At 43.9% G+C, this 285,569-nt stretch overlaps 8 protein-coding genes and 1 pseudogene across 12 annotated transcripts in view; 5 read left to right on the top strand and 4 right to left on the bottom strand.

Moving 5' to 3' along the window:
- The first annotated feature begins 9,826 nt into the window (after nt 1-9,826).
- On the top strand, nt 9,827-20,510 carry MORN3 (MORN repeat containing 3). Its single transcript, XM_075719104.1, has 6 exons — nt 9,827-9,861; nt 11,864-12,019; nt 12,712-12,869; nt 14,907-15,066; nt 17,759-17,943; nt 20,442-20,510. Exons 2-6 carry the CDS (start codon nt 11,866-11,868, stop codon nt 20,508-20,510), a joined length of 726 nt encoding a protein of 241 aa, XP_075575219.1. The 5' UTR covers nt 9,827-9,861; nt 11,864-11,865.
- A 3,937-nt stretch (nt 20,511-24,447) lies between these two features.
- LOC104026403 (calcium release-activated calcium channel protein 1) lies at nt 24,448-37,377 on the bottom strand. The gene is made up of 2 exons (XM_075719008.1): nt 37,264-37,377; nt 24,448-25,019 (listed from the first exon to the last, which is right to left on the bottom strand). Exons 1-2 carry the CDS (start codon nt 37,375-37,377, stop codon nt 24,456-24,458), a joined length of 678 nt encoding a protein of 225 aa, XP_075575123.1. The 3' UTR covers nt 24,448-24,455.
- A 7,530-nt stretch (nt 37,378-44,907) lies between these two features.
- KDM2B (lysine demethylase 2B) lies at nt 44,908-164,103 on the top strand. Of its 3 annotated transcripts, XM_075718075.1 has the most exons (22): nt 44,908-44,940; nt 46,131-46,275; nt 49,597-49,675; nt 57,056-57,102; nt 75,175-75,353; nt 78,277-78,383; nt 87,893-87,986; nt 88,888-89,041; nt 100,537-100,652; nt 107,001-107,127; nt 115,174-115,628; nt 123,696-123,782; nt 147,134-147,358; nt 151,004-151,147; nt 155,952-156,038; nt 156,565-156,825; nt 157,829-157,867; nt 159,534-160,207; nt 161,705-161,868; nt 162,351-162,512; nt 163,207-163,425; nt 163,921-164,103. In XM_075718075.1, the coding sequence occupies exons 1-22, from the start codon at nt 44,908-44,910 to the stop codon at nt 164,100-164,102; spliced, it is 3,780 nt and encodes a 1,259-aa protein (XP_075574190.1). In that variant the 3' UTR covers nt 164,103. The 3 variants fall into 3 exon arrangements, with proteins under 3 accessions (XP_075574190.1, XP_075574189.1, XP_075574191.1); XM_075718074.1 differs by lacking the exon at nt 157,829-157,867; XM_075718076.1 differs by lacking the exons at nt 44,908-44,940; nt 46,131-46,275; nt 49,597-49,675; ... (8 more) ...; nt 123,696-123,782; nt 157,829-157,867 and adding an exon at nt 137,855-137,904 and having other exon boundaries at nt 147,130-147,358.
- Nucleotides 164,104-166,049: 1,946 nt separating this feature from the next.
- RNF34 (ring finger protein 34) lies at nt 166,050-171,660 on the bottom strand. 2 transcript variants are annotated; one of them, XM_009489257.2, is made up of 5 exons: nt 171,455-171,660; nt 169,691-170,080; nt 169,313-169,369; nt 168,864-169,065; nt 166,050-167,397 (listed from the first exon to the last, which is right to left on the bottom strand). In XM_009489257.2, exons 1-5 carry the CDS (start codon nt 171,656-171,658, stop codon nt 167,210-167,212), a joined length of 1,041 nt encoding a protein of 346 aa, XP_009487532.1. In that variant the 5' UTR covers nt 171,659-171,660; the 3' UTR covers nt 166,050-167,209. The 2 variants fall into 2 exon arrangements, with proteins under 2 accessions (XP_009487532.1, XP_075574694.1); XM_075718579.1 differs by lacking the exon at nt 169,313-169,369.
- Nucleotides 171,661-179,756: 8,096 nt separating this feature from the next.
- On the top strand, nt 179,757-194,540 carry ANAPC5 (anaphase promoting complex subunit 5). Of its 2 annotated transcripts, none has more exons than XM_075718248.1 (17): nt 179,757-179,960; nt 180,073-180,152; nt 180,987-181,096; nt 181,501-181,696; nt 182,946-183,012; nt 184,793-184,894; nt 186,078-186,268; nt 187,219-187,300; nt 188,068-188,157; nt 189,096-189,277; nt 189,759-189,894; nt 190,121-190,195; nt 190,965-191,086; nt 192,242-192,349; nt 192,873-193,020; nt 193,625-193,787; nt 194,240-194,540. In XM_075718248.1, exons 1-17 carry the CDS (start codon nt 179,757-179,759, stop codon nt 194,452-194,454), a joined length of 2,271 nt encoding a protein of 756 aa, XP_075574363.1. In that variant the 3' UTR covers nt 194,455-194,540. The 2 variants fall into 2 exon arrangements, with proteins under 2 accessions (XP_075574363.1, XP_075574364.1); XM_075718249.1 differs by having other exon boundaries at nt 189,132-189,277.
- Nucleotides 194,541-201,966: 7,426 nt separating this feature from the next.
- On the top strand, nt 201,967-211,461 carry CAMKK2 (calcium/calmodulin dependent protein kinase kinase 2). The gene is made up of 16 exons (XM_075719288.1): nt 201,967-202,404; nt 203,163-203,210; nt 203,665-203,718; nt 203,877-203,928; nt 204,024-204,157; nt 204,793-204,829; nt 205,649-205,670; nt 205,963-206,051; nt 206,293-206,492; nt 206,581-206,634; nt 207,105-207,178; nt 207,746-207,833; nt 208,080-208,175; nt 208,731-208,859; nt 210,839-210,939; nt 211,330-211,461. The coding sequence occupies exons 1-16, from the start codon at nt 201,967-201,969 to the stop codon at nt 211,400-211,402; spliced, it is 1,689 nt and encodes a 562-aa protein (XP_075575403.1). The 3' UTR covers nt 211,403-211,461.
- Nucleotides 211,462-216,187: 4,726 nt separating this feature from the next.
- LOC104025157 (P2X purinoceptor 4) lies at nt 216,188-222,672 on the bottom strand. Its single transcript, XM_075719289.1, has 12 exons — nt 222,542-222,672; nt 221,642-221,789; nt 220,542-220,613; nt 220,375-220,447; nt 219,790-219,886; nt 219,524-219,604; nt 219,279-219,420; nt 218,805-218,941; nt 217,254-217,347; nt 217,100-217,165; nt 216,914-217,009; nt 216,188-216,220 (listed from the first exon to the last, which is right to left on the bottom strand). The coding sequence occupies exons 1-12, from the start codon at nt 222,670-222,672 to the stop codon at nt 216,188-216,190; spliced, it is 1,170 nt and encodes a 389-aa protein (XP_075575404.1).
- Nucleotides 222,673-225,092: 2,420 nt separating this feature from the next.
- Nucleotides 225,093-241,297, bottom strand: LOC104037174 (P2X purinoceptor 7-like; annotated as a pseudogene).
- Nucleotides 241,298-246,193: 4,896 nt separating this feature from the next.
- Nucleotides 246,194-285,569, top strand: part of IFT81 (intraflagellar transport 81) — a 41,475-nt gene continuing 2,099 nt past the window's right edge. The window contains exons 1-16 of the mRNA XM_075718845.1: nt 246,194-246,337; nt 247,278-247,381; nt 248,028-248,208; nt 250,942-251,031; nt 252,097-252,162; nt 252,481-252,591; nt 253,854-253,938; nt 261,787-261,950; nt 264,625-264,720; nt 266,716-266,862; nt 275,322-275,471; nt 277,451-277,579; nt 278,692-278,781; nt 279,805-279,891; nt 281,450-281,521; nt 281,605-281,690. Coding sequence (XP_075574960.1) covers nt 246,194-246,337; nt 247,278-247,381; nt 248,028-248,208; nt 250,942-251,031; nt 252,097-252,162; nt 252,481-252,591; nt 253,854-253,938; nt 261,787-261,950; nt 264,625-264,720; nt 266,716-266,862; nt 275,322-275,471; nt 277,451-277,579; nt 278,692-278,781; nt 279,805-279,891; nt 281,450-281,521; nt 281,605-281,690 — 1,802 coding nt within the window. The remainder of the gene's footprint in view (nt 246,338-247,277; nt 247,382-248,027; nt 248,209-250,941; nt 251,032-252,096; nt 252,163-252,480; nt 252,592-253,853; nt 253,939-261,786; nt 261,951-264,624; nt 264,721-266,715; nt 266,863-275,321; nt 275,472-277,450; nt 277,580-278,691; nt 278,782-279,804; nt 279,892-281,449; nt 281,522-281,604; nt 281,691-285,569) is intronic.

Genomic DNA, 285,569 nt, shown 5'->3' on the forward strand with positions numbered 1-285,569 from the left:
GGGTTGGCACCGCGCTTCTTGGGGCGCAGGTTGTTGCAAAAGGGTGGAAATAGGCAAAGTGGAAGGAAAAAGGAAGGGAAAGGAAGCAATTCAAAAGGTACAAGGGGAGGTGTGAAGCCAAAGTAAAAACTTGAGTGCGATGCTGTCTTTTCACAAAGAGTATCTGTAGGATCCCGTTTCCTTGGATTCGGCACAAACAACGGGAAACATTCAGCGTAGAGATGCTCCTCTGTGCTTGCTGTCCCTGCTCCTTTTCTAGGTCTATATTAGTGCTGTCTGCCCGTTTTATTCCCTTTTTGTAGGTTCTTTTCATACATGTGTGGGTGGACACCTGAAATGCAGTCGATGACCCGCTGCCTGCCTCTGCGCTCGGTTTCCAGAGAAACCTGCTCAGAACTTGCAGTGGTTGGGGATTTCTGCTGATTTAACTGCCACCAACACACTGCATTATCCCTTCAGCTCCTCTAGTAAGGTCTGCGATTGTCCAGAGATCAAATACATGTGTGGTGGCAGGCCTTAATAATCTTGAAGTGGAATAAACTAAAAAACGTAGTATAAACGTCACAGGAGTTTCTTATGTCTGTATTAAATTTTCCCTGGATTCTAGCATTTGTCCACAATCCTGTGTAATGGGACCTTATGTTACAGGAAGCCTGCAGGATTTTGGATTACGGAGAACGAATCGGATCTCGGATCACAGCTTTAATTCTGTGCTGGGTACGTGACTGAAACTCTCCAGTTTGCCACAAGGTTGGAGTACTCCCTACCAGCAAAATTTTTTTCCCTTCCCATGTGAAAATAAGCCCTCCACCTTTGCAGTTACTCTGGTGTCTCAGCTCAGTTTATCACAGAGCTGCTCCTAAGACCTTACCCCTTCCTGCTCGGGGGAGGCTGGGGTGCTGACCCCCTCCTGCAGACCTGGGTGAATCCAGACCGGAGGGTGCCAGCGTGCTTGGTGGGTTGCAGGGTGCTCAGTGAGATTGGCAGAGGTCAGTTGATCCAAAAAGCGGGGGCACTGCTGCGGTCAGGTGCAGGTTTGAGCCTCGCGTGTGTTTTGCGCGCGGCCGGCGCAAAGACCCCAGTCTGCGCTGCCAGTGGGAACGGTCAGTTTAAGAGCAGGTGGTTCTGTGGGTGTCCCCTTATTTCCTTTAAGTAAAAACATTTAAGTAAAAACACTTCAGTAAAAACACTTCAACATCTGTAGGCCTGCTTGTGTCAGTCCTAACATTCAAGAAGAGGTACTTACAGAATACATCATCAACTGTCAATAACCCTTAAATCTATTCATTTCACTCCTGAGATATAAGCCTCAAAAGAACAGAAGAAAGCTCTTAATATCACTCGTGGGTATTTGCCCTGCGCCGTGATTCCGCAGCCTGATGACACATTTGTTAGGGCCGTGGTCAGTGTTTCTGCAGGCGCTGCGTGTACAAAGGCAGGAAATGTTGTGCATTTCCCACTCAGAGCCGTGCCGGCCCCGGAGCTCTCCCGGAACAGCCTCGCACCGAGGGATCACCAGAGCTTTATTCAAAGCTTTCCTACCTCTTCCCTACACCTCTCGACAAGGAACAATTCTTATGCATATTGAGGCTGTGTATAATTATAACCTCAAAAGATTTCTTTCAAGGTCTTTTAACTAAGACGTGCTAATTATTAATACTCATTCCAGAGATCTGTATTTTCTTTAAAGCAGAAAACACAAATGAATTTCATTGAACACAAATAATGTGAGTGTAGCATGACTGGCCGTACGGCTGGTTCGAATGGTATTTAATGTTGTGCCGTTACAAAAGATTTCAGAATTACCTGTAATCTCTTTCCACCTCCTGGGAGGTTATGGCTGTTTGTATAATCTCATTATTTCAATCACATCTTTGCAAATAAAACCAAAGCGAGGTAAGATTAACAGTGTTTTTTTTTTAAAAACTAGAACTAGAGAATTTGTTTATTATAGTGTATATAATCTTACTTGCTAAGAATGGAAACTGCAGATTTTAACTAGATCTGTCAATTTTAAAAGGACTCTGATTTCTGAGTTAGGAGTCATAAAATAAAAAAATCACATCATATATATCACAGTCTCTTGTCCTGAGTGGCTTAAGTTTCCATAGCCACGTTCTCGGCATTCATTTTATTTAACTATCAACTTCTCTTTCAGTTTCCAGACTTTTTTCAATTTTTATTTCCACAACTTAAACTAAAATTTTATTTCTACAACTGCTCCAAAACTAGATTTCTTGAAGGAAGAGACTAAAAAATCTTTATAAACATTCATCCATTTAACTTTGTACTGAGTTTTCAGATTGGTGGTCTCCTTAATACGGATCCTGCAAAAAGTAAGAGGGTATGCACTAATCCAGAAAGCCTTCCCAGCGATGCCTGTGGAAAATTGTAGACCTAAGTCAGATCTTGCTGCTCCCAAGGCCGGGGACACGGGGAAGGGATGGCTGGAAGGGCAGCAGGGGTTGTGGACAATCAAAGACCTTACTGGACTATTACAGGAGTGCAAATTCTTTTAGCAGCTGGATTAACGATTTAGAGAGGGAATTTTTAAGAGCCCAGGAGAGCCCTGGCAGCGTCCCCCTCGGGCCCGGGCGGGGAGAGGGGCTCTGTGCAGCCAGCGGGCGCTCCTGGCTCCCCGCACCTCGCCTGTCCTGCCCTGCACTAGGAGCAGGTTCTGCAGCTCGGCTGGAGCGCAGGGTAAATTCCTCCAAGCACACGCCCCGGGATGGGGCTCTCACAGCCCTGCGTTGTTTCCTGGAGCCTGGTTTATCTCAGGAGAGCCTCTGGTTTTTCTGCATATCTTTCCTCGCAGCCTGCTAAACAAACCACATATGCTCTTAGGTCAACAGCTAATTAACCTGGGCACGTACAGTTTTCGTATTCGGTCAAGGATGCCTCCCTACCCACCGCAGCAAGCAAAGCCTGGGCAGTTGCCCTGGCTGGCTATGTCCTCATTCCTCCCTCTGCTCCCACAGCTTAGATGAGATTTTGATTCAGTTTATCATTATATGGAGGCAAGAAATGCTGCTGTGCAGGTTTAAGCAGCGAGAGGCTTAAAAGAGGGTTTGTGGCTTCCTCGAAGTAGGTGCCTTAAACACAATTTACCCAAAAAGTTAAAATGTACAGAAAGACACCGGTGCCTTCATGCAACAGCACGGCACTGTCTTACCCGTGTTACCTGGGCTAAGAGCGTTGCACGGGCTCTTCCTTCGTCGTCTGCTTTTGAGCGCGAAGCTGGTCAGTCGGTGTCCTCTGTCCTGCCCCTGAGCGAAGGCTGGCTTGGAGGAGGCTCCTGAGGGCTCCTTCCCTGTTTCCCACCATCGCTATATCACTCTGGATTTCTGGAGCAGGCGGCTGCTCTAGATTTAAGGCTAGAAAAGCGCGTCTTTCACTTGCGTCAGCACACAACGAATTGCGGCTTTCTGCTGAATTTGAGTATTTTAAGAACATTTTTTTAGGTATCTTGCAGATCTAACCTTCCAGCTTTTGAATGGCTGGCTTCTAAGAGGTCTTCTAAGGCCTTTGCACAGCAAATCTACAAATCTACAAATATGAAATCTCTGTTTTGCCTTTGCCTTTACCTTAGTTAATCCCCAGCTCATCAACCATTCGCTGCCAGAAAACATATCAAAGAAATTGAGTTAATGAATCAAGGATCACGGCAAAGCTGTGACTGTTTGTTCTCTTGGCTTGGAGTAGACTTGGTGGTGTGGGTTAATGGTTGGACTGGATGATCTTGAAGGTCTTTTCCAACCTAAACGATTCTATGATTCTATGATTCTATGGTGCTAAATTTTGTTCGAATACATGTAGTTATATATGTACAGTCACATGTGAGCTCCTTTCCTTCGCCCTCCAGACTATTTCTGAATGCAGATTCCATTCATTCTTTTCTCTCACGATAATTGAGGCTGTTTCCTTAGATGCTTTTCCCCTGTCCTAGAAATACCATTTCTTTCCAGCACAGTGCAAACTGGAAAGGACAAAATATAAATGTGGGTAAGTCCCTATTCTAACATCAGCTGACAATAAGCCATAATAAACAAAACACTTGGCACGTGTTTCAGCTGGAAATTGGTACTGCTGATTCATCTTGTAATCTGGATTAATTCCTCAGGTAAGGACTCGAAGTGAGGCATTAGCTTGAGTACAGCCAAATATATCTGCCTCCATCTTCCTACTGTGATCTGCCTGTTTTAAAACAATATTGAGGGTCCTGGAAAGCACTCTACAGTTATGCAGTAAATAATTCTTGGCTTTGGGTAACTTCACTGTTACTAACTAACACAACCCTACCTTTGAACAGTCTTGTTGCAGGTAGTTAAGTAGAGAATTAGCTGTAAATCTGTGGCAAAAGACACTCAGGGGGAGAGCGTATCTTGTAAGCACCAGCTTCAACAACTTCAGCATTTCACTTTGCATGAATATGTAAGTGCTTGAACATTTCAGATACCCTCGGGTTCTTACTTTAGGTTGTTTTGATGTAAAACCAACATGGTTTTTATCTTCAGAGAGCTGCTCCCAGCGAAAAGGAGGGAAGAGTTTTAAAGAAATGCTTTCCCGCAAGGCTGCCTCTCAAGCAAAAGTCAGCCATCTGAAGTTTACGTCTCAAACCTTTCACATCAGTCCCTCCTAAATGCTGCTAATAATAATTCTTAAAACCAGAGTGGTGGGGAAGCTCCTTCAGCACTGCACCCACTCTGTGCTCATCCGGCTAAACCTGACATACGCTTGGTTGGCGTCCAAGACCCTCCCACCGCTTCCTCTGGCTTTTCTTTGGAATATAGCAGCAATAAAACACACATCTGAGCATCCTACTTCCACAGCATGTTGTTGTCACATTCTTCACCTTTAAAGAATTCCAACATATGTTTCTCTACATGTTTTTTCTCTATTTATGCTACAGAGTTCCCAGAATAAACTTAAATTATTGATTCTGACAGTTTTCAGTTGGTTTGGGCATTTCACTTGGGTGATTCCCCAAGCTTTGCGAGAGCAAACTCAGCTCGGAGCAGCTGTCTCCTTTCCTTGCGAAAATGATCGCCTTCAGATGTAGAATACTGAGGTCTTTGAGGTTTATTTAATTTAAAAAAAGCCTTACTCTTTAAACTGAAAAAAATTAAGGCGCATCGTATGTCATGGGACCTTGCTCCACAAATGGCCTATTTCTGGGCATTTTCCCCACGCATCGTCCCCTTGCTGGGTTTGCTCTTCAGTGTGTCCAAGCTGGAAGAAAGTGGAGAGCTAAAAGTCCATTGCAACGAATTGTATTGGCAGTATAATGGGCTGAATAAAGGGTAATTTACACTGACCGATTTAACAGCTTCCTTTCAGTCTTAATAAATGTAAGGTTTAATCAAATGCCAGACAACTGAAGCAACAACGGCATGAACAGCAACACAACTGAAGCCCTGTCACTTCCCGGCTGAGGAGGCTTTGCTGGTGCTCCTCAGTGGCAGTGACCAGTGTCTGTGAGAGTTAAACAAGAAACCAATTTAAAAAAAAAAAAATAAAAAACCCCACCCAAAAAACAGCCAAGAAGGAGATTTGGGGTCAAATTTTGGCTGGAAAGGCCAGAACAAGGGGAATTGCATCAAGAAAAAAGCAAGCTCTCCGCCTAGCCCATCGTAACCTGGATTTTGACCCTACTATTCATAGTGGCCTCAATGTTGTGCCTTGAAATGACTGCTCTTGGGAGAGGAGGAGGAGGATTTGGTTAGGGCATTTCTGGGTCAGTTTGGGTTTATATCTCACACTTTGGCTGAATTACATATTCTACACATCTGACACCCTTTACAAAAATTATCCACACTTCTTACTTATTAATGGGGTTCCTTCTCTCATAATGGAATGACATTTTTTAAGTAACATTTCAGTTCAGTGAGTCAAACTTTCTGATAAAGCTGCAAATATTGCCAGCTTCTTTTCAAGACAGTCTGATTTCACCTTTTTTTTGTGAGAAGAGTACACTTACGTTTTTCTGCTGTGTACCCTTGGAGTACCAAAAGGTACAGAATGATAATAACGAGTGACAAAATAATGAAGTATAATTGAGATGTTTGTACCTGGACTAAGGAAACTGTAGATGGGAATCACGCATGGCCTCTTCCCAAATAAATGGCTCTGCATTTATTTGGGAAGAGGCCATGGTGGGGCCACGAGGGTCTGCGTGGGCAGCCGGTGCTGATAACCCACTCCAGGACCATGGAGGTAAAATAACAAATGCACAGAGACCGGGAGCAGAAGGATTTAAAATAAGCAACCCAGAAACATAGACATCACCAAGTGTTTCCCTCCATCGCATCCCGATATAGAGGTTTTCACCAGTTTTTGCCCCCAATTTGTGAATTTTAATTTGTTCATTAATTATTTTAATCTTTTTAAGGTCTTTATTGCATCTAAAATGGTTTCAAATGAATATTGAGTTTCAAATACATATATAACTTCTGGTTAGTAAAAGCTGTGGTTAGGTGATACCTAGTTTGGACTTGCAGTTCAAAAACCTTGGACAACCTGTGCTGTTTAAAAATAAACAAGTTAAATTGTCTGAATTAGCTAATTATTTTAATTGACAAATTCTCAGTTAAGTGCAATGCAATATAAGGGCTGAAATATTCAGAATGATAAATACTTTTCCAGAAGGGGCTATTTCTGGTTGCAATTTAAGGCTTTAATTTTTGGGCTGCAGGAAGCATTTTTTCTTCTCCCTCAGGGGTTTCTCTCACTCCCTCCACAAACCCCTGTCCCCTGCTCCAGCCTCCTACAACCGGCCATGGTAACACACAGGAACAATTGTGTCTTGGTAATTCTTAGGCTCTGCCCCAAACCAGAACGCATTTACATGAATGAGTGTGAATAAATCCTTCCCACACATCTCAATCTCATTTTTAATAACAGGAAATATTTTCTCTTGTGTAAGTATTTTCTAACGGTCAACTTCCATAGTTTTCTGTCTGGTTTTCTTGCTTAAAGAAGAGTCTGCAAGTCCCACCCCTCCTGTCTCCCTGGATTTAGGGAGATGCAGAGCCACCTGGCTGCATCGGCACGTCCTGTGCAGCCAGGGAGGAGATGCTGGGACCTGCTCACCAGCAGCTGCCGTCTTCCCAGTTCATCTCATCCAGCACCAGAAACTCCATGTTTGCATTTCCCCGCGGCACGGCTCTCCCTCCATCATTTCCACGCGTGTTTTATGTGGAGCACCTCTTCCCTCCCTCCAGCTCATTTTCCTTCTCCACCTGATTTCCCAGGGAGCGGGGTTGTCTCCTCCCCACACTCACGCGTGTCAAGGGAAATGAAGTGTTCACCTTCAGTCACGCTCATGCGTGGAATAAGTCCAGGGAGGAAGGTTTTTTTCCTCCCCTGCCCATACTGACTGCAGCAGAGACAGTCCTGGGTGAACCAGCCTTACAGTTTATTTGCTATATTCCCTGTTACTCACTGTTACTCACCGTCAAACCTGAAAGATCCTTCCCTGCTTGCAGTCCAAAACTGCACATTACCCCGGTAGTCACCATCCCCTCACGTGCACCCTCTGTCCTACCCGAGCACGGACACAGCATTTAAACCACCTTCAACGCTACAAACACTGAAGAATGCAGCCAAACACCCATGGGGAAGACCGAGCTGTATCGAACCTCCGCAGAGGCGGGTGCTTTGTTTCAACTCAAGATTCCCCACCCACCTCAAAATTTTTACCATCCAGCCTGCAGTGTTGTGCACGAAAAATGTGGTGAAAGGATGAGAATAAACAAATGCGTTTGGCTCATGAAAGCAATACGAGAACTTTGGTTTTGTACTTGAAATGTGCGCGGTTAAGCACCCATTAGGGAAGATTATTACAGACACCCACAAGGTCATAATGGCAATCCCTGCTTGCCATGGCTGCGGAAGAAATGTAATGGATGAGGGAATTAGTGTCAGGTTTATTCAGATTTCTCTTTTAAGACCTCTGATGTGCATTTTCGGGGGTTTCTCCTTTTTCTTCCGACACATGCAAGACTGATTCATCTGTTACCCATCAGTACTGTAACGAGGGCTTTCATTTCCAGCCTTCTGCTGCTGCGCATATAAAAAAAAAAAACAAACGGAGATGAAGCGCTCATTGCTTATCAGCATTCTCTGTTCTGCTGGATAATCCTTAACTCAAAGACACGTAGCTCCACAGAGCAGCGTGTGCTCGGCAGCTCCGGCTCCATCCCTCGTGCTCACCGTGGGGCATGCAGGATGAGCCTGTGTGCCACCAGCATCCCTCTCCGCCCGCGGCCGCTCGGTCCTCCAGCTCTCCCGAAGCTCTCCCGGCTGCGCTCCCGTCACCCTTCGCGCAGGAGTTTGGCAGAGTTGCTATGACGACCCCGCCGATGCAGCCGGCAGCACCCAGCCGGCACCGAGCGCAGGTTGGTGTCTGCGGGGTGGCTCTCGGGATGGGGGGCGGCAGGAGAGCGTGGGCCAAATTCGAGGGTGCTTTGCACACCGAGCACGTGGGCTTTCCCCATCATCCGCTCCCATCGCTGCTCTGGCACCCTGGTCCCGCTGGGGAGGAGCAGCAAAAGGCGCCCTGAGCATCCCGCTCGGAGACACCACCGTGGGGGCAAGGAAGGACCGGGAATGGCTCGGCTGCTCCAGAGGGTGCCGGCAAAGGGACCCCAGCATAGGGCAGCGGCGTGGGGCAGGGGTCAATGCAAGGGGTGAACTCACCCAGGGCGTCCTTGGGGCTGGGCGACGGTCAGGCAGGGTGCTCCTGCGCAGGCAGAGCTGGCACGGAGGTCACACAACGGGATGCGGTGTGGTGGCAGGCAGGGTGCTGCCAGGGACAGCCAGCAGCCACTTCTCTGCAGCCGGGTGTATTTTTCACCTTGCTCTTCATAAAGTTAAGATATATGACTGAAAAAAAGTATAGTTTTAGCTAAATTGCATTGCTCTGAAGTCCTGTGAACGGCCAGGGGGGAAAACTGGGCTCCCCGTAGGGCTGTGCAAACTAAAGCTGCATTTTACCAGAGACCTGACAAAGCTCTGAAGTGAGAGCACAGAGCAGCATCTGGAGGAGGACGTAGGACTCTAAGATCCGCATCCCCAAGCGCAGCAGCGGCAGCAGAGATGCATGGGAGCAGCAGCCTCTAGCCGTCAGCGCCGAGAGCTGCAGCCGCTGTTGGGAGGCTGCAGCCGGAGTCACTCTGCACCGCCTGCCTCTTGCTGCCAGCCTCCCTGCACCCTTGTAGTAGGTGGCTAAAAACACCCAGGGTGGCAAATACCGACTACATTAACACTTACGCAAACCTGGCATCGCTGTCGTAAATTTGGAAAGGAATTCAGCAAATAAAGGTGGCTCCGGCTGGCCTGCGTTACCCTGGGTGCTCTGTGCTCGGAGGGCACGGCGAGCAGACGGCGGGGTGCTGGGGCTGTCGCCACAGCTGGGAATCCTCCCCGGGGTTTTTAAATCCTAAGCTTTGAGCTAAAGAAGCGGTCAGAGGCAGTAATGGGACAGCAACGCTCCCGTATGGCGGGGGTAGCGAGGAGACTTCTCTTCACAGCCATGAGCTGCTTGGAGGTCATGGCCAGTGTCAGGGTGGGTGCACATGGCTGTAGCTCGGCTCTTCTGCTCCCCCGGCAAGGGGAGGACAGACGTGAGCCAGCAACGTGCGGCTGTGTGTCCTGCAAACCCCCAGCCCTTGGCAAATATCAGCAAGAGCCCCCCTCTCCAGGAACTGTGGCACCCGAAGGCAAGGGAAGAACTTATCAGCTGTTGTGTATCCTGTGGTTGCGTTGCAGAAAAACCATCGTCTGCAGCCGGCTGCGACTCCATCGTACCGAGAGACAGATCCTGCCCTCGGTGTCCTCAAAGCGAGTTGCTCCCACTCCCAGGTGGGTGGCATGGGCAGGGGACTCCAGCTAGGGTGACCACCGCTGCCAAATCCTCCTCTGCCATCACAGGCAACCCCGTCCCCAAAACATCTGCCTCGAGGATTGGCACATGGTGGTCTGCACCTTCCCCCCTCTCCTTGAGGTGGGTGGAGGAGGTACCTGTGTGCCACAGCTGAAGGGGGAGCAGCCAGCCAGGAACCTGCTCTCTGGCCCCTCTCCCACTGCCACAGCCTGGCAGGAACCCTCACCCCGCCCCGCGTCCGAGCTCACAATGCAGAGCCCGGGCAGGTCCCCCAGCCCTGCCTGTGCTCCCCCAGACCTGCCCCGTGCTCCCCCGGCCCTGCCTGTGCTCCCCCAGCCCTGCCCTGTGCTCCCCCGGCCCTGCCCTGTGCTCCCCCAGCCCTGCCTGTGCTCCCCCAGCCCTGCCCTGTGCTCCCCCAGACCTGCCCTGTGCTCCCCCAGCCCTGCCCGCACCCCCCCAGCCCTGCCTGTGCTCCCCCAGCCCTGCCCCGTGCTCCCCCAGCCCTGCCCGCACCCCCCCAGCCCCACGGTAAGGAGCCACACGGGACACGCACTGCACAACACAGCTGCGTTTGGGGGAGGAAGGCTCATCATGGACACAGAAATACTTTTTTTTAGCAATGACAGCCCCCAAATAGCTGTTGAATGACCATTTCCCACAGCTATGTGGTGAACTGAGGATGAACCCTAACTATATTCTCTTAGATATAATTTCTAGCTTTTATTCCCTAGCAATGAGCTGAAGCACCTTCCTTTCCGCTCTCCTCCAAGCTTTCCCCTGTGCCGGGCTCCCCAGCACTTGCGGCGCCGCAGGAATGGAAGCTGGGCTCACACCCGAGAAGGGAGAGATGCAGAAAAATCCCCAGATGTGGCTCAGTCCAGTGAATCAGGACAGAAGGGGGAGCCCAGGAGACAAAATCGGAGAGCAACCCACTCTGGCCAAGCTCTGGATATCGACGGCATTCATAGAAACTTGCTTTTTGTTTCTACAGCCACCTCGTGGCGTTTTTTATGGTTTATAGGAGACCAGTCTCACCTCCGAGTCCGTGCTGGCTTTCCCACTGCGCTGAACAGCGAGCCGTTCCGCCGGCAATGCCCGGGCATCCCCGCCGCGCCGCACCTTGCTGCTGTCCTCTTCGTATCGATGGGCCAAAACAGCTTCTTCTCCCGTCTCTTCCCCCACGCTGATCCTTTCCCTCCAGACCTCTGGCACCCGAATCACCCCCCTCTGTGCCCGTCATCCCCTGCCTGCTCTTCATGCTTTACAACCCACGTTGCTTTGGAAGCCACCTCCTTGGCAGCTTGCTTGACTGACGAGCGCTTGTCCTGCCCTGGGCAAGTCCGCAGCCTCCTGGCAGACAGAAATGTTCTGGTTTCAACCCCTTTCAACAAGACACCTGCAGGGACGATGTTTTTAGCAGCGAAGGAGCCTGAGCTACGTTACTGCTAAGCGTCCCAGCTCCTGATGGGCCCCAGGGACACCGGCCAGCTCTCTGACCCGCTCCATCTTGTGAAGGTTTTCCAATGTCCTTAGAAATTTCCTAGCAAACAAATAATTTTCTCATTTGCTTAAATTGTTGTTGTTCCTGCCTCGCGCAGAGCCGGCGGCGGAGCGGCCGTGGGAAGGAGCCCGGCAGGGTTTCAGCCGTACGGAGAAGGGGCTGCCTTGCCCTGTGCTCCCCAAGACCTCTGGCAGGGGCAGAGTCCGATGCCCACCACAAACCTGGCCTGCTGAGCCTTTTTTTACATTTCCTAACCTGCCAGGCTATGCTGCGAGCCTATTTTCAGATAGTGCTGGTTTGTCAGTATTTTTAGATACCTTCTGTTTTTTGCATCTCTATTTTACCCCTCCAAAGCCAGACATTAATTACCAGCTCGGGTGCATATTGAAACATAGCTCACAAATAGACTGTTCTGCCTGTACCTGCCCTAGCAATTTCTCTCTAATTTATTGCTGACAATCGTTTGTTTTCCTCTCCAGCCATGAACAATATGCCCATTGTAAAATACCCCAGGGCTACAGAGCCTCTCTGGCATGAATGGGACGGGAAAGCACAGAAATGTGGATTAAGACACACGGTCTATGCTGTAAATGGGGATCAGTATACCGGAGAATGGCTGGACAACTTGAAACATGGTAAGAGAGATCACTTTTGAGAAAAAGTACCAATTTTGATGTCTTTACAAAAGTTCCTAGGGGCAGGGAGCAGTCAGCAGTTGTATATGCTCCTGGAAGACTGTTCATTCCTGTATGACTATATATATATATATGTCTTCGATATATGTCACGCAAAAATGTACTCAGAAATATTTCTAATAGGTAACTTGAAGAGCTCTTGCATGCATTCAGAGGCAATTACCCCAAATATCTAGAAAGTAGATGTTTCAAAATCCTCTGCAAACCCAGCAAACTCCAGTCAGCTCCACGCACCGGGATGTGCCCTGGCTGCACAGTCCCTGGAGCTCTCCCTGCTCCTGACTTGGCTTCAGGAATATTAATTTGTCCTCGAGTCATGGCGGGTGCAGGAGACAGAGCAGGGGAAAGAGACCCTGACCGAGCCCTGAGCAGCCAGAGCAGGACAAGCTTGTTTACAAGCAGTAAACTGAAGTTTAGAAAGATTTAAGTGTGTTCAGCAAAGGCCACACAAGAAGCCCCTGATGAAGATTAACGATGCATCTGACTCGGGAAGCTAAACCGAATCCCAGACATAAACCTGCCTTGGTGCAGTCTGCGCCGCCTTGCCTGGGATGGAGCCATAGGAAGGCAGCCCCATAATCCCTTCTAACAACCGCGAGGTCTCCCCGTCGTTCCTCTTGTTTGTTAAACAGGTAAAGGCACCCAGGTATGGAAACGCACCGGAGCTATTTATAGCGGTGACTGGAAGTTTGGGAAGCGGGATGGTTATGGCTCATACAGCATTCCTGACCCCGTATCCAAAGAATACAAGAAGGTGTATACAGGCTGGTGGAAGAACGACCAAAAATGCGTGAGTGAGTTTTCCTGCGCCTGCCGGTGGCGAGGCAGCGTTCCCCAAAACGTGGGGAAGAGCTGGGCGCACAAGTGCAAAAAGATCACTTAAAATACTGATTTTTCAGATGCTGAGGCTGAATTGAAGGGTTTTGGGGAAATGAATATGTGGAACAAAAAAATGAAAGCAGGAGCAAAAGCTCTGGTATTTAAGCCCTCTCTCCCTGCCCTCCCCAACCTCGCCGCTCCTGGCATTACTCGCTTCTCCACGGCAGATGCTGCGGGAGCTGCACAGCATTCCACAGCCAGCAGTAGGGAAGCAGCAGCATGACTCCGGGCAGAAGCTACGGCAACAAACCTTCCCCCGGGCTTGGGCTCTCTTTAAAGCTTAGTCTGAACCTGCAGAAAGCCCAGGAAGCTTCAAGAGTAAAATCCATCATTCCCAAAAAGCCAAGAGTGGCCGAGAGCACCCCATTGCCCGCCGTCTCCCCGCTGGAGACAGACCCATCCCACCCACCCGCTGGTGACCGGGCTACAGCCCCGGCCTCCCACCAGCTGCCGCAGAGCAGCGATCGCTGCTCCGACTCACCTGCAGCTCGGCCAAGCAGGACGAGAGGTTTCGTATCCCGTGTCTTAATGCTCCCCACCCAGCCCTCTCACTGCTCTCATCCTTGAAGCAGTCAGAGGAACCTGTATGATAAGCACTGCAGGCAAATGTACCTTCTTCTGGGAGTTTTACAGCATATTAGACAAATAACGTCAGTTCTTTTAGAAATTAAGCCTGTCACATAAATCACTGTTTTTTCTAAAGGGAACATAATGAGGAAGTCATCTGGTAAAAATGACTGCAATCTTATGTGCAAAATCCTTGTAGGAACGTTTTCTGATCTGCCAATGGAAACCTTGTGTTTGCCTTTGTGTCTGCTCTTAAATTAAATTAATAGCCTCTTATGCTTCTAATTGGTGTGCAGCTCTATGGCTCCGGTCTCTTGGAGTGGAGCTTCCCCTCCCGTTCTTTGAGGATATATTTTGCATGATTGAGCTTTGGTGAAAGATTTATAATGACATCCAAATATCACTAGGCTTGGTTTTTTTCTTCTACAAAAGCCTCCCCTTTACATCCGTGTAGTTTAATAAAATTAATGCTTGGAAAAATCAGTTATTTCCAGAACTGATTTTACTTTTTGTTGAGAGATAAATTAACGCTTTATTCCTATGGGAAAACTCAGTAGTAATATGTAAATATTTCTTACCGGTATCACTCCCTGGTATAGGGGGTACCTCTGGATTTCTCTTAATGGCAATCAAACATGTAAGACAAACGCCTCCTGGGGTCCCCAGCTTGCGCACACCCAGTGGTCTTAATTCAGAGGTTCACCAGCCAAACCTGCCAGCGGCATTGAGCCTGAGGAGAGAAAGCAAAGAGCGGAGGCTGCTCTATGTCGGTGCTCGCCTGCCGGTCTCACCACAGGGAGCCTTGAAGGCTGCCTTTAGTTTCTTGTGAAGGAGGAAGGAAGCAAGGCAAGGAGCTGGTTAGGACATTACCCCTTTGGGGGTATGGATGGAGGAGAAGGCAAAACCATTTCCATGGCCAGCATCACTTCAAGACCTTTGCTCTGCCCAGGGGCAAGGGAAGGAGTTGCCCAGTCTGGGACGCATTGGGCTCTACAAAGCATCGTCAGGGCTGAAAGGCATAAAATCCCCACGTTGAGAGACGGATCCTTTTTACGCTGCATATCCACAGGCAGGTTTATATACTAGTAAAACCTGCTTTTAGCTAAATATTAGCAGCGATCCTGCCAGTGATAGCACACTGATACAAACCTGAGATTTTGTCGTGGGAATAATAGCATTTGAAAAAAAAAAAAAAAAATCCCATACCATCACCTCTTGTTTCCTTCAACACAAGAACTGCCACTGAGCTGGGCGACCAGCAGCCACGTGTAAGAGTACTAAGCAAAGGAGTAGCGTATCAAGAAAGTAATATCCCAAAATCGAACACTGATCCCTTTCAATACAGAGGCTCCTAACCGGCCATCTCTGTGCTGCCTTCCAGGGCTACGGGGTCACGTTTTACCCGGGCGGGGAGCGCTACGAGGGCGAGTGGAGCGGCGGGCTGCGGAGCGGCTGGGGACGCATGTACTACCAGGACGGATCCATCTACGAGGGGCAGTGGCTGGCAGACCAGCCCGGCGGGCAGGGGATGCTGCGGCTGCGTAAGTACCGGCCACCCGCACCCAGTGTGTCTGCCTGCCCCCTTCAAGGTGTTTGGGGTCGCGGTGCTCTCCGGGTGCCTCTGCTGTCCGGATTTCTGGATGCTACATCGCATGTCCTGCTGCAGCCTTGCGTCGGGGTTGTGGCTGCTCCCCTGTGTCGTCCCTCCCCTCCTGGTTTGGGGCCGGAGGCAGCGCAGGCTGTGCGAGGGCCGGCGTTGCGCTGCTCAAGCCCACACGCATGAACGCTTATTTTTGCTGTGATTTACATTTAAATGACTGGGATGGTTAGGGTTAGAGATAATACACTGTTGGGTCAGAGAAGAGCAAATGTCTCTTTTCAAGCCAGGCACTTTGCCAGACATACTTTCTAACTGCTGCATACCAAAGAGGAGTCCAGTTTCCAGCACAGAAAAAAGAAAAAGAGAGTTTTCTTTTTGAGTTCACTCCATCCCCTCTCACTTCCGACACCGGCTCACACTGAGTGAACACAGGGGTTTCATTAGTACACAATCCCTTCCCAGAAATAACACTGAGCACATCACAGATTGGGAATGTTGGGGGCAATCTCGGCATAAAAATAGAAATTTGGAAAGTTTTTTTCCCTTATTTTGCTTGGAGTTTAACACATTTTTCCCTGAAGCCAAGAATCCCGATCTTTTGCAATACAAGGCACTGCGTTCCAGGAACATTTGAAGAAATATTATCTCCATATTATTATTCATCTATTCTATTTTTTTTTTTTTTTTGCTTGAAAGCGATCTCAAGGCTAGCAATTAGCTCAGCAAAGCAACTAGAAGGAATGAGCACGACCTTCACTGCACATCACACGCACGACTGCACTCTCTGCTGACTGTAAAGTCACTTTGGACTGGTGGCTCATCCAGATGAAATCAGCACCCGCTCCCAGGGGTAACTCCTTCCACTGATCTGCTTCACTCCCATCAAAGTCACCCTCAGCATTATAAACTGACAGCCTGTCAGGGCTGAGCTGTGGCCGATGCATCATTTCAGAGCCCAGCTGCCTCCAGCGCAGCCTGCAACCGATTGCGAGCTGGATTCCTTTTGGTTAAAATTAGCCAGAGCAATTATTTCATACCCACAAGCTTAACGTATTCAGCTCAGCTGCTGGAAGTGCGCCCACGTGTCGGCAGCTTTGCCATGGTGAAAGAAAAGGAGTTCTTCAGTGGAGGTCACGATGAGCTGCAGCTCAAGATTAAATTGCTTGTAGTGGCAGCATGCCCAGCGAGGGCGAGCTTGGCCGGGAGCACCGGGCTGATTCGCTGCCTCTGCTACAGCTCCCTGATGAACGGCTTTTAAACCGCAGCGTCGCGCGTCCGCAGAGGAGACCTCGGCTGTGAGCAACGCAGCCTCCGCGATGCTCTGAGACGAGAGCGGAAGGGAGCGGCCGGGTGCCGTGGTGCAGCCAGTGCATTCGATGGCCCCTCCATCACAGCCGGGTCTGTGATTTCGGTGCTTTCTGACTTGTTGGTGGCTGGAGAACAGAAGCCGAGCTGCTCCCACCCGTGGGCCGGGCAGGTCGGTGTTGCAGATAAGCACACCGCCAGATGCGAGCTGAAGATAACCGCTGCCGCGGCTCCAACCTGTAAACCAGACCATGCCTGAATAGCCCGGCAGCCATGCTCCCCAGAAGCATTTTTGGTTTTTCCCTCTTACCTTACGGCGTTCTGGCAATCCCCAGCTACCTCTGTGGCACCGTGCTGGTATTTCGGCTGCCTCTTGCTATGAAGAATGGCAGAGTTTGGCTGCCACTAAGAATGGCAGAGTTCACCCGAGACCCAAAGCTATTTCCACTAAGTAACTTGGTCAGAAATCCTGTGGTTTTGGGCTTAGAAATGCTATATCTGGGAAAAGTGGACAGCAGAGGACTCTCCTAGCGAGAGCAGGGTGGCCTGGGTGTATCCCAGCCCCAGCACCGCCGTGGGTACGATGCCCCTTCTCAACCAGCAGCCCTGGATGATGCTGCTCTCTTCCCCTTGCAGCTCTGCCTTCCCTGTTGGTGATGGATGGGTGGATGGATTCCTGGAGAGCAGCACAGAGACAAAAAAACCCTCTCTCAACTCGCAGAAAAACGCCAAGAGATGCAGTACAGCTGGAAAAACAGTCTGTAACTGATAGCCTGAACCGTTCAGACACAGCAGCTCGTGCTCTGTAATTCATTGAGGAAAAACATAACTACAAGTATTATTTGAAATCAAGATTATTTTGACTGGGAAACAATCAGACAGCGCTGCTGTTCCTTGCCCAGACAAGCAAACCTCTTCAAGCCAGAGATCCTGCATGATTTGTTGCAGTGACAAATCCAAAACTTCTGTCCTGTAATTTTTCATGTTGCGAAGAGTGACTCAGTGACTGGTGTTACCCTGAGCTCACTCGCTTTGCGTATGAGCAAAAAATGAGTATCACCAGGAGGAGAACAAAGCGGGTGAACGCAGTTCTTGTTCCAAGTGGGCAAACGTGGGCTTCTTCCGCAGCCTTTTCTCCCTCTGCGGCACAGCAAACGGAGCACTGCAAAAGGAGGACGATGCACCATGCCGCAGCCCCCTCGAAATTACTAAGAGGAGCCAAACAGATGATTTCCTCTTCTGTCAGTTTGCTGTGTTGATTGGTTTCGTTTGTAGCCCCTTAATGGAACAGTGCAAATTTCACGGTCTGTTCATGTATTTAATTGCAGCAAATGAAAATCGATACGAAGGAGGTTGGAAAGATGGAAAGAAGCATGGCCCGGGGAAATTTTTCTACTTGGATAAGGGACAGTTGTTTGAAGGTATCTGGGCAGCAGATATACCAAAATGTGGAATTCTGATTGACTTCGGCAGAGACGAAGCTCCTGCCCCTGCTCGGTATCCAATCCCAAAGGTAATTGCTTGGAAATTTCGTTTTTGCTCGCGATGTTTGCATTCATCAGCGCTCGGGGCAGCTCTCCAGTTAGCATTTCACTCTTCCAAGTGATTACCCCCATGGGGTTTCCAGCTCACGGGGTGTGTGCTCAGAGTCTTTTGGCCAGCAGTGTCCTGAACAGCCCCACAGGGACAAACAGCCCCTCCAGCCACTGCTGGAGCCTCCTGACCACCTACATCTGAAAAAATGCAGTTCTCATGCACCAAAACTGCTTAGAGACCTGAAGCAGCACAAAGGAAACGGGGACAATAGAGGTAGAGACAATAGCGGGATTTGCGTCAAAACCAAATGATTTTGCCAAGCCAAACTGCTAAAGCTGTCTAGGCTTCACCAAACCCCGAGCAGCTGCAGTGCTAATGTCAGCTCTTTCCTTAACCTGAGCACCCCAAGCCAGGGTCTCACCTGTGTCCAGCAGCCCCGTGGGCAGAGGGGTGCACCTAGCTTCCCCAAGGTGGGCAGACGGGTGTCTGGGAGCTGACGTGCTCTGCTCCCCTTTTCCCTTCTGACTGACACAGGCTGCAGAGGAAGAGCCAGCCCCTGTCCCTGTCGCCCTCCCAAAGACTCGGTGAGGTGCACGATGGGGCACACGGACACCCCAGGCCATCAGCCTGGCAGCTGCCAGGTCCTTGCACATCACTTTGGTGCAGGAGACGGGGGACAGGAGAGCCTGCCCCCTGCTCCGTGCCCTTGGAGGAGGACAGGGCACGGGGATCAGCAGGGAACAGATGTGGCTCCAAGTGACACAGCTGGCCAAAAGTGTCTCAGCCTGCATCCCCATGGTCTGCGCGCCACACACGTGAAATACAAAGGCATCGCGTTTCCAAGGGACCATTACTGCAGGATATGGATGGGGAAGCTCCTCTTCGCTTAGAGCCGAGCAGAACCACACTGGATAACCACAGCACTCCGCTTTATCCCAATAACGCGGGGAACAGCACGGCCCCGTGGCGGGTACAGCTACCCACCTTCCTCCACTGCTCCAGGGACAACGTTGTCATTGCAAATGATACTGGGCACGCGCAGCTACCAAAGCTCACAGCTGTTACGTCTTTGCTTCCCTTATTTTTTCAAATCTGGTTTCTATAGCAAGGGCCCTTTAAGCACAAGCATTTTTGACAAGTCAGTTAATCCTGCAAGTACTAGGCACACCCATGGCAGCGCAGAGCAATAACCACCAAATACGCACCAGGAAAAAACAATCTCGATTTTGCAAAAAGAGTGAAAAGAAGCAGTACTTCTGTAGCTAAAAATACTTACAAGGTTTGTCAAAGGTCACCCAAAACCAGCCTCCTCAACAACCCAGCCCAACAGCCTGGGATGAATTGCCATTTCACGAAGGCAGGATATGCAAGTCTGGCTGTTTAACTCCCTGAAGACCGAGCTATGACCCAATTTTCTTCTGCTCTATGAGCAAAAAGAAAGCATCAGCTTTCACTGCCATTATTGCACTTTCCCTCAGAAGAGATTTATTGATCTCAGAATATGAAGGAAGTAACAGGTAAAAGGAGAAAAACTGACTTCAGATTTTCATAAACCGTTTGTCAAATTACTGTCACAAGCAGCTGTTAGAGAAAAGTAGATGACGGGTGAGCATTAGAAACTGCCAAAACCAGAGCTGGACTAAATAGCTTTCGCCTGGCAAGAGGCCAACAGTGAGGATCCGAGCTTCTGCATGGGAGAAGCATCCCTGCGTGTCTTCATTAGCAGGTAGAAGGAACAAACGGTGGGGATGCACAGGACAGAAAATGGCTGAAAACTAGAGCGCGGCTGTCACGAGCTTTGAAGGAGTCCAGTATGTAGATGATGGGGTTGCATGGAGGCAGAATTTGAACAGAACTGCAGAGATGGGGAAAGACACAACATGGTGGACTTGGGATATTTGCTGTTATAATTATTGAAGCCAAGGCTTCAGAAAGCGTAACAAAATAAGTAAGACTGGACATCTCCTGCCTGGAAGAACACCCACACCCACACACACGAAAACCCCCAGAAAGCATCAGGACACAAAAGCAGGTCAGAGTGAGATGGCAAATTCCTGGCAGGGCTTTGGTGCTTCCATCTCAAGAATCTGCATCCAGCTGCATGCAGGTACACAACTCCCGACTCCTGCCTTCATGCAACCGTCGATGCTCGCTTGGGGGACTGCAATTCCTCACCTTTTAAAGCTATAGGTGAGACCCAACAGGCTACAAATGAAAGCCAGTTTTGTCTAAGACTGTGTTTTGTTAAAGGAGAATCAGTCCACGCAAAGCTATTTCAAGGAGATGAAGTGATGTTCAACATGCTGATAAAATGAGGAAAGCGCAGCAATGTTTCTAAAACAGTAATTGAAAGGCTGCAATATAAAGTCCTGATACATGGGAAATTCTCCATTAATGCTCGAGTAATCGAGATCTATAAACCCTTATGCTGCTTCAATTACACTGCATAACTGATTTTGTATTCTTTTTATTTAGATTCAACTGGCTGATCCAGATGGTGTTTTAGCAGAGGCCCAGGCGATGTTTGATGACAGCCAAAATTAATAACCAGATGCTGAATAATAATAACAATAAAAAAAGATGCAAGATAAGAACACGACCCTAGGTTACTTATTCAAGCCCGAAATCCACACTGTGGTGTATCGTGTTGTGGTCTGCCTCACTTTTCCCTCAAGGCTGCCCATGTATGCTTCACTGTGCAGGTGGCTTTGCTCAGAAGCCTCCTCCCACCTCCCATTATTTCGGAAAAGAAAGGGGAAAAAAAAGGAGGAAAAAAAACAAAAGGGGAGAAAAAACACAAGCAGCAAAACGCGGGAAGACAGGCAGAAGGACTCTGCCCAGCTCCTCTGACTTATTCCTCCTGTAAAGAAATAGGACTCCTGTTGGTTTCCAGGTCTTTCGCACTGCCTTAGAGAAGAAGCAGGGTTTCTATTATACGCTATAAAAGCAAAGCCCTAGAAAAGTACAGTCAAACAACTGTCCCCTCCCACTCCCCCCAACCTTAGCCCAATACATACCTGTGACCCAAGATGGCTTTTGAAGTTATAACAGATCACGTTTCAATTAATATTTTTATTAACGCAACTTTACATGCTCTCTCTGTCCATTTTCCGTAACGTGACACTAGTTCTCCTCCCTAACCCCCGGGGAGCGCAGAGCACCAGATCTCACCCGGCTCTGCTCCAGCCCACGCGCGGGACCCCCGGCACTCGACGGCACCGTGCCGCCTGCTCCGTTTCTGCCCGACGCAAGGGCCACGCGCCCGCCACACAGAGCTTCTCATCTGCTGAGCGGCACCTGCGGGACCGAAGGAAGGTGGCACTGCAGCTGGCAGGTGAAAAACAAACTGTGGGAGAGTGGATCATTAGTTCACCTGATTAATACCGTGCTTCCGAGTATCACCTCTTGTTTACAGTTCATTTGGTCCCTTGACTCTTCGTGTTTTCTAGGCTGAAAGATAAGCTACTTTGCTATTTAAGCGCTCGGAGAGAACACCACCACCACAACATGCTTAGTCCCAAGATTTAAGCAGCACTGACAGGAGGAAAAGCACGTCAACTACGTTATATTCTTTATATCGGCCTGCCTGAACAGGAAATTTTATCTTTGTATTATGACTGAAATGAGTAACTGAATACATTTAAGAGATCCTCAGAAACACACAGGATTAGCACAATATAGCTGAAGAGATAAGGGATATAGAGAAAATAAGCATATTTTAGGCCTCTAGATAACAAATAATCAGCAACAATTGAGTAAATTTTATTTCATTGAAGTATTTTATATCTAAATAAGTGATATACAATAACCAACGTTTAAAATGCTTGAGGTAAATGCGTAATACCATTAGTATAAATAAGGGATAAAAAACAAATTCTAAGTGCACTCAATGTTTAGATCCATGTGTTTGGGTCTGGTTACTGCCTCTGGCACACAGTTATGAGACTGTGCCCAAGGTGTAACTTTCATGACCGTTTCCACAGCTGGAAAAAAGAGAAACATACTCGATATCATGGCTTAAAGTGCAGAAAATAGTCAGAAAAGCAGCTGTAATAACAGCGCCATTAGCTTAGAACCTACCAGCTTGAGAAAGTTAAAAATAAGGTTGTCCCACTAGCTTCTAATTGTGTATTTCTGAACACAAAACAAAAAACCCACACTTCTGTGTCACTTTGTAAAAGATCCACAAAATAAAGAGAAATTCAGCTACTTATCTAGGACAGCAAGTAATTTTACAAAATAAACTTGGAAATACTTTCTAGACTTCCATTCAAAATAACATTGTTAACTTTTAAATACACAATTTACAGACAGAAGCATAATTTTCAAGCCTGACAGCACCCTTTCAACCATTTGCTCTAGCATGACTATTGAGTCAGGTTTTCTTCCTTTACTGAGGATTTTTAAGAGTCGTTTTTCCCCAAGACAGGACTAGTATTCCAGTAAAGGATGGGAAAATACATTTTGTGCCTACTACCAAGATTTCATGTTTTGGAATGCTGCTTCATTAACGCCTTTACTAACATAATCCTACCAGTGCTCCACGAATGAACACTGGTGGGACTGTAGTTACAATTCGCACCATCGGCAGATTTACCAGTAACAGAATATACTTGAAGCATAATGTAATGGCAGAGCTAGAGAAAATCCAGTTTGGCATCTGTATGCCAGAAGGACTTGTGAAAATGGCAAGTGGAAAGCTGTTTTCTGCTTGTAAACCAAGAATGCTGCTGGAAAAAAAAAGCCCAGCGGTTTTATTAATGGTTATTTTTCAGAATACAAACACACCCCGGGTAACCTTGTCAACACTTTCCACCGCGGTGGTGCTGACATGAGAAATCAGTCCCATTTGCTTCATGTGGCTGCTTCAGTAGTACCCACACTCTGCCACCCCACCTCTGTAGACACATCCTACAGTTTGTAGGTATGTCATGATAACCTGAGATGGAGGTTGGGTGTAAGAGACCATGTTCAGGCTCAGTCAGGTCCAGCTCCACTGTCTTGCCACGTTCACTCCTGTCTAATTTCAAAATCCCAGGTTTCTATTCCACAGTGTTAGCTACAGTAGGGAGATCAAGTTTTGTTCCATTAGACTTGAAACCTGTCTCTGTGTTCCAAAAACAGCTTTTACCCATTAAAGCCCAAAGCTGCTCCATAGAAGAATGGCATTCCAAAAAATTCCACTTCTAGACACAGCTAGAATTATTGAAGCAGCCCAGGACAACTGCTGCAATCTTTCTGGGACAACCTCTTACCTAAGAGACCAAATGGAAGCTTTTGCTTAAAAAGGAAATAAAAAATTGACACAGTAGCCTCGCTGTGACAGACACGTGTGTCTGAAAGTAAGCAGCAATATTAATTACAAATAAACTACTTTCATAAATAAATCTACGTAGAGAAAAGTAGTATTCCAGATCCTTTGGAAGCAAAAAATGTATAACAAGTTATTAAATACAACACTTCAGCACGAAGACTTTTTCTAAACAAGGAAGACCAAGGCATAGCTAATTACTTGGGAATCCAACGCAGAGAAAGCACCTTTTGCTGCTTGTATCTGAGGATTTATTAAAAATATATTTTTCGTATAAAAGTACAAAATAACTACTACTTTGGCTTGGAAAAAACACAGCAGTGGTTCTGATTTTCAAGCAAAAGAATTATCCAGTGATAACTTCCATCTAGTTGCTTCTTTTTAAAAAAAGATTCCTAAATGGGAAACAGGCAAATCTATCTCTCCAGATAACATGTGCCAGCTCGCGAGAACTTTAGAACAGTTATTGCTTCTATTTTCTTCCAAAGAAGAGTAGAGACGAGTCTCATTCCTACTCATGTGGCCATACCACATCGCAGTAAGACTAGTCATGGGTGTTTAGCGAGTTATAAAACGTGTAACTGCCACGGGGGGGAAAAAGGCGCTGGAGAAATCAGTGAAGTAATAATTACTTGGCAGCAAAACATACTGGGAAAAGTGGTGGGAAAGCTTTCACTTCTACCATCTGTCAGACTTTCTAGAGAGAACAGCGCTAGCACTGAAACCAAGTGCTAATTGCTGCATATCCCAAGTAATTTGTATCATGCCATGCGATATGGATCGGACAAGCAGTGTCTTCTAGTAAATGCCAACATCAAATAAAGAGAGAGAAAAAAAAAAAGCTTCTCTATTCATCTATCCCTAACAAATACACGGAAGATTACATTGTAAATTTGGGTATTTACGCAGCCACCATTCAACATTAACAAGAAGCAATCTAGACAGTGCTCACAAGAGGAGGGATGCACGTGGTGCAAGCATACCCCACCATCCATTCCTTCAGATGTCAGATAGACAAAGGTTTATGAAAGGAACTTTTTTTTTCTCTCTAAAGGGTTAGAACAACATTTATAATCTCTCTTTAAACAGTAATCAACAGTTGAACCAGCTCATCCACAGGGGAGTCAACATAACAAGGCAGAAGCAGAATACTGGGTTTATTTTCTTTAAGTACAGGTTTACGCAAAATGGGTAACAGCTGAGGAGATAGCATCACCTCTGTGATCCAGCTGATCCTGGAGCCGTGCAAATTCAGCAAGTTCATTCAGTTCTTGAAATTGCCTGTCTGTTTTATGGCTCACCAGTGACCTGTAGAAGTGGACTGCAAACACAATGAAAATCAGTCCAAAGGGAACCATTATAGATGTTGATGCAATGGCTGCTGCCTGTCCTGATGTGATGGTAGAACTGTTGCTCTGGAGTGCGTTATCAGTTTTCTTTAAAGGAAGAAACTTCACCCAACACAGTAGCACCACCTCTGCAAGAAAGAGCAAAGTCCCAATGACAGTAGAAAATGCCCACGCAAGCTCAATGTGCCGATGCATACGCTCATGAGGAGATTCCTTTACAGAGTTGAGATTATGCACATTGCTAACAGCCTCTATATTTGGAAGAATGCAGGTACTTATCATGAGTGCAAAAAGGTGAACTGCAACAAGGACAGTAGTACAGGCACTGAAAGCTATCAAGAGACCTTGAGGGTAGTCGTGTTCTGCGTCTAGCTGAACTTCTACCATAGCCACCTGAAAAGGAAAAAAGAGAGAGATGCAATTACCTACACTGCATGTTATTTGACTATAGATTTAAGTTTAAATCACAAATAGATTTATAGTTTTAAGTTTAAATCACATTTCCGGAAGATCATCTGATCCAAACAAAACAATAGCCTGCATTTAAATTTCTCTTCATGTCAATCCACACCCTTTTCATTAGGACCAAATTCAGGTCTCAGCTATCAAGCAAAGGCCACTATTTTCATACTTACTGTTCTGTTGTAGAGCAAACCATCAGTATGCACAAAAGCTACTAAGAGCACAACCACCTTGCCACCTCCAGCTCATCCCCACAAAACAGCTGCACTTTGTGATCAACACACTTGGACTCTTAGAGTGAAACGTTTCTTCTTTCCTGTGTTATATTGTAGAGGCAGCTTTTGAGCTTTCACTATAGATTATAAATTTTGCTGGGTATTAGGAAATGTTTTGTGTCCCATACATATGTAGAATGAATACCGTATGAAGTCTTTTGACATAAGCATCTATAACATGAAAGCCTGCGAAGGCAGCGGACTGCCTGTCACAACCTTGGTGGTCCTTTCTCCTTGGATATTTGAAGTTCTGAAGAGCAGGAGCCTTTCATTAGAAAGATCACCTTTCCATGGGGCTCTCAGCTATATTCTTTCACCCAAAGTAAGTATTTACGCAGACTCTAGAACACAGATTCAAAACATGAAAGTCTCCACAATGTCCATGGCAGCCAAACAGGCCTGCTTGAGGCTGGAGGAAAGACAAACACTACTCTCCCAGAAAAGATACAGAGTGCTCCCAGACATCACCAGCTACTCTTAGTCTGGAAGCTATATCTAGCCTCCTCTCTGAGCAAGCAGTGCTATCTCACGAAGATGCTCCAAGGTCCAGTCCTCCACTATCGTATGCAGCCATGCCCTTTTATAAACTCAGATCTCCAAGCGTGCCTGTGCTTAAGGAGCAGAAATCAGTGTTAAATAACAGCACTAGGAAACTCATAAACCCAGCTCAAATATTTTTGATAAAGAAAATTAACTAGAATGCCTTTTAACAGTTTTTAAAACTGTCAGGTGGTTTTATACATGTGCAATTGATGAGTGACATTAATCCCAGCAGCTCTCTTGAAAAATAATCTTTCCTGATAAATTTGCCTTTCAGACAAAGCACAGTTCCAAAGAGGGAATAACGCAACAATGTCTCTACGGTTAGTGCTCTTTCTCAAAGGATCTCATTAAACAGACAAAATATGTTTAAAATGCAGAAGAAAAAAAAAAATCTAACAGCAATCTTAAATATAAACACATGTACACCATATAAGGAAGACAGAGAGGCTGCCATTCAGCACAGTTCAGACTGATCCACACCAGCCCTTTCTGCACTTTGGCTGCCCACTCTTGATCCTTCGTTGAAATGACTCAACTTGCTAGCCCAGCAAAAGCTACCCGGGTTAGGAAGTGGTGATCTTCGAGCTTAGCGAGCCGAGCTGTTTCTGCAACACCTCTGATGAACACTGAAGCTGGCACAGGCCCGTGTAACCGAGGAGGAAGCAGTGGTACCAGGACCTCAGACTCTTGGTAGCACTAAGCTATGAGCCTAGCTCGTCTGTAACATACCAGTTTGCACTCAAAAAGACCATGAAACCAGTTCCTACAACACAGTGCCTGAAACAAATTGTCTCTTTTGAGTCCCACTGATGTAAGTTTAGCTCATTACCACGTGCCACTAGTAATGGTTTAGACAGTACTCTGCCAGTAACATGTATTTCAAACACCTCAATTCTCGTCAAGCTGATATGAAGAAACTTTAATAAAGCGCGCGTAATATGGATGCAGGGAGACATAAAAACTAGGACCCAAAGGCAGCTGCAGAAACAGTAAGAACGTGCAAACGTCACTATTTTGCAAGAGCTGAGCCAAGCTATACCTGCTCTGGGATCCCATCTTCTTTGAAATGACTCAAAACGAGTCATTTTGACTCATTCTGTTTCCAGAACCAGCATGTTCCAGGACACCAGAACTCTTAACTGCTAACGCATCAAATACATTAAGCCAACTGAGGGTTTTGCTCAGACATGTTTCAACAGGCATTCAAGGCCATTTGCCAATATTTTAATTCCTTTATTGAAAGCTTTTATCGTCATAAGCCTAACCACCCAGCCAACTAGCAAACAGTTTCCAAGTGTTACAAGAAACTCAACAAGAAATTATATTAATGCATATACAGTTCCTCCTCGAAGATTTAAAAATACCATTTCTCAACTGTGAGGAACTTCACATTTGAGAGGATAAACATTTGGTCGTTAGGTCTTTCTTCTGCAGGATTGCTTGTCAAGTCCCAACGTACTCGTGGGATGTTGGGCTTCCTGTGTTTTTCACAGAACAATTGCAATCCTTCACCACCAAAGATTCATTTTCATACTTATCAAAGTTCGTTCTTGTACATTTTCTGGTGTATGTCTAGATTCAAAACCATCCAGCACAGCAAGACATTTTAATCCTTCATCCCAGTACTTACTACGTTAACATAAACATGACACTAAAGAGCTTCATAAGATGAAAACTTTATTTTCTCCTAAGAACTGATGTATTTAATTTGCCAAATATTGAAGACATTTTATATTTCCATTAATCAATGTTTCTATGTAATAATGATATCAAGCATCTGATTTTGAAGTTCAGTCAGACTCACTTAATTCCAACATACCACCTGTCCTGAAGCTGTTCTTACCATTTCAACAGAGCATCAAGAAGAAATCTTTTCTTTCTGTTCTTAGCCTAGTCTGAGCTAAAAGAAACGCTAAATAATTAACTTCCATCTAAATGTACCTATTTCTGATTTGGCTATAATTATATGCACAAGCAAAACAAAATCTTGCAAGAAACCAGCTTAATTTAAGCAGCATTCAGATACTCAGATAGCTCTGTGCCTAGACAGCCATCAATGGAATCATAGGGAGAACTACCTATTAAAAGGAGACGTCCAGACCAGGAATCCAAGTTTTCCCATGTTAAAAAGACTTCATTTTAACACTGCCTGGGTATTTCCCTTAAAGAGTGACCCCAGGACTACCTACAACCATCATACACTGATGGGATAGCTTAAACCCAAGTTCAAGCTACACAAGCAAGGCTTGAGTTTATATGGCTGACAAATAGATTAACAGAGACCTGCTTTGCAGAGGAAGTTTGTTGGGTAGGTAGGCCCCAAATAATCTCTCAGAAGAAGTCTTCTGAAATCCAGCAAGGCTGTAGCCGTTACTTAAGACTTGTCACAATTTACCCCATGAGCAGGAAGGGTGTAACTTCCTTCAGCTCAAATCATACCATGCAATTCCTTACTGCAATTCCAAGTGTACTCTCTCTATAAAAATAATTGTGGGTAGCATCAACATCACTTGAAAGATAGCTTAAGTACTAGTCTTCGAACATGTGCAAAATAAGCTGGCAGCCAAGCAGCCATACACACTGCCAATTATTCCCAGTTTGGGATGCTAACAAGGTGTGAATACGGCAGAAGCAGGGCAGTCAGCCATCCCAGCCTCGAAGCCTCGTGTACACCTTCACACGGCTGAAACTGCTAGAGGAAGGCCATGCACTAAAGCACCAAGGGGAGGGCAAGCTCCTAAAGGAGACTCCTAAAAAAGACCAGGACATCCCACAGCAGGGGTGCATGCCTGGGCCAGTTTCAGCATCTCTTCCCAACTCAGTCCCTCCCACAGTAGTTTTCATGCCAACCCAGCCCTGATGCTAAACGCCAAGGGAGCCCAGCATTAGGAATGGCACTTGAAGTTAAGTCATATTTGGCTACCCTGCCAACAAGCAATACAACCTCCTCTCCACAGCTGGAACCAAAGGGAAGAGTACTAGCTGCACCAACTGCTGGGCCAGGAAAGATCCTACACCAAAGTGAATAACAGAAATGCTGAAAGGGAGACAATAGCCGCCTGCTCTGAGAGAAAGCATCACAGTTTACCTGCTTGGGAGAATACAGCTGCTGGAAAAATACTTCTATTGATGCTGAAGGGATCACAGCTTTACAGGCTCAGCCCTCCAAAGGATGAGTAAGAGACTCCCACTTTGAACATTCAGGGTATACTTACAAGACAGACACATTAGGTGCAGCTCCACAACACACTAACGACTCTTTGCAGACCACAAGTTCTCCAGCAAGGGAGTTTGATGTTTTTCTAAAACATACCAGTGACAAAATGTGATAGAAGCTACAGGATGTGTGCACAAGAAACAAAAGACACAAGAGGGTTTTTCATGGGTTCACAGACAGGACAGGAAAAAATTACACTGAAGCTAACTAGCTGTACACAGACACCAGTAAGCAAAGAGAAAATGCACTAAGTTGCAGTTGTAACTGACACTGGTGTTAGAAACACCATAAAAGCAGGAGTGGGGAAAGCAAGAAAACACTTCTCTTTCCCATTCATTTGGGATTAAGAGATACTTCAGAACTTACTTCAAATGGACACTTTTGGGGAAGTTGTAGGATGCAGAATGCCTGAAGGATTTCAAAGTCTACTGAAGTTGATGGAAGGTCTCCAGGGGGGCACAGCAAAGCCTCCTTGTGTTCACATCTGGCAGAGTAATTCCAGCTTGACCCATAAGTGAAAAATCAGTTCATGTTTTCTGTCTCCTCAAACTGTCAAGGAAGCTAATTTGGGAACCCTTTTACTGTAAACTAGCAGAAAAACTGCCAACTCTTTTCAATTGCAAGTCTCTGTTCTTTACTTCCTGAGCCAAGCTTGAGCCAGGCACCTAAAACAAAAAGCTCCATTATTCATTATGAGGCCCTGTGCCTGTTTTCAAACAGTGATGCAGAGCATCAGAAGTTCTTCCCTCCTTTGCTTGTGCTGCGATTTCAAAGTGCACAGATCACAACTGCCCTTGTAAGGTAACACTTGCAAAAACAGGGCCCTGATGAGCTCATCTGGCATAATCCAAATCCACACAAAGCCTGAACTCATAGGTACACGCTGATGTTCCACGCAGGAGGATGTTTTCCCGTGTACTCTATTAGGTTCCTCCACTGGTTCAGAAGACAGGCCCCTCAGGGCAGGAACTGTCATTGAGTCTGCACAGTATCCAATACAACAGGTTTCAGCACCTTCTCCTTCACCACTTTCAAAGCTTCTTTGAACACTTGCCACCTGATTTCTACTGTGCAGCTAGCTACCATGCTGCAAGCATCGTGCCTTGCTGCATAATCATAGAATAACGTAGGTTGGAAGACACCTCAAGAGGTCATCTGGTCTAATCCCTGGCTCACAGAAGAGCTAACTTTAACTTCAGATCATCCTACACATATGACTGCCAAGGGCTGTAGTAAATCTGTCAAAGCTGTAAATCTGAAATACAGCTTCTTGACAAAATTAAAGGACTCTTGTGATGTTAGGATGCAGGACTGGAGTTCTCATAAGCCTAAAGAAGGTGGGCATTCAGATGCTTTCAAAGATAACTGAATTTGGGCACGCAATCATGTTAAGCCCTGGATTTCAGTCACAGCAGCCTGAATACTATCATATTGCAAGAAATTTAACAACTTGCCTTCTAGAAGAATCTGCACTTCAATTTTATTTAACGTTTAATATCTTGAAATAAGTTCATTTCACTTACTTGTGTATAATGCTTCCATGTCTTATTAGACCGGAGTGGCTTAAGAGAAGCTCCTGCTTTTAAATGAAAATCAAAATCCTGAATGCTCTGAAGGCTTCTATCCATACAAGAGCACTTACACAGGGCCTCTGATATTGACTCCACCATTTTGCAAGAAGTGAGCTGTGATATGCTAATAAAACAATTTTCACCAGCAATAACAATTAATACAAAGAACCAGTCACATACTTAGCTGCAAATGAAGCTCATATTGCTACTGAAACACAGGATAAGCAACTGTCCTGCTTTGTCACTTGTTTGTTTTTACTACAGCAGTGGGACAGAAATTAACGATTTGCTTAAAATTTTAGCATTATTCCCCAGTTTTATAAGCTACTAGACAGTATGCTGGCTTTACTCGGTTAGTTTTAATTCAAGCATAACGCAAGCTTCAAATTCAATTCCTGTTTTAAGATACGGGTTTCTGAAAGAATTAGTATCCAGGGAAAATAAAAGATTACAGGCAATGATCAGAAGGAAATGAAGAACTGTAGTAAGAGCCACCCATGTAGCAAGTTATATTGACACTCAACACTTTTAACACACAAAAAGGGTAACTCCTCTTTGTTATAATGTATAATAGCAACAGCAGTGAACAGGGTATCTGAGAGCTTTCTGACTTAATCGCAGGCTTACATCTTTTTCAGAATCAGTAGCCACTGCTGTAGAGAAAAGGAAATAAAATGCCTTATCTGAGGTAAATCTGTACTATCTATGAGCTATTAATAGATTACTACTTCTCCTCCCCTTCCCTGCCAAGATGACTCTGAGCTCTGGTTGGCAAGATAGACAGTTTCAAAGCAGGCAGAGCCACAGCTAGTTCAAACTCCTCGCCACTTCTCCACTAGACGCATGGTTTTGGCTAAATACATTCTGTAACCCGGGGGGTTGCAGTCAACAACTACTGACAGCCCTGCAAAGGGATGGCTGTAGATTTGTCTCCCATTTGCCTCCCGTACCTCGCAAGATGCTACCTGACCAGACTAGGGCTCCAACTACAAGTGCTCTCCTGTCCTTTGTACCTGACACATTCAGACAAGAATCACAGAGCAAGAAACCAGTCTTACTAAAAGTTGCTAAGTTTAAATATAGACAATCTGGTAATGACCCATTTAATGGAATACTTTGAGAAGCTCTGGCTCTCAGTATGACCACATTCTTACGATGTCCCCTGCTTAAGCAGTTAGCCACCTTGCAGACTGCAACAAGCAAAACCCCTTCAGAAAGGACAACGTCAGTTTCAAACATCAGTCTTACTAAAGACGCCAACCACCTCTTAATGAACACAAGCCTAGAATTATCTGTATACCCTCGAAAGATTGTTCTCACCTCCTCTTCGCTGGCCACAGCTACCATTCCTAAACAGGAAACCAATTAAGAGGTTAAGACAGTTTTTACACAGTCTAGCATGTCAGGAGTGGCTTAAAAGAAAGCTGCGGTGATCAAACATCACGGCTGCATTTTGTAAGGGTCCATCCACAGTGAGAGGATGATGCAAATCTTACCTGGAGAACAGTATCAGTGCCACATCTTCACCTCGCTGAACACACCAAGGCAAAATTGCAGACAGTTATCACTAAAATATTTTAATCAACACCTATCTGCAGAAATAGTTTCTTACCTTCACTTGTTGCAGCTAGCACTAGACTTGACTACATCTAGTTAGCCATACAGCTACACGTGCAAGTGGCTCTTCATAGCACACGCTACTCTTAGCAGGAAACAAACTCCACGTACGTGGAAGTGGTTTCTACAAGTCTTGAGGTTCGCATCACAAGGTTATTTGAATAACAAATTCCATCCTCCACCCCATTGCTTGCCTATGTGTGGGACCACAGGGGGAAGTCGAGAACGAGATGGGTGTCATGGCATCTCTGGAAATTAGCAATCCTCTGGCTGTCTCCTCAGCTCCCGAGTCAGTCCGTCTCCATTTTCCTAACAATACTATTAACTCCCAGAGACAGAGGCGCAGAGCCAGGCTCTCACAGAGTGTCTGCACCATTCATTAAGAGTTATAAACAACTCACAGAAAGACTCTGTATGAGTCAGAATCAGCCACCGGAAATTAAAAAAGATAAGTCAAAATAATGATCTTATTACTGGTTTTATACAGAAGAGAATGTAAGGATCACTTATCCATTAGTCTAGAATCTTGACTCTGTGGATTATTGTATGTTGCAGAATGGCAAAACACACGAATATTTCCTAAAGCTAACACTGGAATACAAATACGGGATTTAATTTTATTTTGCTAGTAAACATGAAAAGGCAATACCCATATAATCGGAGTAAGTGAGAAGGCAGTATCTCTACAGTGTTACTTACAACAAATCTATTCGATAAATGCAAGGTCAGATTAGACAGCACAGCAGGAAGAAGAAACAGTGGCTCAATATCACATTTACATCCTCCAAACTACAGCAGCCACAAGCAGCCACTCACAGCTGCTGTAGACATGAAACGGTAAGGGCCCTAAGCGTTCCACGCTGCCTGCCGTGCTCGTCTACAGCCTCGAGACAGGGATACTCAAAGGAGCAACAAAATGTTGTTTTCATGACTGGAATAGAAGAAACCCTTTATATGGGGGAAGATTCTTCAGAGCACAGTGCTAACCTGTAAGTGCAATAGCGGTATAAGAAAGTAAGTGGCGGCAGAAGCCGTGAAACCGGGCCTGTTAACGCTTTGCTGCAGGTTACAAGATGCAGCTGTTGCGTGTTATTCTAGCAGCAAGCCAGTTAAATACAGCTAAAACAACTTCTAGAGTATCTGTACAGCACTGACAGCAGCGGGGCCTGAGTTCTACCTAGCATTACTTCAACATCGACTGTTATTATGGAAATCAGTTTCATAAATATTTATCAGTGCAGTCAGTCTTTTACAAAACATGACTGAAGCTGTCTTCAGAAGACCGTATTGGCTATATTTCAAAGGCAAGAGTTGACAGTTCTTTGATGATATTCAATATTTGAAGTGTATATATTACCATCTAGACAACAGTCTAGTCAGCTTGAAACATTGGAGATATTCACAAGAAAAGTGTGCTCTCTGGTAACTGGTGTCTTCCAAATCCTAAATATAACTAAGTCAACCACAGGGGTTGTATAATTTAGATCCCTAATTCAGGCTCAGGTATTTTCACAGAGCTGTTAATCGGTGGATGGGAGGCAATGCTTGAGCTTTCCAGTTTCATGACCGTTGGGATCTAAGAACTTCCCTATGATATTTGCAACTCTGGTATCATGATGTTGTCACACCTACTGCATGATGCATCCCTGATGACAAAATGATGCTAACAAGCCAACTTAATTGTTCAAACAAAAATAACCTACCAGCAGCCTGTCTGCACTGGAGCTCTTGATACTGCTACTGCAGTGTGGCTGAGCTAGTGCTTGCAATATTGGATACCATCTGCAAAATATTTCCAGCATTGAGATAAACTGGATTAAGAAAGAAAGACAGGCATGGAGGGGGAAAGAAATCATACGTCAATATCTGGGCTGTAACACAGAAGTCAGAAATACTCGATGCCTCCACTGGCACACGGAGGGAACCCTCTGTTCTTTCATGGACTACGCATACCCCACAATCTACAATTTCTTTACCTCTAACAGTTTGGGGGATTGATATTACTTGCTGGCCCCATAAATTGGAAAAGCGTACTAAATGCAAGATTGTAAGCTTCATAGATTTCCTCTTAGATGTACGGCACTGGATGATAGCATCCATGGAAACCTGCACAAAGTAAAATGCTCAGGTTTACTCGTGGGAGCTTGGCTTTAACATCAGCTTGCAACCACCAGACCCTGCAACTGTTTCCAAACTTAACACACAGTGGCAAATCTTGATGTGTAGCTCTAAAATAAAACTAACTGTAAAACAGGTTTTTAATCAATCTTCTCCATGGAAGCATAACACTTCTGAGTTTGAAACCTGGCTGAGCATTTCATACTCTACGCATCACTGACCTGCACAATCTCCTCACTTTGGCACGCATCATTTAACCGGGGTATGTGTAAGCAATCTTGAGGGAATAAACTGTGCAAAATGGCTGCATTTATGCACAAAATTAGTCCAAAATAAAGGAACAGTTTAGCAGGAATAAACGTAGCTCACACTAGAGGATGCAAATACTGTTTAATTAAAGAGCAAGGATCAACGGGGCTGGCATGAAAACGAGCACATTCCACTCCTGACAATTCCCATCAATTTGCTGGGTGGTCCTGGATGTGACATTTAGGCTCTTTCTTCCTAGTGTAGATAGGGAAAACAGAGGAACAATGAGGCTTAATTGCTGTTGTAAGCACTAGATTGTACTTTAGCAGCATTTTGTTCAAGTATCAGGTGCCAAAGAATCTGCTGAATTTAGTAAACAATGCATAGGCGTGACAGCAGAAAGAAGGCCCTGTTTTCTAAGGCAGAAGTGCAACTTTAAAAGATAAGCAAAGTTATTCAAAAGAAATCTAAAAATACTTGAAAGTCAGCTCTTCTGAAAATAGGAAGTCTCAGCTAGAGGACTACCTGTCGTAACAAAACCAATGAGATGACAAATTGATTTCCGGCATGATCTTGTTAAAAAAAGAAAAAAAAAAAAAGTGGAATTTTTCGAGAGAGGTAACTTCCAGAAAATTAAAATATGACGAATGTTCACATGTAACATTCCTGGCAACTAGAGATTTTGTTAATCAGAACAAAGTGGCTTTTTTCCTGAAATACCCTAAAAACCATAAATTCAAAAGCAGCCGTTTTCAACTGCAGGACACCCAACTAGAACTTTTCCAGAGAATCACGAAGGAAGTAGAAGCAGCCTCACCTCATACATCCACGGGATTTTGAGAGTCCACGCAGCATGTATTTAGAGAAAAGCCAAAGGGACGTAAGAGATTAAATATGACTTTTAAATAACAGTATTTTTATTTATGCAGATGCAACCTCCCCTAGATGAAAATTTGTAAAAACCAACAGACAGCAGGGTTTTTTCTATGTTCTCTCTCTCAGTGTAAAAGCCTGACTCAAGAAACCACCCTGACAAACTGCTGTGACACTGGAGAACAGGCGTACAGTAAGGAAAACTCATTAGCAGCAGCAGAGTATGAGCTACCAGCCTGATGCATGTTACCCAAGGAGAACCAACTCAAATACGCCGCTGCACTAACACAGTCGCCTGTCAGTCAACCTGAACAGCAGTCCACCACCACCCCTAAAGAGTTGTAGTCTGTTTTTAGCCATTGAAGGAGCACAGTGACATTTATTTGACCGTCAGAAGGCTGCTGCAAACCGGCTGCTATGTTCTCAAACAGCATCCTCTAATTAGAACAATGTCTCTTAAGGGGAACATATCTTACAGCTGAAAACACCTTGTTAAAAGCAGGGCAAAAATCAAAACAAAACAAATCAGAGCTGTACAATTGGGTATTTACAATTATAGACGCACATTTAACACGGATGAATGCAGGGGCTGACTGCAGAGTTAGCAGCGTACTACATTAGAGGACTGGACATATGATGAAGCTTGTAAATGACCATATTTCCATCTATATACAGCTTTCACTTGAGATCATTAGGATTACTGGACTGTGTTTCTATATCAAACCCGAAAGCAAAAAACATACTAATAAGAGAGACGTTTCTAAAACATGCAGAAAACTCCAAAACTAAGCAACACGCAAGATTTCCTTAAAAAAAAATTACATAGAAACCTCGCAACTGCAGATGACTCGATGGATGTGATGAGCCGGGGGGCCACCGTCAACTTTAATCAGTTTTCTCTCTTAATTTATCTAAAACCAGCTCAAGTGCAACACCTGCCTTTGCATCCGTCTGCACACCGTGCCCGGCTGTGGGCTGGGAAGGGGAGTGGGAATGCGAAGTAGGGCAGCCCGGGAAGAGCCCTGGGGCTTTCTCCGCGCCGTGCTCTCGACACCAGAGCGCCAAGCGAAGTCAAACACCGGAAAACAAAACAAAACCAAACCAAAAAAACCCCCACAACCCACGCTAACCTCCACATTTACAGCACCCAACGGTGTCCTCTGCCAGAGCAAGCGGGAGGAATGCCCCGCCAAGTGTGATTTTCGGTATGCCGAGCATCCTCCGCAGGAAAAACGGGCAAAAATTTAAAAATCCCGCACGAGGTATCGGAGCTACTTAGCGGAGACAAAAAGCCGTGAGGCAGCTCTTAACTTGTGGCACGACAGCTCTCCAGAGAACACGAGCCACCGCTGCGCCCTGCCGGGCTCCACCAGCCCCCATCCCGGGGCGGCCCCCGCGCCTCCCCCTCCGGCCCGGCCGCCGCCCGGGAGCGCTGGCCCCGGCCGCCCGGGGGGCTGAGGCCGCGGCGGGCCGGGCGCTGCGGGGAAGAGGCGCCAGGGCCCGCCCCGCTTCCCGCCGCCGCGGCCGCCTCAGGGGCTGCGCTCCTCTCCGCTCCCCCCCGCAGCCGCCAGCCCGAGGGGAGGCAGCGAGCTCCCCGGTCAGAAAAAGGAGAAGCGGCGGCACGGCTCCCCGCACCCAGCTCCCTGCTGCCGGGGAGGCCGCTGGGCCGCCTGCCAGGGCCCCCCGCCCGCCGTGCGAGGCCGGCCGCTCACCATGGCGAAGCCGGAGAGCAGCGCGGAGGTGCGGCTGGAGGCTTTCAGCTTGGCGCGGCTCAGGTAGAGCTTCCGCCAGGACAGCGCCTGCATCGAGTGCTCGTTCAGGCTCATGGGCGGCGGGCGGAGGAGCGGAGCGGGAGGCGCACGGGGGTAGCGGCGGCTCCTTCCGGCGGCAGAGCGAGGGCACCAGCTGCGCTAACACCCCATGGCGCCCGGCGGCGGCTCCTGCCGGTGCTGGGGCCTCGCCTGCCGCCGCGCCGCTGCGAGCCTGCGCGCCGCCGCCCGCCGGGCACCGCCCCGCCGCCGCCTCATTGGGCGGCCCGGCCCGGCCCGGCCCGGCCCCCAGCCCCGCTCCGGCTCCGGCTCGGCCGCTTCCCGGCAGCCCTCGAGGGAGCCTGAGGGCGGGCGGGCGTCGTGCCCCAGAGGCCGCTTCCCGCCGCCACTGTGGTGAGGGGGGGGGGGGGGCTGCGCGCTGAGGGGGGCGCGGCCTCCTCGCTGCCGCCCGCCGGGAGCCGGGAGCCGGGCCTGCCCCTGCCCCTGAGGGCCGCGCGGCCCCGCCGCCCCCCTCGGCGGCTCCGCGGAGGGCGAGCCCCCGCCGCAAGGCCCGGCTGGAGCCCGGGGCGCGGCCTCCGGGTGGCTGCGGCGGCAGCGGGGCGGGTGAGCGGTCTCAGGCCGGAGCGTAGCTGACGGGAATCGGTAGCTTCGCCGCCGGTTTCGTACAGCCCTGCCCGGCGGGGGGTGCCCCGCCGCGCACAGCCGCCCCCTCCGCAGGGCAGGAAGGGGTGCGGGGTGTCCCCCTCCCATCCCCGCTCCTCGCTGCCTTCCCTCGAAACACAACCACAAAGCCATTTCTCAACTACTTCCTTCTTTAGCCTCCCCTCCTAAAAAGCTAATTTAAGCTAATCATTTAATCTATAGCTGTCCTGTGGAGGTGCTGGAGCGTGTCCAGAGAAGGGCAGCGGAGCTGGGGAAGGGTCTGGAGCACAGGGCTGGTGGGGAGCGGCTGAGGGAGCTGGGGGTGTTCAGCCTGGAGAAGAGGAGGCTGAGGGGAGACCTGATCGCTCTACAACTGCCTGACAGGAGGGTGTAGTCAGGTGGGTGTTGGGCTCCTCTCCCAAGTAACAAGCGATAGGATGAGAGGAAATGGGCTCAAGCTGCGCCAGGGGAGGTTTAGATTGGATATTAGGAAAAATTTCTTCACAGAAAGGGTGGTCAAGCATTGGAACAGGCTGCCCAGACAGGTGGTGGAGTCACCATCCCTGGGAGTGTTCAAAAAACAGGTAGACATGGCACTCTGGGACATGGTTTAGTCTAGTCTACCCTTAACTGGTTTAGTGGTGGACTTGCTAATGTTAGGTTAATGGTTGGACTGGATGATCTTAAAGGTCTTTTCCAACCTAAATGATTCTATGATTCTAAACCAGTCTGACCACCCACCCTCACTACCAATTAAAATTGATACACCTAACCGTTTGTCACATAGTTAAGGTTTTCATAAGCATTTTGTACGCCCAGAGCTCCTGATAAACTCGTTTTTTATCAGTAAGCAGTTGATAAAGTTGATTAAGCAGAACATTTCAGCAGATACATATGCCAGTGTTGAAAGATTTTTTTATTACCGCATTCATGCAAACCCTTAAAACCATAATTTTTTTTTTTCTGTGTTTTACAGAGGGGGAAAAATGAGGCATAGAGCAGAACTTCATAGCAAATACATGGCACAGTTATGAAGATGATTTCTGAAAAGGTGAGCCTTAATACAGTGCTTGTGCCACATCAGACTTGTGGGTCTGGAGAATTAAGGGATGTGTAAGAAACAAACCTGTTGCTATCGATTTCTAGTAAGAAAAATACCGTTTTAATAATAGAAATAATACTGGACAAGGATACTTTTACTATTTACAGGCGCATGGGTGGTCACGTACAAGCCGAATCACTGCAATGCTACTTCCATCAGAAATCAAAAGCATTGGTGATTTTCTATTGCATTGAAATTTTCCACCTTATTTACAAGTAGGAAAAATGCGGCACATTGTCTTCAACATTTTTGCTTTGTTCTTCTCTTCACACCTTTCTCTGATTTGCAAGGCCGTTCATTTACTTATGCACAGTAAAGGTGATGACAATCTATACCAACATAGGTCACTTAATGCTTTCCATTTACATGGCATTCTTTTAAAAAAGACATAGTTGAAGCATCCAAGAAAAAAAATCTTAACGATTTGAAGTCTGAATTCAGAGGCATTCCCTGAAACTACCATTTCTTACCACGTAGATTTGATCGCATTCCCTTCTCAGGAAATAAACGTTAATCATCTTGTTATAAACAACTTTTGGCTAGATTTTTATCTACAGGGGCATTAAAACACCTCTGTAGAAGAATGAGTTTGACTTACAGTCTTTCCATGAAAGCCTTGCTGTTGTATAAATGACTCCATGGAGTGTTTGCCACCTTCTTTCTCTTTTATGGGTGACAGTACTACTGTACAGGATCCGTTTGAGTGAAAGTCCAGCAAAAGTCAGCATTATAAAATACTATCTTTGTTCAGTGTGCTTTAATTCTTAAAAAAAACCCCAGAAGACCTCATCACCACAATCAGCATTTTCTGTGTCTCCCACTGGTGCCGTAGGCTAAGTCTGAGCACCGCATTGCAAAGCAATGAGTAACAACCATATTGTGATTGCATTACCACATTTGACTTGGGAGAAATGGTAACCATCAAAACCCAGTAATATAGAATTTCCTCTGCATCTCAAGCAAACATTTAAGTCTCTGTCATTTAGCTTCTGTGGAATCATACATTTAAAAATAGTTTGCACGGCTGCTCATAAGCTATGAAAAATGTTTATGTACATGTACATAACCAAGATTGATTGTTGACTGTTTCTTCTCGTTTCTACGCAAAATTACGGTTGAACTGTAACATCATGGGTGAGTACTACTGCACAAATAATAGCTAGGTCTTGACCTGTTCCCTAAAATCAGATTTCTCTTAAAAAAAAAAAAAAAAACAACCTGCAAGAGACATACAGCTGAGAAGGACTTCCAGTGTCTTTCTAAATAATTGTATTAAAATAGACTCTTTGAACTCACTTTTTCTCTTCTTCTATCACTCCTATTCCTGCTTATCAGGAAGGGCTTTGAAAGATATAACAGTATTACACACTGATGTACTGTTGAGTTCATATTCCATTCAAGGAAACAGTATGGAAAAGCACCTACCAAATCCGTAAAGAAATGTCATCTCATCCCATCCACTTTTCCAAACCAAACCCATTTGTAATTTTAAGCTTCCAAGCCCCAGCATTGTAGCTTTGAAATAAGCATCATTTCCTTTCCTGTCAGAAATGAAAAATCGGTTTGTTAAATAGGAAAACATAAATTAAGGACCAAGCCGTCTTCTGCAACTGAAACATTAGGACTGTAGCAGTGTACCCTCTTTCCCCTTTATGTTCCATTTTACAGCTCCATTCTGAGGTACAAACTAAACAGGATAAATTCTTTTATTTCCAACTCTAATTACTCATTATTGCACACCTCTGTACTGCCACTCTAGAGTTAGCTGAAACAAAAGAGTCAGTCATGCTTAATTAACTCTTAGAAATGCTTCAGGGAGTTCTTCCGAAATCACGCTGGAGTTCAAAGCTGTGGTTTGATGTTACCTCTGATCAGTGCAATTGCAGAAGGCCACCAAAAGGGTGTAGTCCTGCACTCTTCCTTCATCTCACCCCCCTCTCCTCTCCATCCTGTAGATTACACCCATCAAATGACTACAGAGCTTCAGTGAATTGACCTAGTGAAAAAAAAAAAAAAAATTTCTTCATGGGTGAGTTTTCTGCTGGATCAGGTCACTGAACTGACTTACCCTGTGGCTGCATGAACACTAGACCTAATGCGGGAGAAATGAGGGACATACAGGGAAGAGAAAGGGAACTGGCTCTTTCAGCAGCAGGCTGTTATTACCCCTAATTAGAGGTAATGTCAGCCCATTCTCTGGATCATTTATGCATGAACACAATCGGAGCAGGTGGCAGAAGTCCAAGTTTCTTTCCAGAAAGCCCTGAGAAATCTGTACGCTGTCACAAGGATACTCATAATTTTTTTTTCTGCTAAAAATGTACTTCTGTATTTTCTGTAGGAGGACTGAATAAGAATAGGTTCGCTGAGTACCATATGATTAATGTGATACGGTACTGAGCATGCAAAGGTGCTACCCTCTGCATAGCAGTTTTTCTTAAACATATTTCCAGCTTCACATGCAAATCGTCACTTCCATTTGTTCCTGTTATTGTACCAAAACCAAATCGGGTTACCACAAAATGGAAATTATGTTAGATCCGCATTAAAAACAACACATTAGAAGTAGCAGTTGCAAAAGGCAAATAAACGTTTGTCAGCAGTCTCAAGCAGCACGGAGGTTAAGGAAAGCATCTCTGCAAATCTCATCGAAAGTAGAGCTTAAAGTTTAGTTGGTGGAATTTCTGCAGAGGAAAGATTTTGATCCATCATGCCTAGAAAAAACTTATAATAATTTTTAGCTTCCTTCATAAAACAATTAAATGGTTGAATATCCTGTCTTCCATCTTAACCCAAGGTAATGTATGGAACAGTAGGTCTTACGTGATGAAAGATACTTTAAAAAATGTTTAAAAGATTATTTCAGTCCATTCTGTCCAATGGGAAATAACTATGTATGAAAGCTCAGCAGAGGTGAAATTAACCCATTTCTTCATACGGCCTTCCCAAGCACAGCACTAAAGTTCTTATCTTAGCATGAGCCCTGAAGTACAAGTTTAATTAAATGACAGCTCCTAGTTTCAAGCTAACAAGGTCAGGATCCAGCACATCGTCATGATTAGATCTTAAATAATTTAAGTTACATTAACATCTAGCAGAAGTTGTTTTTTTTTAAATACAGTTCAGACTAGGCCCTTTCTCAGTAATTACTGCTCCCTTTTGACAGTATTAATACATGAAGTGTTTTTTCCCCCGTATTTTTGACTGTGAAGAGGCAGCACAGCCTGGCAGGGCCCAGCTCCGAGCACTGCTGGAAACCTGCAGCATGACCTGCTCAGAGGGGAAACGAGCCCTAACCCTCATCTGCCAGCACCTAACCTGTGTCCTAAAGCACGTGGGTTTAATATTGCTTCTAAATTTTTTTTATCCTATCTAATGCAGCTGTGGATATTCTCATCATCCACATCCTATTCCCCCCCCCCTTTTTTTTTTCCAATTCTTTTGAGACAGATTTTTTGTTAATAATACACAGATTACAATATTATTTCAATTAGTTCGATAAGAATAATTTCTGTCTTAAAACAAGGTTAAAAATGTGTTTTCTATTTTTGGAGATCCATAGATTAAAATTGTGATATTTCTGAAAAATACTTACTTCCATACTTGAATATTGTGCTCTGGTGTTTCTAGATGCATGTGATTAATAGTCTTTGGTGGGTTTGCTTGATACACCAAGAGTCTCAGATTGTTCACATAAAAAAAAAAAATTTAGAAAAATTAGTTGATCTGCTTTTATGTCTCTGTTCTGTCTTTTTTGGTGGACTTTTGTAGAATGGATGGATGATGTGTTTTTGGTCTGATGATTCTCTAGTAACATCCATTTATCTTGCACAAGTACCCTGGCCTCAATCCTACAGATGTACACATGCGTTTAATTTTAAGATTGAGTAATCTTGGCTGGAAGGTCAACACACGCATACATCTTCTCAGGATTATGGATTAATAATGCACTTGCTATAATAGACATCTGGAATCCACACTTCAATATGTAGCCTATACAACACTTCTATATGATAATAAAGTTCAATCATCTGCAAATAGAGAGATGTTAGAGAAAGCTTACATGATTTTTCAAGATTCTGCAAACAGTTACTGGCAGATGCAGAAGCTCACTGCCTTAAATCCTAAATTAGAACCCCGTCCTCTCCTGCCTTTTTCCACATGTCACGATTCATTAAATACGGATCTTTCCAAAAAGATGACCCGCGAGGCTCACAAAGTTTAGTTTTAATGTGTTTTTATCTTTTGCATACTATTGAATACATTTCATACAGTACCTAGAACACAATTGGTTAGGTACACAAAGGGTAACTGGGTGCTGCGTGAATATGTTTCTGCTGGTAGAAGCAGGCAGGAATAGTAAAGAAAAATGCCCTATTTTAAGAAACGTTTCGGTCTCAGTTTAACTGATCTGAGAATTAAAGCTACGGAAAGACAGTTTGAAATTTACTTCTGAGATTTGTACTGGTTAGATCAGAGCACTCCCCGTTTTCGCTGGTCCAGGAGAGGCAACAATGAACAAGTACCATACTGAAGGTAGAAACACATTTATTCTCAACGTCCGTCTCAAAAAATTGCAGAAAGCAAACCAGAAGAGCACTGCCAAAGCCATCAGCCCCCGACCCTGGGTTTAGGTACGCTTTGATGTTCCCTTTCTTGGGGGGGTGCGGAGGGGAGGTAAGGGATGTCACTTCAGAGAGGAGCCAGGCTTTGGAACCCGGAGGCTGTTCAAAACCTGCACTCTGACCCTGCTATTGCAATCAGATGGTCCCAAGATTGGCTCAGCATCAATTCAGAGTAGATGCGGTGTTCTAGAAATGAGACCCTCTGACAGTCTTAGGAACCCGCAGGATCTGTATACTTCAGATTTTGTCTATCAGCAGCTACTTTATGGAATTTTTACCTACTTTTCCATGCGATTTCTACCTACCTGTTGTACATGCGTATTACAAAGGCAATTTTGCTGTATTTAACACCGAGTAAGAAACTCTAGGTATGGGAACCTGTTCTCACCAGGCAAATGGAGGTGCAAATTTTGGGGCATTTTAGGCGCCAGCCCGTGTTCGCTTTCGGCAAGGGCCACCTTTGCCCAACAACTCGCTGCACACGTGGTAGAGCAACGCAGCCAAGCCCAGCGTATGTAAAACAGGGGGCTTAACTCCACGCAACCACTTAACCGCCGAGTCCGCGTTTTAGAAGATTATTTTCCAGCGTTTGCTACGTTAATTCGCCACTCTTCGGGGGAGCCCTCCAGAAACTGCGCCCGGGTTTAAAACCTGATTGCTGGCCAGCCGGCGCTGAACCCAACCCCCCCCCGCGTGTAAAACCGCTTAAGTTTTAGGGCACGTCCGGGTGGGTCGCGGCTGGCACCCCCGCAGGGACGCTCCGCGCCGTCCTGGTGCCCCCCCCCCCCCCCGGCGCTCAGCGCCTGCGTGCCGCGCCCCCCGCGCACTCGTGACCCAACACCGCCACGGCGGGGCCGGCGCCCGGGACCGCGCCGCTGCCCACGGCCACCCCCGGGGGCAGCCCACGCCCCCCCCCCGGCCCCGCCGCTGGTTACGGGCCGGGCACTGCGACGCCTGCGCCCCCGCTGCCCAGGCAGTGCCTGCAAACGGGGCCTTAGGACTTTGCAAAACGCATCGCCGCCGCCGCCCCCCCCCCCCTCCCCTTCCCTCCTCCTCTTCCCCCCCACCCCCCCCCCCAAAAAAAAAAAAAGTGCTGGTGCAAAATTGCAAAACTTTAGAGAGACCTGGATGGCTTTTGTTTTTCCTCCTCCCCATTTGGGCCAAAAAAAATGCAGGAGAGGAACTGTTGACAGTTAAGTGATGAAACTCTCCAAAAAAATGGAGGCAGAGACAGACTCTGGAAGAAGATTGGTGTGTAGCTGGCTTCTGTCTATTTCCTATTCGTGCCTTTTAATTGATTTTGCTTAATTGTTTGCAAAGGGAGAAATGCATGTAAAACCTAGGCGGCAGAGCGACTTACTTTGCAGGAGAGCAGCTTAGGCACTGGGGAAGGGGGTGGAATTTAACCGAGGGGAAGGAGAGGGTGGGACGCTAATATAATTTTTTTTTTTTTTTTCTTCCTCTCTTGTGGGTTCAGGGTTTGTGCCGATGCACCGCGCGTGTGTGTAGGGCTGGCTGCCGGGGCGGATTTGCAGGGAGAGATGTGCCGGGAGAGGGGCAGAGCCGCCGGAGGCAGCCGGTGCACCGGGTACCCCCCCCCCCCCCGCCCCGGGGCACCTACCTTCATGCGGGGCCCCTGCTCCGTGCCCGCCGCAACTTCCCCAGAGGAGCAGCACCGGGCCTTCCTGGGCCCCCCCCCGCATTTATTTCACCCGTTGCTGCCCCTCGCCCGCGGACCCCCCTGGCTTTGGGCGCCGTGGGCAGCGCGCAGGCTCCGGCCGCGGCGGAGCAGCGGGGGGGGGGGGGGGGGGGCTGCGCATCCATCGCGGCGTTACATAAAGCGATCTGGTTTTTAAATCGCGGCTTCCGGTGTGGCTATGGAAACACTCGGATTATGTAAATACCGAAACCTGGATGCTGTGCATCAGATTAAAGGATTCGCTTCCCCCCCCCCCCCCCCCCTTTCCTTTCCCCGGGGAATTCTCTTGTATTCACGTGCAAAAATAATAACGATAATAAAAATGATCCGGTTGCTACCGAGCGCTGGCCGCCGTTCCCGGTGTTTTACGGGATTGCAAAGCACATCGGTGCTGTAGCCTGTGAATTTTCGGCGAGTCGCGCCTGTCTCCTGCTCGCCTCCAAACGCCAGCTTCTGCAGAGCAGCCCAAGTTTTAGTTTTCCTGCAGCCAAACACCTGTTCGTCTTGTCTAGTTCCGTGTCACGGGATGGAAAAGGTTGTGCATGCAGCTGTGTTGTGGCTTGTTTGGGCTCAGGTTTTGCTCATTTTGTGTCTTGCCGTCTTCATTATTTCCACCCCCCGAATCTGTTTATCAAATCGTCGCGCACGATCCATGGGCTCTCCTCCCCACCGACCCCGATTTTTTTTTTTTTTAATCCCCCAGACAATGTGGGTGTTTGTTTTGTTTTGTTTTGTTTTCTAGCGATCTATTGGCAGGCGGCGATACGATGAGAACGAGGACCTCTCGGACGTGGAGGAAATTGTCAGCATCAGGAGTTTCAATTTGGAAGAGAAATTAAAGAGTAAAATGTATCACGGGGATTTCGTGCATGCCATGGACGGGAAAGGTAACGCCGGGGGGGCCGGGGGGGGCCGGCTGCCCGGCCGGGCTCGCTCCGCTCCCGGAGCCTCCACGTGTAGCTCCGCGCCTGGCTTCGTATTTCGCGCCCGCGTCCCCTGCCCGGGGATCCGGTGACGCCGCCGGGCCGAGCAGGGGGGAGGCGGCGGGGGGTGGGGGGTGGCTGCGGCAGCAGGGCCCTGCAGCCCGCACCGCCCCGGGGGGGCTGCCCGGTTCCCCCCCCCCCGCACCCCGAGGGCGGCTTTTGCCCCGACGCGGTGCTTGGGGAGGCGGCGTGGTGATAAATGGCAGCGCCTTGGCCCCCACACCCCCCCCCCCAGCGTGCTCCGCTGCCGTGGCCCCAGCGCAGCGCCGAGAGGTTCGGGAATTAGGTCCTGGCAAAGGAGAGGCAGAAACCCCCGCCCCCACTTTGCCGGAGGTGATTCCTGCTCCCCTGCCACCCCCCCCTGCAATCCAGGACCCCTCTTGCAAAAGGATGCACTGGATGAGCCCGTTCGCCAGGGTCGGAGACTTTTAAAGTCAATAACTTCTTTGTGTTTATATCGTATATTAAATTACAGCGCTCCCCTCCCCGTAGTTATCTGGTTTGCTCAGGTGACTTAAATTACGGAGTGGGAAGCAAAGCCAGACAGCCCAGCTGAGCAGCACGGGTGCCTGGCAGGAAGGGAAATGGGGGAGCTTTGCCCGGGAATCGGACGGGCCCCGGGGGGGGTTTGCAAGTCACCTTGATTTACTGCAGCGTTCTTGAAACGGCTCCTGAATCCCGGCTGGCGGTCGCCACAAGCCGGCCTGGCTGAGGACTCCCTGTCCGAGCCGGCTTTCTTAGGAAAGAGGAGTTTGGGCTATAATCCTCCTGAAATGGGTACCGCTACGAAGCCACTAATCTCGTTTAGGAAATGTCCTTTTCTCCCCTAGGCTTAGTTTTGCATGAGCGTTTTAAGCTCCTTTTAGAAAAGTTAATGTGGTGGAGAAATGAAATACCTATCTTATTTAGGAAGGTGTTTGTTTAGGAGATAAGCTCAACCCTGACCCCTCTTCCTCCAAACAAAACGCAAACACCTATTTTTTTAGCTGGAAAATGTTAATTAATTTTCCAGAAAATGATTGCATTCTACCCTCATCTTCCAAATACTCCAGTGGTTGCCATTGCTACACGCTAACTATAATACAATCCACAGCTTCCCTAGCTCAGCAGCTCTAAAATCTTTGGGTAGCTTTCTCCTTTCTAGGGAACTTTAAAATAAATGAGTGTCTTTTGTTATTTTGTTGTGGTCTGTGTCTGCTTTGTTCAACCCCACAAGGGATTTAAATGCTTTGTTGGGGCATTACGAAGAAAGGGTCTGCCTTCCTATTTGCTCTGTTTTTATATTTTACTGTTGGTTTATTTTTTCTATAAACCCAAGAGTTGAATTAAATCTAGGCAGAACAATGACAGTGGTTAGTGAGAATAAAAAAGCCAGTTTATATGAACAGATGGAACTGGTTGAGTGATATATTTATTTATTTTTATTTCCCCATGTCCTTGTTTTTATTTTAAATGATAACTTTTCTTTGATTTTTTTCTTTCCTTTTTGCTAGGAATGTGGGTTGGAGGCTTTCCTTGAGGTGCTGCAAGGCAGTGGTGTGATTTTTGGCTTGAATGCAGTTTGTCGTAGCTACTTGTTCTCTAGTCTGCTAGGTTATAGATCTGCCCCTGCTGCTCTGACCGATACTATTCTTGATGTTTGTTGACTTTCTGTCTTGGATGAGAGTATCCTTAAAACAAACAAACTGTGGTTTATTTATTTGCTTACCTAAAGCTAGAACAGTTTTAATGGGAATGCCTATGAGAAATGAAGATTTCTCTAGTACAGAAATATTTATTTGGTAAACATAGTTAATTGGACTATTCATTACACTTATTTTGAGACTAGTAGCAATAAAGTTTCTGTAATTTTAATGGTTTTGTAAATGGGTAATTACTGTGCTCTGATTTGGTAACTTTAAGTGGGAGTATTATATCCCTACTTGTCCTAATTACTAACTGAATACAGCAAGGAAAAAGTTGCAAAAATAGAGGGTAATACATCTGCAGGCAGGGGAGCTTAGCCTCCGTTTCCCCTATTTCTTTCAGTATGGGTTTTTATAGCAGAGAAGCATCACCGATAGAAGCTCAAGCCTGAGGTTCTCATGCTCTCCCAGGAAGCACATACATTGCTGGCTGAATCTTGGAGAAGTTAAACAACTTGTGTGTACCTGAATATAATACATAAAGCGTATAGTGTATTTGGCAGCATGTAGGGTATTTTGTAGTGCTGAAGAGTCAAACAGTGTTTTCCCGTTCAAGGTAGTGTATGGATGCTATATAAAAGTCTTTTTTTTCCTGTAAGAAAGGGGGAATAGCAGAACCATAGAAACAGTACGTGGCCACTGCAGGAATTCCTCTTTTCTCGGTGGCAGAAGGCTCCAGGGTTTTGTAGGCACAGCTCACCCAAATCGCTGCCTTGTAACTTTCTCTCTAATCCCCAAATCACTGCTATTGTATCAGACCATTGCATAAAGAAATCCCCAGGAAAGGCCAGTTTTGTGTAATCCTCAGAGTGAAGCAACAAGGTGATACCAGTCAGTATTAACATGACAAACTTATGTTTAATTTTCTGTTTGCTTGTTATACTGTCACCCCCACACAAAAACTATTCCTTTTTCACCATCTCCCTGAGTGCCAGGAGCTGTATAAGATTTGTGTCTATCAGCTCCTGCAGTTATGTTTCTGATTAATTAAAAAACAAAAAACTACTATGTTGAAAGTAATAGTAACCCTCATATAAAAAGAAAATGATGTGTTCACAGAATCAGGGCTTTCTGCTATTCTCAGATAATGCCCACAAGAAAACATGTTTTTTTCCTGAGTAGAAATGTTTAGCTTAAAATATATAAACTTAAACATACAGTTTAAACTACACATTTGCCTCAAAAGTACTAGGCTGATTTGCAGTAATTTAGTTAGGATTATCTTTTAACTGTTAATTTGGTACTTCATTACAGCCTGGGTGTTTCAACCCAGACCTTAACTGACAAACTCTGACTGGATTCTATTTTATGTGCATCAGCGAACAGGAAAAATAGAGAGCAGCTGGGAGAGCATTGTCTGTCATTTGGTTTCCGGTTTGGACCTAAAATATGCATTCTCTTTATATTTTTCCCTTAAGTGATAGTGGAGTTCTTTGGTGAGAAAAGGGAAATGGGGAGCGTTTTGAGAAAATGTAATGTGAGGTGCTAATGCCATTGTAATTGATTTTTGATTTTTTTTTTTTATTCATTATTCAAACAGATTTTACTTTTGAGTACGTGCAAAGAGAAGCTCTCAGAGTTCCCCTTATCTTCAGAAATAAGGATGGACTGGGAATTAAGTAAGTTACAACCAAATCTTGATGATTAATAAGTGCTTTTATAAAATAACCATTATGCTTTCCACTTGTATGTGATACTTCTTTTGATGATCTCAAAATGTATTGCAATTAGTAAGACCGTCAGCACCCTTGAGAAGAGGAATGATTGTTTCCCACTTATAAACAAGCAGATAATGAGGTCTATAGAAGTTGAGTGCATACAGCGTGGTACTACACAATCAAAAATAAGTCAGTGATGAAAGTTAGGAATAAAATTCAAAGGTTCTTGCATCCAATCCATGCTGTCATGACAGAACAACCTCCCTTCAATTTCTGACTTCTCGAATGTTTTCTGCGTTACAGGTGGAATGTCTAATGATGCCTGTCATTTTCCATTATAATTGTATCTCTTCAGAATGTTACAGCTTTGTAAATATTTAATAATGTCTAGTTAAAATGTGGTTTTATTAGAGTCTTTCTGAGGTTGCATTTTGTTAATATCCAGTCATAAGGGATTTGGTATTTTTATAAGAGAATCCTGCAAGTTTCTTTGTAAAAGTGACAGTGTGTAAGAGAGAAATATTAAAATTATATGCTTTATCAGCCACATAATCCATGGTTTAGATAAATGTTCCTTGATACTTTTGGAAATTAGGACCGTGTAACTGATTATATCTGAAAGACAGAAAATTAATTTTCTGAAAGCTTAATTACTTTGCTCAGTTTCAGCTGGATCACCTCAAAGTTTAGGGAACTGAGGAGTCCCAATTATTTAATTAAAAAGAATCAAGCCACCCCAATATAGCTTAAGGAGAGAAAGAGAAGAAATACAGAGTTTGAGGTATCTGACAAGCATATGCCCTTTTACTGTAAGAGTGAATAGGAGCTGCTGTGATGCTTCTCATGATGTAGTAAAATAGTTTTATATGTTGAACTCTGAACAAGAAGTGCTTAATAGGTACTCAGTAGTAATTACAGTAATGTTTATTTTGTTGTACCATTATGTTGTACTGGGATTTCTTTTTTTCTTTGGTTATTAAGCCCAGCTATTTCTCTACTTAGTCCTGGATGCACAGTCTAGTTTCTTGTTAAAATAATGCAGACATCAAGATACCATCTTTTTATTTGTTTGTGCAAAGCTTTTCCTAGATTGTATCCTAATTTTCTGACGAGAATGTGCACATATTCTGTAATGTTTTAGAAGATAAGTAGAAAACTTAGCTATTAAGTGAGAAAGGCTGGTCACTTCTTACAGTTTCTTAACAGTTCTATGCTCCTATTTGGTGCCGTAGAAAAATAACCTAATTTTTCTGTTGTATTATTTGAGAGAAGGTGTGGTCAGGTGGAAAGCACTGATCCTTAAAGTTTGTGCAGAAGAGGGGATACAAAAGCATCTGTTTTGATATTCCTGAAGTCTACAACCTTCCATATAACCTTCATATGAAAACTGAGAAGCAGAGAAAAGTCTTCCATGTTCATAGCTTAATTATGTTTTACTTGCACAGGCCACCTCCTTAAATAAGCTTAATCTTAGCTTATTTATTACATGACTATAGTATCGTCTTTCCTGATGAATCATATTCTTGTTTATCTTCTCGGCTGAGTTCCCTTAATGTAAAGTACCATTTTTCTGCGTTCACTTGTGACATTGTTGGCCAGCCTAGTTCCTAGAGAGCAATGACATCTCCGCTGAGTGCTTGTCCAAATGTACATTTACACTGTATGTGTGTGTGTAACCATCACCTGAAGCTGAATCATTTTTGCTTCATCAGGAGCCTCATTATTTAGAGGAAATTCCTGCTCCCTTAAGGGTTGTCCTATCCACTCTACTTGCCCAAATTGGCATCCCAGTTCCTCGCTTCCTCTCAGCCTCCAGATACAGGAGCTTTCCCTCCTAGAATGATTTTTCCTGCTGCGTTAGAGCCTCTGGTTTTCTGACCCTCCTTTTGGCTTCTCTGTTCAGCTTGGCAGGGAGGTTTTTTTGTTGAAGGTTGTTGCTACTTTTTTGTTCAGTTTATTTCTTCAAGAGATGCTTCTCTTGGAGGAGTCAACTGAAGGACATATCTACTGTGGAAAATGGTGGAAAATCATCTGAGACAACTGCTCTCTATATGTGTATTGGTTTTAAACTGCTGCTTCTAAAGGGCAAGTGATAAAAGCTTCAAGAATTTCCTCTGGAAGAAGCTATCAGCTCTTCTGTGAAACTGGGGAGTGTTTAGGAGCCAGAGATACTACTGCACCTTCCTAGCAGCCAGATCTTCCTCCTGTGTATGAGGAAGTTCACAAATTCCCCACAGTACAGGAAGAAAACCGGGGAGATGTTTCAGCTTGTACCGTGCCAGCAGCACCTGTTCAGCTAGTGCTCCATCAGCGAAGAAGGGTGGAAGCGAGAGCTCATCCTGCAGGCACAAACAGTACTGGGCTTCAGATCCTCAGCGGCAAACGGCAGGGCGTTATCCGAGATGGATAACGAGTACCCCAGCCTGGGACCAGTGTTTCCTATGGCTGCCTGTACCAGACAGTGGTGCCTCCAGAACTCAGGCTGCCTCCTGTGCTGTAGATGTTGCACAAGATCCTTCACAAAGATACCTTGTTTCTTGGTGCCCATAACCACAAGATGTAATATCTGTTTCTTCTTGATAGCTCATTATTCAGGATTCTGTAATGAGGCAGTTTCACCTTAGACATTTCAACACTCAAATCTCAGCTCACATATCATCATTGGCTTCCCTATTGTTCCTGCGCCCAAAATCTGGAGAGCTGCCACCTGGCGCTCCCCTCCACTTTGCGTTAGCTGTGTGCTTTCACTGAAGCCTGCTGGTGTGATACTGCCTTTGGAGAGTGGTCTTTAGTCTTTCTTGATTCAGGGGTTCAGAGACTCCTCAAGCTAACGGGATCATGTAAAGAGTAATCTGCTTTTTTGTGTCATGCGTTGGCTTGTTTTTCTTCAAGATGTGTTGTTTTTAGATGCATTCACAGTCAGCCTTCCTATTCCTCTTCCTTCGTAGGAGCCACCAGTAATGTTTACTAAGACCTTGAAGAAGAGAGGGCTTTGGCCGTGTACCTGTCCTTTCTATGGTTATATGCCATGTGTCTGTACAGGCCAGGTTACAGATGTACTTCTGTGTTTTGCTGAGGCAAAAAAAAAAGACCTGGCCTCGAATACTTATGCGTACGCGCACATACATAGCATGAATCCACGTATAGATGACCACGCTTCAAAAAAGACCATTGAAAATCAGACCATTATCAAAGCAGTCAAATAACGGTTTTGGAACATGCATTGGAAGTAAAGAAGTAGCAGGACTGAATGCTGCATGTCTTCCTTTTCAGCTGGAGTTCTGTGGCTCTGGCAGTTAGGATAGTGCATCTTTGGAATTCTGAACTGGATGGCAAAGAGGTGGAAGAGGAGTAAATGCTAATCCACAGCAAGAGTTTAGGAGTCATTTATCGGACTCTCTGTCACACACTAATGCTTTGGATAGTGAAGGAGAAATACGTGTTTGAGTTTGTCTGTGTAATGAGCTTAAAATGACTAGCCAGCTTTTCAGTTTTCTACCGACTGATGGTATCATTCTAATACTGTTCTGACATCTTTCCTCCTTTCCAGGGCTGTTTCCCTTTCTCCCTTTTGTGAACCATCCACACATCATGTGCAACTTCTTCCTCTAGCTGGAATTCACTGTCAGAGAAGAGAGTAAAAATACTGAAGCTTTTTTTTCTTTTGAGGATATTTTTTATGAATTAGTATGCTGACAAAAGTAAGAGCAAATTTTATCTGATACATGAGCTTTGGATGGTTCCTGCATTAAATCAGTTGAATTCTCCATTTCACAGTTAGTTGGGTGAATTGTTTTTGTGTTTGCATTCTCTGCTGAATCATTGAATACTGACTGCTCTGGGGGATTAAAATACTAGAATTTGTCGATCAGTAATCTCTTATACAACATTTGACATTCTAATATTTTTTATTTAAATGAGCATGACTTATTAGTTTGAAATGATGTTGTAAAGGAATTGTACACACTTGGGCACTAGAGTGAGAGAAGGTTGGAAGCACTGTTTATGTGTATTTTAAATGACAGAAGTGAAATGCATGAGCAAACTTTCCTATTTGGCACTCAGCAGGATAACATGATTTAATTTTATTTACATTTCCACTTCTTACATGTATCTATCAAAAATAGCTGGCATGCAATATACGAGTTTTGTGGATGTGTAGATACATAAATGCTGTGTGCATTGTATTCCAGCGAGATCAACGTAGGTAGTATTGACACCTGCCTAACTGATCCAAACCTTTGAGAACCTTTAGTCTCCTCATCCTGACATTTACTGCTTGGAATAATGAGTGTCATAGTCTGCCATCTTCCATCCCTAGAGCGAGACTGGACAGTTTGCCTTTGGATCCGAGTCATTTGCTGATGAAACTCGGGAACCTTATGTTCCACTTCAGGCTCTGGAGGAAATTATGTTTTACTGGGTCTTTTCTAGCACTACTGTCTCTTGTCCAGAGGAGGCTGTGTGTATCATGATATGGTAGATTAGGTGATCCGCATGTGTGTTTTGAGATACAGCGGTCTATAAAATGTATGATATAAGATGATTTTTAGGCTTCTGACATTTTGAATAACTGATGATACGTGCTTCCACTTCTGTTTGCTGTTAAGCAGTCAGCTTGCATGTCTGTGCCTGGCAGATGTACAAAGCATAGCTGAACAGTTTGGTTACTGTGCTTGGAGGTACTCCGAAATGGCAAGGAATGAGATGAATGAGGAAAAATTATTATAATGAAACTTTGAAAATTGCTTTCCTGTATATTTCTGACCATCGTGAGCTGTTGCTTGTATGGCTAGAAGCAGGAAGGTCCACCTGTGATCTCTCAGCAGAAGAGGAGCTGCTTTTCTCAGAGGGTTGTTTGGCTGTTTCCAGGATTGTAACTTGGAGTGAGAATGCTGTTTAGAGAGATGTTGTCTCTTTTATCTGAACAGTGGTCATCTTGCATTGTATTGTGGTTAATCAGATATGTACGCTAGTCAGAGCTCATCCTCATTAGGACTTGAATAGGAGACTTCTGTAGCAAATCTTTAAACTTTTACTAAAATGCAAGTTTGTACCAGTGGACGCTAAGGTGTTTGCATTTCTTTTCTGTTTGAGGCAAAATGACTTGTACGTAACAGCATGCTGAAAATCTCAAATGTAGTCCATCATATTTTGGTGTTGTCACCCTGCTATACTATTCTTCACCTATTTTTTATGACACATGAAATCTTTGAAAGCATTCATAGTGTTTTTACACAAGATGCATTTGCCTGAAAATTGCATAACAGTGAGGAAAAAAACCTCTCTGCTCACTTCTTGCATTGTTGGTATTCTGGATTTATATGCAGAAAACCAAATGAACCAACACTTACTGATTAGTTTAGGACTGGTGACATTCAAGAAAACAATTTTTATTTGGCCATCATGGTGCTGTAGCAAACCAGCCCTAACTGCATAAGAGTGAATGTGGCAGTTATGCTGGGTGGGGCTGGAGATGAAGAAGTGCGGTCATTTATGGTCTCAGCAGCCAGCAGAATGGGTTTGGATTAAAGATGGACCTCCCAAGGCAACCTGACTACAAAATGGGTTCTTGTGCTTGGAACCTGCTGTGTTTAGGCCTGAAATTCTTCCCTTGGTGTACTCTCTCTAAAGTATCATACATCCTGAGATTGCAGAGAAAAAAACAAGGATATGCCAGGTGTGCTCTCCAAAGAGCTAAACATGCAATTTTATTTTTAGGGAGGATTGTGTTCTTCCAGTTTGAGTAATGTTTATTGTCAGCTGCTGCTGGATCTCTCAGAAAGACTGGATTTCCTTGTATGCATCTGAGTTAGGGTTGTTATCTATCTTGGTTGTTGATTTTTATGTCGATTTATACAAATGTGAAAAAGATTGCCCATCTAATTGTTCTATGTGTGTGACATAAAATACAGGCAAGCTGTGGCATTTGAAGATAAGCCTTTGCATATTCTTGTCGCCCACAAACAGTTCCTTCTTCCCCTACTTCTGACTTTCTAGTGCTTGGAAAAAAAGATGAGCTCTGAATGAACCCTGAAGGTCAGTAGATTCAGGCTGTTTCATTCTGGCGAGGGAGCGAATTCCAAAGCTGTGGGGCCCTTGCAGTTAAATGCAAAGATGTGAGGGTTGGCAGAGAACTAACAAAAGATATTGTCCAGCCTCCGCATCCCACCAGAGGAAGGTGATAAGGGTAAAAGAAAGTGGACAAACAGAATTTGGCAAATACTTTTCAAGATATATGCGTGACAGTAAATGCATTTTTTAACTTTATCTTTCGGTGTTTTCTTAATAGTAAAAACTATTGCCTATGGGCTGGATTGTTCTGATTTCTAACTGAATGATGTCAAAAGTCCTTTATGACCAGAAGCAAGTTGTTTATCTTCAACCCAGGGCGGTACAAGTAGGACAGAGCACCTAGCTGGCAGGTCCCACAGGGCTGTTTTTCATTACAATTCCTTAGTGTTTGTGCGATGTGAAGTGTGAAATATTGTCATTAAGGTGAAGTCAATCAGCTTTAAAACCCCACTACTGGATTTTTTTCCACCTAGTCTGTATGTTGCAGAATTTCACTCCCTCCTGACACATAAAACTCACGCAGTTGATGTACTAGGCTATTGTCTAATTACATTAAACCCTAAAACATTGCCTGTGTTAGAAGTGATCGTATAAATGCATCGACATCGGTGAACCAATTATGCTACCATTTCATTTAGCTCTGAATTAACCCAAATTGAATTGAGCGACTATTTCCCTACCCACCAAGTACAGCCAGGTTGTCTTCTGCCAGACAAGGAGGTTTGGAATAGTCATTAAAACAAAGGGGCTTTAATTCATTATTTTTTATATTTTATTTCCAAGCAGTGAATCCAACCTATGATGATGTGATTTTGAACAAATTGGTTTCCTGTTCTATGCCTCAGTTTGTATCCACTGGCAAATGAGATAATGCTTACCTCGGGGAATATATGTGAGGCACCACCAGTTGCGAAGCGCTGCAAGTTGCTTAGCAGGAATGAGCTGTAAAGGTTTAGGATTTTACTGAAATCACCCCCAACCCCTTCCCTTCCTTCCCACTCCAGTGCTGCTAGAGAGCGCTTGAAAAGACACCTTTTCTCCTCTTTCATTACAAGTAGAGAAACTTTTGTACACTTGCCAATGCAAAGATGTTATGTATGTTATTAAAACATGCACTGTCCACACTTCAGAGAGGCCTTGCTTGATTCCACCTACTGCATTACAGACAAAGAGCACCATACATTTATTTCTCTTTTATTATGGTAACGAAAGTGTACCCATACTTATCTTGATGGTATTTAACATTGCTTTCTTTGCTAATTATAGAATGCCTGACCCGGATTTCACCGTCAGAGATGTGAAGCTATTAGTGGGTAAGTTATTTTGAATGCACTGGATTAACTCTATACAGAACAGAATTGCTTTGAAATACTTGTCCAGTTGTGTTTGTAGACATTTGTGATAACTCTCAGAATCTGGGAGAAGGCACGGAGAAGCAATTTGTAAGTTAAAAAGGCTGGGAGAACCCTAATTAGTAGTTGCGCTGACTGGACTCTGATCTCATGCTGGATAATTGGCCATTTGAAAGAGAGTGAATGCTTCTGCTCTTACCAGGTGTCCTACGTACAGTTTTGTGATCCTGGAAAGCAGTAGCTCTATTGATCAAGTTCCTATTTTTTTTAATCTGTTGTAGAGCATCTGTTTGTAAAAGGTAGGATTGGAGCCATATCACCTTTTGCCTGTGCTCTCCCCACCGTCTTTATCAGTGTCAGGCCAGGTCAGTGCTTTGAGGAAAGGTTGCTAAGAGAGGCTGAGCACAAAGCTTTGCAAATTGCCTGTCTTTTTGATAAGACACAAACCAGAGAAGTGGTGACTGTAGTGATCAAATGTTTCCTAGCAATTTTTGCAAACAAAATTTTTTTAACTCTAAGAAAAGCTACATTTTGAGTAGGAGATTATAGTGTATGTTTCTTTGAAATCTGCTTTTACTGAAGATGGATGTGTTATTTATTGTTTATCTGAAATTATTACTGAATAGTGATACTGCACTCTGTGAAGTCGTCGATGTGGAGTTAGCTGAGTTTTGGATGTGTTAGCTGCAGTCCTTCATGGAGATGTTTAACTGCATTCTTGCTATTTAGAATTTACTGGGTTTATTTACTTGTGTTGTGGCAGGAGTTAATCTTTAAATTAGCCCAACTGCTGTATTCTGAAAGATGAATTTTTTTAAAATTACTCTTGAGTTTAATAATCAATAGGAATATCAAGTCTGGAAAAGATGTAATTAAAAGCAAGGGAGAGGAACTTGTGTCTCATTTCTGTTCAGCTGGGGTTATCTGTGAGAGAGGGGTTATCTCTGATAACCTTCTTTCACAAACAAAACTTGGCAACGTTGCTTAATTTATGACCATTTATAAGTTCAGACACCTTCCCCCCCCCCCCCCCCCCCAACCTCTTTGGCAGAAGATGTTAGAGAAGTGGTGTGGGAAGTGGTATTTGGTAGCATTTCTGTTGGTCAATCAGCAGTTAAATTAGGAAATAATCTGAGGGTATTTGGAAGTCCTAAATTTTATGGATTTCCTAAACACATGTATGGGCACATTTGTAGGTATGGAATACCTCTTTTTGCTGTGGAGGAGCCTCGTGCATAAATCTTGTAATCATCTGGACCCTGTTTGCAATTTTCTGTGAATTTGTTCCATAGCTGATAAACTGCCATTTCTGTCTCTGAAAGTGCTGAAGTTGAGGGTCTGACTTTGAGGTGTTTTGGAACAGTGTAGTGTTGCATAACAACATTGTTTTTCCTGTATAGCAGTCAAAGTGTGGGAGTTGCATTTCCTCAAGATTGATGTCCCTTGAAGTATTAGGGGGGTGGAGATTCCTGTGTACATGGCCAGCAAAGCCAGAGGATATTTGTAAATAAAATTAGATCTATAAAACAATGGAGCAGAAATAACAATCGTAATTAACTTTGAGATTAACTTTAATGTAAAAGTGTGCCGTTTCTCACAGCTGGTTCAGCAATCCATGTATATGCTCTAGGCCAGATATTGCACGTCATGGGTCTTTTTGTCTTTTTTTTTATTGTGTTTGTACAAGCTCCCTTTGGAGACATTGTACTGAGCCTGTAATTTGGTCAAGAACATTGTCACCTGCTGTCTTTTTTTTTTTAATATGGTTGATGACTTCTGGCATCGCAGAAGGAAACTTTGATTCAAAAGACCTAAAATATTTGGGAAATGGACTGTAAGTTATACCTGAAGAATCATGGTTCTTATGGCAAATCGTTTCTGTCACTGTGAATTTGTGCTGTATGTAACAGCCACATTGACACTGAGAGCGAAGGGGGCAATTCCTGTCTCCGTGCTGAATTTCTAAATTACCTACTGATGACTTTCAGGAAACACTGGTGAGCAATTTTCCTATTGCATATCATTGATAATAATTTTTTCTAGTTTTAGCCTAATATATATGTTACATTCACAATCTAATGTTCAAATAAAGCAGATGAACATTCTTGTTTTATTAATATCTCCTGTGATTGTCCCTGCATTTTTTTTAGCAGACTCCTCAGATCTTGCCTCCAGGTATCTGCGTTTCTGAAGCACAGTGTTTTCAAAACTTACTCAATGCCTTGCTGAACCTGGAAGGGGAATGATATTTTGTGAATGTGAAATGGAATCATCCTAACTTTCTGCATCTGAATGTGCGTGGGAGTCGATAGAGAGAGAGAACATAGCTTGAAAAATGTTGTGTTCTGTGTAAACTTGTTGGGTTTTTAGGTGCTCATCATTACAGTATGCTGATGCTATTTAAACCTATCATTTGTTCTCTTCTTCGAATCAGGGGAAACACATTTGTTATTGAACATTTTAAAGAGATGGTGCTGGGTTTTTCCAAAGCACATAAATTCCATCGGAATTTACTAAGCCTCACATTATTCTGAAATCTTACTTTCTATTTCTAACATGATTGTTGTTTCATCTCCATATTTGGGTACCTATAAGTCACAAGGAAATAACAACAATTGGTAGCCTAGCTTTTCTGATTTTCCCTTTGAAAACTCTAGTCCGTGGCAATAATAATAAGAAAAAAAAGGCGGGTTACTTGGTTACTTGGGCTTAGGTGTCTATTTTTTTTTAATGTTTCACCAGACTTCCAAAGAAACATTGCCATTGCTTGTTGGATTTTTTCTGTTTTCATTGTTTAAAAAAAACACAGATACCAGCTGTAATTTAGTTTGGTAATGTTTATGACCTACTGTTTATGACTTGCATGTTCGTGTGCATGAATGTGCACCTATGTGTAATGTGTGTGGATGAAACACTCTTCCCGTACAGTAGCTTTACTTTAAAGAACAAACAGTTTAAACTGCACAGCTGGAATAATGGTTATAGCTAGACTCATACCTCCGTATGAAAGATACCCTGGATATTCTTTAAACCTGAGACAGTGGACTAATTTCAGCAGTTGGAATTTGTCTGATCTCTGAAACAGCTGTGAGCCAAGAATAGAAGTGGAGAAGAGGAGAGGAATTACTGGTCTGCTTAAGAACTTGAGACAGCTCTTGAAAGAACAACAACTCTGTTGTAATTTAATAACTATTAAGCTTTGCAGTTTCATTGTCTAAGGTAGATTCAATTGCTAATTTTGAAGGACACAATGTCACTGTCATCTCTTCATGAGTTGATTTAAAATTTGACAAAGAGGGTTGTTGGCCCTCTTGACATCTCCTTAAACATCTGCCACATCTGCACTAAAAGTTTGATGAGTGTTATTTCTGCAGGCTCCTTATTTTTCACTCTTGGCATGCCATGCTAGTGTATTGGTGGTGTTAGCATATGCATATGGACTACTTAAAAAACAAGTGCATAAGTATTGTGCTCTAAGTATTGGGGCTTGGTTTTATTCCAAAACTTGTTGCACATTTGCGATTGCTGTCTTTAGATTTGCATAGTATCTCGCTTTATGTCTTTTTTTTTTTTTTTTTTCCTTTCATGTTCTCCTACTCCCTTGTTTTAAGGGCTTCCAGAAGTTCAGAGAATTTATCCCCATTGTCCATTTCTTCTTCTCTGTAACTAGAGTCAGTCTTTCAGCTGGTAAACAGTGTATCTCAAGGATACTCCCAGCCAGGGCTACTGGTGAGACTCTCAGACACTGTTCTTTTTCCCTGGCTGCTAGTCATCTAAATGTAAGTCACAAAACTCTCTAGAAACTCTCCAGAAGTGTCTTTACCAAGAAAAAAAGAAAGAAAAAAAAAAAAAAGAAAGGGTCAAGCTAGCTGAAGAACTAATTATGGGGAGTAACAGGTATATGAAGTGGTAAGTGTTGGAACAGCACAATAGTTGTTACTAATTTTTCCTCAGACTGTGATTCTGAGTGACTTACTGCTTATGCCCAGAAGAGGCAGCTATACAGAATAATTTATGTTTTCCGGCCTCTTGTGTTGGCTTCTTCCACCAGTGGTGTTTCTGGGCCACAGCATGGAGAGGTGTCTGTCATAGATGGGCAGAAAAGAAAAAGTGTGTTTTCCCGGATGTGTCTGCTTGAATCTCCATACACGCGTACCTGTGTGAATGCTTTGTGCTAATTACAGTAAAGAACAAAGGAAGTACACTTGCTAATGCCTTTGAGCAAGGAGAAGGGTAACTGCCTTGTTCAGCAAGCTGTTCAAAAGCCAGGGCTTCTGTGTCACTGTTGACCATCTCTAGCCTCTGCTACTCCTGAATTCAAGGACCAAATGCAATCATTTGCTTTAATCTTTGATGTCAGAAAGCCAAAGGATTCAATTTTTTCATTTGTTTGATTTTTGTCTTTATATTATCCTTCACGGACATCATACGATCTGAAGAATGGAGCACTGAGTAGTTTTGGAAGCTATGAACCATGTAAAGGAGAGAGAAAGAGGAAGCATACACGAATGTATGCATCAATCTGAGCTCCTTTCTCTTTCTTTGATTGTTTGGTTTTTTTTTTTTTTAGTGGTTTGCTTGGGTCAGCACTGATTGAGTTTAAAAGAGTATCTGCTTCTCTGAGGCATCTGCAGTGTCTCACCCTTTGACTTGTAATTGATGTCTGCGCTGCCTTTGTCTTCCTGGGTTGTCACAGTCTGCCCAGGAGCTCACTGGGTAGGTGTGGAGTCCCTGCACAAGCGTGGTGTCTATATCTGAACAGTGATGGCTAGTCTAGATGGATTTGCTTTTCTTTTTGATGTTTAGCTGACTTCTCTTCAGTTTGCATGCCACAGGCTGGCAGTCTATTGCCATCGAATCCCAGCTTTTACACTCATACCTAAATAAACTCAATAAACCCCTAAATAAACCTAAGTGGTGCTGCTGGGTCTGTAACATGCATTGCCTCCTCTCTGTACAGGCTGCAGTAGCTTTGTGTGCCAGGGTATGTATTATACACCCCCAAAGTCAAGCTTGCAATCCCGGCTAGTGGCAAAAGGGGCGATTTCAAAACATGCAGAGGATTGTCAGAAAGAAAAGAGACTTTCAGTTATTGTGATCCCTGGGCTGAAGAGGTTAAAGTTGTGACCACAGCGGTCACTTCTGTAGGATCAGCAGCATTGTTGTATGCAATTCACCGTGCCCAGCCGGGCATTGTATCAGTGGGAACAGTGCAAGTACAGGACTTACACTATTCATGGGGTGGTCTAACAACTGACATCAACTCACTGATTGATTTTATTTAACTAACTCACTAAGGGTTTATTTATAGAATTAAAAAAATAAGTGTAGGAGCAGTGAGTATTTTGCTGTTAAAATCTGATGCTGTAGACTAGACTGGGCCATAATGCTTACGTGGACAGAAAATGTTTGGTTCCCTTCATTTAGCTGCTGTGTTCACAAACTGTGTTGAAAGGCTTTGGTGTTTTCATCTTGTATAAAGAATCCTCGTCAAGTTGAAAGCAGCAAACCTTTTAATTGTGATAAAATTTGGGCATTGAGGTATGGCAGTAAAAAGCAAACATGACGAAGCTCCAAAAACTGTTGCAGAGAGCAATCTTCACCTGGCCCAAGGAGATGATGCACAAGATGGGATCTAGTAGATAATTTCAATATTTGATTTCTGTGATTCTGTCAAATCTTTAAAGACCTGGCGGTAGGCTTTGATCTCCAAGACAAAGGGTGAAAGGAAAACGAAGGCTCTACATCTCCTGTTGCTTTCTTTGCAGGGAGGAGCTGAAGAGATACCTGATTATTGCTGGGTTTTGCCTTCTCATTAGAAACACCAAAGAACAGGAGCTGAGCCAAAAATTTCAGTTGCAAATTGAGCGTTTAAAGAAATATGTGTGAAGGTTTCTGCCTCAACTATGAGTTTATAATCATGGTGTCAGTGGAGAAAGATAATAGAATAAATTACATCATTAAATACCAGACGTTTGCAAGGGAAAAGACCTATAAATAAGGGGGTTTGGCCCTGCAAGTGCAGGTCGGCCTTCCCTTGTGCTGCTGACAAGTATTGGTTCTGGAGGAGATGCTGTGTGCTGTCATACATCTGCCCATGGTTTATTCACTAAGTGAATAAGATGTTAAGGAGTTCATTGTACTGCACTGAAGTGAGCAACTGAGCTTTCTTTAACATCGGTGGAAGAAATTAGACCTGCAGAGGAGTATTTCACTGGCTGTTAAGGTTTTTTCACAGGGGAGAGACCTAAGCAAGCTTTGTGAAGTTTGGCATCACAACATTTTGCTCATTGTAGGAGTAACTGCAATTCCACAGTGTAATGGTGCACAGTGAATAGCATGGCCTTTTTTTCCCCAGGTGGAAACTGGGCTGAAAGGTGAAATGATCTTCAGGTGCCTGTTCAGTGCAGTGCTGGAAAATTAGTTTAGGGACTCTCAGTTTCTAGTTTTCCCGTAAACTGTAAATGATGTACTGAACACGGTGAGCCATGGCCTCTTCTGTGCAGGGGACTGTGATGGGGTGGAACAAGTTCCCTGACTAGTTAATGTAAGCAGGCTGATTTAAATAATTTAAATTCAGTTGGGACAGAAAGGATTACTGCCTGTCAAGTGTACATAACAGCCATAAGCTATGTGAGGCTCTGTATCTTTCATCTAGCCATTTTTGTTCTGTTAAATACCTATGCTGCTGTAGTCCCCAGGAACTCCAGCTAAAATGAGAATATGCATGCCAGGTACTTCACAGAAAGACAAGACGCCCCCTAATCCATACTTCTGGAAGTAGGTGATAATGAAAGGGGGATGGAAAGAGATGCAACCATTTTAGGTAATGGTTATTCTGGCTTTATAAAATGTGATTTTTATATATATATATTGAAAACTGTACACACATTTATAGATGAATACATATACATATGTATAAACTTCATTCAGTACTCTATCAATCATAAGTTGTGTCTCCACAGAAGAGAAAACTGTGGTGGTGGTGACTGCAGATCAGGAGGGAGGGCAGAGACCATGTAAAACATTTCTTTTACATTAGCATACATTTCTTCTGGTGCGTTAGCACAATAGTTCCTGAGTTGGCTGTGCAAATATGTTCCGCTTTCTGTTAGTGGCTACTCAAAAAAGCTGAAAGCAAACTAGATAACTGTCTCTGAGTAACTACTTCCTAATGATTTTTTGGTTCATTCCTCCTGCGTGTTTGCTCCCCCTCTCAAATTGATCTGTTCTGAAAATTGTATCATGGTTGAATTCACATCAAACTACAAAGCAAGTCGAGAGGCTCATAGTGTGGTCTGTGGGCAAGTAGGGGAAATTTTGTCTTAATCAATGTACAGTTCTCCATCCTGTGAAAGAAAATTAGCCGTGCAGATACAAAAGAAGGACAAAGCAGCCACACACTGCAGTTCAGAAAACTTTCCATCATTTCTGCTGAATAGGGACCTAGTGTTGCTTTTTCTATAGAGCAACGCTCCATTTGTTTCAAGGAAGTTGTGAAATTGGAGACCGAGAGGAGTTAGGAGGGAAGCTCATTAGAGAAACTTTGTTGTGGAGTGCTTCCCAAAATTCAACAGGCTGCTCAAAGGAAGTGCAAAAGTCTGCCCTCAGACTTGCGTCTAAGTCTTGATTAAGATGTATGGTTCTCCCCCTGTGTGGGTATTTGTCCTGTGAATGGGAGTGCCATGTTTGGGAGAGCAGAGGAGCTGAGTCAGGAGTCATGAGCTGCTGGAGTCTTGGAGTCTTGTGTGGAGGGATAGGATAAGGAGGAAGCAGTTGAGGTCTTTGCTCTGTTCCTAGTGTCCAAATAATGCATTTTTCAAAATGCAGTGGACCAGGCTCTTCTAGGGGGGAGGAGTCAACACTGATCTCATGGGAGGGGAGGTACTTGCATGAAATATTTCCATTCATTGTAAGATTTCTCCTCTTGTTGCTCATGGGGGAGGGGGGTTGTGCCCCACGGTGTGATCTGTGCTTGGCTTGCTCTCTGGGTTCTGCTTTTTTCCATTTCATGTAAGTGGGACTGTTAGAATATTAACCAAAGCTGAGTTAATGAAAACATCCTCGTTGTTCTCGTGGTTTGGAAGGCCAATGTCTGTGTAGTTTTATAAAAACCAACTTGTGAACATGTTCTTCAGCCTGTGAGGATTCAGACTGAGGGTTCCTCAGACTCTGGATCCTGCAAGTCACACCCTAAATTCATCAAGGGACTCAGATCCACAAGTGAGGGTACATCTCCCTGATAGCTGAGAGGAGCAGGGAGATCCAAGAGCACTTTGAAGACAGGAGATAAGGATGGCTCCTTGCAGGATGAGGCTGAGCTTGGATGTTCCTCATGAACAACTGTAAAATAATTGCATGTCAGTGCTGTTCCCATTGATCTGAGAATCCCAACCCAAAATGTGTGCTTTAAGGGAGCTGGCTACAAATTTTTTCAAGGGGAAAAATGGAAAATCAGAATGCAGTGTATGTCAAGGCCAGTGATTTGTCTCAGATGTTCTAAGGCTATTTGCAGTATTACAGCAACATGTGTTTGAGATCCAGTCTTTATAAAAACGAACAGTTCCTCCATCATATTGTTTTGTGGCCAAAACTTGTTTTAAAATCTCCCACTATTTTTTAAAAACAATTTGTTTTTAAAATCAAGTTCCAAATGTCCTCATAGTCATGCTGTTGGGGCTGCCAACGTGCTTCATGCTTTGAAGTTTCTCTGTAATTGGGAAATGTGCTAAGTCAGACCTCAACTAAAATCAGCAAATAAATGTTACCACTGAAAATGATAACTTCCAAGTGCCTCTAAGCTAGGATGGAGTCGAACCAATGGTCTATCAACAAAGGGGTTTATAAGTACTGTTGGTGTGGACAGACTTCTAGCTGTTGCATTTCTGTTTAAATGTGAGAACTACGAAGAGGAAACATCTGGACAACAACAACGAAAAAAAAGCACTGTTTTATTGAAGCGATTCATTCCAATTCTGTCTAGCAGGTTTCTCTTTTCCAAAGTACAGCACTGGAGACTTATTAGCTCATTCTTTTGTCTTTGTCTGTCTTTCTTTCTTTTCCCTTGAGCGACCTCTCCTGTTTTCTTTGTATCCCTTTTTCTTTGATGAGGCTACTGTACTGTACAGAACTCATCTTACTCCCTAATCTCATAGTAGCTTGTGAGGAAGTACAGATAAATCCTTCCAGACTTGAGCAAGTGCAATTAGGATACTCTTACCAACCATGAGCCAATAATGATAGAGAGATCAACACACTTTGCTGTAAGCAGGACCAGTAGGACTTGACAGGTGGGTTTTTGTTTGTTTTTCATGGGATCTGTTAATTCTTTGTGGGACACCAGCACTTGTGTATGTTGATCGGACAACAGAATGTGATTTCTGAACTGCCCCTCCCTCTGCTCCCTGTTTGCTCAGGGCTAGGAAGAATTACAAAGTTGTGGAACTACGCTGTGTTCTCTCCCGGGCAGAATTAAAATTAGAAACTCGTCCTCAGAGTTTCTGAATAGATTTTTTGCAAGTGAAGGTTACATCACTGATTTTCCTACAGTCTGAGGGCTCTGCCTAATTTGCTGAAAATTGAAGCGGTTTGTAGCAGCTCTGAAAGAACCCTTTGGGACTCTGGCATCCACCGATATTAAGGTGGAGCAGTGCACGTATAAAGTGGAAATCTCTCTATATTAAAGTAGCGTATTGCAGACTTTCAGAGGACATTGCTTCATTTAACACACGCTGGTTTTGTGCCTCTTAAATAGCTTATTGTTTAAGAAGAAAAGCTCCAGTCTGTAATCAGAAGGGGACGTTGGGGCTATGGTTTGGTGTCACTATCTGATTTCCCACAGCAGCTGCCAGCACTAGTGCTCCATGCACATCCCTTACCCTGATGTTTGTGGAACTGTGCTGTGAAGCAGGCAGGGAGCTGACTCCGCTTAAAAAAATTATTTAAGCCTCATCAGTTTCTTGAGTACTGGTGAACAGTTTGTATCATGAAACCAGGACCTGGGGCAGAGAGAGGTTAAAACTTACCCAGTGTTCCTGATAGACTGGAAATAGAAACTTGTCTCTCTAATTCCAGAACCGTGCTCTGGTGCCAGACCATCTTTTTGTCGTCTAAACTGACATCTAGTCTTCACTATTGTGGCCTATTATGTGCCCTGGTATAGTGTCTCTATTCTTTGTGCTACCCACTGTGTCTAACAACTTGGGGTTTTGCCATACCAATTAAGCAAGTCTAAATTGGTGCCCTTCTCTTCCTACTGCTGGCATTGCTCTCCTATCCCTTTCCTGTGTGCTGGCTCTGGCTTTGCTCTTTCTTGCAGTGAGGTGGTTCAGAAAGTGAACTGGCAGAAAACTCACCCTGTCTTCCTCCCTTGCAGAAAGCGGGGGGCGAATATATATATATATTTTTTTTTTTTAATGCTGGTTTAGCTCGCAGCACTAACCAGTGCTGGGTTAAAACATGATGGATGTAGCCTTCTACCTCTGTCGTGAGTTTCCACAGGGGAGCTGTGCATCAGAAGAGTGCCTGATGAGTGAGCCTTGATCCATGATTAGGGCTTCTGTGCAATAAAATAAATAAAAAGAAGGTAATTGATACTGTCTCTTTATGCCTTTTTTTTTTGGCTCTTAGAAATAAAAATGAAATATTGTAACACTTGCTTGCCTATGTTTAGCATGTCCGCTGACTTGCCATTTTGGAAGTAGAACCATTTCTAATTTTAGAGCTGAGCTTCCTGTTTAAGCTCTCTTTAAGTTTGGCCTAACACAGTCAAACTCTAAAAAAATCTTAGTTAAACTGGGACAGTTTTGCTAAAAACAGTCATGTTCATGTCCGGATATAAACAGCAGTAAATCTGCTTTGAATGAACGATATAATAAAATTTAAACGTCTCAAAAGGATGTATTTCCATGATGTCAAGACATGAAAGTGAAGCTGATGTGTTGATGTGGTCCCGGTCATCTCAAAGCCTCTGTCTACAAGGGGATTTAAAAATGCGTTGTCCACGTGGGAAAATTAACCAGAACAGCTATTTTAGAATAACTCCCCATAGTCACACTGTTCTTCTGCAGTAAGCATCCTCTGCTTTAGCTCATCCAAACTAGAAAAGAGCTGTCTTATTCTGGAGGAATAGCCCTCCAAATCCTAAATATTTCATGGTAGTTGTTATGCTTTAGTGTCCTAATTTACCTTTGTCCAAAATGACCTTCAAGTGTAGCTATGTCTTTACCTAAAAATATTTATTAATATCAGTGTGTTCTGGAAGTCTGATGTAATCACAGTTATATACATCTTAAGATGTTCCCATTAAAGTGTGGATACTAGATGTGTGGTGGTGTTGCCAGCCCTTTGATGGGACACCTTTAAAGACCAGTCTAGACCGAAGGATAGCTGCAGGACTGCTGATCCAATTTACACGTTAATCGGTAACTTGAATGGTAGTTGAAGGTCGTCTTCCATTTCCTAATTGCCAAGTATCAGGAAATCAAGGCTGTAATGTTTCTCATTATGGGCTGATGATGAGATTTCAGGAGGCAGAAAAGGCAATCTAAGGGAAGAGGCAGTCTTTCCCTCCCAGTTCTGGCTGTTCCACCCCTGCCTGTGCCGTGCTGGCTCTTGATCTTGAGGTCCTTCTCCTGGTCCAGCTTTGGTGCATGGCTAGCCCCTCAGTGAGCTGAGCCAGTTCACACTATCAGCAGAAAACTAGAAAAGCAGGAAAAGGAAAATATCTTCCTGATATCTTAGTAATCTCCATTTGCTTGCCCCAAGGTCAGAGGATTGCCAAGGTCAAAGTGAGAGAAGGTCAGGGCGGTACAGCCAGGACAGGGGAGGTGAGACCTTTGAGGAGCAGGGTGCTTTTGAATCATCTCAGCCATCTCCCAAAACCTCTCCTTGACAGAGCTGGATGTTGAGTTGCAGGCTGGGCTTTGGCACGTGTTGCCAGATGCCCCAGGCACAGCTATGCTCTTCTTCCCACCATTAATGTTACTGGTGGAGCACATCACAAGGAAGTATAGCTTGGAATTTACAATGTAAATAAGACCATAAAAAACTAAATTGTCCTTTCCTTGGTGGGGTGTGTTTCTGTGTCAGAGGCAACTTTCCTAAAAATAAAAGGAGAATAGATTGCACTGATCCAATCAATGCTCCTTTGTACTTGTCTTTCGGAAAATAAAGGACTCTGCTATTGCCAGATTAACATGCCATTTAACGAAATAATTTCATTTCTGTAGGATTCTTAGTATGCAAAGACGCTCTTGATAGTGTAGCATACAATGATACTATAAAATGCTATTAACATGAAATTATTTAATTTTTATAAAATTTTTCCTATATTTTATCTGTTACCATTAAATATGTTTTATGTTGAGACATTTTAGGAAATGATCAATGGTCTTAAAATAGAGTTGATAAATAAAACGTAAGATTTTCAACAAAGTTATATCCCTTCCCACTTTCCTTAGTACTTGTAGTATTTTCCTTTTTGTAATTGCTCTTTGCGTGCTAGCTCTGTCTTTTCAGCTACCTGAAGTATGCTTATACTATAGGTTAATGCATTTGGATACTGTATACATATGAAAAGTAAAATGTTTCTTTGTATATGGACTTTTTTTTTTTTCCCCCCCTATGTGGTTTTCACTGGCTGAAGTTTCAAAGAATCACTGAAACTTACAGTTTATGTTTTGGGTAGATGTAAGGATACTAACTGATTCTATATAATGCCACTGAAACACATTATTTGCCCTGAGCCTCTTTCTTTAATCTAGTCCTGTAGCATTAAGGCTTAAGACTTTTTGCTGGCTTAAGCTCTTCCTGTAGACATGCTCTAAATACCTTACCTTTTGTTGCGTGAAAAAAACTAATAACATGGGTTATTGCAATTTGGCAGTTTTATACCCAATGATAAAGCTGCAGACACTGAAGAGGAGAAGGGGCAAGGTACATAGCAGGTACTCGTAGCTTTACATCTCCATAAGAAGGAAATAATTTAACCCCACTGAAAAGGCTCTTGCTCTAGAGCCAGCATTCATGGACCTGTTGGAGCGGGTCCAGAGGAGGGCCACAAAAATGATCCGAGGGCTGGAGCACCTCTCCTACGAGGCCAGGCTGAGAGAGTTGGGGTTGTTCAGCCTGGAGAAGAGAAGGTTGCAGGGAGACCTTATTGCAGCCTTTCAGTACTTAAAGGGGGCCTATAGGAAGGATGGGGGCAATCTTTTTAGCAAGGCCTGTTGTGACAGGACAAGGAATAATGGATTTAAACTAAAGAAGAATAGATTTAGACTAGACATAAGGAAGAAATTTTTTACAATGAGGGTGGTGAAGCACTGGAACAGGTTGCCCAGAGAGGCAGTGGAGGCCCCATCCCTAGAAACATCCCAGGCCAGGTTGGACGGGGCTCTGAGCACCCTGATCTGGTTAGAGATGTCCCTGCTCACTGCAGGGGGGTTGGGCTGGGTGGCCTCTAAAGGTCCCTTCCAACCCAAAGCATTCTGTGATTCTATGTGCTGGGGAGCTGGTGGGCGTGGGCAGATACCTGGGCGAGGGGGTGTGAAGAGGAAAGGCAGAGAGCACTGCAAAGGGGGAGCTGGATGGCTTGGGGATGCTTGTTTCGTGGTGGGCCAGGCTGTGCTGGGGAAAATGCTGGGTGAGGAAACTTCACTGGGAGGCATGGGGGAGAGATGTGTGCAAGGGTGGGAGCCAGACTCTGATTTCCCTGTGTTCTTCTGTGCCCTCTGGTGGACCTGGGAGCGATGGTGTTGGTACGCGTCTCAACTTCAGTTGTTCTTACCCTGGGTCTGAAATGCAGGGAATGTGGTGAGTAGCTCCACTTGAGCAAGGACTTTCTGCTCTGATTCATGTCCCTCCCAGTTAGTATGGGATATCATAATAGTCTCCTGTGGTTAGCAGAAGAATACGTGCTTTCCAGCTCCAGGAGCTCCGGAGGGATTAACCGGGATGCAAGTCAAAGCTTCAGTCTTCAGGTACAATTAACCCGCTAATGAAGCTAGCAGATTTCCTAAGGCTCTGCCAAAAAATCCTGCTTTACAAACCATGGATTTTTTTTCCCTGTAAGAAGTATAAAGATTAGAAAGGACCAGCAGGCCCGTCCCTTGGCATTTAAGGTTAGTTTCTGGTTGGAGACACTATATTGTACCTTGGGCACAGATCTTAATTCAGTCACAAAGGGTTAAAATAATTCCCCATGGTAGCTTTATCCTCTTAATGGACGGGCTTGATAATCGTGCTTACAGAAAGGACATTTTGTCTTTCCTCTGCAGTGGGAGAGTTGCACCTTTTCCTGCCGGTGGTGTGCTCGGAAGAGACAGCAGCCTAGAAAACACTTGGTGTAATTTTCACCTCTGAATCAAACCTCCTGTGCATTTCTCATGTTCTACTGCATGGTTCGTGTTGCTTTGCTTATGGACCACCTCTTGCTTCCGCTGCTCCTAATATCAATGCTAAATCCACGTCAGGGGAAAGGATGGGCTATTCCGAAGACTGGAGCCTGGTGGCCTGGATAATGCAAGTCTGAAGCTGGTTCAGGTCAAGGCAGGGGAAGGCAGTGCTTCACCTTTTTAGAAATGGGAAATGGAAACTGTTGGACCCCAGAGGAGATTATTATAGTCCCAGAATTTCCCATTCGCTGTTCATTCTCTGGCAAATAGTTACAATATTTTATACGTGAAGCAAAGTGTGGGTTCAAATTCTGCAGCGGAGATCGACGAGAGCTTTGCTGAATGACTTCGGAGTTGGAGCCAGTCGCTCCTGAAGTCTCTCTGGGGCTGACTTGGTGAAGCTGTGATTTGTGAAAGCGTTTGCTGATGCAGGGAAGGTGCCCATATAACTTGCATTCATGAAGTGCAGTTCTCTTTCTGACTACAGGACAGGGTTTGCCTCCCTGTTGCTCTCAAAATATTTTTGCCGAGAAGCCCAGAACAGAGAGGAGCTAATCAACTTGTGCAGGGTGGGCAGTAGGAGGCAGGGACTCTGCGCAAGTAATTTTTCCTCCAGGTGTTTGTTTCTGTGTAAAAAATAATTATATTGCAGCATCTAGCAATGTTGTAGGATTTAATCTGTTAAAACCTTTACAGCATCTTGGTCACTAGGCCTCTAAATAAAGGGAACAGATATTATATGTGCTGTTCTCCCCCCTTAATTTTACTGTGGATTTTACTAATATGTGGGCTGGATTAACTTAATTTTTTTTTTAAGGTTTCAAATGAAGCATGGTTCTAAAGTAGCTTTTCCTGATGGCTTTGATTTTCCAGCTTACATCTTGGCAACTGATTCTTCCCTCTCCTTGCTTTTGTCAGTTCCTCTTGTCAAAGATGGCGCTAGCTTGTTTCTTAGTTACTGTCTTTGTGATCCTTTGGGGATTCGCTTGTGCTTGATGAGTAAGCAGCAGTAGAGGAGGAAGACGTTTCTTCTCTAGGCTGTAAAATCCCCTCCAGTGAACCCTAGCATCACCACTTTGCCTCTGAGTCACATCTGCCGCAGGAGAGGAAACGACGCCTCTTAATCCCACACCATCCAGGCGTTGTCCAGTCAAGAGTTATATAGAAAAAAAAATGCTGGGAAGCCAAAGATGAGGTGATGCATGGTGCACTGAAGCTTCCCACGTCAGCAGTAAGAGTTGCTCTTTGCCAGCTAGGGATCCAGGTATATGTTAATCCATGCGCGACGAGTACTGAGCTGGAGCGAGGAATATGGTCCGTACGAGGGCAAGAGGCTGCCAGGGTCGCTGGGATCCCGCTGGGACTCAGTATGCTGCATTGGGCTTGATTGAGTGGGCTCCTTTCTTAGAGGACAGGGCGAGGGTGTGGGAAGAGGATATCTAGGAAATGGTTAACAAATGGTACATCAAATAAAATGTATGTCGGAGATGTTCAGAAATCCAGCCTGACCTGAGATATCTCAGCCTATCACCGCTTTTTGGAGCCTCCGTGTGCTTCTTTCCCGTGTTCTTTACCTGTCTCCCCTTCTGGATGTTATTTTTTAACCTTCTCCTAGGGGCAGGAAAAAGAAGAAAGAGCTGAACCTTTTCAGTAAAGAAGATACAAAGTTGGCAGTAAGCCAGAACTGCTAGGAAGTGGGCAGTGAGCACAAGGCTGTTAACCTGTAATTATACATCTCAAATTTTGCGAGCAGTACTCCAGGAATCATTATGTACAGGCTTGTTTGATAGTGCTGTGGTTTAAGAGAAAAACATCCCCTCAAATTACTCTTTAATTTGGAAGTCAAGAGACTATCAATTCAAATCTTAGCTCTTCTGCCCGTAATTGATAATCGTGTACATTTAACAAACCTGCTATTGAACTGGGCTTCACATTTTTAATTCTCAGGTAACTGCTGATTTTTCCTTCAGAAAGGATAATTGAGAGGCTGTACAAGGTCACTTCCAGCAAAGCTGAGATCAAACCTAGACTATAATATGGCAGATCCCAGACTCTGCCACGCAGTCCTTCAAATATAATTTGTCGGTATCTGCGTACTTAACCTGTCTGGGCTGTAGCCACTGCTTTAATCCCCAGGCACTGGAAGCCAGAAATCAGGCTGGCTTTTATTCAGGGGCTGTTTAACAGGACTTCACCCCAGGTGCTAACCTATTGAGTTGAAAAAAGACTATTCCCCCCAGATAGTAAAGTTAACAGTTAAAAAAACAACACCAAAAAAACCCCAACTCAAAACTGGATTTTACGTATGTTGTTTCAAACATGCAAGTACCAAATTTAAGGACTCTCATGCTTTTTCACACACAACTAAACTTTCTCTCCGTCCTGCCTCAAGGTGGCAACACTATGTACAGTCCCGAGCTCAGAGTAAAGATGAAATCCTGTTCACAGGCCTCTTCAGAGTTTGACTGACGGGCCAGTGGGACTATTCCAGATTTACACTGTATAAATTCTTCTTTTTGATTACAAAGCTTTATGGTCTTGAGTTCCTTTCCAGAATCATTATCACATCTGTCACTGTCATTGCTATCAGTGGCTAAGGATGTTTTTAATGGAATGATGCAATCCAAACTATCATTCTTGCTGAAATACTGCTCCCAAGCACACAATAGGCCAGGTGCTGTAATTATTAATAATTCCCTCTGATGGCATATATCGGCCCTCCATTTTGTTTCAATGCAATTTATTTTGAGTTATTTCTTCGGCAGTGAAAATGGTTTTGGAGTGATTTTTTGGAAGTGTTGCGAGTTTGTTTGCTGCAATCCTTCTCTCCTGGAAATGAGGCATGTCTCTCATGGGCTCCCGTTCGCTCACACACAAATGAACTGCTAATTAGGATGATGAAATTGCTGGGAGAGGTGAAACCTTCCAGTTGGCCAAAGAGAAAATTGTGGATTAATCTGTGTAAAGCTGAAGGCTCGACTAAAACTGCTGTTCAACATTCTGGTGCTAATGAGACTTGTATGTCTGCCACTCGAGAAGCTGAAAGTATGTCCTGTAGTTTTTGTTGAGAGATCCAAAGTGGGGGCTCACTCTTCTATGGCATTTAGTGCTTTCATCTCCACTGACGATGACTGAATTGAGACTGCTCAGCAATCTGTATAAGGTGTTCAGCAGTTTATAGCATCCGGTGATGCAAGGCAGTTTGCTCTTTATGGATGATTTTTATACATGAGTAAAAGCATCTTGAGAGGCATATGGATGTTTAGAAAATTGCAGAGGATGATTTGGAGAGCTATTTGTCTTGCATGCCCCCTGCTACCGTATTATATCGCTTCTTCATAGTTTTTAATGTACTTCTGCTCATGTCAATTCACATAAAGGAGGAAACTCTCCATCTCTCTGAAGCAGAGACACCAAATGACTTGTTCAGTGTCATACTGGACACAAAGTCCACTTCCAAGATAGTTCCCTGCTGACTGCTGGAGCTGCTCAGGACCCTTGGAGGTCTCTCATCCTCTAATAACAGTTTTCATGCAGTCGTTGAGAATTTATACATATATATAATAATATATATATTTTTTTTAATATATAAAAATAACGCAAAGGTAAATGTTTTGAGAGTGCCTATGTGTGTTTGCAGGAAGCCGGCGGATAGTGGACGTGATGGATGTGAACACGCAGAAAGGTGTTGAAATGAGCATGTCCCAATTTGTGAGATACTATGAAACACCGGAGGCCCAGCGTGAAAAACTCTACAATGTCATCAGCCTGGAGTTCAGTCACACAAAGCTGGAGAACATTGTCAAGCGCCCCAATGTGGTAAGGGATCCTGTGGTGATGGTGTTTGTTTTCAGCTTCTTCCCAGTCATCAGTTGCTTGTAAGAAATAAAACATGGAGTTTAAACAAGGTGATGTGAAGTACCTGTAACTCCTGTCCATCTAGTGTTAGGATCTCATTTTTACCCAAGTAGAAAGGTAGTCTCCTTGACAGTGGAACTTAATTTACAGGAATTAGGTACCTGATGAGCTCTTAATCATGCAATTTGCACAGATACCCAGTTCCTCTCATGGTATTTAGGGGAAATTCCATCCAAAATTAAATACCTGTCTATTGTTTTTCTTCCTCTAAGGAGGAGGAAATTTAAAGCTATTATCAGGAAGCTCAAATGTCTTATATACGAACCCTCCTATTAACTAAAAAGTGTTCAGCAGGCTCCAAAGCAAGAAAGTTGACAACACATATATTACATGTAGAAATTTATACATAATTAAATCAGCATAATTGCTGCTGTGTCAGAATTGGCAGTGTCAGAGGAAGGGGGTAGATTTGTACACATTTTTTAAAGGTAGAGGGCTCTTGTGATTTTGTTTCCCAATGGAGTCACCGGCAGTGAAACAGTGACCTTGTTAGTAAAGATGATTTCATTTATCACTAAAACGTAGCCATGTGTGGGTGAGAATTAGAGCATCAATTCAGTAATACGCAGGGATGGAGTAAATAGCACGGGAGGTTTCAGAGTGTCTCCTCAGGACACATGGCAGAGACTTTGGGCATTGGTCCTGGTTGATCAGGGAACAAAGGGACTTCTCAAAGCAGAATGCCTGTGCTGCTTGTTCCCTCTCTATCTGCTCGTGGCACTGGATGCTCAAGGCACTGCTGGGTGTGAAACGATAGCTCTATGATGTTTTGTTTTCAGACGCTTTTCTCCTTCACATTTCTACACCCTATTCTAGTTATACCAGTATTTTTTTTTTGCTGGGGACCTCTCTGACCTATGTAGACAATATAAACACCACACTTATGCCTGAACAAGTCAAAAATAGGTGGCAGATCTAATTGCTGATTTGTAGAAGTAATTCTTAAGTAGGCTTTTGTGTTCTGTTATGCACATATCACAAATTGAATATTAAGCACATATTTAGAAGTTTGTGCAGGTTTTTGCTGTCATTCAGACACTAGCGGGCAGTTTGGAAGTGCTCTGGGGCCTTTCTGGTGTTCAGTTGATCCCTGTTTTCCCAAACACATCATGCTTGGTGAGCTTTTAAAACGTCTGTGCAAATTTCCTGGGTGCTCAGGACTGAAAAATGCAATTAGGTACCTGTTACCACACGTAAGTGAATACTTGATATCTGTTTAATATGGCCTGAGTGCTCAGTTATTTGTAAAACCAGGGATATTTAGATCTCCCTGAAAGAGAGATTTGCATTCCCATTAGGTACTTGGGAATAGAAGAGAAGGTACTGGGGGCTCAGAGAAAGTCCAGTACATCAAGTCAGTTACTAGTTGAATACTGTATTTGTATAAGTGGATCCCTTGAATTCTGCAGAGCTCTTTGAGCCCACGTAAGGCAGAAATACTTGATTCATGTTCCCTGTCATGTAAAGACTGTAGGTTGCAGTATCAGGATGTGGGAATTATTTCAGAATCAGTACTGTCAATTTTGTTTTCACATACAACTGTGGTATTTGTGGAATTGGTACTATTTCTACTGGCTGCATTATCTCCCTTTGCCTCTTCTCAAAGTACCGTGTGTTATCAACAGTACCTGGTGCAGATGGAGAAATAGATAGGGGCCAGCCCCAATCTGCAAGAATTTCATGTGCTAATTGCCATATTATGAAAATCCTCTGGGGATATAGTAGACTCATACAAATAACATTCTTGGGTGCACCTTTAAAAAGATTTAGCAGTCAGGAGGCTAAGTGGGGTGCTAACCGTGACTGAATTGGACTTCTCTGTTCTTGCTGCACACAGTCAGTGGACAGCTCTGTCGCCAGCGCCTAGGATAGGTCTTGCAGTCCTTATTGACCCAGAAATGGAGGTTCATTCACACATCACGATTTTTTGAGCTGGGTCGGGATGTACAGCCACACTGTGGCCAAACGCAGCACTACAGCCTGCCTTGGACTTCCCAGGTGGACTGGTGTTTTCCCTGGTTTTGAAACCTGGCGCATGTGATCCACTTGCATAACCAGAAGGGAGCGTTCTGGGTATCTAGCACGGGCTCCATCATAAAACAGACCAAAGAATGAGTCACAGGCTTGTCCTTGCTGTGGCTGTGATGGACAGACTGCAGTTTGTGCTCCGGCACCCAGTGCAGGAGCTGTATTTCAATGTCCCTGAACAATCTTCAGTTTCTATCTCTTGCTCACCTTGCTGGCAGTATGTTTCCAATTGTTCAGCTTTCGCTGTTTTCTCCTGCTCACACTTCCTAAAAGTTTGGCTTTTGGACACGAACTTTGGTGAATTTATACCCAAGTAGAACAATGAAGGCAAAGCACAGTAGGTGATAATGTAATTACTCAAATCAGAATTTGGCCAGAACAATGGTGCTAATATTCCTTGAAATGTAAGGTATTCGAATAGTATAATCTCTTTTACATTTGTATTTTAATGTTCATAACTGGAATTTCTAGGCTATTGGCTGCAAAAATACATTTGAATACAGGCAGCAGGTGATGTTGCAAGAGAAGGTGCTCACAGGTGCCTATAGGTCAGAATTTGTGCCCACTTAAATTGACTGCAAAGCTCTCCTTGCTCTGGGTTGCAGAGAGCTGAATTGTGGTGATGAACTGCTGCACCTTAACATGTTGGGTCCATGGGACTTTTGCTGAACAGCAAGGTTCTTGCTGTCTGTGAGCATCTGCCGGTCTGCTGCCGTCATTGTTAGAGTTTTAGCCAACAGGAGTATATCCTACCATGTGTTCAGTAACTAACAGTTGATTTTGGTGGGACTTTCAGGTGGACTTAGTCGACTGGGTGGATAATATGTGGCCACAGCATTTGAAGGAGAGACAGACGGATGCTACCAATGCGATTTCAGAGATGAAATACCCCAAAGTGAAAAAGTAAGTTTGTTTAAGTCTTTAAAAAGCTCTACTCTTGACCTCCTTGATTAATTCCTTTTGAACTCCAAAGCTGGTAGGAGAGGAAATAATGATTTATTTATTTTTCAGTGAGCAGGAAGGGGGGTTGCTGTGGCTGACCTGCTTGAGCTATGTAATACCTACTGATGGACTGTACCAGCCTGTAGTTACAGCCTTTAAGAGAGGAATATTTTGTTCTAATTATTAATATTTAGAAGTTCTCAACACATTTTATTCTAAACATTTTTTGAGAAATAATCTACATTTTACTGAATACAATCTTTAATCAAAACCCTTTGAAAAGTGCGTTTTTATTTTTCAGTTCTGAGCAACTCTGTTTTGAAAATGGCAGACTGACCTTAAATAGTAAATTCTCCAAAAGTGCTACCCAAAGAAATCACTTCACAGCATACAGATATGTCATACGGTTCACACAGTATAGTCAAGGTACTTCTGTAGGCTGGGTTCAGATCCTTCCCAGGTTCTAAACTACTGCTGGCTGATCAGTACAACTGAAATAGGTGTTACTGTTAATGATATAATAGCTATTGATCTGTGTGGCTGATGAACACCATAAAATCCTGGAAGCTCTTCACTGCTGTTTCTGTTTTAGAGGCATTTTCTATTGGCCAGACCTAATGCTGGCGGCATCCCAGGCTCTGCTGTTGAACTGACCTCGAGCATTTTGCAACTCGCTCAGAACTGTTTCCAAACTGTAATGTCTAAAATAGATTGGTACTAACATATACAAAGGAGTGTGCAGTCAGAAAGTGATATGCAGCATTTACTCTCACCCTGTAAAAATAAACATTTTGGAAGGTAAAGGTCTCCATAATAGAAGAGCTTCCGTGGAAGGCATCGTGGGGAAGCCTGGTCCTATGATATGCTCAGCACCATTGATTTTGGTGGAAGCTAAAGATACTCTATCATTCTGAAAAGAGTAAGCTGCTTGTTAGGGTAACTAGATATGGATAGGAGTGCCAAATTTCACATACGCATTTGGAAATGTCCTAAGTGACTTGCCTAAGGTCACACAATAAGCCAGTGGCAAGAGCAGAAAATAGAACCCAGGCAACTTGCTTCCCAACTGGTTAGTCTACTAAATGACATTATTTATAATCTGCTAGAGCTAAGAAACTGAATCATGATTCAGGGCTTCAGGAGTGATGGCTTGTACAAGGTAAGAAGTGAAGAAAAGGATCCTTTTCCTAGAGCACGCACGCTCCAGATGCTGCAAAAAATGTAGCAAGTAAACAAAACAAGGCAGAGATGGTTTAAAGGGTAAGGTAGCAACATGACTAACAGAATTTAGCAGAAAAAGCAGAGTATATTCTTGCAGTTCACTACTTGCATCATGAAATGCCAGATGGTAGGTTTCAAAGAGGGATTTTAGAGAAGTAGCAATTCAACAGATTTTGACATGGAGCTTTTCCCATGTGTGGGGGATGGCCTGGTAGAAAGGAAGGAGATGCCTGATGAAGAAGACGACACAGAGCCATTGAGGTTGCTGTCACTGGCAAAGTGAAGGTGGAGGTTGACAGCTTGATAAACTGGTAGATGTGATAGGTAGAGGGAAACTAAACAGTGAAAGACTGTAAGCGCTTGAAATGTGACAATAGAGTTTGATGTGGGGAAAAGGAGTTACCATGCATGGAAGTTAAAGGCAAGGGTGATGTGGATGAGGATGTTGCTAGTGAGCATCATCTAGCATAAAGACTAGAGAAAGCTGATTTACAGCACTGTTGGCACAAAACCCTCATCCATCTGAAGAAGCAGCAAAGATAAAAGCAATAACAAACATTGGTAGTCTAGGAGTACAAGAGAAGTTGTACTGGATCAGGACAAAGATCTGTGGCGCTCAGCAACCTGTCTGCAGTTGGCTGCTGTCATAGATGCCCTGGGAGGAGTTTAAGAACAGTCTGAGCGTAGAATGATGCTGCCCCTTAAAATTATCTTCTGAACTTCCACTTTCTGCAGTTCAGGCAGGGGCTATCCTGAGGTGGAAATGGTTTCTGTGTGCTTAGTGACTCTCAAGAGATTTCTCTTCCATGAACTTGTCCAGTTTAATTATGAACTCCTCAAGAGATTAGCTTTTTCCATCTTTGGAAATTCAGATTGACCCTCTCCTGTATTGATACTAGTCCCAGATATTGCTCTGAGTACCCAGAGGGTATAAGCCCTTATTGAAGACATCGTGTTCAACTGTGGAGCTAAATGTCAGTGCTGTCACTTGTTTCATGCTACCCATTCTTTTATGCGAATTGTCAATATTCATATGCTTTATTAATGACTGTTGTTGCTCAGAAATGGGATTGTTTCATTTAATTCTTGTTCTTAGCATTCTCGTAATACTAAGAGTTTGCAGTATGCGATACCCACCATTAACGTGTTCCCTACAAACAAAAAGCACTCCAGCGAAAGCGTTGCGGTTTTGCAGACACAGATGGCATTACCAGACACAAATGTCTGTCTTGGCTCCTGCACGTCAAGTTCCGTGCTGGGAGTGAAGTTAGAGAACGCTCCATCTGCTGTGCTGCTTTGGTTACCAGGAGCACTACGCGCGCTGGAGAGTGCCCTGGCTTTCACTTGGACTTGCACCATTAACTTTTTTAAAAAATTCTGGGTAATGAGGTTATTTTTCTGTCTGTAAGTAAGTGACTACTTACCTAATAGGAGTCTTAGAGGACTGAATTAAGTGGGGAAATGGTTTATGTCAAAAATATGTAAAAACTTTCCAAGTACTACCTCTTAGGCAGTAAGACATGAGAAATTAAGGGGCTGGCTAGCTGAGATTGTAGTGTGACAAACTTCAAACTGATATAAGTTGGCATTGCCCCTGAAAAAACAGTCCCTTGTCCACATTGTCCCATCCTCATTGCTAGAACACACTGTTGTGCAGCTGCAGAGTAAACTGGACTGGGGACTGGTCTGGCTGAAAACTGACTTGGAAATAAAGAAGAAAAATTGGTTACTTTTCAGGCCATCCAAACCACCACATGGCTGCATAAATGCTCGCGCCAACTGAAGGGCAGTGCAGAAGTGTGGAAAAAAAAAAAACCCACAGCAGTGGTATCATCGACAAACCCTTTCTGCAGCTCACACAAGGTGCAGGGCCACGAGGCACTGGGTGAGCAGAGCGAGCAGCTCATTGCTACTGAGGAAGCCTGCTCTTGCCTCCCCCCTTCCACATCCCTGGCTGCAAGCTCCTGCGAGGGGCCTCACTAACATGGGAGCCTGATGGAAGGAGGGCAGGGTGCTGTGTAACCAGGAGGCAGGGCAGAAGGAAAAGGCAGTGCCGTTGTAACATCAGTTTTTAGGGGCAGAAGCTGCTTCTATCACCTCAGATGTCTGTGATACTGCTAATCCTAAGGGTAGGAAACTGTGATAAAAGGAAACTGAACTGGGCTCAGAACTGCTTCCTTTTGTCATGGTGCACCATAACCATTTTCAGGTAGCTCAGAACAAGCTCAGATTTAGTTCTCTGTTTAAATTCAACCAGGACTGAAGCAATCTGGATACAGTTGAGCCCCAACCAAACCAAAAAATGTACTAATCTGATTTCTTGTTTATCAAAACAGATAGCCCTGCTGAAATTATTATCCTCTCTGTTTATTAGGTTTTGTGTTTGTAGCCTTGCAAGACTATTTGCAAAGCAGTGGCAGTGAAATAGCAAGTGTGCCAGGACATGATGGCTATAGAAAGAGTAACAGGCACTTCTAACAACTCGATAAAGTTTGTGGTATGGAACAACTGAAAATGAAAGTCTCGGTCACTACAGCACTCTTTTTGCCTTCAAAATTCTTCCTATTACTTAAAATATCTAAGCAGTGCTATAATAGGTCTTTATATCACCATTATTCTTCAACTAAGGATGGGGTATCCTGTATGGAACATCTACCTGTTCACAAAAGCATGCTGCTCTGTTACCATGTACTCACTCAGCCCTATTTTCCCTCTCCTAGGCTGTTATTCAGCCATCCATTCCTTTCTATTCATTCCTTTACTAAGTAGGGATGGATTTAAACAGATGCTAAAATGCTCTGCTGAGCTGTGGTCTAATTAGAAGCTGAGGGTGTGCCTCTGGAGACAGAGATTGCCCTTTGAATTGAGCGAGCTCGCAGGTCCCGCAATGCAACCTGGTGCTGTTCTGTACATGTGAGATACTCGTATGCACTTTGTATGTCATTTGTGAACTGCTTTTGATACAAAACTGCTCTATAAATTTAGGTAAGTACAAGAAAATTAGACGAATAAGTGCAAGTTCTCATTAAAACTTTCCAAGCTAGCGAAGTAAATAAAATTTAATATCTTCAAGTCAGTGTGTTCGTCTCAAATCCTCCTTTGTGTAGAGCTTGGAGGACTTGCAGCATCACACGTGTAACTGCAATAAACACTGGCATTTAAAATGGTTCGTGGTGAGCCTGGAGCTGAACAGCCATGTCACAAGGACGGAGAAACGAGTCGTGTTCTCACCAATACCAAAATGCTGTCCCACGGGCAGACGGGCCCGGCTCGCTGAGAATTGGCAGCTTGGTTCATTTCCTTGTGGCGGCGGGCACCTTCTCAGAAATCTAAGCTTCCAATTAAAAAAAAAAAAAAAAAGAGGCCTCTTCATTCTTACAGTTCAAAGGTAACCTTCCCAGCGCTAGCTGAACATACACCGCAGCAACAAGGTTTGCAGGCAGCCTGAGATGGTAGCTGGGTGCCGTTCTGCTGATCCTCTCCGAGGGCTGTTCAAGCCAAAATCTGGCGGCTGGAAGGTAAATAGCACTCTCCGGCGAAGCCCCCGCTTGCGCAGCGGCGCGCTCAGGTGCGAACCCAGCCCGCGCAGAGCGAAGCTTGGCGTTTCACCTCGGGTGGGAGCGGGGAGAGGCCGGGACGAGGACGGTGTTGCCCGCTTTGGTCCCAGCGTGATCTGTGAGCGTGATTTGCGGTCGCTTCACAAAATCGCTGGTGCAGACCGAGGTGCATCGCAGAAAACAGGCTTTCTCTTATCTCAGGTGGTGTTTTTGTCCGAGTGACTCGGCTCGTAACCCCCTCGGGGCAGGGTCCGGGTCTTGCATTTGCTTTTGAAGTGCCTGGTGCGCGCACCGTGTGTAATTAGTTGCTGCTCGGTCTTGCTAGGCGGTGGGTTGCTTCTACTTCAGCCTGGAAGCGCTGAACCGCCGTTTACCGGCCGCGCTGCTTGCCCCAGCCGGGCTGCCCCGCTTCCGAGGGGGCGAGCGGGGCCCGCTGCCTTCGTGCCTGCGGGCAAGCTGCGGGCGGCGGCTGGTCGCCGGCAGGGCCACGGGCAGCCCCCCCCCGGCCCGGCCCGGGCTCCGCAGGGCCCCCTCGATGGGCAGAGCCGGCCCGGGCGGGCGGAGGTGGGTGCCGCAGGGCCCTCCCTGAGGAGAAGCCCGCGCTCTTCCCTGAGGGGGGAGCCGGGGCCCTGCCCGGGGCGAAGCCCTGCGGCCTTCCCGGCAGGGGAGAGGCCGGTCCCTCCCGGCGGGGGTCCGCCGGCGGCGGGGGCCGGGGCGGGGCGGCGGACGGGCCGGGCGGGCTGGCCCCGTGTCTCCCGGGTGACAATGGCTTCTTTTGTCTTGCGGCGTCATTTGTGGCTTTCGGTTAGAGGGCCGCAGCGTGGGAGCGCTGCTCGGTGCGGGTGGCGCCGTTAGCGTGAGGAGTCGCCCAGAGGTAGCTATTGTTTCCCGCCGTCTCCCCTCCAGCTCCCGCTTCCAGATGCTGTGAGGCGAGGCCTGGGAGAAGGGGACCCCGGGATGCCGCCGGGGACCGCCGCAGCCTCCCTCGTCCGACGCCTGGGAGCACCTCTCCCGCCCGGGGGAGAGGGGAGAGCCAGCGAGCGAACGCACGGAGCGGGGCCTGCTCCGTTTCCCCGGTTTGGCACTTGCAGTTGGCTCATGGGTTTGTGGTATTCGGTTTCAGGCTTAGGGATTTCAACCAGCCGGCGCTGCTCCTGGGAGGAAGGAAGAGTGAGCTATACTTTTCTCATTGGCCCGAACAAAAAACAGAAGCCTCTGCTGGGGTTTGGGAGTGGTTTATGGGCTGAGCTCAGTGGCAGGGGAGCCCTCGCAATGCCAGAGGGAATAGAGCCGTATGGTGCGCTGCACCTCTTGCGAGAGAGAAGGAGCTGAGCTCAGGGTAATGCTGCCGCTGCGTACGCCCGCGCGTCTCCCCGAGTTCATGTGCATGTGCGTTGCGCCTCTGCCTTCCCCCGCTGCGCCCGTGCGCGTCCGCATCCCGGCGCGGCTGTCGCTGCCTTTGTTTCTCTCTTTGCTTGCGGGTTTGTAGCGATGCGTGGCGAGTGCATTGTGGGCTTGCCTGGGAGTGTGGTATCTGCGCTGGCTTGTGGAGCGGTGGCTCTGTGGTGCTTCGGTGTTCCCAGCTCTCTGCGTTCGCTTGGTGGTTTAGCTTCATTTGCACCATCTCCCTCCCTCTCTTTTTTTTGGGGGGGTGGGGGAAGATCTCTGTGTGTTCTTCTCTGAGTTTGCAGGTTACTCCATATTTCTTCGCATCGTTTCTCTAACAAATTTCCCCAGATTTCTGGGGGGAAAGTTCCCCTTTCCCCCACACCACAAATCCTTCCTCAAAATAACAATACGTTAACTCAGACAATTTCAGGCTTGTGGAGAGCATAAAACAAACTCTTCAGTGGGGAAGGGAAGCTCCCCCACAACAGATTACAAGCAGCTGCATGTTTTAAAACCCTAACTGAGGCTGTGCAGGGAGATAAAGTGGAGTATGCAGGGATTGGATGTGGTAGCAGTTGGGAAAAAAATTAAAGTTCGGGCATCTTTTGCATCGCCTGGTTTTTCAGGGGGTAAGTCTGGTCAGATTGTCTCTCCATGCCCTGCTTGGGGTTGTGTTCCTGTAACCCACTTTACCTGCTCTGGCCCAGAGTGCTGAAGGCAGAGAGCTGTGACCAGAGCACACAGTGGGATGTAGTTTCTAGATTTCTTTCAACATGGATGCTGTGTTATGGCTTTCTCCTTTTTTTTTTTTTTTGATTAATTTTTTTTTTTCCCCCCCCTGTTATGAAGAAACCTGAAAAGTTGAGTCGTTCCCCAAATTAGCAGCTGTTAGTGATGAGAAGGCGCTTGCTGAGGTTGGAGCCGAGCGGTGTATAAGATTAGCTGTGGCATGGAGCTGTGCTGGGACCATGTGACTGCGGTGTACATTGGAAGAGGAAGCTGTAGAGGTCAATGCAAAGGCATTGTGCCAGACTCTGGCAACAAGGGAGATTGCTATATGGTGGAAGATCGCTTTTTCAGGCTCCTGAGCCTTTCGCTAGCTCTTTGGGTTGGATAAAAGCAACCCTATAAGATTAACATCAGAAATTAAATATGGAATGGATCGTTTGTGGATGGAAAGAAAAACTGGGTTTTTTTCCAAATGCTTTGTAGGTTTTTATTAATCACCATATGTGGCTCTTTCACTAAAACCACCTTTATTGGAATGGAGATTGTTGTGTTTAGAGGCGTTTCAAGAAAACAGAGGGGAAAAAGGGGAAAAACAAGGAGAAAGAAAAAAAAAAAGAGTTGCGTGTTCACAGTTATATCTGCCATGTGTTTTCTCACAAAACCAAATTTTAAGCACTTTGACGGAGAATTCAATCCTGTTATTTCCTCTCTGAATATAAACAGATCGACAGCTTCAAGTTTTGATTATTGACTACCAAGGAGTAAATAAAACTGGCTAACGCTTAGGCCATTTATGCTCTTTCAGCATCTCTTAATATGAATGGTGAATTGTCGGTAGGTAGCGTTGTTTTAGAACATTTTTGTTAGTGTGATGTATTTTACATCTGACCTTTTGGAAACTGAAAATAATTGATTCCATAAGGATTTGAATTTTTTACTTTAAAACAACATGAACCTCTAATACTCAACAGTGCCCACAAACTGAGAATTTCCATGTTGTTTTTTTGTTTTATGAGCAATTATTCAATCTGTGACTTTTTCCAGTTTGGCTGGGAGAAAGGCAACTTCCTTTCTGGGCTTCTTTTATTGTTTTTAAATTCTATCTGACTTGTAATCAACAACATCTTGGTAGAGAAAACATAAAAGGAGAAATTAAAAAAAAATGTATTTGGGAGGGGAGGACTCATATTTTGAAATGGAGCATATTGAGAGTCTAGACAGCTTCTTGGCTAGCTGTGATTTTTGAAGCATCTGAAATACCCCAGGGGCAGAAAAAGCTCTCTTCCTGCTTCTGAAGGATTAAAAAAAAAAAATAAATTCCAGAGTGGGCAAGAGGAGAGACATGTAATTGCACAAGGAGAGGTTTTAATTGTGAGATGAAGGCGTAGGACCTTTTTTGAAGCCCACAAATTGACTGTCTTCATGACAGCATTGCGTATCATTCTGTGAACTCCGGCTCGGGATGTGGTTGCTAGGCAGCGGGCTCTTATGTACCTATAGTCTCTCTGATTTGCCAGCCTTCTGCAGACACATGGTAAGGTCCTTTCCAGCCTATCATCTAGAGGGACTTTTGCACGCCTTCTGCATACTGCTGAGATTCTCTCTACCTGAATGTGGTGAGAAAAAGACACAGTTAAATGAAACCTTTTTTCTTTTTTTTTTCTTTTTTTTTTTTTTTTTTTTACAAATCCCGTTCTGGTACTGTTTCCATAACCCCCCTCAAAAAAAAAAACAACCACCCCCACCCCCCCCCAAAAAAAGCCATGAAACGGAGACCGGAACAAGGAAAAGAGGTTAGTGGGTTAAGTGGTGTGTGTTTCCTGCGTTTGCAAAGGTGCCTATAGTGAGAAGGGCGGCTGTAATTCGGCCATTAGTTACAGATGGTGGCTGGAGGCTTGAGATTCATGCAGCGAGATGAGAGCTCTTGTATCTCTTTTCCAGTGATGCCGACTTTAAACTGCTTTGAAAACCTGAATCAAGACGGCATTAAAAAATAGTGGATTTGATACTTAGCGATGCGGCCAGCTGGTTCCTTTATGTATTTTGACGCAGAAATGCCTAGAAATGTGAACAAAAAGCAGTTAATTTGCCAAATGAGGTTTCTGTCCCCCAATCTTTGCAAAAATGGCATTAGTGGCAAGTAGGTAAAGAGCATTCAGGAGGATTTGTAAGCGAATTAGATTTTTCAAAACTTCGCTCTTTGAAGCCATTTGTGTACAACTTTTGGAGAAGGTTATGTCTTTCAAGCGGTGAAGGGAGAGCATTAAACAGATCACCCTGGGGATTGGCAGTGGCAGAAGAAATATTTCTGAACAGCATAAGTTTTAATGTTTTTCCATTCCTTAACTCTGAAAGCTTTCGTTCCAGTTGTATGAATAGCAAACTCAACCTCAGAGATACGCAATTTTCAGCAGAAACCTAGCTACAGTTACTTCATGAGACAAACCCCAGTACTATAAATGCAGAAACTTAATTGGTGGAAACAGTATCGCACATGCAGTTAACCTCTGCAAATTCAGACATGAAGAATACTGTTTCAGACTGATTCATTTTTGTCCTTCACTCTGCTTACAGGTACTGTTTGATGAGTGTGAAAGGATGCTTCACTGATTTTCATATTGATTTTGGTGGCACTTCAGTGTGGTATCACGTTTTCCGTGGCGGGAAGGTAGGTGAACCTTGTTGTTTGATATTTAGTTTTATTTCTCTACGCCTCTTATGGAGGGGAGGGGTTGCTTGCTTTTATTTTTCTTTTTTTCCTCTTTTTTGGGGGGGATAGTCAGTGATCAGTCTATTTCAGCTAGCTTTGTTAATGTACAGGGAGTTTGCTGAACTAGAAGGATACCATTCACCTTTATGAAACAAACGAATGATTTATTTGAAATATCAAATGTTTTATTTGGTGGTGGTAGTGCTTTTAGGCTTGTTACTGCTGCATGGTTTAGAAGTGTAGTGCAGTGAGTACGTGGCTGTGTGTACCCTTGTTGGGTCAGAGTGCCCTCACAAGTCTCCTTCTGTAGCTAGAGCTTCTGTTTCCTTTTAGAGATTCCATGTTCCTTTAGCGTGCACATGCACACTATGCCTGAACTGAAATATTACAGGATACAGAAGTGTTAAAATATACAGCATGTATGGCTACGTTCACATCTTTACTGTTTTAGGTTGCTTTTCCCAATTCTAGTATAGACAGCATATGGTGGGAACTGAAATAAACACTGCAGATTGAAAATCTCTGTGGTACAGATACCGTTCATCTATATAGTCCAATGAAGTTGTGCTATACCAACACATTGTTTTGAACTGAAAGTAAACTCTGCAGGCATCTTCTGAGTAAGATGTCTCATGGAAGAGAGATGACAACTGACAGTTATCTTGCCACTTCCAGCACATGGGCTAATTGCTGCTGCTGTCTGCTGTGTGCCTCTGTGTACAACACCTGGTGTTTTATGCAGAAAGCAGGCTTGGTGTTACATGTTCATTTGTCTAACACATGATAACCTCGTTGGAATTTCTCAGCTATTTATTTATGTTGACTGTTGCTAATAGTTAAATCTTTGTTTTATTTTTAGATCTTCTGGCTGATTCCGCCTACTCTGCAGAATCTAGAACTTTACGAAGAATGGGTTCTCTCAGGAAAGCAAAGTGATATCTTTCTGGGAGACAGGGTGGAACGATGCCAAAGAATTGAGCTGAAACAAGGCTATACGTTCTTCATTCCTTCAGGTATCACTTGTTAACTAACTATTTTTGGAATCACTGGAACTGTGTTTGGCTAACGGTTCTCTGTAAAGCAGTCCTTCATATCTAAACCCAGTATTGACCTCTTTCTGTGCTACGGCAAAATAAAGGCTAGGGACTGAATGCACTTAATTTACCAGAAGTTGCCCCATCCAGACTGATGAAAAACGTACTGTGAGGAAGTGCGTGCAGTGATCACTTGTTCTGTACTGGGGAAAAGGAGAGAGAACTTGGGTCTTTGGGGCTGTCAGTCCACCGCTTCTTGTCAGAGTCATACTGACTTTTGCTATTGTTAGCTTTCCTGGGAGAATACTTTTCTGGTTTTGTGATCTCTTCTGGCAGGTTTTACCTGCAGTTCAGTAACCTACTTCTTTGCCTCTCTCTGTAGCCAGAGGTGGGTCTTGATTCCGTGATGGAGCTCAGTGGAGATTCCAGTACTTGGAAGAGCAGATGTTGTGCTCCCTCAGGGTTGCTTCTTGGGGAAACAACTTTATTTTACTGTCACAACTCTTCAGAACTTCTGCTGATGGAAATTGTGCTCAATCTGGACATCTTCCAGTAGCCCAGCCACACTTAATTTTTACACTACTGCCCACTTCAGTAGCTGTGTTGCATGATTCAGGCTCTTCTTGCAAAGCAACCAAATAGTTGCTGCTTTGAAGGCTGGTGAATTCAGCCCTTTCTGCTCCTGCCTAAATTGGATTAGGATGGTGCAATCTGTAACACTTCTCATTTAAGATGATACCAAGTTTTGCCCTCGTTGACTATTGTGGGACCATAAGTTTGTTTAGACAGAGGCAATGTGTTACATCATTTTAGTGGATCTTACCAGGCAAATATAGGTAGCCTTTCTACATGACAGAAAGACAGGTTGGTGGTTTGTCAGCTCTGGAGTTACTCTGTGGAGATGGGATTATTATTTTTTAATCCTGGAGACAGAGAGAATGCAGGTCATGCGAAGACAGCAACAATATTCTTGCCAGCTAGGGAACATTATTGTTATTGGTTGAAGGCCACAAATTTGCACATTTGTAAGTATTTGGTAAGAATCAACCTGGGAGGTGACAGGCAAAATGACTTTGAGGGTGGAGGAGTTAATCCATTAAAGGAATTAGGTCTTCCCTTGAAACAGGTCAGAATGTGCTGTTACTGTTTGAACTGGGTGTTTGAGTGTGCCTGTGCTGTTTGCTTAGATCCCATTACTGCATCTTCGTATTTATCTTCATTCCCCTGTGAACAGCCTCCTACGAATAAGACTTTCTGTATGTTAGTTTAGTCATGCTCAGCAGCTGGAATACAGCAAGTTGTGGGAGCTTGTACAGGACAAAACTGTAACATGGTGGCTGAAGTGAAGTGATTCCAAATGTGTTTTTTGACTGTAGTTTCTGTTTTCTTAGGAAAGCCCAAAGTACAGAAATGCCAATACCTCAGACGTTTTAGGCTCCGTGCCATATTTGAAAGGCATATATGAATAATTTCTCTCTAAGCACCTCATGGACTCAAGGGTTCTTGCTCTGCTGTATTTTGTTCGGAAAACTTATTTGCAAATCTCTTATTTATGTGAAAGGGCATTATTTCTATGTTCGTTTTAAGAGCATGGAAATGCCTAATTAAAGGCTGTTCCAGGTCAGTGAATTGAACATAGCTGTGTAAAGCAGGTCAATTCCTACAACCTCTTTGCTCTGGTTTGTGCACGTATCATGTTAGTTAATGTTTGAATGTGTTTTGTATGTACTTTACAAGCATTCGTAGTGTTCAGGTTCTGATAACGGGTGCCTGTAAAACCAGCATGTCCCATACTTTCAGTTGAGCCTGATAAACTCTTGACCAGCCTCAACTCATCCATGAGGCAAATGCCTTCTAATTACAGGTCTGGTCACAGAAGGTGTAGAGTGATATAGCTAGTGCCTAGCTGGACTGTTAATGGAGAATGTTTCAGCAAAGGACCTTTTCCATAAAATATCCTGCTCTGCTCCTGTTTTCAAGTAATTTTTGGGAGTGGTCCTAGAAATGCTATTATACCCTAGCAGCATAAGGATGAAGTAGGTAGAGAAGGCTTTAACAAGACAGGCGAGGGAGCGAGATCATAGGCTTGTGGGAGATGGAAGGTTTCTCTGAGAATCTAGGATCAGCAGTAGATCCAGTAAATCCCTGAAATTACAAACCACTTGGACAAGAATGGGAATTATTCTTACAGAAGGCGTAACTATAGTGCTCAGCGGGGCCTCAGGGTGTTTTCCTCTCCATCACTGCCATCATCCTTTCAGGATTAAGTTTAAACCAGTTAATTTCTACCTGTGCTTCTAACCCTGCAAAGCACTAAGAGGCACGATCACAGCTGTGGTATCAAGGAGAAATTGAGCAAGTACTGTCAGCATAGTGAGTTGTTACGGTCCAAGGTGCATCTTGCAGCATTTTAGGAGTCCCTCCTAAGTATGGGGTGGGGGGGAGTAAGCTGGGATTCGGAGGGATACTGTGTCTGGGGCCTTGCGTAGGAGTCAAGCTGTACTTCTGATGGCCCCATAGGACTTCTCCAAACGAGCGATGCACCGTTACAAGTTCTCACCTCCCACTTTACCAGTTCCCACTGATGAGTCAAGGATGATAACTCTGGTAAAGTCTGTGGTAAAGTGATAAAATCAACTAGAAACCTGGCCTTGTCCTTTAATATAATTGTCTATACTGCTCTCAGCATAATTGTTGATTGAGAAATATACCGCATTGTGCCATTCTGAGGTTTATGGCCAGATGTAGATTTAAGATGTAAAAACAGCTGAAGGTTCAAGAGGGGAGGAAGCTATAGTCACTACCAGTGTCAGTGAATTACTGTTTTGTTTCTGTAGAAATCTGACTGTTGTTTTCCCAGGATGGGAGAGAACCTGTCCTTACACAGGAGGACATTAGTAAAGAAAGCTACAGCCCTAGGGTGTTTGCACTGTGTATGTTACCATGAGCAATGTTTAATCTTTCATATGGTTACATGTTCAATGCAGATGGAATTTGGTCAAGGTAACACATCTTACTCTGGTATAGTGGACAGTGGATGCTGCATATCTGACCCACCTGCCAAATAGAAGGGAAATTCTTTATAAGAGTGTGCTTCTCTTTTTAGGTATAAACTGTGATGATCTGGAAGAGGAAAAGCATAATCTCAGTGCTCAGTTACTGTCTCAGTAGGGAAACAACAAAATTTTATCAGTCACAATCAAATCCAGAGCTTGTCCAGTATTATTTGTGCTGTAGCTTTCTTCTGTACTCTGTGTGTGTCCAGTGATGACTTGCAGGGAGGATGTGTGAAGTGTTTGGAGTCCATGGTGGTGGTGTTACGGAGAACTAGTTTAGATATCTCTCATCACTGTACTAGGGACATGCAGAACCAGTGTTTGGGCAGCATCCATCAGATTTCTACAACTCAGGATTACTGTAGGCACATGTTCTGGCTTGTACACAGCCACTTGTTCTGTTACGTCCTGATTGCTCCGCTACAGCCTGTTTGAAATACTGCTCACTAAGTTAATGCCAATGCGTTACACATTTTTGAAATACCTTTAGTGCTTCTTTTACTTTTAAGTATTTTTTACATCTCCTTTTACATCACTGTATAACTTCACTGGAGCCTTTTCTCTGTCCTCCTCTTGCCCTTCAACTGCCACTCCAATCTTTATGCTCTATAAACCATCTTTTACTTCTATCCTTGCACTTGTTTTCTGCAAGTGGTGCATTATGCATCAGATTTCCTTCTGTCTCAATTCTCTGAACACCATGTTAGTTTCTCTTGCGTACTCCTGAACGTCACTGCTGTTACCTAAACCCAAGCTCAAAACTAAGCATACACAAAATAAAAAAGTCATCCTTTTTCAATCCACTCGCTCTTTTGAGTCTTTTAGTCTTGCTGAATACGTCATTTTTGATTGTAAGTGATGGAGCTCTGACATGGATATTGTACTTCTCCTCCTTCCCTGTTGTCCTCTACAAACAAGATCTTGCAGTAGTTTGAAATATGTTAAGCTTGTTTGATTTTTTTTTTCTCAATTTTCTGCCAGACCTCTCTTTCAGAAAAATGACCTTTTCTTCCATGCATGTCTATATATGCTTGGTGTAGACACTTGCACTTGAAATTCAAGACAGTTTGCACATGCAAAATTAGAACGTACAAAAGCAGGCCAACTAGTAGTCTCTTGTGGCAAACTTGCCTTGCAGTATTTGTCTCTTGTTAATATTGTAAAGTAAGAGTATAATCATGATGTGTCTTGAGAATAAGAACTCGAGCCAGTTCTGGATTGTTACTGATAATGTAGTCTGCCAGAATATGGATGAACTTGGATTTTCTTCTCTTTTTGCGAAGGCCAGTTTCACTGACCTCCAAGGAAGTTGCCACACCTACTGTGGATACAGTTTGATCCTAGGGTTTGCAGTGTGATTGGTCTACAAAAGTTTGCAAACATACTGGCTTTGGTTCCTTTGGGGGGAGACAGCCAGTACTACCAAGGGTTACTCTAATCATCCTCTGTTTCTTACAGTCTTTTTCTGAGCCTCTGCTGCTGGCCAGAGGCAGTAGACTCATGAGCAGGTATGCTTTTGACTTGACTCTGCATGGGTGTTCTTCCTGTAGACTTTCCAACTATGTAGCTTTAATGTGACTACATTGAAGAGATGAGGTGTTACGATGTGTGTGAACTGGTGGTTTAGAGAGCTGTGTTTGTGGGGGAGCACAAATCCTCAAGTAGCCGGGCCATTTTGGATGACTCTTGTCTATTCTTTAAATCTGACAGTAATGGTCCCAGTAACAGACTGCTACATGGTCCAAAAAATAATGGTCCAGGAAGTCACTGTGCATTTTTTATTTTTGAAAATTTAATAATGGACTGCCATTAGATATTGTAGAAGACTTTTGCAGTGCTGATTTATTAGACATTCCTATGATCAAAATCCAGAAAGGGTAACTTACTGTCAACTGGACGTGGCCTTCCTTTCTGGTTCTTCTTCAAAATTCTCACTGGTGTTGCTGCATGCTCTTTTACAACAGTTGTATTTCACCTCGGAGTTGGCAGTGTTCCACTGAGGAGTAAGCTGTTTGTTTTACTTTATTTTTCTTATGTTCTTTATAATGCACTTTGGGGCCTTTGACATGGAAACATGCTATTATAATCTCTCTTAATTTCTTGAGAGCTGAAGAATGAGCTACAGTCCAACAAAATACTCTCATTGGTCTGTGGCAATTATTATGGTAACATGAGAGTGCTCCAAAGTTCTTGTTCCCAGTCAAATGCAGAAATAATGACTTTTCTCAGATCAATGTTTTTGGGAAGGAAAGTAGACAGAAAGGGATGTTCTGTGCTAGACCCTAGGCAGCTATTTGCGAGGATTCGAAGTGCTTCAAATACTGTATCAGTGGTTATGAGTAGGATTCTGCCTGTTACGAGTGTGCGGTCTTAGGTCACCTCTGCTATGCCAGTCAATATTTGATGAATTATTATGTAATGGGGCCAGAAGGTAGCATATAGTCTTTATATCAAGGAGAATGACAGGCTATTAAAATCTGACTGGTGAATTTTTTGCAGGGAGTTTTGCTAGGGCTGCATAGCTGCCTGGCTATTTTTGGTTGCTGTTCGCTTTTCCCATTTTGGGAGCTTCCACTGACATTAATGGAAGCTCCTTGCCTGGGACCTTTAGGGACCAAGCAATGAAGATCAGTGGAGAGGATCAGAGAGAAGAGTTTTTGCCTCGAGTGTCTTGCTTTCAGATAGAAGGTGACAGCATAATGTTGGATTTTTAGGTCTATTCCTCTGCAGTGCTCTACCTAATTCTTATCAAATGATGTAAGATTGAGAGTTGCTCTATTACTTGTACTACTATTTTTTTACTCTTAAAATGTAAACATGGTGTTTCCTTGATATTTTTGGTTGTGGGCACTGTTATGATGCAATTCTTCTTCTTTGGAAATGAGAGAAATAATGTCTCGTTTGCTGGCAATGCCCACTGAAAGGTTATCTCCTTAGTCACTTTTTATTTTTGAGACATACATATTTCATCTTTTTCACCCCAACTTGCTGTAGAATTGCAGGGAAAATACGTATGCCTTCTATGTCACAAAGCAAAATATCTGTTCAGTTACTAATGGAAACAGATGCACCATGGTTTGGCTTGGAGCTTCTAGTCTGTTTGCCCCATAGCTTTATAAGTTAATGTTCTTTTTTTATTATTCTCAGATGGATGATTACATCCTTGAAGACAGAGTAGGAATTTGCAGGCCCCTGAAATCTTCTAACAAATTTGCAATGTTTAATAATACTTGTTTTATAAAATTCAAAAGATAATGAGATTGTGTCTTTCTTTTAACTGTTCAGAAAAGCTTTTGTTACTGTTAATTTTACCTTCTTGATTTACTAGAGATGATAACATCTAAATATTCAAGTGTATCTTAGGAGTGGTGGAATAATTTGTAACTGTAGATCAGCTGAGAGTATTTCTGAGCCTCCTGAATAGAACTCCTGCTCAATGGCTTGGCTTCATAAACTAGGATTGTTTCGGGAAAGAAAAAATACTCGTTAACCGCCAAGAACTGAAATAAAAAAAGATCATCTTCAGAAAAACTGTTTAAGTGGACAGTCGTCTTGCTCAGGCTTGAAATGAGGGTTGTGAACAGTGACTCTGCAGTGTCCGTACTCCCAAAGCCATCTATCCCCATGCAGGCGAGCCCGTGGCTGGTGTGTGGTCTGAGAGCTCTGCTCACGGGGCAGGGCCGTGCAGGAGCCGCTCCACCGCACTGCGAGCGTGCTCCAGCCGCAAGCTGTCAGACCAGCCTGCGAAGGAAGGACGGGCTGGTTCCGCGTTCACTCGCTCATTACCGCTGTCAGCACAGGCTGGTTTGAAACTGGTCACCCATGAGGAAGAGTTTTCTGATTCATCACTAATCCTTGAAGCCACACAGTGTATGTCTTTCTCTCATCTACAGGATTTAATTGTAGCCTTAGATAATGTTTGGCAGGTGCTTTTGTTTGTGCCTTTCAGCCAAAAATTAAGAATATCTTATTCCACTGACTTTTGACTTTTTCAGTCCTTAATCCATTTGTTCTGATACTACTCCAGCGCTTTTTTTTAGCATTAAGGATAAAATTAAATCTGTGGCATTTTATTCTGTGTTGCTTTCTTTTTTTTTGATAATATTACAGTTTTTGAGAGTTATGACCAAGGGGAGAGATGTTCTGTCCTGTCTTGCGCTAACCCATGAAACACAGAAGGTTGTGCAGTAGTACCAGGGTTTTTGTAAAGTAGAAAGCAGCCACTGAGGAGAGGACTGATGACGCTCGCTTCAGAGGCATCTGCATTGGAGACTGTGTGGCAAGTTTTTGCTGTGAGAGCTGAAAGATGCAGACATACATGAGCAAACATGAGAGGCTGTCTGTCCAGCATAGAGTGACGTGATCATACATGTCAACAGACGTGTCAGTTCATCCGGTGAAAAGTAACGGCAAAGCTGAAGGTGAGACGGATGGGCTGCATAGGTGTGGATGATATTAAAGCAATCAATCCACTTGGCCATCCTTTTTGTCCTATGCATATGTGTAGCTTGCTCCTCTTCTGGAGGTCTGTCTTCCTCTTTAAAAACCTTTGTAACTGGGAAGCTTAGAAGATGGGCATTCTTGTTTGCAATGGTCGCAATGAACATTCATCCTCCTCAGTTTATTTCTGAGTCGTGCTTGTATCTAAGCTGTGGGAATGAATTGAATGTGCCATCCAAGCTTATCTGTTCTCAGAGCTCATTTCCACAATATATTACCCTCATGGAAACTGTTTCCTGTTTTCTGCTCGTCTCTGTTTCCTCCTACTTCTACTTTTCTGGTGCTGGCCTCTTCAGTTTTTCTCCGTATGCAGCCTTGTTAATATCAGAACAGGAGATTTTTTTTTTTCCTTTGTAACATCTGTACCAATTCCTGTGGTTTTCTACCTTGTCAATTCTCCATCTTTTTTTGTCTAATCTTGCCCATAGTGTTCTGCGTCCCTGGAATACACCTCTTGCTTTTTGCGTCTCTGCAGTTTCAATATTGCACATACTTTCCTCAGGCAAGTCAAAACTATTTTGGGATGCAGTGTGACTGAAAAATGCCGAGTGGCCAAAATCTATCTTACGAGCAGGTGACTCCTCTGACAGGGCTGCATCCTGTAGCTGGCAGGGGGGCTCTGAGCTGGATCCTGCGCGTGGGAGCACATGAACTGCCGGAGATCTGGGGATTTCCTGGGACTCAGCTGTGTGCCTGGCTCAGTGCTGTTCAGCAGTGAAGGGATGGTACCCACGAGCACAGTCCTTACCCATCTCTGAGCTATGCCTGGAAATCATCCTACACACTGCTTTGGCTAGGGGTAGGAACTTTACTTCCAAGGACTTCACAGTTAATGACTTTCTGTTTGTTGCTGTAGGAACTTTACTTCCAAGGACTTCACAGTTAATGACTTTGTTTGTTGCTTGGTCTCTGGTTTATTTTTATTTTCCCAACCCTGATGGATTTTAGCGCTTCATTATTACAAGGTTTTGTTACCGAGAACTGTGTCATAACAAGCAGTATTTTCAGTCTTGTTACTAGAAATATGTACATGTTGAAGGACCTAGTGTTTAGTTAGTTCAGAAGTTAGGAGTTGAAGGTACTGATTGTTTCTAAGATGAGTTTAGACCTGGATTGTAAATGTAAGTAGGGAATTAAATACCTTATCCACAGAACCAGAGGTTGTCTCAATACTGTATGGAAAACTTTCAGTTTGCACCTCTGCCAGCTCTTCAACAATACAGGGTTGAAATTATATTCATGTTTGTTAATCTTTCTATTGAGTGTTTGTCATGTCTGGGACACCATTTTTTGGAGCATTGGCTCAAGCCAGTGACAGATCCTTTCACATTTCTGCCTAAAATATTGGGACTACTACCAAGGAAGTCTAGCGGTTATTAACACAAAGACCCTTGGCATCTAGTGAGGTCAGGGAGGGCGTGATGAGACTGAAACCCAAAGAGCAGGAAACAGGGAAACCAACTGCACTCCAGCATGAAACTTTCACTGAGGAAATACAGTTTGTAGGAGGAGGCTACTGTGTGGTTGTAGTAAAAGCATACACTTGAGGAACAACTGCATTGATGTGATTTCATTTTATTTCTTATAAAATGAAGGCTATCTCCTTTCTACTTTTCATATAGGACTAGAAAGTCAGGCTTCAGCTCAGTTACTCCTTTTACTTAAGTTGTAAATATTTGATAACACTGTATTTAGAATGATGTTGATCATTCCATTAAAATAACTTGTTGCATCTGCTAGCTCCAATATGTGTGTACATTGACTGATCTGTGCCGAGAACTGCAGTGGGAAGTAGTGGTGAGGACTCTTCAATGTTCTGCTGATAATTGGCTGTTTCTGATCTGTCTTCTGCCACCACTCAGTTGTGTGGCCATGGACAAGTCATTTCACTTTGTCAGGCTTCAGTTTGTTCATCTCTAAAACTGACAAGGTGAATTGTCACGCAAATTGACCCTGTGTTTCAGCACCTATTATCCAGTAAGTTGGCTTTGGGGACCCAGCAACAGATTTACTAAGCATGTGGTTTCCATTCTTTCCCCCAACCACATAAATCTTTGATTACCTAGTGGAAGCAGTGGCCCCAACTTCCTTGACCTTGGATCTTTTTTCCTTCCCAAAGACTAGGATCAGGAAGATCACTTGTTTTTCCAGTAGTTTGATCTTAGGGCAGACTAATGTATTTCATGTGAGGTGGTGAACTACTTCAATGGTGAAGAGTTTTTGGTTTTTTGTTTTGGTTTGGTTTTTTTTATATAGTGTTGATGTATGTAGTTCCCATGCTACCCTTACATGAAAAAAAAATTCCTCTCTAGTTGGTTGTTCTTGATTTGGAAGTAATAAACAGGCTGGATCATTGTAAGCGACTCTGTAACTGAAATGATACTGACTGGAGCAGGAAAGATGCAATAATACCAAGAGCTGCCAGAGCTATGAGCCACCTGCTTTTCATATGTGTCACATTTATCATGTGGAATCAGACGTGTACATTGACTGAGCACTGGAACAGGTTGTCCAGAGGGGTTGTGGAGTCTCCATCCTAGGAGATACTGAAAAGCCATCTGGACATAGTTCCGGGCAGCTGGCTCTAGGTGGTCCTGCTTGAGCAGGGGAGTTGGACCTCCAGAGGTCCCTTCCAACCTCAACTGTTCTGTGATTCTGAAATTCAGAAAGATGTATCCAGAGTGATGAGCTTGTGTTTCCAGGGAGAAAATTCTAGTGCTGATTTCTTTTCTGTCTCTGTCCTACTAATGTGCCCTTAAATGAAAGCCCCAGTTCTGCCATCTGCTGTGGCTCAAGGATTTCTCAGATACAGCTTTGCAGGCCTTTACGGTCTAAAGATTGTTGCGGCAGAGAGCTTTCGTGGCTCCTAGCTGGAGAACCCTTTAGGCTGAATGGCATTTTCCTGCTCCCTCACTGATGTTGAAGTGAAGGAAAGCTGCCACAGCTTTAATGGAAAGTACTGCACAGTTAGGAGAAAATTGACTGCCCCCTATGTTGCTTTGCTGTCTGCTGGTTTATAAATTGTAATGCTTTTCATTAAAAAAGGAGGGGGGGGGGGAAGTGTCAGGTCTCTGTGGGTCCCAGATCATTAGCAGGATCAATTCCTTTTTCACTGCAGAGATCAGAGGCTACAGTCTTGCATAGCCAGTCCTTCAGCTGCTGACATACCAAGCAAACAATGCAGAAGCAGAAGAGCTGGTGTTTGGCTGCCTGAATTGCTATACCTGTGTTTTTGTTGTGATAGAAAATTATTCTTTGGAGCCTGTGAAATTATTTCAGTCCCTTGCAGGATTTGGTCAGAACAGTCTCATCAGCTCCAGTACTAGAAATGTTAAATGCCGTAACTTGGGGCTTGCAGTGAAAAAGATTTTTTCGGTTGCTTCAGGAAGTTGGTAGTAGGATATGAAACTTTAATGTCCGAAGGAGGGCTGGTAATAATTTGAGATTGTTGACATCTGAAGATGTATGCTCTGGTGCTGGCGTGAAAGAAGTTTGATGTGACTCAGTCCAGTTCCACAGCCCTAGCCCACCACCACTGCTAACATGATTTGCAACCCTACTGGAGGTGCCAGTAGATACATCTGAGAGCTGAGTATATTGAACAGACTGAATTTACTTCTTAGTCATGGATGTGGTTGAGTCACAAACTTGTGTGTTCTCAGTAAACACTGTAACTGTTCTGTGAATAAATAGAAGAACCCAGTTTACAGAGGGTTGTAAGACTACATCATAAGATGCCATTCTTCTGCTATGACTAGTCTTAAAGTGTGGCTACGAGCATACCATTTAACCTTTTGCTGCTTTAACCTCTCATCCCCTGCAGAATGGGGTTCATGGGGTTGTTAAAATTGGATTATAAATTGCTCTGTAATACTACATAGCATGAGGCATTCTCAGTTCTTTGCTTTCCCTCTCTAGGGTGGATACATGCGGTTTATACTCCAGTAGATTCTCTGGTGTTTGGTGGAAATATCCTGCATAGCTTTAATGTTCCCATGCAGCTTCGCATCTATGAAATTGAGGACAGAACAAGGGTAAGGATACTTGATTCTCTTTTTAACTGAACAGTTCTTTGTGACTATGATCAATCATAGTCCCTCTCTCTCGTATTCCCTTCTGACAAACAAGAACCGATGGGATCTCCGTGTCAGAGTCGTTGAATCAAGAGGTAAATGTGAAGTAATGAGACTTTCAAATGTTGGCTATTTTTAGTGGGATTTACTCATCTGTTTTTCCCTACTTCCCACAGACGTGTCCCTTCTGTGTCTTTTGTCTGCCTGTTAAACTTTCATAAACAACTTCCCTTTTGCACAAAAACATATTGCGCTTTACAGACCTTTGTACCAGTACTTCTGGTAACCCCCTGCTTATCATCTCTCTGTGCACACCTGGAATGGATACCTGAGCCTGGAGAACTAATGGGACTAGGATGGTTCTACTGTCCACAGCTGAATTGACAAAGCTGCACAGAAGTTGTGCATGAAACGACGTCTTCTATACTTTGCAGGATTTTCTTCTACAGTGACTCGATATTATGCAAGAATTTCTTGGAACAAAGAGGGTCTGGGGTGGGACATTAATCTGAACATTGTGATGTTCATCTGGCTGTAGCATCTACCTGATGGAAAGAGTATTACATCTTGGAGAAGGTTGCTGTGTGGCCTCTTTGTTGGGAGTGAAAATTTTATCCTTGATTAATAAACGGGACACCTAGTCATCATACTTTGCAGTTTCATAAAGTAGCAGAATCTGAAGGAAGTGCCACTGTTTTAGTAGGCACTATATAAATAAGCAATGCAAGGTAGTCATAGCATTCTGATGCAAAAATGGACCAGTGGTATGTGCAAATTCAGATGGGGACTTTTTGTGGCTGACTGTTTTGGAGGCATTGGTAGACCACTGGCACAGGTGCCAGCTGTGGTGTTAATGGAGATTTGGGCTGGCAAAATGGCAGGAAGTTGCGATTCATTTTCACTAAAAAGTCTTAAAATGGGGTGTCTTGGACATCAGTACAGATCACTGTTGCTCACCTCTACAAGAGGGCACAATTCTGGCTCCAAGTGCGCTTTTACCCCACATCGCTCTCTTTGCAGTGAAAGTGCATAGGCCTGAAGCAAATATGTATTGTTTCAAAATGCATCTTTGACTCAGCGAGAGGAAGGGTGTCCGTCCCCCAGCCTCTCTCTGCCAGTGTTGTGGTAGGAAGGGACTGCTCCCTTACTTCACAGCGGGTACGAGGTCTGGTAATCTTCACATTGCAAAACACTGGTGGGAGCACTTGGTTTCCTGGAGTGACTTTAATGAAGAGAAGGAATATTAAGTGGAAAAATGAATTCTTAGTGAAAGAGAGATGAAGACAAAAGCGGAAGTTCAGGGGAATTAGAACAGAGGGAATGTAACAGAGAGCAGAAGTGGAGGTAGAGACCAGAGTGGTGTTCAGCCTGGCTTTCAGTAGGCGTCTCAAAGCAATATCAAGTGTCTTAAGAGTAAAGGGACTCAGACAGGTAAAAGTTACGATGTCAGAAGCAGGAAGGGGCTCACTGTGGCTAGACAGAGGTGCTAGGCACAGGAAGGTTTTCAGAGTGACTGTAAATGAGAACTAGCAATATGTGCTGGTTGTATATGCTGCAGGTGCTCAAGGGGAGGGTGTGTTGTTGCCAGGAAGGATGCTAGCACAGACAACTTGTGTGGAGAATGGAGAAGTGAGGACCGGGAGGAAGGATTGATGCCAGAAACAAGTTATTTCCATTGATGTCTATGGGGAAGACGGGAAGGAAACACTCTTTTTCATGAAGTAGTAGAAGAGCTGACATTTTGTTCCCACAGGACTTGAGCAACCCAAGATCACACACCTTGGTTGTAATCGCTCAGTAGTGCTTCGTGTCAGGCCCCTCTCCTTGGGAAGCTGGGTGCAGCTTTGATCTCCTAAGCTTTATACCAGGAGGCAGATTTCCCCATAAGAGTCAAGTGTTTTGGTAACACTTAGGAACTTACCAGCCGGTTACTCTGAAATGCCTTTGAAGAGGCACTGGCACCTTGATGCTATGGGAAGGTTCTGCGAGTTGGGTATCTGCCTCTTTGAAAACATCCCGTCAGAGTTTTTTGGAAAGGGATACTGCAACATGTGGAAGTCCCAAATCAGACCTTTACTCTTGTCAGTTTTGGGTTTAGATTTTCTTCAAAGTCTGTGTAGCTCATCATTTTCCCTCGAAAAATACTTGCGTGCTTTAAAAGAGACTAACAAAAGCCAAGAGCCCAGAATTTCCATGACTTCGTAGAAACAATTTCAGCGCTTGTATGTTGCTGTATGCTAGCAATGTGTTATGCACAGTCTGTACCTGTGTTCACAAGCTTGTGCTCGTAGGCAGCCGTATAATAACAAAGCTGTGTGAACAGTCGAAGAATAGCAAGAATTTCTAGACAGAAACAAAATATAAGCTGTGCAACTAAGGCATACAGAAGTTTGATAAAAGGCAGGAAAATCAATACTGTTATTTAGAAATAATAACACCCCCCCCACCCCCCTAAAAATATCATGCAGGAATCTTGAAGGGGTAAATGTTTTCAAAATAGGATTCTAGTGTGTACTACTTGATTTTCTTTGCCAATCAAATTTTGTAATTTCTTTGTTCAAATAATTCTATTCATACACTGGCTAGTACAGCAGACTCAGTACAGTCTGTAGTTCACACAAATTTGCCAGTGTGAACATACTGCAAATGAGTTTCTCATCAGTATTGATCTTTCCATTGTGTATAGCATAGAAGTAAATTACATGATGTGATTGACGAAGTAATTTGCCACACTCAAATCAAAGTGTAATACAGGTGTGTTTCCCCTCTTCATTTTGCACAGAGCAATTTTATGGAGGTTTCACTGTATTTAAACCTGCTATATAATGCTTAATCATATTTGATCGCTGATACTCAAAGTCATTTTTATGCTAGGTGTAGTTGTTATTGTTTTAGCAGCTAAGACGAGAATAAATACATGGTTGAAACAGTAATGCTGATTTACAGCCTGATAAAATTGCCTAGTTTATATACTTGTCATGCTTATTCTAGCTTAATTTCTCATATCCCTGGGAGACTTTTTAAGAGGGTTGTAGCCATTTAAAAATACTTTTAAGGAGTAATAAAAAACATGTCTATTGTTGGAAACAGCTCCTAATGTGCAACTGAGGTAAACAAATATTCTCCAGCCTTACAGTTTGTGGAGACTCTCATTTTGCAGTCTGGCTTTCCTAGAGGCCAATTAACAGCTAGTCAAATAGGCCAAGCTGTTTAGCTCTCTGCTAGACCAGCTTGGATAACTGCAGAGCAGGCTGCCACGCAGAGATTCATCATCTTGGCATAGGGGTGTTACAGCTCTGTATTACTGAAGAGGAAGAATGTGTCAAACTTACTCCCAACTCATCTAAATTTAACCGCGTTAAAATATTTGAACATGGACAGGGACAAAAGCACTCAAAATATATACGTAAGGTGGTCACTCACAGATGATGGTGTTTGCTACTGACTTTGTTTTCTGGACTGTAAGATAACGTTTTAAGTGGATAGATTAATTATTTTGTAAATAATCATAAATGGTTTTTCAATTTTGTGACTAGATTGATGAAACACAAGTGGAGTTTGTAATGATTTTAATGGACATTGCAGAAGAGACTAATAATTTCTTAAGGAAAATGTGTGCTTTACTTGTTTAGGGTTTTTTGTTTTGTTTTTGGAGGGGGATATATGTCTCTAAAATAATTAAGAAATGGATCATATTCCAGAGAGGATTTTTCTCGCTGTATGGGAATAATTAAAAAATTTATTCAGTGGATTGTAAATTATTAATCACAGAAGTTAGAGCTGGAAATGCCTATTAGACAATCTAGTGTATTTCCCTGCTGGTGGGGGATTTAGTCCTCTGGCAGTGTCTGTATCAGATATTACACTTTAAATTCATCACAGAACATTTTAAATTTCTTTCTTTTGTCCTCTCCCCCTCCCCGTAAGAATTCATTTGATCGTAAGTGTACAGTGGAAAAAGTATGGATGTGTACATAATGCAGTTCACATCCATTATAATAAATGTCCAAGGATATCATAAAGAACGTATTCCTCTATACTTCTCCATAAGGCAAAGTTTAGAAGGTTTTTAAAGCACTATTAGACTTGCTTTACTGGCAAAAGGCACCGTAGATCTTTGCACAGTATCTCTTGCTACATATGGTAGCTCTTACTTCGGAAGGTTTGTAAAAGCAGAGCCTTCTTGGGCAAAGAGTGAATTACAGAGGCATGGAGGGATTTGCTGTGGGTTGGAACATTGATAGTGAGGCAATTAGGAACTCAAATTGAATATTAAAGATTGATATACATAATGGGAGCACTGCATGCATTACTGCCTTGTCTTTCACATTGAATTAACATTGGTAACAACTAAATTTGGTGACGCTCAGAATCTGTCAACAAATGTTGAGCAATGATGTCTTTAATATTCCCAGGCATGTGGCTGAAAACCTTTTGAAGGCTGAGGGGTGGAAGGCGGCTTCCTGTTTGTAAGTCAATTCTTTGCAAATTTTGTTTCCTGCAGTGCTCTCTTGGAAAAATTTGAGTTCCTTTATTAGCATATATTTTAGCATGGCTAATTTCCCCTGTGTTCCGTAATAGTGATAAGTGACTCGATCTCTTCTTTGTGATGAATAACTAAACCAAAGGAAAAATATTCTCCAATGCAAAAAGGCCCTGGGGTTAAATGTTCTCACATTTAGGGGGATGTTGGTTGGTTGGTTTTTGCTTTTTTTTTTTTTTTGTACATGTGCTTTGTAAAAAACAACACAGAGAAACATTGAAAAGGTGCAGCTTCACTGGATGCATGACCCATAGCAACGTGCAGTTCAGATTTGCCAGCTACATTTGTGTTGAATTTAAGAGATCTTAACTTTTGGGAATTGCCATGGAGTATTTAAATCCTGCACTGTGATACATTTAGTGGGACAATACAGTATATTTTCCCTTCATTAAATTTTGTTTTACTGCTAAAAGTGTTTGCATTTCCTGTCCCCTGGGAGCAGAGGCAAGTTCTTTGTCCACCTTGGGGACAGTTCTCAAATATGGGCATTCTAGTTAAGTCATTGATGCGCTCAATACTTACATCGCTACGCAGATGTTTCGACAGTGCCTGCTTTGTGGAGGTGAATCTGAGTTTCCGGGTGCTGGATGAGTGGTTCTGTTTAGACTTCACTGTTTTTGGGGTCATCTAAGGTGGGGTGGTGTTTTGGTTTTGTTTTTTTAAAAGGGGCTTTCTAAGATAATGCTCCTTTCTGGTGCAGTCCAGCTTTTCGTTAAAGGTGGGTAGACACCTCTTGGCTAGGTGAGCAGTTAATATGCATAGAATATCTTAAAGCAGTTCCTATAATCCCAGTGCAATGCATGCATGCAAGCCTGCAAAATGCAAATTTCTGTGCCACCAGGAAAAAGAAGTGTCCAGTGTAAGTACAAGTGCATGCAAGACGCGTGGCATCCATTTTTAACAAATCACAATACATATACATATGTTCTTGCATTTTAGGAGCTTCCCAGATTCTTCTTTGGTACAGTGACCTCCCATAGATAGAAAACTATGTTGGAAAGGAAGGGAACCCACTCTATTTTCTTTCAAATCTGAAATAATCTCACAAGTACATAGTGTTAGAGAATAAGCTTTTTGTGTGAGAACAACAGGTCTGAGATGTAAGAAAAAAGTGCACAGCGTGACAGGATCTTTTGTCAAAATCCTGCTTTTCTATTCTGTTTGTGGCAAAAGCTAACATGCTACCAAAATACTAAGTGTAAACTACATAAGGGATTTTTACTTTTAACGTGTAGTTATAAATAATCAAGAATTTGTGGGATCATTTGTTGAATCAAATCGTTGTGAAGACCGTAACTGAAAAAGATGTATTTCCTGCTTGACTCATTTTAGGTAAATGCTGCCATTTTGATAAAAATCATGTGATAGGGTTTAGGAAATAAAAAACCCCATCTTTATTTTAACCTGAATTTTAGTGACTGACATCTGTACGTGACCACCCTATGTTTATACAGTAGGTAAATAATACTGTAGGGGCCATCCATCAGTTTCATGATTTCCCAAGAACACAAACCCTTTCCTCTCCCGCCACCCCAAGAGGATACAAATTAGTGAACCAAGAAATGATGCTATCATGGCAGGCAGGCAGGCAGTCTCCTCATTTGGTATGCTGAAGGCATACATCTCACTCGGCTCCCACCCTCTCTCCCCTCCCCCTCCTGCATACTGTTTGTGCTCTTGATAACATGATGGGAATGATGACTGGCCCTTGTGCTGCAAACTTCTCTCCCTTCCCCATGGACTGACAGTCTCGATCTTGCTTTCAGGTGCATGCCAAATTCCGTTATCCTTTCTACTATGAAATGTGCTGGTATGTTCTGGAGAGATACGTGTCCTGTGTGACCCAGCGCTGCCACCTCAGCAAAGAGTACCAGAAAGAATCAATGTTAATTGGTGAGTGAATCCTTTGAGTGCATATTCAGAACAGATGCTACCACCTTAGGCTAGTTACTGCTTTGGTTTCTGCAAAGCAGATTACAAATTGAATCGAGAACTGTAGAAATTCAAATTAACTGTTTCTTTATTTTGGGGTGGGGAAGGTTTTGACTCTTAAGCATTTACATGAAGTACCAACCTACTTCGAATTATATTTATTGAGCATTCCCTTAGCAAGTGGATCCCAGAAAAATAATTTTTGAATGTGTTTGTTCCTTGGTTTCTAGTCATGCTTGTGTTGAGATGATCTGCCAAACAGTTGAGGATTTACTACCATGTTTGGCACAGTACCTTAGTAGCCAGAAGTGTGTGTGCATTGCAAATGTGCTCTGGTAGGGTGGATATCTAGTCCTTCTATAGAGCATCTCCTCTGCAGAATGTGTTCTGGTCACTAAACCTGCCTTCTTTCTCTTCTCTCTCTCTACTTGGTGACTGACTTCTAGTTCTGCAGAATAACAAAACCAAGAAACACCTGCACAAATCTACATGATCTATAACCTAAGTGCAGGGAGATCAAAGAAACCTTTAGAACAATAGCTGAAAATGGACCATAACAGAGACGGATAGATGTGCCCGAAGCGGGAAAGCATTACCTTTGCACTGATGTGAGCTTTACATCAATGTGTGACAATTCCAGTTGTTGCCTTGCTGAACTGCCCTCTTTTTCCTCCCTTTAATGGAACAAGGTGGTGGGCCATATTGCTTCCCTGCTTTTAAGCACAGAATGGGTGAAAGTAGCACAAGCACCAGCTAAATCTTAACTGCTACGTGTGAAGTGTGGAGGAGAAGTAAAGTATTTCTGTGCCTTCTGCTCCCTGAGATGCCACTTGGAGTGAACCTGGCATGGTTGGAACTGCCCCGGGTTCTGGACAGACGAGGGAAATGATCACCTACTAGCATAATTCTTAGTAGAAGGGATTTAAGAAGTTATGGGCAAACATCACGCTCCAGTGAGTTTTACTGACCAAGAATAACTTGAGGGAGCTAATAGTTGGTGTAGATAGACAAGGGCATTTTCCTGGAATCCCTAGAATTTGGGTGCTTCACATTTTGTATCTCTGCTCTGCGAGACCCTCATCAGAAGGGTTAGTTAAGAAGGAACTCTGTATGAAGGAATTTTTCTCTTTATGTAAGATCATCCTAGAGGAAAGGATGAAATAGCCCCTTGGATCAGCTCTTCAAAAAGCAGTGACAAAACTCCGATAAGTGCATTCCCTGGAAAATAAGGAACAACCTCCTGTTGTCTAAACCACCGGCATGGAAAGAGGCTCGTCCTGCAGGCAGGGTGGGGGTGCCAGATCGCTGAGGTGTAATTTCAGAACAAATTAGATGTGGAGAGTGGATGGTTCAGGATATTGAGATGGGACCTTTTTCAGCTAAATCACCAGTGTGAATTTCAGCCCAGCTCAGTAATTACTGATAATGGTTTGGTGATCCCCACAAAATGTGCCTCAGTCCAGTTACTAGCTGAGAGATACTCAAATCATATAAAAGCTCACTGGTAACCATAGATATCCAGTGTCTAGAGGGAAAAGGATTTTTTTTGCATGAGCAAAAAGTGCTAACTGCAAAGGCATCAGGAAAAGAAGCCTGGCTATTTGGAAAATGGTTTGGTGGCAGCATTGTCTGGGCCCTGTTGTCTCCTGTGGTGGCTTCTTGGCCTACTGGAAAGAGACTATTAACCTGTTTTGCTGTTGTTTGGGCAAGGCCCTATGGTCATTTCATGCTACTGTGAGAAACGTGCTGCTTCACAAGCCTATTCATTTCATGAACTCTAGAGATCGTGCGGTTGCCCTGTGAGCTGAATCAGTTCAGTGATCTGACTAAAAATGAACCCTACCGAAAAAATGAATATATTTGTTATCGGTAGGGTTGATGAGCTGATCTGACTTGCAGCCCTGCTGCATGGCTGCAGGTGCCGAGTCGAGGTAGTGCTGGGAGTGTCTGGCTGGGCAGATCTTGAGCTGTTGTTACTGTCTTGAATGGATCAGTACTTTCAGCTTACTGAAGTGGTATCTACTGACAGCATGTAGTTCATCCACCTGCCTGCTATCTCTTGACTTCAGAGTATTAGCATGCTGATAAAATCTCTGACATTGACATCCAGGGCCTTCCTCTCCAGGAGAGACAGATGTATACTCTTTTTTGTTAGAAACTTGCTTCTTATTTCTTGGCAGAATCTTAACCTTAAAAATATTTAACTGAGGATTGTGGTTCAAAAGCCCAGATCTACTACATCTGCCGGATCTTTCACTTTGGCATTTGTCAAATTCAAAGGAGTAAAAACTACATTATTTACCTTTACAAAGCTGTGCTGCTTTGTTCTGCATGAGTAATGTTGTTTCAAATACTGCTTGTCTTTTCTTTTAACTGGTCTCAATGTCCAGCCTCTGGACTCAAATCTCTACAAACTCTAATCCTTGAATTACACTTGTTTGTTCTGTGGTGTCTGTATCTTAATATCATTCGCCTGCTGTGGGATAGGAGATCCAAATGAGGTCAGTGTTCCAAAACCCCACCGCTTTGTTTTTAAGCTTTTCTTCAGAACTGCTAAGGTCCTTAAATTGTCTCTTCCTTAGAGACTTCTCTATCTGCAAGCAATTTCTTGATTTCCTATGAGAGAGTATCCCCTGACGAAGAATTTCCTATTATTCTCCTTTAGTAATGAAACAAAGTATTTAGCTTCTCTGCAGGCCCCTCAATAGATTTATCTTCTGTCCTTCTTGGTTTAAGAAAAAATTCTTCACATCCTTGTATTCATTTTCAGAAATTTCTCTTGAATAATCTTAATGTTTCTCCTATTTTTTTTTTTTTAATAATCTCCTTGACATAATTTGTTCTAAATGTCAACTTTCTACCTTTCCTTTTGGGTGCTAGAACTCGCTATTTTTCACCCTTGAGTTGTGCTGCTTTGTTTTCTCATATATCTTCTGATACAGTGGTCTTACTGGATCTCAGAAGCTAAGAAGCAAGAGTTGATTGATTGTTGAGGAGGAGGACATCCACCAGAGAGAGCGCAGGATGCTGCCCATGGTCTCTGGGATTCACAAGGTGGTAGTTTTCATAGAATTGGTAGAGGTCCTGTTCTCCTGCCTGAAAAAAAGATTACTGTCGTGATGGAGAATATCTTTGGAGAGCACAGACAATGAGTTCATCAGCAGCTCTGTGTTAAGGATATCTTTAGACTTTTCACGCTATGTTTTCATTACATGGTATTTATTTGCTTTGGCATGAAGGTTGCTAAATTCAGAGTGACTCTTTCAAGATGTTGCCTACTCATGAAAATGTATTGCTGTGATTGTGTTGTGATACCTCTGTCCTGATAGTTGTATGCTAGTGTAGCAACTTACATTGTTCTTTGTATTTCTGTTTTCTAAATGTCTCAACTTGCAAAACTTCCGACAGGGGAAAAAAAAACCCACCTCAGTGTAGACAAGACTAAAACCTTGAGTGTTCCCACTCCCTAAATAAAAATGTCTGCCCTTCTAAATGAGTTGGAAGATGATGACTGTGGCTTCCTTTCCCATTCCTGAGGCCCAGAATGAGTTTTCAGGCAGTTGCCTCCTAGTTAGTGCGTGAGACTGTTCTTTTTCAGATCTTTTCCGCAGAAGGGCAGACGCTCAGGGGAACGATGACATGACAGCAATCGCAGGCTGCTGTAAAAGCACACAATCTCTCCTCTCTCTTTTTTTTCTTTTCCTTGTCCCTCTCAACCGTGACATTTGTCCTGCTGGCTGAAATCAGAAAGAGATCCTATTTGGGTTTTCTACTAGATTTGAACATGCACTGTTTCAGGATGGGTATGTCTTCATTATTTTTACTCTTATAATGAATGAGTCTGTACTGGATGTTTTCAACCACGATTGACCTTCAGTGAGATATGGATCTTGAGAGTGAGCTGACAAAGAGTAATTGGGAGAAGATACTGGGCTATCAAAAATGTGCTTTCTGTGTAGCCTGCAGCTTTTAAGATTCCCATTGCTAAAATTTTAACAGGATGGCGAAAACCGTACATTAAGCCTGATGGATGAAGAAAATATGCCCTTTGGCATGGTGAAGGAGCCATGTCTTTCCCCCCCCCCCCCCCCTCTTCTCAGGGGGTAGAATAGATTTGCTTATGATAGACAGGTACTGGGCTGTATTGAGTGATTTCTGTGCGGGGTGCTCCATGCAGTGATACATTTCCAGTATGCTCAGGTTTTTTTCTGCTAATGAAAATGTCATTGCTGACTTTAGCAGACCAAGAGTAACTGCTGCTCCAAAGTCACTGTGTCAGGGTTTGGAGCTGGGAATGGGAAGGTAGATATTACACTCCGGACTGTTCTAAAGAGTTCAGAAAGATTTCATAATTATACCTCAGCCCTGTCCCTTTCTTTTAAGTTCTGCAATACAGCAAGTTGCTTTTCAGCAAGGAGAGAAACTGTGTATAATTATCCTTCTTGTAAAAGTGGATAGCTGTGGGGAAAGTTAAGTGATTTGCCCAGAACCACAGGGAAGTGAACGGCTATAGAAAAAAAGGTATTTCTAGCTCTCTGTCCTGTGGTCAAGTCTGTGCTACTCCTCCTCCTCACTGAGTTGTATCATTGACTGGTTTGTATAAGCTGTTTTATTTGCTTTGAGATGGAGAGGGGTGAAGGTCTTTTTGCACTAAGTCATATGGGAGCCCAGACTGGATAACCACTCTGAAACTGGAGTTCTAACCTGGTATTGGCTGGTGCATTCACTCAGAAGAAGGAACCACAGTTGCATGTAGCAGGAGCTTTTTTCCATGGAGAGACTTTATAAACCCAAAACCTCCAAGTCAGTGGAGCCCTGGTAATACAGTGCTTAAAATGCACTTCTTGACAAAGTGGATGCAGATTATGCTTATGTAGGGCCTCAGCTCACAGCATAGCAACTCTCAGTCAGATACTGTTTTCATTAAAATGAATAAATAAAAATCATGGCATGTTGCATTACAACAAAACACTTAAAAACACAAAATTGAACCCTCCTCACATTGAAGTTCCTTCCATTATTGATTCCCTTGGCTTTTTTTTTTTTAAATTAGCAGCAGTAGCAGACAGTTGTTGTCTTTTGAAAGCAGTCCACTCTTAATTTGATGGTGCAACAGTACTGTAATCCCCTAGCACTCCAGAATAGACCGATACACCTCAGGTTAATAGCAAGCCCTGTCCCCAAAGGTAAAGTTAGGCAAGGCATCATGTAACTGCCAGACTTGCAGAGAACAGGCCACAAAGCACTTGTTTGGCGATGGTTCATTTTGAGGTTAGATTTAGATTATTTTTTGTCTGTCCATAGCCAGGTGTGGCTGGCACCGCAGGGCCCACCTTGTGCAGATGGACGGTGGCAGGGAAGTGGTGGCAGCTGGCAGAACGGAATTGCTGACCCCGTTCCCCATGTGCTTGCTTCTGGTGGGAACAGGCCCCCAGTATGCTGTGGTGTTCCACTCCTCTCTTGCCTTTTGTTCTCTAGATTAGAGCAGGAGACAAAAAGTGGAGATCTCTCTTGAAGGCTGTTTTGTCACCCAGCGCATTACTTGGAGTCAATTATTCACACCTCCATAATGTGATCTCCCTCTCTTTCTTTAGGCCTTATCTATGCTCGCGATTTGCCCCAGTTACAGCCATTAGTTCCTGTTCAGCAGAGCCACAGCATAGGAAGACAGAAACATAATTTTATTTGTGTGGATTTATACCAATTTCTGTTAATGATGCTGTACTGGTAGCACAGGGATGTGTATCTGCTTTCACCTTCTCCTGTTTTATCACTGGCATCCTCTCCCATCTAGGCTGGGCTTTTGTGCTACAGTTGACTGTAAAATAGCTCACCAAGGCAGTGTGGCTTAGAGAAGGGGCTCCAGCCCTGGATCCAAGAGCCTGGATTCTGATTCCTGGTTTTGCCCTGGATTTGATGTGTGACAATGAGCAAATCGTGCTTTCTCCCAAGCATCTGTTTCCTCAGCTGTAAAACGGGAGAATGACATAAGCTGATTATATAGCCCTTTGAGGTGGGTAAGCGTGCTAGCTACTGTGGACAAAGGAAAAAACAGTGTTAAATAAAAGTTGGATAACCTAGTGGGTTTTAAATGTTCTGGTTAAGGTATCTTCTAATCCCCCATTTTTCTAAGAGAAGCATGGGGGTGTATTAGCACAGACCAGAGAGGAGGAGCTGCTTTGGAGTGTTGCATGCCACCACCTCGGCACACAAACTGTGCTGTGCTTCATGGTGAAACTTTTTTAGAGGGATGCAGGGAGGAAGTTAGCTTGCACTGTGGATGGAGCTGGATTTCGCTGTGACCAGCCTCGCTGGTAGCTGGTATTTTTTGTGACTACCATCATTTCACAGGCATTTCAGCTTAAATGTGCTCTTCAGGAGTATTTTTATGGCCATTTTGGTTCTGAGGAAAAATGCAAATGTGACTGAAGGAGTAGACTGGACAAAGATGCTTGTTTTTTTGGTCCGCCCCCCCCCCCCCCCCCCCCCCCCCCCCCCCCCCCCCGTAGTAACAGCACATTTGCCCTGAGAAGTATAAAGTGGCCAACTCGTATCTCTTAGGCACTAACACAGAGGTGCACTTGGCCTTACAGAGTTTTTATTAGAAACTGCAAAGCTAAGCAGCTGGGCTAGCTGCCCTTGGACAGCTACTCTGCTGCTGCCTGTTGCATCTTTGTTACCCAACTGACAAGTAACACGTATAATTTGCGAGAAGGTGGTATAGAGTATGCAAGAGATAAGGAGCTTCTCTGTGATAAGGATGAATTTGCCAGCTTGGAACTGGGCTTCAGTGTTTGTTTTGAATTTCGCTGTTAAACAACCGGATGCTGAGCTTTTTCTTTAATGTCCATTTAATCCTTCCTTAAGCATGATTCACATTGTCCTAATCCAAAGCTACTGCATTGCAAAGCATGAAAACTATGAAAGGAACTTTTCATTAATTGTTCACTCACTTTTTCTGTGTGACTTCTGTTTCCTTTTGCAGAGTGTTTTTGTTTGCAGCTTGATCTCATACCCTTTCAGCCGCTATTAAAATTCACACTGACTTAACTGGGTGTTGCCAGTGTTAACTGTATTTTCCACAGAAATTCCTGCTGTTGCTAGCCTGCATTCAATGTTGTTCACTTAGTAAAGGAAATTGTGTCTAATAAATAAGAAAAGATATGTGCCTTAGGGAACCTTGGCCACTAGTTTTCTACACTGCTTTTACTGCTTGATTGCTTGGAGTTGGGTAACAGTTGGGATTTTTAGGGGGAAACTTAGTATAAAACTAACATTAATAGTTCTTTAGACTCAGAAACTTGCCTTTAAGTTTTCCTGAGAAGTACCTAGAATGTATCAGGGACAGCATTAAGAAAACCAGTATCATCTAACTGTGACAGTCCTTGCATTTCTCAGTGTGTTTAGGCTTCTTGTCTGTAAAATAAGCATAATTGTAATCCTCTGTCTCAGAAGAGCAATGAGTATTCATGCAGTAACAAGTGGGGGTTCCTGTTTTACCAACAGTTGCTCGCAAATAGGAAAAGTATTGAGAAGCTGGTTTTGTACTGTGCAGAGTTCCTGGAAGAATGATGATGTACAGCATTTTAACGTGCCTTCTCCCATCATTTTTCCCCTCCTCTTTCTGTGCTCTTAAAGCTGTAAGGCTGCTGAATCTGGTCTCTTTTGGATTTGCGGGAAAATTAATTGTGTGTGACTTAAGAGCTCTGCCTACTCTTAATTGAAGGCATAGAGGACTGAAGCTTTGAAGAAAGCATATTTTTTCCCTAAATGTTTCCCAGTCATTTGAGCTGAGTAGATGTTAATGAAAACCAGCATTAAACCAAACAAACGAACAACCCCCCCCAAAATTAAAAATCAGCTGAATAGAGCCCATTCCTGTCACACACTTACTAGGCATTATCCAGTTCCCTTTTACATAGGCAGCGCCTAGCCCCAGTGGTAGAGAAGTGTTTAAGCTATGAAGTACATTGGGTAAAATTTCAGCATTCTTTTTCTAACTTTCAGATGCAAAAAGAAAACACAGCACAGACAGCTATTCATCAGATTCGTGGTTAGACATGGATGAAGAATCTTGTGATGCCCGTATCCGGGAGGAGAAGAATGACAGTTTGGATAAGAACTCCAAATCCTTGGTGGATGGCTCCTCCTCACCCAACAGCACACACTCAGAAGGGAAGGAGGGTGCAGGAAGAAAACAAAAAGCCACAGTAATGAGATACCTAAAAAGAACTTTGTCTAATGAGTCAGATGACAGCGTAAAATCAATGACCCCCATGGACTATCCCAAAACACCAACGGGGTCTCCAGCTACAGAAGTTTCAACCAAATGGACTCACCTCACAGAATTTGAACTGAAGGGTTTAAAAGCCCTGGTGGAAAAGCTTGAATCTCTCCCAGAGAACAAGAAGTGTGTTCCAGAAGGCATCGAAGATCCGCAGGCTCTCCTAGAGGACATGAAGGTGGGTGTGATAGCTTGCTGATCCACACAAACTGTATTCTGTGGGCATAGAAGACAGCAGGAGATCAGAAAGCAAAGTTCTGCAGCTGAGGGTTGGCAGCTTGTGTGTAGTGACCAGCTCATGTCAGCCTGCTGTGCCACAGAGAGGGAAATGATGCCTCTAACAAAAGCCATCTCTGCTCTGGGGAGATGGCTGTTTGCAGTCTGATTTAATTGATGCAGTCCTTTGGCCACTGCTGCGACAGTCAGAAAAGTTTAGATCCTCTCATAGTTCAGCACTTGTCCCATGTGTAAATATTATACCTCAAAAAGTCTGTTTATATTTGTAGTCTTAATCTGCCCTTTTTGGTCTAGTGTTTTTCTGGAGTATATCTGATTAACTGACATACAAAATGTAAATACGTGATTGTAATTCAGAAGATATATTGTCTAACATTTTCGGTTGCTTTTTTTTCTTTCACCTTTTTCATTTTCTTTTCCTCCATTGCCCTCTATAGGTTGATAATTATTCTCCACTGGTACAATATACTGGTTTTGGAGATGGTGTGAGGAGTGAATGCTCACTAGTGATACAAATTCTCTTTAGATTTTTAGTATACTGGAAGTGGTACCCTGTCTGACTTAGGGATAAATTCCTTCTGAAGACCAGCATGGCCTTGCTACTTCTAGTCCCAGCCCTGCCTCTGATCTGTGGCATCCCTTTGGACTACGTGGTTAGGTTTTCTGTGTCTTTTTTTCACATAACAAAGCTGAGAGCAGCAGAGTCTTGTAATTTTGCTGGGCCTTGTCAAATAAGGCTAAAATTGTCAGCCTGTCCTCCGCAGGTCCAGTACCATGGCAATTTGGCCTGATTTGGAACTATCAGTATTGTGTGGTCTTGTGTTTGGACTGCTGGTTTTGTGCTGTTTCTGTGTACGGTATGGTTCTTCAGCTACATATGTTCTATACACAAGAACTGTGTAAGCCACAATCTGAGGGGAAAAATACGTGTTTATATGGTAAAAGGGGAGCCTGTACTTTTTTAGTGCAAGTACTGTAACAGCTGCTCAGAAAAGGATTCAAAGCCAGTTAAAGAAGGCTGAACATACACAGTGTGCAGTGGAACCATATTCCACAATCTTGGAGCCTGGAAGTGTGATACACGGCACTCATTTGGGTAAACCACAGGAGCTCAGAAAGTCTCTTCTTGCAAAATCAGCCACTTTGTATGTGAAAGTGGACACACATGCCCAAAGTCGTGGCTCTAAGATTCACTGGCTTACTTTGTGATCAGTCGTCTTCTAATCAGAAATCAAAATGAAGCTTCAAGACCAGGAGTTGAATTTGTGGTGAAGGCGAAAGAATGGTAGTGTTAATTTTCCAAGCTTGATGCACAGACCAAGTTTCCTTAAACATAAACTGCCCCTTCTTGAAATCCCAGAAAGGGGTACAACACGTAATAAATAGTGCAGATGTTCAGAATATGATCATGCATGCTCTTTTGATGACATCTCCAATGCACTGTGAGACATCTTACTAGAACACGGCAAGATACCATATGTGAATCTGGTTTAAAGTACCATGTAGGAGTATATGCTTTCTTATTCCTCTTCAGAGCAGTGGAGTTACTAGCTACAGAGATGGAAAACTGCACACAGAGATGGGAAACTGCACATGGATATTTAAGAAAAAGGCCCAAGCCATGCCCTTTTTGGTGATACTGTGCTTTAACTGGTACTAGCAGGCATCTGCCAGTTTATTTTGTGCATCTTACAGAGTTGCAGTCTTGATGTTCCATCTCCTTTGATAACTGCCTGCTTCTAAACTTTCTCTCCTTGCCAGCACACACTGTAACCATCAGGATGTAGCCCAACATCTGGATATTTATGGTTCCCTGCTGGTTAAAGAGCCCATGACCACATCTAAACATCATGCATGCTGCAGAATTGTTTTCTCTGGAATCACCTCTGTGTGTTTGGCGAGCCCTGTGACTGGTTAGTCAGAGTAAGACCTTTTAAAAGGATGTTAACTCAAACATTTTCTTGAACAGTGTCTAAAGAACTGTTAACTTTCTTACCCATCTTTTTTACAATATTGGCCCACATATAAGGCAGCCCTCAATTTTCAGAGAATGGGAGTCAATACAGCATAGTAAATTAATTAAATCCCATATGGTCTGCTTCCTCCATAACTCCCTAGGTTGCATAATCCGCTTGCTGGGTGCTCTGAAGGAATTGGGGCAGTTAGGGGGAGTTGCAGTCACATCAGTGGTTGCTTGAGTACGCTTCCTCTCAAGTCAGGAGTGGAGCCCAGGACTCGCAACACAGGCCTTCCCTTTGCTCATCAGCAAACTGTCTGAGGCAGCCACTGACGAGGTGTGTCCCATTCCCACCTAGTGTTGGGACCCTGGCTGCAACAGCCCATTACTCCTTTCTGCTGCTGCGTTTGTTGACATGGTAGAGAGCAGTACAGTGGAGCCAAAGCATCCTATCTCCTTGTAACCCATGTCATACCAAAGCATGAAGTTTGTTTTATTTGGTTTGTTAGCTTAAAAAAAAAAAAAATCAGATAAGTGTATCGGTGCATGTTTAGGGCTTCTGCCTTCAAAGGATAGAGCATGCCAAGTGACTGATTTCAGCCCCTTGAGCGTACGTCTGGCATAATGGTCCTTGCAGGATTCCTGTATTGCTCGGTGCGCAGAATGCAGCTGTTCAGTATTTTGTTCCGTCCTTGCTCCTCAGTGTGTGTTAGGTACGTCGCACTGTTCAGACCCTTGGCTGAACATGGTGATATGAAAGCTCCCTTGGGGTTCCCAGTGGTACTCATCACCACTGTAGTCATGTGCTTCACAAGTGGCAATTGATGAGTTGTTATCTCTGGTTCACAGGTAGGGAACTAAGGTGCAAAGAGATTAAGATAAAAGTGACCATAATTTTGGATACTGGTTTTACGTGCTGCGGATGTGATTTTCAGAAAAGTTAGCATTACTTAAGAATGATATGTGCAAAAGATAATTTTAATGGTATTGAAACTGTAATTGCTTAGCATTTTTGCAGAGCAGAAGTTCTGATCTTTAGCATCCAGATCCCAAGCCAGGTGTGAGGAAGAGTAGGAACATACAACTCATGACTGCCTGTGGAAACGCGATTTGAAAAATTTGCCCTGTGTCACATAGAGACATAATGGCAGAAGAAGAAATATAATCCATTCTTTCAGAATAGTATTTATCTCCTTGACCACTAAGTCATATTTCCTCTTACTTTGCTACTAGTTTTCCAACTTGTACAGAAAATAACATGGGGATTTTGCTGATAGCATTAGCAGTAGAGAGAGCAGAAGCCTGGCACCCTTTACCTCACCCTGGTGAATATCCAGAGCACCAGTCATCTGTGTGACTGAATGGAGGCAGAAATCCTGCAGAAGCAGCTGCGCAGATCATATGTGCTGTGACTCTATTCGGCTGTATTCACAAGGCTTATTTCATGGGCAACCTAACTTTTGGGCATGTGATGTCTTAATAATACAGCCTATAAAAAGTACCCTTTTAGTGTACCCATTTGAGAGTTATTTTTAACAAATGCATAGCAAGAATGTGCTCTGACAGAAAGTCTGAAAGCTCTTGGTCTGCTTGGAAAGTCTTAAACAAGTTTATTCCTGAAGAAAATAGATCTGGGTTTATTGCAGCAGTTTTATTTCTTAATGAAGTACACTCAGTAACTTTTCTCTATGACATTCAAGTCTGTCTTTGCGCTTCAGTAAGATAATTAATGTTTTCAGAAAACAGGATATGGGTAGTTAAAACTGGAGAAAGGAAACTATTTTATTTAGTGATGTGAAATCTCACAGAACAAATGTGGGTAACTTGCAGAGAATCCATGCTTTCCCGTCTGAGCAAGAATACAGTAAAGAATGAGTGACTGGATTACTGCTCTTAGTGGTAAATACAACTACAGCTATATACAGCTATTTAATGTCAAGTAAGTGAGTCTCTTTGAAGTAATTTATTTTCCTTATGAGAAGGGAGACTGAAAACTAAACTAAGCCTGTGTAAATTCCTCACATGTCGTCTAAGCTCCTAACTAACTGCAACTATCTAGTGGGGACACGGCAATCCAGAAGTGCCAAGCTAATGCCTCTGCAGCTTGAGAACACATTTATCACCATGATCGATGGAGTGCAGCAGCACAAGGGAGGCTTATTTGCAGAGAATAACACGGGCCTCGCTTGGGGAGCAGGTCAGTTCTTCCCTCAGCTCAAACAAGGAATTAAATTCTTGTTGGCTGCAGCTCTGCTGTATGGGCACTGTATCGCATGAGACCTGTGTTCACCACCAAAGGAGCTTCTCAGAGGCCTCCAAACAGCAATTACTGACAGCAGCGTTCACTCTGTAGCAGATGGCATCTGAACAATCGGCTGAGGAGATGCAATACTCTCTGTATCCAAATGTCTGCGGCTGGGCTCCGTGTAAGCTGTATGTGCAGCAAATGGGGGGGGGAAGTTATTGTACAGATAAACATACCCTCCTTGAGAGTGCTCAGCTGACCCGAGCTGCCGGAGGACAGAAGGCTTGGCTGTGTAGCTGTTGGCAGGGTGAGCAGCCAGAAGACGCTGCAGCCGTTGCCCCCACATCCTTGGTGTTGGTGTCACTGTTGGAGGCACACGCAGCCTGCAGCCATGCCTTGTTTTCCATATATACATGTCCTGAAATGAAACAGTGCAACAACTCTGGCTCTCAATTTAAAAATTAAGTAGCAGCTGACCTGTTAGAAAAGTACCTACACTGATGAGGAAGAGAAGGAGAAAAAAAAAATCCCTGAGAAATTATTTTACTTAGAAAATATACTTAGAATCCTTGGGGATTGGAAGAGTTTCATCGTGTGGCTTCTCCATATTTAGCTACCAAATAGCATGTCAGTCTACTTAAGATGCAATTGGGTGGACTTATGCATGAAGAAGAGAATAGAGAGGTAACCATCTCACTCCTTGGTGTAGTTTGCATCCCACATCACAGGACAGGTAAAGGTGAGCAGACCTTTGATTGTGACCGTCTTCATCCCACATTAAACACTCTGCCAGTGATACCTGTCTGTATGCAGCCTCTGATTTCAGCACACAACATTTCTGTTGTGTTACCAGCAGGATGGTAATTCCTTTGCTGCTTTTGGGGAAGAGGATTGTGAGATCTGCCTCGTAATAAGGCCACAGACCTTCCCCACTTCAAAGCAAAAATGCTGCCCTTCTTCAGAAGGGACTGTGGAAGTCCATTAGGGCAGAAGAAACTCAGTTTGAAGAAAAGCGTTTGTCAAATATCCGCAACTCCTTGGCAGCAGGAGAAGATTCTTGTGCAAGACAGATGATATCTACTGAAATATGTTCTTTCTTTTTCTTGCCAAGAAATCTTACCCCCTTCTCATTCTGATGACAGGAAAAAAACTCCCTCTACTGAACGCATTTCAGGGGAGTCATTCCTTGCTGTGCTTTTGAAATTAATGGCTAAGCTGAATTCTTACATACTTAATCAGTTTCTTTCCTTCATACCTGCTGTTGTCACCACAGCCTTCAAGTGTAATGAATCAGGCAGCCTTGTGCTGGATGAGCATCACATTGTTTAACTGGAGCCCCATGGCTTTTCTTTATCCTTTTTTTTTTTTTTTCTTCTTCTTTTAAAGCAGGTGAACAAAAAAGTCTGCCTCTTCCAGCCTGTTGTATGCTGACACTCGACACTAGGCAGTGCAAATGTGGCTTGGTTATGGTTCTGCTGCTCAGACATCCATTGTTTTCAGCTGGCTGAGATGATAAACTGCCATAGTTTTAAATTTCTTCTTGGGTAATATTTTCACGTGATACGTATGATAACAAGAAACCTTCATTATCCTGCCAAGTTCTTGGAATATACTCTGCTTTCTACTGAACTCAAGAGTCTCTGGCAGTTGTTAGTGGAAATGTTAAGGTTTTCTGTCTTACAAGCTTTCAAATATAAGAGTAGCAAAGTAAAGAGGGATTAATTTGTCCTTTGTTTATATGGCTTTTAAGCTGCTGCCTTGTTCTGGAGAATTTTGGCTTTTCTATGAGATTACAAAAGACCTTTCAATTTTTCGGATTGAAAACTAACTTTCAGAACACGGTCACAGTTTGGTTAATGCAGTAATCACGCTCTCAAAATAAACAGGACATGAGAAAAGAGGTGCTCGCTTAACCTCAGCTCACCAAAGAGTTAATTTGCCAGTGACTAGTCCGTATGTAAAAGTTGTTAGCCGTTTCACTCACAAGTATTCCGCTGAAGGTGCGCTACAGGCTCCACGTCAGAGTCAGGCTGGGGCAAGCTGGCTTTTACTCCTAACCAGCCAGGCTGTGCCTGTGCAAGCTCCAGAGCCCAGCCACAGCGCCGGGCTGACGAAACTGGGCTTGTACTGGTATTGTTTATTTTGGTCATTGGCGCTGCTTTCAGACTAACCAGTATCAAGAACAGCCTTACTGGTACGATTGTATCTGAAAAAGCAGCAGTGTGCTGGTGCTGTAGTGTCTATTAGTAAAGCATCTCTCATTTAAGCACAGACTGGGGAATTGAGCTGAATCCAGCAGGTTGCCTGAGCTCCTGGGAGAAGAAAGCCAGCCCCAGGGACACACGTCCAAACCCTAGTTTAGATGCTAGTCTGCCTGCTCGGGCTCTTGGGGCCTGGAACGTGCCATCGTGCTCCTGGCTTTAGTTGGATGATTACCGATGAATTACAAGTGCGCTTCCTATTAAAACAATTACTGTATTTTAAGCTCTTTTTGTATCGTGTGTGAAATTTTTAATTATTAAAGCTCTACACTGGGGACTGAGAGAGCCTGGTGCCTATTGTTGTCTAATTAAGCTTTTTTCAAGTCCGTATACTTGGGAGCAACACCATTGAACTTCATTGTCTGGGGTTATCTCCTAAATTCTATTACAAGGTAATTTCCAACCTGCAGTTCTTGTTTGTTTTATTGGAGCATTTTTTTCCCCTTAACCTGTTAGTGCTTATTTGAGCTTCAGTTTTCAGCAGCACAGCAGAGTCCTCCTGATTAATTTTTTGTTTTCATTTGTTGTCTTTTTCAGCTACCTGAATTCCAAATTAAGAGCTTTGTAGCTAGGTTAGTAAGTGCGTAGAGAGTCAAGGGAAGTGAGCGTGGACTATTCCCAACTGCACAATTGAGTACGCTTAGAAAGAGTTCTTCCCCACCTCTGTGTTGAGTTATATGGTCATGGGAGTGATTCACAGCGGTAGAAGCTGTGTAAGCCAGTGCAACCCACTCATGAGATTTCTAGGACAGTGCATCAAAGCAAAAGGATTTGGTTGGGGTGGAAGGCAGGGGAGACCAATCTTTTTCCTTAATACTGTACTATCCAGAGTCAGATCCTTTCCTGGTGAATACTCAGGAACCTGAATGCCTTACCCGATCACATTAAGTGAACTAGATTACAGCAGCTCTGGCCTGCCCATCAGTGTGGAAGGGAAGGCCAGTGGAAATGACAGTGCTCTTGAATTGCCACATGGATAAAGATGAAAATTACAATGCGCGCTTCTATATCTTGACTTACCTGAATGTCCGGGCATCTGAGGATTGCTCTAAACTACATAGGGCTTGATGTCCTGTGATTGCAGAAATAGTGGTGGCAGAGCCTAGGTGCTTCTAGGGTCCTTTGTAGGCTTGATTAGGAGAGAAGGTGTTGGTTGTGGTGACTGGTGGGGGTCATTTGGGGTTTAGTAAGCTGGAGTTTAAAGGGAGAGGTGATGCTGGTATTAGACTGATACCAGCAGAAAAACACCAGTCTTTTTGGACACGCCAATTTTAAAGAAGTCTGTAATATTTGAGGTGGCTCATGGCTGATTTTGCTGTCGGTTTTGCAAGAAACTTCACATCTTGGCTCTTAATGACAGGTGCAAGAGTTTCAGTGTGAATTGGAAATTTGGAAGCAGAAGTAACTTGCAGAGATGTTAGAAGTCAGCAGAAATCTTGTCACTCTATCTTTCATCAGAGTGGAGTATTGTCTTCTGTAAGCCTCTGCACTCTTCAGTCGGAGAAATATTTCTCTGGTTAATAAAGGCCTTTTCATTTGCCACAGAATATACTGAAGGAACATGCTGATGATGACCAAAATCTTGCCATTTCGGGTGTCCCTGTGGTCAGCTGGCCCAAGAAGACCACAAAGGTAATGAGACACAATTACTTACTAATCATTGTTGTGCTAGGTCTTGGTGTTCATTTATCTATAATCTGACAAAGTGCTGTATACGATACTTTGGCAGCTTATAGCATTTTTAACATGAAATATTATTTTTAACGGTTTTATGATTAGGTGTTGAAGCAGAACATGGAAGTGCCTCAGCAGGGAGAAATCATTAGAGTTTTTCTATTTAAAAATAATTTGTTTGGGCCTTATCAGTATAAAACTTTGATATGTCTTGGTCATTTCCTAGTCATGGTTAAATTTAAAAACATTGATGCAACATTTTTTGTAGAATTAAATGATGTGTAAATCCTACTAACTGTTCACTTAATAAGCACTCTCATCTGGATGAGAGGATGCTTTTTCTCTTATACTATGAGAGCTCCTGAATTCTCTGTACAGGTGTGCCATTGTAACTTTGGAGGGTTCTTTTCTGTCCATGTATCTTCATTTTTCCTCCTATATATGGGAGTAATTCTCTTCACTTTTCTGGAGAACCATGGGGCTTGCTTCATTAATGCTTATAAAGAATTTGAAATAATTAACTAAAGAATAATGTCAAAAGGCTGGATGTTATTTATAACAGTGGTATGTTTACCACACTCCAGTTATTAAGCATGCTGTAAAAGCAGCTTTGCTTATTTAGAAGATGTCTCATCGCTTCTATTTTTACTTTCATTTTTCACTGAATTAGTTTTATAATGCATAATTTCTTTAGAAATACTGAAAGGGTCAGTCGGCTTAAATCAGGCTTCTATCTGACAATCTGTTGTTGTTGTTATTGTTGTAAATAACTTTCAAATAATTAACTGAGTGAATTATTTTCCCTGTTCTCACTTTTTGTGCTGGTGCACTTGTCATGGCTTTGCATATAATCACTTGTAGCCATGAGAATTTGCTGTTTTCAAATGGGAAGTAGGAGACGATAAACATCAAACTGCCAGAGGAGAGCAGGGCAGAATGAGCATATCGTGTTCCTTCTTGGTTTCTTTTTGGGTTTTAGCTGAGCACATTTCAGATAAGTTATATCTTGTTAAATACATATTTCCCTTTCAGATTGTAATAAATCCATGGGAATATGCTTTGTGTTTAAAACATTTGTTTAAAAACAACAGTGGAAAACCTTGAGAGGAATAGGTGTCAGATTCTCCACTGCTTTGATAGCTGCTGTTCATTCATCAGTCAAGTGTATTCTAGGCATTGAATAAAGCAAAATCTCTGTGACCAGAGGAAAACTGCTGTGTGAAATGTATAAAACAAAACTAAGAAACAACTGACTCTCATGCTGTATCTTTTGAGCTTGTGGTAGAAGTGAGGATCTTAGTGTTTTGAGGCTTTTATAAGCTTTGGCGTTCGCTAATGTTCTTGTTCACTTTATTTTGGAATCCTTGATAACTGGTTCATTTCTTACATTTTATTTCTGTACATTGGCAACATAACTAACCATAAAAGATTTGTATTTTTTGTGACTTAAATCTTATCCCTCTTTGCAAAATCCATCTTGCTGGCTGCAAGGGGTTTTTTTTTTTAACTCTCTGGTGATTATTTTCCTTTAGCCTTTCTGGAAGCAAAAACTTTTAGAAGACATCATTCCCAGTGCTAAGGTACAATAACAAACAATTAAACACATCGGCTAATAACAAATATGAGGAAAACTTTCATAGAAAGTCAAGATTTAGATAGAAGTTCGGAAATAAACAAAATTTTATAACAGAAGACGTCCTTTCATCATTCTCTTCATATTTACTTTGCTTAGTCTGTGATCAGTTTGTATTATGTCTTTTGTTTTAGTTAAAAGACACACATGCAGATATGGCTGAATGTTTCCCAAAAGGAGTTCGTTGTTGTGCTTCTAATTGGCAAATATCCGTGTCATCTTACATGTTACAGCTACTTCTCTTGTCTGGGAAGAGAGGCCAAGTGAACAGGCTAGGAAGACACGTCTTAGAGTTGAGCCTTTGAGTCCCAAATTAAAGTATGTTGGAAAGACAATATAGGGGAGATTTGTATAAAGGCATGTTAGTAGTTAAGCTTGGTTATTTCTCCTTTGTTCCCTGTAAGTCCTGATAATGAAATAGAAGATTTTACAGAGAAGAAACCCCTTAGGGAGGGGGAAATTCCCTCCCTAAAAATTGGATTGTAGCTAGTGGAGCAAGTCTTCATGGCCAGAAGATTCCACAAATGTTGAGCGCAAGGCAGGAGTGTAAAACCTACCAGTAATTTTGCTTTCTGTAGTATTGCTCTCGTAGTATATAGGAGAAATGCCAAATATTTAACAGTGCCTTTCCTGAGATACTTGTGTTCGAAGGGAGTGGCAGATACGATACAGCACAGTACCAGCTATTGTGGGGCTGGGAAGAAGACATTGTAGCTGGTATATCAGCTTCCAGGGAGAGGAGGATTGTCTGATTCCAAGTCCTTAAAGAAAAAGAAATGAACTGGAATCCAGAAAGAGGAGGCAATAAATGGAAAACGTGGCTCTTGCTTTCTCCCAAGAGAAGGCTGTAGAAGAGATTTAGAAAGACAAGAGCAGCAGATGGAGAAGGAAGAATAAAGCCAGCATTAAATGCCAAAACATTTCAAAGAAAATGGAAATGACTGTAAAGAAAGGAGGGGAAGAGACTAGAAACGGCAGGAGAGCAGGATGAGGAGAGAGGCAAGTACTGAAAAGGGATGGAGAGAGGCAAGTACTGAAAAGGGATGGAGAGAGGCAAGTACTGAAAAGGGATGGAACAGGGAAAATGTAGAGCAAAGGGAGAGAACTCTTAACTGAAGTAAAAGATCCCTGGACGGGGAATGACTTAAACTATGTGAATAACCCAAGTTGTGGAGGGGCGGGATTAGTTAAGTTGACTTGCTTTTGAAAGAACGTGCCTTTAATATCTGAATGATTTTCATAGCAGCAAATAATATTTCCCTTTAAAATTGAGCCACAGTTTCTTTTATGTGTTGTTAGTGTGATATGCCAACAGTGTGCACAGTTCTGTACTGCAAAACGGTTGCTTGAAGGCTCTGAAATTCTGGGGTTTAGGGAAGAAACATGTTCACTCACCTTAAATCACAGTGCACAGTAGATAAGGTGTAATGGGCAAGACGTTTAACAAAGTATGCTAAGACTCATCCAGATGTTGTGGTCCCATTGTGCTGCATTGCTCCTGTCTACCTTTTCTACAGGCATTTGGGGCTGTCAGTGTTACTGCAGCTTGCTCTCAAAAAAAAAAATTACTGAGAAAAGAAACAGATGTAATGATCAAAAATGTTTTTGTGAGGAGATAAAATAAACAGGTGACATTTGATGATCGTGTGGTTAGTGTACAAAATGGGAGGCAAGGGTCTGTGTTCTGTTCCCAGCTCTGCTGCAGCCTCCTTGTGTTGCATGAGGTGAATGGCACTTTTCCGCTTCCTGAGCTTTTCTGTGTTAGGTGGAGATGGTGCTTCCCATCCTGGGAGGTTGTGAGGTGAAATTAATGTTTACAAAGATCTGTGACATCTTCAGCAGAAAGTTTTGTAGTAAAATGTACAAACCATTATTATTTTATGATAATAGAGAAATGGTGTGTGATTCCTAGGCACCTCTTCCAGATCATATTTACTCATCTTTATGGAGCTTTTTTGAGTCTCTTGTACCTTTTATAATTTATTGATAATTACTTAGCACAATAATTACACTCCAGTAGGCACCTTTTTTTTTTTTGTAAATGCTCTTTCAGAAGAAGCAAGAACCTGCCTTTTTCTTTTAGCTATAGAGTAAGAGAAAACAGTCCATTTTCAAAAGAAGTCTCTGTCTGATAATGATTCATTTATCAAAATATCTGACTTTGCCAGGGATTCTAGGATATGTACAACGATCCTAATTTAGGCCTCTTCAAGGAATCAGGAATGTGGGACCGAGTGGATATTTGAAACCTACTTGTCCTGATGGCTGACTGACAGTTTACATACCTTCAGACTAGACAGCACATTTTTCCCAGCTGGCTGCTGAGCATGGATGCAGCTGTGGATATGTAAACCCCTTCCCCATCCCTTTGCCGTGGGTTTGTGCAACAGTAAGTTGTCCTCACTTGGTGCGGTGCTGAGTCTCATCTGTGGGGATTTTTGCAATGGTCTCCATAGGGTATGCTGCCTTGAAATCTTGGCTTCTTAAGTGACTGACAGGTGAGAAATAATCCTAACAAACCAACTCCTTCACCATCCCTGGGACATGAACTTCTGGGTGGTGTGCAGAGAGCAAGGCTTAAACCTGATTTTCCACTGTGGCGACACATTGCTAATCACTGGTGCAGAAAGCTTACTACTGTCAAGCCAAATCTTGAAGCCCATTCTCAAGATTTGCTCAGCCCTACAATACCAGAGTTCCCATTTTATCTGCACAGGGATTAGGGGTAGCATTTTATTTAAGGAACTCGGAGTATGGCCCAAGCAGAAACCATGCATTTTTCAAACAATTTCCTATTTCTGGAAGACAACAGTCAACTATAGTAGCATGTAATTACACTCTGTGGCAGTGCCTTCTGTTTTTATTGTGATAAAGATCTTTAGTTGTCTATGAAGAGCAGCTATAAAGAACTAAAATATGTTTGGACTCTCTTGTTCTGTGAAGAGTTAGAAATGCAGACTGTGAGCCAGATGCTCATCTCTTACCTGGCACAAACCTAAAGCCACTGCATTTGTAATGATAGCAAGTGTCCAAATATATATAGGTCTGGCTGTGAGCAGGAGATGAAGCTGTAATTTTCAGTAGCTGGTTAACAATGCTGCAATGTGTGACTGTTTTTCTGATGCCCGTTCATATGCTTTTTCCATGTCATTTTTACCTGTTGATTTTAAGACAAGACACTTGAGAAGTATAATAAGGAAATGGTAATATTCTTATTTAAAGGAGTACTATTAATTAGTAAAGGCCACAAACTGGAATTTTAATTGGGTTATGTTTTTTTAAAAAACCTTCCCTGCAATTGGGAATGCAAATAATGTTCATAGCTATGTATCAGTGCATGAGAAACAGGAAGAAAAAGTGATCATTTAAAAAAAAAAAAAAAAGGGAAGACATCTCTCAGGTTGGGATTTTTGGGGGGTTGGAGGTGATGGTAGGTGGGCACAGGGTTGAAAGGGACCTTCTGGGGCTTTGACTCTACTCTCCTGTTACCATGGGCAGCATCTGATTCCAATCATTAGCAAGTTCTGTCTTACAGCAGTTTATTTTTTACCCCATTATTTTTACTAGAAATCTTTTTTGCAAAATTCTACAGGTACATCCATGTGGCTGAAAAAGAAGGATTAATTCTTAAGAACTAATCTGCGAGAGGCAGAGCAAAAGGCTGATGAGTGTGATTGAGGAAAGGTTGAGCTAGTCGTACTCCATCAGACCGGACAGCTCTTGTAGTGCGTGTCCTGTTTCTGATGGTGGCCAGTCACAGCTATTAAAAGAGTTGTAAGAACAAAGCAGACATACAGTGATCTTCCCTTTGCTTATCTTCGCAGTTAAGGTAGAAGATCATACCTTCATCTTTTGTGTTTAGTGTCCCCTGGTAGAATTTTTTTTCCTCTGTGCATTTACCTAATAATTTGTGGAACCTGTTGATCTTTCTGATCTCCATAGCATCCTGTGGCAGTCCCCCCCGCAGTTTAATAAAGCTCTGTGTAGATAAGTTCTTCCTTATGTTGTTTCAGATCTGTCCTTTAATATCATAAATGCACTTCATGCCCTCTGTAGCATGCATTTTGGGAAATTTGAATGAGGTCTCTGTTCACCTTCTCTCTGCTGTCAGTGACTTTTTTTTTTTTATGCGCCCCTGCTACTGCTTCTCAGTCTCTCCTTCCTCCCTCCCCCCCAAGCTGAAAAACACTAGCAAGTTCAATCTTTTCTAGTACACAAACCATACCATATGTTTGATAATTTTTTCTCACTCTATTCTAGTCCCACTATAGGTAGTTTTGAGATGAGGGTGGATATGGGACTCTGCAACCACACATAGTATTCAAGATGTGATGTTTAATAGCAGAGACTGGAAGAACATGTCTTGTTCAGCATGGGACAACAGCATTGAAGGGGGAGATGGTTGTTGTGTAAGTACTTCAGGGAGTATAAGCACCAGGGGAGGAGAAGAGTTATTTAAGCTAATGGACAATGTTGGCATGAGAACAAGTGAGTATAAACATACCATAAATAGATTTAGTCTGGAAATAAGATTTCTGATCATTGTTCATAGTCTGAACTAAACAGCACACAAGAAAAACAGCGGACAGCTGTGGTGAAAAGGGTGTTAGATTCTTAGAAATAACTTGTATTTTAAATAATAAAAGGCATTGGTACTAGTCACCGTCTCTAGATCTGGAGCCCGCAGAGGTCCTTGGGCACATTCATGTGTCTGCTGCCATTTTCCAGCAAGGAACCTTTATCCCTTTTCATGGTATTTCACATTAAAAAGTGCTGGGGAGGGAAGATGATCTACCAATTTTTAATAACAGAGCTCCTTTATGTATGGCTCCAATTTTATGAACATATATGCAACATTATGCATTGGATCAAACTTAAGAAATAGTAAGTAAATGGACCAAGAATCAGTAGACACAATACATTTGATTGAATGCAGAAATTAGGGGGTAAAAGCATAAATTCAAGTGTTTTGATAAACTTTGACTTGAAACCAGTGTGATTTTTCAGAAGTGTTGAGCATTGTTTTACATCGGTTTTTCTTTAAATTCAGGGGGAGAGGTGCTAGGTGGACATAGAACATTCCTGAAAACCTTTGAATAAATACTTCCAGTTTTTACTTGCTTGCTTACTAAGAATTCCTACCATAGCTATCGCTAGGCCAGCTCCACCCACAGAAGCAAGAGCAGTGAGGTACTAGTTACCACAATTAGTGTTTTAACCAGAGTGGTGTCTGAAACAGATCTGAGCACGTATAAATGGCACAACATGAAAACAGCATCAGTTTCAGGAGCCTGCCCGGGGGCTACCACCAAGAAAGCAACATTCCTCATATAGCAGTGGGAAAACTCTGCCAAAATCCCTAAGACAGACCAGTCCTTGGAGATCCATTCAGGGTACTTCCTGTGGGGTTACGAACGTATTAGAAAGCAAATACTGACAATTAAAAACAAGCACTTAAGTAAAAATTGAGTCCTCCTAGTGTAGGCAAATAACTGGGAAGGGAAGGAAAAAAAAAAAGGCAGAAAGACAGCAAAAGAATTTTGTGTAAATCATATGATGTATTTTTCTGGTTGAGATTCAAGTAAGTTTTACATCAGTCATTCGAAGTGGAGCAGCAGCAAAAAGGGGATTTGAACTGTCACATTTTGTCCTTGCCAGGCACCAGCTTAAAGGTGTTTGAAGTGATCTCACACAGCACTGCCTGAACTCTGCTAGGTGTCAACAACAATTTTAAGTGCCGATAGTCTGCAAGAAGATTTGCATATACAAATATGTGTGTATTGTGAATCCTTTTTGTTGATAAAAAGTCCTGATTATAAAGTTCATAATCTACTGCAAATCAGACATTTCTTGATAGTTATCAGATGCTAATAATTAATTTCTCTTCCAGAAAATAACTTAAGTACAAAAGAAAATGAGGATTAAAATAAATTTAAATTTGTTTTTCTCTTTACTGATTTAAATTGTGATTAGAATCAGTGATTTAAATAATTTTGAATAATTTCTGTTCTTTTACACTGTAGGATAGTAGATGCTATGTGGTAGGAAAGAGCTGAAATTTATTCAGAAAGATATCCCTGTTCTGGCTCCGGACAAATCTATTAAGAAACAAAACCACATAGTTAAGGTTTGGGGGATATTTTTTTTTTTTTTAGGGGACTTCCCACAGTAGCTGTATGCATATGAAACTGAGCACTTTCCCTGCTAACTACACTTGGGAGCAGGAAAAAACCTGATGCACCAGAACCAAAGACGACTTCGGGTACTGTGCAAAGGAGTAAGAGCTGCTGAAGCTACTGGGAGTTTCTGTCAAGCATCTGCTTTCCTGGGGCAGCACTGCTGAGGAAGGCAGCTCCTTGCATGACTTGTTTATTTTTCCGAGCGCTGCTTCAGTCTCTTACAAACATTAATCCTCAAGACAAATTCATTTCTGTGGTAAGTCCATGCGGGCCAGAGAAGTTTCAGGGTTTGGTGTGTGTGTATCATACGTAACATGCCCAAAGAGCTTCACTGCGTATTGCCTCAGTATTTTTCTGAAAGCTTTGCCTAGTGACTTGACAGATTATTTTTCACCTCAAGAGGCTGTACTTGAAATATTGTGTCCCTTCAGGGAGTAATTATAAATAGCAAAGACTTGAATGAGCACCTTCTTAATCTTCCATCTTTGACTTAATATTTTCCCTTCTTATCAATTCTCAGCTGCTTGCTTTGAAATCTGACCAATGGCTTTATGTGATTAATACATCAAACAGGTAAATTAGAGCCATTTTGACTCTGAGTAGAAATTTGAACAGATTGGAAAAAATGAACAGACATGTCTATTTTCAAATTGTTGTGCTCCAAGTATCATACGAGAAGATTTATGTATTCTTCCCCATTGTCATTCTTCTGCCATATGCATGAATAGTCAGTTACATGAATTTTTCCCAACTATGTCTTGACTGCCATTTTTCAAGATAGCAGCTTTCTCTTTATTTCATGACAGTAAAAGTGCTGATGAAAACTACTTTAGTCTTAAGACCTTCTTCTTAGAAAGTGTATGTGAAATCAGTTGACAGGTCCCAAATTTTATCCCCAGGAGCTTGACTACATTCATTGCTGAGTTGGCCAACAAAACCAACCAAAAAGCTAAGGTTTAAACCTGGTTTAAGTATTCCAGCATCCTTGTGCTCTCCCCCACCCCAACATTAAAACCATTCAAGCTTTGAGTTAACGTATCTGAGATTTAATAGTTTTGTTTCTGGATCGAAGCACATTGGCAGAGCAATGGGGAAGGCGTTTGTCATTCCACAGTAGTGCTATGCAATTATGGACATTAATCCTGTGTGCACTTTTCAGAACAAAATTGAATTGTGTGTTCTGTCCCTGAGAAGATGGCTTCCTTTTAGTTCCATAGCACATTGAAATTAAAGTCTGCTGAGAATATAAATGAGGTCTTGTTTCAACTTTATGACTTTCCTGCAGGCACTAGTAGACCAGATAGAAGAGGTACAGAAGTGCTCTCCTTTTTGAAAACCAGGAAATGCAACAAAAGATGTGGATAAATTCTGATAAAAGCGAAGCAGCTTTGAGACCTAGTCTAGTGTGGTTTGGTTGTTTACGCCCTGGATGTTTCCCTGCAAATCCCAGTCAGGTTTGCAGGTGACAGCAGAGCACCTGAGCTCTCATGAGGCAACCTGTACTTCAGCTTTTCCTTTGCTTACCATGGGTTTGCCTCTAAATGTTTGGGTTTGGTCTCTAGATTTTAAAGCTCCTGCCCACATGTTGGACACAACTGACTATCGTAGAACATTCTGTGCTGTGTGTCAGAGTGCACTGAGCCACTTACAGGAAAGCAGGTTACATATTCTGGTTAAGCTACTCTTTCAGCTAGCAGCCGCATCTATTTGCATGTTCCTCCACAGCGTGGCAGTCACTTCTAATGTTCCTAGGAGCCTATTTCACTGGTTTTTGCATTTACTGACAGAACATGGCTCTTGGAGACGCAAACTGTGCGGTGGAAACACTCTGTGGCATAAGGATCTGTGGAAGAAGGAAACGTGGCAGGATTTCCCTCATTTCCCAGTGGATAGTCCTAATTATGCCACAGCTCTTCCTGTAGGGAGTGAATTTGTAGATCCAGATCTCATGAACTGTTGAGTTTGTTGGTACCTCTGTTTCCACAAATCTGAGGCTGTGAAGATAGAAGACCTGTTATTTATCCATAGGTTCCCAAGATGGCAGCGCTCGTGTCTTGTGTGGTGGATGAACTTGATGTTTCACTACTCCGCAGTCCTATTATATTTTTAAGATGATGGGGTGTTGGGGTTTTTTGTCTGGGCTCTTGCTGTTTTCTGTGCTGCTTCTCTGCTGCATGGTAACAGTCCATGGTTGTCAGCCCTCAAAAGCTAATCACACAGCCCTTGCTGCCTTTGCTTCTCCTGTGTTGGATGCTGGTTAGGGAAAGTATGTGCAGTAGGCATTACATGGAGGGAGCAATCAATATATTATTTAGTCTTGAGTTACTGTATTTGATCTAAGGTTGATCAATCAGACTGTTTATTAAAGAGATTGTGATGGATACTCCATGCATCTGATGACTACTCATTGTCACAGTTCAGATAGATAGGAGGAAGTAGTAAGATCATTATACTAGATGGGTATTTAGGTTGTCAGAATGTCACTGCTAGCATTGAGAATATGACTGAAATATTGGCTAGAACTCTTGAGAAAAGTGTCATGAAATTTGCCCAGGCCCAACAGTTAAGATCATAATTCATGTGAATGGACACTTACACCAAAACAATGAACCTTAGAAAGCTATTGGGTAACTCTCTTATTCTGATACAGGTCAAGAATCATGATTCATAAACATCTCAGTGGGTTTCCTTTTCAAAAACATATGTGCTGGCCTCCAGAAAGCAGCAGCAGCTCAAAATCACAAGATCTTTTTTCAAGGACTTGTATATAAACCAGTTTGAGGTTGTTTTTTCCAGTTCTTTCCATGCAAATATTTTTTCCTAGTATCAGCTAAATATAATATTCTATAGAAATGTGTAAAAAGTTGCAAGGGAAGGTTAAAGCAAAGGTGCATTTGTGCCACATTAAAATCTTTATTTCACCTCATACTGAGAATCGCAGAATCATAAACTTTGGTGTCTATTATGAAAACACGGATCCTGTTTAGCACTGGTAGCAGCGGCTGAAATCTGTTGGTACTAGAGATGCTCAGGAGCAAGTGGGTACAGCGCAGGGGTTGTAGTCTTCCTCCCCCCATCTTGGTTTTACTACTTAAGGATATTTGCATGAGAATAAAATCTAGTTCTTTGGCACTCATCTGCTCCTGCTGTTTATTCTTCGCTTGAGGTTATTGTCTCAGTTTGTGACAACATAATTGGTTTCTGTGGAGAAGATTATGACATTGATGAGACTTATATATATGACTTCAGGTGAGGTGCAATCAAAGCAACAGTTCAGAGTAAAAGGTACTGTCTGTTTTCATGCCGTTTTCACTAAGGCTCATTCAGCAGTTTAATTAAGGATGTTATTTATTACTGAATCATATCGCGCAAAGCTGAAGTATGGACACAGTTCTGCCAATACAGGCATGACTAGGGTCAGTGCTGCTTATTTTGTTTTCTAAGCTGATGTAAACTGCACCAGGCTAGTCAGATACACGCTGTTTGCACAAGGGTTATTCACTATTTGTTTTAATTTAGTGTTCTCTAGTGTAGACAAGCTGAAAGAATTGAGCTGGAAAATGCTCTCCTAATAGTTTTTTCTGTGTGTTAAACATTTCTTTGAATGGGTTAGCTACGCTTGTACAAGATGAGATTTTTGGAGAGCAATTATAATCAGAAAAGTTTATTTTATTGTGTTGTTTTCCCCCCACTGATTCCCAGTTTGCTATTTTATGTCATATCCTATCCAATTTTTTTAAACGCCAGCTCGGCAAAGTTTACCTAGCATTTGGAAATCATTCTGAGATCTTCTTGGCATGTGTGTCTTCACTCCTAACGCAGGCCTCGTAATTAGAGCTCATTTGTCAGTTGTGTTGCTGTTGCAAGCAGCAGACTGGAACACACTCTCCCATGGCAGGGCTAGCTGAGGAGTGAGGTTTGATGTGGGTTACACTTGGTGACCTGCTGCAGCCCAGATAGGCCAATGCAAATATCAAGAGCGCTAGTATGCGTTGCAGATGAGAGGAGTAGGATGATCTATGTCATGATTTAATTTGCTGTGAATGACATTTCACCGTGGTGTGACTGGTGGATTGTCCTTGGGGGAATGTCACAAGTTGGTTTTTTTTTTTTTTCTCCCGTGTGGATTACGGAGCCAAAAGGCCGGAGGGGTGAACAACCACGAGCCAGGTTACGCGGAGCCTCGTGTGGAATCAGCTCGGACTGGTGGAGACTTGGTCTGCCCACGGGCAGGTGTGGGACCAGGCGTCTCCTCCCAGATGTCATCTGTTCTCCTGCCTCTGCTAGAGGCCAGATGTATAATCGAACCACAAACACTGCTGTAACTGTGTCAGTTATCCTTGCTTTGTAGTTTAAAGCTCTCTGTTGTAGGCCTATAGTGAGAAATGCATCCCCCCCCTCCTTCCTCTCTCCTCCAGAAAACATTGGATTCTGATATTACCTTGTGATTCTGAAAGCCAAGGCCTTAGGCACATGCCTTTCGTGCCTCAGCTTTCATCTGCTCCTGCTCTTGGTTGTGTACGAACACAATGGGGGAAGCGAGAAACCTGAGGAGACAGGCTGAACTACCTGGTCGTATTCTGGAGAGCCCCATCACGTGTCACAAGTAAATGCTTCACTCCTGGCATCACAGATGAGCAGGATTGGGAGAATACCATCACATACCCATAATTTGAGCTTGAGTTGGCGAGAGGACAGAAGTACAAACAAGAAATGGCTATTTAAGGTATTCAAAATAAGGAAGGGGCATAATTACGTGATTCACTTGGCTTTATCAGCAGTCGCCTGTAAATATGTGTTTAAAGTTTGATTCTGTCTTGTTACTTAAACTCGAGCGAGCCGGCTTTGTGTAGATCGTGGTGTCACAAGGGCTGTGAGCGGGCGTAAGGCAGCATTGCCGCTTGCTCCTGTGCCAGCTCCTGCCTGTTGCTGCCTCTTCTCCTGGGCTACCCAAAGTGGACCACATGTGGCCATGTGGTAATGCAGAGCAGGGAACGGAGCTGAAACTAGTTTGGCAAAAATCCTGATGCAAGGACCATTAGATGGGCTTCTTTATGGCTTCTCGGTTGCTCAGCACATGCAAATATTTAATCTCATGTTTAATTCTGTGTTGTGGGCGTAGGAGCCAGAGGCAAAATCCTAAGAACTTGAATGGAATCGGGATTTCCCCTGAAAGCAGGCCCATCAATCCAAGGGGAAGTTTAATTCTCAGTGCTGAAATTCAGGCCCCTGTGTCTTGACCCTCAGCTGCGAGCTCTCGAGGGTGAAGGCAGTGTCTGTGTTCAGGTGCTGGCCCTACTGTGACCTTAGGGTCCAGAACAGGTCCCCGAGTGACCGATGTGTGACATTTCATACTGCAGGGAGGATATTTCTATTGTAAAACCCCAGTAGTGGGTCAGGACACTCAGAGTAGGGCTGGAAATGGTTCCTCGGGAGCGAGCAGAAAAGGGGGGTGCCTGCACGGGGAGCAGCGTGAGGCCAGACGCAGAGGGGCTCCGCAGGCCGGGTCGCCCGTATCCCATCGCATCCCAGCGCGGGTTCTGCCGCAGCACGGGCATCGCTTGAAATCCCGAAGTTTGCTCGGTGCCTCTCTCCTCCCGAGGGATGGAGGTTCCCTCCTCCCGTCCCAATCCTGGCAGCGGGAGGCGAGCCGGCAGGTAGCGAGGCGGGGTGTGTGTGTGTGTGTGTCTGTCTGTCTGTCTGTGCGCGTCTCCTTTGTCTCCGGCAGCCCGTGCAGCGCCGTGCACCCTGCGGGCGGCCGCGCATCCCAGCGCCGCGCATCCCCTCCCCTCCCAGCCCCGCTCGGCACACCCAGGCAGGCCGAGCCTCGGCCCGCCCCCGCCGGCCCCCTCGGCAGCTCGCGGGGCTAATTACCAGCAGGGGGCTAATTGCCAACGGGGCCTTAAAGCCGCGTCGGCCGTCCCCCCCCCCCCCCCCCCCCCGCCTCGGGCCCGGCCGCGGCGGGGCGGCCGGCGCTGCCCCGGCCGAGCGGCCGCGCTGTCCCCGCTGTCCCCGCAGGCCGGCTTTGTGCAAGCGGGCCGCGATTGGCCGTGCCGGCAGGGCCAGCCCCTTCCTGGCTGCCTGGCATGAATATGCACGGCCCCCCTTCCTCCTCCTCCTCCTCCTGCATGTGTGTGTGTGTGTGCGGGGAGCGGGGCTCCGCCAGCAGCGCCGCTCCAGCCATGTCAGCTCGGCTCCGCCTGGGCCCACCATGAGCCATGGCCATGTCTGCGAGCGCCGACGAGGAGGACTACGAGTCGGAGCCGGAGCCCGAGCCGGGGCCGGGGCCCGAGCTGGGGCCGGAGCAGGTCCGGGGCGGGCGGCGAAGTTTGCAGCAGGAAGGGAGGGGAGGAGAGGAGAGGAGAGGAGGCCGGGCCGGGCAGCGCCAAGCCGAGCCGCGCCGCGCCGCGCCGGCAGCGGGGACGGGAACAATGTGGGGTCGGGAGCGGGGCCCGGGGCAGCGCCGCCCGCCGTGGGGGCTGCGCCCAGGCCGGGGCGTGTCGGCGGCCGCCGGCGCTGCCCGCGGAGCGGGGCGCGGGAGCCTCCCGCCGGGGGCCGGCCCGGGGCGCACGGCCTCGCCCGCCCCGGGGGCACCGGGAGTCGGGCACCTCCGCGGGCCCGCGCCGCTCCGGAGGCGAGCGCGCCGGCAGCGTGTGGTGCCGCTCTCGGGGGCTTTCCCTGCCCTCTCCAGAATTGTTGTTGTTATTATTTTTTTCCCCTTCCCCTCGTAAGATTCCTCAAATAGCTGGGAGGGCTGCAGGACTTCAGGAGGGAGTCTGATGCTGAGCCTGGCTACCTTGCCTTAGTTCGATTTGTAGCCAAACCCTCCTTTCCATTCCCAGGGTCGAGGGATGTAGAATAAAGAGAAGGATGCGTGCTAAAATGAGAAGAGAACTTTTATTAATACTTCCAGGCTTTATTCGCTGAAGGTTTGGGTTGGGGTTTGGTTTTTTTTTTCCCCCTGTGGGGGAGGGAGAATAAACTTTTTAAATTTATGAAGTAATCTGTGAAAAATAATCCGGAACATATGTTCTACATTGTGTATTTTGCTCTCTAAGAACTGCCTAAGCAATTAAAAATGCACCAGGAATAAAATTAAACGTGTATGCAATTCAAACGTAAACTTGATAGTTTTGTTAACTCAGGGTGTTTTGTTCTTTAAAATAGTCTAATAATTTGCTTTTAGAGACAAGTTTGTACGTAGGCCAGGTGTTGCGTCTACCCTCCAAACCCCATCTTGTTTCTAATAACTTTACTATGTTTTGTTTCATAATTACGCCGAGAAAGCGGGGCCAAAAAAGAGTTTGGACGGGTGGTGGTGGTGCCTTGGGTGCTCCCCGGGGATGGCAGTTCTGGTGCGGAAACCTTAAAAGAGACGTTCACGTGCTGCACTGGCCTGGTGTAGTGACAGTCCAAGAACCTGAGCCAGGTCTTGGACGAGACAGTTCATTAAGCCTTTACTTAATTCTGCGGATTCTGTGAATATGCAGGCCTGTGCTGCTGCTCGATGTGCTGCTCAGCTCCCAGACCTGGGAGTTAAAATGTCCCAGCCCCCTTTCTTTTCTTAAACTTTGTCCCACACCAGGCCTTTTCCATTCGCTTCTCTGTTTTGGTGTGATTACTGTAGGCTTTTTTAAAAGAGCTAATCGTTAGGGGAGGAGATTGGTCTCAGCTGCATTGTACCAGCTGTGAAATTGCTACTGGAGGTGCTAGTTCTTGCTGGATGAATTTGGAAAGTTGGTTATGTTCTGGGATTCCTCAGCTCTTCTAAAATCTGAGGTTTTGATAGCATTTTTATGTCTTAATAGTTTAAAGTAAAAACTAATGCAAGAAAGCGGAGATCCTTCTGGTGGGATTTCTTAAAAGGCTTGGTCTGATCCTAGGTTATAATGCTGTGACCTACGTAGCAAAGACCTGTGGAGTGTTTTTCTTTTTGTTCAGAACTGTTCCAGTGGTAAAACGCCTCGCGTGGATCCAACTGTGTTTTCATACGAGCCTGCTTTAACATGTGTAGTTACTGTGTTTTTTGATACAGGATGTGTCAAGTCAGTATCATGTAGCTTTTTCTACTGCGATAGTCCCTGGTATGTAACAGGTGAAAAGGCTTCGGCTCTACAGGTGTGGTTGAACAGCACAACTTCAGCACTTGGGAAGGAGCTGCAGGTTTTGTCACTCAGACTTTCTTCTGACTTTCATTCCTCTTTCCCTAGTTTATGTCTAAACTAAGAAGGCAAAAAGGCTGTCGGGTTTCCCAGCACGAGAGCAGAGAGGATTTGCTGCGCTTGTAGTAGTTGCAGTCAGCACTGGGGGTTTGGAAGCGTGTGGGTGCCGCGGCGTGTGTCCTGCCCGGCGCTGGCCGCGGGGAGAGCAGCACCCTGGGTTGCTGGAGGTGGGAAGAAATTAGATTTCTGACTGTGACGCTTAACTTCAGCGTGGTAAACAGACTGAGAAAAATGCCATGTAGAAAACTACATGCCTAGGAGGCTAGGAGAGGGCCACATCACTGGAGCAGTAGAGGACAGTGCTGCTTGCTGGCCCTGGGCAAGAAAAATGCTCCTGGGTGGGGGTAGGGGGATTTGTCCTGAAGTAGCAATAAGAAGAAAAGCTACGTTTGCACGAGGTGCCCCAAGTCTGTATGACTTGGTGTCTTTCTTTTTAAGAGCTCCTACTTCGGAGGCAGCTTATCTACAAAAGCATGTTTTTGCCAATATATCTTATTCCACCCTCCAGGGCTAACTTCTACCTCCTCACCACCAGAGGAAAATAAACAGGGGCACTTGCGTTGGCACTGACATGCCAGTCTGTCACACCCTGAACAACATAGCTATGTTGGCAGAAAAGCTGCTGGAGTGTCGCTAATGCTCAGATGAACCTGCGAGATCTAAACTTTTCTATTTACTTGTGGGAAACCGATCTGTTCATTCAGTAGTGGAGCTCTGTGTGGTCACCTGGCATTGGTCACTAGGAGCTACGTTGCTTTTTGCAGGAGAGGACGAGAAAGTTTGTAGGTACGAATTGGAGGAGATGGTGGCAGTGAACATGTGGAGAGGATTAATCCTCTTTGGGGATGGCTGGGCTTGAAAAAGTTCCACCGCCTTCCCTTTCCCTCTGATGCTGCTTGCTTAAGGGGGGACCTTGGACTTGTCTCGCAGGACACTTAGACCCCGCAGGAGCATATGCAGATGATGGGCGATGTGACTCTTGTAAACTGTCACTGCTAGGGGAAAACAACTCTCCTGGAGTTTGTATGTGTAAACTTTTGGGCAGATACGCTTTAGTCAGACGTGTTAGATACGTGGTGTTGGCTTGCGCTCTTCAGTGACTACTGGCTTTTAAGGATGTTATTGGCATCAGTGTGATTTTTGCCGTCTTAAACTAGCTTCTTCCTCATCCCCGCTGAATTCCTGCAGTTGCATCATCCTGTCCTTTCTTCCTTCTTCCTCTAAGTTCTTCCTTTGACAAAGGTTTCTGTTAATTGCTGAAGAGAGGTAAGGGTTTAATGCTGAAGAACTGTTGACTTGGTTGTGATTATCTAGTGCAAGACAGTGTGTGTGTAACAGGCTGTCGGCCTGCCGGGCAGTTTAATACCAGTTCCCCGTATCTCAGGGTTAATGTGGAATTAATGACAGGGTCTGTTTTGGAGACCTCTGGTAAAATTGCTTTGGTGGATCTCAGTCCAGGGCATTGGTATGTGTGTTGCTGGTCTGCATCACTGCTGGTAATTGTCAATTTGACTGGTTTTCATAGCAGGAAGGCCAAAACTACATGCCTGGGAGGCTAGGAGAGGGCCACATCACTGGAGCAGTAGAGGACAGTGCTGCTTGCTGGCCCTGGGCAGCAAGCAGGGAGCCTTGTCCTCCAAAACTTCCACCCTGTTTGAACTGAAAAATGCACCTCTGCATCTGCCCACCTCTGACGCTACGGGAAAAGGCAAGGAAATAATTGACCAGAAGCCTTTGCTGTGGCACCCCGTGGGCTTCTGCAGTGCCCAGTATCAGCCCATGACCCAGCATGTTTAGGGTGGCGTTTTAGCTGACAACAGTTATGAATTGTGGATTAATGTGTGGCTTTCTTTTTTTTTTTCCCCTAGTCTTTATTTATCAGATGTTATGAAGAAACAACTGGTAATTAAATTCATCTATTCTAATTCTGTTAAAACAATTGTATTGGGGTGCAGTGCTATAAAAAGGTCTAAGCGCAGGACTGGCACCCAGGAAGTCCTGGGTCCTCATCTTCCTTTCGGTGCCGATATGGTTGTGTGGACTTGGTCAAACTACAGCAAATCAGAATAGTTGGAGTCTGTCCACATGTTACAGAAGGAAATCACCCCTGTCTTGCAAATGGAAAGGATGTATTTATGTGGCAGAGCGCCTTGAAGCAATGAACACTGCACATGTAAGAGGTCTTGTCTTGGAGAGATTTACGCAGTGGATACATAAGCTGTTCAGATTGTACTTGGTTAGGAAGTGGAGTGTTTCAGGGTCTCACTGAGCTGGCCACGTGATAAGCCCTTCAGAAGGGCACTGTGCATGTCCCTGGATTTTTCTCGGAGATGTTGAGTCTGAAACAATGGTGCGGTGCTGCCAGCAGCAGTTTAAGCAGGTCACTGAAACCAAGTGGTGGAATAAGACCCATGCCCAGGTAAAGGCCACTGGCAGAAGAGCTTGTTTCTAGGCTGCAGGCTTTGTCAGCCTTGCTTTTAGGACCAGGACCTCCTTCCTCCTGGACTCCATCGCAGGGTCAGCTGATCTTCCTCTGCAGAGCAGAGGAGTTTGTATGTGAAGTTGCCTGGTGACAGCTCCAAGGGAGCTGTTGATGTTGGGATAGCAGTTGGGGAACATCAGCACCTACTTAGTGATGCATTTAACAGCTGATAGCGCTTGAAGTGTTGTCTCCAAAGCTTGATGCTCTTGGTATTTTTGATTGCCTGAGGTCTTTTCAACTGTGAAGGTTAGAAATCTGTTGCTGTAAACATCAAAGTTGGGTTTCTGTTGTAGTAAGAGTTGTGCTGAGGGCAGAGGCCCTTAGTGCCTCTGCTGCTTCTGACCCTGGTGACAGTGGGTGGCTTTTTGGTGACTGCCAAGCAGGGGAATGACATACGGTGAAAGTGTGTTAAGGTACCTGTAAGCAGGCAGTGACTTCCCAGCAGCCAAATGTTTGTCCATAGCCAAGGTAAACTAATGTTCCCAGTAGTGACTCTTTCAGGTAGTATTTCCTAGGAGATTGTTTAGAGTTGTCATACCTGGGCTTATTCCCAGCTCTACAAAGCCCTGTTGAGAGACTTTTGTTGCTGATGACCACCCCACCCAGTCCCCTAATTGTTGTCCACCTGGAGCAGGATTGAGTTTGGTGGGGTTTGTAGGAGCTCAGCTCTTCTGAAAATCAGTTTGCAAATTTGTCCCCTTTCCTGTCTGAGGAGTGAGCATGTTTAACCACTGTGGTGTGGGAGGGTAATCCCAAATTCATGATTTGTGAATGGCTTTGTAGTTCATGGTGTATTGCATTTGATGGCCTTAGTTTACTCCCAGTACTCAGGTGCTGTAGAGGCCATGCTGTGTCTGCTTTGGGGGCAGGAGTAGGTTACCTTTGTGTGTTGCATAGCAGTAATGGGGGGGGGGGGACACATGACAAAAAAAAGCCCACAAAAGGGGGGAAAAAAAAACAACCCACCTAGCAGGATGTCCTGTTAATATATTTTGGTTTAGAGAGCAGGGCAAGTCCACCAGCTTTCTAGGTTTCAGTGTAATAGAGTAGGTTTCAGTAATAGAGGTAGGTATTCAGCATATTAATCCTAATATGTTTCAGCAGCTGCTTGCACAGTCTTCATTAGGAGCTTGGGAGAGTGGTTGTCATCACTTCAGCATCCTCCTACCCCTCTTTTGAAGACTCTTGCTGCAGCCAGAGAAGTATGGGCACAATTTCTGTGGAGGTGCTGGAGAACACAGGGGACGGCTTGTGATAGTATTTCAGGCAGCTCTGTCTCAACTGCCTGTTTTTTGTTGTAAGATTTAAGAAAAAAAATCTCTTCAAGTTTAGTATAATCTTTCTTTTCTTGACAGTTCTCAGAGGTGGCTGCTGGAGACTACAGAGTCAGCAGGCACAGGCTGTGCTTGAGGGTCTCGGCTCATCTCCTTGGGAAAGGAGATGATAGGATCTGCTACACAGGTGGGAGACTACATTGGTCCAGAACCTAGTTTAGGGCTTAGCGTGTCATCCAGTCCTGAGCTTGAGGCTGTGGAGCTGCTGTTTGCTGGCCATCGTGGTAAACCCAGGTTAAGGAATCCTGCCATCCCCTGCCACTTGCTCATTATTTGCAAGACGGCTCCACAGAGTTGTGCTAGGAGGGTGACGGATTGCAGTACAGAGATGGGAACAGGAACTGGGAAGGAAATCTTTACCTGGTTTTGCTACCAGGGCTAGTACATTGTAAAACTGCAGTCTGAGCTGGAAATCCTGCAGCATCTCTTCACTAATGTTGACCTGGAATTTATCTGGCTGCCTGCCATGTGCTAAATAAACCCCAAGTCATGTTGGAGGCTCCTTCTACCCCTTTGAATCCTAGCCCCTTTCTGGGATAGCAACCCGCAGGCCAGATTTTCTTCTGTGGAGGTTTTTAAACGACCACTTTGGAGCCCCTTGAAACTAGATACTAGTGGGAATTCCTGCAAGGCCTCTCCAGCCTTGCTGGCTGCGACATCCTGGAGTGAAAACATGGCTTGGATTGAGGATTGGTCAGTTGGTAAATTAGTACAAACCCAGCTAGTACAATTGCTTGAATTTCCTAACGAGCAGCAAAGAGGTCTGGGTAGGTAAGAAATGTTGCATAAAGTGGGATCAGAGGTCTGCACCTCTGCCATCTGCTGTGTGGTGGTGATTTGTAAGGAAGTCCGAGTTGTGTGGTGTGGTCTGGCTTCAGACTTGTTCTTGTACCTTCACCTTCCTGCCTTTTCTTTTTTAGGATTCTCAAATTCTGTGTTCAAGAGATGCCTTTTTACCACTTGCATCTTTGTAGTGTCCTGGCACTGAAGATGCTGTCCTCATAATTGGGACTTGGCTCGTATTACTGTGGCAGAATCAGGAGTTGTCTTTCAGCTGGAAAAGTACCGAGTTTTATTTTTTTTCTTGAAAGAGATTGCATTTTAAAAACACCATTCTGACGGTGTCTTAACTGTTGTTTGCCTTCTTAAAAAACTTAATCATGTTCAAACCTAGTGGGAAGGAGTCAGATGCTTACGCAGAATCTTCCAGGTGCTGTTGGCAGAGGGGAACTGCCTGGTTTGTTGTATGTATTTTGGTTTCACTTGTTCCTGCTGATATCTAGCCTTTGGTTCGCGTGTCTCGCTTCCCTTGCTAGTGGAAGGAGACTTTAATAGAACGGAGGAGTGATTCATGCTGAGGAAGAAAATTATCTCTTATCTAGGTTGCCTCTAAGCCAGTCCTACCAGAGCTGACTTTATCCTTGAGAGGCTGAAAAGTTGGTCTAAAAGGTAAATATTTGTTCTCTAGAGTGTCTGAGATTGATCTGAAATCCAGGTGTCTGGTGCGGTTGCCGGTGGGAAGGAAGCTACGCTTGTCTGTGTTCACACAGCGCAGTGCGATTCAACCTGCAAGGAGAACAAAAACTGTTCTGGAGGAGCATAATTAAAAACTTGCTGAAATCTGTGTAACCTCATCGACTAAGCAATGTTTTTCTTCCACCTCTGTTACGATAGTACGTCTGAGGAGCGGCTGAGGGAACTGGGTTTGTTTAGCTTAGAGAAGAGGAGGCTGAGGGGAGACCTTATCGCGCTCTACCACTACCTGAAAGGAGGCTGTAGTGAGGTGGGTGTTGGTCTCTTCTCCCATGTAGTTAGCGATAGGACGAGAGGAAACGGGCTCAAGCTGTGCCAGGAGAGGTTTAGGTTGGAAATTAGGAAAAATTTCTTCACGGAAAGGGTGGTCAAGCATTGGAACAGGCTGCCCAGAGAGGTGGTGGAGTCACCATCCCTGGAAGTGTTCAAAAAAATGGGCAGATGTGGCACTTCGGGACATGGTTTAGTCTAGTCTGGCCTTGATTGGTTTAGTGTGGACTTGGTAGTGTAGGTTAATGGTTGGACTGGATGATCTTAAAGGTCTTTTCCAACCTAAATGATTCTATGATTCTGTGGGAGAGAAAGCTAAGAAGTCTAGCTCCTGGCTTTTCTGCTCTCCCAGCACTGAGGTTCCTGGGATATCAGCACTCTTCTGCATCTTAAGAAAGTCACTGGAGCTTTGCTAAGTCAACTGGGAGGAAGTTCAAATACTTGGCAGTGTGGCTTTTCTTCAGGGTTGTATAGTAGGACACTTAGGGAGGCTTTTGTAGTACCAAGTAGAATGTTTCCATACCCTTTCTTTTAAAAACTGCAGTGGAAATTCTGCATGGCTTTCTGTAGCCAACCTGCCCCTGCCTTGATGATTGCCCAGAATTCAGCAGGAACAGAAAGTGAAACTGGCTGGTCTGTTGGTCGTGAGATGTGCAGTAAGTGGAAAAAATGTATAAAACTAAACCAGATGAGCTTTGCAGTCCTATTATTATCATCTTTATGGAGAAAGCTGTCAGTGGTAGGAACAAGCCAAGCCAATTCTTCTGTAATTAGCCCCATACAATTACATGGTATTTAGCGATGTTTGGCTTGAGCTCTAAGTTCTTGTGTATGACAGGGAGTTTCTGATGAGAACATGAAGTTTAGATATCTAGAGTGAATATGTTGCAGTTAACCTAATCATTTAAAATCTTTTCATGCTCCTTTAGCTTCTGTCTTAAAGGTCATTGAAATCTAGACCTGGGATGCCCTTTTTAGCCTTTGCACAGCATCAGTTAGTGTTCTATTTTTGAGCACTGGCTAGCATTGGATATGAGGGAAGCTACTTTGGAAGGGTTTGTAGTATTTGCGGTTTATTTGCTACTTTATTGCTTGGCAGTAGTTCATACTCCTGATTTTTGAGGGAGATTGCTGTGGCTTGAGCCGTTGCTGCTGAGTGTTTCTCTGCTGTACCTAACCTCAAAATTACTTTTGCTGCCTCTTTGGATTCTTCCGCTTCCAGCAGAGGAAAGTAGGCCTTCTGGCTTAACCTGAGCACAATCTGAAGAGCTCCCTAGCCCAGAGCTCAGCAGTGGCACAGATCATCTCTTGACCTAAGCCAAGCATATCACTTGGGTCTTGGTCCTGCCTTGAGCTGTGCGTAAATTGATTCTCCCTGCCCTCCTGTTGAAGAGGGCTTGCTGTAGGTTTGGGATCTCTCGTTCATGCCTTGGTTTCTCTGTCTTTTTACAGTGCATCTTTTCTTGAAAAGGTAATGGAACTCCTTTAGCTATAAGACTCATTGTATGCATTTGCTGAGTATTACCCATCTGTGTATAATTCCAATACAGCTGTTGGTTTTACATCTAAGATGTCTACAGCTCCTGTCCAAGGAAGTTCTATAGTTTAGATGGTAAGTGGGGTGTGCGATTAACCTTGTGTGTCTGGCTCTTTCAGAACAGGGCAGTCGGACGGCCCAAAGGGAAACTGGGCACTGCTTCTGCGGTAAAGCTCGCAGCTAATCGGACAACCGCTGGAGCACGTCGGAGGAGGACGCGATGCCGCAAGTGCGAGGCGTGTCTGCGGACAGAGTGCGGCGAGTGTCACTTCTGCAAAGACATGAAGAAATTTGGGGGACCTGGCAGGATGAAACAGTCCTGCATTATGAGGCAGTGTATCGCAGTAAGTGTACCTGTTGGCTACAGCTCATTTGGAGATTTCTTTCCTCTGTCTGTCTCCTGGTGACAAGGTGTGGAACCTGAGAACTCTGCTCTGAGTAGTCTCTAAAGTGCATCAGGCAAAACGGGGATCTCAATTCAGATCTCTTCTTCCCGTTGCTTTTCTCCCCTCCCTCCCATCTTAAACCAGAATGCTCCTAAAGCTTAGTAGCATAGCTTTCATTCTCAGTAATGTAGAAGGCAAATGTGGATATTATCAGTACACCAGAAATTGGCACTCAAATCACACTGAAATTCTGGAATTTGGGGGAGGAGGGGAAGGGTGGGAAGTTCTGATTCAAGGGAAAAGAGGCCTGTTTGGTTTGGATCTCTGAATTTCTTGAGAAAAGCTGCCTTGCAACTATCTTTACCATCTTAACTACTTAACCAACTTAAGATATGGAGCAATCTTTGACTGGCATCCTCTGAGACTTTGGCGTTGGTGACCCCAGCCCCAGGCTACTTGAGACCTTAATTTCAATTTATTTGCTGTTACCTAGACATATAGGAAGGATCTGATCCAGATGAGCCAAAGAGCCATCAAGCCAGGGTCTTGTCTTACTCAGGGACTGGAAATGGCTGTTGGGGGATGAGCGTCAGAACAGGGCAAGCAGGCAGTCAGTTTCCTGGGCTCCTGTGATAGGAGAAGCTCAGAAGCTTCTTGAGTCATAAGTGATGGCTTTGTGTTTAACAAATATTGACAGATTAATCTTCCATTAAGTTGTCCAAGCACCTTTTGAATCTGTTGCTTTCATACTGACTGTCGAGGAGCTTCTCCTCAGGTCTCATGTCCACAGTGCCCCCATTCAAGAGTAAAAATTAGCCTTAGCTTTTCTCTTAATTCTTTGGAAAGTCTTGATTATGCTGTTGTTAAGGGTATGGTTTTCTGTTGTGTATTTTTAAGGAAAGGAATGTTATTTATTCATAACTGAAATGTCACCCCATCTATACTGATTTCTCTGTAACTCTTGTTACAGTTCCTTTCATTTAGGGTTTTGTTTTGTTTTTTTTTTTCTTTAATTCTGATGAGGAAACTGAAGTGGAGGCATTAAATGACTTGGTCTGACACTGATTAAAAAAAAAAAAACTGATAAGCACTTCAGGTTTCCAGTAGTTGCTCCTGGTAGCTCACTCCATGTCCTGTTCTAAGCCATGCACTGTTCTTGACATAGAGGATTGGATTCAGCTCTGCTGGATCTTTCAGTAAAGTACATAGAATATCTACCTTTCCACAGAGTGCTTTCGCAGCTCAAGTGTCTTTTTCTTTGAACACTTGATTTCCTGGAGTGTGGCATGAATTGAACAGCATGGATGAAGAATTTATTATTCTCTAGGGGGAAGAAATAGTGAAATCGTGCTGCCTTTTTAGTGGAGGGATTAAATTAGGGCTGCAGTGTGCTTTCTTGTCCTGACTGATGAAGGAAACTTTCATACTAAGCTGTTTCAGTCTTGATACACAGGCTGAGCCCTTTGGAGATGAACTGGGTTCTCTTCTGGCTGAGTGTAGTCATACTCTCATCCCCTTTGTTCTGACGAAGAAGTTTGGTTTTTTTTTTGTTTCTTGGTATCTGCAGTTTTATTTCTAGGAGCTGTGGTTAGAGTACAGGGCTTGGTAGCCAGGGTACTCTGTTGCCTTGTCCCACCCTTGAATGCACTGAAGAAGACCTCTCTACCCTTCATAGGTTCCCAGTGGTGTAAATATCAGGGGGAGTATTACAAACTTTCTTAGAGCAGCAAAAGCACAGAAAATTAACAAGTTGAACTGTTGTAACTTTTAATGGTGCCTTACATTTCTATAAGCAATCCTATCGTCTTTACTCTTGTTCATTATGTTCTCCAACAATTGCAGTAGTAATGTATTGTGGTATCTATCCAACAGCTTCCAGCCAAAAAAAAAAAAAAAAACCCAAAACACCAAAGCAAGGTTCTGTGGAAGTAATGATCCCTACAGTTCTGGGATTGTGCTTTCCTCTGGTTAATAACATCGACAATATTAACTAGACACAGACTTTCATTAGACTCGGAAGCCTTAAGAGAGCCTGTACTGCTGTTCAGAGAACAGGAAACTCCTCTGCATCACTAGTTCAATCAAGAAAGAAAACAGGAGTGCCTGGGACACTTTATGCTGCGTTGAATAGGTCTGAAGGGAGTGTGGGGGCTCTGTGCTGGCAGGACGAGTTGTGACAGCATGGCTGCTGTTCCAGCCCGTCAGTGGGACGGGGCTAGTTGGGGCGCAGAGGAGATTCCCTAGACACCCTTGCTACGAGCAAGAAAAATTGTGCTGCTCCCGGGATGTTTGTTCTTGTGTGTGGATATAAATACTTGTTGTGTGGGAGATAGGACAAAACAAGTGGACAGAGCTCGTATGGCTCTAGACAACTTAGCTTTACTCTGGGTTACCTGCTGGTGGAATGGGATCCTGGGGATTCCTATTTTGTGCTTGGAGGAAGGGTGGGAATTAAATAGCATTTGCAGAATGCTTTTAAAATGCAGCGTGGGTAAGTACTGGCACAAGAAAGCAGGAAAGTGTTGCCGTAGCTAGTGTATCAGATGTTGGTGTGTGGGGCAGCACACTGTACGCTGTAATGGCTTACTGTAGCTGGGTTTTTCCCTATCTGAAACTTGCTGAAGGGATGCACTGTTGCTGCATAGGTTTGGTTCGGTGTGCAAGTATCTGCTCACGGATTTTATTCACTCCATCTATGAGAGATCCTTGCTGTGAAAAGCCACATCTGGCTACTTAAGGATTTGCAACCTAATTGATTGCATTTCACATTACAGCCAGCTTCTTATGAGGATCTTCCTTTTCTTTCTTGTAATGAGGCTTATACCTTATTGCCGCAAACCAGAAGTTTGTTCCTCATTAGCACAAAGGTGGCTTTTTAATTAGACTGGCATTCAGTGCTTTGACATGGGTGACAGGTATGTGAGATGCTGCAGTTCCCTTTCTACCTCAGCAAAAGGCAGGGAAAAAATGAGCGCGCTTCTCACTTGTGACACTTGCAGGAAAGGAATTATCTTTTTAAGTGTCTGTGTGCAATGCTCAGGTTGGGAGCAGGGCCCTAGATAATAGACTGTCAGTCAGAAGAAGGTCTGGTTTTGCTTCTGTTGTGGGCTTGCTGTGAGACCTGGATTGGGTCCCATAACATCTGTCTGCCCTGCTTGTAAAATAGGGGAGCTGCCAAATTGCTAGTTAGATTGTGAAGCTTAATGGATGTGAATAGTAATGTTCTAGGTTGCTGCTTTTCCTTCCTGTTGTACACTTAAGTGACTTGCATGCCAACATCTGTGTCAGCTCACAGATTCAAGGGACCCACCATAAAAAGAATTTTCATTCATCCCTGGGATGCCCTATGAATCTATGTTGCTAGAGGGAGGGCACTTTCGTTCCATGAAACGTGTCCTGTGATGCTTGGGCTGGGTACCCAGCCCTGATTGTTACCAGTTTTTCTTGCCTTTGTTGCTCTGTTGGGCTGGAGCTTTCAGCAGTTTGCACAATTAATCCCTATTTATCTCCTTTTTGAGGATACTGTAAATGCACATTGAGTTCTTCTGTTTTGATATGTCTTCTGTGTCCTGATCAAGACTTCTTTCTGATATGTGTAAACAGCCGGTGTTGCCTCATACTGCTGTGTGTCTGGTGTGTGGAGAAGCTGGGAAAGAAGACACTGTGGAAGAGGAGGAGAGCAAGTTTAATCTCATGCTAATGGAATGCTCCATTTGTAATGAAATAATACACCCAGGATGCCTTAAGGTGAGTACAAGGATGTGATACACCTTGGAAACAAAAACTGGATTGCTTATCACCTTAATATAAAGGTAGTGCACAGAAATTAGAAAGTTTTCACATTTTTGTCTTTGGAAACTTAAGTGAGCCACTTAAGAGGTTGGTGCAAGAGGCAGGGTGGCAGCTGTGGCACACGCAGTCGTGACTGGCAGGTGAGGATCCTCTGATGTAACCAGCATCCCCTGTAAGCAGAGACTCTTGCCTTGGACAGCTCGAAATATGTGTAGATGCAAATGTCTTGGTGGGGGGGGTTGTTTTGTTTTTCTTTCTTTCTTTTTTGCCCCTTATTTAAGGAAGTGAGGAGTTTCAGTTGGGACAGGAAGCTCAAGAGGACAGAGAAATCTGCCTGTACTTTTGGATGAGTTAGTCACAATCCTCATATCGGTGGCTCCTTCCTGTGTCCCACAAAGTACAAATGAGTAGTTTGCTGTTTGCATTTGTCCAGGCACAGATGTGCCTTTCAGTGGCAGTTGGCTTTAAAGATGTTATGAGCAAATGTTACAGTAAGAAGACTGCAGCTCTGGAGAACAAACTGAGTGAGTTTCAGGCTGCAGGAGTGCTCACCTTTGGCTGACTTGAGTCCTGTGAGCGGCTGTATTCTTTGCTGTTAACAAAAGTGTCATTTTGGGCATATCTTTGTGTATTAGCATTTAGAAGCCTCCTTTCTCCAGAGCTGGTTTGTTTCAGCTGATCAGCTATTTCCTGTTGCTGATTTGTTTATGGTTAAAGTGATTTGCCAAAGCAAATGTATTCTGACACACCATGCCCCAGAAAGCAGCTCTTGGCCCTTCTGGGATCTCTGGAAGGAGAGGTACGTTCCTTATGCAGGCCCGGGGTGATGATCTCCCGGCTTTTTATTTTTCTTGCGCTGTATATAGTATTGCACCAAGCTATGTGTGTGTCGCTTATTAGAGCAGAAAGTAGGTAGCTGGCAAACCAGAACTGTGGCCGTCTCCCTGATTCATGAAATTGGTGCTCACAGCTCCTGCCACAGATGGGCTCCAAAAGGGAGCTTTGCTTGCTTGGCTCTGCTTAAAACAAGGCTTCGGGGGCTGATGAAGCAAGGGAAGGGAGCTGCTCATTTTGAGGTACCTCAATTTTGGCTTGTAGCTGCCGCTGCTTTCCTATTCCAGTCCTTCCTGAAAGTGCCCTGTGCTCCCCCATCTCTCGCTTTGCAGTGTCAGTGACGCTTCATGGCTGAGTCCAGAAGACATGATTGTTGTCTAATGGCAGTTCAGATACGGTTTCCTCTCCCCATACCACATTTGGGACTAGTTGCACAGGATGTGGGTCAGATCTGTGAAATCAAGCAAGTGCTGTTTGTTCTTTTATGCATGTGTGGTGTTCTGAGTGCTGTTTTGGTAACTAGGAACAATGTTGCTTTGGGTATTTCTGAAAATTAAGCAGTGGGAGATTTACGGTGTGCCTTGTGTGTCTTGTATTTTAATTTCTCAGTGCTTCTGTTGGGCTGGAATGGTGGGTTAACTGGTACTGTTTATTTACTGAGACAAAGGGCACTGGTAGGATTTTGGTCTTGGAAGGTGAGATGAGCCTATGAGCAAAAGGAAAATGGAGCCTCTTCCTTGGTTCCCTCCTTGCTCTTTATTCCTGGATTCCATGTTTTTCTGCGAGACAGAAATCTGTTGCCATGTTTGGCTGTTGTTCGAGCCCCTGATGTGGGCTTAAGCCCAGAGGATGGAGCCCATAAATAGTCCTTGTGGGAAGTGCCTTTGAATGCAGACACAGCCCCAGGGCAGCTGCTTCGGCTGTCCACCAAGAGGGGACCCTTCCTGTCCTACTCGGTAAATAGGCAGTAGTACATGTGAACTGTCAGTCATCTCCAGTTAAGTGTCTGGCAAATGTACTTTTGGGGGAGACTGGAATAAACTGGATCAGTGAAGGGAGGAGTGTCCTTTCCTGGCTTATTCCCATGTGGAGTGAATTCCTTTCAAGTTGCATCTCCAAAACTTGGGGAGTAGTTTGGCACATACACTGGCTAATTTGTACTCCAGGGCAGGTTGTTCCTGGTTTGAAGTCCATCCTCTTCCAGCTTCCTGATTTGTCTGTACATGTTTGTGGTGCGTTTTCTCCATGAAGAAACAGTGTCAGAGGATGACCTCTTTGGGGAGATTAAGGGTAGCTCCAGTGCATCTGTGCTCTGACACACTTGCAGCCTTGAGGGGCTTCTGTGGGTGCTTTGTGCTGGGGGAGCCCTGGGTACCAGAGCACATTAGGTGCTTGCATTGGAACCGCACTAAGGACAGCCAGGATGTTCCACGTACTGAGAAGTCTCGTGGGAGGTTTCTGCCATGCTTCTTTCCTCAAAAATACAATACCAACACAAACGCTTGTTTTCCTGAAGAGTTTCTTATGAAAACTATCTTGGTGAGCATTTTGCAAGTGCAGCATTGTTTCCAGAGGGAGCTAGAGAGGTTTTTGGAGGAATATTGCCTTTCGTCGTTACAGAGCGTTTGAGTTGAACTGATAACTGATGAAAATTTCTTGCTACGTGTCAAATTTCTAGTCATGCTGGTTAGCATGTGTGAAGTGAGTGCAGTAGCTGATGCCGTTTCCTTAAGGAGAAGGGGTTCATTTTCCCCAGTAGGAGCCTGTTCTTTTTCATCTTAGATGGATATAGCGATAATGATGGAAAAGGTGAATACTTAGGTGCCTTGTCAGAACAGCAGAAGTACAAAGACCTCTTCCAGCACAGCTGTGCTGCTGCCCATGGGTTCAGCCCAGGTGCATCTCGCTGCCTGTGTTGTTTCAGTGTTGGCACTGCCAGAACTCTTGGCCTTCACTCAGCGGTGTCAGATCGGCATCCTGGGGTGTCCATATTCCCTAACAAGAAGACTTCACAGTAGCGTAGTCTCATGTTTAGACTTCCTGAATTGCTGACCTCATGCTTCAGGTACGTTTCTGAAGGTGCCTCACACTGTGGCTCAGACACCCACCTGCTGTTTGTAGCAAACACTCGGAACTGGCTCCCACCCAGCCTGAAAGGCTTGGGACAGATTCAGTGGCAGGTTTGTGTGTGTCTAATTAGTTTGCTTATAGTTCCTCACATCTGTTCAGTTCCTTAAACTTCACAGGAGGGACAGAGCTGTAATGCTTTCCCTTCAGTAGCATTTGTTCTATATTCAGTGCGGGAAGTAACTTGTTCCAAACTTGGGCTTGGGCCAGGAATTGTTCCCCTGAGGCAGAGATGTATACAACAACTCCTGGAGTATCTTACACCTACCATGGGAAAGAAGGTTCAAAGGCACACAGTTGTGATAAAACCAGTATTTAAATTCTGCCCACTTCATTTACTCATTTATTAACTCCAGAAGACTTGCTGAGAGAGGCTGACATGTCATCACTCTTGCTGGATGGTGAAACCAGAATGGCTGCTGTCTGGCTCGGGGACTCGAGGAAGCAGTTCCCCTAAAGCCAGGGCTTGATCCTGCACAGCTAGTACATTTTCGCTGAGCTGGGAGGTGAGGAGGAAATGTTTCAGAAACATGAAAAATCTGCAGATCTTTGCCCCTGCCTGTTTCAGCAGCAGTCTTCTGCTACTGTGCTGCTGATGCCAATGCTTAGCTATTTGTCTTGACAGTAGCATGTTTTTGTTGTCCATAATAGTAATAAATGTATCTTCTTTTTTTTTTCCCCCCAAGGCTTATTTCTGAATATATAACTAAACCCTTAAATGTGAACTTGCTATCAGTGAGCATATGTGTGTGTGTGGAGGGGGGTTTTTACCTTAGCTCTACTTTTCATCCTTAGTTTCATTCACAGAAATGCCTTTTTGGAAACACCTCCTGTTTGGAAAGTAATGCGGGCTCTTATATGGAAATTCAGAAACCAGCAGCTTTTCAACTGTATAGGGCAGGCCTGTGCTTTTATTGTAGTGTAACAACAGTGAGTGTGCGTCTTCTCTTTCAAAAAGCAAAATGTCACAGTCTCTCAGAGGTAGTGAAGTAGTAAGCATTTCTCTTCCTCACACTAGCTGGGTAACTGTGGGTGTGAGAAACCTTAAAAATGCCTTTGTGTGTCCAGTCTTCTGAATAAAAGTGCCTGTTCTCTAGCTGACTTGGCAACCATCATTTTTATTGGCACATGGGCTTGAGGGCTGGAGGCATGGGACTGCTAGTTCTGATACATAAAGAAAAATATTTTAAGGAACACTTGATTACAGTGTAGGGTGCTTTGCTTCTAAAAATGCCGAACAGTATTAATGTGTGTGAGAATGTGTGTATGGGAAAAATCCCTTCCTATTAAAAGATCAGACTGTGCCTCACTCCAGGGAGTGGGGGGACCGGCACAGGACCGAGCTTTTCAAATAATTGGTGTGGGAGGACATTTGGAGTTGGTAGGATTACAGTCCTCGGTTTTGGGGGTTTAGGGTTGGGTTGTTGGGGTGTGTTTTGTTGGTTTGGGTTTTTTTGCAAGAGCAGAATGTGTGTGCCCTGTGCTAATTGGGATTGTCCTTGACCTTCATAAAAAGCCCAGACCTGAACCCTTTGTCAAACACCAGTTTGGCCAGCATGCTTTCCTTCCCTGTTGACATCATCGGAAGGGTCATTGTGCAGGACCGAGGGCTTGCTCAGCGCCGGCAGGATGGTGCAGCACCTCCGGTGATCTGGGTTTCTTTTCTGCAGTCACTGGGAGGGCAGCAGTCAATCGGAGAAAATCGAGCTGTACAAAATGCCTCTATATGATCTACCTGTAGACTTTTGCAGCTTTTTGCAGCACAATTGTGAATTGAGTTGTGCCTTTCTTTCACCAGGTGAAGGAATCGGATGGTGTGGTTAACGATGAGCTGCCGAACTGCTGGGAGTGTCCAAAGTGCAACCATGCAGGGAAGACTGGAAAAGTGAGTTTAATGGGAATAAGTGGTGCTGGAATGAGATACAAAATCTCAAGCATTCCCTCTGGCTTGTAGATATAATTTTGCCCAATACCAGCTTTTGATTTTGTGCTTAATTCAGTTGAGCTGAAGGAAATAAGCTGATGGCTTTCTGTCCTTTAATAACTTCTGTATTCTTCTCCCAAAACCTGGGGAAGATTTAGTTCAGTTCTGTGCGCTGCTGCCTGTTAATTTCTAAGATGAAAATACTTTTTTAAAAAAACAAAATGTAGAAGCAATTATGCAAAAAGTAAAGTGTCTGTTGGAATTAGGGAAACATTATTTCTTTGCAAACTGAGACAGACACTGCAAGCATGTAGTTACAAAAATAACTTTATGAAGGTTGAAACTACTTTACTCTTAACTCCTTCCTAATCATTTTGTCTGTTACAAAGTGATCAACCCACCAGTGTCGGAGGCAACTTAGATAAAGAGCTGAGAAAGGCATAAGATATAAAGTTTGTTTGTGTTTTGTGTCTCTTTGGCGTACAAGCAAAAGCGCGGACCAGGATTCAAATACGCATCAAATCTCCCAGGCTCATTGCTGAAGGAACAGAAAATGAACAGAGACAATAAGGAAGTAACAGATGCTGCAAAACGGAAAGGGGACTGTGAAGAAACTCCCAGGCGGAAATCAGAGGAACATTCCAAAAAGACTCCAGTTGACTCAATACTGAGGAGAAAGTCAGACGAAGTGCATCTGTGGAGGAAAAGGAAATTTGAGAAACCCCAGGAACCCACTATGAGAAAGCGGGTATGACAAAACACTCTTTTCATGTACTTACACAGATGCGCGTGGGCTGGTTGGGGCTGATGTCTCTTGCCTTCTGGCTTATAGCTCATCTTGAAATCCCAGATTGTTACAAAAGAAGCGGCGATGTTTTACCTTGCTTTCTGAAAACTGCTAGTCTAACAGGACAGTAGTTTGAACTGCGACGCTCGGGTTGACATTCAGAGGCTGGAAACACTGGGCGACGGCTGTTGTTTTATTCAAAATACTAGAAATCCCACTTTAACTGAAAAGCTTTTACAAGGTGCTTGGAGCAGGAACGAGGTGAAAATAAATTTTTAATGGAAACTTTTTTCATCTTTACCCACTTGGTGGCGCATGGCAGCTTGTTTTGTGGCTGGTTCAGGGATGTACAATGCTCGTAACCCATCAGAGGACCTTTAGAAATGACACCTTCTGTAGCCTGCAGAGAGGCGGAGCCGCTCACAACAGCGATGGAGACAGCTTTTCCCTGAATTTAACAGTCAGGGCTCTTGGGCCAGGCAGGGACACTACGAATTATCTTGTGGATTGTGACATATGGTACTTGGCATATACAGAAATGCTGGTTTGTAGAGGTAGAAATGAGGACCTAGATTTAATGTGTCTCACAAGTAAACGGCTGATGGCTTTAAAATCAGAATCGGTGGCTGGTTTTGTATTGCATGTGTAGTTCACGAGGAGTGGCAGTCAGTCTGCCCCGCGAGGCTTGACAGCGGGAACACTACAGTACAGTAAATGTAGGGATTGGGGTTGCTTTGGTGGAATGAGAACGCGAAATTCATTATAGCAGTTTATGCATATCTGCTTTCTGGCCATGCTTTCCTTTTCCCATCCCTATGGACTTGCTGCAGTGTTTATGGATGGCTTGAATCGCTCCATGAAAGCCCCCCAGTGCGTGAGGAAGGCACTGTGGATCACCAGACCTTCATCAGACAACACAACAAATGTCGTGTTTTGGGGTTTTTACTTTTCTTTCTTCCAACAGCTAAAACTTGGAAAAGAAGAGAAACTCTTCAGGAAGAAGGTACTTTGCCTTTTTAATTAGATGTGTTCTCAACCCCTTTTAGTCCCCTCTCCTCATGTGAGCTGAATGGTGAGCCAGTTTCTCTATCAGTCATGTCTTTGTGTCACTGCAGGCATTTTTATTACCACATTTACATCGTGAAATTACAGAATATCTCTCTCATGGAAACCTTAACACTCCAGGATAGTTTAGCTGCAATGTCTGGTTTTATATTTTCTGTTCCAGTGTCCCGTATTAAAATACAGCAGCAAGCTGTGTTTTGATGACCCAAGGAATAAAATTCTGTTTCTATACTGGTGTTTCACTCTTCCTGTGTGGTTGAATCTTGCCCCTGCCACACAGCCCCTCAGCAGTCTGTGCCACAGCGCGTCCCCGGAGTCCCCCACTGACACCCCAGGGAGCCAAGGGCAACCTGGCACGCAAGTACTGGTGACCTCTCACGTCTGGCACAATAACAGAAGTCAGATACCTTTAAACTAAGCGCTCGTCTGTACCCTGTGTGAAGGATCCTGCAAGCTGACAGTAGTCTGATGTTGTAATTTTTTTTTTTTATTCTAACCTGTCATTAACTTACTGTGACCTCTCCCTTTATAATATGTTAATTTAAAGACAGGGTGATCAGCTTTCAATGCTGTGCGCCGCAATCTGAAGCATAGGAGCACATCCACTGACTTGATTCAATTAGTTTATCGCGAAAGCACAGACCTTCTGATATAACAAGTGTGTTCACAGCGGTTCACCTTTTCTTGCCAGTCCAGATCTCTTCTTATTAGAGCTGTTTCATTTTAACAGTTGGTGGCTTCTTTCTTGCTTGTAGTGATCAGATTAGACTTGAAGTTGTCCCTGGTCTTAGTTTGTACGTCTCTTATCTGGTGTGCATCAAAGAGAGATTTGATTAATGCAAGCAAGTGAAGTGCAGTTTGCTGTTACGAACAGCGACTGGGGCGGGGAAGGAGGTGCCAGCTCTCCCCTGTCAGCCTGCGTTGTGTCGGAGATCTTGTCGGCGTGAGGTCTCGTCAGGCTAACAGTGTGTCAGACCTGTCGGTCACATTCCCTGTTCTGCATGCACCGGAGGTGGGGGAAGCTTGAGAAGACGAGCAGAGTTTAGGAGGATGTAAAGGAGCAGCTGAAGCATAATTAAACAAGGCTGTGAGTAGCCAGCAATAAGGGCCACAGCAGCACGACCGCAGTGCGAGTTGGTGATTTGCGATTCAGGAGGTTTCGTAAATGGACCTTTTGGCCATTGGGCAGGAACGCCAGGTGTCAGCGTTTAAAGTGGGTGCCCAGTGAATGTATCCCAAGCCTGGTTTCTTCTGGCATGCTGGGGAAAAAGCTGGCTGTGGTATGCTGCTTATCTTCTGTGTATAAACTGTCCACTGTGTAATGAGTAAGGCCCTTAAATCTGCAGGATTATGCATGGTGAATAAATGCATTTATCACTCTCTCGGAGTCCAGAGAGCCGATAGCTGGACTCCTCATCCATGATGGTACTTGAACTTGATACCTTTGGCTGGTGAATGTACCCTTCTGCTCGGATGGGTGGGGCCCAGCACTGGCAGGCAGCTCAACCCCCCCGGGCAGGGCTGCCTGCGCGGAGCATCAGCATGCAAAGTATTGCTGAGCGCGTTCTTGCTCAAGTAGTCAGCCCTTGTCTCTTCCTTTTCAGAGGCGATCGTGGAAGGCTCCAGATGACCGAACCTCCATGATCAAACCCTTGCGGCGCCTCAAGCAGGAGCCAGAGGATGACCTGCCAGAAGCACCTCCCAGGTCCAAGGATAGTGACCAGTCACGGTCCAGCTCGCCCACTGCAGGTCCCAGCACGGAAGGCGCCGAGCCCAGGGACAAGAAGAAGTTCAAGATGAGGCGGAAAAGGCGGCTTCCCAATAAGGAACTGAGCAAGGAGCTCAGCAAGGAGCTCAACCAGGAGATCCAAAAAACCGAGAACAGCCTTGCCAATGAGAATCACCAACCCATCAAATCTGAACCTGAGAGCGAGAATGAGGAACCTAAGCGTGCTTTGAACAACAGCGAGAGACTCCATAGGTTCAGCAAAGGGTTAAATGGGACTCCCCGGGAGCTGAGGCACCAGCTCATCCCCAGCCTGCGAAGCACACCTCGGGGAATAACCCGGCCACCGCCTTCGCTCTCTCCTCCCAAATGCATTCAGATGGAACGGCACGTTATCCGGCCGCCTCCCATCAGCCCCCCTCCGGACTCGCTCCCCCTGGATGATGGGGCAGCCCACGTGATGCAGAGGGAAGTCTGGATGGCTGTCTTTAGCTACCTCAGTCATAGAGACTTGTGCATCTGTATGAGAGTTTGCAAGACCTGGAACAGATGGTAAGGAGGGTGGGAAACCGAGCTAGGTCTAATGTGTAGTGGGATGGACTTGAAAGGGAAGTGGGTGATGGAGGCACTTAATGCTTCCTGGAAGAGGTGTGCGGGTCGTCACTGGAGTTCTCTTGAGCTCGAGGAGAAGGGGTGAGCAGCAGTGTCTGGAGAAGTAGCATGTCTTCTGGTGCTTTCTCAGAAACAGCAGTTCCCAGCATTTCTGATGGGAATTGTGTGTGCATGTGTGTCAGCGTCAGCCTGCCGGGGCTGTAACGCCCCAGAGCAGCCTGTTCTGTAGTTAGGCACCACGGTGTTCTTGCCTGCTAGAACTGCCAGTCTAGGTCATGCTAAGTCTGGGTGTCACTCTGCCCCCAGGACTTGCTGACTGCTAACGCAGTTGTTTGTTCAGTTCGGCTGTTAAGTATCTACTGAGATACAGTGACGATCTCCCAGTGCCCTTGGTGTTCTCCTCAGAAGGTCTGCGCTGATTGTTTCCCTGTAGAGGGTACATGCAGAGCGATCCCGTTCGCTGTGTTCCGTACTGGCAGAGCTGATGGAGGAATCCTTCATTATCCTATTTACTCACAGCGTGTCCGTTGGGTGCCCGGGGTACCAGAGTGTGAACGTTGACACCGTCGGTGACTGTACGGCAGCAGGAAGCATTAGTGGACAGATTTATCTGTTTCACTGAAATCACAGTAAAGTCTCTTGTTGGCTGTCGTCTCAGATTCAACTGTAATGTGCACACAGATGGGCAAATTGTGAGAGAGGCTCCTTTCTAGCACAGTCTAGGAACAAACTGGGTAAATGGCAGAAAGGTTGAGAGGTTGATAATTCGGTGCAAGACGATGTGTGTGGAGTGCCTCCTCTGTGGGCTTCTTGGTGTCCCAGAAAGCTGGTAACCGCCTTTTCCATGTCAGTGCAGTATTTTCTAGTGGAAAAAATGACAAAATGCAGAATCTTGCGTACTTGTTAGGACTTCTTGCTTGTTGCCCTTAAAGAACCACTAAGAGAGAGTAAAAACGCAGAAGGCACATAGATAGGAATAACATAGCAGCACAGTATGGGAGAGGGGGGGATCTGTTTTACAAAATTCACTGGTTTTAAGGAAGGAGAGCACAGGGGAAGTTGGGACAGTAATATTTAAAACCAGTCTTTCTATTCAAAAGGTAAGCAAGAAGGTGTGGCTCGTATTCAGGCTAGAAAACAGATTTTAGTAGGTGCTGTGATGATTTAAAATGGGATCCAAAGTTGTTGACGCTTGTAATTCTGTAGAAATAATTCCATGCTTCATTGCATGATGTATTTGATGGAGAAACTTCATACCTATGTAACATTGTGTGATGTTGTGCTTATCTTAATATTGCTCAGCCTTACTTTTGCTGTTGTCAGTTACATGCTGTAGTTCTCCCTGCTGTTCGATGACACCTCTTAAAGTCTTGCAGAAATCAAAACAAGTGCCAAATTAAGTGCTGTTGGCTTTTTTCTTTTTTTCTTTCTGGGTAGGTGCTGTGACAAAAGATTATGGACCAAAATAGATTTAAACCATTGTAAATCCATCACTCCACTTATGCTTAGTGGCATTATTAGGAGACAGCCTGTAACCCTTGATCTTAGCTGGACAAATATATCTAAAAAGCAGCTGAGTTGGCTTATCAACAGACTGCCAGGTAAGTGATGGTTTTTTGACCACTTCACTGAATTTAGTCAAACCAGTTTGTATCTAATCTCCGAGGAATGTCTACAGGGATCCGGGTATCCTAGGAGAGGAGTAGATACATAGGAATGACGCATTGGCGGGTTAAGATGGGCCCAAAATTAGTTATGTTGTGACTAACTTGACATGTTAGGTAAACTAATCGGAGGCAGGTCTTCGTCAGCAGGTAACGTTGCTGTGGAAAGTGCCTGTGCTGACGTGATTAGCGCGGGGGGCAGCGGGGGGCTGCTCTCAGCCACAGTAATGAAGTTCCAGATGGTGGGAGAGAGGGAGAGCTGGGCAGGAGGAGGCTTGCAGGGTCCCTCCTTGCCCCGGAGTGATGGGATTGTTCGTCAGAGCGGCACTGGGCTTCACCCGGCCTGCGCGTGGTAGCGGACATCACCACGGATGTGTGTCTGGGTGGGCTGCGTGCTCCAACTTCTTCTGTATCCGCAGGTCTACGAGACCTGCTGTTATCAGGGTGCTCATGGATAGCAGTGTCAGCACTTTGTAGTTCCAGTTGTCCTTTACTCCGAACTCTGGACGTGCAGTGGGCAGAAGGCCTGAAAGACGCACAAATGAGAGACCTCTTGTCGCCACCCACAGATAACCGGCCAGGTAACAGGCGGGAGGAGCACGCGGGAGACCTGTCCCAGCTGTTCTGTGGCACGTTCTGCTGCTAGTCCCCCTCGGAGGAAAGGGGCAGAAACCCCCGCAGCTAGCGCCGGTGGGCTTCTGGGCTTTGCTGACGTGCGAGGTGTTCACAGTAGTGACTTGCAACACCTCCTCGCTGGAAGCCACTGGGTAACGAGTGATGTTCTCTGGCTGCTGAACAGTCATCTGAGCCACTGTGCTGGTTTTCTGTCTGACTTTCTTCTCTTCAGGCTGCAACGGGTGTACTTTAGAGAGTATGGAAACACTTTCTTCCAGTTCAGGGAAGGAGCAGTTCTGTGGGTCATGCCACATTCGCCCGGATATCAGCTCAGGTGAAATTTTGAGCAAATCAGATCTGCTTTCTGGCATGCACTGCACAGCCTACTGCTTATTCCCGACTTGTAATTCCGCTGGGCCCCTGCAGTTACTTTCATCCCTTTTGTTTTGAAATCGGGAGGTGGCTTTGTCCACGTGCCTGTTCCAAAAATAGACAAGTGTTCCTGCTGATGTCCCCTCCAAAGCTCCAGACAGGCAAAAGCGTCTGAAGTTGACGTAGGGCAGCAGTGTTGTGTGTCACAGTGCATTTCATATAGATCTGCAGATGTTTGCAATTTGGGGTGAGGCTTTCGGGAGTTGACCCGCTGCCTCCGCTTTCTAGGTCAGATCGACAACCGGAGTAAACTACGGAACATAGTTGAGCTGCGTTTGGCTGGCCTGGATATTACAGATGCTTCTTTGCGGCTGATCATAAGGCACATGCCTCTGCTCTCCAAACTCAATCTTAGTTACTGTAATCATGTGACAGATCAGTCTATTAACCTGCTGACCGCGGTTGGAACCACCACGCGGGATTCGTTAACAGAAATTAATTTATCAGGTAAGCAACACAGGCGCAGGGGAGGGGGGAGGATGGGAATCGCCCGTTGGCGTTAGACTTGGGTGAACGCTCACCGTTGGAAGTGGTGTTGCCCAGCTCTTCCCCCACCCCGGCGTAACCCCCCAGGACTCGGTTTCAGGAGCTGGGTGTGCTGCCGGCGTGCGTGACCCCGCAGGCGCCAGCTGACAGGGCTGCCGCCTCCGGTTCAGGAGCCGCCCGTTGCCTTGTACAGCGCTTGCCCTCCGCGGGCGACTTTCCAAGGCCACCACTCCGCGCGTCCGGCCTGCTTTGCTTTATCTCATCGGTTATGCGGCAGAGCCGCGGGGATCGGAGAACGGCGATGGGGCTGGCCGGGCGATTTCGCTGTCGGCGCAGCACCGGAGGAGCGGGAGGGACTGACCGCAGTCGGGATAAACCGTCCTCATGCCGCAGAACAAACCGGGACACGCTGCTAAATTTCTCCCCCTTTGTGTTTTTCTTTTTTTCCCCCGGCAGACTGCAATAAGGTTACTGACCAGTGCCTGTCTTACTTCAAACGTTGTGGAAACATCTGCCAGATCGACCTGAGGTACTGCAAGCAAGTGACAAAAGAAGGCTGCGAGCAGTTCATAGCGGAAATGTCAGTAAGTGTTCAGTTTGGGCAAGTGGAAGAAAAACTTCTGCAAAAACTGAGTTAGTTAAAGGACATGTGTAAATACTGGGGCGGGGGGGAAGGGACTAAGAACACGTAGGGATTTTATTTTCAATTGGGAACTTGGAATATTGGAAAACTACCGCGATTGGATTTTACAACTCTTGGCGAGAACAACGTGAAACTACCCATGTTAAGAATTTCAACTTGTGCCACTAATTCAGTCTACCTGGGATGTCCTGCACTGGCTCTTATGCAAATCCATAAGGCGACTGTTACTGATGATAACTGTTCACACCCGGACAACGACTGATCTCCAGGAAATACTGTTATTTAAAGTACCACAGCATGTGCTTGGTAGTGTAAATTTGATTTCTGCTTTTCATTTCTTAAAACAACAAGAAGAAAAAAAAGTCGGTGTCATTAAAAGTGGACCACGCACTGCATTTCTGCCTTCTTAACACGTTTTGTTTTGTTACATCTTACATTATGCAGAACTATTTTTGTACAAAAATTGTTTAAAAATTATTTATGCAATGTTTGAATGCATTACCAGTGTTTCGGTTTTGATTGCCAATTTTTATCTTTACTTATGGTAGGCGAGAACTTAACCTATACTTCGTAGACAGTATCTATCTACAAACGTGCCCAGGTCAGGAAAAGTAGGTTAATACTTTCAACTTAAAGCATGTTTTAATGGAAGTTTATATCCTGCTTTGTATACTTCAGAAGTGACATAAGCATGTTGTGGAAATAAGGTGTAAATTATAGTTGAAGTAAAACACTTTGCCAAGTTTTATCTGTATAGAAATCACCTTTTTCTCAAAATTTTAAAAAAAATTCCAATTTCAGCTTTTGCACATAGGAGGGTTTCACTCTGTAGCATGAGCTCTTGTACTCAATATAAAATTAATTTATACAGTGAGTCCAGCCGTAGAATAAATGGTCAAACGTAGTCTCTCTTTCTTTGAAGTGTGAGTTGAGTTCTCATTTAAGGTTTATAACATGGTTATTTCCTGATTGTAAAATTCTGCATTCATAAGTGCCATTGTTGTATGGTGTTGTTTTCGTAGACCTTCCTGATGCAGTTTTACCTTTGTTGAATTTGTATAAACAATTGTACAAAAACGGGTGCTGGCTCTGTGGGTTTCTGTTCCACCGTGGGCGTTGTTTTGGGGGAAAGCTGGGTTTGGGCTTCAGGGCTGGGGAGCGACTGCTGGGAGCTGGTGACAGTTTCTAGCCTTGGTGAAAGCTGGGATGAGCAGGAGGAGCCCCTCTTCCTGCCATGCTGCAAGCAGTACTTCCACAGCACTGTGCCTTTATGGTGTACTGAGGAGGGGATAAAATGTGCATCCATGCCTTCCTCAGGCTGGAATCTGCCCAGGTTAGCCTAGAGGAGTATTTCTGTGGCTCAAGACTGCTAAAGCTGGAGCTGAATAACCAACAGCGCTCCTGAGCTGGTTAAGAAAAGAGACGGAGGCTGAGAAAGCCCATCACAAATCTTTATTATGCTTGTGTGGCTAATGATCAGCATGGAAATAACATAGAGGGTACGTTTTTCTTCATTAGCTTACCCACTGAACAGAGACTCCAGGAATTAAGTACCATTAAAAAGTTACTTCTAAAAAATAAAGCCATTGAGAAGCTTGCTCCCTTCTGAAAAATAACCAGCAATGTCTCTAAGCTGTGTATCTTAATTGGAGGAGGAGGAGGAGCTACTTTCTTTTTCTCAAGCCAGCTTAATTTTTCACATAAAAGGCAAGCATGGGCGTGACAGTGGAGCAGAGGTAAGAGCGCTCAGGTCCTACATCCTCAGCAAAACATGTCCCCATCTCTGTTAACTTAGCTAGCGTGTGGGAAAGAAAAAGGACAAACTGTAGCTTCATTGATCAACCCTGCATAGAGGATACAGGGCAGACTCAGTCCTTCCCCACCTCCTTTTTTTTTTTAAACAGTGAACTTAATCAAACTCTGTCATGGCCATGCTTGGCCAGAGGGAGCCTGGCCCCAGAACAGGAGCTATTCTTGCCGCTATCTTCCCCAAGTCGCCAGTCATGCCTCAAGGATGGTTAAAATGCTTGCTTCAAGAGGAGCCTCACCCCTGCCACCGAGCCCAGCCAGGGACTGGGCCAAGGGCCGACCAATGCAGGTCACTCGGCAGCTACTGGGAAGCGTGGTTAATAGTGACTCAGCCTTGGGTAAAAGTCTGTGAACATGAGGTTTTAAACAAATACCATGTTCCCTTTTCCTTAACGAACCCCTCCCTGCTGAAGGTTAGTAACACCATACATTCCACATGTTAGCAGCAAGTAGTTTCATGACCCTGATTAGTATTCACAGTAACATCAGGCTGTCGGCACATGGCATACAATCATCACACATAATAATAGTTACAATAGGCATGGGTGGCTTAAGGACCACAGTACTATGGTTTACTATACCCCTTTTTAAAAAAATATTTTCTTCCTAAACTAAAAAACACTTAGTAATCAGTATTTGGACACCACGTGGCAGAGCCCTGTGACAGGACGGAGCTTTTTGTACATTTTACAAAGAACGGCCGAGGCCGTACATGTGTAATGGCAGACATTCTGAACGAAGCAATCGGCATCAAACAGCTTGCTTAAGGGCTTCTGTGCAGGTGCAGTTCATGGCAGTGCTTTCTACAATCGTATTTTATACTGTTAACACTGTCGCAGGGACAGTGTCGGAACAGTTACATTCTAAGTTCTGTAAAAGCTGAATATTCAACAGATACATTTGCTGCTTCTAATACACTAGACAACGTAACCCACTAATACAGTTGAGGAAAGGTGTTTTCTCACCCCTTGCTGAGTACTGAATGCGATAGATAAGAGTTGCTAATTCTTCAGAAGAGAGCAAGAACTGCTGTAAACAGTTTGACTCAAACAGTTTGTGGGTTTATAAGGTAAGTCGGGCAGTGCTATTACGGTACACGCAGGCATCGTGTTGTACTGCCCAACTGTAGGATTTCAGCACGCTGTAGAAAAATGTTTCACAAACTTCTAGATCCTGATGTTCAAAATGTTGCATTTACCGAGAACTAAAAAGCTGACATATGCCCCAGGGTTCGGCACTCCTGCCCACAGATATGCCAGAAGGGCGACTATAAAATCCATTTTTGGCCTCGGTTTAGGATTTGAACACATGCACGGCCCGTACAACGTACTGTCGGCAGATGGGGCACTCGCTCATCCTCTTGCCGCACTTGGTGCAAGTGACCATGTGGCCGCACTCCAGCAGGACGCAGTCGATCACCGCATCCATGCAGATCCGACACAGGTTATCGTCGTTGTCGTTCAGCTGCATCTTCTCACCCTCTGCAACACACCAGAGAGGGAGGTCATGCATTCAGGCCCTGGAAAGCGAGTTACCTTCTAGCTCAGGCAACCACTAAAATACACAGACAGCTAATTTAGCATGAAGTAGTGCCGCTCCCTGTTCACAATAGTTTTTCTAACCAAAAGCTAAAAATTAATCTATATTCCTTCCAGAAAAAACCCCAAAGAAACAAGAACTAGAAAATCCCTAAGTGAACATCCAATATTCATCTTCATTCTTTAAACTCTGCAATCACTTTCACTTCAGAACGTAATAACTGTGAAATAATGTGCTGGATTAAAATTCAGAGCATGCTGATTTTCCAGCTCTGAGCTTACTTCATTTGGCAGAACACTTTCCTCAGAAGATTAAACACAATAATAAGAAAGCAGACTTAGAAGTGGAAGCCTTAAGTAGGTGGTGAAGATGGCGGAACTCAACAAAACCTGTCAAGTTCCACTGCAAATAGACAACATCCCCTATCAATAACCAAATGTTCTGTCGGACCATGTTGGGGGGAAAAAAAAAATTTCTAAGTTTAAAGCTTGATTTCAGACAGGTGTTCAGTTCTAGTTTATGACCAAACCAAGGCTCTCACTTAAGCCACATTTTGACATTCACCAGCAGCCCCCCCACCTTCACAATCCTTCTCCACCCCAATTAGCTGATTATTTCACACCTGATGATGACAGCGCCTGCAGTGTATGTGCTGGCACAATCTGGCTGTGAAGTGGCCCAGGGCTAGTAAGTTTTCCAGTTACCACAGTCCCCTGTTCTTTACAGTCTGACTGTGGGATGCAGAAATGAAGAGCCAGGCAACCATTTTCCACGCTGGTTACAACATCAAAAAGTTGCTCAGATTATACTTTGTGAACAGGAACCGGTCGGTGGATGTACTACAGTCACACAAGTGACAGACTCCAATTGCCGAGTGTAACAGAGGGCAGAAGAATACTAGTCACTGAGCTGCAGCCACAGAACCACCTTATCATGAAACATGGACTGAGACCAAACCACTTGAACTTGGACTTCTGCCACCGTAGCTTTTATTTCTCTTACCACAGTAAAAGACCTGAATTGCTTTGGTCTGTTGACAGCTACTGAGGAGCTCTCTTGCTGATACCTTGTGAAACCTAATAAAGGACGTGGAGGTGCCAAGTTTCATGTTCTCCAAGGAATTGGTTCTCAGTTGTGCAATTTTACCTTCACCATGAAAGCTGAGCTCTCTGAGCTTTGGAAAAAAATCAGAAGTCTCAAAAAACCCAACACAATCCTGGAAAGCTTCATTTACTCACTAGAGCCATACTCGACTACTCTAGATGCAGCTCAAGTTGTTGAAACACACTTTCCAGTTGTTCCAGCTGAGCAGACCAGTTAGATACCAAGGCCTGCTGTTGGCGGAACCAGCTACTGGAAACCAGAAAATAAGTAGTCTTAAGAAAGTGAGAATTAAATATAAACCTACGTGTCTTGTGGTTTTCCTCACTCTCTCTGTATAGTCTGCTCACTTTTTCCACAAGTTCCCATTTTTCACAGCATCCTGAGTAGTTGACAAAGTTACACGCAAGTATTTCCTTCAGCTGTCGAACACTCAACCCTTCGATGTCTTCCAGACTTGAAATGTCAGACAAAGATGCCCTCGCTCGCTTTCTGGACAATCCGGGGGTCTGAAAGACATCAATTTTATTTTTTTAACTGTCCCGGTAAGTTCAGAGCAGCAGATCTGGTGCTACATGAAGCTGCAGCAGCTTGGGTAAAGTTCTATTCTTTTTAAAACAAGTATTTGCAGATACACATTGCTAGACATGGCTAATTCTGAAAGAACTAGAGTGTGACAGTAAATGTTGACAGAGATCTGAAGACTTTATGGTGTCCCATGCCAAAAATTCGTTCTCTGGATAGTTCTTATCTCACCTGCTCTTCTGCGCTTTCTTCTTCTTCATTATTTACAGAAGATGTTTCCGTTTGTCCCTGTGTACAAAATGAAACTAATCAGGATACAAACACATTATCCCTTATAAAATATTTTCCTTTGTACCAAACTGATCACAGATGACAATGGCACGTCAAAGTTTCAATTGCTACCAATCATCATCAAATTAGGTCACCTCTATCATCTAACTAGTAATCTTATCTAGTCATCTTCTGTTTCAGGCGAGAGATACAAATGCCATTTTTCCTGCTACCCTGAACCGCACCAATTGGCATTTTATTTTAAAGCGATGCATACCTCTTAAAAAAAACCAAAAAAGCAGCTACGCTATACCATAAAACACATGTTAATTATTGTACCCGTAAAGGTGTTCCATTTCCTGTGCTTCCCCTTCTGTTTGCAAGTTCTCCTTGAGACGACACCGATACAGACATAGAAAATGGATGAGTAAAAAACCCCGAAGTCTGTGACCGTGATGAATGCAAGCTACTAGCGTCCGTATCCTCCTCCGAACCTAATCCATGGTGGCACAGCACAAGATCCACCAAGTCTTCTTTCTCTCTGCAAGTATCCGTTGGTATGTTTCTGAGAATCAGATACTGACGCAGATCCTTTACTTTCAATCGCATTAACTGAGGTCGTTGAAAGGCTGTTTCTTGCAGCAAGTGACAAGTGGAACATCTTCTGAGATTCTCTTGTAAGACTGAACAAACTGAGCAAAAATCCTTCTTGCAGTCACAACACACATGCTAAGTAGAAAGAGAAAATAACCATTCAGCTGTATGTCATAGAAAACAGATCTAGACCCCACTCTTGCCTTCGCCAGGCTACTTAATTTACTATTAGTGTCTTAATTGTCCATTTTGTCAAACTATTTTTAGGATTTAAGTCTAGAAAACTGCCCTGCCAAATAGTTTTGCAGGTGTTCCAAGGCAGTCTGTTGCTTTTGTAGCACTACTGTCAGCTGATTTGAGGTTTCAGTGAATAAAATATGATGACTAAACAAATTAATAAAGTACTCAAGTTGTAGTTCACACAATAAACGAACTTGAAAGCTAGTCAATTTTATGGTATGTTAAAACACTTTTCAATATACTCAGTGTCACTGCTCTTTTCACATGTGTAAAAACAGTATAATCCCTAAACTTTGAAGAACATAGTTCTTCCTCCATTCATTCAAAGTGGGCCCTAAATGTGATGAATCACATGGCAGGTAAATACTCCCCAAATGCGCAGATGTAATTTCTGAAGAGAGCTTTGTTCAAAAGACTCACTACAGTACACAAAAGCTAGAATAGGCAAGACTTTCAACAGTGATTTTAAACGGTCATCTCATCTGCTGTGAACAAATCCAAACTCTTCAAGTTTTTTCAAGTAATTTAATATTAGCTTCAGAAAACGTCTCTACACAACGCTTAAGTCAACAAAGCGTTTGCCATGCAAACAACAGGACACATAAGAAGGGGGAAACTGAACACACAGACTGAAGAAAGAGGCTTCATGTTTATCAAAAAGAGCTGCAGAGAATTAGGTTGCTGAGTGGACAAAATAATGATGCTGGACAGTCATGATACACAGAAACAATATTAACAATCTCAATTTTATTTATCTGCATTAACCCCCCAACCTGCCTCCAAATGAAGGAGGAGGCTGTTGGAGTGCAACAGCATTTAACAGAACTAAACCTGGTTAGGAAACAAACAGAAATACATGAGTATTTCACAGAAAGAAGCTGTGATACTAAATTGCAAGCTTTTAGCTTTTCCATCACTCAGTTTGTTCACTCCAGTACCCAACCACTATGCCTGGTATCATCTTCAAGACCAGATGTGTTTCAATGTTTAAGATTCTGAAGCTAAAGCATGTATCTTGCAAATTAGAATCCACTTATTTTTAGGTCAGACCAGATCCAATGTGTCACCAATTAACGAACATCAGACCTCTTAACTTCTAATCCTGTCTGACATTCATTTCCTGTGACCTCAGAATAAGGCACTTACTCCCTTCCTGGCTATCTGCCTCGGGTTTCCTTATCTAAGGAAAAAACCACACTCATCTCCCAGTATGAGCCTACAGATCAGTCCGTATGAGTAAAAATACTATGTAACAGGAAATATACTCACTTTTTTCCTAAAAACTGAAAAGGAAAGTCCACAGGCTTTGCAAACTATGTTAGCACCCGCCGCAGCTGGAGGTGGGTATGCCGAGAAGTCTGTATTTGGTGCGAATCTGAATGGGCCAGCACCTCCCCCAAAGCCAGCCTGCTGGCCACGGACAGCTCCAGTACCCATGACTTCATTCAGCAATCCACAGCAGGAAGCCCACATGGAAGTAGCTCCCGCCTGCAAACATTCACCAAGCAAAAGAAGAAAATTAATATCTGAAAGCCCACATCAGATGTGACTTGCTGCTGAAGAGCTACTTCACTCCATCTGTCATCATCCCAAAAGCATGTGGTGTGAATTCCCAGAGCACCAGGAATTCAGCGCACTAATGTCTGTAACAGCCCAATAATCTCCACTTCCCAGCTGCAAACCAAAGTAGGTAAGATTTGCTTCCGAGAGGCTCACGCAGGCACAAGGAGCTCGCTTTCATAACTCCTTTTCTAGCAGAGTTCTGCTCAAAAAGGGTAAGGAATTTGAGGAGGTAACACAATAGCAGAGCAAAGAAGGAAGCGACTGACAGCCAGTTGTAGGTGAGGGGCACAATCTGAAATGATGACAGGCAGCAACACAATTTATCATAATTAGTGCAGGGCTGTCCCCTGCAGGATCTTTTCCAGAACTAGTCCAGCTCTTATATCACTCACAAGAAAAGGCTCTCTAAAAAAACATTTCTGGGTCTTCAAACTTCAAAGTAACAAACCAATCTTCATTAGGAACTAGTTATGGTCTAGTTTCTCCGAGAGGGAAATTTTTCAAGACCTCTCTGAACCTGTTCTTTTGTCTTGCAAAATGTCTAACAAAAATTAAAATAACTCTAAATGAACTTTATTCTATATCATTTGGATTTCAGTTTTGAGTCCTACAATTTAATCTTAAAACACTACAGAAAATTCTAAATACAAAAATAAATTGCTACTTTTTATCCTTGAAAGCCTTTAGCACTAGATTCTCTATCAAAAGTGCATATTCTATTTAAAGTTGGAATTTGGACTCCAAGTTATTCGGGTCACATGTTTAATCACTGTCATGTGGCTCATGAAACCTACTAAAAAAAAAAAAAGGCAAACAATCACATCAGGCTCTTTCTGTAAGGCAGCTGGGTGGTACAACTTCATTTAAACATAATTTAATTTTCTTCTGAACTATGCTTGTTAGAGCTGTTCTGTTTTTCATTGCAGGGCGGTATCTTTTTTCTTCCAAAGCATGAAGACATAAAATAATTCCTTTTGAGACTTGTAGTTCTTGCTGTAAAACCTAAACCAACCAGAACACGCACTTCAGCTCAGTAATGATGGTACTTTAATTCCTGTAGCAACTAGACTAATTTCTATATTAAATTGCACATTTCCCCTGAACTGAAGACAGTCCTGTTACATTTGTGGGAACTTAATAACTGGGGATACGCCAGAACATGTCCTTTCAAACCACTGAGCACAAAAGGGAAGAAAAGAGTCCTCACACTGGTTTAGAGAGAAGATGTGAGAAACAATGCCCATAGGACCAAACATGTTCTACAACACCTTCATATAAGTGCCTTAAGTATGGAACATCAAAAGCATTTCTCCAACCCACACAAACCTGGTACTTCACTTTTACTGTTGTAAGCTGACATTAAAAGTATTGCAATACAGCGAAATATTGAACACAGTCGGTCATTTTGCTTCTAAGCTGTACAACACATAACGCTGTGTGCAGCAATAATGTCAAATACACATGCAACGAACTAAATTCACTAGTCTAATTTTACAGGCATTTCAAGAGCAAAATTCAGCCCCGGCATAACAAGAAACTCCATGCTGTGGGCACCCCACGCAGAGGAGAAAATCCTCCTAAGCTCCCTGTGAACGGAGTTCAAGGGGGATGAGCTCCAGTGGCTCTTCCCTGACCTCCAGCCAAGACACAGGTAGCCCCAGCACGTGGCTGCGCTCGCAGATACACCGTGCGCTTGGAGCCTGTCTGATGGGTCGTCAGACTTTTGTGACAATCATTAAACTATCATCAAACTAAGGCTTGTTTTCTACTTTTCAATAATAAAGAGTGGAAACAGATCAACATTAATTTTTTTCTACACAAAACAAGTTATGCATAATTATCCTAGTTTATTAGGCAAGAGTAATTAACTTTTCAGAAATACATTCTGAAAACCAATGACCTAATCCAAGAGAGCTCTGAGTTTTAAAACTTGGGACTGCGGAAAAATATTTTTTCTCGTCTTAAGGGAAAGCTGTCAGTTACAGACACATTACTCTAATTCTTCACATATTCTTAAAAACTGATGAGCTAGCTTTATACGTAAAAGATTTAAAACCAGCTGCATACAAATAATAGAAAAAATAAAACAATGCACCAGAAGGATCTGTCAGAACTCAACTTGCTTCATTATATGACCATGGTCTTTTAGGGGGTCACAGCAGCAGCAGGACACACAACAACATAACACAGTTGTTACCACAACCCTTGCCTGATAGTTTAACACCTGCTGCTTAGACTTACTTTATTCGAGAGCCTGTAACAACTGCTCATCAACATCACTGTCAACACTAAATAAATATATACATAGAAAGTTTTTGTTACCCATTTCTGACACATGAACATTGTTAGTATCAAACAAAATCTCTTTACGCTTACTGCCAAGCATTTGGTCCTTTTAAGGTGAAAGGTAAGGCAACACGGGCATCGTTAATTTTCTCCTTAACCTAAGTCAGCTGTGGACTCTTTCTATGCACTAGTGTCATTAACCAATAATTGAATTACAGTGTCTATAGACTCTTCATATTACTCCATAAAAGAAATTAGACCATGCTGAAAAGCACCAACACAAGCCACAAATGAGACACACTAAACCAAAAACTCCCTCCCTTGAGAATTAGTTAAAATTTTGCCAATTTCTGCACCAAAAGCAGAAACTACTGCAACTACATCAGTCACCACTTCCATATTCTCTTCTCACAAGCTGCCATCAGCTATCTTCTCTCTCCATACCTTAAGTGCATCCTATGGGGGCAGAACACTGCATTTGAATTTCTCTGCTCTTGTTTTTGGCTTTAAGGGCGTTTAGTAACCTGGTGAGAATATCACCTCACAAAGACACCCACCCCAAGAAGCCGGGAGGCTGTATGCTGCTCCTTACACATCTGTGCAAGTAGGATGTGCTAGCAAAGCCAGCAGACCCGAGAGCAGAGCAGCAGAAGGGATTTTATTCTTTTTTAGCTGAAATTTCGTCTTTACACTCACCCCGAGATCAAGCAAAGCTTTTTCAGGGACCGAGCACCCCTCGGAACCCGCCGAACTGAGAGATCCCCGGTCACCACAACGCTCAGCCCTGACCTGAAAGCACAAGGGCAACCTCGGCCGCGGAGAAGCGCCTTTGGGGAGCGACCCCCGCGGCCGGCCGGAGCGGGCCCTCCCCGCCAGCCCCGCCGTGCCCCCCGCACACCGGCCCGGCGGGGGCTGGCTCCCAACCGCCGCCCCCTGACAGGCCCAACCCCCGCGCACCGCCCCGGCTCCGGCTCCGTCCCGTTCGGAGCCCCGCTGGTCCTTCAGCCGCCGCCGGCGGGGATCGACCGCGGACGGTGCGTGGAGACGGGGGCGGGGGCTGGCCTCAGGCGGCGGCACCAGGCCTTGCCCGGCTGCTGAGTCAGTGGAGGGCGCCGGGGCTCCTCGGCAAAACGGCCCCCGGCCCGGGCACCCCTCGGTAACGGGACAGGCCCGGGGAGCGCCAGCGGCCGGGCCGGGCGGCCTGAGGCGAGGAGGGAGGGGCGGCACGGCCCGCCCCACCAGGGTCCCGGCCCCGTCACGCGCCGCTTCGCCCCCCTCCTCCCTCCCCGCAGCGAGGGGAAAGACACTCTCCCGGCCAGAGGAAAAACCCCCCCTTCACCTTCATGGCCGCTTCACCGCTCCCGCTCCCGCGCCGTCTGCCGCCGCCGCCTCAACCGGGCGCCGTCCGCCGCGGCGACCCCCGGCGCCGACCCCCCCCCCGCCAGCGGGCCCCCGCCCTGCGCGGCGCTCCAGCGGGCCGCCTCACGGAGGGCGGGCCTTCCCGCCGCGCCGCACGCCATTGGCTGCCCCGCCGCGGACAGCGAGCGGGAGGAGCCAATGGGAGGGGAGGAAGCGGCTGTGCGTTGGCGGGGGCGGGCGCGGAGGTTCCGCGGGCGCGGAGGGGGGCGGGGCGGCGAAAATTCTCCTCAAACACGGAAAGAAGAGGTCCCTGACAGCCCTAAGTGCGTAAACAATGATGTCACTGAAAGAAGAAAGAACTTTTACCTCATGGTTTTGGGTTGTTTTGGCTTCTTTCCTGTGGAGCAATGGGGTCTGGCTCAGAGGTGGGGGTGAATCTGCCAGTCACCAAAATTCAGTGTTCTGGCACCTCTGCGTACAAGCAGGGGTTTGTCACAAATAGGATTAAAAGTCTGGGTGCCGTAGGCAAAAGGCCAAAGTGCCGATTATTCTACCAAGCCCTTCGGTAATAATCTTTAAATAACAGAAACGAGGGTTTATTATTTAAAAATCCACTTCCAGCTAGCTCCTAGATGCTGTTATTATTTTCCCTGTGCTATGAATAGAAATATGGAAAAAATAATAATCATAGGTTGTAAGAACTGAAAGCTTTTAACCAGAAGATTACATTAAAGAAAGCCCAACAATACAAACCCAACCAAGTCTTCAGGAAAGCTTTACATAAGAGCACACGGAGCCAAGAGCAAAGGAGGACTTTGCCAAAAAGAGGAAGAGACAAAAGTGGCTGGAAATAAATTTTGACCACAAATCAAATTTACCCGTACAAAAGGTTGCATGCAATCTTTAATAATTTCTGCAGGCTGGATCTATTTTTGGAGCAAGTCAGATACAAGAACTGAGTAAAAAAAAAAAAAAAATCGGTCTGTAATTGCCACGAGAATGGCACAGTCTTGGCAGCTTTAGCATCAAGAGCAGATACTTCGTGCAGTCCAACTTCTAGATTTGCACTTACACCGTATCAATTCAAAATCGGGTCACCTCTTTTTGGAAATGCTTATGCTCCTCAACAAGCTTTTGATAACGCTATGAACTTTAAAAATGTCCCATTAGTTTTTGGGGTTTTTTTCAACAATAGCTTGCAATTTTAGTCAAAGCAACTGAAAAGATAGTAGAAAAGCCTTGTGTTGGAACAAGCGATGGCACATTTCCCACATTTCTCATGCAAGAGATTGCTTTAAGACACCTTAAGAAATATCAGTACAGTTTGGCTTTTAAAAACTTCTATGTCACCTAGATTCTGTCAATTTAGAGAGTCATCCCTGAAGTACCAAATTACACACGGATTTTTTTTTTAATAATCTTACATTAAAACATAAGAGCTCCTCATGCAGTCGCTGTAAGCGGGCTAAAAGCTCTGTCCCACAGATGAGCCAAACTGAGCAAAACCTAAATTTTTTTCCTTTAGCTCTGTTAAGGACTTGCCAACAAGAAATCCTCCCAAACACAGATGTTTTAGGGAGTAACGTGGGCCTGACAGAGCCGAGATCTGGTGACTGTGCTGGCAGCTGCAGTTGCCACCCTGCCTGAATTTGGGCAGATCTTGATGAATCATATTCGTAACATGTGATTTGAGATCATTAGCGTGTCTAACTGGTAACCACATAGATTGTTTTTAAACGAGGATCTTTAACCCCGTCGGCTACTCTGGCTGAAAAGTAGCATGCAGAGGTTCTATTAATAAAAGACTTGCCCTCACTGAGCCTTCTGGACCGTGCCAAAGCAGCATTAAAAGATTTAAATCTATTAATGCTAGATGTCCCATCGACTTCTGCCATGAAATAGCAAGCAATGATCACTCGCCGCAGCTCAGTAATTCCCCAAGGTTTTACGCATCACGAGAGAGCGAGGTAGAGAAGTGATTCTTACCAGGAATATTCGTTTGTTTTTAATGTAATAATTTGCAAAATTTTATCGTAAAGTTAAAAAAAACCCCAAGTTAATCGCTGGGCTTCATTTGGGAATTTCAGATTGGCTATTGCTACCTATGGGAAGAATCATTGTAGTACTCACTTTTTATACCAGAGACACACAGTACTTTGGAATTAACTTTGGATAAAGTTTTCAGATTACTGGGACTTGGTTTGACAGATTCAGCGTTGCACTAAATATCCCCAAACCCAGACAGTGGCTACATCATACTTCATAAGCTCAGGCATGTTGCTCAGGGGCATCAGCCTATTTTAGGTAAGAGAAAAGATTACTTTTTCAATTGCGTTACCTAATCTTGAATTTAATACGACCAAAATCATCTCTTGCTGCTTATTTGGAGGGCTGGTTTTTAGGTGTGCGAGTTTGTTCAAGTATGCTTAAAAAGCGTATTCTAAATGTTCTCTGTACGACACGCTGACAGATTGTCAGCAGCATTCGCAATTTGGCTTTGGAGAATTACATAGAAATGTCAGAACCAGATGCGTGTCATTTCCTTTTTCCTCCCAAGTTCTGCACGCGCTGGCTGCAGCCTGGCCTTTATCTCATCTCCCGCCCCTCCCTGCCGAGCCACTCCACCATTTCAGTGTTTCATAGAATCATAGAATCGTTTAGGTTGGAAAACCTTTAAGATCATCCAGTCCAACCATTAACCTAACATTACCAAGTCCACCACTAAACCAATTAAGGGTAGAGTAGCAATTTCATGTTTCCTGGCTTGGTGGCTGGATTATTTATAATGAATGTAAAAACTAGGAATCATTAAGATTGGAAAGGATCTCTAAGATCATCAGTCCAACCGTCAACCCAACACCACCATGCCCACTAAACCATGTCCCAAAGTGCCACGTCTGCCTGTTTTTTGAACACTTCCAGGGATGGTGACTCCACCACCTCTCTGGGCAGCCTGTTCCAATGCTTGACTACCCTTTCCGTGAAGAAATTTTTCCTAATACCCAATCTAAACCTGCCCTGGCGCAGCTTGAGCCCATTTCCTCTTGTCCTATCACTTGTTACTTGGGAGAAGAGACCAACACCCACCTGACTACAACCTCCACCCAAGCCGTCACACTTTATTTTCAGGAAATGTCAGTAAATTGACCTTTATAACATAATAGCTGTAGTTATTTCCTGGGTTATATATTCCAATATAGTTCAATGAGTAGTAGTTCATTGAGGTCTAGGAAGCTATCATTAATTAACAGCTAACTACAACATTAAGTTTCTTAAATGTAAATGTATTCCTGAAAATTACTCCACGCTTGATGTGCCTCCTCCTCCTCCTCTCACCACCCCCAGGCACGAATCGGGAGCAACTCAACTGAAATCCCCAGGGACGTGCAGATGTATAATAATACCGAGTTTTGTTTTGCTCTTGCTTCCAAAAATGAGAACTATTATAATAATTGGAGTATTTTCTTTGGGAACATGAGGCCTTAATGAAGTACTTTAACAAATTATTGAGAAAATAAAAACTCAGCTGTGGAAATATCTTTTATTGCCTCGCAATTAATTCGCAAGAAATCCAATCCAACGGGAGCGAACGCGCTCCGGGCTGGTCTCCGGCTGGACCACGGGAACGCTCGCATCGTGGCGCGGAGCAGCCTCCCGGCGTGGCCCAGCGAGGCCCCGAGGGGCCCCTTCCGTGCCCGGCTGTGGGGCAGCACCGTGCCCCCGCCGAGCCGCTGCCCCTCAGGCTCCCGGCGTGGCTCCCCTCACCGGGACACGCGGGGCCGACCCCGCCCGGGACAGCCGCCACGGTCGCGCCTTCCTCAGGGGGCCGCGGCACCTCCACCGAGGGGCCCCAGGACCTCACGCTTCGGGTGCTGCCCCCACCGCGCTGCCCGCCCCGCTCCCCGCAGGCCCCACGGGCCGTGGCGGGAGCAGCACGGAGGCCCCGGTCAGCGGCGGAGACGTGACCAGCTGCTGGGCTGTGGGCGATAACAGGCTGAGGCCAACCCACGCAGGCGCTGGCCGTAGCTCGCCGCAGCCCACAGCCTGGCCGAAGGGCTGCGGTGCCGTGCCGGCTCGCAGGAGGCCCCCGCGGAGCAGCGCGCCCGGCCGCCCTGCGCGGCTCCCCCCGCCCTTCGGCCGCTTCCCTGCGGGCGGTGCCGCGCGGGCCCTTCCCTCCCCGGAACGTCTCTCCTGGGCTCGGGCCGCCAGCCGGCCCCGCGGTGGCGGCGCACAGCTCCGCCTCTGATTGGCCGCGGCGCGGCCCGCGTGATGGCGACGGCAGCGGCGATTGGTCGGCGGGCGAGGCCGGTTTCCCGGGCGACGGGGCGGCGGGGCGGGCGGCCGGTGGCGGCCGGGTGCCGCCATGGCGAGCGTGCACGAAAGCCTCTACTTCAACCCGATGATGACGAACGGCGTGGTGCACGCCAACGTCTTCGGCATCAAGGACTGGGTCACCCCCTACAAGATGGCGCTGCTCGTGCTCCTCAGCGAGCTGGGCCGCGCCGGCGGGCAGCTCGGCCTGCTGGAGCGGCGGCGGCTCAACCGGCTGCTGCTGCCGCTGCTGCAGGTCAGGGACAGGGACAGGGACGGGGCCGGGCCTGGCCCCGAGGGGGAGGGAGGGCGACCCCAAGGGCCTGCTTCCGTTGTGGCCTGTCGCGACATGTCGCTCTCCTCCCCAGGGCCCTGACATGCCGCTGTCGCGACTGCGCAAAGCCATCGAGGAGTCCTGCCCGCACCTGGCCAGCTCCGTGCACATCAGGTGGGCGCCGGGGCCGTGCCTCCCCTCCCCGCCCGCAGGAAACCCTTAAACCGGGTCCCTGCGATCGGGGCGGGGCGGGAAGCGAGCGAGCTGCTGCGGGCCGGCCCCGCTGCGGGCTCCGACTGCAGGGAGGCACGAAGTCCCTGCGAGCCGGGCCTCCCTGCTGCTGGAGGCTGAGGGGCTGCTTGCGTTCTTCAGTTAATTCCCTCTTGCAGTTTCTGTGTTTTGTGTTGGAAACGTGAAGACGCTGCCGCTACAACCAGTAATGCCGTGGAAGATGATAAAGCCGTTACATGCGTGCTCTGCGTAATCTGTATCTACTTTGGTACCTATTAAGAAGCACTCTGAAATGTGTAGTTTAAAAAGTCATACATTTGGAGCAAAAATGTACTTCTGCAGTTTTCTTAGTTCTCATAAATAAGTTCTGACAGGCACACAACCCAAACACCGAAACCATCTGTTTTAAAGCTTCTATGATACAGAAGATCTGTAATTTGACATTAGCTAACCCACTTAACAGCGATAGTTTTAAAAATCGGTCTATTTTGGGTTCCTAATTGTTTTGTTAGAAGAATAACAATCTTTTCTAATTGTTCCCTTTATTAAAATAACTGTTTAAAAAGGGAAAAGAACCCCAAACCTGATGATTATTTGGGTTATTAATATTTAATATGTTTTGATTTGGCTTATGAGTATAAAAACCTTCTGGGCCTAATGAATTTGCTACCACTTGGTTCTGTTTGTGTTTACTCATCTATACCTGAAATAGAAGAATATTTTGTTTGATGCGTATTATTAATACCCTAAAAAATGTGGTCGTCTTTCCCTGTTTAGGTTAAAACTTATGGCAGAAGGAGAATTGAAAGATATGGAACAGTTTTTTGATGACCTTTCAGATTCATTTACAGGGACAGAGCCAGAAGTTCATAAAACAAGTGTAGTAGGTGAGTAATTGTTATCCGTAAGCTATATTTGATGTGATATCTATCATTGATGTAATTCACTCAGGATACAGCTTTGTTTTTCTTTTTGGGGAGGTGTAAAGATTGCATAATATGATTTTTCTCTTGCTCACATGTTTCATATTAACCAATAATTTTGCATGTTGTGCAGTTCTTAACTGCTCTTAACAATTTTTCGGTGATCAGATAGTCTGTGAGATTTGCCACTAAATTAATACCAGATCTATACCCTGCAAAATTGAGTTTTATCAATTGGTCGGCTAAGACAAGACGCTTAAGCAAAATTAAATAATGCAATTTAATGTTCTGGTTATTATGATTTCTAGTCATCTCTCTGAAGCAGCAACCTTACAGACAGTTGTCATAACAGATGTTTTCCTTTGCAGGTCTGTTTCTCCGCCATATGATCTTGGCATACAATAAGCTTTCTTTTAGTCAGGTCTATAAGCTTTACACTGCGCTTCAGCAGTACTTTCAGAACGATGAGAAAAAAAGTGGAATTGATGAGAGTGATATGGAACTGACAAATACAGAGGAACTGGAGGGAAAAATGGAGAAAGAAGAACTTGATGGACCTTTAAGGTGATATATTAATACTAAAGTCTTTCTCCTTAAGCAAAGTCCCACTTCTTAGGAGAATTAGTCTTATTTCAGATTACCTCTGTACACATCAGAGTAAACTTAAGCTTTGTCCAGCTCAAGATGCTACATTGTTAAACATTCCAAACTCCACGAATCCTCGTCTAGGCCCTGTGCGTGTCCTATCACTAACGACTTCAGCTGCGATATTGAGATGTAGTGCACTGTAGCTTGTGGGTTTTTTTGAAGCCGCACACACCGGCAGAGCTGGATGGCCTCTCCGTTTCCTTGGTGCCACCATGTGGTAACGCTTGTAAATGGCAGCAGTTCTGCTCAGCGTCTCACAGAAGATGGCGGTACCCCATTCTCATGCTCACTTAGGAAATCGCAAGCTGAAGGCCAGATGTTGCCCACAGTTCCCTTCTGTACAGCCCACTACTGAATGACTGCTCTGCTTGTGCTAGTGTGTGATGTGATAAAGCTGATGGAGAGGTCACTTCTGCTTCCAGCAAGGAAAGATTGCTCGCTAAGGAAAAGTTAAGCTTAATGTTCTTGGTTTCTCTTTCCGTCCTTCTCCAAATAAAAGAACTCCTGTTTATTTACATCAAAAATGAGAAGCAAATATTCAGATGTTTCACCCGCTAAAGAGGTGTTCCACTGTAAGAATAATCCTAAAAGCATTTTGTGTATCCATATATTTAAAATGTACTTTCTAAACTGTCTTTATATAAACTTGCAGTTGTGCATGCTCTATAGCATGAGTCAGTTAACAGCTTTTGGATCTGGCTGTACACTGTAGTTGCTGTCTTTCCATGGAATAAATTTCTGTCTGCTCTTGCAGAACAGCTGTTTTCTGGGGTGATGTATGTGGCCAAAGTGCCAGTTCATTTCATTGTGACTATCTTCAGAAGAAAGGAAAAACAGAGCAAAGCCTTTTGACTATGTCAACCCCAAATCTTCTATCTGCTGTTTTCTTTGGGTTTTCACATGTATTTAGGGTAACTTTCATATTGACCATGCCCTCTGCAGATTGAAGATTACAACTAAATTGTGTGAAGTAATTTGGATTGTTAACTTTGATGTAGTAGATTTTATTCTTCATTAAGTTTTCTCCTTTTAGTTCCCTTTCATGCTCTTGAGCTCTAATCTCTCATAAAACTTTATAAAGCAAAAGTGTGGAGTGTCTGATAAAATGTATTTTCTTGTATTCTATTTCACTGCCCTTGTTTCTAACCAGAGTGCTTCTTATCAGGGAAGAAGAGATATCTTGCAGTGGGCCTCTTTCCCAGAAACAAGCAGAGTATTTTCTTTCTCAGCAGGTACGTTAATTCTGAATAAAGTTGAGTAAATGATCAATAACGTGAATTTCACCTTCAATTTTATCCACAATGTCAGATATGATGTTTGCTTAGATCTGTTAAGATTTGTTGATATCTTGCATGTAGTTGCTCAGTATGAGCACTTGGGGCTGGAAGTGTTTTATCTAGGCATGTACACCATATGATGATATTTGATCCTGAGAAGGTCACTTCCTTTCTGACTACTCGCTTCAGATTTGATGTCTGCTAAATGTGCAGTTTTGTTGATTATTCCAGCTGGTAAATACAAGATGGAGCGGAGATACTCATGGGCACAAATGTCAGTAAATGTGCTGCATGCTTATAATAAAAATAAAATATGTGTAATACGTGATGTTTCATGTACATTTTAAAAGGTCAAAGTAACTTCTCGGTCCCATTAGGATCTTTACTGCTAGGGGTTGTTGGACCCAGTAGCCTGATTGCAGCAAGGCTCCTGCAACTCCACGAACCCCAGTGCAACCGGTGGTGAGGCTGAGTGTGCTGTTATCCTGTTCCCCTCTGTGGCTGAGGAGGATGAAGGTTGATAAGCGCGAAATATATACGCTTGTACGCTCTCGCATGCACTCGCTCGCTCACTCTTGATTCCACCAGTAACTGGCCTTATATGCTCAGTTTATCAAGTAACTGGCCCATGGATTGTCTTGTCTCCAGTTGCCTCCAGCAGAAAGACACAACACGCGTACAGATGCATCTCTCAGTTGACCCAAAGGCCCCACGGTCTCTCCGTCAGTTGGCTTGGGACCTCCTGCTTGGCCTGGGCTTCCTCCAGTTGTCTTGTTCAGAGAAACTTATCTGGTCCAGTCTTGTGGCTGTTTCAATACTTGGCTCTCAAGCTGCTTATCCTACTTTCTGTCTAATCCAGCTTGATGTTCACCAGTGGTCACTCACTGACGCGTACTCTCACTTGCTCCAGTTGCTGGCACCACAGACACACGCGCGTCTGTGACCTGCTGTCCCCACTCCAGTTGCTGGCACCAGCGGCACACAGACCCCTGTGATCTAGCTCCAGTTGCTGGCACTTCAGCCTCCCTATACACATGCAGAATAGGGAACCCCTTATCCAGGAGTAGAGTTAGAAATAGGGTTTAATGAGAGGACAAGACAGACTGCAGTGATCTGGTGCAAGGTATGGATTTTAACCGTAGTGATGTTTTATTATACTGTGTTTTTAGCAGGTGTGATTTATGTAGAGTATCTGTTACCAGTGTGTATAAATTTTTCTTTTTCCTCCTAATTAGAGTATTAAGGAAGAACTGGGATGTTTAGGAGGGTTCTGAAATTTGAAGTTGTTTTATTATTCAGTAATGCTTATTCTAGTAACTAGAGTATTGTAATTTTTTAATAATTGATCTACTTGCCAAAGCAAACTATGGATTTACTTTTATTTGGTTTCCTGAATTTTTTTGTGAGAAGATACATGTAATTCCAGAGAGCGATCCGTTGTATTAGTTCTTCAAAGAGAAACTTAAATAGAATTCTTTAAGTACCTTTAAACAGCCCTTTGAATAAGCTTTTGTTTTACTTGGTCTCTCTGATCTCTGGAAAGTAAATGCTATAATATAGTATAGAATAAAACTGCCACTGATGTTTCAGCTTCATAGTAGACAGAGCTGTTACAGAATCTTCTTTATTGTTCTCTCCAAGCAGATAACAAACTGACAAGCATGTATCAAAAGGTATTTATAACCCTCCAGTTTGAGTTGCTTATCTTACTTTTACTTTTCAATTTTTATGCCAGGCTTCTTTATTGAAGAATGATGAAACAAAGGCTCTTACTCCAGCATCTTTACAAAAGGAATTGAACAACTTGTTAAAATTTAATCCAGACTTTGCTGAAGCAGTAAGTATCTTTTTCTTCATCCAAAATGGTTGCAAAGGGATTTCTTATCTCTAGGATGGGATTATTTGGGAGTAATTTATTCTATATTGAAATATAAGCAGACGATAAAAATACGAGCAAGTTGCATGTAAATGTTTAGTAATTCAGACTGAAACTCCTGAAGGTACAGAAACCTCAATTAAGCAAAGTACTTAACCACATGTCTAGCTTTATGTGCAGATATAATCCTCTTAATTTTGCTGGGGCTACGTGAGTGCATTCTTGTTGAACTAAACCTAAAACTTTTTTCTTTTTACATACGTTTTCCTAAGAAATTTCAGGCCTCATACTCCCATAGTTTAAAAATCAGTATTAAGTGCGGTATCTGTTGATTTTGCTTACTCATGTTCACTTTACTTCTGGTGCTTAATAGCAATTTATACTGAAAGCAACAGACAATTCACATTGAGCATTGGTTCCAGAGCCGTGCTTGCGAGCATTTGCCTTGTTCCTTGACAACTTATTCTTGAGCAAGTTCCACGAGTTCGCAGTCAACTCTTTCCTGCCTTACTTTCTAACTCTCCCTCCCAGTAGCCTTGGGCTGAGGCAGACAGGATTTTCCTTGCTCCCATTTGGAGATATATCCCTGAAAGGGCTGCCGTAGCAGGGGCTGGACTTGACAACTCCGGAAGTCCTCTGCAGTGTTCTGTTTGTCTGACATAAAGGGTTGTCCTGCCTGGGTCTCAAAGCCAAGAAGAAAATACATAGTTTTAGCATCTGCTTTCTACCTGCATGGCATTTGGAAGCAGTGCTCATGCTGCTGAGTATCTTCCTGAGTGCAGGCACGGTGGGAGTCATGCCTCCATTCCCACTCTCGCTTAGCACATAAATACAGGGACTCTACCTATGTCGAGGTCTCAGACTGGGTGGGACAATTCTGACGGCCAGATCTTGGCCTATGGGACACCATTTGGAAGATCGCATTAGGGAAGACAACCAATTTTCTCCAAGATTTACAGAAATTCTGCACAGGTGGTATCAGTATTGCTGCAACTTCTGATGAAGCACTTTCCTGGCTGTGCAGTATTTCATGGTTGCACTTGTTAGGCAACCTTTCTCAGTAAGAAAATACATAGTAATTATAAACAATAACTTTGTTTTAATAGTTTTGTATAGTTAAAGCTGATTTTGCTTCAATTTTTAGCATTATTTAAGCTACTTAAACAGTCTCAGAGTGCAAGATGTCTTCAGTTCAACACACAGCCTCCTTCATTATTTTGACCGTTTAATTCTCACTGGAGCAGAAAGCAAAAGCAATGGGGATGAAGGTTATGGTCGGAGTTTGAGATACGCTGCTCTGAATCTAGCTGCACTGCACTGTCGGTTTGGCCATTAGTAAGTTAATATATTGTACCACACAACTAAAATTCATCTTGTTGCATCTTATAAGTGCTGATAGATAGACCTTTTGTTCATTCTGAAAAAATCTGTTGAGGAGAGGAAGGGACTTTCTCTAATTTGATAACAGCTGTAGTTGGGTTGGGCTGGAAATTTCTTGGAATCTTGATTTGTTTTGGTTTGGTTTTATTTTGACATTTATTTGGTTTTCATAATAACTGAGCCATCTACAACAGGGTAAGAGTTGACATTTGTCTGTGTCCAGTTGCCACTGTTTCCTTGGTATTTAAATTCTCAATTGCTACACTTCCATGACCTCAGAAAGGTCAGTGGACAGGAATGCCTATTTTCAGCTATATTTTCAAGAAAGTGTGCTTGGTTTTCTGTTAACATTCAAATCAACATAGAGCTGATGATCTGGAAAAAGAGTAAGTAAAAAAAAAAAAAAAAAAAAATCTGAGCTTTTTTAATTTTAAAATGCCGGAGGGGTGGGTGATATTTTATTGATAAAGCTGGCTTACCCATCTCCATGTATGGTTTGCATTTATTGACTGCTGCCTGGATGCATCATGTAAAAGGACTGGAGATGGGAAGGACATCTGCAAAATTGAGAGCAACAACTCTTTCTACACAGGCAGATACTTAACATTGCCCCTGTTCAAGCACTAGCCTGGCACATTGGCACGTACAGGGTTTGAAAGCCCGCTTAGGGGTTACGGTTGCATTTTTGTAGTGGCTTGCAGATGCTGTCTTGCTTATTATCCTCAAGACAAGAATATATTGCTGACGTGCTAGGAGGAAAATGCAGGCTTTCTCAGCAGTCTATTAAATCAGTTATCTTCTGAGTGCGATATGCATAATTTAGATCAATATTCCTCTGTATCATAATACTGTATTTTAAGCACTGCAGGAATGCTAATATGTTCTCCCCTTTTGTTTGCTGATAGCCAGCAGGCTGAACTTGCACTTCAGGAAGCCATCCGAATTGCACAGGAGTCTAATGACCATGTTTGCTTGCAGCACTGCCTGGTAAGATAGCGGTGTTGAAATGGAGGTTAAGTCACCTTCGTCTGTGTTATCTGAGCCTTTGCTCAGTGAGCTGTTGCAGAACTACTCTTACAGTAGTACCTCATCAAATGCATCAGTAATTTAAATGTGACTGTCCAACAGCGGGGTGACATTGCTTCTGGCAGATGGGTCACCCAGAGCAACAAACTGTAGGGAGATCATGGGATGGTTTTGTTGCAACTCAGGATTACATTCTTAAACAGGAGTTGCGATCCCAGAGTACTGAGATCTCAGTACTAAGTTCGACGTTTAGTCTTGTATGTTTTAAAGAGACAAAGTACTTCATAAACTTCCTCCTTATCGTCTGTTGGATTCTCAAAGAGTAGTCAGCCTTCTTCTGAGGGGACAAAGAGGAGGAGGGAAAGACTTAGGTTTTTCTGTATTTTGTTCTGTAATTAACATCATTGTTATAACAAATTGGCATCAATGGTATCAAACTCCTGAGATACTGCTTTCCACAGTTAACTGTAATAATGGGGTTTCTGTGCATTACTCTGAACCTCTGGTGTCGACTGCTGTCAAGCCAGCGTCCCAGCCTAGCTGCACTTTTGATATATTTTGCTGCACAGCATTTAATAGAAGTTTTCTTAGTATCATATTAATTCTGAAGAGTGGTTTGTATTGCCAGTGAGTCTTTGTGCATTCTGGGCAAAATGTAAGGGAAGTTAAAAGTGCTGCAGCCATTAGCTATTTGCAATGAGATTTTAACTTTTTTTTTTTCTTGCTAGAGCTGGTTGTACATCTTGGAGCAGAAGATATTCGATAGCTGTGTTCTGCTGGAGCACTCTGTAAACAAATCTTTACATTTTGGTTTGCCAGTAAGTCTGTTTCATTTAATTTTATTCTAGGACAAACACTTGCAGTGAGGGGAGAGTGCCTGATACGGTTTTGGGTTTTGTGGCTGGTCTGTTCAAAATATGTAACTGAATTTAAACAAATCTATTTTAACACTCCAAAATCTAGCTGTTTCTATTATTTTTATTCTTCATATTGACAAACCAGAGCTCAGTTGCTTTAATGCCAGTGCATTATTGCAAGGCTCACTGTTTTTCCTTCTACCTTGTTTATTTTTCAGGCAGAAGAACTCTGTGGCTACTAGCCTGGCCCCATGCGCCATTTCGGCCCTGGGCCCGTAGCACAATCTGCTGGTGCTCAGGGGAGGTTCTTATGCCTCCGCCTTCCCTGAAACTCAGTGCTGATGCCTCTGGCAGGGTTTTGAACACGTTTACTTGTACGGCTCTGTCCTGGCTGTGAAATCTTGCAAGGCAGCCCTCCCCTTAGATAGTTTTGTGCCCTGAATCTGTTGGCTGTTAATGTTTAGTTCTGTCTTCCCCAAGATCTGCAATCTCTTTGTTAAGAGAATTGTTCTAAAAGGAACTAAACTGCTGGTGTTGGGAGATGAGAGCAGGCATGGCCACTTGGTGGGGAAGGGGGGAAGGCTCTGTGTTTTCACAGCTGTTTCATCACTGGAGAAATCCAGGTACAAGTCCTGTCATCCTCTTTAAGACTTCTGTGTGGGGGAGTGGAAATTACCTTTCACATCTAACAAAATGGCATTCACATTATGTGTGGGTGTGCATAAGAGGGTATTTAAAGAAATGCCTGGAGCAGTGTTCCTTTGTCTGTGCTGAATAACATCACCTCTTTTTCTTCGGGATTTTTTCTTTGTTTAGAACTCTTGCTCCGGTGTAATTTGCAAGCCTAGTGCACTCTACTGTCTTTCAATGCTGTTTGTATTTTTTTTTCTTCTTCCCAGTACCTTGCTTCCCTGGGAATACAGTCCTTGGTTCAGCAAAGAGCTTTTGCAGGAAAGGCTGCCAACAAACTAATGGATGCCTTAAAAGATTCTGATCTGTTGCACTGGAAACACAGCTTGTCAGAGCTTATTGATATTAGTATAGCACAGAAGACTGCCATTTGGAGATTATATGGCCGCAGGTATTTTGTTTCTTCTGAACTCTTGGGTTAGCTCACTGTACTTGTTAGCACATAATGCGTTTTGAGTTATTTATATAGGTGTAACAAGTGACTGTGTCTCTCCAGTGCACAAAAATAAAGCAATCGGACTGTGATTCAGTACAGGCTGAGTGCAATTATTTCCATTCTCTTATGTTCCTTTAAAACTCATAGTGGAGAAGAGATTGGGTTTCTATTTAGTAGTGGCAAATAGATCGTAAGTTGTTCCTGTGCCACCATTTTCAGCATCTCTGTGCTTAGACTGTGTGCAGCTTTCAGAACGTAGTACTTGCTGTGCCTGCATAGTCCAGAGTTCCTGGATAGCAGTTGTTTTACAAGTTTTCATTCTCCCCCAGGCCCCTAGCTTACCAGAAAACGTAGACTGTTGTCATAACAAGGCTATAGACTTAAAAATGGTGGTTGGTTGCTGCTTGAAAGCTAAAAGATGTTTCTCTTGCACAAGCACCATGGCACTTCAACAAGCCCAAACATTGCTGAGCATGAACAGTCTGGAAGCTGTGAACGTGGGCGTTCAGCAGAATAACACAGAGTCCTTTGCTGTAGTATTGTGTCACCTGGCTGAGCTACATGCAGAGCAGGTGAGTTTTATGGCTAGTTGCACAAAACGTCATTTGGGTGAGAGGACGTGTGGGTGTTAGTGACAGAGAGTGCGAGACTTGACTCGTGTTTTGTTCTGCCTTTAATGTCTGCATTGGGGGCGAAGAAAGTACAGGGGTTTTGCTTGGCTTGATTTCAACACAACCTTCATGGAGAGTGGTGCTTGCCCCAGTGTACGTTAATCACAGCGCTGTTTCTGTGTTACAGGGATACTTTGCAGCTGCTTCTGAAATATTGAAACACCTAAAGGAAAGATTCCCTCCCAATAGTCAGCATGCACAGGTAGAATATTTATAATTTACCTCTAAATTATGTAACTATTGTACAATAGCATCTGAATTCTTTCCTCTGTATGCCTTGGGCTATACGTTTGCGAATTTCACTTGGCTCGTGGCCTCATGGGAAGCTGTGCGGCCTAAACTTTTCTACAAAAGCATGAAAAAGATGCCTCTGTTGTTTTAAGACTGGTGAGACGTTTATCTCACCATAGCCTCCTAAGAAAAAGCTGTTTAAATAGAAGCGTCATTGACAGAGAATATACGTCTCCTTCATAAGCACATACAGGAATTAAATGTGCTGCATTGATTTGGAGCTTCAAAGTTCTGCTTAATTAGTGCTACTTATGTTGATATATTACAATCCAGAAATAACTGAAGAATAGGCCATTTTTTGTGTGACTCTGGGAAACACATTAACACGTGAGTCTATAAGATAGTATTTACATTGAAGTTTTAAAGATTCCATTAAATACAGTTTGGTCCTTCTCTTTTCGCTACAGAACAAGTCTATTGTTTCAAAGCATTAGAATGATTTAAAAGAGCTTTTTTACTTAAAATGCAGTCAGATAGGTGAGCTTTGATATTGAAACATCAATCCAGACGAGTATTTCCATTGAGGACAGTAATTTAGTAAATCCAGTAATTGGACAGTGGAGTTAGTTGTGTCTAGACATAAATATCCACAGGGGAAAATAAAAAGCAAGTTCTAACTTAGGATTAGAAAATGAGTAGGTGCAACTTCTAAAACTTGTTCCTGGATATTCTTTGTTTAGCTTTGGATGCTGTTTGATCAGAAAATACAGTTTGAGAGCGCCATGAATGATGGCAGATATCATATAGCAGATTCTCTTGTAGCAGGAATTACAGCACTTAATGGCATTGAAGGCGTATACAGGTAAGAAATCACGAATCTGCGTACACTTGCAGGTGTGTTCCATGAAGAGAGTGAAAAATTTAGCAAAATGATTGCTGGCAGTCACATGTGCTTACATGTTCTTCCCTTTCCAGAACTAATTACGGTCATGTTGTCTAACTTGTAGTGCTTATTCCATTAGAGTATGTCCCGCAATAGTAATTCCTAGTTGTTTCTCTGGACATTTTAAGAACTGGAATAGCACTGCTGAAGTTGGTGTTATTCTACAGCTGTAGATCTGTTGTGAGAACACAAAATACTACTTAAAAATCTGCCACAGTAACTGTATTCAGACTTCAGCACGAAGCAGAATTTTATGTCAAATAGCTAGGGATCTCAGGCCTAGTCTGAGCTTCAGTGTCTTCATCAGTGTCCTGGTTTCTACGTCTACAAAATGGAACAATATGGTTTTTTTCTCATCTTGATGGGTTCTTGTTTCTAAATGAGAATGACATGTTAGAAATAGGTAGGGTTAAAATTTGTTCTTTGGTGTGTATGAAAACCAACTTACTGTTAAAAGCAATTTGTTGTTGATTTTCAATAAGGCAAAACAGCTAAAAACATAGCCGATGCCAGTAAGCCAGAAAATCGGTGTTCAAGCTGTGGGACCTGATGCTTGTCCTTCTGGAATTGGACTGTTTGTGATTTCCCCGATCTTTAAATATTCTACTCACTGTCTGGGTTCAGGGCATTTGTACACATCCCCTACTGCTGTGTATTTGTTTCTTATTTCCCTGTTCTCGCTCTTTCCCTGTTGCTCTGTATCCTTGTTAGCTCAAGCCAATTTTAGCTACTTTGCCTCATACCTGTTTTTCTTGCAAATAATTATTTGTGCTTTCTAGCTCGCATGCTCTCCCATTTCTGCTGCCTGTTTGGCATTTGTTCTTGGCAATCCCTGTTTTTTGTCTAAAGCTGTTTTATAAGTTTGATCCTTTCTGCCTGTGAGTTGTCCAGTTGGAATCAGATACCTGTTTTTTCCCTGCCAGTGCGTATAGCATGCGTACGCTTCATTGGAATGCCATTCTGCAGTTACAAGAAACAGAGGTCACAAAGTAGAGACCTATTTTACTGTGTTCTGAAGAGCAGAGTTGTATCTAAATTATAAAAGTACAATCAGTGATGTTTTCTTTCTACCAGAAAAGCCATTGTATTGAAAGCCCAAAATCAAATGTCAGAGGCACACAAACTTTTGCAGAAATTGTTGATCCACTGCCAGAAAATCAAGAACACCGAGATGGTGATTAGGTAAGAATGTTTCATTTTCAGAGTATTAAAGCCACTTTGCAGTGATTAGAATCAACCATTTCAATTTGTCTGTGTTCAGACTTCACTACTCTTCAGATTCCCTACTCTGATTTGGAGCTTACAAAATAATTGCATTTATTCATCATGGTATGGTTCCTCAAAATATTGTGGAATTGAAGCCTAGTCATCTTTAATATGTAAATTAAAAGGTAGTAAACTTATTTTAAAGTTCCATGAAGACTTACGGAAGAAGGGAATGCTGCATCCAAAATAAATAGGAAATAGAAATGTATGTGTGTAATTGTACCTCTGTGCTAACCTTCAGAGTAGTTACAGTGTTATTTAATCTTTCGTATGTCGCTGGCATCTCCTCTTAAGGGTGTAATTGAAGTTTATTGTATATGCAGTAATGTAATTCATAATAAAATCAATACCATCATGGATGGAATAATTGTTTGGGAAACAAGTGGACATTTTTCATCAAAAGAAAATGTTTGTAATTCTTTCCCCCTGTTTTGGTTAGTGTACTGCTGTCAATAGCAGAGCTCTACTGGAGATCTTCATGTCATACCATAGCGTTGCCTGTCCTGCTGCAGGCTCTCGCCCTCTCTCGAGAATATAGTCTGCAGTACTTGGCTTCTGAAACTGTGCTGAACTTGGCTTTCTCCCAGGTATGTCTGATTTGTGTTTTCACAGGGCTGTAGGGCAACAGTTATTCTGGGGATCTGGATACTGGTTTTACTCCTGGGAGATTTAAGAACACAACCTTGTTGGAATTAAATTATTGATTCTGAAGAAATATATTCTACATGTAAAATCTTTTGAGGAAGTTAAAAGTTGAGTTTCATGTGTATCACTAAGATGTGTAGTTACTGCACATAATTAAGCAGGCAAGCATAAATTGGCCCTGCCTTCGTTTCTTCAGTTGTTATTTTTTTTGCTAGTATTTTGGCTTTCTAGTAGCACAGTTTGGCATGTGTTTGAATTAAAAATAATGCTTGTAATGGAGCTCAGTTATATTGTTTATTCTGAGCTGGCAGAGACATGGTTGTCAGCACTGACTGCAGTGGAGAAGCCATGCCTAATCATTTCAGATAGTAGCTCATTTCTACTAATGAGTTTTGATTTAAAAGAAGGTTATGTGGAGAAAATTTACATCCTTGTCTATAGTGCATTGTGTTATTAGAAACAGATGTGGCTTATGTCGGTCTTCTCTGAAGAAGCTGCTCTTACCAGTGGATTTCAGTATTAGACCAGCAAGTATTTCTCTTTCAGCTGATCCTTGGTATTCCTGAACAAGCCCTGAATATTCTGCACATGGCAATAGAACCTGTCTTGGCCCACGGAGCTGTCCTGGACAAAGGCTGTGCCATGTTCTTGGTGGCCAAATGTCAGGTGGCTTCTGCAGCTTCCTACACTCCACAAAAGAAGATTGAAGGTAGCGTGAGTAGAGTAATTCTCTACTAGAGAATTACCGAGTGATTCTTCTAGTAGAGAAGAGTAATTCTCCTCACTGAAACTGCGCTCGGAAGTTGAGAAGTGCAAACCGGTGTATATATTGGAGTCCTGCTACACGATCACTGTTAAAAAAGTTTAAATGATAACAGCAGAGTGTGTTACCTAGTTATCTGATAGCAAAATTAATTTGGAATTAGTTATTCAACAGAGGCAGTGTTTATAATGGAGTCTTGTTTATCTGCATGCTTTCACACCCATATTCTGCAGCAAAGGCTGAATAACAGAAACTAGCTGAAAGACCGTGTTGCTGAGACACAAATTATTTTGAAAAGCTGAGGAATTTATAATTGGCCTCCTTAGAATTGAGCTGTATTGCTTGGAGTTGTTATCGTGATACTATCTTAAATATGACTGTTCCCCTTTTTTCCACAGCTTTGGAATCAGCTATCTTGAATCTAAATGAAGCTAAGACTTACTTTGCCAAAGTGGACTGCAAAGAGCAGCTCAGAGATGTTCTCTACTTCCAAGCCCGGCTGTTCCACACCCTAGGCAAGACCCAGGAAAGGAACAAATGTGCCATGTTGTTCCGTCAGTTGCACCAGGAACTGCCAGCACACGGTGTCCCCTTAATCAATGCCTTCAAGTGATGCATTTCAAGATGAGATTTGTTTGTTTTCCTTTTTTTTCTTTTTTACAAATGTCTTTTTATTATATTCAGTCACCTGTGTTTCAAGATAACTGCCAATAAATCATGGTCTTCTATTGAACAAACTTGCATTTTGTTTGTAATGACTTAAGGGAAAACATAGGTTTCCACCCATTTCACTTTTATTCTGTCCTTGAAATTAAGAATAAGAGTTGAATGGGGAAAAAAAAGAAAATACTCTCTTGACTGCATTATAAACACACTGAGGGGAGTAGCACAGTCACGATGAAATAATATCTGTTCTTAGTAGTGACATTTTCAGAATCAATGCTGGCTTTATGAACACTGGGGTACAAAAAACAGTGGAAAATGTAGGCGAAGCTCCTTTGTGCTCATTTTAAGTGGTATAGAATGGGGAGTCTCATCTAAAACGTGTCCTTGCGTTTAACCTGTCTACAGTCGCTGTTTACTCTGTAGAAACAGATGGTGCTGGCAGAAGGGGGAAAAAACCAGGATTCAGTTGGAGATATCTAATGGTGCAAAGTCCCGGCATTGTTGTTACATGTGTCCTTGTGCAAAGAGCGGCTGAGAAAAGTAGAGTGCTAAACAAAAGCCCCAGCTCAGCCGAAATGTTTTTTATTGTAGGTGTGCTTCCATAGGCACTGCGTATAATTTACCTGCTCTGGTTTTGTGGGTGAATAAATGAAGATGACAACTAACTCAATATCCAATATGCTGCCGTTGACTTCTCACAATTAGAGCCTCGTTTTTGGAAGAAAATTTCATTTCAGACGTAGCGTGGGATTTCAGGGCAGAGGGGTTTGCGCTTCTGTGAGCGTAAACCTTTTGTGGGTGAACCTTGGGGCATGGGGGTGCCATTCCTGTCACCTTGTGACTATATAAAAGCTGAGCATAATTAGTGTACACACTTGGAGGTACCCTGCCAGGAAGCACTAGATTAAGCTGTGGCATTGTTAGCAATGAGAAAGCGAGACCAGACCTAAACCTGGCTCTGCTGGAGCCCTGCCAGGTAAGGCGGGAAGAGAGAAGCTCTAAGATGTCGTTGAAACGAGGGTAGTCCAGTGCTAGTTTATGTGTCTCGTTAATTAGCGTTGTGGCGTGGCTGTCGGCAGATAATCAGTGCCTAACTTTCAAACCAACAGCTGTATTTCTAACTGAAAAGTAACCAAGGTTCCCACATGGGCTTCATGGGAGCGCTGGTTTTGGTGGCTTGCCCCTTCTCGGCTACGTTACCAGGCTGCCATTAATCAGCACCGAGGAGTTCAAGCCATAAAATGTTAGGAGCGGCTACTATTTTACAGTAAGTGCATAAACCTGATTTCTAGAGTGGTTTTCAAGATCCTGGTCAAAAGAGCAGCATTTATCCATAAAGCTGGCATGGAAGCATGGCTCTGCTCCGGGGAGCTCTACAATGTCAAAGCGATGCCCACAAAATGGGTCTCAAAGCAAAGTGGGGAAGAGCGTTTGCGCCAGCCGTGGCGTTCGCGTCTGCTCGAGGTTGAAGCTGCTGCTTCGTGAAGAGTCGATCAGAAAACTGCAGGTGAGCTCAGCGCAAGAACGGTGCTTGATGGGAACGCTCCTAATAAGAAAACTGAAATAATTAGCATGGACAAAGCAAGGGAGATGTTTATAAAGGCCCGGTGCCAGCCTTGCCCCCGTCCCGGCGCTGCAGAGCTGCGACCTGAGCCGGAGCTGCGCTGGGTGGCGGCGATGGCCTGGCAGTGGCCGCTGTGGCATTTCCAAACACCTGGTTTCCAAAAACCCTTTTCAGGGGATGGTTTCAGAAGCGTTGGTTTCCAAAACCCCCTTTCAGGGGATGGTTTCAGAAGCGTTGGGCAACGCGGAGGTGCAGGGGAGCCGATGCAGGTAACCCCATGCGAGCACAGCCGCCCTCACGCTGGAAATTCGGGTGTTTGCAGAAGGGCGGAGGGGAGGAAGCCCCGGGCGAGCAGCGGGACGGGCGGCGGCGGGAGGGGGCTGGGGTTCGCTCCCCCCGGGACGCGGGGGGCCCCGGCGGGGCTCGGCTGCGCCCGGGGCCGCGTCCCGGCGCGGTGGGCGGAGGAGCGGGCCGGGGCCCCCCGCGGCTGCGCTGCGAGGTAAGGCGGGGCCCCGCGGCCGCAGGGGGGAACTAAAATATTTTAAAAAAGCAAACAAACAAACAAACACACGCACCCAGACCAACCCACCCCGAAGAACGGCTTAGGGGGGTGGGCGGGCAGGATGCGGCTGCCCGGGGGGAAACCTCCCCTTCCCCGGGGCGGAGCGGGGCCTCCCTCCCTCCCTCCTTCCATCCCTCCCTCCCTCCCTCCTTCCCTCCCTCCTTCCCTCCCTGCCGCCGCCGGAGCGGAACCGAAAGCGAAGGCGGCGCCGGGCGGCCGCGCTCCGGCCCCGCGGGCGGTGCAGAGCGGCGGCGGCGGCGGCTCCGGGGGCCGGGGGGGGCCGCTCCCTGCCGCCGGCGGAGCGGCGCGTCCCGCCAGGTCGGTGGCTGCGGCTGCGGGCGGGGAGGCCGGGCGGGCCCGGCCGGGGATGCGCCCCGCGGCTGCGGAGACAAAGCCGCGCCCGGAGGCACCGGCGTGGGCGGCCGGGGCCGGTGCCGGGGCCGGGGCCGGGGCCGGGGATGCCCTCCGAGCAAAAAACCGGCATCGCCCTCAAACGGGGCTCGCAGCCGGCCTGTGCACGGCGCCGCAGGTATTCTGGCGACGGGCGAGCGGTGCTGGCGTTTCCCCATCCCGTTTTGGGGAGCCGCGCTCTGGCCTCCCGGGCCCGGCGAGCATCCCGCTCCCGCTCGCCTTCGGCCACCCAGCAGCCCCGACGTGCGCCGGTGGTACCCGACGGGCTGGCGGCATCCCAGGTTTGGGGATGTGACGGGGCGGTGGCCGTCCCCGCCACACCAGGCGTCCTGCAGACCCCATGGGGCTCCTGCCCGGGGAGGCGAGGGCTGGGAGCAGGGGGACCGGGGCAAGTTAGGCCGTGGGGTTGCAAAAAGGAGGGGATTTGTAAGGTCAATGCGCGAGTGAGAGGCCAGGAGAAGATAGAGGGGACAGAGCTGGTGGGACAACTGCGTACAGGGGACGGGTCTCACTACGAGAAGCCACAGGTTGGGTTGCTGCGAGGGACCGAGGTTAGGAGGTGGGACGCAGCCCTGCGGCCGCGGGCATGGCACGGAGCGTCAGGAGCATGAAGGTAACAGTAAAGACCAAAAGCAGTGGCAGGATGACCGCGGGAAGCTGGTGCGATGGAGCTGTGGGCTGACCGTGCGGCTGTGCGATGCGACAGGACCAGATACCAGCCCTGGGGACAGGACCAGGTTGTCCTCAGGGCCAGGGGGACTGCGCTGGGGAGGGCAGGTGTGGTGGCTGGGTGGCTGGAGCTGCCTTCGTGGCCCCTGACCAGGGGAAGGAGCCCCATCCCTCTCCTGGCCCCTCTCCATGAGCACTTTGTTTTGGGGAAAACAGCCAACAAAACCCAAGAGCCCATCCCTGAGAGCGCTGCAAGGGGTGTCTGATGGACCGGCGCCGTTCCGGGGAAGGCAGCTGTTATCAGATTGGGGCGGTAATTTGGAGGAGGCTTTGCTTTCAACTCAGCCCTAATGTCTTTTAAGTGGTGTTTGCAAAGTGCAGAGCCGCTCTCGTTTCCTCTCTCGGGCATCGCGGGCTGGAGCTGTTGTTTCCAGGAGAGCCGGGAGCCGCTCGGCAGCGCTGGATGAGGCGGTGATGGTGCCCTGAGCTCATCCCGGCCCATGCTCGATGCCAGGTCCAGAGCTTGCACTCTTCTTTTGAGGTGCTCGTTATATATTGCTTAAGCAGTATTCGGTGGTATCAGCAAGATTATAAAAAAATCTTGTTAAAGAGGTTTTTGGATTCCTATTGAAACCTGCCGCCGGGTTTTGTGCCGTTACAATGCTACCAGCCCGACTTTGGGTTTTTTCCCTGGTTCTTTCCACCCTGTGTTTGATGGGCCAGGCAGCGCAGCAGGCTCTTCTGTTTGCCCCAGGGACGCTGAAAAGCTTTGCTGCTCGGGCACAGGGACCCAACGTACATGGGGGCTGGGTGCCGGTTTCCAGTATCTCATTATTTTGGGTGTCCTCTGACTTCTGGAGAAGCTGCTGAGAGATTTTTTTCCATTAGAAGTCAGGCGGGGATGCATATGGTCTTTGTATACTACAGTGACTAATAGATTTCTGGCAAGGTCTGCGCTTGCCCGTAGGAAGGGAAACTGTGATTGATGCCCCTGTTGCTGCAGATGACACCGCTCTTGGCACTGCCGCTTCCACCGCTGACAGTGACCAGGGAAAGCAAAATAGCCACTGGACTCTGCCCAGTGAGAGCCCATAACTGTCCCGCGCGCTGGCCCTGGTTAACTTTTAACTGCAGACCTTCAGCGGTAGCAGGGGGAGGATCCGCTGTGAGTAACATCTGCCTTGGTTTAGGTGGTTTGCGTTCAATTTTGTTATAAACAGCTTTTTTTGCAGTGCATGAGCTGATCCCCATGGAAGGTTGGATGGAGGTGTCGCTGCCGGAGCTGCCACCAAGTCTTACTCCCTTGGGAGGGTCCGACCCTGACACCGCGTCCGGCTTTGCCGGAGGGAAGCGCGCGGGGGGAAGGCGAGCATGCGGGAGCCGGGGGCACCGTCCCATCGCCCGCCCTGCGCCTGGGTAGAGAAACAGCTCCAAGGAGGGAAGGGCAGGCCCATGCGTCTGTACGCTCTGATTTAAATCTGCGCAGCCAGTGCTGGCTGCAAGGTGTCGTCCGCTGCGCTCCCCGAAATCGGTCAGCGTGTTCCCATCCGGAGGTGGCTGCCTCCCAGCAGGGACCAGGCAGGGACCACACGCTCACAGCAGAGCTGGGGCGGCAGGAGGGGGCTGTAAAAATCACTTCACCCTGGCGGGGGCCGATTTCGCTCCCATTCGTTTCCACTCAGCCACGTGGATGCTGCGCGAGAGGGAGAGCCGCTGCCAGGGTTTCACAGACCTCTTTTCATTTTAATATCCCTCTCCTTGCTGAATTAGAGGCGAGACTGATTGCTTCGATAATCCTGCCGCAGCCGCTATGGGTTATATATGGATTGCAGCCAAAAGCTGTGCCGATAAATCATTCCTATATACCAGGCTGTTATATTTCCTGAGGATTTTGTGGGCATGTGCTGCTCGCTTTTACGTAAGGATCTGCTGGAGTTCATACCAGAATGTGCCGCTTTTCCTCGGGCAATGACCTGGGTGGGTTGGTGAAGCCAAAGCCCCCGGGCTGTATTTCCCCTCTTTGGGTTTATTCCCCCCATTCCAGCTCTTTCAGTTTTCTCCCTGGCTGGGAATACGGCTGTTCTCCTCCTCTTCCTCCTCAGCCTCCCCGTGTGCTTATTAAGGCGAACTGGCTGCGTTATCATTAGCAGTTGTCCCACGTCCCGCAGGGCTGTGTTCAAGAGCAGGATCCCACTTTTGGGTTTCTCGCGGGGAAGGTATCCTCTCAAAGGGCAATTTCTGCAAAACCCTGAGCTCGGTCCCTTTGTGCACACACACAAAGGGGAAAAAAACCCCTCCGATTTTCCACCCCAGCCCATGTTACGATGGTGCTTGGATGACTTTTAGCCTGTTTACAGAGCCCTGAGGAAGCTTGCTTGAATTAATCAGCCTTGATATGTTTATCCTGGTCAAGCCAATTAACTCCTTCTGGCCAGGGCACGCTCTGCTCTCAAGTGTGGCAGAGACTTCGTAACTCAATTTTGCTCTAGCCCGGCAAAGTTTAGCATGAACCCTTGGAAATTCAGATGAGGCGATGCTTTGGGGGCAGGATGGGATGCCAGGGACCGGTGCTGTGACCAGTGACACTCCTGGGGTGGCTTCATCCCAGGGCCACCCCAAAGAGCTGCCTTTTTTGGTGCGGCCGCGGCACACGGTGAGGGCAGAGGGCACGGTGTTCGGGATCGGCTCTGGCTTTGGGAGACGGCTATTTATATGTGCCCGCTGGCGGAGTGCCCAAAGCAAGCCAGGCAAATGGCAACTGGCCTTGAGATGCATCCCTGTGGGTTCGGGATGAATTGGGGCGGGGGGGCTGCCTGTTTATTTTAATCTATTTTGGAAGGGCATTAAAACACGCTGCCGTGGCCACCAGCAGCACTTGGGAGGGAATTTTGCAGCCACGATGCCTGAGATGCGGAGCCCTGTCTTGGCTTGGCTGGTGGCTCCTGGCTCTCTTGCCCAGCAAAGCCCCATACGGGAGCAGATTCAGCCCCGTGAAGCACGGTGTTTCTGAAATAGTTTGTCCTTGTTGCTGTTCGTCGGCTTATTTATAGCCTTCGCATCCCCTGTGCTTCTCTGCGCCTTGAAGCAGCAAGCAGCACTGGGTTGGCTTTAGCTCTGGGCCGATCCCACTTGGGCAAAAAAATGCTCCGGTTCATAGATTGGTGTTGAAAACAGCACTTAGGCCGTGGTGAAGCCCCGAGGAAGGGGGAGACGATTTGATTTCTGTACTTGACCTGTAATTTCTGCCGGGCTGATTCAGAGTGGTTGTGCTGCGGAAACTTCAATGGAGATGAGTGGAGCTAATTTTAACCGTCCGCCTCGCCGAGGTGTGGGAACCAGGCAGAAAAACGCCTCAAACCTTGTTCCTGCTTCTGGGCTGTTTGTTTCGGGATATTTTTTTTCGCTCGCTTCTGCGGCAAGTCATTAACCTAGAAATTAAAACCAGCACCGGTGTCGCGGCAGGGAAGAGCGATGGTTTACAACCAAACAACCATCGAGCTGCCCTGGCTGCTGCGGGGTGCCCGGCATGTGTGAATTACCCCATTTTCTCACCTTTTAAAATGATTATTTAATTTTTTTTTTTTTTTTTTTTTTTTTAAAGTACTTCATTGCTAACAGAATTGTTTTCTCATTTATCCCAAGGTTCAGGAACCTGATTTTTGCACAGAAGGCAGTAGGGAACTCGGGGCAAGGAAGAGAAATTGCTGGCAATGACGGGCTGTGGGAGGAGGCAGTGAGCCGGGGCGGGGGGCTGATCCTGCACCCCGCGCTTGGTAAGCAGGTCCACGTGCCCGTGAATTGCTTCGTTTGGGGGGTGTTTGGCAGAGATTTGCCCTCTCTGACCGCGGGATCGAGCAGTAAAGCAAGGAACCGAGTGGTATTTATGCAGGCGTAGTGCAGGGCCTGATCCTGCCCCTGTGAAATACCTGTTTTGGGGTATTTCTGTAGCAGAGATGGTGGGGTGGTTATGCCCTGGAGGTGTTTAAATAAAGGGGGTGGAAGGAGCAGCCTGGGAGCTGGGGCTGGCCCCTGCCTGCGGTCTGCCACGTGGCAGGGCGGGGGCACGGTCCCGGTGCCATCCTGCACCCCTGCCCTTGGCTTTACCATCCCCTATGGGATGAATACATTAATCTGTAGAGCAACGACCGGCGGGAGGAAATCCCGCTTTGCGGGGGAGCCCGGCTGAGCCGCCCTGTGATTGCAGGTGTGCCTCCCCGTCGCAGCGTGGCTGGGATGAGGCCGTCGGTCGCACCATGCCATCATGCGTCCCCGGCAGCTCGCCCACCCCGTGGCCCCTCTGCCGTGACGGAGGCTGCGGCCGCCGAGCGCCCGGGCCACCGCGGGACCCCCCGCCGCTGAGCCCCCGCCGCCGCGGCATGGCCTCGCTCATCGTGGTGACCGAGTACGACGCGACGGGGAGCGCGAATGAGGAGGAGGAGATGAACGCGCCCGGCGGCGAGGGTTTTGGGGACGGCCGGGAGCCAAGGGCGAAGCTGCACCTCTCCAGCCGAAAGCTCTCCCTGCAGGAAAGGTCGCAGCCTGCCCGCTCGCCCGGGAGCAGCGATGGCACCAGCGAACGCTTCATCTACCCGTCCCTCCCTTACTCTCCGGTGACGTCCCCGCACTCCTCCCCGCGGCTGCCGCGGCGGCCAACGGTGGAGTCAAACCGCGTGTCCATCACGGGACTGCAGGTGAGTGGGGACGAACGCTGCCTCCGCGGTTCTCCTACCCCTGTTCTGTTTCCCCCCTCCGTGGCATTGCTTCTCGCTTGGTTTCTCGGGATGAAACCCTGCAGCACGTCCGCAGATGCGGGGCGGGAGGTGGTGGGACACCCTGCTCCATCCTGGGCTGTGGGAACAGCCCTCGGGGAGGTGGGACCCAGCAGCTCGCAGCGTTTTGTGCCTTTTGCAGACGCTGCCAGCTCTCACGGCTGCGTTTTGGGGGAGCTGGCGGTGTGCCGCGATCTTCTTTTTCTTTCCCTTAAAAATAAAAAAAAAAAAAAAAAAAAAGAGAGATCCGCTCAGATCTACAGAGAAAATAGCCCTGCCTGCCCCCAGCCTGCCGGTGCTGACAGAAAACGGGCAGCAAGCGGCTGCTTTGCCTGTAAGAAATAAAAATATTCGTCGCCGGTGTTAAACCCCGCCCGGGGCTCTCCTGGCTGCGGATCCCCAGCACCGCCCGCCTGTCCTGCGCTCTCGTTCCACGTGAGCGGGCAATATTGCCTGCCCGGCCATTAACATTTGCAATTAGCCATCTATAAACACGCCGACGCGTGGCTGGGCGGCTGGCGTTCACGGCTCGTGAATCAAAGCTGCCCAGCCCCGAGCAGGTGCCCGGGCAGAGCAGAACAGGGCGTGAGTTTGCAAAGTTTCGCTGGAGATTTAAAAGGAAGAGAGCAAATGCGAGCGGTTTCGTGGCTCGTGTCGGACCCCCCCCTCTCTCCCCGCAGGACTGTGTGCAGCTCAACCAGTACAAGCTGAAGGACGAGATCGGGAAGGTGAATATTGGCCGGGTTTGGGGTGGGACGGGGGGATTTGGGGCGAGAGGGCGCTGGGCTCGCTTTTGCTGTCGAGCTGGTGAGATGGCAATTTCAGCCGCTCACCACAGCAACTCGGCCAGCTCCTCGCTGCGACGCCGTTCTCTTCATCTTAAAGGTCTTTTCCAGCCTAAACGATTTTATGATTCTATGATCCTGGGTGGTGCCAATTGAATGGTTTCTATTTTTTTCAATTATTATTAATTTTCCCCATTCCCCCTCCCTCCCGCGAAATGGGGCATTTGAAGCTTTTTTTTGCTGGCGGTGTGGTGCCAGCCCATGCGTCCCATTACCCCCAGCATCGCCCACCAGCTCTGTGATCCCGGTGGGGCCGGGTTTGCAGAGGAGCCTGGAGCCCGGTTTGGTGCTGTGGGGTTTTTTTTGGACCGGTTCTCATGGCTGTGCCCCTCTCTAGGGCTCCTACGGGGTGGTGAAGCTGGCCTACAATGAGGATGATAACACCTACTATGTGAGTAGCACGCATCCCCAGAGCCCGCAGCGAGGTGGACGGGATGGGGGACGGGGACGGGGACAGATCCTCTCCGCTGACTCCCTACGCAGCTCCGTGCCAGCCCCATTTTATCCTCGATTTGCCCCAAATCCCACATTTTTTTTCCCCTCTTGCAGGCAATGAAGGTTCTCTCCAAAAAGAAGCTGATGAGACAGGCAGGCTTCCCCCGTAAGTGGTGCAAAATGGTGGGAGGGTGGGAGATGATCTGGGGATGCTGGGGGCTCGTTCCCAACCGGACATCCCGTTCTTTGCCTTTCCCGCAGGTCGTCCGCCGCCCCGCGGGGCCAAAGCTGCCTCCGAGGGCTGCCTGCAGCCCAAAGGGCCCATCGAACAGGTCTACCAGGAGATCGCCATCCTGAAGAAGCTGGACCACCCCAACGTGGTGAAGCTGGTGGAGGTGAGCACCAGCCAGCCCCTTCCCGAAACCCACCCCGAGCGTGAAGGAGCCTGGATGCTGCGGGGATGGGCTACACGTTGGCTTGGGTGGAGGGGAGCGACCGCAGAGGGGCTGGGATGGCCATGGCACGTCCTGCCTACGGGAGACTTGTGTTTTCCCTGGTTTAAAAGGTTTTTTTTATTCCCACCTCCCAAATGAGGATTTTTTTTCTTCCCTGCCCAGAAAGGAAAATGCAGAAAAATGTTGCTTCCTTGGAGAAAACAAGTGCTCAGATGGGTTTTGGGGAGGAATTGGTGTTTCTGCAGGTTCTGCGGTGCAGCTGCCCTGCCCTCCGCCCACTGACTGTATGATACGGGCCAAAAATCAAGAATTAAGGATGTGCAGGCTGGAGTTTATTTGGCTTATGAGTCAGATGATGCTTCCTGTGTGTTTTAAATATTTACTTCCTTGAAGTACAGCTATATCTCTGTCCTCTTTTTTTTTTTTTCTCCCACCCCTTGTGGGTAGAAGCTCGGAGATTAGCAGACCATGCTAATGGTGCAGATTTGAGATGGCCACTAAATAAAAAAATCACAGTGCTTAATTTGCAAGGTTTTTTTGGTACTGTTTAATTTCCTTTCTGCTTCTTTTGGCAGGTCCTGGATGACCCCAGTGAGGACCACCTGTACATGGGTAACTGTCCACTGCCCTGCAGTGCTCGTGGGGTGTCAGGGAGGTTGGGGTTTGCCAGGACAAAGGGTTTCCCCCACGTTTTGGGGTGGCTGCGTGGGGGGTTGGGTCTCTTCTCTGGAGCGGGTATGGCCTGGATGTGCTGGAGGAGCAAATCCCCTTTAATGGTCAGAGCAAGCAGGATCCAGTCTGGGTTCAGAAAGGAGACAGGAGTGCTTTATAGCACTTTGTAGGCTCTAATTGGAGATCAGGGCATGCTTTGCCATGAGATGTACCAGCATTTATGTTCTCAGCTCTGAAGCCGGGCTTCTAGAAAGCAACTTTGTCTCCTTGGCTTTGAGAACAAGGCACGTGTTAATTATCCATGGTGCAAACGAGCTCCTTCCCAACCTGTCTTGCAGACTGCAGTGGTTTGCTCGATGTAACTACACATGCTTCTGGAGGAGGCATTTCTTTTCCATCATTTATGTTCAGCCCATACTAGGGGAGCAGCGATGCCTTCATGGCCGAGCGCAGAGGTTTGCTTGGGGCATGGGCTCGGCCCTGGTTTTGCAGGCAAATGGAGGGCTTCAGTGTGCCGTGCGGAGCGCACTTCATGGTGCTGAAGCTGCAGCACTGAGAAGGCAGTTGGCAGCGTTCCCTTAACTGAAAATGGAAGCAACCAAAATGCCATGTGCCTTGCATAAGATGGCATCTCTTTTTTGAAAAAAATACTGGTTTTAGAATTTTTGTCATTGAAATAATTGCTTTTTTGCTGAGACTGTGCTCGCAGGAGATCTAAACTGTAAGTGATCCGTAATCACCTTCTCTTTTGTGTTTCAGTGTTTGAACTGGTGAAGCAAGGGTGAGTATTGAATTCCAGATTTAAACCTACTAAAGCATGAATGTGAGACGGGTTTGCGGGTGGCACAGCTCGGCCACCTGAGGCAGGCGCAGGATGCAGAGGCGATGGGGAGGTTTGTGGTGGGTGCCCTACAGGTTTGGGTAGCATCTCCCCAACCCACCTACAGTTGTGTACAACCCCTACGTGCTTGCATTTGGGGCCGCATGCTGCTGCCAGCCGGCAGCAAAGCCTCTGGGACCTGTTTCAGTGCATCCGGATGGGGAACAAGCTCCATTCTCTGTTGCCTTTGCAGCCCCGTGATGGAAATCCCAACCTTGAAACCTCTCAGCGAGGACCAGGCTCGGTTCTACTTCCAGGATCTGATCAAGGGCATTGAATACTGTGAGTGTCTGTGCAAAAAGGGTGGGATTTCTTATTTTTATTTTTCTCTAAACACCTGGACCTGGACTTTCTGCTGCTGTACGGTGCCGTTTCTGGTGGCTCATGCTGCTGCAGAGGGGTTCTTGAAGCTGGGGCTGGTCATGGTGTTAGCAGAAAGGCTTACAGCCATGCAGGGGCTTCGTGGCTCTTTTGCTGCAGACCAGCGCTGCCGCTGAATCGCTTGTTTTTCCTTCGGCTGCAGTGCACTATCAAAAGATAATCCACCGGGATATTAAGCCTTCCAACCTCCTTGTGGGGGAAGATGGGCACATCAAGATTGCTGACTTTGGAGTGAGCAACGAGTTCAAGGGAGCCGATGCCCTCTTAACCAACACGGTGGGCACCCCTGCCTTCATGGCCCCAGAGACGCTCTCAGAAACCAGGAAAATCTTCTCCGGAAAGGTATTTAATAGCAATTTGAGGGGTTTTGGACTAATCTTTGTTGCACGCCATCTGTTGCAGATCTAACTATGCTTTCTTTGCTCTGCAGGCTTTGGATGTCTGGGCCATGGGGATCACGCTGTACTGCTTCGTGTTTGGGCAGGTAATGAGATTGATTTTTCAGCGCTGTCGGTGGTCCGGGGGGGTTTGGCGTGTGCCTCCCATGTGCCAGGTGCATCGTGGGATTTGCACCCTGCACCCCTGTTCAAGCATTTGGGTATTGCCAAAGGGAGACGGAGATGTGTGGGTGGAAATGGGAAATCTCTGCCTGTCTGTGGGATGGGTGCAGCCAAAAAGAGCCATGTTTCTCTTTTTCCCTGGGGAAAAAATTCTGTGCCTGGCCAGATTTTTTAGGAAAGGAGCTGTTGTGGTAATTTGGTCATTTTTAGTCAAATGTTATTTTCACTGCGTTTAAAAGAAGACATTGATATAGTAGGAAATCTAGTTTTTCCCTATAACTGGCTCCTTACCCTCCTTCAAACCCTATGAGATCCCAGTGCTCAACTGGCTGCCCCACTGCTGCTTCTTAACAGAGGTTGTTGCTTTTATCATTGCTCTTTTTCTTCACGGTAGTGCCCTTTTATGGATGAAAGGATCCTGAGTTTACACAATAAAATCAAGACCCAGATGTTGGAGTTCCCAGACCAGTAAGTACTCAAAAAAAAAAAAAAAAAATCCCAACCCCTCAGCCCTTATTTTAAAGCTTGCTTGAGCCATTTCTCAGGAACTGCCTGGGTGGGGCTGGCCCTGCTCCGCTGCAGTTTTGTAAAACTCGGGCTCTGAGCCCTTCTGTTGGCCCTCGGCCCTGGAAAACTGCTTTGCATTAAATGTGAAGGCAACATCTCCTGGTTTGCAGTTGCCAAAGAAGGAGCGATTGAAGTTGCAGAGGCGTTTGAGGGAGCGGATTAACCTCTGCAGTTGCTGCCTCTTGGGTTTTAGCCTGGGTGGAGTTGGTGTCAGGCTCTCCTAGCCCTGTACATGTGGGATCATGCTTTGGATTGCCCAAGAAGGGGATATTTTGCTTCCCTGGGGAGTTTAGAGAGGAGGGGCTGTGTGGCACCTGGGTGCACGAGTACCTGGAGCTGCATCCCTGCCAGGGCTGGGGTGCAGCCCCAATCTGCCCAGGAAGGCCCACAGCAGCTGGCACTGGGGTGAAGAAGGGAGGCAGCATCCATCCCCTTCCCCATCTCATCTCTCCCCTCTCCTTTCCCCAGGCCAGAAGTTACAGACTTCTTGAAGGATTTGATTACACGGATGCTGGATAAAAATCCTGAATCTAGGATTTCGGTCCCAGAAATCAAGGTACTGACCCAACCCCCTGGTGTTGGCTGTGGCTTCACTTCTGTTGGGTTCTCCTTGCTTGGCTTTTTTTGGGAGTCAGTTTGATCGCGCCAGGCTAGGTCCTCCCCCTGTGCCCAGGGCCCCTGGGCAGGTAAGTCCCAGCTCCTTCCCCTGCTCCGGGACTTGCTCAGCTTTGGGACCTTTGGTGCCTACAGAAGTCGCAGGCAAAAGGAAATCCCCTGAGTACAGTATTCCCTCTGCTACCAGGAAAGTACTGTGCAACAGCCTTTCGCAGGAGATTTCTGTTCCTCCGCCCCTGCAGGAACCTGGAAGGGGCGAGAAGCTGAGAAAATGGAGACTAAGGTAGGGGGAAAGGATTGCGGGGGAATTGCTGAACCGTTTTGTGCTCCTCCTGCAGCTGCCCAAGACACCAGGTGTGTGGGCAAGGAGAAGGAGGGATTTCTGCCTTCTGTCATGGATTAATTCAGGTCCAAGACTAGGGCTCGGTGGGTTTTCCCATCACTACTGCTCATACGTGTGGTCTGGAATAAATCGCTCCTGCCTCTTGGCACTGTCTCATCTGTAAGATGAGGGTGAAAATAGGTCTTCTTCCCTAAAACCCGCTGAGATGCCCGGTGCTGTAGGTCACCCAGGTTATTGCTCGGTTGCGTAGATGGGGCCAGCGCTGGCTCCAGATGAGCTGCGCAGCGGCATTTTCTGCTCCGGGCTGAGCCGTTCCCAGCGGCGCCGGGGTGAGCTGGCTCGCCAGTGAGATGGCACGTCTCTCCCCTGCGCCCTGGTATTTCAGGAGCACGTAGGGGCCGTAGCTTGGGCGGAGAGATGCGTTTGCCAGGCTTGTGTTGTTTGAGTTACGAAAAAGAGGAAATCATTCCTGACAGGCTGTGTTATTAATTGAAGTTGCACCCTTGGGTCACCAAGAACGGAGTGGAGCTGCTGCCCACGGAGGATGAGAACTGCACCCTCGTCGAGGTGACGGAGGAGGAGGTGGAGAATTCGGTCAAGCATATCCCCAGCCTGGCCACTGTGGTGAGTACGAGGGAGGCGATGGTTTGCGGGCACACACCGGCGCCCACGCTGCCTCCCGGGGCGGTCCCGAGCAGCTGGAGGTTGCTGCTGAAGGGCAAAAGTGTTGGGCAGGATTAGAGCAAAGATCTTCCCTCTCTGAGAAACAAGCGCTGCAAGACAGGGTGTCAGCATCTCGCTGGAGGCAGCTGTACCCCGCGGTGCGGGTGAGTGTTTCAGAGCACTCCCAAAGCGACCCATCAGCGGGTTGCTGGTCTCCACGCTTGATCTGGCTGCCTCAACATAGCTGTATTTGCTCGGGGCAAAAAGAGCATCTGGTCCAGGACCTGCCCGTGGCTGGGAGTGGGTGTTTTGGCCAGGCACAAGGAGCTCCTGCCCTGCTCTGCCCGTCCGGCCGTAGGGGCTGTGGGAGCTTCCCGGGATGGAGATTTTATCTGGGCCACGGCATGCACCAGCCCCCGCCTGGAGCTATTCTTGGTGAATTCATCTCATCTCTTTTCAAGCTTATATTTTTATTCTCTGCAACCCGCTGTGGCGGTGAGAACCACAGTGTAACCCTGCCCTGTGTGGAAAGTGAAATCCTTTTGGGTTTTGAACCTAATGATTACTTTGGGTGCCTGCTAGCCCTTTTGCTAGGAGAAACAGTGAGCGACCATTTGCAGTTCGCTGGTGTGGCGTTATCTGCCTGTAGACACCCAGGCTGCGATTTTTTTTGAAGTACAGGTCTCCCTTTGAAGCCACTCTTCCATCTGGTGGCTGTGCCCACATCTGGCTCCGTTTCTGGAGCTCTGTCCCGCTTCGGTACCCTGCAGAAGTCTCTTAACTGCAGATACGTTAACATGCAAATGTGCCTTGCGCTGCTCAAGCTGAAAAAGCAGATCTTGCTCTAAAGAGATCACCATTGATAGGGGGGTTTCCCCCCTTTCTCCTGTTCGGAGGTGACTTGCTGCGATGCGGCGGAGGATGGCTCAGTGCTCCCAGCCCCGTTGAAAATCCAGGGCTGTTTAGCACAGCTCAGGGCAAATGAGCTTTTACTGCAACTCTTGCTTCTTAAATAACGTACCGCCTCCAGGCAGATCTTGTATTTTCCCATTTGCATTTGTTCTTCAAAATTACCCTCCGGTACCTGATCTTTGTGCATCCAGCTGCGGGCGTTAACGCTCGAGTATGAGATTCACGTGGCTTTGACTCTCATATAAAATGCCTTCCCCCACGGGACCCCGCTGGCATGCGCATTTCAGACATGCAAGGGCTCTCGGTGCAGCGTGGTGAGCAGATAAATAAGGCACCGAGGGACGAGAAGCAATAATCAAATGAAGCCAGGGGTCCCCAGAGTGGGATGCACGTGCTGAGGCAGGGTCCAGTGCTGCTCATGTTGTTCTCTGCTCCCACCGGCAAAATAAGTTGGGGGATGCCTGGGAAGAACTCCGATGCTTGCTCTGTTCCCGGCAGTCTCCAATTGCAGCTGATGCTGGGTAACTTTGTATTTTGCAGCCAAAGCTAGACAAACAGCCAATTTTTCAGCCTGCTTTTGGTAAACGTTACGGCAAAATCATGCCGGTTCCTTCCTTCACCTCTCCCTTTCCAATGAATTCTTCTGCCAGGTAATCGCAGGGAATTGGGAATTGCAGATACTGGATGCAGTAGTCAGTAAAACTTACTTCTGGGGGGAGAAAATCCTCCCAGACTTGGCTTTGCTCTCCTTTCCAGCTTCTCACACCTAGTGCGGCTCCCCGCTGCACGTTCAGTTGTTGCACCGTGGGTTTCAGACGAGGATACAGCCCCTGTATTAAGCAGCTGGAGACTTGTAAACATGCTTCCTTCTTTTTTTTTTTTTCTTTTTTTTTTCTTTTTTTTTTAAAAAGAGAACTTTGACTTGTTTTCACTAGTTTTCTTAATTACTTAGGCATGAGGGTTGGATGTTCCTGTTGCTCTTGAATGAAAGAAAAGCGTCCCTGATGAACTCCAATCTGGTCTTGCAGATCTTGGTTAAAACGATGATCCGGAAGCGATCCTTTGGGAACCCGTTCGAGGGGAGCAGGAGGGAAGAGCGGTCGTTGTCTGCCCCTGGGAACCTGCTGCCGTAAGTCTCATCGCCTCGCCTCGGCCCGAAAGGATGTTTGCAGCTTGTCTTGTGCTCTGGAAGTCGCTGCAAAGCACAGGAGGAGAATTCGAGGAGTTGGGCTTTGACTCTTTCATGTGGGGCCATGACTGGGGTGTTCACACACCCTCTGTCTGACCTGCAGCTCCTTTGTGGGATTTTTTTATGACATGGTGTATCCTGCCCCTCTGATGGGCTGAAAAGCATCTTTTCCTGGCACTTCCAGCCTGTTACAGGGGAGCTGGGGGGAGACCACACGTGCTCAGGGCCCCACAGGTCCTGTGGCGGGGAAGGGGCAGGTGCTGGTGTCTCATCATCTGCTTTGCCTTTTTCCGAGTTGCTCGGCAACTGTTTTATTTCCTTTTAAAGCAGGAAACAAGGCAGTGAAGATAATCTGAAATGCAACGACTTGCCCAACGTGGGAGAGGAAGAGCTTCTTTCGTGAACATCGACTTTATGGTTCTGTTGAGCAACTTGGTCTGGGGCGCGTTATTAAAGCGTGCAGCTGAGGATGAGTGACATTAACAGAGCCTACACCAAACACAGCATGACATGGCGCGATTTCAGTATAATGCTGGATGTAGAGCTTACATAGCAGCACGTTATAAGACATCCGACTACTTGTCATAAACATTGAACATCTCCGATCACTTGGACTGCTGACTTCCTGTGGGAAAGGTGCTGGCTGATAGCAGAGAGGTGAGATACCGTGTTGAGCAGCAACAGTGCTTTGCAAAAAAAAAAGAAAAGCAGTCCAACAAAAATGCATTTGGAACTGCTTTTACCTGGTTTTAATGCCAAATAATTTCTGGGGACTAATGCCAGCGTCCCAGAGGTGTCGTATGCCCATCACATGGTGGGCACATGCAGAAGGGTGAAGCTTTTGCCAAGTGGCATACACAGCAGTAAAACTACACGTATGCACTTTGAGAGTTCACGACCTACCGGATATGTTGTTGCATCTATTTCTTGTCATTCTGGTTTGTTTTTAATTGACACCTTTTTAACTGCATGGGAACAAAGCAAAAAAAACCCCCACCTTTTCAGCTTTTTAAAGAATGCCTACCTTTGTGAGCCAAGTTGTATTAAACAGCATCTTCAGGATGTTCAGAAAGTGAGGCTAATTGCCGTCTAAGTTAATTAACGCCTTTCCTAAGGTCTTGGTGTGACTAGAGCTTGGTAAGTTGAGTATTCAGTGTATGAAAGGAAAACGGTATTTAAGGGCTTAAGTTCAGACTGAACTATTTTTGCTGCAGACATACGAGTGAACGGTGGTGTTTAGCTGAATGTTTGTTTTGAACAGCAGAGGAAGCACTAACAGTTTGTTTCTAAATCTTTTACTTGATCTAGGTAGATATATTATTAAATATGAAATTCAGGGTAAAATCCTTCACTTCCATGTACATTACATGGTTTACTACAATCAAAAATAATACAACTTATGCTATTTTTTAAGTATAGACTTAGGGCTTGCTTAGAATTTAAGATCTTGATGAAATACTTAGATTAGCTAGTACTTTTCAAAGAAACTTTTGTTTTTCCAAACTCTTAATCTGGATTTTGGGGCCAATGCTATGTATTTTTTGCAACTTCGTTACCAGTAATTTGTGAATGCCTGTGGCTCAGAGGCTTGTTAGTAAATTAAGTGTATACCTAATTCACGGATTGTTTCTTACGAAGAGCTCTTTCACCTTCAGTCAGATTACTCTGATTATTTTGTGGTGCTTGTAAAAAAATAATAATCTGTCGTGTGGTGGGAGAGGTTCTGACGTCCAGACTGACTTTCCCGAGTTCTCTGTGCTCGGACAAAGCTGGAGAATGGCAGAACGTGGGTGAGCTGGAGAAGAGTCAGGGTTTGCTTGGGGAAAGGGGTCACGGTAAGTACGGTTGTTTTGTGGATGGAGCGTTGGACTGGGGCGGGGGAAGGTCTGATCTCTTCTCAGTCTGATGTGGTTGTGTGACCTTGAATGAGGCATCTAAAGTTATGGTGTACCTGAAAGAGGGGGATGATTCGAATGTCCCAAGCATGGAAGGGACTGCTAAGGCGTAATTCTTTGCCCTGAGGAAGAAGGCACTAGGAGAGACCCAAGTATTTTTGGTTAACGGTAAGATCTCTGCCTGCTAACCCTGGCCACGGGTGCCCTGCCTTTAGGAAGTGACTGTCCCCTTGTCTTCCTTGATCTTGGGCACTGCAAGCAGCAGAACGCTGAGGTCCTTGGCCCTGCTGCAGTCGGACCTAGCCCGGTAATTCCTGGTTAGGCTGGGACTTTGTTAAAGTCGGCGTAGCGTTAGCAAGTGCGCAGGTGCCTACACAAACTGTCCCTCACATCTTTTGATCACTTGAAGCAATGCTCCCCCTAAATCGCAGTTTATTGCCGAAACATTGTGCTGCTGGCCTCTCCAAAGCCAGCGACGATGGTTCGTGGTTTAGGAGCAGTACTACGGAGTTTGGAGCCATAAGACACGCACTGTTTTCTTCCCATTTTAGTCCGAGGCTATGCCAAAGCCCTGCAGCTTCAGCTATGGGAAAAACCAAACAGGTAACTTGGGTGCCAGCACTATTACAGCTGCCTGCTCCTCCTTCCTAAACAGGACTTGTCATTGCGGAAATGCGTGCGAGCGGGCAGCTTGGTTCTCTAATCTTGTAAATGGACTTGTTCTGCGAAAAAAAAAAAAGGGGGGATCTGATTATTTATAGCTGATGCATAGTAATGTGTGTGGTGTGTTTTGTTAAAGGTGAGTTGTAGAGATGCTGTGTGCTGCGTATCTCCGGTGTGTGATTTGTCAGGTGCCTAGCGTGACAGTTTACATTACAAACAGGCTTGCCAGGTGCAACACAGCTTCTGAACAGAATAAGCTTTCCAGTTCCTTATTGGGCCTCAGATATGACCGTAGATCAGTGTCTCACGGCTACCACGGGCTTGGTTTGTAAACATCCTAAAGCTCAGCACTTCCCAAAGGATTGTCTCTGGTGCCAGCTTCGGTAGGGCTGCAGCGAAATGCACATTTCTGAAAGAAAGTCGATGTAGATTTTTTTTTTTTTTTAATCTTGTTGATTAGTTCTGTTGAAAGCATAAAGCGTGGCTGTGTAAGGAAGATCTATCTTGCATGACCTGTTAGAGAAGCTGTACTGTACATATAGATCTGCTCAGTTCCCTAGCTGCTGTTTCTTAGTAGTAAAGCTAGCTTTTTTTTTTTCTTATGGTGAAGTAAACATTTTGCTTGTGCCTTGGAACTGGGCTGTAGCTTGATTTCCCCAACTCCCTTCCTTTCAAGCAAGCCCAGTGCTGACTGTAGGCTTAATGCTGGGTACTAAGCCTTTTTGGCTCTGAAAGCACACAGGAAAGTGCTAAGGGGAAACCAGGCCTCTTGTCTTGAGTAGTTTTTCTCAGTGGTCCCCTCTTACCTATCAGGCAATCGATCTGTTTCTTTTCTAAGGGCCTGAGCTATTGCTGATTTTTATACTGTTTGTTTAATGACTGAGGCTTGTGTTTCACTCCTACCCCTTTATTATGCATTTAACTTTATCAGGTGTATCAAGTTTAAATACTGTGTATTTACCACTTTTAAATTATATTACCTAAGAAGAAAGAAAAAAAACAAAAAACAAAACCAACTAAATGTTTTTCCACACAGCTGTTCAAGCTTCTCTGTACAAGTTGAAATAAATGACATGCAACCAAACCCGGTTAGTTGATCATATGGAACCATTATCCTGTTTGACTGGTCTTTATCAATCTATGAGAGTTTGCTTTGGAAGAGGAGTCTGAAAGCACCCTCCAGTTTAGTGAATTTTGGTGCTCTACCATTACTGGGGATCTTGGGCTAGGATGAGACCACAGTGGCTCTAGCCCCTGCGCGATCCAAACTGAGCCATTCACATGCACAGCCTGGAGCGCCAGCTCTCGGAAAGGCACCGTTTGAGTTGTGACGCTCAGCTTAATGCTCAGCAGCAGGCAAATAAAGCATAAACTAAAAGGATACTGCTGTAGCAAACCCACCGTGCTGCTGGAAAAAGGCAGCGAAGCCCCAGCCAGGATGCTGGAGGTATGGAATAGGACCCAGGGCTCTGTAACACTAGAAAAGGTTCAGAAAAAGGGAAGAACTGTACCATGCGTGCCGGTGTGATCACAAGAGATGCTCAAGGCCATGTGCAGCTAAAAGCCAACAAATTCACTTAAGCCAAATTATGTAAAGCCATTAAATGCAGCAGCCCAGATAGTGGGTCTGGGGGTGGAAAGCATGGGAGGTCTGCCAGTTGGTACTAGCGTTTGGCTGAGGCCATGCTAGGCGAACCCACCCTGGCCTCTAACTGTCAAGTCTTTTCCCTTGGACAGGGTTTTAATGCAGCAGACACAGACAAGGTGTTAGGAGAAACAAGGTGGAGCAGAAGCTGTAGTTGCAATCAAGAGGCAAAGCAGACAGCAGCACTGGCTTTGATAGCTCTCCAGTAACAGTTGCGATCTGTGTAAAATGAAGACAGGTTACTTGCCCTAACCTTCACGGGCCCTGGGGAAAAATAAACCAGCAAAACCCAGCTTGCAGGACTCCCAAGAGGGCTGAGAGAGAGTAATATTTTATTAAAAAGAAAGAAAATTTTAAAGTAGTGCTACAAAATTAGACAAAACAGAAAAAAAAATAATCTGTAACCAGTAAGCCATTTACCATAACACAATGGAACCAGACACTGCTTTGTCACAGTCTGTGGCCACTGGAGCTTGGAGACACGATTAAATAGTAGGCACAGGCTCAGCTAAGCATCACAATCCTTCAGGGCAGGGAAAAGTGATTTGACAACAGCAAGGAGCTGCTCTCCCAAGGTTAGGCAACACCTGGCAGGGCCACGCTCACTGTAAGGAAGAATCTGCGCCTGTTCCCCTGTGCTCTCTGCTACCTGTGAGCTCAGGGAAAGGAGTGTCAAAATGAGCAGTCCCTGTCCCAGGCTTACCCAGTGCAGAGGGCCGGCATAAAAGCACAGTTCTCCCTATGTCCTTAGTGCAATTAACCTGGAAAGACAGCAGACAAGGAGCAGACCCAGTTCTTCTCTCTGGGGTTGGCTCCAGCCAGCAAAAGTAGTGAAGAGTAGTGAAGAAGGTCCCTTTCTCCAGTTTGTTCCCCCCTTCCTTCCAATGAAGAGGGGGTGGGTCTCATGGCAGGGTCAGAGGAACGTTCACAGCAGCAGTTCGCAGCAACAGTTCACAGCAGCAGTTGGTGCTGTAGCAGCAGGAGGTCAGGAGTTTGTTCCGTATGTCTCATTGACTCCCTGCAAGGATCAGAGATTAGAGTTCTCTGCCAGAAGACTCTTCTTTCTCCCCCTTCGTCTCCCATAAAACCCTCTGCACAGGCAAGCTACTCTTCGCTACTCAGACTTTGCATTTCCAGTGCCACAAGGCCTTTTGATTCAGAAATCCACTCTCTGCAGCAACACTTCCCACCAAGCACAGGGCTGCAGGGCTGAGCTCTACCCTCAGCACCTGTCAAGCAACCCCACTACCCCACTAAACCCTTCTACTGGCCAAACAGATCATTTGGAACCTGAAGGGAGGCGTAGCTGCGGCTGTCAGCATACCAGTCTCAGAAAATACCAACCCACTGGATGCAGCAGGAACCCCCAAAAGCCAAGAAGGAAGGATTTGATGGGGACAGAGCTGTTGTCTGCAGCTCTTGGAAGGCAAGTGCCAAGGACTGCAACCCAAAAAAGAGGTGTAGTGGGAGCATGAAAAGTTCTTGAACACACATTTCCCTCTCCAAGAGCGGTTGCCCAGGAAACATGACAATATTTGTTTCTAGTGCTCCTCCCTGCAACAGCTTTGAGGTAAAAATGAGCTTCTGTTTCCTCAGAGCTGTGGTTCAAAGTCCCTGTTTGATGTGGACTTTCTAAATCATGTTTCAGAATCTCTCCAGAGTCAGAAGAGGAAGCAACTTTGACTTCAACTCTGCCTTCACTGATGCTTACCCGTTCATAATCCTCCACATATTTGTATTTCTTCTCCCGATAGTAGTATTTCTTCTTCATGCAATACAGAACAACAATGTCACACAGCACTGTTGCCTAGTGGAGATTGAAAGAATTTAAGACAATGATTCTCAGAACTGAGGCACTAATCCAGAATCGAGTCCAAGTGCAGACAGTGTCACTTACCACACCGAACAGCGCTAAGCCAGAGCCGATGTTAATCATTGTAGGAATTATATCAAATTTTCCTGCCTAGAAGACAGTTATAAAAGGTGAATATGTTTTTCCGGCACCTCTGAAAGCTGTCACCACAAGATCCCCAGGAATTAAGTCACCCTACCTTTCCAAACACTATGATATCAAAGCGGATGCCATAAGCTTTGATAAGCGTCCGTGATTCAGTGCCATTGCTATCCTTGTAGTATTTCGCAAACCTGGAGAAAAGATAAGTCAGAGCTTAGCTGGAAGTTTTGAGGTTGCTTATGCGATCATGCAACATCCAGGTGTGTCCCCCATCCCAAGAGGATGGGTTGAACATTGGTACTTCCAGAGACAAGCCCCAAATGATGGAGGGGGATTTCATGCAGGCAAGCACATATAGGAGAAAAGCCCAGAACAGGCGAATTTAAGACAGCAGTTAGCACAGGCCAAATCAGGAAACTTGCAAAGCGTAGGAAGGGAAGAAAGTTAGCTTTAGTAGGGGAGCAGAAGGACAGACGGGAAGAAACTCAGCTACACAGGAGAAGCAGCCCCCTCAGCCAGAGGCAAGCAGGAGGCTGCAGGAGTGCAGGCAGCCACGAGAGGGCAGGGCCGGGAGCAGGCAGCGAGGGAGGCAGCAGGGCTCAGCCTGGCACACGGAGGCTGGTCCTTGTCCCGCACAATGTGACTCACAGGCAAATGCTAGGGAAAAGGGACGAGACCAAATAAGTGAGATCAGACTTACTCCGCCACATGGTTGACTAAGCCAGGAGGAAGCAGAGAAGGGGGTGGAAGAGAAGAGAAAGGATTGGTAAGGGGCTGTACCACGGTCTGGAATTAGCAAGAGCACTTCAGAACCCGCACCAGCTGCGCCGCGCTATCTCCAGCTGGTCTCGCCTGACACCCCAATACCTGCAGGCCCAGCACCTCCCGAGCACACGCCTGTGCTGTCTGCATGACAGCAGCTTCTCAGTGAATTCATTCAAGTTCCACCACAAGAGATCCCCTGTGCTAAGAGAGAGTTCGTGATCCTAGAAAAAAGCACAGCCCTGAGCCGTGTTTCCTCACGAGCAGGACTGTTGCGAGGATCTTGGCAAGGTGGCCAATCCATGTTATTATAGCTCTGAGCCCGTGTGCAAGCAGCTACCTGGCTCTGCGCTGGTGGTTTTCTTGGAGGTGCTGGACCTATCCATACTGGCCAGAATGTATATGTGGTAGCGTATGCCAGAAGGATACTTCTGGTGCAGATACGGTCTTCAACTGACAGAGCCGCTTCTAGAGGTTAGTTTTTCCCTCCTGCAGAGTGAAGGAGGTGCTTCTGTCTCCCACCCCCACACCCCAGCCCCCTCAAATCCTGCCCTATCAGCACACCCTGAAACAGTCAGTTCTCACATTGCCATGCCACGGGAGGCTGGCCCACACGGTCACCCAAATGCTGATGCAAACATGACTCAGACACTCTGACGCAGTCAGCGGAGCTTCATTCTCCTTCCCCCTCTGCTGTGGTTTGCACACAGTGAGGATCTGACCTGCTCTATGTTTTACAGCACCAGGGAAACTCTCCAGGTTTTACAGCACCACCGAAAGTCCAAGGACTACCCGCAACTGCCAGAGGAGTGCAGGCAGCCCGTAACACCGTGCCAGTGACGGACTGAGCCGCAGGGACACCAGCTGCCCTCCATAGCCACATTACCTGAAGTTGTAGCCAGGCGAGACGGTGTGGGCAGAGTCCCTGTTGTCGAGGCGCCGGAAGGAGTACTTTGGCACACAGTGGGAAGCAGCTCTGTCAAGGTTGCAGTCCCAGTTGATCTGCAGCGCCATGACTCCACCCTGCCAAGTGGAGGAGAGAAGGTGAGCAGTCCAAGTGCCCAGCCAGCCCAGCACTAGGCTCTCTGCTGACCAGGACCCTGATTTACAGGCCCTCATCCTAGTCCCAGTCCAACACACTTTCCCCCTGCTACAGAAGGACCTTGCGCATAACCCCACCCAAACAAGCCAAGGCCAAATATTTTTTAAGTAGAATTGACTCCGGTCCCTCTGGCCAGAGCAGCTCTCCATTCTGCAGCTACTCTGCATCCTGTGGCTCATGCCACAAGGCAGAGGTGGACAACCACCTACTGCTCCTCTTCTACACAGCTGAGGCCCAAGAGAAGGGTTTGTCAGATACCTCCACAGCCATTTCCTGGAAGTTCTGCCCTGCAGCTTCAACTATTTTCCCTAAACGAAAGATAGGGCAGAAGGGATCTGTCTGGGAGTCATAGATGCAGTTCTTGAGGTAGGTGGAGTTGATAGTGGGGAGGATGTTTCGCCTACAGGGGAACAGAGAGAGATCTGTTGCATCTTCTTCCACTCCTCCAGCTCCCCTTTACTGTCCAAGAGACCAGACAGCGCAATGCCCCACATGCTATTTACTTGCTGAAGTTGAACTTGGGGTACCAAATGTTGTTCTTCACCAGAACGGTGAAGTTCTCAGCTTCTCGCAGGAACGCTGGCCTACAAAACAATAGGAAAAGTAAGTAAGTTTCACTTATATTTTCACAAACAGGACTCTGCAGGGACCTTGGTGACCACCTCTTCACAGCTTTTTCCAATAGTACCTCATAGGGAGAAACATCAGCTGCATACTGCTAGCCTCCTCTCAGGAGGGCCACCACAGAGTAGGAAGACAGAGCACTCACTTGGGTATATGATAGTCTTCCTCCACAGGGCACCACGCAAAGATTTCACAGGTCTTAATGCTGCTGTTGTACGGTACACACTCCCCAGTCTGGATGCCTGGAAAGACATGTGAACGGAGGTACTACCAAGCAAAAATACAGAGGCAGTATTTGCCCTGTGACATCTCCTCACTCCGTAAAGTGAAAGCAATCTGCTCAGAGGTGAACTGCCAGCACCAAGACCCCCATTATCTTCCATTGCCATTTGTAGTGCAGTTTCAGAGAAAGTAGCATCAGGTCTGTTTCCCGCGTCAAATCCTCATCTACTTGAAATAGCGCTTCATGGATTCAAGGTCTTGACAAAGCCCTCACACTGTTTGCTAACCACCAAAGCACACATGTATCCAGCATCCACCCAAAACAGTCTAAGCCCATCTGGCCTCCCCCAGAAGAAAAAAATCTGAGCTTCCCTTTCAGTTCTCTTATGTCTGAGAAAATGAGAACAAGGAGACTGAAGTGAAATGCTGCTTCCTTTGCAGGAGGGAGAGCACAGCACAGAGGTATCACAACACAGACTGAAAGGAGCTCTTGCAGCAGGCTTCTTACCATTGCTGTGGGTGCTGACATATCCTGGAACACAGTTATTCTTCACCTTGCACTCTGTTTTATCATCTGGAAGCTGGAGAGGAACAATAATTACACTAAACTCTACGAACTCTCTCCCCCACACTCCCACCCACCCAAGGGAGGATTAAAGCAGATCCTGTACCTACCTCTGGGCAGCGGCCTTGGTGCTGGTTCAGTGTGAGTATCACATTGGTCATGACAAACACAGTGTTCTCCTCCTGAACATGCAAAACAAGAAGGACATTTAAGAGCGACAGTCTGCAAAGAATATCCAAGGCACTGCCCCAAATGTCTTTGTTGACAGAGCCCAGGTGGCCCCGCAGAGAGGACTTGCTTTGGACAGTGCTGGTAGGGCACTGAAGGAGCAGATTCCTGCAGGTATCGCCTGATGCCGCTGCCTTTAGGCAGAGGAAGGGCTGTAGTGCTAGTAACCCTTTCTATTCTCCCACTTGGCCCAAATTTCCTCATTCACGTTATGAAAACAGAGAGCACACAACTCCTCAAGGGAGTTGCAAGGCAGGAGCAGAAATAAAGCTTCAGCTGCAAGTCTGAGCACAACTCCCGTTCTTTTTTTTGCAATATATCCATTAGAAAATCACCGGTCCTGGTTTGTTTCTCCAGGGAGCACCACTTCCATTATTTTCAGATCTGTACAATTCAGGATCTGCTGTTTGCTTCTGCTCTACTGATATGTCAATATGATCACTCAGCCAAAATCTGGCTACACCTGTCACTTTTTTCTGCACCACAACTCATGCAGACAGAGTGACCCACGATTAGCAGCTTGGCCGTGCCTGCCAATCCCCGAAAGCCACCACATGTTGCCCACGCAGCGCAGACTCCCACAGATGCAGTCAATCAGTAACTACAGCGATACCTCCTGTTCAGTTCCGGATCAAGTGACTTGCAGGCTATTCCCAGGGTTTCTGCCAACAAGTTAGCTTAGATGTTTGCTTTAGAAAGCAGTAAAAAAGAGGACATGTGGTTATTGTTGCAACCTTTTCCTGAAGCCTGCAAAATTCTCCCTCCTATACAAGCACACACAGAGACACGCTTTTCTTGAAACAAGCTTCCTCAGGGCTAGCGGTGCAGGCGCGCAGCATGATCTGCAACAAAGCAAAGCCGCTTCATTCCCTCGTATCAAGGCCACGTTAGAGCCGAAGCTGCTCCAGACCTCAGCGGACTTTGGCAGAGCAGCAGCTGTTCGTTAGAAAACCCTCCCTCTGCACGCGAAAGCGCTCGGTACCTGAGGAGGGATGACATAGTCAGCTACATCCCAGATCCTGGCTCCCAAGGCGGATGTGTTTGTCAGCGTTACTCCTTTCACCTTTATGGTTACAGAACTGACCACAGAGTCCGTTTCCTGGTAGCCCTTCTCCCACACAAAGACCCAGCTGGAGGAGAAGGATTGCAAGAAAGAAACAACAAAAAAACCGATAAACACCATAAACCAGCACAGGGGATTTCTCCTTTTTTCATGTGACACCTGAAAGGGCCAGTCCAGAGAGTTTCACGGCGCTTCCCTACAAGAGGGTCGCAGGACTAGCAATCTCCCTTCTGACTTTTTTTTAAGAGTGGTTTGGCAGGGTGTCATTAGCGCTCTTAGGCACCCCCCGCCGGGGGAATGACGCCCGCCCGCCGGGCCGGGCTCGGCCCCTGAGGGGCCCCGTCCTGCCTGCAGCTGCCTCTGCGCCGCCCCACCGCCCCGGTTAAGGCCTCCCGGGGAAGCCGCCCCACCGCCCCGGTTAAGGCCTCCCGGGGAAGCCGCCCCACCGCCCCGGTTAAGGCCGCCCGGTGAAGCTGCCCCCCCGCCCGCTCGTCACCTCCCGCTGCCGCCACCCACGACGGCTGCCGCGGCCGAGCTCCCCTCAGCCCCGCGGCGGGCGTTCCCGCCGCCCCGGCCCGGCCCGCGCCTCCCTGACAGGAAAGGGGGTCCCTGAGAGGGGGTCCCGGCAGCCGGGAGCTGAGGGAGGCGGCCGGCTCCCGCCCCTCAGCCCCACGCTCCCGGCGAGGAGCTGCCCTTCCTCCCTCACGGCAGCCGCCTCCCCCCGCCGCCTACAGCCGCGGCGGGGCTGCCGGCTTCCCCCCAGCGCAGCCCGGCGGGGAGGGGACCCCGGCCGGCGGCGGGGCCCGGCCGCCCGCTCACCCGATCACGTAGGCGAGGATGGCGAGCTGCACCCCGCGGTTGATGAGCCCCACTTTGCGGCTCCGGATCAGCACGATGCGGGGGGTGTCGTACTCGAAGAGGAAGCTGCGGAACGCCCCGCACGACACCATGCTGGCGGCGGCCTGGAAGGGCGGCTGGGAGCCCCCCGCACGCCCGGGCAGCGGCTACCGCGGCCCCGCGGAGCCACAGCGCCCCGAGCAGCCCGGAGAGCGCTCCCGCAGCCCCGGGGCTTGTGCCGGCCCGGGCCCTTGATCGCCGGCCCCCTCCCCGCCAGCTGCGGGCCGCCTCCCAGCCGCCCGCCCTGCCCGCGGCCGAGGAGGGGGCAGCGGCTGCCCGGGGCCGCCGCGGCCGAAGAGGGGGCAGAGGCTGCCCGGGGCCGCCGCGGCCTCTCCCCCGGCTGTTTTCGGCAGGGGAAAGGGGTTCCCCGCCGCCCTGAGCCCTTTGGGGCTGCCCGGGATAAGCCGGGGCAAGGCTCTGCCCCGAGGCCTCCCGCTGCTGTAGCTCTGCTGTGCGTGGGTACGGGCTTGGGAAGTGCGGGTGGGGGGTCACCCTGAGGAGGATGCTCTCATCCCAAGTTGCTAAATCTGGGAGATTTTTTTTTTTTTTCCCCATGCTACTCACTGTTAGCAAGTTTATGGGGAGTTTTTCACCTCCATACTGGCCAGACGTGAGTCAGCCGTTACCTGGAAGTCTGCTGCTGTCAGTCCTACGCTGAGTCTGGGCTACCCAGTCTCACAAAGAAGCTGGACAGACGACCTCAGGCAAGGACCAAACTAACACCGAGACATAACCTGCAGCCAGCTCAGGGCAAGGACAGAGAACCTGCCCGCAAAAGATAGCAGAAGCATATCTAAGACCATCACCCTCCCATCCACAGTGAGCAAATCCTTTATTTATCCTCTTGCAGAATTAATCTTGGCTATAAAAGCAGAGATCCGCACCACCTAATTCATGTACCTTCCACCTGATGCTGAGCTGCCCAACACAGTGCTTATTTTAGAAACGTCACCATAACCCTCATAATAGCAGGTAAATCATTAGAAAGAGATGAAGCGAACTGACAAACTGGCAGTGGGAATTTCAGACAGTACGAAACTATTAAAGAGACTTTGAGTCAGCTGTAGATTAGTAAAACACTCTATTTATTACAAAAACAGTCAGAACTGAAAGGACCAAAAAAAAGGGGGGGAGAGGATAAAGAAGAACATACATACAAATGTGAAAGGAGATTAAAATCACAGTCTTAAGTGAATATTCAGTCTAATTCTTTCCAAAAGGAGAGTCGGTTCATGTGTCAGAACAGGAATGCATTAATGCCAACTGTAATATTTTCCCACTCTAGATATATGCGATGCTGCAATGTGAATGTTAATACAATTAATGCATATTACAACTGAAGATATAAATACGGCTGGCATAATCTGCCAGCAATATATCTTAAAATATATGTGGGAAATGGAAATGGCAAACTGCTGGGTTAGCTCAGAAAGAACAAAGCTTGAAAGGAGCGCAGAATATACATGTTACAATCCTTCTCACCTTGTTTCTACACAAATAGAACGTGTCCAAGTATAACAAAAAGAAAGAACTGAAAAGGTGTCGGAGCACAGATTAATCTGCCCTGAATTTGCTGCTCCTCGGCTGTGCGCTGGCCTTCTGCATCCCAGCACAAAGCATCTCGCGCTGTGCCAGGTTCAGTGGGAGGAGGTGTAGGAGGCAAGGCCTGTTTGAAGCGAAGAGCAAACAGGAGGCCAAAGTCCAAGATCACAATTTCAATGAGTATGAATGAAATGCCCGAAAATATTACACAAAGACGGTAAAAGTACTTTTCTTTGTCATTCCTGAGCTCAAGCTAAAAGGAGTAATACAAAGAGAACAGCTGGGCTTTTCAGAAAATGCTTTGTCTGTGTCACTGAAATCATCTGAAACGAGCCTGTTTAATCTGCAGGTACCGTGAGGCCTTCAATGGCGAGTTACGAAACAACATGCTCAGTGGCCTCCTCTTTCTAGAGCCTCTTGATCCAGGGCTGCAGAAAAGTGTGAGGCTGGGGGAGAAAAATGCTCAGGACCATGTTTTCAAGTGATACCTCTTTGGGACTTCCTTCCTTCAGGGGTCATGCTTTGAGATGACTCTTGGCTCCATCTTATTTTCAGGCTGCTGGTCATCTCCCGACTCAGCTGGGATCCTGGTATGCACCAGCGCAAAGGCAGGAGGCCTGGAACCTCCCGCTAAAATGTAGCCCTAAGAATTCATCCCAGAACCTCCATTTCCAAATCACGTGGAGTGACTCACAAAATGAAGCAAAGACAGAAGCAAGCACTTCAGCTCAAGGTATCCGTTCCTCTATGCTAAGCAGTAGGCAACTGTGCCTCTCCAAAGACAATATACAAGAATTCAGCTGTACTACAGAAAATTTTGGGAAGTCACACACTTTCTTCTCTTTTTTTTTTTTTTTAAAGGTCTGTGAAAGAAAACAAAGGTTAAATGTCCAACGTGAGTCACAGTGTGAGCTGAGGTTGTGCTACATCCTCATTCCATCTAAAAACCAGTATAGTTGTTGACTGCTTTGGGACAAGTATCTCTAATTTTCCACCTGCAGCAGGCTTGGAATGATGGCTCTGTCTTCCAGATCAAAAAAGCCCAAGTGCCAGTGAATGTACTGCTTGTAAGCAAGGTGATGCAGCTGGTTGTTGATATTGCCATCTGTCGAGTCCAGAAAGGGGTCTTTGTAGAAAAGGGCTTTCTTCAGAGCGCGACTGGACAGCACCAGCTGCTGAAAGCAATGGGAGGCTGTGATGCACTGCCCTTTTTTCCTTCGGCAGCAGAGCTGCTCATGGTACTTCTGTGTTGGCTGGCATTTGCCACAGCAGCACCACTTTTGGCAGTCTGGGGAAGAGGCCCCTTGTCTGAGAGGTCGCCCCAGCTCGTATTCTTCATTATCATGGTTCTCGTTGGACTCGCTGGTGCAGCAGCTGCCAGCATCACAGAATTTCACAGGGTGGCTCTGCAACAACAATTCCAACATAAATTAGAGAAGAAAACAGCATTTGCTGCTTCATCCAACTGCAGAGAGAATTTAGAAGAGTGATCCTCGCCATTGGGTTTTTCATTTGACACAGCACAATAGGGATAATGATGATAGATCAGCAGATCTGGAGGAGGATTGTCTTTCTGTGCTGCCAACGCCCACCCTAGCGAAACTGAATCGGCACCTCGCAAGTTGTTTCAACACCAACGTACTCCCGCTGGCACATACCCACCACAGGAAAGCAGCAATTTTTAGCTGACTCTAGAAAATACATCCTCTGTTCACAGGACCTATTAACTTGAAGCGGACAATAGGAATCTAGTTTTAGCCTCTCAGAATCTAGTCTGGAAATATGGGGGGGTGGCAGAAACCCAAATCAGTTTGGAATGACATTCCTCAGTTCTCCCTTCTGAAGGGAGGATCCCAAAGGTTAAGTGTCTGTCTTTACCTCAACAATGCTGCCTTGAGCAGGCTGTGAGCTTGTTTTCAAAGGCTTCTTTATCAAGGTAACATGTGGCTCATCAGCATAGCACACATACATCACCTGTGCAGCAGAAGAACCGAGCATTGTCAGCTGGAGTAGTTCCTTGGAGAACTGAGGACAAACACAGCTTAGATCTGACCTCAGGGCTTGGGTTCTGCAGTCTGTACTCCAATAACAATCCTCTGCAATTGCACGTTGCAAGGGCCCATATTTCCAGTATCCAGGATAGCAAGGACATGGGGAGCTGCAGGAACAGAGGGAACGGGAAGAGAAGGTATGGAACTAACTGTAGGAGTGTGGTTGTGTCTTTAGGTACTCTCCTCTTCACTCTTCTTTAAAAATACATGTCTAAAATGCTGGGGAAATAGTAGAGGCAGCCTAGAGAAATAACCATTAATATCTTGAAAAAGAGGAAGAGGCAACTGAAGTTGGCAGGGAAGAGGCTTTGAGCAATGCCCTCTTCATGGACAACCCTTTCATGACATCCTTCTGCGGTTCTGAAGGATCACTACTCCCTGCAGGTTTCCCTGATAGAGCTGGTGTGACTCTGCCATGTCAAGGCTGTGTGTAGAGCTCACTGTACTCATGCAGTGCATGCTGTGCACAGCTCCATGGAAGCTTTCTGGATCAGCTGCATTTTTGTGTCCATAGAGCAGCAATTTACATTCTTTACCTGTCTTGGATTCAGCACAGTCTCAGACTTTTTTCTGTTGTAAATTTTGTAGAATGGTGATTTGCCGCAGCTGGAGCAACTACCTACCCAAGTAGCAATTGCAGTGGTACTCACAACCTGCACATGAAAAAAAAGCAAGTAGTGATTCCACTTTTGTAATGAGACTGTATCTCCAGAACTGGTTTTATCAACACAAAAAATAAGTCTCTCGCCAAACCAAAATAGGAGATCATGGACCCAATGTTTTTAATGAGTTCAATGCCGTTAAATTTTCCACCCTTAAAGCAAGCAGAAAAGAATAACTGGGAGGCAAGATCTGTTATCATTCATTCAACTTAATGGCTTTTCTCTTTTTGTCTCTTCACAATGTATCTTTGCCTCTTTATAATTCAGCCAATCCCAGAATTTCATAGACCATCTCAGACACTTTGCAGGGGAGAATAAACAACCTGAGAGGGAAACCAGGGGAGAATAAACAACTTGAGAGGAAAACAGTGGTGACACACGGGGTTCATGACAATAACATCACATCATGATGATACCTGTTGTTGTCTCAGTCTTAAACAACAATCCTGCCTCTCTCCCAGCCCTGCCATTTCATCCTCAGCTTTGCTGTCCTATGCTGTTCAGATCAATTTACATCTACTCATCCAACATGACTTCCATCCTACAATGATGGACACAAGAGAGGAGAGCAGTATATGGCAGAAGTGGGGCTAAGGAAATAGCAAGCTTTCTTCTCCCTCCACGAAGAAAAAGAATTGCGTTTACTGTGCCAAAGACAAGGACATCAAACCATATTCCATAGACTTTGAAAAGGGTTCTCTGCTCCTTCCCATGTGGTAGCTTGTAGTACATTGCATATCTGCAAAAGAATGAATGATGATCTGTGCAGCTTCCCTGGGAGATACAATGCCATGAGGCTGCAGAACACACAAAGAGGCATAGTTTCTTCTCCCTTCTTCCTCCAGCCCTTTCAGCCTTCTGAAATGAAGGTGCTGAGCCCAGCTTGATGTATTTTGCCCAGCATCTGACCTGGCAGTCTAAACTAAATTAATACACATATAGAGATTCAAACAAGTTAAAAATCCAACTAATGTCCAACGAGTGTTTTGCTGTCTCAATTCAAATTGGAACCTGAAGCTGCAGAAAGCAGTTCAATCACAGGTAAAGCAGAAAAAGAAAACCCCAGCAAGGATGTGTGAGGATCTGGCAATGACAAGAGTGCCCATGCTCTGAAGGCTTTAATATCATGTTATCCAAGACCAACTCTGAACTCCTGAGCACATTTCAGCATGCTGGATATCAGCCGTTTTCCTTTCTTCGATCAGTAGCGAGTGGCAAGAATTATGTGAGCCTTTACTAACTTCCAGGTTCTTACTCCGTCAAGAACGTGACCCTCCTGATGCACAGCTCACATCAGCTTATGGATCAATAAGCAGCCACAGAGCATGGAACAAAGAGATCTTTTTAAATCTGACAATGAAAAGCTGGCAGTACAGACAAAATCATTACATTAAACTGAAAGACATACTAAAACACACAGTGGTACTAATATCCAGCCTCGGATAACAACACCCATATGTCTTCTGCCTCAGACATGCTGTCAGGACTTAAAAGTGCTGTATTGTTCTTGACTGGTTTACTTGAGTGAACTCTAAGTCCTGTTCTCCTTCATTTAGATAAATCATTTGAACAGGAATTTGCTTAGCTGAAGGGACAGAAGGTCAGTTCCAGGGGCAGCAGATACTCACAGATCACTCTGTCATTGCTAATCAAATTTTGTTTTGCAGTTGTTTGACTGTTCAAGTACCAAAAGAGTAAACTGTTTAAGAGGGTATGTCTGGTGTAAATACCATCAGCTCAGCCCTCTGCTTTCTAGCATCTCCAGGTACTCATTCAGATGATAGAGACATCTAAAGAAAAATACACTTTCCTCCTTTCCTTTCTCTTTGGGTTCAGTCCCTGCTGCTCTGCTTTGCCATCTTGATGCTAACAAACCAGCCCAGAGCAAGCTTTTACTTGATTCCACTCTCTCCCGCACATCCTACTGCAAGCTAAGTTTGGCTTTCAGAGTGCTTTTAATCAGAGTTCCCCAGATCATGCCATCATTTGCTTCCCATTCACCACGATCTGATTTGTATTCTCTGAAGGCAGTGAGTCACTCAGAAAAACACACTGTAATGTGTTCTGCTTTCTCCTTGCTTGCACAGACATGAAATGCCCTTTTTCTGGTGCTGAACGGTTCTGCAGTCTATGGCCAAGGCATGTTTTATTGGCTAGCTCTTAGCCTCTGAAGCCTGCAGGTCAGTTAGGTTTTATTTGAAAGTTTTCCTAGCTCTTTCCAGGATCAGAGGTTTTTTCCAGCCCTCAGGGTAGAGGTTGTTTCACATCTGCTCTTGATGGCATAGAAGCCTTCTCCTCTGTAACAGCTTTGTGCCCAGAGCTGATCTGTTAAGAGCTTTCTTGATCACTGGCTGAAGTTTTGCTCCCTTGCACCTCAAGTAGTTATTTTCTTTCAGAAGGCTAAAGCCTGTTTCCATTTAAGTCTATCACAAAATTCCCTTTGGAACTGAGATGAAATCAATGGGGCTCCATGCAGACAGAGATTATAAGCTGCCCAAAGTTGCTTTCCTGACTTCTAGGATAGCTAGACTGCAGGAGAAGCAGCATTCTGTATGTGCCCTGTTTCTTATGCTCTTTTCCAAAATTTTCTCCTGCTATTGATCTTTGTTAGCTTTAGGACACTGGGCTGGATGGACCTCTGATATGATAATATTTTACATTCTTATGACATGTCACTGATGTCAAATAAGTTTTCTTGAAATATATTAATTGTAGGATCATTTCTAGCTCTACCCCCCCCCTTACTCACTTGGGTAGTTCTACTGAAATCAGCAGCTCTGTTTATACAAGTTGGCATACGCTAGCTCAACAGTGTGGCAGGGTTCGTGCACGTTCTTCGCCAAAACATCCATGCTTGTTTTAAATAGTATTATGCTCAGTCTATTCACTGCTCTTCAACTTTCACTGTCTTTTCTTTTTAAATTGCTGCACTGAACTACTCTGCTCCTCTTTTTTTAATTTTGGAGACATTAGAGAAGGACATTTCTTTGCCAATAAACCCCTTGACTAACATATACAGAGTCACGCCACCAGGATGTGGTCTGGCATCATGCACGCTCTCCCAGCAGCCTATGTTCTCAGACCAGGCTCACTTCCCACAGTAGAGATTTCAGCTGAATGCAGCATAATAATTTTGTTACAGACTGGTATTTTGATGCTTAAAAGATAACATATTTTGGGCAAACCCATTCTTGGCATTTTGACGCCAGCTGTTAATCTGCCACTAAACATCCTCAAAACTACTCCACTGTCTTCTTCCAAAAGCCTTCTCAGAAACTGCTTTGCCTACAAAATGTATTCAACAGAAAGGTTGCTGGCCTCAGCCTCACAGCACTGTCTTGCTTTTTCCTTGTGATCTCCCCCACCTCCTGTCTGTGGTTGCCAGGTCAGAGGGAACACCTGTATGTTCTTTGTTTGCACAGTTCCAGCACAGTGCAGCTTTGGAATATGCTGGCAGCTCCTAGACAGTTACAGCACTCATGTTAGCATCACAAATGTATGAAAACCCATAATAATAATCATGCCGTGAGTCAAAAAAAGAGTGTTGTTACACAAGAGTTTTGACCTAGATCTGAAAGACAACTTTAGTTTTAAACATGCTGATAAGCATGTGATAAATGCTTTGTGTAACTATTTAGAACTGGAGTCACATCAAGATTTTTTGTCAAAACTTCTGCTATATGCACACAGAACCAAAAGCTCTAATTTGCTTTTGAATAAATCCTGATTCAGTGAACTGTGGAGTTACCCAGATGGAAGAAAAACACTTTGTTATTTTATTTGTGTTAATTGCCTTGGGAAACTCACAAGTTTAGGTAGTTTCAAGCCTCAATTGCCATATGGTGGAATCTGCCCAAACTATTCTCTGTGTTAGCTCCCAGAATACTTGTTGGAAATTGCTAGGCCTTTCAACACAGAAATCAAATCTCCTGCAATACAAGCATGGTCATTTGGAAGGTGACCACGATGACACATCTATACAACTGCAGTAACTGCAGGTTAAGGACATGACTACAAGAGTGAAGAAGGAGAATCAAATGTCTTGTCATTCCAAGTCATCATTCCCTGTACCTCACCACATCTTTGCTTCAACTCAGGAAACATGCTACTTGCTTCATGTAGCACTTTTTACCTGAAGTGGAATCCAGGCTTTATTTTTTTGTCATCAAGGTGGTGGAAACCATACTTTGGACTGCAGTCGTAAAACCAGCTGCCCAAAGTTACAGTCCCAGTTCATCTCAATGGCAATGATTCATCCCTAGAAACAGACACAGTAAGCTTAGGGACTAGCGCTGTGATTGTTGCCTGTGCTAACCTGCTGTTAAAGTCAGCAGAGACTTGAGGGATGCCATTGCCAGGGACACATCTCTATAGACACACTAACTCATAAAGAACATTTGCCAAGCAAGCAGTCTTCTACGGAAGTGACTTAGTTACGTGAGCTAGAAGCTACCATTCATTCAGGCCTTTCCTATATTCTATTTCTCTCCACCTTAGCAGCACAAGCGTGGATGTAGCTGATACACTGATGGTCGTTTCATTGCTTTAAAGTACCTATAGGCTCAAACCAAAAGCCTGAATGCAAGCCTAAGTTTTGTAGGCACCCAGTCCAAATGTTTCATCTTGAATGCACTGTGCCAGGCTGAGAATCAATACATGTGACTCAGTTGATGACTCTGGGCAGGACACTTTGTCTGTCCTTCTATTCTACCCATCTGTTAATACTGACTTTCTAGAGGTATGGCTGGATACTGTGTTAAGGGCATTTGGCTTGTCCTGGTTTCGGCTGGGATAGAGTTAATTTTCTTCCTAGCAGCAGGCATAGTGCTGTGGTTTGGATTTAGTAGGAGAAGAATGTTGATAACACGCTGATGTTTTAGTTGTTGCTAAGTACTGCTTATGCTAGTCAAGGACTTTTCAGCTTCCCACGCTCTACCAGGTACACAAGAAACTGGGAGGGGGCACAGCCAGAATAGTTGATCCAAACTGCCCAAAGGGCTATTCCATACCATATGACATCATGCTCAGTATATAAACTGGGGGGGATTGGCTGGGGAGCAGCAATCGCTGCTTGGGAACTGTCTGGGTATCGGTCGGCGGGTGGTGAGCAATTGCATTTTGCATCACTTGCTTTGTATATTATTATTACTATTATTATTATATTGTTATTATTATCATTACTATTTTACTTTATTTCAATTATTAAACTGTTCTTATCTCAACCCAGGAGTGTTTCTCACTCTTACTCCTCCGATTCTCTCCCCCATCCCATCAGGGTAGGGGGAGTGAGCGAGCGGCTGCGTGGTGCTTAGTTGCTGGCTGGGGCTAAACCACAACAGGCTCAATACTCTAAAGAACAGAGAGAAAATGCAATGGCAGAAATAAGTGCTTTTTGACTCTGAATATAAGCTGCCACTTGTGCCAGTCTGACTTTGGATGATTGCCCCAGCAACATGATTTAGGATCTGCTTGGGTAGAATCAAAAGATGACCACGAGTGACAGCCTTCTATAGGACCTATTTAAATGCACTGTGCTTTGTAAGAGGGCCTCTACTTGCTACAATACTAACAAAATAATATCAACTCTGTCAACATGGGTCCCATCCTGTGAAATGTTAAGCACATTCAATTCTCGAAAGTTGGGGTTACTTTGCTTCTCACACAGTTTCTCCACCTAGAACAATTCCATTATATGACAGACAGCAGAACATGCAGGAAGAGAATCAAGAAAGTGTTGTAACACGGAGCATGAAAAAAAAGTGATATCACAGACCTTTACTGCCACTTCAGAAAAATTCTCTTTTGTTTCCTGAAAGATATCTCCCAGATGCAAAATTGGACAGAGCAGGGAAGTTATCCTGTATGTGCAGAAAGTACTCAAATTTGATGGAATAGTGTGCGTGTGTGTGAAATGTCTGTGAAGAACACACACAATTGTTTAAATTTAAAAACAAGCTGGAGCAGCTACAGATACAGGTACGGGACTTCACACTTACTAGAACCTGCATTAAATGTGCTCAGTTTGTAAGTATATGAGCTTTTGGTTTTGTAGCTACCAGATCTATACATCCCTAACTGGGATCTGGGAATCAAGATGAATTCTTTACTCTTTAGATTCAAAATTCAACCTGTGTAAACTGAACACTTTCACCTTGTAATTTGAATCGCATGTCTGTTGTGCTATATGTTAGTGATTTTACCCTAACAAAAACCAGTATATCTGAATGAACAATTCTGTTGTTCAGTGCATGAGAGACATAGAGTTATGCTGGGAGGCTCTGTTCCCAAGATCTCCTTATTTCTCTTGGTTCCTGAAGAATTAATAGGGCTAAAGAATTATAGAAACTTGATATCATATTTATCACTCAGGCAGATACAGCCCTCAATGCATAGCCTTTTAGAGTAAAGAAGGTGCCAATTTATACAATCTTTTTTTCAGAGCACAACTATTCACTCTTCAGAAAGCATTGAGGGATGTTTGCACTTACATGGTGTAATTAAATTTTGGGAAGTGAATGTTGTTCTTTATTAGCACAGTGAAGTCTTCAGAACTCCTCAGAACAGCAGGCCCAAAAAAGAAACATCAAATTAAGTAACTTCTTTTACTTAAATACATCAGTTAACGTTAACTGCTACTTTACTATTACCTGGAAAGCTGTCAGTAGGAGGAATATTTTGCTAAGAATAACAGATTGAAATGCAGGGAGTTAGGTGGCTCAGGGGATCAAAAAAAATATAGGTGGTTTTCTTAGTTTTAGGTATAAATTGTTCTCTCTCTATTACACTTGTTTGTGTGGACCAAGCCTAACCGGAGTCTCTACATGCAGCTGAAATATGATCCCAGGAGACTTCTCATATAAATCTTGCTATAGTAGAGTAGTAAGAAATTACACCATTTGACAGCTGATGGTTTCTGCACAATGAATTGGCAGTTTCATTGTTGGTCCCCACAGACACGTGGCCATTTACACCAGACCTGCATAGCTGGTAAGAGTATAAGAATAAGCCATGTGCTCAATCCTAGAGGATGTCCCTGGAAGTCAGGTGTCAATCACATCACCAAAGGTTGTCCTGCCTTCCTAGCAGATACTGGTTTGAGGACCTCCCCTGCAGTGGTTTGTGTCACTAAATATGTAGGTGGAATGCAAACACAATGGAAAGCAGGCTGCCAGTCTGACCCTTCCTCAAAAGAGTGATTTCTCTGAAGCTAACGTGGCACGAAAGCAGGAATTTTCCCACCAGTTGCCAGCTAGGTAACCTTGGCCTAGACTGTGTGAGACAGCCCCTGCTATACTCCAGGACTTGCCAGGGCTTTAGGAAAGTAAGAGATACAATTTTTAGCATTGTTTGTCTAGCATAGTGACTATGCTGAACTGGAATATTGGCATTGTTCCATTTTAAGAATGAGCCAGGAATATTTTAATTTCCATCAAGACAGCCATTCCAAGGGGAAAACCCAGTCTTCAAAGCAGTCATCCACATAAAGGACAGTACTTCTAAGCAGGGAGTATTTTTCCTATCATTGTATTTCGAGCAATGCCTCTGCATCAGAGATCTGTTATGACAAGAAGCACATTAGCTGGATGACATGCAGCTTCCATGAGCGACTTCTCATGAATGTCTTCTAAACCAAGACAACAAATGAGACTTGATTGCAAACCAAACTAACATTTGTGGATGCTACCTGGACACGAAAGTCACTGATGATTTTCAGTGCATAATAGTCAAGACATTAATAATGTATGTTAATTCTTAAAGAACCAAAAATGAATGAACCTATAATGTGAAACTGTCCATAATTCACCCACTGGGAAGCATCTGGAATCTGATCCAAAGGTCTTCTGAAAAAGGTGTTGTAAACACCTGTCCTTCAGCCAGCTAATCTGACAACTGTGCCCTGCCTCAGGCAAAAATGAACAATCAAAAATAAAAGAATCTTCTTGCCAACAGGCAATGGCTTTGTTCAGCTCCTGCCATAACTAACGGGAAGGAAAAGGAGGCCTCCTGTATAGTTCATGAATCTTACCTGTCAAAGGAATTTGGACAATAAAGACAATCATGGGTGTAACCAAAGCCCACCATTGCTACTTCAGTATCTCAACCAGATTGCAAAGCCTCCTGGGCTCTAACCTTGCTCTTATGTACTGTTCTGGGAGAAAATAAACACTCAGATTTGCTTTTTGGTGATTCCTCATCTTTTTCCTTGTCAGTGGAACTTGTGAAGGAACTTTATACATCAGTGGTTTGGATCAAACCTTTCATCCATTATTGTTGGTCCCTGGTAGTGACCAACTACTGGCACTTTAGAGGAAGGTTAGGAAACAAGACAGAATGTGTCAACTGTGCAATGTAATTAAAAGCAAAATTCCCTCTGTAACATACGCAGCAGTGAGCCTACGCAGTGTGACATTTAAAAATGACTGGCAGTCACTGAAACTTTATAAAAAACCCCTAGGATTTCATTAACTCAGGAAGCTCATGCATATCTTTCCCGGATGCTGTATGAACAATTACAGCCTTCCTGTTGTTGGACAAAGCCTTTTTCAGTTCACAACTCTGTCTGACGGAGAAGGGAATGGCAATTCCTTTAAAGAGCTGAAAAACACTCAGCTGAACGAGCTGTAGGAGGCATTGTGGGCTCTGGAGTGGACCTGGCAGTGGAAAAACTGCTCAGTCTCTGCAGAAACCCCTGAATTAGGGAAAAGATTGGATATATAATACATAGAATCATGCTTGTATCTTTTAAAAGTAATGAGTTAATAAAAGTGATAATTGACCTAGTTTCTTACACATACATTTCAAAGCTGGTTGAGAGGAGCTAAACTTGATTCTCATTTGCTCTCTTAGAGTATAATTTCCATCATTTCAGTTGAAATCAAATATTTTATAAAGTTTTTTCATGCTTTGGCTGGTACAGAATAGAAACAGAACATTTTAATCTTGGAACACTGTACAGTCATGGGGTTACAAAAAAAGATGGCTATGATGCCACTCTATCCTGCTCTCTAGGTCAAAGCAGCATTGTTCCATGGAGTCTTTTTCCTAGAGTTTTCTTCAGCTCGCTATTACAGATTGCCAGCACTGAGGTTTTTATCATCTACCTAGAGAGGATGGAGAGACTGTTCGTCGGTCTGAGGTAGATCCCCAAACACTAGCCCGCAACACAATGCACAGACAACCAATCTACCCCTACTGTTCTGGGAGGTGGAAGCAACCTCACTGTGATAAATGAACCCAAAAAGAACTTCTACACCATAGAGCCCTACGCCGTGCAGAAGAAAACCCCAAGTTAGGAAACTTTTTATTTCTGTCACTGATTAAACCTATCTTATGTTGATGCATTTTCCTTGACATTTGAATTAATGAGCCAAATGCCTCTAGTGAATTCAAGATGAGCCTGTGACATCTAAAACTGTTTCTATGGCAGCTGCATGATGATACAAACTGGAGGCTATGACTTCACTGCAGAATCATACAGCAGGACAGATTGTTAGAAGTTATTTAGACATTATAGTGAGTGTTAACAGTATGGCTATGAAGGAAATAGCTGTTTTACATACATGAGATCTGTATGTACCTAGGCAAAGGGATTATCCTAAAATCTCATGACTTTGTCAAAGTAAATCCTTCTTTTGACATAAAAAACCCCACAGATATCTCTTTCACTTACTCAGGGGGGGTTTCCATGGATCACAGGGCACCATGCCCTGACCTCATAGATTTTAACAGTTGCGTTATTCACACATCTTCCTGTTTGAATTCCTGTAGAGAAACAAGCTCTTACTGAGCAAAGACAAGAGTTTTTCATGAGTTAGAGACAGTTTCAACATGTCAGTGGATTCCTCCTCAAATGTAAGATAGGGAGCTTGACATTTCAGATTGTTGCAGCTTTCCATAGGAGGAAGCTGTAGGAAGAACTACCCAAACCATGGTCCTGCCACACCTCCTCAATCCTTATTTAGCTGTTTGCTCGGGTCAACAGTGCTTGTCATTGTTTGGGCTGAGGGTGAAGTAATTTCCTTCAGTTTTAGATGAAGTTATGTATCTGAGAAACCCACTGCTTCAGTCAGAAGTTTAATTCAACAACATGAGCAAATTAAACAAGGATATAAAGGTGGGCAGAGAACCTTAATTCTTTCTGCGCTCCTGGAAACTCAGCATTTTCTGTGAGTGTTTAGTCTTTACCAGGGAAAGTGATAATCCAGCCAGCAGCCCAAATTCAGGGAATCTCAGCACTACAAAGAATTCACATAGCTCATGAAAACAGTACGATGCCTCCTGGACAACTGGTTCCAAATAAAGGACACAAGTCCCCTGCCTTATTCTGAGAACTACCTAACCATCACAGGGGTGTTACAGACCCTTCAAACAGATCCTGCAGTCACTCCACTTGCTAAGCAGCCATGGACTTCAGTGGGAGTGACTGTGAGATTGGCCCTCATTCACACCAGTCTGTACTCTTCACATCTCCCCTTCCTCTGCTCCCTCTCACTGTTGAGAAACAGTGAGAATCCGTTGAGAAGTGTTGAGAAACTACTCCTTTTAGTAAGGGCACACACAAGCTGATAGGAACTCAGTTTTGTGGTTTTGAAAATATGTTCTCAGATATCTCTTAGGATTCTGTACTGTTCTACTGTCATACTGCAAGTTGGATCTTGCACATGCTGCACTGGTCAATAATGCAATAGAAGATAGTGCCCACAAAAAATATTTCAATCTAAAAATGCCGTTTATGTAACATGACTGTGGATATCTACACTCCCTTTTTCACTGGACTTGTCTGAAGAGCAGATAGCTTTGGTGAAGGGATACTGGAAAAAAATTACATAAAAGAGCAATATAAATATCTCCCTCTCCACATCTATGTAAAAAGTCTTACTCAGCTTCAGCGTAAAAATACCGAATAATAAGAGAAAATAACAATGCAGAGCAGGTATACCCCTTACTAATTATTTGGCTGATAGGAGATAAAGGCTCAGCTACTTGAAAAAACAGAAAAAAGCCCTTTCCTTGCTTACAATAACATTTTCCTTTATTATTTATGTCTTTTCATGTTTTTCACACTCTCTCCTATACTGTTAAGCACAATAAATTTAATACTGGACTATTTAATTCTTTGTTTACTAACAGTCCCATATACTTTTGCCAGTGAAAGTCAACTTGTATTCAGGAACTACTCTGCAGGTCCCACTTCTAGGCCAGCCAAATGAAGAGGAGAGCTGCAGCTGACGATGAGGTCTGACCTACAGAAAGGGAGGAAGGGGACATGTAGGAATGAGTAATAGTAAGAGCACCATAGTAGCAGAGAAGCTGATAGCAGTTCTGTAGCTCCATCATTCCTTCAGGTTTTCCTCAAAAGCAGCAGCAATGCCAGAGAAGCTGGACAGCAATCACTGGCCTGAATGTCATCACCTCCTGAAAGTGATGCAGATAGGTTTGGCTGCAAGGTCATTGGTGCAAGGCAAAGTCACAACTGCCACCTGATTCCCCGAGAAAGAAAAGGAGCAATTAAACTAGATCTGCTGAGATACAGACATAAAGAGCAACAGTATTTGCTTGTACCAGACTACTCCAAGGACAGTTCACTCTTTTACATCAGCATTCATTTGATACATCTGAAATATAATCCACAAAACATACTTACCTCAGGGCACCTCTGCTCAAGCTGATTCTCTGTCTTAATGATGTTGGTCATGATGAAAAAAGAGTTTACTGCCTACATGGAGGAAAGAATATGAATCTGGCTGAAATTTCACATACTCTATTCAGACCTCAGTCATTCCAGAACATCACCTGGAAGGACAACAAGGCTGTTCCTGCTCTACCTCCCCCTGATAGACATTCAGATTCTACCCAGCTCAAACAGGAAAAGCCAGGGACATCATCAGGGCAGGAATGAGCAGCCAGAGGCAAGAAGGCACCGATTTTTTTTTTTTTTAAACTGGCATTACAACTAAGAAAAATACACTAGCATTAATTGGTAATAACACTACTGTGTTTAGTACAGCTATACTGGAGTGAATCTGTTCCTACGTTTACTATTACTAAAATACTAAATTGATTATGTAAAAATTGTGCAACAAATAGCACCACAGAAATCTAATAAAAGAGGATAATTTTTTTCCTTATATTAAGGGAGGAAGGGAAGACTTGGCTTTAAACATTGCTGTCTGCAATGTAAAGTAATCACATTGAATGGTAGGAAACAGACATTTCAGGAAAGCAACCAGATGTATCAATGGAAGCTGAATACTGGACTGGCGTTAAATTAAGACTTGCCTGCATTGGTATAGCATATTCTGCTGTATCCCAGATCCTGTTGTTTGTGTAAGCCACTCCCTTCACACTAGTGCGAACTGAGCTGTTAACTTCATCCATCTCCTGGCAGAGTCTGTAAGCAATGACTATACAACTGGCTAGATAAAACAGAAAGGACAACTAAGCCCATAAGAATGAAATGGGTCAGCTTCTTTGTATCATTCTTGGACAAAATGCACTGCAAGATAAAAGTCAGATGGACATTTTCAAGTAATTGAGAGCCTTTTTGTGTGAGACACATGCATCAGCTGGACAGACTTTGGTCTGCTTTGGTTTCACTTTTGCAACTTTTGGCTTTGTCAGAAATGAATTGATATATGCAAGAAGAGAATTTCTATTTTCCCATCCTAAATGATGTAGACAACATGAGGTGACATCCTGGCCCTTCAGATGCCATTTGTGAAACACCAATTAACTGCAACAGGGCTTGATGTCATCCAAAAATTTTCACCCGTGCTGCGTTGCTGTGTACCTAGACTTTGATTTTTTCTGCCACGAACGGTAGTGTCCGCTCTACATTTTTTCTTTTTAAGACAGCATAAAATACTTAGTCCTTAACTTCCCAGAGTGTCTATTTTTGTGCCTCATGCTGATTGCTTCAAAAACTTTGACCTAATGTTTTCACTTTCTCATTAATTTAATGTGTTAATAAAAGGAGGAAGGATGCCTCTGTCTTTAAGCTGACAGGAACATCATCTAGCTCATCTAACTCATAAAAGCACTGTCAACTTTGAAAAACTATTGTGTGTTCAGAAGATACTTTCCACACTACATAAAAGTGATATAAAAGGTTTGCTTTGAAAAACAAGCTACAAGAGCTAGCACCATTTCAGTTTAACAACAGGCTGTTCTAGGCAGGGATAAAATAACATCTGAAGAACAGAAATACAAACCAACTGATCAATGTTCCTTTATTTATATCGTCTATTATAATAGCATTTCAGCCTTTTCCTTCTGGAGAACAGTGCTTTGGGATAACCATGTTGTTGGAAACTGGCAGTGGGAACCCAGCTCTGAGCAGCAGTAGGTGGGTATAGTACCTTGGTAAGGCAACTTGAATTTCCTGCGGACTTGATTCTGTGTGAGATTGGGATCAGTGTGCTCAATGTCCTGGCTTGCTGCCCTCCCCTGAGAATGAAACCAACTTTATGAACTTCGGCAGACTTTGTTCAGCAAACACTTATCACTGAGAACAGCCCTAGTTTGGCAGCAAGGAGGAAAATCTGCCCTTTAGAGGCAACCAATTATTGCATATTCCTAAAACATCTTATTGTTCTTGAAATCTGCTGCAAGGGGTGACTCGCCATTTCATCTGACCCTGAATAGGAGACTCTGCAGGGCAGACTCTAATCTCAGAAACACTGGTGTAAATCTCAGATTATTCAGTGGAGTTATTTTGGATTTTTCAGACAAGAAACAAAACCAGAGAGCATGGCAAGAAATGAACTGCGAGTGTTTTTTAGAGGAAGCTTAGGTAACTCTGTCCAAGCAACCCCACCTTGTTAGATAACATCCTATGTCACACTCCCACCACAAAGTTCCCACCAACACATCCATCTTCCAAGAATGGTCTAACACCAGATCAATGATCTTGTTGGCTGCCACAAAACTCAAAGCGCTGAAAGCCAAGTTGTAACCAGACAACCTCCAATACAAGAAACATTCACTCATGTCCAACACAGCATCCTGTCACCAAATAGACAGAGCAACAGTTATATAAGGGAAAGATTTCACAAATCCAGGTGTAACACTCTGAATGCGTATGTATTTCGGAGAGTCATACCGAGTCAGGCACTCCAGCCAGCCATGTACACCACCTGCTAGCACTTCCTCTGAGGAACTGGCTTTTGAAAACCACAGCTGCCTGGTGCTGTCTTCTTCTACCCCTGCATCGTTCCTGGGCCACCCCACTTAAAGGCACAGTCAGAAACCTGTATGAGAATGGTACCACAGGCCTTTTCAAGAACAGCATTTGATGGAATCAAGAACTGCCTGAAGAGCCACGTCCTTTGGTTTGTTCACAGAAAAAAGCACCAAATTTCACTCTGGACCTCCAGAGGTGATTGCTCAGCACTGTTCTTGTTACCTTCTGTTGATGGCACCATCTCTCCTCCGTACTACCAGACTTTGCCACTCTGAAGCAACGCTGGGACAACTGTAGAGATGAGGCTAAACAGATGGAAGCCAGCGTCACACTGACCTCCTTCCAGACCTGACTCTTCACCACCCAACACTTCACACCAGCACAGAGAATGCGTAATGCACTTCTGGACTGTGCAGATGCGTATAACACCCACTTTGCAGGGGTGGCAACGGCCATGCAAGGTGCAGGGCACTGGTAAAGCAAGCTTTTGGGTCATCAATGGCCACAGAGATCTCCAGCTTCTCATCTCACATTACACAGGACACCACCCTATTTGGTCTTAGATTGGTTTTATATCAGGTCACGGGGTTACAAGGGAGTGACAACATCACTACTCCTCTCAGCAGAGCCAATACATGGCACATACTTTGCCTGCAGCCTTTCCTACTCCACAGAACCATGCACAAAGCAGAGCTGGTCAGTGTGCTGCAAGCCAAATATTTGCATCTGGTCCAGGGGGTCAAGGGTGGGTGTGAGGCCACTATCTGACACTGTAAACACAGGAGGGGGAGCTGTAAAGATGTGGAGCTGGCAAGGTGGGACCTGTAAATCTCAGGCTCAGAGTCTGAAAGACAAGAAATTTGGATCGGAATGCATTAGCACCCAGATTAAAAGGAGCAGGGTCCTCTCTCTGACAACAGAAGACCCACACAGAGGCACAAAATATACAAACCTTGCAACACAGATCTAATGCTTTTCTTCCAATCCTTTAGTATTTTAAATCACCTAGGATGCTACCTTTGGCTGTAGTCATGACAAAACATTCAGAACCAGACAGGCTCCTTGGCTGTCAGTATTGTCTTAAATGCTTTAGGACACAGGAACAAGTTACATTCTGCACAAACAGGCTTAATTTTTTGAGACATCAGTGATCACTCCTCAGGCTTTTGCTGACCACAGTCCATACTCCTGTGATTGGTATTAGCGACACTTCAGCAAGCAAAATCCTGCTACATAATAACAACGGAAAAAGCTGCAAGTGGGAACCAGAAACAGACCTGGGATGCATTTAGGTGCTAGAATAGCCACAAAGAAATTGATTTGTAATATAACACAGACCTATGTGTACATACACATAACAATATTTATAATAAAAGAGACAAACAGGAGGGCTCAGACTGCATAAGCAAAGCAGAAGTGTGTGTTGTCTTCTCTTCCTAAATGCTCTTGTTTTCACATTAACATCTTCCATCTGTTTGGGATCTGACCTCAGCAGCTCAGCCGGACGTATTCATCTTCTTGCCCCTGATGTTCCCATATAAGGTGATCTCTCTTCGCCCATGGAGCACGATTTTGATTTGCTCAGGTTTCGTTCCACTCTGATTTGCTGGCCTCTATGGTTGATCTCTCTCACAGTTTTGCACGGCAGTCATCCACACAGCAGTAGCTATAAAGGGAGGAGAAAGTCAGGAGGGAGTAATGAAGCTGTGCCTGCAGATCTGAAGAGCTCTGGATAGTTTATTTGCAGGCTCCATTCTCTGTCTTCTGCACGTTGCCTCTGCATGATGCTTTTTCAATAAGCAGCTTCCATAAGCCTTTCCCAAGCAATATAAAACTCAAGCCCTATCCAGAGAACTAGATGGAACTATAGGGCTGAACTGCTAATAATAAGAAACTTTGCTTGAGACCCTGTATCACTTTCCATGCAAACTAACTTGGGAATTTGGGAAATGTCCCCAGAATTATATAACAAATATATATGAACACTGGCCTTTGATTCTGTAAGACTTGGTCCAGATACCACATCACCCCAACTTAGATAACTTAAGACAAGTTAAGCGTCAAACATCTCAGCTGCTTCCTGTAATATTTACCCAAGGCTGCACTGAAAGCTATCATCTCTTTTATGTCTGTGAAGATTCTGTCACGATACAGAGGTCAAGACACTGAGCTAAACCTTAATTTTTTTTAAGCAGTAAGTTTGAAAAATCAGACACCACTACAGACTGTAAATATCAAGCAGCAGGCGGGCAGCCCGGGGTAGCTGTATGGCTACTTTGGGCTGCACGTACAAATAGCACAAAACCGTTGGAAGAAAGGATCATGTAAACATACAACTTTAAGGACAACACAGGATCCCCCATACTTTCCCCATGTTGGGAAGTCCCATAGAACTGGGCTCCGATGTATGATTTTGCTCCTGCCTTCAATCAATTGAGCTTTCAAACAGGCCAGCAAGCCGGAGCTCAACCAGTCCAGTTCTAATGACGTCTGGTCATAGAGATCTCCTTCCCCAAGAGTCAGAACAATCAGACTTCATGGCTTTCCACCACGACAGAGTGAAACAATCTCACCATCTTTTTTTCTTATCTCGGTGTTTTCTAAATTTTTTCAGACATCCTTCCTCTTCTTTATCTGTTGCCTCTTTAACGTTACAGAAACATGAGAAGATGGGAACAGCCCTTTGTTTCTTGGAAGGTGTAGGGACTGAAACAGTCCGATGTAAAGGAGAATCTCAGAGCAGCACCCTCCCACTGTACGCAGCACAGATCCCTCTCCATTCTCAGCACTGTGGGCACAATCACTCTGTCTTCTGCACCAAGGTCTGAAGAAAGGATGTGTGTCAGTGTTTCCAGAAACAGGGTTTCTCTAGCATGAAGTGGTGGACCCACATCCACCACTTCCTATCATCTATTAATGTGATCTACGGGGAGCAGATCTGGCCCCCAGCGCCTCCACAGGACATGCCGTTTTCATTTGCTCTCTCTGTGTATTCTATATGCTCAAAATACTCATCAGAAGAAAAGTGTAATTGATACCAGGAAAGCATGTCAAGGGAAAGTAGATCTCTTCTGGGAACTTGTAGGTAAATACGATTCCTAAAGGTCAGTATACAGACTGAAAGCACAAAGGAAACATGATCTGGTTTTAAAGTTCAAATCCAGGAGTCAGGAGACTTGGATTATGTTCCTGGCTCTACAACAGCTTTCATGCACAATCACAAGCAACCCATCCATCCCCTCTGTAACTTAGTTTAGCCAGTTAAAAGCTAGGACACCAATGCAGTGGCACTTTTCAGGCTTCCCGTGAAGACTGGTGAAATAGTATGTTATGAAGTTTCTGTTCCTCAGAAAGGAGCTAATCTAAGATAGACGCAGTGCTTAGAATTGCAAAATATTACATTTATGATTGCTATTTACTGAGTCAAATTCTGCAGTGATTTACAACCTGTGCATTTTCAATTGGCACCAATTTAATATGACTCACTGCATATTTTAATCCATCATCTGTGGACTCACATGGGATTCTAAGACTATCCAAGAAGCTAACTGCAATAGCAGAGGCTCCAAAATCCACCTATTTAAGCTCTAAACACGAGTTTTTAAGGACCTGCAATAAAAAACTTGCAGATTGAGAGATACCCGTTTCATGAACAAGTTTCACTTTAATACCTAATCTGGTTTTGTTTGTTTGGTATTTTTGAAGCTCCTGGCCTTGTTTCAGATTTTGCACAGCTAGCACTACGTATTTATTGCTACTTTGAGGCACACTGACAACTGATGTTCAACCCCAAGGACATAAATTTGCCATTTGCCCCTAATGAAGCCTGGGCACAGGACTGGCATTCCTGTTTCACAAGGATCCTCTGCGCATTTTTCCATTTCAAAGAAATGAGGTAACCATTCACCTGGTATGTACATCAGCTGCACTTGACATGTCTTTATGTTGTCAAAGACTGCCAGAAATCTGAATTGGGTAACTGCATCAATCTGTTTGTACATCTCCTACACATGCGACAACAGCCTCCCTCTTAAGAAGCCACAAAGCTAAGTATATACTTTAAAGGGTGAATCTCAAACCTATTTTTGCCATTCCTTGCATCAAGAGCACCTGGGCTGCAAAGAAGCCCCACCAGAGGCTTGGCCTACGGAGCCTACGCCCCAGCATCACCTACAGTGACCGCAGCCATGCTTCCCACACAGCAAAGTGGCATCGACGCTACCCTACTGCTAAGCCCATCTGATGTGTAGCCATGATGTCCTGCCTGCTCCCGCTGCCTCGCACCCCGGCGTGGGGCAGGGCCTGCTGCTCTGTAGCCGCCACCAGCTGCCCTCTGGTCAGGAGCTGGGGATAAAATATCCCAATTCCCGCCCAATCGCCCAATTCGGGGCAGAAAGCGGGCGGGGGGGGGGCGGAGACTGAGTTTCCCAGAGGCGGGCTGGCAAAGCGGCGCAGCAGGTCGGGCTGTCCGGGGCAGGCCGCGACGCCGTCGGGAGGCCTCCCGCTGCGGCCTGCTCCGCGTTGCCTCCCCTTAGGCCGCAGCCGGCTGCGAGGGCAGCGAAACAAAGCGAGGAGAGGGTAGGGGTCCACCCTCCGCCGGGAAAGCCCGTCCCGTCCCGGTCCGGCCCGGCCCGCCGGGACGGCCGCGCCCCCGCTCCCCGCTCAGCCCCGCCGCCGCTCTGCGCATGCGCGGGTTCCCCCTCGTGCCAGCCCCGTTTCCAGCCGCTCCCGGCGCGTTGGCAGAAGCGCGCGGTAGCGACGGAAGTGACGCCATCGCCCCGGCCTGGCAACCGTTGCCAGGGTGACCGGGAGGCGCGGGCGGGGGGCGAAGGAGGAGGCTGCCCCCGCCGCCTCAGGCCGCTGCCGCTGGCGGTAGGGGCCCGGCTGCCTCCCCCCGCAGCCTCCGTGAGGGGCCGGACCTTCCTTCGTAGGCCGCGGGGCGCCCGCCGGGGCTGAGGGGGCGGCCGGGCTGGGCCCCGCCGAGCCCGGTGCTAGCTCACCGCTTCTGGGCTGCCGTGGGCCTCGCTGAGGTGGTGCCTTCACCCGCCCTCCCGGCAGCCCCCAGCTCCCTCTCCCTGCCGAGGCCCCCCTGATATCTCTTCTGTCTTTTCTGCGGAGGTTTTTCCAGGACACGATTATGAGTGATCAAATCCAGTTCATTGTTGAGAAGCTCAATCAGGAGCCCTTCAGGAAGAACTACAATCTAATCACGTTTGACTCCTTAGAGTCAATGCAGCTGTTGCAGCTGCTCAATGATGTTCTGGGGGAGATTGACCCAAAGGTAAGGAAGGCAATCAGAGGTGCTCAGACCTGCGTTAATTATGAACATCTGAAAGGGGCTTGGCACAGAAATTTGCTTTTATTTAGGTCTGGCTCTGTATAATCTTGTGGCATGTTTCATTTACCAAAACAGCTCGTATGAATCTTCCCGGAAATAAATGTGCCTGGCAAAACTCCTTTCTGTCTATACATCCATGTGTTTTTGGCAAACCAGCAAGTGTTTCTTGGGCCAGGGATACTGGATCCCTGTTCCCCAGAGGCTGATGACTGTATTTTTCCTTGGGATACAGATCTTAACTTGGTTCATACCGACAACTGCTGTGTTCTTAAGTCAAAAGTCAGGCTGTGTCTTGCACATGTACACAGTGCAGGAACTGATTAAGAACTGAACCTCATGACTTAGCTGTTGCAATAGATATTGAATCCCTCTCCTTTGAGGCTACCAAAAGTGCATGTAAGATCAGAAAGGATTGTTCTTACATCTGGGGCGCAGATACGTGTGCCTTGGTGTGCTTGGATATCTGACTTCCTTGGCGGAAATCATCAGTTTGTCTGCATAGATGAGGTCCCGTGAGCAGGGTAAATGTATACCTAGAATAAATTTACTTGAGTACACATACTGGAGAAAAATCCATTAGAAGAGAATTGAAATTTGGTGATAAAAAGGATGTTCTGTATGGAGCGTCTCACTTCATTGACATATTGTGGTAAATGGATAAAGTAAATTCTATATAGAATCATCGAATGGTTTGGGTGGGAAGGGACCTTTAAAGATCATCTAGTTCCAAGCCCCCTGCCATGGGCAGGGAGAGCTTCTGCTAGACCAGGTTGCTCAACGCCCTGTCCAACCTGGCCAATTATTTTAGTATTGCTAGTTAATTAACTTGGCTTGGGCAAACAGTGGATAATTTTTTTAAATTTTTTTTTTTTTTACTATTTAGCATGCTGTTGACATTAGAGAGGAGCTGCCGGAACAAACAGCTAAAAGAATGTTGAGTCTTCTTGGTATCCTTAAATACAAACCTCCAGGAAGTATTTCAGACTTGTAAGTATCTTTTTGTCTACAAATCATGGTAAAACATGTTTTACAGCTTATACCGTAGCGACCTTTAATTCAGTAGCTGTGTGTATTTTTGACCTCGACTACCCCAGTGGGTATGTGTAACGCCTTGAAGACGGCTCCTCCCCTGTCCTATAGAGTATGGTATAGGGGATGCCCGCAGAAGGCTCCTGCAGGTGTGGGCTGTCCCTCGGGCCCGGCTGCAGCAGCTGCTATTGCGGAGTCAGCCAGGAGAGGGTGCCGCATGACTGGCAGGGTCAGTCCCTTCCCCATCCCTTTCAGACCAGCCACCCGAGGCTGGATTGCACCCTCCTGCGCCAGGTTATAACCCAGAAAACCCACGCTCTTCTCACATTACCTTTATTCCCGAGGAATATCGCAGAAAAGGAAGAGTCGTTGTTGCTGGCTTTAGCCTTTTGATGAGTTATGGGGTTGTTTGTCTGTCTCAAGGTAGCAGCATCGGGATTGTGAATAGCAAACTGGCATCATGAGTGTTTTCTCTTTTAACAGCATTAAGAAAATCATTAGGCAAGTGGAGAGAGAATGTCAAAATATTGCAAATTGTTCGTTCCAAGCCAGTGTTCTTTAGGTTGAGATTTACTGGTATTTTCTTTTTGTTGTTTTCATACAGGAGTGCATTTCGCCAAGGGTTAGTTGCTGGAAGCAAACCTGTAATTCATCCTGTCTTACATTGGCTTCTTCAGAGGACCAATGAACTCAAGAAAAGAGCTTACCTGGCACGTTTCTTAGTAAAATTGGAAGTGCCAGCGGAGTTCCTACAGGATGATACTGTGGCTGACATCAACAAACAGGTACCATTTTTCATGAATGCCAACATTTTATGTTAATTAATGAGAGTGCCAATAGGAGGAGGGATGAATGAATTGGGGAGTTACTGTTGAAATACATGTTCAAGTGAGTTATGTTAAGAGCATGTTGGAATCAAGGGTGAGCAAAATTCATAATAAGAAATATATGTCTTGACCACCTTTCTTCCAATAACCCTGAAATTGTGTATTAATAGGTAGCATTGAATTAAAAGGTTTTAAGCCCACTAGGTACTGGGTACTAATTAATGTTTGGAGCCATGTTGGCCAAGACAGATTTTTATTTCTTAATTTTTAAACACTTTTTTTTGTCCTATGAACTATGACATGGATATTTTTAACTTTATAAATTACCACTTCAAACTAGTCCGGAAAATGTTGTGACCAAAAGCCATTGTCTCCTAATGATTGTATAGTATTTAGCACCTAATATTTGTATTAGCCTTATCCCACTTCTGCTTCAACCATTTATTTTTTTGTGAATAAGTAAAAAATTTCTTTTTCCTGGGCTGACATTCCTACTCATTATGTTCCCACTTCTTTTGTGAGCATTAAATGTTGATTTTAGATAGTCAGAGTGGGTGGGTTTGAAATGTAAAGCTTAAAGTGAACCAAAGTTATGTTTTTAGATCTGTATTATCTGAGGTACATATTTACCTAATTTTTATCCAGTTTTCTGTGCCTTTTGTTATGTATAGTGACTTGCAAAATCACAGTGTTTTTGCATGTTTGTAACAGGTAACGCGATCTATTAACTGTGCACCAGCAAAGCTGTATAGTCTGACTGAAGCTTGATTAAGCCTTTTATTTTTTTGTTACCACTAACAATGTTGGATTTATAACTTGGAATAAGTAAGCAGAAGTAGCAAAGAGAGACAGGAATACAGATTGTATTTTTCAGTATGTTGCAGTCTTAATGTGTATAAATATCCAACTCCATTATTTCCATTACGTAAGATGTGTTCCTTTTGGGGATTACAGTAATATAACTGTCTTATTAAACTAATGCCCTGCTGATTAATTCAAAACAGAAGCTGGGGTGATATAGTGCCTTAATGTAATTTAACATTACCGTGCAAATATTTAGATACTAATGAATTAAAGAATTTAGCCTCAAGTATTTAGATAGACAGGCTTGCAGTAGTGTATTTTAAGAGAAACATGCAAGTCTGGAAATCTTAGAACATGGTCAAGTTTTATGGGTGTATAGAATCAAGCTCAAATGTACTTTTCTAAGTTATTTGTACTCGGAGTACTTGCCACCTTCCCAACTGCGTTGTGATTTGGACATCAGGTTGGCTGCAGTATATAATTAAAAAGTAAGCAACTTCAGGCATAAATCTAGTTGTCCAGTCTTCAGTGAGTTGCCCTCAGGTGCCAGGAATCTTTCTTTCCGCTATAGGAACCTGGGTGTTCTTTGCTCATTTGAGTGTGTCACTTATTTCCGGCGCACATGGGGTAGGCTGCAGCTTTTATTCGGTGAAAGTGAAAAGCCTTCCCTTCGTTATGGTCTGGCAAACTGTGCTATGCCCTTGTTTGAATCTTACCATTAGTCTTGAAATTTTGTGTCCCAATAAGGAAAAGACTTACTAAACTCTCCTTTTGAAAGAGATAGAGAATCCACACAAAGGAAAGCTGTTGGACATCAGCAATCGTGAATACAGTTGCTCAGAGACTACCTGCTATTTCATTATTTGTTAAAGTACTTCTATAATGCATAAGTGATATAATGCAGGCCAGTTGCATTTTTACTCCTACTTTTTTGTAACTCATTCTTCATTGTCCAGCGTGTGCGTGCCTTATCATACCTTTATTTGCCATTTAATCAAGCTCTTTCTCTATTATCTTCTTCTCAGTAGCCATTTTATTGCTATTTTTTAAAATTCATTCCAGCTTGTCAGTGTGTGCCTGATATTGAAACAGCCAGAAATGAACAGAGCATTCTAGATGCTGGTTCGTCAGGGTTTTGTAGAATGGAATTGCTGCTTCACTGCTCAGGGATATGATGCCTTTGTTTGAACTGGCCTTTGCCGTTGCCATTTTGTGTTCAACATTCATATCAATCGCTCTTTCCAGGAAGTGAAAAATGACTTGATATTCTCTTTTTAGATTTTTTCCATCTTATTGAATGGTTGTTTCTGTGGAGATTATCTTTCCTTGTATCTCAGCTTGCATTTCTCCAAGTTGAATCTAAATTTATTTCCTATCCATATTTCTAAACTCTTTCTGTCCCCTGTTATTTCTCTACCCACACAGACTTTCACACTGCCTCTCAGTTTAAGATTACTGGTGGGCAATGTATTGGTGTGGAAGTAGCACACTGTCTACTTCTTTCTAACTACCAAACTACATATATCAATCTCTATATTATACTGAGGGCATGATTATGCAATGTGTCAAAACTATTTCTCGCATAAGTCAGGTGTGCTCTTGGACCGCTTTGCTGGATTGAAGCTCAGTGCTCTATAAATTCAAGCCTCATTGCTTCGATCAAGCATGTTGTTAGTTCAAGCTCTTCCTTTTTGGGCTGATAAATTTAAGTATGTGATATACACAGATTTATAGTTGACGAGCTTTTGTGATGAAAAATTGCCTTTAATTCTTGGTCTCGCCATATTTCTATTTCTGTATTTACTGTCTTAGTAGTAAAGCAACATGTTGATCTGAAAATCCTTGGACACAGAGCTCATTCTGCATGGTTTTTATTTCATTTCATAGTATGAAGAACTGATGGAAGCATTTAAAAACCTACATAAGGAGTGCGAGCAGCTCAAAACATCTGGTTTATCTACTGCAGAAATAAGAAGGGTAAAAAAACCTGACAAAATCGCGCAACTTTTGTTTAGGTTTTTTTGAATGTCAGTTCTATTTTTGTTGGTTTTGTGGACTCATTGCAGTGTATAAGTTGTAGAGGTCAGAGCTGGTAGGCACTGCAGCTGCCTTTTTGAAAATGTTCTCTGTTGGCAAACAGATGAGATAGTCCTCGCTCGTGCTTACAACTGAGCTTTCTGAAGCAGATTGGGAAACAAGGCTGCCAAGCCTCTGTTCAACATGATTTTCAAATATTAGAACTCCCTTTCCCGTGAATGCAAACTGACACAAAGCCTTTTGCTTTACTGATACAGGGTAATAATTTCAGAGGGTGTTGAATGAATTAAGAGCTTAAGTCAACAAAAATGATGATCCTGTGTGGCTAAAGTGTTAAGTAAAGATATTTGCCCTGTTTCAGCAAAATATTTAAGCATGGGTACAGCTTTCCAGTGAGACATATGGACAAGTTAAGCAAATGTTGAGAGAAGGCCTAAATTTGGAGAACTTATTTCCCTTTCTCTCATAACTATCAATCTCTGGAATCCTGCTGTTGTAAGATAGGATTAAAGGAGAATAATAATCAGATACGTGTTTTAGCACTAGAAAGTGTTTCTTCTAACACAATTTTAATACAAAAAGTGGCAGCAAACATCACTCATATGCAACTTCATGCCAAATTGTCTGCCAGGAAGTGGGTAATGATGGTAACAATGTTTGACTGTGTCAGATGTTGAATTAATGCTGGTTTTTGCTTGGTTGTTTCCGTTTGTTTTTACTTTAGAGAAACCCACCTGCTTTTATTTTACATGTGCACACTAATGCTCAAGGATGCAGATGAAGGAATGTTAGCATAAAGAGAGTAGCAACTGTGGGGGGAAGTAAGAGAGAAGAGAGAGATTGGAATCCTGGATGTTCTGATCATAGATCAATAAAATTGTAACTGCTTTGGTGTATTCAGAGAAGAATTCTGATTTTTGCATTAATTTGAACAGAATTTAGTCCAATCCATATTATATTGTAAATAAATTACCATTTCTTTATCTATTTTTTTCCACTTTTTAGGACATCAGTGCAATGGAAGAGGAGAAAGATCAACTCATCAAAAGAGTAGAGCGTCTTAAGAAGAGGGTAATAAGAGAAGTAACGCTGTTACATTTCAGTGTCATAATCCTTGGCTTGCATCTCTGATTTTGGAATGCAAACAAGGATTAAGATAAACATACTGTATGTCTAGGAAGGAATTGAATAACTAATTGACCCACAGGGAATCTCCCTAGGCGTTAGTCCAGAGCTTTTAAGAATCTTGAGTCCAGTACTTCGCTGTCATTTCTGAGTAGTAACATGTATGGAAAGGAAGTGCTAAGTGGGTTTGTGAGACATATGATCTCCTTAATGTATTTCTCAACTATCTGACAGTAACATGCACTATTTATCCACTTGCTGTAGGTGGAGACAGTACAAAATCATCAACGAATGCTTGAAATAGCAAGACAGCTTCGCTTAGAAAAAGAGAGAGAAGAATCTTTGGCTCAACAGAAACAAGAACAAAAAAATCAGGTACTGACATAGAAGCATACCTATTAAAATAAATAGTTGTTGACATTTGTTTGGGAATCGTGCATTTAAAAAAGTACCTCAGGAACAACAGTACGGAGTTTCTCCCAACATCAGAACATCAAATCCCATTTAAAATAGAAATAGTTATGTACATTTTAAGGGAAGAGGCTTGACCCTGCAAGTTTTGAACACCTCATTCAAGATACTTGGCTGTCTCAGCTGCCACTGACATCATCATTTAGCAGTCCCAGGAAATGTTCCATGACTTACTGTTGTAGCACCCAAGAGAATTCTTTATATTTATGGTAGTGAGCAAATGTTTCCTTAGTTTGATTTGTATCTCTGTGCATCTGCACTAAGATTTCAGGGGCTGAATAACACAGCAAGTACCTCAGCTTTTCGCTGGGTGGGGGGAATATGTGTTCGGGAGCAACCTTGGGATTTTGGTCCCTCAGTTTGACAAAGATGATGTCCTAGGAAGCACTGGAAGCAGTTGACATCTGCATATAAGGGTGAGTTTTATTCCTGAGCTATGTTGTCAAAACAAGATACTTTAATAAAATCCAGTGCTGTATTGTTATATCATCTCACCAAATTCTGTAACGTGAAATTCAACACATTAAAAGGGGAAAACCCCTGAGATTTCTAGTATTGCGGTCTATATCTGGATGTGGAATCAATGTGAATCAGTAGGCTTTCAAGCTATTGGGTCTTTGCTTGAACCTGAGTGAGATCACCAGTAAAATGAATGTGATGTCCAGCTAATTCCAGTTCTTAGTACACATCTCTCTAAATCAGAAAAATGCTAATCAACTGGGTGGTGTTTGGCAACAAGCTTTCCCATGTGCTCTCAAGCTGGACAGTGGATTGCTGTGACAACTGAGCTGCGTTGAAGAACTGTAGTGTAAAGATAGTTATCCGCTGCAATCCTGCTTCTTGCTGGGTTTTTTTTGTCGTTGTTCTAATGTTCAAGCCACTCATATTTTTGGTTGAAAATTGTTTACTGAATTTCTGCCATAGAGAAAATATCACTTGGGAGTACAAGAATACTTTCCTTAATTAACACTAAAGAATATCAAATAAACCCAGGCCAATTGTTGAAAAATTGTTTGGGCGCGTTCCCTTGTGAAACAGATAATCACCAAATGCTTATAGCTACCATTTTTTATATCTGGGATTCTTTTTGATACTCTCTTGTTTTAGTTGTTTGAATATGCATTTCAAAGAAATGAGCTTATGCATGTCCAATTCTCTCTCAAAAGTTGTTCCATGCAGAGCAGAGACTGCAAAGAGCACAGCTCCAGCTGAAAGAGATGCATCATGCAGTAGTGGATTCAAAACCTGAAAGTAAGTAGTAATCTGTAAAGGCTGGGGGTTTACACTTCTTTGTTAGAAATGAAATCAAAACTGGATGGCTGTCAGTAATATGGTAGTGCCAAAAAGCATATGGGAACTTAAGAGAATCTAAAGAAAGAAACAACTTGTGTTCTAAAGGCACATGCTGGCGATCCTAAGCCTGAATGTGCCTTGCCACAAAAAGCCAGAGAGACAATCACAAGGGAAGATGATACCAGTCATATTTTTGAGGTCCACTTTTTAAAAATCTTAAAACAGTTAAATACTGAATACCAACCATAAATACTCTGCAAGAAAAAAACAGTTGGAACTACAAAGGGTTGGAAAAAGCAGAAACCTCTTAGAAAAGACAAACTTCTGATTTAGTAAGGTTTTATGTCTTTTGTGTTTGTAATTGGGCATTGGTGAAATACTGCTGCTTAAAAATTTTCTCAATGAATGTACATATACACTGAATACCATGTTTTATTCAGTGTAGACTTGTTTTTCTAGTTACCTTCTATAAAATATTTGTTTAAAAAACTTTAAGGCGTGTTTCTTATCGTAGTGCAATTTTGTGTGGTAGTTTTGTATGGTACCAAAAATAAAGCTACTTCCTAATTAAGCATTTCTTATAGATCATGGATTATACACACACACACTCTCTCTTATATATGTTTATAAGTATATATAATATATACTAGCTATATCTATATATTAAAATTTTTGTTTACATATGAAAATACTTTGTTCTCATGATACAACTGTAGCTGATTGAGTTGTATGTTGCTGTATTACATTGGTAATAACAAGATTGCTTCTCCTCGCTTTCAGAGATATCTCAGTCTGCAAATAACCTCAGCAAAATAAATTATACTACTTGTGGAGTAAGTTAGTAGTCTATGAACATTTATGAAAATAGCAGGTGGGAAGGAATTGCGGTTACTAGATAAATGCATAACTCGCTGTCTCCAAAGGCTACAATTTTATAACCTCTAGGTTTCTGATGATTTAATCACTTTGAAGGAAATGTAACAAGGATTAACCTGGCAGTTTGGCAACAAAACTGGGAGTCAATTTAGGGTTCAGTGTTTCAGATGTATGTGATACTTGGCAAATTGCTTAACCCTTTCCAGTTTGTCTCTTGCACTTGGTTGTTAATAACACATCACAGGATTGATAGAGGTTTTATGTGCTGTTCGTACAGTCATTGGGGTTGATTTATAGGGAAATACTTTACTGTATGTGAAGTAGTGTGAACATATAAGACTCAGAATGGTCCTTTTCACAGGGCTTTTAGAGTTGCATTCTAAATTGCTATGGTAAAAAAAATGCCATAGAATTATGTTTACTGTATGTATAAATTACTTACAAAATGATAGAATCTGACTAGTTATTGATTTAAACTTAGTAAAGAAGTCATTGTCTTACTCTTTCAAGTACACTTAATATTCCAGTTGCATCACATAACTGCTTTGGCAGCTGGTTTGAGTTAGAGAAGTTTTTTCAGTCACCACCACATTGCGTTGTTGTTACTTCGGAATTGTACTTTAATTTTTTTACAATGCTCATCAGCCACTGAACCACAAATGGAACTAAAAGAGTATCTGAACTATCTTCTTTACTCAAAGGGACCTGCAGTGGATTTTATAACTGTTCCATTTTTGCAGTAGCTATCAGAAAGTTTATACAGCAAAGCTGTGTCAACATTTCTATTTAAGTCCCTGGGTTTTTTTAAGGCCAATGGAAACTTGATGGGTTCAGTTCGCAGAAGCAAAGGTAACATAATGAAAAGCCAGTAAATATGTCATTTAATCATTGAGATGAAAATAAAGATAAAGTTAACATATTTAATTTCCTTATCTTGACTCTTGCTTGCAGGGGAAAAAAAAGTATTTAGATGTTCCGAAGAAAAACTTGGAGTCATTACTTAAGAAAACTTGTGTTGAAATTTTGCCCAACCAAAGACTTCAGGACTTAGCTTTGTAATTGCCAATAGTAGTTACGACGACACTGCCTGTAGTAGCAATTACAGAATGCCAACTGTGTTTTTTAAATAATTGAAATTACGTGACCACAGTGCACTGAATAGGATTCCATTTATTTTAAAAGCTTTGTTGGTCTACAGTTAGCACAATTTATTTTATTTTAAAAATTTCCTTTGGCTGCAGTTTGGTACCTCAGCTGCCTACTCATATCAAGATAGCTTGTATGCTGACAATTCAATGGCTGGTTGGTAGGTGTGGATTTTCACTGGAAGTCACATACTTTCCTTTAAAATAATTTTCTTCTATTTTTAATACTTCAGGTGTTTTTACTTCCAAAACAAGATAAAATGGTAGAAGTTGTTGTTAACGAGTAGAAGCTTTTTTGTTTGTCTTACAGATGCATGCTGCTTTGATTACTTCATCTTATAATTAATTTAGGATGAAGTACTTTAGGGAAATAGAAAGGAACTCTTTAGGAATGCAACTAGCACGTATTCATGAGTATCATTAACATGCAATTAGCATCAGTCTGCTTTAGCTGTGCCAGGAAAATACAGCTTATGGTTAGCAGGTTTTTAACTCTTAGAAATATACTATTTAGAAGATTTTGTATTGTATCATGAAAAACAGTTGATTGTTATGAGATGTTTTGTAGGCTAAAATTGATCATACTGCTTTCCACAGTACGCTCCATTCCCGTTTATTAACTTCAGTACTACTCAGTATGTTGTTGAACTACGGAGAGGCAGTTGCTGCTGGTAGCACTGAGTAACATGAATTTACAGTTTCTGGGGTTTTGTTGTTGTTCCGGATACGAATAGTATTTATATTAACACTGACCACTAGTTTGAACATCCTTTTGCTTTGAATCTCTCTGCTGGCTCAAACACAAATTGTTAATGCCAAGAAGCAAACTGACTGAAATTCTTGATCTCTGTCCATTTTACAGAACATTATTGTTCACTTTATTGGCAGAAATATGAAGAAGTGGATGACTAGCTTGAAAATATTGATTAAAAGAATGTGTTAAGATGATTGTTGTTGATAAACAGTGAAATGTGTAATTTATATACTTCATTAAGTTACTATGTAGTAATAGATTTAGAGCACTGAGAGCATCAAAGATGCTGGTTGAAGAGGAATTGCTTTGTACAGATGTCTTTTATGTCATTCTGAACACTTGATGAAAAATAGACATTTAGGATGCTATTATTTAAATAGTCCATTTGAATGAAAACATTAACATTTTTCTTTTCTAGAAACTAGAAGCTAGGGAACTAGCTTTCCCTAAAATTCCAAGTTTAAATGATCTCCACCAACACAGCAGACCACATTACAATTAAAGTTATAGATGTATTTGGTAGAGGAGAATGGCTTAGATGGGACTTCATTTCCATCTTTAAATCTTTAAATGATTTTATTTATTATAAAGTCACTGTTTTTATTAATATAATATATAATAAATTTCATTTATTATAAAGTCACTGTCAATAGGTGCAAGGTCAGGGGTAAAGCACTTTCAAGCTAACTTGATAACTTTGAGAATACAAGTCTGGTTGGTAAGATTAATAGTACTGCTATGGTTGACTTTAAGACCACTGACTCTTAACTTGCACCCCATTTTGAAGAACAAACAAGGCAGCAAAAATTCAACATGACCTATGTTAAAAGGATTAAGAGGAGTTTACTGAAAGTTTTAGAAAGGAAATTAATCGGGGAATCATCGAGTATATATTTTAAGGAACAGCCAAATGCCACGGTATTCCTCTAGGAATAACGTATATGCAATGTAGTTATAGCATGTGGGACTCTTTCCTAAGAAGTGACTCTGAAAAGGACTTGTGGGTCATGGATTAAAAATGGTAGAACTGGAGCTTCCAGTGTCACAGATTTGATGCTATCCATACATTTATTTATGAAAGGAAATGCAATAGGAGATAGGTCTGATATATCCATCACTGCAATACTGTGTCCTTTGACCAGAATTCAAGAAGAATGTTGAAAGGTCAGAGAGATTTCAGAGAGCATCAATAATAATTATAAACATGGAAACTTACAATGGCAAATTCACGAAGGTTTTTAGTTTTTCAAGGAGATATTGAAAGGATGATTTGATCATAATCTGTCAGTGTTTGCATGTCCAGGCCTCTGTTTAATACAGGGAAAATTGGAAGTGATATCATTGGAAGCTGTGGATGGAATAATTTCAGTAGTCTCTTACTGAGAATGATTGCAGAAAGGGAAGTGAAGGCTTTGATGTAAGTGAACGCCATGGGGAAGTCTGTTCTAGACCTGCCTTTGTTGTGGCCTTCCTATGTGATATTAAATGAAGTGTTGGCAGATAAGTCTATAAAATGAGTGCTTCTTTTTTTCCTTTTCCTTTCTTTTTTTCCTTTTCCTTTCTTTTTTTCCTTTTCCTTTCTTTTTTTTTCCTTTTCCTTTCTTTTTTTTTCCTTTTCCTTTCTTTTTTTCCTTTTCCTTTCTTTCCCCTTTTTAAAAAAAATCAGTTATTGTTGCAAATGGTTTTGGTATAGGATGCACAATTGGTAGCCTCTAGAGGGAAAAGAAGCAGGAATCTGAGCACATGGTGAATCAAGTTTTAGATCCATTAGCAGAATTCTGGAGGGAAACTTGCCTCTTTCCTACATGACTGAGCAAGCACGAAGAACCTCCTTCTCCCATCCCTCTCTTTGTAATAATAATAATAAAAAAAATTTGAATGGAAAACATGAGGAGCTGCTGTTAATAGCTCTCCACATGTAAATACATGGTTGGCAGAACCTTGCTAAAATAACCTTAGGGCACAGAGCCAAACTTTCTGTGCAGCTTACGTATATAGATTTTGTAACCGTAAGTCAATGTTAAAACATTAAAAAAAGAATTTATATGTGTAATGGAAAGATTGAAAGTATGCTTGCTTTTCTTTCCTCTAGCCTGGGAATTTGAAAAGATAATATTTTCACTGAAAAGAAAATAAAAACAAGAGCTGCCTCATGGGGGTTTTTTTTAAGGTTAAGAGCAAAAATAATTCTTCGGTCGTTACTCCTCCATGTGTTGAATTGTATAGGAGGAAAAATATATCCAAAGTATTCAGGAAAGAAACTGCATCAGTCATGAGGGATGTTGACATCATCATGTCTTTCCCCATTGAGATGTCAAGTTTTAACTCGCTTCATTGCTTGTTGCGCTGTCAAGAGTAAGCATGATGCTGAAAAGAAGTTGGTAATAGCTCTCAGGTTACCTGAGAAATAAATCTAGATAGTGATCAAGGTTATGCCCTGTGAAGTCAGTAGGTCCCCGCTCTTATGGAAGCACTTGTTTAGGCATGTTTATTTCCTGAGTTTTGTGTCATAGCTACAGTAAATTATTTAGGCATGTACATTTTTATAATAAAACTGGAGTAGTACAAGAAATAAGGTATGGGCTATATGTGCAGATTTTTTTGCTACTAAGAGGAAAACAAGAAATTAGTTTGATGAAATAAAAATATTCATACTTAATATCAGAATAATTTAATTGATATCACTTTGATTTCCACACCAAAGATCTTGGTTATAAATATCACACTGGGAGTTGTGTTCCTAGTCAGTTCTGAGGTGATAATTCAGCTCACAGTGTACGTGGGAAGCCTTGCTGCATTTGCAGAGGTGGTAGGTTTCTAGTGAGACATTGAAACGTGGTCCCTCCTGCCCAGCTCTGTCGTGGGCTGAGGAAGACTGGTATCGGGTTATTCTGGAAGAAAGAAGTGGGAAACAAGTGTGTTTCTCAGGGTATGGCTGTAGTGCCAAGTACATAATGGCTATTGCATACGTAGAGTAACTTCACTTACCATTCTGAAACCAGTATTGATGCTGTTTGTTTGGCACAAGATAAATGACCTTTCCACAAAGGGGAAAAGATCATGTGGTAGTATCGCTTTTCATAAACACAGAAATCCACAAACTAAACTGCTGGAAAAGAGGAATTCCTGCTCATTTTTAGTTTGTGTTCACTTTGTTAGCAACACTGCTTTCCCTAGGGTCTGTTCTCTTTCTTGTAGTTCTTGAGGCTTTCTCAAGAACTAATGGCTTATTTCCTCTCTGGCAGGTAAACCAAGTAGTTTTCCTTTCAGTCTGAGCTGAGAACAGAGGGTGAGGAGGGGTCTATCGGTACAGTGTTTCTAGAGGTAAATAGCAGCAGAATAACGGGACACCCTTTTCCTAGGCTTTTATTTCACTTTGTTCTGACATTCGCCCTTTGTCATTCAGTGATACGGTCGGCAGGCTTTTTAGCCTGAGAACCAAAACCTCTGCTTTCACCTACATCCTTTTCCCGTCTCTGTTTCAGCAACATCAGCTGTACTACTGTATCTCTGTACTCAAGGTTTTCTCTGCTTGTGCAGTATAGGAAAGAGATCGTGAATTTCTTGCTTTTCTTGGCATTTCATGGCAATTCCATATTCTCCCAAATATGGAGAGAACTCCTCCACCCACCCCCCAAAAAAAACCCCCAGCTCTAGCAAGTAGCTTTCAAAAGTACCTAGGATACTTAGCATTTAGTCACCTAGATCATGAAAAATATTCTGAAATACCTATTCCCACTCTCATCTGACATACAACTTCCAAGTCTTACTGTAGTCCTCGGCACAGGTGTCTCGGAGGAGTAATTGCATTAAACTGCCTGTTGTCAGGAGAATACTGTGTAATGTAATTTAAATAGATGCTTTATTTTATTCTGTCACATTTTCCTAGCTGTGTTTTGTTCTTATCTGTATGTACCTGTGTCTATTTATAAATTATCTGTTAAGGAGGCTAAATTACTCTCCCTAGCAAGAGTCAAGTCATCATAAGCATGGTAACATGCAGTGCACATCAGGCTTGTGTAGAGCAAAACTTACAAATGGGGTTTCTTTTCTCAACAGAATTTTTTACGTTACTTAGGAATTCCTTCTTGTTTTTTCTATTTTATTATTATTTTCAGCATTTTCAGTCTATATACTGTCCTAAGATTAAACACTTGTTCTTACAAGAAAAAATAGGCTGCTATTTACAGAGAGGCAATTTATAAGTGTTCCAGCAATAAGAAAGACCCTTAAAGTAGGCATACATTAAATTCTGCTCATTTTAAGGCCTTTTTAGATGCCAGATTAAAGTTTTATTTTAAGGGAGAATTTCCGAGGATTTAACAAATCCATGTGTGAGCTAGGCCAAATTTTGTACAGCTCTTTGTACGGATAAAGGATTCACACAGAGACTATTTCTGTCTGTAGATGAAGTAATTCACATGAAACAATGACTTAAGCAATCTGTGAGCAGGACCAACTTCAGGATCCTCCACTGCTCCAGCCAGGGAAGTTCCAAGGGATACAAGCTTGGAAAAAGCTCTGAGCAAGTCAGCATAGCCGTGACGTGCTTTGCTGCCCCTCATCTTGCATGCACATAAGCAACTGAAGTCTAGCTCTTAACTTTTAAAATTTCAGAAGAATGTAATTCACAACACAAAAAAGTAACATAGAATCCAGTATCTTAATGTGTGTAAGACACATATAGGGTTTATGGCTTTTCTATACCAATGCTGCATGTTGAATTTTGCATCTGATTCAGCTAGAGCTTCATGTAAGAAGGGTTTTACTTAATTTATTGATGAAAAGGATCTGTCAAGGAGTTAATAGTTATATGTTAGAGATACAGATGGATAATAATACGTATGATATTGTTTAACATCCAGATTAAAAATCTAAATCAAGTAACTTCTTTGAGCGTTGAAAAGAAGATTCAAACGTTACACTGTTGTTGTAATCTGCTGCTAAATACTTTAATGTGTTGGTGAAATCAAACTTAATTATCCGCTACATTACTTTTATAAACACATACTGATTTAATTTGTTTTTAAGGTTTAATGAAGAAACTAGAAGAGGAGATAAACTTCAATTCATACCTGGTTACTGAAAAAATACCTAGAGAGCTTGAAAGTAAGAAGAATTCAGCGTATTTCTTACAAAAGGTGGCTGCAGAGCCAGCTATGAGTCAATCTGATCTCAATGTACTTGAAATCAAGGTAAGCTGACCAAGGTCATACTTAATTTGTGTTCTGTAGCATAGTCTAAGGTTCTTGTACACTGTAGTTTTCTTATCCCTACTTCATATCCTTGAGAACATGTTTCACTCCCAAAGGAACATCCCTTCAGTTGTAAAAGAAAAGAAGATGTGTTAATCACTAAATGCAAACTCTCAGATTTAAAAAAAAAAAAAAAAAAAAAAAAACCACCACAAAACAAACACAACCGAACAAAAAAACCCCAAACCAAACCTCAAACCCAGCCCTATCCTTAAATGCTATTTGGAAAATTGTGTTAGCAGCTTGCAATGGTATGAGCAGAGATGTTAGTTTAGCACTAAAGGTTTGATTTTTCTTCTTTTCAGTTTTTACTTGTTTTAAACTCTCACTGACGTCAAGGGAGTTTATACCAATGTATAGAGAGTGTTTATGGAGTGTTGAACAACGTTCTCTGAGTGATTCTTAGCAATAGTATGTCGTAATCAATGTGCAATGGCTGAGAAGTCCTTAATGTTTGGAATAGGTCTGTATAGTTTGTTTTAGTCGGTAAGACCAACAAAGACTTGATTTACCTTTCCAGATTTTTTCAGAAGTTAAAAGCAAATAGTGTTAGAATGAGCAAAACCCTTATTTGTAGCATATATCCAAATGTGCAGAGGGATTTGTTGCCACGGAAGTAGTACCTTTCTATATTTCGCTCAAGGAAGTTTTCATATTTGCATAATCCTACATGAAAGATTAAATATGTAATATTATGCTCTAGAAGAATTTAGAGGAATGCTAATTATTAGTATTTCTATTGATGATGATGAAAATTTACAACAATGTTATCAAAGGTAGGCAGACTAGTCCTGTATACTACTAGGTACACTCTTTGGTCTAAATGTCTTCTCCTTCTCCTATCAGTTGTTTTTTAATATTCCCAGGATCTCCAACTCAGGCTTTGCTGTGAAATACAGATAATGAGGAAACAAAGGATTTGTAATAGATCAGAGACTGATTTACCCATGGGTGTGAGGCTTGCCATCCACCATTCTTCTCGTGTCTTGAAGCAGAGAGAGGTTCAGCAACTACATCAGCATCACAGTAGCCTGTGCATTCACACACAGAACATGCCAAATTCATGTAATAAAGAAATGCCTCCAAGTTTTTTGGATCAGACGAGAATCATCAGTCAAACGTCGCCAAGAATATGTTCTATTTTAAGGTTAAGACTAGTTTTTATAAAAGTAAAATCAGTGACAGCCCAATGCTGTTTTGGATCCCGATCGTTACACTTGTAAGGATGACACCGTTTTTAAACTGTAGATTAGGTTTGAAATACTAAACTAGCTCTGTGATTCAGCCTCTGCTTCCTAGTTTATTTCTTCTAATCAAAACAATATTTGTGGCTGCAGTTATTTCTTTTAGGCATAGTTGAAGCCCTGTTTTGCACCTTTCTTTTCCAAGAGTATTGTTGGGGTTTTGGCAATATTTTAAAAAGCTTCAAGTTTGGTGTGGGCTTTTTTTTTTTTCCCCTCTCCATGAGGTAACCTTTTAATTTGTTATATTTTGGAAGCATGTTCTTCTTAATAGATAATAAAAACATGTCATATACTTGGCTGTTATCACAGCATGGCCTTAGACAGCATTTTTTTTTTAAGTCAGCCTTCTATTATCTTAAAAAGGAGATGAGTAAGCATGCTACTATCATGCATTTTATAATATATAAAACAGGAATTTATTCACAGAAAGGAATTCTTATGCTGTCTTCAAACTCAGGCCTGTTCTAGCTTTTGTAAAGGAATAGAATTTACAGGAGATTTTTTTTCAGATGTTGGAGTATTTTTAGTCCTATTGAGCACTTTATTTTAAATATTTAGCTTTCAAAGTACACAAAGTACTCAGAAATGTTAGAGTAATGCCCAGCACTGTACCTGCGTTACGTTTTGACTTCATTACATTTCAGCACATATTTACACTGCTTGCTTATCAGCACTCATCTAGTTAGCAGAGAATTAAAGGAAGGTTGCTAGGGCTGTGGTTTCCATGGCTGATGAGAGTCCCAGTGTAGCATTAAGTCAGGACTGGAAAAGCTGCAGTCAGTACATTGATGTAGCTGTTTATGAGTTTCCAGGTGCAGTAGGCTCCAAAGCTTCAGCTAGAATGAAGATCAACAATTTGAGACTATGGACAAACAAGTGCACTTTGTGGCAGTAGAAAGAAGGTACCATAGAGCTGGAATATGATGGTCTGTGACTCTTCAAAGTATTGATGAAATTTGGTATCATTTAGTCTTTATTTGCTCCCCTTTAAACTTCTGATAAATGGTTGAGTGAAAAGGGCATTTTAGTTAATATTCATAAAATTACATTTTTCACATAGTATGTGACAACATCAGTCTTTTTTCTGTCTGTACCAATTCATTGTAATTTTCTCTCCACGTACACCAGTTTACTTCATTTTCAGGGCCAACGTCATGCTTCTGCCTTATCATAAAGGCACAGAACTGGAAATCCAAAAACATAGCCTCTTCCTGGCCAGTACTTAATGACTCATTGAGTTTTTTGGGTTTGTTTCTCTGTTTTAAAAATGGAACTAACTGGATTGTAAATCTGGTTTGCAAAGCATTTAATTCTCAGAGAAGACAAAGAAATAAAGCTCCAATTCCTTAGTTTTCTACTCTGTCTTGCAGATAAATGAAGTAAACGCACAAATTAATCAGCTTATTGAGAAAAGAATGATGAAGTATGAGCCCATTGATAGTAAATTTTCCATGTATCGCCAACAGGTAAGAAGGAACAAAACATTTTTTAAGCAGAAGCAGTAGAGCAATTTCAGTCACTGATTATTTTACATACTGCTTTTTTTCTTTAACTTATTTAGCATAAATCAGTAGAAATACATAATAATGGAGGACAAAAAGAAAATAAATAGCTGTTGAACATATGTATGTTTAGGGCTGAGTCAAACAATTGCTTTCAGTCATGTTAGTGAGTTTGTATTGACTGCTGTCCTTAAGCTGTTAGGTGCTGCTCTTCAGCTGCATCACAGTAATTCTGGAAGGATCATTTTGGAGGAGCTATTTTGGTAAAGCTCCAGCTGTGGACAGATTCTTACAAGGCAGCATGTGGGCTGACTGCTGCAGTCAGACCTGGATGCAAGGCTTGCTTTCAGTTATATCCCTTGCTTGTGTTTGACCACGTGCTGTTTTTCCCGTTACATCTATTAAGAAGGTGTTCTTTGATTTTTCATCCTGAGGCTATAAAACAGTTCTTCTATAAAATAGGCTGTCTGGTCTAGTCTTAGTAAATTCACAAGTTATAAAAGGATTTATGAACTCTGAGTTTTTCAGAGCTTACGCAGAAACGTAAGTGATTTCTTTTCCAGGCAACCTGTACCACTGCTAATTTTATTGAAGATTTTCATGATGATCCTTATGGTGACGGTTTAAAAAAATAAAAAGGCTTAAGTAAAATGTATCAGTGGGAGGAAAAAAATTCTGATAAAATGTATACTGCAGCTCAATCACATATGCAATATGAAATGCACCATTTTGTTTTGTAAGAGATGCTCCTCTTCTCCAAAGAAAAGCCTGCTACGTAATGTGCTGGTACCAAAGACCAACTGGCTTGCGATATAATTATGTTCAATGGAGGAACCATTCCAGGAGTTCAGGTTGCTGCTGTGAGTTGAAAGCATGTGGTGATCTTTGCTTTGTTCTGCTAGGGACTGGCTTCTGTTTCACAAAATAATCATATATTCTACCACAATTTGTCACTGCCAATATCTGATGGAGCAAAGAGCTGAGATACTACCCCAGCAGAATTCTGTTAGATATATTTTTAGAAATAAAGCTGGTCCTTTTCACCTAGTCAGTGTGTATTTGGCTTCATTTTTCCTTAAGTTTTCCCTTTCATATGAAGAAACCATGCCTCCAAATTCACGTGCATGCATCTAAATTAATGTGTTGTGTTATTGTAAAATATTTTTAAATAGTATGCTTTGGCAAGATAAAAATACTCCCCCCCCCCCCCCCCCCCCCCCAACTAATGTATACTTATGTTCCCAAATCTGTTAGCTTCTGGTCAAATGTTAGGTACAGGTTAGGTTGTATAAAGTATTATTTTTTAAATGCTTTATCTTCTAGACGCAAAAAAAAAAAAAAGGGATGATCTGTAATCTACACTATTTCTGTACGGTATTGCTTTATTCATCGTCTTCTAGCTATTTGCCAAAATTTAGTGGCTCAGTTCTGCTGTTAGTATAACATATTTCTGTAGGTTGGAGTAGGTTGGAGTTATAAAAATCTGTATTATGACATTTGTGAAATCTTGGATAGCTTTCCAGTTAAGCCATGTTGGTGTATCTTACATATGCACAAAAAGGGACTAAGTAGAAGAAACGGAGCAGCTAAAATGCCTACCTTTTTCTTCAATGAAAATGAAAAAATGAGGTGAAGAAATGTAAATGTAAAATGTAAAATATATCAATGTGAATCTGGGAGAAAAGGGTGTATTTGAAATCTCGGCCATACTGAAGAAAGTTGGGAGTCTGCAAAAGACTTCAATGAAGTTGTGGTTTAACCCACTGTATATAATGTGTAATCAATGCTTTCTTCTTTGCAGAGAGACGTGCTCACATTTCCTAATGAAAATCAGTTTCTGACGTTAAAATGTGGTTTCAGTGGTGCAATGCCTGAAATTTAATGGATTACATTTCACTAATGATTAAACAAGGCAATTTTTACTTTACTTGTCCATATGCATTTTTAATGACTCTGCAGGCATCTATAATTTCCCGGAAGAAGGAAGCCAAGGCCGAAGAACTTCAGGCTGCTAAGGAAGAGATGTCCCGCACTGAAAGGCAGATGCTACAGAAGACCAATCAGGCCCATGCATTAGAAGGCTCTGAAGTTCTGAAAGGGGATGAGGTATGCAATGTAACAGTGGATATAAGGAAGAGGAAATTTGTAAGAGATGGGTCAATTTTTGTTAACTCACAATTGCCTTTTAAATTTACATTGCAACAACTGCTTCTACAGTATCTTATCCGGTTTTGTAGTATGTTGTCAAACTACATGACCTCAGCATTGCAGCAGATTGCCCTCTGCTTTTTTTCATATATATTTTTTGTCATCAAATTCCAAAATTAACATATTTGAAGACTTTTTTTTTTTTTTTTAATGTGCAGATAGTACAATACTGTCTGGTGCGTTCAGATGCCTTCCAATATTTATACTGCAGCAGTGCTTGATTTGTAGCTATTTTCAAATTATTAACTTCAATTATTCACATTGTACCTGATAGATTGAAAGGTATATGAGGACTTAATGTCTTAACATTCCAGACTCTGAGTCAAAATAATATCAATATCATCACAATGTTACGGTGGTAAATAACTAATTATAAAAGTCAACAAGACCAATGAAGGGATTAGGAGTTCAAGTGATAAGTCATGTAGATTAATTTTATTATTTGATGTATAGTAAAAATCTGCATTACTATCTGTTCTCTATATAATACTGTAAAGCATAATACCAGCAATTATCAAAAAAGCAGTTAGTCCTGTTGTACTTATTACCCACAAAAGTTTTTACTTAAAAAAAAAAATTCCCAGACCCTCCTGAAGTTTGTCTGCAATACAGACTTTGGCTAGCACAATCAGCATAGCTCAGGCAAAGTTATATTTGAAGCTGTACTTATCAAAGCAGCTTTTTCTGCTTCAAATTTTGCGAAGAATAAGGCTGCTGCAGCTGGGTAGTGGTTTGTCAGCAAAACAAATTGACTTTTCTTAAGACAACAATTTTTCTCAGCTTGGAAAAAGCCTGCTAAGTGTACTTACAGGCAGAATCACTCAAGCAAAGAGTATTTTAGCTGCATCATTCTATGAATTAATATATCTTTTCATTCCCTCCATATTGCATTAATTTGCACTGCCATCATTAATCAAGAGTAACACCCTTCACTTTCTTTTTCTTTGTCTGTTTCTGTGCTTTTTTTATATACTACTCAATACAGGGAACTCCCTTTGTAGAAGGAACTCCCTTCCTGATCCCATAGGACGTGCCTGCCCCACAGAAATGAGTTTTCTTTTAAAGGAGTTTTAAGGAGTGAATCAAGTATGGAAACGTGTATGTGTACACTCGTGCATAAAGGCTTCCTGTGTAATATGGAATGCATGCATATTTCACTTGTGCCTTCTTGCCTTTCTCCCCTTCTCTAAATCAAGATGGAAACTACAGGTGGAAGCAATGGCACAGAGACTTCGAAGAATTAAGATGTTGATTTCTTTTACCATGATGTACTATATACATTCCATAGGTGTTCCATAGGTAGTAATAATAAGACAACCACTGCATTAGATTTCTCTCCACTACAAGGTTTTCAACCCCAGTGGGCATGTTGCTAAAGTCTTTGACAACTTTTTAAGTAAAAATAAAAACAGAAAGCAGACGACCTGTGTTTCATGACATGTGATGGGAAAGAAGTATTTAATTAATCAACAAGAATGCATTACCAAGACAGCAACATATGTTTTACATTATCTGTAAATGCACCATAAGGTAAGAAATAATTCATGTTGTGCCTGTTCTTGAGGGGGACAACATACTCTGATCCACAGAAATTCAAGGAGAGCAGGGTAGGAGGGAAACATGCTTACAGAACATCGTAAGAGGCTTAATAATGAAAAATTAAAGTTAATTGTCTTACAGAAGAAAGAGGCTCAAGACAGAAAAAAGACATGTTTTGAACATAACCTGCATTCCTTTTCTTAAAATACATTCTGCTTTTGACTTCTAAAATCTTTTCAAGTCTTCATTTTGAGGAGTGAAGAACAAATGACTGAGCACTTTGGACAAAACCATCAGCTTAAAATAAGAAGTGTTTGTCTTTTCATAAGAAGCATTTCCTACTTTGTAAAATACTTTCTGCACATTGGCCCAAGGAAGCCAGTATTAGACAATCCATGTCCTGTTCTTGTTTGCTACTTCATTAGGTATACTGTAGTGGTACTCATGGGCACCAGCGTAAAGCAGTAAAAAGAGTGGTTCCTATGGCTAAAAACTAGGAAAGGATTTCAATTCTTGATGATTTTGATAGCTTCTTTTTCAAAGGTTGCGGTTTCCTCATCTGGAGAATGGAGATAGCAATATTTAATTCTTTTGTGAATGTCTGCTCCCAGAAATGCTGCATAGGCCCTTGGTACTATAGTCTTCGTATCTCCTTAAAGTACATTGCAAACGCATATTACAGAAATAGTCCTGCTTCAGTCTAGGTTGTGAGAAGGCAGGACTGATAGATGAGACAAATAAGTTGGCAGGGAAGAGGCGATGAAGCAAAAATGAAGTGAACGGGTTATCTCTCATCAGTAAAAGTCTCGGTTCATCACTCACCAGACAACCTTTTGCTATAGATTTGTTTGTGGTATGCTATGCTTTTAAATTTGTATTTTCTGGTTCAGTGCTCTGTTACTCCAGCTTTGAGCCAACACCAAAGGAAATCTTGATTAATGTAGTAGTAGTGAGTCACTGTTGCAATAAATATGTTCAGTGGGGACAGAAAGAGGTTGTACATTCAACCTTCACTTTGCACTCTCTGACAACCAAGAGCTTCTTTACGCTTTCTTGTTGCAGTTGCACGCATTTTACATTTAATTCCTCCATTTTCAAAAGGAAGAAAGAGGGGTTTTTAACAAATAGCTTTGCTGTCTTAAGTTTAAAATGGGCTTTTAATCCTGCTATGTTTAAGCTATGTAAATGCTACAGTTAAATCACAGAATTCTTTTTCTCGATACCCAGTATTTCTCATCATCTCTCTGTCTCGCTTTGCTGTATCCTCTTATATCATGGCACTCGCAAGACTTGGCAATCGAAGAATCAATGCCTTCCTAGCCTGTGCTCCCACACCAGTATTTGGATCTACATTTGAGGTCTTCTTAGCACTTCATTCACCAAAAGGTCAATCCTGGCTTATGTTTTTAGGTGCTAGTGTTCTGCTTTCTTCTGTAATCATAAAAAGGAATGTTACAGCATTCCAGTTGGTTGGAGAGGTTGTACAGCTAGATAGTACTTAGAAGAAAGAGCAGGGAATAACCCATTCATTTACATCAAACACAAAAAAGTAGGAATAAATTGTCTGCTTCGGGGATTATGAAATCTTTTTAAGTACTTCAAACAAAGTACAATGAGCATGGGGCAGAGTTGGCAGGCTCCTAGCTGCAGCTGTCAGATCCTGAAAATTAGGGAATCAAATGTTGACACTTAGAAGGCTGGATGGTTCAATTACAAGTGATCCTAGGTAAAGCTGTGATATTTTTAGCTCTTTACACAACACATTGTACTTCTCAGAGTTCAGCATAGGGCCCCAAGAACCTAGACTTTCCCAAGGTATCAGAATAGAATAGATCATAGCTGTGCTTAGCTACAGTAGTTGGAATGAGTATATTTTTGAGAATGTGGCATAGAAAGTCCTATCTGTTTGTTAACAGAGATGTGAGGTTTACGTCTTCATTTACATAAGGATTTTAATTTTTTTCATACAAGTGCTCATCCGATGCCTACCTGCCCCCTGGTAAAACAATATAAAAAATGTTTCAATTCATAAGCAGAGAAAACAGTCAGTCTTGGACCAGAGGTCTTGTCACTTTTCCTCTAAAACTGTCAGGTCCATCTGAATCCACCAGAAACAGTTATCTAGGTCCAAATTAGGTGGAGGAATTTTTAAGAGAGTAGCTATGAAGGAGCTCACAGCTCGAACATTAAATGGTTTAAGCCAGGACCCACGATATATTATCCTATCAGTTTGCTGTCTTTCCCCTAGCTTTTCACTAAGGTTCTAGGTACAGTTATATTCCTGTCTGTCAAAGGCTCCTTACATGTGAAAATAAGGAGAGTAGCTGGTAGTCAAGTTGTGGGAACAAAAGCGGCAAATCTGTAGGATTCTTACAGGAGCCAGCAGCTTTTTGCTGTAAGAAGTTAAGCATCATTTAAGCCAAATGTATGCAGTGATTCAGACAAATCTGCACTGAACTGAATGCTCTTTCAGCACCCACTGGCATGAATAAATCATCAGTTTTATTGATCTGTGCATTTTCAGTGATAACTGAAAATGGTTTTTCATTAAAAATATTCTGATTGATCCAAATTATTAGTAATGGCTGCTTTAATACTTCTTTCCTGACCAGAAGCAAGCACTTCCAGAAGAGTTATCCTACTTAACGCTAATGAAGAATTTTCCTGATTGATCTGTCTAATGAGCAGGCTGTAGGATACTTTCATTTTAATAGATTGAGGTACTACTGCTCGCATCTTTTAGAATTTTGTCCTTCTATGTATGAGTTATTAACTATATCCAACAGTGGTTGTACTAGCTTAAATTTAGAGCCTTTTAGGAAAAAATACTGAAAATCTGTCATGATCAGGAACTTTTCCTAACTGAATTTTAATACTTTGGACATTCTGTATCCCGTTAATTGGTCTAGTTAGAAAATTAAAACATCTGTTCCTCAATTCTTAATAAAAATAGAGATAGTCAGATAAAGTTTTCTGCAATTGTTGTCCTCATGCAAATAATTTCATTAACAAAACTGTTTATTTGGGACCTTGTTTAGATTATGTATTTCAGAAATAATTTTTTTTTTACAATTAATACTTTGTTTTCTGTAGTACTTTCGTGTGAAGAATATTTTGATTACTATAACACAATCAAATTGGTACAGTAATCCAGAAAATACTGGTTTTGAACATTTGACTCGAAAGTGAGGGATTAATCTGGGATTTGTTCTTTTCTGAAAAACGAACTTACCCATTTTCCCCTTTAATGATAATCTTGGAATAAGAACCTTGTGAAAAATTCACATGGGGCAAATGTTAGTTTTAAGGAGATGAAATGATGGGCTTATAGTGAGAGCATAAGACTAAGCAGCAGAGGAGCTGGGCTTTGATCCCAATTCAGCAACACACTGAAGCATGTGGTCAGGGTACTTATGTTCTTTCCTGGAGGGGGGTAACCTGCCAGACTCTGTATGGTCCTGGAGAAGCCATTTTAATAGCTGTGATTCGATTTTGTTGTATTTAGAAGTGTCATAATACTTAATTACTTCACAATAGTGTGATAAGATTTAATCGATAGCAATCACTTTCAGATTGTAGTAAGCGGAGAAGCATAAAGTACTAGCATTGCTGGATTCTTTCAATAAAAATGGAACATAGTACAGGAAACTTGCCCAGGGATGCTAGATACCTGCATGCTGCAGGACGTTATATGAGAGATCAAAGTCCTGTTTTCATTAATTCTGTTTCATAATCTAGATTCCACACTTGTTACGTTACAGTCAGCCATAAAAATAGCCAAGTGAAAAAGTATAATCTTTCTTTGCTTTCCTTTGGATAGTTTTTATATCTCAGGGGGCTCTGACTCGGCTAGGAAACATGGGTCTCCAGGCTTGTTTACTTTAACTGCGAAGTCAGTGCCAGCATTTGGTTCTTGTCCAGTTATTTAATCTTTGAAGCTTAAATAACTATTTGTGTTAAGTTGCTTGAGAAAGAAAAGCTTAGTAGTGGACATAGCCTTGAATGGTACATCACTGCGGGCACTGACAGATCCATGGGAATTCTGTAGGTTGAGCCTGCTGAGTTTCTACGCAGGCAGCAGTTGACCTGGTCTATGGGAAAATGCTGCTGCTCGAAAACGGATTCCCTTTGGTTGGTTAACTTTAAAGTGATATGGTTAGACAATGTTCTTCTTTTGTGAACTATTCAAATTATTTAAAAGACCTTTTACCGCAGTAAAATACAATGTTTTATAGCATTTTAAGGGCTTGATTTTTCATCTACGTATAGATGGGAGCATGAGATGTATAAAGCTTGAGAATAATGCTTACACAAATTAAAGCACTGGTATTTTACAAGAAGCTTATTTTTAATTTTTGGAAAGCTACAGAATGATTCTCAGCTTTTAGGCTGAAGAAACCTAATTTTGCCATAAGATCTCTACAAGCTGCTGATTTAAGTGGAGTCAAATCTAATAACTCCAGCTCTGAATTTGGCCCTGGATCTAAAGAAGCCTTCAGTTAGTGAGATTTTGAGGGGCTAATCTCTGCTGCGTTTGGAGTAGATGAAGTCTTTTGAACATTCTGACAAACTATTGATTGATTTTATTTATTGATTGATTTTTTTCTACAGATATTATCATTTTGCTACTGTTGTTTATGTCTTCTTTTGCCTTGTTTACTGCAACAGAAGCTATGCGAAAGGTTAAGTTTGCTTTTAAAAAGCCAGAGATTGCGGTGAAAGGTCCATCTCCTAAAATGAATAGGTTTCACTTGTCAATGTGAGCAACTTGTAGTTAGCTTTGGATGAAATTTTTATTATACAGTCCTAACTTAATCAACTAATAATAGAACATTGGTGGAATCAGTTCTTTAATCAACAAGATCCTTTGACTTCCATTGTAAAATACATTATGCTTTGAATATTGAATATGCAAATACTCTTCCTCCCACTCGAGCTATTTTCAAGATCTTAAAAGTAGCTATAGAAGTGAAGAGAATAATAGTTTGCTTTTCATCTTGGGATAAATTGTCAGAAAATTGTTCAGATTTGATAGCTGTATATGGTCACATATTAAGTAAGTTTAATCCTTTACATCATTCTTTACTATATTCTACTGGTCAAATGAAATATCTCTAGATATCATCAAGACAGATGACTGTGCTTCCCTTAAATTTTCCTCAGTTAGTGGGGGAGATTGTATTTATACTTTTCTAATCTCTTGAAAATCAGAAAAAACTCGGTATTGTCTAAGCAATAAATAAATAAATAAATAAAGGTCTTTTGTATTAACGAAGAGGATATACTTGAATTTGCTCTGAAAAATAATTAATTCTGGTAATACTCTATTAAGTGTGCCAATAATGTACCAAAGACAGTATGACTGTAACAGAACTGCCTCCGCTGTGCAGCGCTGGGGCTTAGGTGACCTTGTCTATCCTTGTCCTAGGTAGCGCGCACAATGTAAAATGGTATCCCAAAGCCACGCATAGTCCAATCTGCATAGAGCACATTGAGTAATTTGTGGGTTTGTTCTTTCACCAAAAACGTTTATAGCTTTTGGCTTTAAAAATAGTTCTGGAGCATAGCAAGAGAGAAGCAGCTTTGGCCTAGATATTGCACAGGATGGCAGATGAACAGGGTTGATTTCATTTTGGGCATTTTGCCCAGGACACTTTTTATAGAACATACAGTTACTCTGGGGGTTCTTAGGCTGTGGTCACATTGGTTTTTTGGGTTTATTCTTTAGAAGGGAGAGGCATAATTTTGCAAAAAGAAAAATTAATGTACATTTCAAAATCTAAGTTCTTTTATGTTTGAGTTTTAAACTTGTATCAGTGGTAGTGGGACTCCTATTTTCTCCTTGGGGCTGCCTGTTTTATGCTCACTCTGCACATGCTGAATCCCTCCTCGCCAAGGAACATTCTGAAGCCTGCTCTTACATCATTTACTCTAATAAATTGCATTTGCTTTCCGTCTCTGGATCTGAATGCATTTTTGAGCTGCAACTGGCATTTGCCTCGCAGCTCTCATGTAAAATAGAAGAATAAGAGCTAAGCCTGTTTGACAGATGGAAAACATTAAGGCAAAGAAAAATATTACATGTTTGTTTCAACACCTGATATTTCATATGTGTTACAAATTGAGCGCACACGGATTCAGATGTAAATTAGCTGAGGCTGTTGAACTGTAAGGATATGTATTATTGTGCTTAGTCTGTAATAAAAGTATAAATTCTTCATTACTTTAGATTGAGTGAAATATATATTGCATTTCTCTGCTTCTATGCAACGACTCTGCTTTTATTTTCCTGTCTTTAAAAACTTAGCCAGTGATATCATTTATGTCTGCAAGAGTCAAGGAAAGAGAACAACAAATTTTAACTACTGAGAACTAACATTTTTTAAAAAAGATAGTCTTTTTTCTTGGTCTGCAGAGCTCTTTGGGGCTACACACTGCTGATCTGGTGCTCTGTTACAAGTGCAAATTACTATTACATTAACTTTATTATTATCCAGGATTCTCACAACATTTTGCAAAGAGTAATTATTTTTCCAGCTGTCAAATGGTGGTGAGCAGAACCAAATGATCTCACTATTACAAATGAGTGAGCTGGAACAGAAAGCAATAGAGCTGATTTTCTTGATCTCACTCAGTGAACAAATGCAGAGCTGAAAATAAATAGACCCTGGGAATCCTGAATTCCAGTCCTCTGTTCTAAACACTTAATCTTCAATATGCCGTCCAAATAGGAAAATTACATTTTATATAGCAACAGTCTGTGATAAAGCTCTTTTTTGCTTTAGGTTAAATGATATTTCTATTCTTTCTCATTCCAGTTTAAACACTACGTTAATAAGCTCCGGAGCAAAAACACATTTTATAAAAAGAAGCGACTGGAAATAGCAGAAATTACAGCTGAGTATGGTATCCTCCAGAGGACAGAAGAACTTCTAAAACAGCGCCACGAGGCTATTCAGCAGCAGTTGGTAATACAGGCATTTACCGCTACCACAGTCCATCACCCTTGCTTCCCTGATAACAGCTATGTAATAAGATGGATGTTGTTTTGTTAGTTTTTAATGTATATCATCCTCAGCTCTCCTGCTGTCATTAGTAAAAGAGTCATTAGGGTATAAAATTTATTTTTGTCTGTTGACTATGCTAAGCTGCTGTACTTTATGTTCAGCAACTGTTTCTTACAGGCAGTCATGACTGTTCTGCAATTTCTTTTTAGACTGAGGGGCTTGACCCTGCTTTTTAAAGTCAATGGTAAGACTTCACTAACTCCAGTCAGAGCAAGGCTCGATTCTTAAATTAGTTTTTGGTATCCACTTACATAGTAAGGGCTTTGAAAATTATTGATGGCAAGTAGGCTTCGAGTTACTGCTGCAAAATATATAGGAATAGTATTTAAAAAAAGAGCAAGCAGGACGGAAACATTCTAGCCCCAGAATATTTAGAAGAAAATGCATATCACAGTAAGTGAAAAATTTAAAACTGGGTGAATGCTTTTTCTAAGCCAGAAGGATTTCTGCTATGCATAACTGTAAGCGTTCAAGGAATATACACGCATCCCAAACGCAAAGAGATTCCCTTTTTAGTTCACAAAAATCTACTGCTGTAGTATTTTTTTCTAATACCAGTATTTCTGTTATCAGAATATTTCGGTGTTACTTACATCTGTTTTGTTACGTGTACATATTTTTCATTTTTTAACGTAAAAGTATTTGCCTTATTAAAAGAAAATTGACAGTGTGAAAATACATGGGATAGACTTTAGAAAGATACTCACATAGACGCAGTGGATGATGTCCTACTATTTCAATAGGGCATTCATTGTTTAATTAAAAATAAAACCAGAACTGCTACCTGGGTAGAAAGAGGCACCTAAGCAGTAGGATCAGAGCTTTTTCTCGTGATTGCTCCTCAGCTAGAAGGACAGTGTGTGGATGTGTCTTTTCACTTCGGAAGTGTTTATTTACAGCAGGATAACTAACATACACTAGTCATCCCACAGGAAAATCACAGCACAAAGCACTAGAAGTTTTTCTGTGAAGTGGCTACACGTGGTCAACAGTATAGTCTCATTCAGGTCTGAGCTTTTCTAAACTGCTGTGTAGTAAAACTACAGAGCTTTGACTCTAAAGTTCTTACACCAGATGACTAGTGCGCACTTTTTCCCTGTAGAATCAAACGTACCTTTTCTAGCCCTGGGCATAACACCCTGTCAAAACCACACTGCTATTAAAGTCTACAAAATGCTTCCATCATGGTAGCAGTAGCTATTAGTAGAGACAAATCTTGTCTTAAACATCTGGTTGTGAAAGGTTTTTGAGGATAACCTGGAGTTCATAGATACATGGCGCTTTTAAGAATGAATGTTTTGCATGAATTAATTGTTTTGCGTCCACAAGTTGTGGATGCATTAATCAACGCTTAGCTTTCAGATTACAGAAAATACCCTTCTTACATACTTAATAGCAAGCATTGCTAAAGACCATTACATCAACATATAATTAAATGTAAAGTTTATGTAATGTAATGCTTGAATTTGGTAAGATGGTATTAGTATTACTATAATGAATACAACATTTACTTAGTTTTGCTTGACGGTTGTTTAACAAATAATTAACTACGTCTTCAGATTAAGCATCTGGATTTTACATATTGAACTTCTCCAGAGCCTGACCTAAAGCCCTCTTTACTTTGTGGAGACTTTCTGTTCATTTAATTGGGCACTGAATGACCAAATAGAGTATTTACAAAAAGCTGTTGTTATCCTACTATACAGGCACTAGATAAAAAGTTATTTGTTGTGGCAGCTAGATTATTAATCACTTTTAAAATAAATTTATTACAGTACTTAACCTTTTCCACTTTCTTTACAATATTTTGGCTTTTTGAAGGAATTTGCTGTTACTTGATTAATGGACTCACATTCAGTATGTACTTCTTGTGTCTACAGCAAGCTATTGAAGACAAGAAGGGTATTTCTGGATACAGTTACACCCAGGAGGAGCTGGAAAGAGTATCTGCAGTAAAGAGTGAAATGGATGAAATGAAAGGCCGGACACTAGATAACATGTCTGAAATGGTGATTTTTGTCTTCAACTATTGTATTTCCTCAATTTCAATATTGGGTTCCGCAGCATATAAAACCAAGTTTAATATTTTTGTTTGGGTTTTTAATTTTCTTTCAATCTATGTTTATATATATATAAAAATATATTTTCAAACAGTATACATCTGCAAAGGTAATCTTCAAAAAGTTTACTAAAATGTGTATTTCTTTTAATGTATGAAGAAGAAATTTAGAATTATTAAAAAAAAATCTGCTTTCCTCTCCTTCAGAAACATTAGGGATATCAAGTCTTGTGGTCCTTGTTTTTTTACTTCTTTGTGATTTCAGAAGTGGTTTCATATTTGCACGTTTTTAGAAAAATATTTTTCAATCTCTTTCAAATATGTTTGTAAATCACTGCAGTTAAGCATTTGTTAAAAAAATACTTAATATGCCTAAAGAGCTAAATATCTTGTCTTGTTCTCTATAGCCTAATTTTAAATTGCCCTTAGATCTGTCATGTTTTAATTTAACTTCCCACATAGCCATAGAAGCAAGACAGAACTTGAATTCCTAATTTGAAAATATTATAAAAGAGCAAAAAGCAAAATAGCATTCTTTGAAATCATTAGGGCACTTTTAAAATAAAGTGGTATAATTAAACCAGAATGACTCTCAAATAGAAAGCTGGATCAAATTTGAATTTTCAGTATAAATATTTTACAGCAACTCTGTTTTAGCATTTTCAAACTTTATTTAACCTATGCAGGCAGGTTGGCTGGTTTGCTTTCGTAAGGATTTCTTCCTTTCTCTCAGTGCACCTCTATGCAACTCCTTCATCTTCCCCTATTCCTTAAGGTCATTAGGTGTCCGGCACATAGGCTGTCTTCTGGACTTCTCTGTGACGTTCTCAGTTGAAACGACGGGAGCAGAATTTGTCTCATTTGCGGTAACGAGCCCACTACAAGATGGGTTCTTTCCCTTTGTTAATTAGGCCTGAACTTATATTATATACAGTTCAGTCTTCATCGCACATTGTTTCTCTCCATATTTTGGTTTTCTTCCCTTCACTTGCACATTCCCAATTATATAAATGTACTGTTAGTATCATATTGTTAATGTGTATTATTTTGTCCCTCCATCAGGTAAAAAAACTGAATACTATGGTGGCAGAGAAGAAGGCAAGCCTAGCTCCTGTTATCAAAGAACTGAGACAGTTGCGTCAAAAGTGCCAAGTTAGTAGAAACACTTCTCTTGTTCTGTGTAAATAAAGTCAGAATCACAAACAAGTCTAATTTACAGATCTCTGTAGTGCTGTACAAGGACATAATCAACTCTGAAGGAAAGCTGGAAATAGAATGGGTCAACAGTGATTTGCAACAGGCAACATGTTAAAGACTGGAATTCATAAAAGCTGACAGTGCAGGCGCACAATCAGGCTGAAAATTTTGTCCTTTACAGCAATTAAAAAACATTACTGCACCAGGGGAAAATTTTAAAAATCATGGTTCAAAACTGTAGGAAAGTTAGTTTTCAAATTGGTTTCAAAGCTTTTTCTGCATCTCGGCACTAATGATCTCAACTAATGCTCTCCTTTTTAAATGGATTGCAAATAATGTCTCATCCAAATAGTTGAATACATTGATCTAAGCCCTATATTAGTCTGTAGGAATGACAGATTTATCCATTTGTTTTCAGAATTTTATAGAGAGCTGAAAATAAAAGTCATTCAGGTCCACAGCTGCTATAAGTTGGCTCATTGCCACAGAAGTAAATAGAGCTATCCGTTTATCTATCAACCGAATTTCCAGAAAACTTAGTTTTAATGGTTCTATTAAAAGCATCAGCAAATGAAATCCAGCTAAGGCGTTTGTTGTGTACAACTAGAAAGCTGCCTTTTCATAGGTAGCAAGTATATTAATCCTTTCTTAATCTCTGGTTTTATAATTATTTTTCCTTTCTTCCTGCAAACACTGCCTTATTAACCTACCACGTTAAAGCTATGGATGTGGCTGTAAAGAGGAAATTTGCATGCTATGTTGTGGCGTATACAGCTGATCCTCCAGTATGCAAGTGGAGGCTAGTGGCTTCCCCCGTGTAATAATACCCATGTGCCTGCTAGGTTTATGTAAGTGTCTGTGAGTGTGCCAATAGCTGAGGTGGATGTGTGAGACCGACAAGAGCACAGTCTGCCTGAATGTCACGTGTCAGTCAATTGAAGAATTCATTTATGTACCCTTTTGCCCTTTTCACGTAAGGAATTAACTCAAGAATGTGATGAAAAAAAAATCCAATACGACAGTTGTGCAGCGGGGTTAGAGAGCAATCGTTCTACGCTGGAACAGGTAAGTTGCTGGCTTGTTCGTGCATATTAATAAATACTGCACAACATGTTATTCACTATGGTACAATATTTTCCCTGCCTTCCCTCTGGATATGGAAAGTACAAATCCACTTCAAGTGGAAATGAGTCAGTGGTGATCCACAACTATGCAAATCACGCCTGAAACTGCTGTGGACTAGCTACAGTCACACACGTCTCCTGTTCTGAATAGCAACAAATTAACTCAGTGGTACATCAGTCCATCCACCGACACACAGCTTTGATTAGCAAGGATATTGTAAAAGAAGATGCATCTGCCAGAAATCCTGCTGACCTAGATAGTATCTGTTAGGAAAGAATTTGACCATAAAATAAGGATTAATTTATCAAGACAATGGATAATTAATGTACTGAAATTGATAGCAAAGATACTTCATTAAATGTGCCCGTCTTGCATTCTTGCATACAACAGCTTTTTAAAAATACAACCATATGGGTATATCTATGAGCTTGTGGGTATGTAGTTCATGCATTGCTTGAACTATAGCACTTTTAGGAAGGGAAGTACCTAAACCACCGCAATCCGTTAAGGTGGGGACACACACCAATATTAATATGTTTATATGAATCTGCTTTATCTCACTCGGTCACTCCTGTGAATTTTGTCTGGACTTGATTTTTCAAGGAGTTGCCCACATAAGGGATATATTTCAAAATAAAAAAGGCGTGCGTTTAAAGTGTGGGTGGATACATAGATAATTCTTTCCCTGCACTAAAAGTACCTTTGTATGGCTTAATCCAAGCAAAATAAAATAATCCAAAGATGATCCTACTATGAAGTAGACCTTCCATAATAACTATTTTACAATAGCAATCAAGGCTTTTTTTCTTGGCAAGACAAATCTTAGTAATTTACTATCACGTGATGACAATCACATCCACTGATTAAGCTGGACATGACTGTCAGCAAACTCTTGCAGTTGAACAGCAGAATTCAGTTTTCCCGCTGATGGTCTGAAGATCACATGGTGACAGAGCTTTGGAGTTGACAATTGCTGTGTGACCTGGAGTACATGAATTCCATTTGGATTATTAGGTGTTTTTGGTATGGACCGTTTAGAGATGGGACTAACCCACTGTCTCCATAGTCCTCAACATAATTATTGATTGCTAATTAACATACTATTAACATGTCTGTAGCTTCTAACATACATTTTGCAGATGTGTTCCAAGAAATGCTTATTCACAACTGTATTTAGCACTTAAGATGTGCTTAGGAACAAGAGTCTTGGCAGCACTTTTGAAGTGTCTGTTAGAAGTCAGTCATATTAATAAACACCTATTAACAATCATTTAGCATCTCTAACTGTGACTGAAACTGCAAATCTAAAAAAAATGAATTATCTTTCACTTTATAATTTGGGCTTCACAGAAGTCTCTTTTATAAACGTTTAAGAAATTATCAATTCAGTATTATGCCTGTTTCTACTACAGACTCTCATGGTTTATATGGCAACACAGGGCATCTCCTGTGGATTTTCAGTTATGATGTCCTTTGAAATCTTATTCTTGTACTACAGGAAGTGAAAGGACTTCTTGAGGAGTGTGTTCAGGAAGAAAGCAACTACCGTTATATTAACTGCATGAAAAGGGTAAGATCACAAGAGGGACCAGATTGTTCATTGTGAAATGAAACAGGAATTATATTTTTTTTAAATTACGTATTTCTTTATAGAATCTAGAAATACAGCTGCAGCGTGCTAAAGAAGAAATGAAGGCATACGTCTCCCCAGACCCACAAGAGAGACGAAAGGCAATTCGGTAAGTTTATGAACATGTTTCCTTTGTGTTAACTTGAGGATATTCATAAACTGGGGTTGAAGTTAGGAATTTTCTCACTGGCATTTGAACTGGAGGAGTTCACCTGATAAATTTAGAAACACTATAATAATCTAAAAATAAGCATCTTGAATTCCAGCATATACTGCTGTAAACCTACGAGTTCTCTCAGACATACCAAAAGATTTTCCCTTCCTGCTGGAGATTATAGGCCCCAGATAGCGGTTTTAACTTGCAGGCCCCGTTGGCACAAGCTCAGAGAAGCTGTGCTTCAGCTGGGTCCTGCAGGAAGTGTGGCTCTACCAGACATAACGCCCCTGCCAAGTTTCCCCCTGAGACTCCAGCGTGCAGGAGGAGAAGGTCTACCACCTCTCAGAGAGCAACCATATGCTGCCCTCAGAGTCTGCCGTTTCTTGCAAATCTTCTACTCTTCTTTCAGGTATAATAGCTGTCACCGTCACCAGTACAGGAACAGAGGACTGCATATACTCACCCTAAATGGATTTTGTTTTACTCCTATTTGCAGTTCTTACTGGAGATAGAACGAATACTGTTCTGCACCATCACACTAACCTTCATCTTTACACTCAATTTAATTTTCTCCAGTATAATGACAGTTGCTTCATTCTGTGAGTTTTTTCAGGATCCCTTGCCTTTGCCTAGTAGGGAGAGAAGCAGAAAAGGTTATGAATTGAGCTGATTTTTTTTGTGTGTAGTTTTCCATTTTAAATGATGCAGTCCTGCCAAAGATTGAAATGTTTTCTGAGAATGAGATATTTTGGATAAATTATCTGTGCTAAGAAGTCTAAATGTTACCATGCCACATAGATTTTTTTTTTTTTGCACTTTACCACATGCTAAGTATTTTTGTAAAAGTATCCAGTTTAAATTTTTCTCTATGTTCAATCTTTTAATACAATATAAAAGTTGAAACAAAATTCAGGCAATAAAGTCAATAAGCTGGTTCAGCCCCATCAAAATTAAACATCAGGAAAATCCAAACCAAACCATTTATAACTTTCATTTGGTAAAAGTGTAAAAATTTTATTCTGTTTTTTATTCTTCATAATTACTTTTTCAAAATTCCAGAACTTTGGATGAAATAGAAATTCCATTTTACCTTTGATCCCCCCAAAATTTCTTAGATCCTAGCTGACAACAAAATAAACAAGCTTAAATTGTTGTTACTAGTTTTACAAAGTGGTCTTTGGCTTTCACACCATAGTATTTCTCAGTCATGAAAATATTTATCAAAACAGTAGCTTTAAAATTCATGTTTGCTGGGTTTGATCAAAGGTCTTTTTGTTTAATTTTTTAATGAATGGAATGAGCGAAAAACACTCTGATGTTTTGAAAGTAGGATTGGGTCTCCTTAAAGGTGTAGTCATTCCTGTACCAAGCAATCTTCACAGAGTATATAATTAGTTCAGAGCAGAGGGGGCATGAGCTCTGCCTTGTCTCTCCATCTCACAGTCTGCATCAATCAGCATTCCTACAGTTTGCTCTATTGCTTAGGCTTTAAAAAGCCACAGCAATATAGTTCCTTGATGTGAGGCCTTTTCTTAGATTTCTGCATTTGTATTTCAGAGACAGGACAGATTGTTGCTTGAGATCTGTGTAATCCATCATGTCAGAGCTGTGGTTCACGTACAGTCTTCTCTACCGTGTGCCAAAATGCTTCACAGAATTGTCCCATTCACAAAACAATTTAAAAACATGACTGAGTGGCAAAGCAAAGATAGAATGGCTTAATTAGATAATTAATAATAGTTCCATTTGAAACATTCCATTTGAAAGCTTCAGACCATCCAACATGCTGACATCACAACGGGAAAAGAGAAACAGTAGTTGTCTGTCACTTCTCAAAGGAGATGGAAGAATAAATTAATTTCCCAAGATATCTGTCCTCTTAGGACTTTCAGAATAATTTCTGGACCTTTCTGTTGTAGTGGTGGCAACAGGGGAAGCACCGTTAGTTGGTAGCATACGTAATCAAATGTCATTCAGTATCACCAGAGGCAATTTCTTGCTCATTGTGGAGTGAAAAAAGGCAGTAGTTGACCAGTAAGATTTTATGGGCTCTGGAATGGGGCCATTGACAGAGATAGCGACATGTCAAACTGAGTGAGAAAACTCCAGGGATTCCCTGGGGAGACACCGAGAGATGAGGTCTTCCTCCTCTGTCAGATCCTTCATGAACTAGAAGTTATCCCGATGCATGTTGCACGGGTATCAGAGCTGCATCTCCTGCGGCTCTAGAACATGAGGCAGAGGCCACTAGGAAATGAAGGGCTAGATTAATATCCATCACGGAGACCTTCTGCAAGGATCTGAGGCATGAAAATGTTTAAATACTATGTAGTAAACAATGTAGGAAAATTAAGAGTAAGAAAAGAATCAAAACTACTAACGTTAGGGTGGGAGAAGAAAAGGACAAGGAGATTGAATGTGAGTGGAGGGTGAGAAGCCTCTTATTCCATCTCATAAAATAATGGAAGGCTGTAGGAAATACAAGATTTGTCTAATGAAAGATGATGAAACAGCAAAATTAAGCAGAAGGATGAAAAGAGAAGTGGCTATGAGAAAAATCTGAGTGATGATGTGAATATTCATTAGTATGAAAGGCAAGACAGCTCAGCCAAGCAGCTGAGAGGAAATGCGGGTCAACCAGCAGGCACTCTCCTTTTATGGCCTCGCAGGGAAGGGGAGGGTCTGATTTATTCACAGATGCTAAGCAAGAAATGCTCCAGCTGAAATACTTGTGAAACGAACATCCACAATGTGAGTATTCACACAGACAAGCCATCGAAGCCAAATGCTGGAATTAAGCGTGAGTCCAGCTATGTAATTCCGGGTATGGTGAGGAGAATGCGAACGGAGCATTACCACTTTCTCCGCTGTCCCTGTTTCACTTGCTAACTGTGGGCACAGAAGCTAGGGAAATTATCCCTCTCGCAGTGACTATACACATTTTTGACCTTCTGTAAGAGGTCGCAGACCCGTCTCATTTAAATGAATTACAACAAAGTACAATATGGAGAATCTTTGCAAAATATAAAATGAGACGATAATGTTTTTTTTTCTAGACATCCTTTTAGATTGTGAATGTATTTTTCAGCAGGCACTGGAATGTAAATGGAGTAAAAATGAACCATAAATAGAACAGCACTTTCCTAACAACGTATTGAACAAAAAATGTCTTAATTCCGACCCTCTTTATTGAATATAAACTCTCTGTTCCCTGGAGTCACTTCTCAGGAATGTGAAAAGTTAATTTTCTTCTCTAAAAATAGAAAGTTGTGGGTTTTTAAATGAAGTTATTAAGTTGCATTCTTTCCAGTCATCATCATAAATAGTAAAGAAGAACTTACTAGGAAAGACATCTAATCTTCTGGTGATTACTTTGAAAACTACTTTAAAGAAAAAAAAAATTATGTTCTCGAGGCCAAATGTATGTGAACATACACTGTGTGCCAGTGGAAATAAGAAGATTCGGTGTGGTTTTTCATCTCTTTGATCTGGTGAAGATTGCTAGGGATCAGCTGTGTGGCACAGCACCTGGAGCAGCCTCCAGACGGCTCTCGTTTGTTCTGGCTACAATTGTCCAAGAGTGAGAGATCATAAAATGATCCGGCTTCATTCCTTGCACGTCCATTCTGCAGGGAGTGTGGCAGGCAGGACCAGGGGGCCAGGGGCCCCAAGTGCTCCAGTTGAAAGCCTGGCGTACTTAGTAGAAATGGGAGGAATATAAGAAACGCAGTGCCTTGGTTCTACACGGCTGCTCACCACGCTCTAGCAAACCTTTGCACTCTGGTATCATGAAGGCTGATATTTCTTTCTGGAAATTAGGATGTCTCTCTG

Source organism: Pelecanus crispus, chromosome 11 (genome assembly GCF_030463565.1).
Source record: "Pelecanus crispus isolate bPelCri1 chromosome 11, bPelCri1.pri, whole genome shotgun sequence".
In the NCBI taxonomy this organism is placed as follows: domain Eukaryota; kingdom Metazoa; phylum Chordata; class Aves; order Pelecaniformes; family Pelecanidae; genus Pelecanus; species Pelecanus crispus.

Bases quoted from the DNA above. Each gene is read 5' to 3' on its own strand.
- CAMKK2 (XM_075719288.1), top strand. From the start codon at position 201,967: ATGCCATCATGCGTCCCCGGCAGCTCGCCCACCCCGTGGCCCCTCTGC. The intron at 205,671-205,962 runs GTGAGTATTGAA...TTGCCTTTGCAG, and splicing joins TTTGAACTGGTGAAGCAAGG to CCCCGTGATGGAAATCCCAA. The intron at 207,834-208,079 runs GTACTGACCCAA...CTCTGCTACCAG, and splicing joins TTTCGGTCCCAGAAATCAAG to GAAAGTACTGTGCAACAGCC.
- LOC104026403 (XM_075719008.1), bottom strand. From the start codon at position 37,377: ATGAGCCTGAACGAGCACTCGATGCAGGCGCTGTCCTGGCGGAAGCTC. The intron at 25,020-37,263 runs GTGAGCGGCCGG...TTTCCTTTTCAG, and splicing joins TGCTCTCCGGCTTCGCCATG to GTGGCTATGGTAGAAGTTCA.
- LOC104025157 (XM_075719289.1), bottom strand. From the start codon at position 222,672: ATGGTGTCGTGCGGGGCGTTCCGCAGCTTCCTCTTCGAGTACGACACC. The intron at 220,448-220,541 runs GTAGGTACAGGA...GTTCCTCTCCAG, and splicing joins ACCAAGGCCGCTGCCCAGAG to CTTCCAGATGATAAAACAGA. The intron at 219,887-220,374 runs GTAAGAAGCCTG...ATGTCTTTCCAG, and splicing joins TGTCAGCACCCACAGCAATG to GCATCCAGACTGGGGAGTGT.
- ANAPC5 (XM_075718248.1), top strand. From the start codon at position 179,757: ATGGCGAGCGTGCACGAAAGCCTCTACTTCAACCCGATGATGACGAAC. The intron at 181,097-181,500 runs GTGAGTAATTGT...TTTCCTTTGCAG, and splicing joins TCATAAAACAAGTGTAGTAG to GTCTGTTTCTCCGCCATATG. The intron at 193,788-194,239 runs GTAGCGTGAGTA...TTTTTTCCACAG, and splicing joins TCCACAAAAGAAGATTGAAG to CTTTGGAATCAGCTATCTTG.
- RNF34 (XM_009489257.2), bottom strand. From the start codon at position 171,658: ATGTGGGCTTCCTGCTGTGGATTGCTGAATGAAGTCATGGGTACTGGA. The intron at 169,370-169,690 runs GTACAATAATTA...TTTTGTACACAG, and splicing joins GAAATGGAACACCTTTACGG to GGACAAACGGAAACATCTTC. The intron at 169,066-169,312 runs GTGAGATAAGAA...GATGTCTTTCAG, and splicing joins AAGAAAGCGCAGAAGAGCAG to ACCCCCGGATTGTCCAGAAA.
- KDM2B (XM_075718075.1), top strand. From the start codon at position 44,908: ATGGAGGCAGAGACAGACTCTGGAAGAAGATTG. The intron at 46,276-49,596 runs GTAACGCCGGGG...TTATTCAAACAG, and splicing joins GCATGCCATGGACGGGAAAG to ATTTTACTTTTGAGTACGTG. The intron at 157,868-159,533 runs GTACTTTGCCTT...CTTCCTTTTCAG, and splicing joins AGAAACTCTTCAGGAAGAAG to AGGCGATCGTGGAAGGCTCC.
- MORN3 (XM_075719104.1), top strand. From the start codon at position 11,866: ATGAACAATATGCCCATTGTAAAATACCCCAGGGCTACAGAGCCTCTC. The intron at 12,870-14,906 runs GTGAGTGAGTTT...GCTGCCTTCCAG, and splicing joins GGAAGAACGACCAAAAATGC to GGCTACGGGGTCACGTTTTA. The intron at 15,067-17,758 runs GTAAGTACCGGC...ATTTAATTGCAG, and splicing joins GCAGGGGATGCTGCGGCTGC to CAAATGAAAATCGATACGAA.